Source organism: Globicephala melas, chromosome 14, assembly GCF_963455315.2.
Source record: "Globicephala melas chromosome 14, mGloMel1.2, whole genome shotgun sequence".
NCBI lineage: Eukaryota > Metazoa > Chordata > Mammalia > Artiodactyla > Delphinidae > Globicephala > Globicephala melas.
In genome coordinates this window covers 83,528,734-83,817,091 of record NC_083327.1, presented here as the reverse complement: position 1 = coordinate 83,817,091, position 288,358 = coordinate 83,528,734, and the positions used below count along the sequence as shown (strand labels likewise).

The 288,358-nt window shown below is 40.1% G+C and overlaps 1 protein-coding gene across 7 annotated transcripts; it reads right to left on the bottom strand.

Moving 5' to 3' along the window:
- Window positions 1–130,773: 130,773 nt before the first annotated feature.
- Window positions 130,774–274,035, bottom strand: QKI (QKI, KH domain containing RNA binding). 7 transcript variants are annotated; one of them, XR_004038701.3, is made up of 8 exons: window positions 273,705–274,010; window positions 237,759–237,901; window positions 221,603–221,719; window positions 171,809–171,952; window positions 145,128–145,215; window positions 143,396–143,695; window positions 140,561–142,682; window positions 130,774–136,618 (listed from the first exon to the last, which is right to left on the bottom strand). XR_004038701.3 is itself a non-coding variant. In XM_030852971.3 (8 exons), exons 1-8 carry the CDS (start codon window positions 273,844–273,846, stop codon window positions 136,602–136,604), a joined length of 1,023 nt encoding a protein of 340 aa, XP_030708831.1. In that variant the 5' UTR covers window positions 273,847–274,035; the 3' UTR covers window positions 130,774–136,601. The 7 variants fall into 7 exon arrangements, 6 of the variants coding, with proteins under 6 accessions (XP_030708831.1, XP_030708832.1, XP_030708830.1 ...); XM_030852971.3 differs by having other exon boundaries at window positions 140,561–140,635; window positions 143,396–143,692; window positions 273,705–274,035; XM_030852972.3 differs by having other exon boundaries at window positions 140,561–140,635; window positions 143,396–143,671; window positions 273,705–274,031.
- Between the last annotated feature and the right edge of the window lie 14,323 nt (window positions 274,036–288,358).

Below are 288,358 nucleotides of genomic sequence, written 5' to 3'. Positions count from 1 at the left end.
CTGCTTCCTGCTCAGCCTGATCTCAGCCTCTCTTGTCCTGTGTCACCTCCTCTCCTGGGAGATATGGAGCCCTCAAGGGAAGGTCCCTCCATCGGTGCCCCTCCCCCCTTCCCTGCACCCTCCTCCCACCCTGTGGCCCCCCACCTCCCTGGTCTCTGCAGGGGGTCCTGCCATTGATCCCCACAGTGGACCACGGACTCTGTCCCCCCTTACCTCCCTCCACACTGTTCTCAGCCCCTTGTCATCAGGCTCTCACCTCCTGCCCCCAGAGCTGGTCTCGACGGTCACCGCTGACCTTCTAAGCTCCACATCCAGGGTCTCACGTCAATCCCTGTGTCTCTGCTGCACCTCCAGAGGCGGCTCCTCCTGGAGACCTCAGGAGCCTGGGACCCCGCCCGCCCCCTGCCCCCCTTGCTCTTCTGGCCCCAGGCCCTCCTCTGAAGGATGGTCTCTAGGAACACGGCAGACGGTGGGGCTGAGAGACGCAAGCAGAAGGGAGGGGACGGGGGAGTCAGGTGAGAGTCTCACCAACATGATGAGGGAGGGGAGAAGGGGAAGTGGGTGGAGTCAGGAGGATACGGGGGCGGAGTGGGGAGTGCGGGAGGAGTGCGCGCTGAGGGACTTGGTTGTGGGGGGACTGAAAACAGATGTGTCCACGTCGGAGCCACCAGCAGGGGCCTGAGGATGGAGGAGGGGGTCCTCCCCGCCCCCCGACTCAGCTATAAAACAAGGCGGCAGGAGGGCACCTGGCCCTGAGGGAGTCCAGAAAGCCAGGTGTCTTCTTCTGAGGATCCCTGGGGGACGGGAGTCCAAGGGGCCCAGAGGAGGACAGACGGACTAACCCCGCTGAGGAAGCTTCCATGGGACCCGCGCTCCCCTCAGCCCCTAGCCCCGCGGCTGGGCTCCGGAGTTAGGACTCAGTCCCCGCGGAGGCCTGCGGAGACGCTAACACCCAGGCCTGCAGAGGACAAGCTGGGAAACATGAAAGTCCACTGACCCTTGTCCCATGAGCAGTCTCCGTCCTCAGGGACATCTGATGACGCCAGTCCCTCCTCAAACTCAGAGCGGCCGCATGCGGCCAAGACAGAGCGGCTCGCAGCCAGAGGCTCAGCAAATACTGAATTTTTATCAGTCCAAAAATCGGATTTTTAAGACCAAACAGCTGTATGCCATGAAAGAAAGATCATGGAGGGGGTCAGTGGTAGAAAACTACCCATTCAAGCCTCTGCGTCCGTCCTCCTTTAATAAAGGCCAGAAGGACCTTCTCTCTCCTGCCCCGGCCCCGCCCTGTTTGTGCGAAGGTCTCACAACCGTCCTGAGCCACGGGTGTCTTTGTCTTGGTGGTTTTCCTCCGCCAGCGAGCAAGTTCCCGCAGACAAAGGGTCCGGTTCATTTTTGTTTGCTCCACAATCTTTGAGCACCTGCATACAGTACGTGCTCAGAGAGCTACTGAACTGTACTGAAGCACACCGAACTGAATTAAATGGGGTTCTTGTCCACCCCCCTCTAGCTGGCTGGAAGGCCGAGTTGTTCGGCCCCTATCGGCCTCATTTTCCCTCAAGGAGAGTCTCCCTCCGTCCTTCACCGAAACTCGCCCCCAGGAGCGGCCAGCTGAACTTCCCACAACGCCCGAGGCCTGGACACTGGGCCGGGGGTCTCCCTGTCCAACGAGGCAGGACCGCTCAGAGGTTGGAGCCATCAGGTGTGACAACACGCTCCAAGCAGCTGAAAAGAGCGAAGGAGGCGTGGGCACCGGCCCTCAGCTGCAGGTCCGCGGGGGCGGCCAAGCAAGCACCCAGCAGCTGTGTTGCAGAAGCTTTGCAGCAAAGTGCAGTTTTCCCAGCGGTCCTGCCGCAGAACTCCTTTCATTTACAAACTCGTGATGTACATTAAAGGCTGGCTGATGAGCTCTGAAATCCGTCCCTCATCAATGGGCTCTTACGCCAGTTCTACCAGATATTTTTGTTGTTGTTGCTACTTCCAAGCATCATTTCCCTGCCAGAAAAAAAAAAAAAAAAGGATGTTTGCTTCAAAAAGACGACAAAACTCAGAACTGGCCAGTGTAAATGGCTCTAAATTTAGCAAATACTGTTTACCCAGCCCACGTGCCATACTTCTCCTCCCACCCTTTCCAAGCCTGCCTTGGCCCGGAAGTCAGTTTAGCTGGACCGCGGCCTCCCACGCCTGTCCTGGCCCGGCAGGTGCTGGGCGGTGTGCCCACTGCGCATGCGGCAAAGCTGCCCCTCCGCCCCCCCACCCCCGGGCAGTGAACTGTGTCCCCATCCTGCTCGCTTGCAGTGGGTGGAGAGGCGGAAAACATCTGCTTTCCTCATCTGGCATTCAGATTTCAGCGTTCCCTGAAAGACTCCGGGGAGGAGGACAGAGCGTCCTAACTGGCTGGAAACGCCTGCGCGGGCGGGGGGTGTGGACAGCTGGTTCGTCCGGGCGTGAGGGGTGTGAAGGGCTCCGACAACTGGCCAGCAGGCCCAGACCCTGCTCCTCGCCTCTCCCCTGCAGACTGCTGTGACCACTGATTGCTCTTACCCTCCGTGTGAACACGGTAGCAAACGCTGCCCAGGTGCACGTGTTTTGTGTGCAGCAGGTTGACAGTTTTTTCAGAGAACGCACAAGGGCACTTGAGCGCGGCTCAAGTAACGCCAAGAGAAAAAGAGCCAGGGGGTCTCAGGCTTTATGTGCCTTATGGTCAATGAAGACTTTGAAGCCGGAAGGACTCCTGTCTCCACCACATGCTGCCTCCTTTCAGCTGACAGTTCATCTCATTTTTGTTCATCTGACCATTACTTATTTTGAACGTGTTCCCAGATGCTCCGACTGCAGCCCCCAATATCTTACATCCCAAGGGTGCTGGGGGCTGGTGTCACAGGGGGCTGCGTGCTCAACACAGGCAGAAAGTTCCCCATAAGGTTAGTCAATGTCGGCAAGCAACCGAGAGCTGGGGCGTTGGGGAGGACAAGTGAGCTGCCCCTGACTTGCTACCCAGACTGATTAGATTCACACTCTGGGCTATTTCTCCTTCAAGGATTAAGAAAGAGGAATTGTTTTTCTTGAGCTGATGGAAGTTTTAATTTAAAAAAAAAATTAAAAGTTAGGTTTTTATGGAAGCAGGAAACAGAACAGGAAGTCTGAGAAGTAACCGAAGTAATTAGGGATTGAGAGATGAAGTAAGTAAACACCAGAAGCACCTCGTTGGCTACAGCCAGGACCCAGGACCCTCCCATCCCATCCGTCCCCACCCTGAGCCTGGGCAGCACGCCTGTGACTCACATGAGGTATCTTCAGACACACAGGCTCCGGGTTGAGAGTAGGCTGCGGTGGGTCTGAGCAGGGCCCAGGATTCTGTTTGTCTCTTTCATGTGTGCTTGTTTGTTAATTTCCAGGTGATCTGGTTGCACAGCCAGGTTGAGACTCATCTCGCTGATTTTCTTTCCATATCTATGAAATGCGAATGTTGGGCTTTTGTTTAAAAAAATTAAATTAAAAAAATTTAAAAAAAATAATAAGGATTGAAAAACAATTATAAAATACAAGAAAAAATTTTCTGAGCTATTTAAATACAAGGTTTACTTTGAGTATTACTTTGACATTCGTTTTACGTGCCATACCAGTTTATGAACAGGCTGTAAGGTCTTTATATAAATAAGGCATTTTATATTCATAATCAAATCTTGAAAGGAGAGGGCCCCTGTAGCTAATTTGTCTCAAAATCAGTTTTATTTATTAGTGGAAAATGACGCTTAGGAGCCACTGCTGCTAAATTTCAACGACCTGTTGAAAGCATCAGTCTTTCCCTAACCTCCAATACGTGTTTGTTTGTATGGCGTGTTGAAGAGCTGTAATACATCCGGAGTCTGGGGGGGCATTCTGGGTGATAGACAGCGGGCAGCCCTTTACGCCTATGCTTCGTGCACGATGAAAAGAATTCCCGCTCAGCTCTGTTATTTCAGCGGGACCGGGCACTGGGGACCTGGTGGCCCTGGACTTTGAGTTCTGCCCCCAGCTGCTCAGACCCAGCCAAGGAAGAGCCCACGGCTGGCAGAGGATGAGGAGATTTGGGGGATCTCTTGTCAAGCGGATCACGTATTCCCTCCTGCCCTTCGACCTGCCCGGTCGCTGTCAGAGCCAGACTGGAGTGAATGTCACCGAGAAGAGGAGAAATCGCCTGCTGGAGGCTGCAGCCGATGCCCTGTCCTACAGGAAGGCAGGTGATACACCTTGTCACAAAGGATGTGGACTGAGGTGTGAGGGTGGGGCATGAAGGGGAGTCTGTAACGCTGGGGACAGTAAGTTGGGATGTTACTAACAACCAAAAGTTTCCTTTGAAGGTTCATGTTTAGTTAAAATCTTTGAAGGAGAGGAGAGCTGAACCCCCTGGCTCCCCAGGTGCCCTGAGGGTCTGGGGGGAGGGTGCAGTCAGACTGTCACAGAGTCTCTCCCCCCCATCAGCCACCTCAGCCTCTCTTCTTGCTGTCCCCAACATAGGGTCACCTCTTGGGCAGCTGTAGAGAACATTTTCTCCCAGCGGCCCCCCGTCAACTGACATCCCTAGAGACATCTTGCTGGAGCCGAGAGCAGGGCCCACAGGCTGCTGTGATGGGCAAGCGGTGCTCCCATGACAGGGAGAGGCAGCAGATCCCTGTCCTTTCTTCGTGGCGAGCTCACTGCTGAGCTGAAGGGAATCATGCTTGCACCACTCCGCTGGGGTCTCACTCCCTCTGACTCTGGGGTGTGGAGGTTACCACAGGTGAGACGTCCCGGAGCATTGATGGTACCTCTGCTCACGCCGCTCTCTTGGGAGCTTCTCAGTCAGAGAGCTCAAATGCCTAAACATCATGCAAGTCAAACATGAAGGTTCTACAGTGAGGCTTGAGTATAGTTAGCCACCCATAAATTAAGCTGTTTTGCGACAGATTAGGTATAGAAGCCCTCTCCGTTAAGATTTGATTATAAAGATAAGATGCCACATTAAAATCTTATATGATAGTTGTAAACTGGTAAGGCACAAAAAAATGAATCTCAAAATATTATGTAGTCAACATTGCATTTAAGTAACATAGACTTTTTTTTTGTATTTTATAATCATTTTTCTTTCACTCCTTGTTATACTGAAAGCCCAACATTCCCATTTTATAGATTTGGGGGTGACGGAAATCCAGCATTTGAGTGAATGAGGATGAGAAATCTGGCTTCACACCTTCCAGTCCAATGAACTCTTGGCACAGAAGCAGATCCGACATGCCCAGCAGAGCCACCTGCCTGTCTAAGACTCCGGCACTCGACACCCTCACCTCCCCAGGCCAGTTTAGAGGGAGAAGGCAAGGGATTAAAAAGCCCCGGAGTCTCATTGATTTACACGGTCGTGTTAGCTTCTGCTGCACAGCGAAGTGGATCTGTTACACATATATGTACACTCAATCTTTTTCAGATGTTTTTCCCATATAGGTCCCTACAGAGTACTGAGTAGAGTCCCCTGTGCTATACAGTAGGTCCTTGTTGGTTATCTATTTTATATACAGTAGTGTGTATATGTCATTCCCAAGCTCCCGATTTATGCCTCCTCCCCCTTCCCCCTCCCCTGTAACCCACTCTCCAATAAAAATTTTTTTTAAAAGAGAAAAATAATTTTTTTAAAGAAGTCCTGGAGAATTCTTCCAGTGTTGCAAGTTCCCCAGCCTTCTTCACATGAAGAAAGTTAAGTTCAGCTTTCTGAAGAGCCCTCACACCACTAGACTAAGCCCCCAGATGAAAATAAAACAGACGTCAGCTCCGGGAAACCCAAGCGATTCGTCTCCCTACCTCCCCACCTGACCTCCTCTCCTTGCTTCTCAAATTCTCGGCCTCTGGCCAGTTGCTCTGGGGTAAAGGGAAACCTGCCATGACCAGTTACAGAGCCTGTAGCAGTCGACCACTTCGGCTGAACTTGTCTGTGACACGGGGCACTCCGCTTTTGGGGGAGGGAACGGCCCCTGTCAATTCCTAGATGATGGGTTTTCATTATTTCTGCACCTTATGCCAATCCATGTTCACTCACATATGTTCCTGACCCTGGAACCTCTCCATCCTTTAGGTGACCACCGGCAGTGATGCTGCTGGAAAAAGGAAGTATTTCAGATGACACTTCAGTGCCTTGTGCATATACGAGTCCGGAGTCGCTGTTTCAATTTCTATCTGAGGCCCTCTTGTTTGGAAAAGTGAGACCGTCTTAGAAATGAAAGAGGAAAAGCTAAGGGCAAGCATGGAACCGGGAAAATTCTTACAAATAAAAATAGAGCAGAAGAGTTTTGCTTCATCACTTGTGGACATCACAGCCCGATGGTTCGAAAACTCCCGTGTTTGACAAATAGTGCAGGTCATTTGCCAGATCTAAGCATGCCCAGCTCCACCTAAGCTACGCTTGGTCACGAGCTATGTCCTTGTCTCCCACTGACATTAGGATCTGATTTCTTCCTCCCCTTCTTTGCCTTTGTGTCTGGAAAGACTTGGAGTGAGATCCAGCTCATTGTTCTGCCTTTCCTGTCCTATTTGCAGCTAAATGGTTCTGTAAATCCCTGAGCCTCTGCCATCTGCCTTCTCTCCTTCATGCGATGCTGTCCGTGCCTTACAGCAACAATAGGAGAGCTGCCTTCAACTCAAATACGAAAACCCACTTTGCCTGGAGACCACACTCGTCACAGGTAGGGTCTGCTCTGTGGACATCACCCAGAAATGCCCTCTCTTTCTTCTCTCACTCCTTATTTCCAGCCTTCTGCAGACACCTTCTAAAATTTGCCACGCACATCACAAAAGGCTGCTTTTCCTTCCCTCTCTACTCGCCTGCAGCACGTCTTAAGTGCTCCAGCTTGAATTTATCACACGGTCTCCCTGTGGGCTCGGGATGTATAACTCTCACTCTGTGGCAATGGGGTTTACAGATGCCGTCTAATGTCCCGAATTCTGGAGTTATGGGAGAAAGGAGCACATAAAGTAAAGGATATGACTAAACCAATTTACAGGGAGAGGAGGAAAAATGCAACCCAGGCAGAAGAAAAGCATTCGTTTCCCACTGAATGTCAAGTAAATATGAAACTCCTGCAAGCATTTCAGAACTTATATCCATATCCATGCATTTATATCCAATTGCTCATCACCATGGGAACCAGGGATTTTTGATTGACACGTTTAATGTAATAAAGACACAAAAGAAAGAAAAAATTGCCAAGACACAGATGTCCTCTGGGTGTAGGTAATTTTCTAGGTGGTGATTTAATGAGTTTAAGCTTTCCAGGGATGGTTTATATTCGCTGTCACCTGCCCCAACGCCAGACCTTAGTTTAGTTGTCCTTAAACTAATGGGGCTTCAGAATTACCTGGAGACCTTGAGAACCCAGATATCTGGACTCCCCTGAGAGTTTCCAGTTCAGTGGGTCTGGGGTGGGGCCCAAGAACCTGCATTTCTAACAGGGGCTGCAGATGCAGCTGGCTGGGGACCACACTTTGAGAACGGCTGCTTCTCTCCCAAGGAGAAGGGCACCTGGGAGATGAGATTCCCCGCTTTAACGATCACACTAAACCCATTCTATAGGCTTTACTTGGAAAGTCCTTACTTGGTTTCTTCTTCACGTCCGTGTTCAAAGCTCTAGAGTTTGTTAACAAAATGGCATTTCAGCCAAGGAAAATGTTGTTCTGACAACAGTCTAAATGAGCTCAAGTAGATCTGCCACAAATTTAATTTAGGTTTAACGGGAAAGCTTCACATGTTAATTAAACACCAACTGATTACTAAAGGCATACCCACTGTGGATTACCTATGTCACATACGTGGACTTATGACATAACTGCTAAATCTAGGACTCACTGAGTAATAAAAAGCTGTCTCATTAGAGAGAAATCAAATGGCTATGGAAGAAACCATTTTTATGGGTGAGTATTTTTCACTGTTGGACTTGCTGAGGCATAGCAACAAACAGACTTGATTTGGGATCCATTTTTCAAACTAGTGTCCTATTCCTGCCCCATTTATTAAGTTGTTCACACCACAGCGGGCTGACTCTCTCCCTTCCTTGTACTGACTTGTACACACAGATCCTAATGTGAGGTGCACGCAAACCTAACCTTGATTTCTAGCCTCAGAGCACTAAAGAGTAACACCTACAGCAGCATTCAGTCTATTCTACTGAGTCTCCTGTGCTTCATGTTCTACATGAGACTGGGATTGTAACAGCCTTTTTCCAATGAATAGAATCAGGGCTCGGATGGACGAGGGAATTGATCAAGACCACGCGGGAGACAAAGGTAAAACCCGGTAGCCTGACGCCAAGCCTCTTCTGCTTAGTCACTAAAGCTCTATTGAACACTGAACAATTTAGAGTTTAGAAAATCTTTAACATATTTTGTTAAAGATTTTTATGTGGGGCATAGCAGAACAATTTTATATGGTACATAATAGAATATTGTTAACATTTTGCAAATAAAAGAACCGTGACTCAGTGAGGCTGAGAGATTTGCACAAGTTCACAGACCAAGTTTCCAGAAACCGAGATTCTAACTCTACTACAAAGGCCCCTCTATCCTCTTATTTCTTTTGGGCGATAGATTAATTATGCTCCACTCAGTAAGTTAAGAAGTATTTACTAAATGCCTACTATGTGCTCAATGCTAATAGAACATATCTGTAGATAATTTTTATGATTGGTCAACTTGACTGATAAGCTACTGTGAGAGAGTGAAGATGACCACATATTTTTTTGACACTCCTGCCACTGAGAGATGGGAAATATTTCTCCTCCCATAGGTTCAAGGCTAGTCTCTGACTGCTTTCACTACTAGGGTAGGAAGAAAAGGACACTAGGCCAGTTCTGTGCCTAGGCTTCAGAAGGATTGGCAGTCATCATCTTAGTCTCCTGGAGTCCTGAGCTGCCATGTAAGAAGTCTGACACTCCTGCCTAAGAGGGTTTATGGGGAAGCCCTGAGATACATGGGCCCTCTATCCTTCTATCCCTGCTAGGTTGCCAGAGCCCTGGGAGAAGCTGTCTTGAACCCCCCAGGCCAGCCTAGCTACCAGCCAAATAATAACAGGTAATCCTATTCAATGCAACATGGAACGGAAGATCGATACAGCTGAGCCCTGCTCAAATTCCTCACTGCCCAAATATGAAACGTAATAAAATTATTCATGTTTTAAGTCACTAAGTTTTGGGTTCACTTGTTATGCACCCATAGGCTGTTAGGAAAAAAAAAAACAAAAGAACGTGTTACCTAGAAGCAGTCTGCTGCTGTGACAAAAATTACAACATACAGCACTGGATTTGGGACCTGGTGGTAGAGAAAAGGTCTGAAAGTCTTCAGAGGGTCTGTCAGTGGAAAGGAAGGACAGTGAGGAATTGTTACTGGAGGCTGGAGAGAAGATGATGTATGTTATGTAGGGGCAAATTGTTTAACAAAACCATCCCTTGCAGTAACATGGAAAATGAAAGATATTATCTATAAATTCATGAATTTGACATTGGAGCTTTCCCAGGAGCATACAGAACTCTTCATCTGGCTGCCAACGATGTAATTCAAGAAGACAAAGATGAACCAAAGAGGAAACTGTTCATTTTTTTTTTTTTAGCAGAATGTAGAAGAAATATAAAGGAGCCAGGGCTTGCTAGGCTTGAAAATAAAACTCTTTCTTATCCTTAGCCTCTCCCAGCAAAAGATTCTGAAAGGAAAAAGTGGCTTCAGGGCAAAGATCAAATCCAGGGTGTTAGTGCAGATCCTTTGTTAAGACCTCAGGAGATCTAAGGTGGTGTCTCATAGATGGTTTCAGACAAACATCCTGCTAAGGGTGTCCAAGGCAGGCATCGAAGACCTTCTCTATTAAAAAAGATGGCTTCCAAGAATCTCAAGGGCGTGTTTCCAGAGCTAAAGATAAAGAAGGGACTCCAGGACACCTGTGAATGTTGAGAAGGCCCAGCCTTCCAGCTGACCCTTGCAGGTCTCACGCATGGGAGTTAAGCCACTTCACACCATCCAGACCAGCCCACTTGCCACTTATGACCAGCAAGGGAGTCCAGTCAACCCTGCATGAAGCTGAAAAATTGCTGAGCCAAGGTCTACCCAAATTCCTGATCCACAGGATTGTGAAATATAATAAAATCGTTGATATTTCAAGCCACTAATCTGGGAGGTCACTTGTTATGCATCCAATGATAACAATTACTATGACATGAATTTTCACGGTAAATGAGATAAGCACTCCTAAAATCAAACCCTAATTTTTATCATCACCGTCTATGTGCTCATAACTGTAGCAGGTTCCACCAAGCTATGACCTGCTATTAACCACCTAAGAACCAGATCCAAGAGTTTCTTACACGTTCTGTAGTGATAGAGACCGCTGGCTCATGACTTCATGACTCCTTCATGAAACTCCTCTGTCGACTTCCGCTGCACATGGGATTTACAATTCTCTCAACTCCACTTTTGTAAATAACTATCTTTTGTCCCTTTCTGTTTTTGCTTCTACACCCTAGCTTGAGCCATCCTATCTCTTACCTGGGCTGCTGTAGTTGCTTTCTAACTAGTATCTCTACCTCCAGAATGTTCTAAACCTCATGCCAGATGAATCTCCCCAAAGTGCAGCCCTAATCATATCCAGCCTTACCTTCCACTAAATATAAACTATTCACCCGTCAAAATACACTACTCACCATTCTCCAAACAGATGCTCCCTGGGTCTTTACACACTCCATTCCTTCTTGTAGAAGACATCTTTTTCTCACCCAACACCCATCCCAGCCTTTGAAAGTCAGTGCCAATCTAATCTAATTCCTCAGCTGCCACTGTACTGTTATTTTCCTTTCTGAGGAAGAGAGAGTCAGTCTCTCAAACTTCCACGATGCGTTGCTCACTTCTGCCCAGGAGCCAAGTGACTAATTCATAGATTTGTCCTCTACTAGATTACATGCTTTTCCAGGTTGGGAACTATTCCCACCAATAGGATACACAAACATGGTAGCTGAATACACTGGGGAAAATAAACCTTACACTCAAAAAAAATGTTATATTCAAAAAAAGACAAGACTAGCACAATTAACAATTAGAGAACAAAATAGACAGTATATAAATAAGTGCTTTAGGACTTTGGAGACATGGGGGAGCAATCGTTGAGAGTCGGAATCAAGCGAAACTTGATGGGTGAGGCCAAATGTGCACTTGCAACTTAAGGTTGGGGGAGAGAAGTGGAGAAGAAGGAAGCCACTTTAGACAAGAAATCAACGTGAGTAGAAAGAGAGGTGAGAATAAACAGGAAATACTCACAGAAGAGTGAAGAGCTGGGCTTCAGTTAACTTCCCGGGGAACTCAGTTAATTCTCCACAGCCAAGCTATTCTCCTAAGATAAGAAATTATGATTCTTATCCTAATCGGAGTCTTAGGATGACTTTATCTTTGGCTATAAAACTATAAAGATATTCCCCCAGGCTAAAAACTGGGACATGTAAGCATAAAATATTTGAACCCAGTACTGTTTGAGAAAACCAAGGGAATCTTATTACCCTGCCTGCTGAAGTTTTAGACAAGTATTTCTCCAACGTGTAGGAATGGTGTGATAGGAGACTTGACCACTCCCACAGGTATATCCACTGCAAAGAACATGAGCCAGGGGCCCTCAGCACCCCAACCTCTTGCTAGTTTGAAGAATCAGTGTCATTTGTTCAATGAACAGAAGGGTGCCTGGAAGAAAAGGGTAAGTACTTGAGGTAGAGACCCCCATGCTAGTCCGTCTGCTTTCCCGGGGCACCCTGGAGGATTATGCTCCCAGCCACTCCTGTGCTGAGGCAGGAATTTGGGCCAGCTCTTCAAGCACTGCTCGTGCACATCCCCTGTTATCTCTGCCATGGCGATCACAGATGCCGGTGGAAAGATGGAAGTGCCTCAAGACGGAAGCAGCCTATATCCCTGAGCCCCTATGGGGAAGACAGCTGTCCTGCAGAATCACCTATATCTGCAGCCTGTGAGAGAGAAATCAATGCATATGTTAAGCCACTGAGATTTGGAGGCTGTTGCTGCAGCATAACCTGGCCTATCCTGACTAATTCATAAGTGGTTATGTATGTTTCCTAAACAAAGTGTGTGTTATCCTCATTTTAGAGATGATGGATCTGGGACTCAGAGAGTTTTGAATAAGTTTCCCAAGACACCATTATCTAGTATAGGGAAAATTCAGGATACAAAACTATCTATCTAACTGAATCCCCAGAGGTTTTCACTTATGTTGTCTTTTCTCCCAGGAAAAAAATCAAATCTTCTACAAGTCATGGATATTACCTAGAAAAAGAAGCCACAGCATGGAAATGGATCTCAGAATGCATATTCAATAATAGGATATCTGTAAGTGGAACGATCCCGCTCCCTACCTCCCTGCCAACCCATTAAACAAGAACTTCCGCCAACACATCCACCCTCTCGGAGTGTTGGGGCACAAGTAGCTGCTTTCTGTCCACCACCTGTTGGCTGTCTCCTGAGGGAGGAAAAGAAGATGAACGTAACAAGTGGGATCATGAGAGTCTGACCACCACTGGTCCCCTGACAGTCGAGGCTCAGAGCCGAGGAAAGCTGCTCATGAGGGGCCTTCTGCTCTCCTGGGCTTTCTTCCAGACCTGGTGTCCTGCAGACTATAAGGTCACCATAGCAGGCCCTGTCCACCTGCTGGACCTTTAAACTCAGCCAGTAAGCTCAATTTAGGGAAAAAGGAGTAGGAAGCTCATTTTGACCTCACATATAAGTCCCAGTCTATCCAGTTTTTCCAGTAAAACACAAATTTGACCCCTATCTGAATCCTGTATGTCTTTCTCTATTAGTTCAGAATTCAGAGGGGCTAAGAAAACTGACTGCATCAAAACTCTCCAACACCATCATCCTGAAAGAAAGATCAACAAAAATGTGCTTCATGTGAAACATCAACCCATTTAGCTCTGAGGACAGAACCTATAGGACATGCCATCGGTTACTCACGTGAAATCCCTTAACTACCTGTGAGCAGGTCTCGGAGTGGCGATCCCCACCCCAAAACAAATGGAGCTCTGGGATTGATTTCACTGGGTTTCACTGGGTTCCGGGGCCTCAGATGTGTCCTCCTCCTTCTTTTTCTTCAGTTCTTCTCTGTGTACAGGGGAAGTAGCCTCCCCCAGGGACCCCTGATGGTGCACCTATTGTTGGAGCTGACACCAGCCCCGGACAGGCCTTGACTGCTTAATCAGGGCTTCAGAAACAAGCCACAGAGCTGCAGTGCCTTGGAGGAGGCAGATGGTGGTCATATGTTTTCACGGTTACCCTTAAAAACAAGAGAACAATGAAACAAATCTAGACCCATGGGGAAGGGCAAAGAGCAGCCCCTGAGTGACGCAGACTGTCCAGCGCCATCTGCTTACATCGTCACGGCTGAGCTGGCCTCGGGCTGATGGCTCTACTCAGGGCTGCTGCTCCTGTTTCCTCCAAGTTAGGTCCTCAGCCCTGAGCCGGGGCCCGTCACTCCCTCCCTCCCCCAGGCCTGGGTCCATACAGTGTCCCTCCCCGTTCCTGCCCTGTTAGCTGAGCCCTTTCCGCAGCCCATGAACTTGTCCCCGTTGTTCCCATCGAGGGACAAGGACAAGGACAAGGAAATGTCTCTACCTGCCTCCCCTTCAACATGCCTCTGCTCTGCTCTCCCCAGCCAGCTGCCTCAGAGCACTACCCACACACCCTTGTTCCTGCTTCCTGTCCATGCAATGCAACCCGCAGTCGCCCACATCCCTCGCTGAAATGATTCTCTCTCCAACCGTCTCTGAAGATGACCAGTACTGACTTAAATAGTGTCCGCTGAAAACCCTGGTCCACCTGGAAGCTGTGAATGTGCCAAATTTGTAAACAGGGTCTTTGCAGATGTCATCAGGTTGAGATGAGGTCATTATGGTGGGTCTTAACCCAGGATAATAGCTGTTCCTTATGCAACAGGGATAATGCCATGTGGCGATGGAGACAGAGACTGGAGCGAGGTGTTTGTGTGAGGAGTGACGAGAGGCCCCTCGTGGAGACCCCAGAACTGATGTCGTAATTGGGCATCTGCACTCTGGCTGGAGGAGAGGGGAGAGTCAAGATCCATGGCAGACCCAGAAGCACCCCCGGCAGGAGCGTGGGGGCCTTCACCCTAGCCCTCCACCTTGATGGCCACAGAAACACCTGCGCCTCTTTTTTCTCTTACGACTCACAACCGTTTCCTCGCTTCTAGTTCAAGTTCTTAAGAAAGAAGGCATTTGATCAGAGTGGCCCGTCACTCACACGGTGGCAGATCTGTGGCCAGCCTGTGCGTATGGACTGGGTACCCCAAGTGTTGGGTGTTTGCGCCTTATCCGTCAGATGTGGGTGTAGGTTGTTTGCATGTGTGTCAGGGGCTGGGGTGTGGTTCACTAGGTGGATGGAGCTGTAGGAATGGATCTAGAAAGTATCATGGATTTTGGGGAAATTTTTTTTCCAACTGGAATACACATTTTATAATTTTAGATCAACTTACTAATATGTTTCTTCCCAAATTCAAATTTCCACATATCAGTTTAAATATAGAAGGCATGCCTTGTACTAGAAGCTGGTTTTTACGTATTTGGAAGATCAATCTAGTTCTATAAAGGTAAGGCCATTGCCCTGAGGACCTTTTATTTTTATAATCCTCCATCCTGTGCAGAGCTGGCGGCCACTGGGAGACGATCCACATTGTCTGAGGACTCGGACCCTCCTGGAGGAAGGGGAGAGAATGTCTCTTTGCAATTCTGTGCTTGGTTAAGCTCTGTGACAATCTGAGATGCTCCTAACCAAGTCTCCACTGAAAGCAAATGATACCAAAGAAAGACGGGAAATCCATTAAGGGAAGAAGACCGGCCTGGTACCCTAACTCAAACCAAGAATCTAAGATTTCAGGGTTTGGGGCTAAATCTAGAAGCCCCTTGAGGCCCAGCCACCCTGGGATGGTGGTTTGGGAACAGTGGCTGCAAGTGTGTGTGAACTGAAATGCATGACATCCAGAGGGAGGCGCCCAGGGAGCCCACTGTGGACCAACAGTAGTGGCTTCAGCCACTGCGGGAATGCAGGCACCAAAGCCACAAACGCGGCCAGTTTCCAAACGAAGGGTGACTCCCAGGTTCTTGGGGATTCTCATGGAGGGGAAGGGAAGAAAGGCCTCGAAAGGGAGGTGGTGGAATTCCCTTTTTCTCGACAGCAACTACCCGAAAAGTGAAATAAATATGACCATAGTTTTTACTCCGAGTGGGGAAAGCATGTTATACTGGCTACAATTACATAAATATGTGTCATATTTCTTTTAAAATCAAAATTCAGTACACACTTTTCAGAGATAGGATAAGTAAAGCACAGTACTTTAAAGAATGCTGATTAAAGAATTTTACCTTTTTACCCAGTATTTTGAATGCAGACTTGTGGGGTATTATCCAAAGGCATTTTAATTTTGGTCTTCCATTGCCTTTTTTTTTTTGCGGTACGCGAGCTTCTTACTGTTGTGGCCTCTCCCGTTGCGGAGCACAGGCTCTGGACGCTCAGGCTCAGCGGCCGTGGCTCACAGGCCCAGCCGCTCCGCGGCATGTGGGATCTTCCCAGACCGGGGCACGAACCCGTGTCCCCTGCATCGGCAGGCGGACTCTCAACCACTGCGCCACCAGGGAAGCCCCTTCCATTGCCTTTTTAAAATGTGTTCAGTGGGACCAGCTTTACCTGCTCCTGGATGGAAACCGGCAGCTCACTATTAGGGAATAAACAATCTTATGATCACCAAGTCACAAACACAATTTCATATCAGAAATTTGAATGTCCATCGCCACCTCCTTACTAAAGCTCTCCCTCCCCCGCCCCAACTTCCAAGCCCAATGATTACTTGCTATTTCAGACCTGGGGAACTTAGAAGTGGGGCAGGTAGTTTTTACCAAGACTGGGTGATTTTATGATTTCCTGAGGATCTTACAGAGTTCTTCATTACTGGGGACTGTCTCCCTGCAGTTTCCTGACCAAGGTGGCCAATGGAGATAAAGGACGTGGCTCCCCGGGCACTCCTCCTTGTGAGGGGTCTGGGATTCACAACAAGGAAACGAAGTTTTCCAAACGCATCTCTTCACAGACTTTCACAAATTCTCCCTTGTTCCTCTCTTCAATCTTCTATTTGGTTGAGAAGTTCAAGACTGATGGAATCCACGTGGAAGACTTTCTCCTGTAAATTCTGCACAGAATATCTGTCTCACTTTGGCATCTCGTGGTGCTTCAATCTAAACCTCAATTTTAAAACCCAATCATGCAGATTAACAATTTTTGGCAATATTCGAAGTTATTATTTTAGCAGCATGTATATTTTTATGAGTTAAGCCAAGTTTTCCCCTTTTTCCAGCTTTACTAAGATAAAACTGACAAGTGAAAATGGCATATATTTTAGTCGTACAACATGAAGTCTTGATACACATTGTGAAGTGATTACCAAAATCAAGCTACTCAGCATAGGCATCAACCTCACATAGTTACATGTGTGTGTGGTAAATAGTTAAGATCCACTATCATAGCAAATTTCAAGTATACAATACGATATTATTAACTATAGACACCATGCAGTACATTAGATCTCCAGAGCTTACTCATCCTTTGCAACTACTTTGTACCCTTGGACAATATCTCCCCATTTTCCCCTCCCCCTGGCCCCTGGGAACCGCCATTCTACTATCTGCTTCAACGAGTTTGACGTTTTTAGATTCCACACCTAAGTGATACCATGCAGTAGTTGCCTTTCTGTGTCTGGAGATTTCACTTCACATAATGTCCTTCAGGTTCATCCATGTTGTCACAAGTGGCAGGATTTCCTTTTTTATGACTGAATAATGTTCCCTTGTCTACACACACACACACGCGCACACACACACCACATTTTCTTTTGCCATTCATTCATCACCAGTCACTTAGATTGCTTCCATATCTCAGCTGTGGTGAATAACGTATAACTCTGCAGTGAACACGGGAGTACAGGTATCTCTTCAAGATCCTGATTTCATTTCCCTCCGCTCTACACCCAGAAGTGGGATTGCTGGATCGTGTGGTAGTTCCATTTTTAATGTTTTCAGGAAGCTTTATACTGCTTTCCGTAACGGCCGTACCACTTGACATTCCCACCAACAGTGCACAGGAGCTTCCTTTTCTCCACATCCTCGATAACACTTATTATCTTTTGTCTTTTTGATTATAGCCATCCTAAAAGTGTGAAGTAATATCTCATTGTGGTTTTGAGTTACGTTTCCCTGATGGTTAGTGATGTTGAGCATCTCTTCATACACCTGGCCATTCGTACCTCTTCTTTCGAGAAATGTTTATTTGGGTCTTTGCCCATTTTTTAACTGGGTGGGTTCTTTGCTAATGAGTTGTTTGAGTTCCTTCCATATTCTGGATATTAACCCTTATCAGATGTGTGGTCCTTTCTCTCACCCCGCAGGTTGTCTCTTTACTCTGCTGAATGTTTCCTCTGCTGTGCAGAGCTTTTGAGTTTTACACTATCCCTCTCGTCTGTTTTTACTTTTGGGATCGTCCAGAAATAACTCCACACATTTAGTCAGCTGATCTTTGGCAACAATGCCAAGAACACACAAGAAGAAAAGGATAGGCTCCTCAACAGTGGATTCTTTATCGAATGTTCACAATGGTGAATAGTCGCATGCAGAAGGATGAAACTGGACCTTTATCTCATACCATATACAAAAATCAACTCAACATGGACTAGAGACTTAAATGTAACATCTGAAACTATGAAACTACTAAAAGAAAACATAAGGGAAAGCTTCATGACAACTATGGGCAATAATATTGAGGGGCGTATCTATTTTTAATGTATTTTCTATGTAACTTTTGATATGCATTTGACATAATTAAGCCAAAAAAACAATCCACCTAAGCGGAAATTGGTTGGCCAACATGCACTGAATAATTCCTATGTGCCACTCCTGGCAGTGACCTTACCAATGCCACAAAGGACCCATGATCTAAGAAACAAACTTCATTTAAAGACCAGTGGGGCCCAAGAGTTGACCATAGCTCCATCCCTGAAGTTGCAACATTGTATGATTGTAGCAAATATCATAACCTGTTCAATTTATTAGGGGTCAGCAAATAAAGCAATGCAATAGTGGGGATTTGTAGACCTAGTTTTTTCATTAAGAAATAAGTATCACAGTTCACTGTTAAAAGGATATATTTATTTAGAAGGGACTATTTACACAAATGTTTACAATGGTATGAAATGTTATTTGAGAGCACATGGATATTTTTGAATGTAACACAAATACCAATACTTAAGCTTTTCACTGAAAGTATCAAATTAAAAAAAAAAACTTTCCTAAGTATCAAATCAAACAAGTTAAATTTGTCTCTATTCTGCTTAGAAATATCACCCCTACTCCTGAACTTTGAAGCTGAGTTCACACCAAATGTTGCTTCAAGAGCCTGTGTTAATATTATATGTTTGGTTTTTTAGTAGATTTTATTTTCTAAAGATTTTTCAACAGATAGGAGAAAAAAAAAGAACACATAACCTGTGATTTGAAAACTGAAGTTGGACCATGAAAGGAAAATTAGATACTTGTCTCCCTCTTGGTGGTAAGATACAAAATTGTCTCCCAGTTTTCTGTTTGGCATTAAGTCACTTTGCAAAGCCCCAGAACACAACAGCCTGGTGTGCACTCCACTGCTGCCTACACGTGAGGTGGGATGACTGATTCCAAGCCAGTCTGGAGTCTGGCTGTGGTCACCACAAAATAGAACCTCTACCGGAGAACTGCTGGGAGAGGACCCCATATGGGCTTTTCTCACCAAGACCTGCCTGGGCCTGGTGCCCACCCTCTGTGCTGCTCCAGAGATAAGAGCGCCCTGCACATTCCCTGCAGAGCTACTACCAGCCCATTTGGCGTCTTTGTGAAAGTTAGAAGACATCCCTTCCTCCAGTTGGATGCAGCCTTGGGCCCGGGGAACCTGGCTTGGCCAGCAGAGGGCGGATGTCAGCCCAACCAGCTTACATAACCACTCCCTGCACCCGCCTAGGGGCACCATGATTCCACTGCACACATGGAATTCCACTGACTATGGAAGCCCCTCCCAGCTCCCTCCTCCGCCACCAAATTCTGAGGTCACTTGGTTCAACTAATTATTTTAACATTGTACTTATTTGCTGGTGAGTCTGTTTCTCCCACTAAACTGTGAGCATTTTATGATGCACTCAATAGGTAGAATAAATTACTTGATTGACATTTTATGGAATTGAATATAGCTTTTCATTTTAAAGGACAGATAACACCAGGTTCAACTGTTATTTTACTTCCAGTGAAATCCTTCAAGCTTTCTGAGCAATTTAATGTTTTCTCTGCAGAATCACCTAAATATGAAAACAGCCGCTGTCCAGAACAGAACGCTCACCCCAGTGATCAGGTGTGTGACTCTCATGTGGATGGGCCTCTAGTTCTCATGAGAGACGATGATAATATTTATTAAATGCCTGCTGCGTGTCAGGCTACGAAGGACAGCCAAACACCTGCAAGACACAATGAGGGAGCGAGAGGCTGTGCACGTGTGCCCCCAGCAGCACAGAGCAGGGAGTGGCCCCACCTGAGCTCTTCCACGACTTGCTAAGGAAACACTCTTTTCTCACTGCTCCCTTTAGACGACACCTCAGACATCCTTGAGAAACCGTCTCTGGATGCACTGAAGGTCTTCCTGTTTGAAATTCCATTGTCTGAGGGGACACCCGATTAACCCTCTTTATGAACTTAGAACTATCTCGATTATTTCGGTTTGCTCCGAATTCTGATGCGTTGCACTTCCCGAGGGCCGTTCATCTAGAGTTTCCTCAGTGCTTCATGAGTTGCTGTGAACTTTCTTTCCTAACAACCCTGTCTGGCGGCAGTCGTGTCCTACCCTAGAACAATGGAAGAAAAAAGGTGTGCAATCTGTTTCCTCTTCACAACTGCCGCCAGGAACACATTTCCCAGGTCCTGCACCGCGTTCCCATCCAGAAACCACAACAGACTTTTTTAAGGCTTGGATGTGAGAACTCAAAAAAACAAAACAAACCTGTTACCACAGGAAGAAAACCAGGTCTTTGATTCATTCATCAGGGCTGGTCTGCCTCACCCAGGAGGGGATGGGCACGTGGGATGGGCCTCTTAAGCTCCTGAGGTCTCAGTTTCCCCACCTACAACCTGGGGAATGTTCTACCGCAAAGAGAGAAGCCCACGGGGCTCCTCCAGCTTTCTTCACCCCCCCAACCCTGCACCACCAATTTCAAAAAGGAAAATAAGTAACTTTCTTTCTCAAAGTGCTGCCCTTAAGAACACACGCTTGATCCATCTCTAAAATACTGTCGGCCCTCAAAACAAACGGAAGCATTTTTGTATGGAAGGGTTTGAATAGGGATTTCCCTGGTGGTCCACTGGTTAGTACTCCACTCTTCCACTGTAGGGGGCATAGGTTTGATCCCTGGTCAGGGAATTAAGATCCCACATGCCATGCATTGTGGCCAAAAAAATTAAAATTAAAATTGTTTGAATAGAAAATTTTAAGAGTGAGCCCAGAAGTGTGGAGAGAGCCTATTTATCAGTTCCTTTCTTTGAGGTCTCCTCTGCTTTTAGAACATTATGAGGATGTTATTAAGGAAGATCATTTCTTTCTCCAGTGATTTTTAATAGGCACAGGTTATCCTTAGGAAAGATGGAAATGAATTAGGCCTTAGAAATGACAAGAATTGAACTCAAAAATCCCATCTTTGGCTGTTCAACTTACACACATGCACACACAACCCTACATGAAATACCTATGTGCAGGGTAAACAAAAAAAAGAGAGATGGTATTTGATTTCTTGTACTTTAAGAAAACCACTAAATTCAACCTAAAATCGAATTTCACCAATACCACCTTCTCCATCAAACTCCAACTAGTTTGTTTGGAAGTCCTCCCATGGGAGCACTTCCTGCAAAAACCATGATCTCCGGAAGGACCACACAAGGCATCCCCACGTTGAACGCACATGTTGCAGTAAACATCAGACATTGTGCCATGTCCAGATCTGTCCTCCTCTGCTTCCACGCTGGAGGCTAAACTCACTCACATTCACAGCAAAGACCCCAACAAAGCAGCCATGTGTACAGACTCGGAGACCCAACCTCCTTCCGACACCCTGAGCCCAGCACACAGCGCCAGGCAGCCCTGCCTTGGAACGTGATCAAAGCAGAGCTGCTCTCAACACTCTGCCTCTCCTGCCCACCCAACTGGGCTCCTGTCTTCTGAACACCCTCATGCTGCCCCTGCTACTTCCCAGAACAGAATGACCAAACTTGGCTGCATGTAAACATGCTCTGAATTTGACCCCAGTCATTTCCTGGAGGTCGTTTTTGCCTGTTTGTTTGACAAAAGGGGAAAAGGACAGAACAGAGAGAGGGAGTCAAACATTGCCCTGATGATATTTCAGTTAATTTGAGGCCTGGATGATATGAAGAAATGTTCCTCTGATCCAGTTATTCCTACAAACTCACATTAATCCCTGGTTACTGTGGACATGTACACATGCAAGTGTGAGTTACTAATGAGTGATTGTGCCCAGGTCACACACACACACACACACTCACTCATTCTTTCTGAATTTTGTGGATATGCAGCATATTTTAATTTAGGAGGAAAAGATTTAAGCATTGCATTTAAAGGGGAAATATTTTTTAAGTTAGTCATTAGTATGAGTATCACCAGTTAGTTACTGTAATCCTAATGTTTCTAGCTGTGTTGTCTCCTAGGTTTAAAAGCACTTATCAACACCCCAGTAAGGAAAGCAAATGTCCTGACCACCAAAGCAGGGAGGCAATCCCTTTCAACCTGGCCCAAGAAAATGTTAATCCTTTGTATCCACAAATGGATACGCTTAGGCTAGCATTGTTCTCCACTGATGATGGATGTGACCCTGGCCGCTATCCTCAAACAGCTCCGTGTCCACTGCGGGGAGAGGATGGAATTGCCTAGAACACAAAAAAGAGTGTTCTAAGTGCTGGAAATCGTGGGCTGGAGCCCAGGAGAGGAGGCGCTCATTCTGTCCGGTGTGGCATCGGAGCCAGACCTTGGAGGGAGGGAGGATTTTTCACCAGCAGCCATGGCGAACAGCATCTAAGGGAGCAGAGAGTCCAGGCAGGGGAGCCCAGGACAGTAAACTGGAGCACAAAGTAGGCGTCCTGGTGTGTCTCGGTCAGAGTCCAGCCAGGGGAGCAGAAACAGTACAAGACACATGCATGAAGGGGCTGATGGCAAGGAAGAGAAATCACAGCGGGATGGAGCCCCACGGCACAGGTAGGCGGAATCTCTTCTCTCTCCCGGGAAGCCTCAGCTCTGTTTTTTTTTTTTTGTTTTTTTGTTTTTTTTTTTTTTGCGGTACGCGGGCCTCTCTGCTGTGGCCTCTCCCGTTGCAGAGCACAGGCTCCAGACGCGCAGGCTCAGCGGCCATGGCTCACGGGCCCAGCCGCTCCGCGGCATGCGGGATCTTCCCGGACCCGGGCACGAACCCGTGTCCCCTGCATCGGCAGGCGGACTCCCAACCACTGCGCCACCTGGGAAGCCCAGCCCTGTTTTGAAATTAGCTGATTGAGTCGGGCTCACACAGATTCCCCAAAATCATCTTCCCCACTTAAAGTCAACTGAGCAAGGACTTTAATAACTCCTTCCAAATCCCTTCACAGCCACACCCAGACTAGTGTTTGATTGACTAACTGGGACTACAGCCTCAGCAAGTCAACACAGCACCACGTGGGGTTATTACTGCTCGTGTCATTTTGAGATTGAGGCACAGACCGCCTGGGACTAAACCCTGGATCTGTCTCTTACTGCTAGTGCCGTGTCCTCAAGCAAGCTACTCAGCTGCTCAGTGCCTCAGTTTCCCCACCTATAAAATGATGATGACATGCCTTACAGAGGTATTATAAGGATTAAATTATTTAACACATGTAAAGTGCTTAGAACAATATTGAAATTAATAAGAATTCAGTAAGTGCTATCTATTGTTATGATATTTACTACTATTATTTAAGGCATATCTGTGTGACAGTCCATGTGGCTAAGATGCCAAAAGCTACTTTAGCAAGTTGGCTGCAAGCTGGCTGCAGAGCCAGGATTAGAATTGAAGGTCCAAGGATCCAGTCCTTTGGTGGCTATTTATTTAGCATCTGTCGTGCTTGGCAGTGTGTGGATTTAAAGAAGTGTAAATGAAATTCCATCCTTGTTGAAATTACATTCTAGCTGAAAATCTGAGACAGGCAGACGGTAGCCAACAGTGCATCTGCATGTCAAAAGAAGGGACTAGAAAATGGTACTTGGAAAGTTCAAGTGGAGGGCGATCACTTCCCCTTGGGTCAGTCTGGGGAGATGCCCTGGTAAGGGGTGGAATCTGTTCTTGGGCTTAAAGAATAGGCAGGACTGGAGAGGTGGAGAACAGAACAAAGGGGAGGGGACAGTAGCAGGGGCTGCATGGGCATCTTTGTCTTTGTATAGATACCCCAAGGCACCGTCTCATGAGCTTAATACCACATCCAGAGATTAAAACACCTTTGTTCACGACTTTTTTCTTTCATGGAGTTAGGTTTCTCCTGGTGTTTCTCCAGTGCTAGGCTTTCACTGAAGCAATAAGCAGAAGCTGACACCTTTTATTTAAAAAAAAAAAAAAATAGCCTCACCAGTCTGGCACAGCTGAAGGATTTTATTTTACAGAATCTATAACCAGAAAACATTGGTTTTGCCTTTTGTACTAGAGATGTGATGGAGTTAAAGGATTCAAGTTCACAAAGCCTTCATGAATAATGTAGAATCCTCAATCCCAGCAAATATTCGCTCACTTTCTATGCACCCATATTGGGTACTGACATTTGAAGAAGGTTTAATGGTGCTGAGCGCACCTTAACTCAGGATCATCTTCAACCACACACACGTGCACACGCTCCTCTTAGCTGTTCTGTGTCACTTTAGGCCTAAAATCTCAGAATTCATTCATTTTCAGTATGATGGCGTCTGTCCAATTTATCGTAACAAAAACTTAGTTGACATTTACTTAGCACATCCCAAATAATAACTCATTTTTGTCCTCATAACAAACCTTAGGTAGGAACCATAATGAAGCAATGATGCTCTTTTTGCAAATGAGGTAACAAAAGCACTGGGAGGGTGACTCACTTCTCCAAGCCATGCCCCCAGGAGAGGTGGAATTGGGGTTCAGATGCAGGCTCTCCGGCCCCTGAATCTATGCTATTAACCATTACATCGCCTGTCATATTGGTCATTAGGAGAGTAATAGAGGCATCCAAGGGGTTCTATAGCTTTTCCACTACATGCTCGGGAAGGGTCAAGACATTGGGTGGATCTCTGCCCAATTTGGAAAGTCTGTTCTCTGCTTGAATCCCAGCTAGCAGTTATTCTTCCCATCAACCTGTGAATCAGAGAAGGTGTTCTCCATTACCCCAGCAAGGCAACAAGATACGAAAAACAAGCAGACACTGACTATGTGTTGCATTAGATCTACAGCCCCATGCAGAGTAAAAGACATTCCCAGGGCTAAAAGGAAGTAGCGGGACAATTTACAGCCCATATTTAGAGGAACAACCTTAAGAATGCCACCAAGACATGTTTAATACTCTGAATAAATTTTGAATATTTATCGATGCAGACTCTGATTTTTCCCTAAAAGGTCATGAAGGTCCTTGGACAAAAAAGTGGCCCTCCAAGTGCAGATCTGCATGGAACACAGAGAAAAGGGTCACCTTAATCTGGACCACACAAGGAAAGGAAGAGGAATCCGGACCAGCGGGGCATGTACTGTTGCCCAGCCTGGCTATGGGCTTTCACCAGTTCCTTGGAATAAAGGATTTTGGAGTTTACACCAGACTTGTGCTATGTGTGATTTGTTACCCAGGAGGCCTTGTTATCATTAAGTTGGTACAGGAAGAAAAGCTGGCACAGTTAATTCACATAAAACAGAAACCAGTATTTCATAGTGATAAAAACCAGTAGACTGGGGTTTATCTTAAACTGAAAACCATAAAAACAAATCATTTCAGGTTATTATTAAACAACCAACACATCAAGTATTGATGGGGGGAGATGTCACAACATGACATCCTACATGTTATATTCAACTTCCTTGGTGCAATCAAAAGAGGCTCAATTTTGCAAAAGTCAGAGCCCTTCATCTCTGCTTCTGAGTGTCCCTCACAATCTTTTAAAACAGGTACATAGGGGGCTTCCCTGGTGGCGCAGTGGTTGAGAGTCCACCTGCCAATGCAGGGGACACAGGTTCGTGCCCCGGTCCGGGAAGATCCCACATGCCGCGGAGCGGCTGGGCCCGTGAGCCATGGCCGCTGAGCCTGCGCGTCCGGAGCCTGTGCTCTGCAACAGGAGACGCCACAACAGTGAGAAGCCCACGTACCGCCAAAAAAAAAAAAAAACCAAAACAGGTCCTTGTCAATTATCTACTCTTCACTTGTTAGCTGAAATGGCTCTATCAGATGCTCACTTTTCAAGGGCTATCACAAGATTGGAACAGCTACCCAACATCACTTTCATCAACTTTATATAATCCTTCCTCTATTACAAGACCCCCAGTTTCATTTTGCAAACATTTCATATGCAGAACAAACTCTGATGTAATAAAAACCTTGATAAAATAAGGAAGGTAGTTTCCATGTGGACTGGCCATTCTTCCATTGATTAGCGACTATTTTTATGTTATGTTGACTTTTATTTTCTCTAAGCAGACTTGAAACTGAGGAAACCAAATTAATAAGGACAGAGGATAGAGTCCTCCTGTCAAGATGCTCTCGCACAAGTTTCTTTTTATTTTCGTCATGAGGACCTACAACAGAAAAGCTCTCAGGAATTTACAGTCTAAGTATCTGGATCAGGTAAGCCAGTAACTCTCTAGTACCTTCCATTTTCATTAAGATAAATAATGGCATATAATCAAAAGCATCCAAATACAGAACTATTAAAACTGATATATATATATGTAATATTCATTTTGAAATCTTTTTTACAGCTAGCTTGGTAGGAATTTAAACTAAACTATCACATGTCAAAAGTAATGACAAATCCTAAATAGACATTGGTAAGCAAAGGCTAAGGCTGGAAGATACAGCGCTCTGTTAATCTCTGGGGGCTGTGCAGGGAAAATAAGGGGAAGTCTAGGATCTAGTAAGGCATTAAATCAGAGTGAGGCTACCACATAATGAACACCAGGCCCCTCAGAAAAAAACACCTACAAGGAGACAGTATGAAAAGACTGCTTCAACACTGGTGCTAAATGGAGGAGGGAAAATTCCACCCTGAGGATTCTTTTTTTTTTTTTTTTTTTTGTGGTACGCGGGCCTCTCATTGTTGTGGCCTCTCCCGTTGCGGAGCACAGGCTCTGGATGCGCAGGCTCAGCGGCCATGGCTCACGAGCCTAGCTGCTCCACGGCATGTGGGATCTTCCCAGACCGGGGCATGAACTCGTGTCCCCTGCATCGGCAGGCGGACTCTCAACCACTGCGCCACCAGGGAAGCCCCACCCTGAAGCCCCACCCTGAAGCCCCACCCTGAGGATTCTTAACCACATTCTGGCTCTCACTGCATTTGGATCCAGAATCACACTACCTATGTAGCTCCCATAATCCCAGGTGTTTGTGTCCACAGGAACAGGGCAAGAACCTTAAGCCTAGACCTCAAAGAATTATGTTTAGGAATAAATTTCCAATTAATATATTTCACAATGCAAAATCAGGTAATATGTTCAAGGATACAAGCCACCATGAAAAAGAATTGACAGAAGCAATAGATATCAAAAGCAAACCCACAAAACAGCAAACCCACAAAGAAATAAAATTTAGAATTACCAAATAGAATATATAAAGTACACATGTCTACTATGTTTGAAGAAATTAAAGAAGATATCAAACTCATGATGTAAGACTCTTAAAAAAATTAAAATTTGGAAAAGAACCAAATAAATCTTCTAAAATTGGAAAACCTTAAAAATAAAATAACATAATGAAGTTAGAAATGCAAAGGATAGGTTAAAACAGAAGATTAGACATCTCTGAGGAGAGAATTAGTTAACTGGAATATATATTTGAAGAAATATCACAGAATGAATCACAGAGATATAAAGAGAGAAAAGGAAATGTTAATGAGGAATTGAGAGATATGATCATAGAGTCTACCATACATCTAATTGAAGTTTCTGAAGGAGATAATGCAAGGGTGAAGAAGAAATATTTGAAGAGATAATGGCTGATAATTTTTCCAAATTAATGATAAACATAAAACACAAATTTTGAGTAGGAATATAAATTCTAAAATACTAAGAACAATAGTATATTAATTAGGAGGGGCATAATTAAAACTAAGTCATCCTAAGGTTTTTGTATTCTTTAGAAAGTAAATATATTAATTGACCTTGGATTTTGTTAACTTTATATTTTAACTTTTTAGGGAAACCATTGTAAGATAATACACTACTTCCAGGAAGCTGATGGAAAAATTATAATAAGGAAGAAACAGGAGGAAAATTCCAGTCAATCCAAAAGCAGGCAAGAAAAAAGAAAAGTATAAGAAAAAGTAGAACAAAGAGAAAGCACAAAAATAAGGTATTAGAAATAAATAAAATATATCAATAAGCACAATAAATGGAAGTGGATTAAACTCATCAGTTAAAAGGCACAAATTGTCAGACAGGATCTTTTTTAAAAATTACATATATATATATATATATATACACACTTATATTACACTGGAGACACACTGAGGACATAAAGACTCAGCAGAGCTGAAAATTAGAAGATACACATAAAAAATACTAACCACAAGAGAGTTGACATTAATAATAGGAAAAATAGTAAAGCAATAAACATTCGTAGAGACAAATGGGATCACGAGACCATAATAAAATTATCAATTTTATTATCAATTCCATCAGGAGGATAGAATAATCTTAAACCTATATGCACCTATTAATATAACATATATTTTTAAATGGCAAGACTTCAAAAGAAACTGATATAGAGGAGTATTTTTAACATTCTTTGCTAAATAATTGATAGACCAAGCAATTTTTTTTTAATCAGAAAAGAATATAGAACATTTGAACAACACAATTAACTATCCTGACTTGTTCCCTAAAATTGCAGCATTTGTTTCAAGCACACATGGAACATTTATAAAAACTGACCATATTCTGGGCCATAAACTAAGCTTCAACACATCTCTAAAAACTGTTAATATACAAACCACATTCTTTAGCCCCAGTGCAAATCATTTAGAAATCAATAATAAAAAGATATTTTTTAATCCTCTATACATGTGTAAAGTTAAAAACACCTTTTAAATAGCCTTAATTTAAAGAAGAAACCATAACTGAAAATACAAATACTCTGAACTAAACAATCATAAATATATTACCTATCAAAACTCATGTGTTGGGACTTCCCTGGTGACGCAGTGGTTGAGAGTCCGCCTGCCGATGCAGGGGACACGGGTTCGTGCCCCGGTCTGGGAAGACCCCACATGCTGCGGAGCGGCTGGGCTCGTGAGCCATGGCCGCTGGGCCTGCGCATCTGGAACCTGTGCTCCGCAACGGGAGAGGCCACAACAGTGAGAGGCCCACGTACCAAAAAACAAAAAAACAAAAAACAAAAAAAAAACCTCATGTGTTGCAGCTATATACTACTTAAAGAGAAATTTATAGGCTTAAATGCTTATTTTAGGAGGAAAATCCTTTAAAAGGCTGAAAGTTAATAAACTAAATATACAACTTAAGTAATTATATAAAGAACAACAGAATAAAGCTTTTTAAAATGTAGGTGGGAGGAAACAGTGAAAGTAAGAGTTGAAATTAATGAACAAAATGAAGATACTCAAAACAAAGGGATTTAAAAAAACCAAAGCTGGTCTTTCACAAGAGCTTAAAGCACAGATAATTCTCTTGCAAGATTGTTCAAAAAAAAAATGCATACACTAAAAAATATATTCAGTACTCAGGCAAACCCAGGCATACGCATCAAGGTTCAGTGGAATTCACTCAAGGTGTTTTAACCTGTTAAGGTTTTAGTACATGGAATTAGGGCCTAAATATTGCCAGAGGGTCTGAGAGAGCCTTTCCAGGTTGAACTTGTGAGTATGACTCCAATAACAACTTAGAACTACCCCAAGGGGAGCTACTTCCTCTGAAGCCACCACTGGAGCAGCAAGTTTAAGAACACTCTCCCATAGCTGATGTCACGGCCACAAACACAGTGGCCTCCCGTAGTCCAGGACTTGGGCATGGACGCTGGAGCACTATACACAAAAACACCCAAACACCCAAAAGGGGGCAGGAAAATTGCCTCTGCTTCACTAACGCCTTCCAAATTTCGCACCCGTGCATCTAATTAGTGAAAACTAGTTTGTCTCTCTAAAGGAGTGGGGGAGGGTTGAAAGGGCCAATCGACACACAAGTCCCCCGCCTAACACCTCCGTCACCACTTGTTTCCATCAAGCTGTGATCACTTCTCGCACACAGACCCTGAAAATGCCTAAAATTAGAAATTTACCCAAACTTCACAAGAATCAAGAGGGAACAATTTGTATAAATTCCATTTTGCCGTCAAGTAAAACTAGGTGCCCTTTGGCACAAGAATGATCCTATCATCAGCTGGAATAATACTGAAAATACAGATAACGTGTATGAAGGATTATAAACATTCGATGGGCAGGTGACATTGTTTTAGAAAGGTGATAGAAATTCTGTTAAACTCTTTCAAGTCTGCTGTATGTGCTCATTTACCCACTGAAGTCTGAAGACGTCAATGAAGTTGCCAGGGAGTTTGCATAACGTAAGAAAAGGAAAGCAAATCTCTTCCCAAAGTCTTCATTTGGTCCAAGATCCTACATACAGGATTCTAATTAACATGAAAGGAAATACTGATTGCAGGTAATAATAAACATATCACACCCCAGATATACAGCACCGAAATACAACATAGCACAAAACATATATATGTGCACTCACCCTTTGTATTAGTTTTCTATCGCTGTATTACAGATTACAACAAATTTAGTGGCTTAAGACAACATACGTTAATATCTCACAGCTCCTGTGCAGGAGCCCAGGCACAGCTTAGCTGCATTCTCTGCTCAGGATCTTACAAGGCAGGAATCAAAGTGTTGGCCAGGGCTGGAGACTCATCTGAACCTTGGGTTCTTTGCCAAGTTCACATGGTTGTTGGCAGAATCCATTTCATTGCAGCCACAGAACTCATGGTAGCTTGCTTCTTTGGGGCCAGCAGGAGACATTGTCTCTGACCTCTAGAATTTCTTTTAAAAGGCTCACCTGATGAGGTCAGGCCCACACAGAATAATCTCTCTTCTGATCAATTTAAAGTAGACTGATTAGGGTCCTTAACTACATCTGCAAAATCCCTTCACCTTTGCCAATTTTTTTGGTTAAAAACAAGTTAGGGACTTCCCTCGTGGCGCAATGGTTAAGAATCCGCCTGCCAATGCAGGGGACACGGGTTTGAGCCCTGGTCCAGGAAGATCCCACATGCCACAGAGCAACTAAGCCTGTGCACCACAACTACTGAGCCTGCACTCTAGAGCCTGCAAGCCACAACTACTGAGCCCACATGCTACAACTACTGAAGCCCGTGTGCCTAGAGCCCATGCTCTGCAATAAGAGAAGCCACCGCAATAAGAAGCCCACGCACCGCAATGAAGAGTAGCCCCCGCCCACTGCAACTAGAGAAAGACCATGCACAGCAACGAAGACCCACTGCAGCCATGAGTAAATAAGTATATTTATTTAAAAAAAAAAAACAAGTTAAATTCCATCAAGAGTAGGGAATTATACAAGGGTGTGTGTCATTGCGTTCATCTTCGAATTCTGCCCACCACACCCTTAGTGTGGCAAAATAGCAAAGAAGCCTTTGTACGTTTCCCACACTGGGTCTATGGCTAATGTATTTCAGCGTGGAAATGAGCAGTCAGTCTCTCACAGAATATTACTTATTGTTGTTTCATCTTCTGACCTTTTTAGTGATTCATTCATAAAACATTTTCCTCCTGCCCACAGCATACTACTACCGTGCAGAGTGCTGGTGTGCAAAAATGAATAGTCCTTGTTCACAAGGATACCACAACCATGACCCCCTTTTCCCATCAGCTGCACAAGAGCAGAGTCAAGCCGGTCTTTTGTTCGTCAACTTATTCGTCAACCATTTTGCTACATTACTCGATGGTTTTCTGCTAAAACCTTCCTCTAGTGCAACTGCAGAGGTGGTTATTAAGCCTCATTTTATTATGAGCATGAATGTTGGAGCCTGAGGCCAATGCCCAAACCAGATGTTTCAGGAAACCATTCTGACCTGCTCTGTGTTTAGTGAAAAGAATAATGATCTGTTTCAAACCAACTACCCAAGCAAAGACTCACAGCCTTTCTCTTCTAAAAATCATCAAGGATAAGGGGAAACCTGCTTCAACAGCAAACTGGTCGTGAGCATGTCAGGACAAACCACAAGGTTTCTTCCCAGTGTTCAAGCAAAGCTCCGATGCAAAGCTGCTAAACCCGCACCCTGGAGTAGTCACCCACACCCCGGCATCCACTGAGCACCTGAAGGATTTCTGAAGTTAGCTGTCTGGGATTCAGAAGCTCAGGCAAATGGCCATTTACCCAGTAATCCTCAATCAATTTAACTGAATTTGAATCTTAAGGGGTGGAATCTGTTCTTGGGCTTGAAGAATGGGCAGTTACACATATTATCTTGTGTAGCAGTATGAGTGACCCTTGCCATCAGAACCAGATCAACGGTCCCGGAGCCTGGCTGTCCCGTGAGACAGCAACATGGAGAGGTTATGGCAGGAAGACACCTTCAAGGTATTTTCCAAAAATAACTAATCACTTCGGTGCTGTTCCACTTTACATGCATTATTAGTAAATAAAGTAAATTGCTTGATAACAGTTATTGCTTCAAATGAAAGTGGCATGTTTATATTTTGTCTGAGTGTTCCATTACCCTAGGGAGGCGGCAAGGGGTCAGAGCGGCCAGCTGCCAGGAGGATGAGTGTCTCGAAGCTGCTGTTACATTTTATACCCAGTCTTATGGTCGTAATAGATAATACATAAATAATAGATTATAATATATGTCGTACATAAAGTTATATATAAAAATCATATATAATTATATGTAAATAAATAATATACATAATAAATATATAATTATATGTATTATGTAATATATAATGTATAGTAGTAGAGCCAAAGCTGCTTTAATAACAAATAAGCTGAGAGAAGAAGAAAGCTAGAAGATAACGTTCTCTAGCCTATTTAAGTACCTAAGTGCCCTGGTCTATGGGTCAGAATGTTTCCTTCACTTGCCCAGAGTGACACCTAGTTATGGACTCTGATCTGGTGTCCTCTAAGAATATAATCTGATTGATTACATTAACTAATCCATTGTTAGGGAAAAGAAGGAAAGAAAGAAAGAAAGAGAGGGAGAGGAAGGAAGGAAGGAAGAAAGAAAGAAGGAAAGAAAGAAAGAAAGAAGGAAAGAAAGAAAGAAAGAAAGAGAAAGAAAGAAGGAAAGAAAAGAAAGAAAGCGAGAGAGAAAGAAAGAAAGAAAAAGAAAGAAAGGAAGGAAGAAAGAAAGGGGGGAGGGAGGGAGAGAGGGAGGAGGGAGGGAGGGGAATTACGCTGCCAGGCCACAGTGCTAAACTCATTCAAAGACATCTCCTGTTATTACTTTTCTCATTTCCTGCAGTTGAAGACCACTTCCATTTTAAATGACATTAACATAATGAGCCATTCTCCAAGGAGTACAAAATGTTCTGTTAGTTCAACATCCCATTCCCATCCCATTCAATGATACAATCTACATTTCAATATGTCTCACTGTGGCCTATAAAAATAGGCATACTCTTTTTTAAGGAGGAAATGGAGAACTTGGAGACCAGATTCCTCTGTAGAATCCCAGCTCTCTCTCTCCTCTAACCACTTCCTCTCTACCACAGTCCTTCCTTCTCCCTCCCCTTGTAGCAGTCAATCACACACACACACACACACACACACACACACACACACACGTGCATGCATGCACACAGGCACACACGCACTCCACCACCTTCCCACTTTCCAGTAGAACTTGGTGACTGCTGCCAGGTGCTTGCAGTGTTCACCTGTAAGGCCCAGTAATGGAGGCTTAGCTGGAGATCATGAGTGAATATCACTGCATTCAAGTGACAACATGAGATTTTTGCAAGGCTACAGGCACAATATTAATTATTTACCAAAAAAATGACTTGCACCTGCATTCAAATGTAACTGTATCAAATAAAATGTATAATATGCAGATGATTTTAACTCCTTTATCACATATTTGTTTCTTAAAGCAATTACGTTCAAAGAGGCTCCCTCAGGCAATAAATCCTTACGTTTAACTTAACTCCCATTTTCCATCCTAACCAGGCTCCTCTGTAATAAAACCAAAACTCATCTGACATGTTTGTAGAGCACTTTATCCAAAGAGTCCCAAAGGCTTTACAGATTTCATTCTATCAGAGGGAAGGGAGTAAATTATTCACTTTATAGAGAGCTGTGAATAATGTTTCCTGGCTTCTTCAGTCAACTACCTCTAACAGTGATAAACTAAATCAGGGTCCTCCAGCCATTTACAGGCATACATCCATCTGTAAGCTTGCAGAGACCCAGAGAGGCTAGATCTACTCTCCCACACCATGCCTCGATCCCTCTTTCCTGTCTTTAATCACAAACCACCTTTCCCTCTTCACTCTGATTTTTACTCACCCAGTCAAAATGTGGAAAAAGAAAACGAGAACATTTCAAAAATTTAAGAATCAACGCACTAATGTAACCCCCAGTTACTCTGAAATGTTAATGCCATTTCCAAGAACAAGCCTCCACTCCATCCTAAAGGTCGCCCCTTGCCATGCATCACCAAAATTAGCTTCCGTCTGCTAACCTACAGACTACCATTGGTCACCAATGGAAGCAAAATGGAGGGAAAAAAAGGAATAGTGATTCGTTAAAATAAAATAATATTCAAAGACAGACGATATTTACATATATAAATGGTAGCAGCCATGAGAATATCATCAATAAAACACTAAAGAAGACAAAAAAAAGAATTATAAGAACTCACTTTCAAGGAACGAGTGAGAAGGCCCATAATCACGTCTTACACTACGCCATGCTTTTTCTCAGAGAGCCAACCAGAATCACCCCATCCTTGCTCAAGGAAAATAAACTGGGAGGAAATGCATCATTTGGCTGTGTTCGTTTCTGGAAATTTCAACAATAATTCCCCTTGGAATCACTCAATCAACCAACATTAATCAAGCACTTTTCTAGGCCTGATAAGGGTATAAACACACGCAGTCCCTGCCTAGAAGGTGATCCACTGGGCACAGCGTTATGTTTTCTACCACTGACCTAGATTATCTGGGCAGTATCCTGAAAGAGTCAACCATGGAATTTTTAATTTGTCACTAGGAGTACACACAAACCCAGTATTCTTTTGAATGTTAACATTACTTACACCATCGTAATGAATAGATGCAGAACTGCAAGTAAACAGCTTTATAGATGAAGAATCAATGCACTAAACGTTTCAGCTTCACTCTAGTATCTAATCAAGCCAACAGCAGCTTATTGCTGTGTATAGGCCAAATCGATAAAACATACACCTTAAAAATACCTATAAAATAGAATGCTACAGAACAGATACTAAGGGACCGCAAGAAGCAATTACACTGTACAATTATATAGCATAAAACCAACAGCAAGTAGTTATCTTAACTGCCCATGAAAAATTATGGGATGTTTGAAGCTCACTTGCTTTCCCATTACATCTTTCTCAAACAAAATCCAACATCAGGAGAATATTTATAGTCCTTTATTCACATATTCTGGCACTGTCACCAAAATTGAAATTTTTAGTGCTGAATAAGACTAAGGCAATGATTCAAAAATGGTATTCAAAGCATGAGTTCCTTTTGGTCCCAAAGAGGACACTGCTTAAGGCTGCAGAAAGACCATGTCTTCAATCTCGGTAAGTGGTCTGTGCTCCTAGGCTCACATAGTTGCGGGGACCCTCTTACCCTTCCTTGTCCCTGCTTTAGCACATGTGAGGAAAGCATTGTTTCCCTGCAGATACATCTGCTGGTGACCCTGTGCTTTCTTTGCCTCCAGAATTTCTGCAGCTGGAGATTCCCAATGGAGCCTGATCTCCACCTCTGGCATCTGGTCAGGACATCCCTTCAGCAGCTACAGGGACATACCCCAGACCCCAAAACCAGCTCGTGTGGCCAAAACATGGGAACAGAAGAAGAGGAAGGGAAGAGAAGACATTAAAGGAAGGAAACATGGAGAAAATAAAGATATGAGAAGAAATGAAATGAAAAAAATGAAAGGAAAGGAAAGGAAGTATGACCCAAAAGTTTGAAAATCATTTTAATCTGTATTAGGAGCCCTGAACATCCATTTCAAGGTCACTACTTGACATTAATGAGACTCTAAATGATGTGGGCTCAAGTTCTGAAGGCTATAGCTTTAAAAGGGCCATGGCCAAGTCTAAAAGTGAATGAATTATTTGTAAGGCTAGATGCTCTATTGCATGAAGAATGGATGAAAAGAATGGTTAAGTGTAGCCTGAATAAAATAACTCACAGAGGAAAAAGGTCAGTATCTCGGATACTTAAACAGGTGTCACGTAAAGAGGGATGAGACTCATTCCCCAAGAACTCATAGCCAGAGCAGTGGGAGCTACTGGGAGAAACAGTTTTCAGTGTAAGGAAGGAGTTCCTAAAAATTGGGTCCCCATACAGGAATAGGTTATCTCAGGTCCCAGAAAACTCCTGTCACTGAAGAGAGCCAAGACCAGACATCTACCAAATGGACAGAAGAGAAGCTTTCCCTTCGGAGAAGAGGGGGCTTGATGACTCTTATGGCCCCTCTACACTCCAGCCTCTTGGGAGGGAATGGCATCATGCACCAGGACCACTGCAGGCAATAGAGCATCCGAGAGAGAAAATATCCTGGTTGCCCTAGAACAGAGAACATTCCAGAACTGAACAGCAGCTAACTGCTCTGAAAACCAAAAAAAAAAAATCACACAGGGGAATCTAAGGAATTGTGCCCCGATTAAGCATAATGAGTAGCAAAATGAAGGTCCATCCAGTGGAGTGGCACACAACCCAACTGCTGAAGACAGCTGAGAATATTCTAAGAAGGAAATAGGCAAGCCAGAGTTGCCATAGTAAAGTGGAGAGATTTTTTTGTTTTTTAAGAAATCTTTCACACGCATTCTCCCTCTTTTGTTTGGTTTTTTATGTCTCATTTTTGCTCTATAAACTATTACAATATATTTGAAGCTAAAATAGATGTTTTATGTTTTACCATGATTAAATAACTTTTTCCTGTGAATACAGCCATAGCATCTCACTGGTTTTGTGTGGGCTTTGTTTTCACACCTGCCTAAAGCGTTCACACTGTCCTGCTGCCCAGAAAAGTGACTCCAGTGACTGGGGTGAGGAGAGTCTACAGGTGGAAATGAGAAGTCCCTCCAGGTTCAGGGTCCCAAACTAAACACCTGAGGGGAGCTTTACGGAGGTGGCAGCAGGTGCTCAGACCTCGCCCCAGTGTCTTCATGGTTTAATAATCTGCACTTACCTCTTTCATTTTGCTCCATCCTCAGCCCCGTAGAGCCTCACCGTGAAGTCAGGGTCCCCTTCAGGAGCCCACCCAGCTCTGCTAAGCATTTATTTTGGCAGGACAGGCCCTCGAGGTTATGCTCAGCCCACACAGGTCAGCTGGGGTCCCCGGCCACTCAGGGAACCAGGCTGATGGGGCTGGAGCCTGGCCAGTTGCAGAAGCAAGAGGAAAGAGGACAAGAGAGTCACCGAAGTGACAAACCTCACTTCCCCTTACATGTCATTGGTTGGAGCAAGTCGTGTGGCCATGCCTGATTTCAAAGGGAGCAGAGATCCGATCCTACTGGGGCCCTAAGTTAGAGGAACCAGTGTTTGTGAGAAGCCCTAAGGGTCACCACCATGACGGAGTGATTCTAACCCAACTGGCCTGAAGTCTGTGTGAAGCTAAGTACTCCACACTAAGGGGAGATGCAGGTGTGCAGGAACGACCACCAGGAATGGAGATCCTGATGCTGACCACGCTGCAGATGGGGCTAGATCAGGGCTTTTCAACACAACAACCTGGAGCCCATTAGAGAATATTAATCGCACAGCTCCCAGCAAGGGCGACTGAGCAGAATCTTAGGTTGTGGTTTCTGGGGGAACCACTGAACCCATGGCCTCCTAAGACCCTTTCCCACCCCACTTCCCCCAAGTCACACTTTTAAGATCACCTGTTATCTAGATTTAGAAAGGAGCCTGTGGCCAAAATTTGCTCGTGCCTCTAACCCCCATGGCTGAGTCCACCAGAGCATCGTTACATCACTGCCTCCTGAATATTTATATTCCAGATTTACATGTTATCTGAGCCAATGTTAGCTCTGAGAGGGTAAAGCTGTAAGAGCAAAGCTGGCATATTCCCATGCAGCCTAGGCTTCCCAATGCCTGCAGCTGCTCAGGCGAGGTAGCAGCTCATGTGCAAACATCTTAAAGGTAATCATTCAAATGAGACAGCTTCCTCATTAGGGTCTATCGTTAACTGAGAAAAGAAAGAAGCATGTAAAACATCTCTCTTTTTTTTCTCCTGAATGCGTCTGGAATTTCAATCTTCTCCAAGTAAACGTGGATCCATTAGGTTGTTTTAGAAACGAATGCTTTGTGTTTACAATTCTCGGCTGTGGCAAAGTCTCCTCTTCCTTTCTAACTCTTTTTACCGGAGGACCCCTGGAGAAAGTAGTTTGGGGAGCTCCATCCTTATTAGAGGCAGATCAAGCAGAGCCTGTTCACTGGGTTTCAGCTTTCCTTTCATGGTATCAGGGGCAGGATATTATTTGCAAGCAGCCAAGGTAATTACCATCCAGCAGGGTCCAATTGTTTTCAATTAAATGCTTTACTGCAGTCTTTAGTTTTTAATACCGTTGTGGCCGTCGGCTTTCACTGCAGATCTACAAGCCAAAAGCCCAGGCCACCTCTTAATGCCATTAAGTCCTGAGAACCACTTTCCTCCAAGGTGAAGAAACTCTACAGTCAGGGAATAGATGGCAATAGTCCATATACCATAGCTGGGGAAAGCTATGGTATAGGATTCTGGAAGGATCCTATAGGATCCTATGGTATAGGATCCTATGGTATAGGATTCTGGAAGGTCGCTCTCCGAAAGACGAGCACTTCCTCTTCTTGCCTGAAGTATAAGGTAATTGTCTTAATCCTCCACTTCCTTTCAACGGGGGACGCTCAACTTTAACTGCCCTGCTTCCCAGTTTCCACCCAGCCTCAGTATTCTAAAGCTCTGGCATTCAAAGTCTCTGAACTATAATAGCACCAGATGTATTGTTTTGGTAGAGACATTTTCCATTTTTGATATTCAATATTCACTCTGAGTAGCTCACCATGACCTGACCCAGAATCTAGGTGGGGGTCAGGTGTAAAGAGCCACCCAGGACACCCTATAGAGGCTCACATTGTGACAGAAGGTATTTTAACTGTTTTTATAGTTTAGAATCTGGACTCCATTTCTGAGGTCACAAAGTTATCAGAAATTAACTCGGGCTTTTTGTGGACTTCTCAAAGGTGACAGCCCAAGGGCTAGACTTGGAGTTTCCAGCACAAATTTAGCTCACCCCTGGTGGTTTAAACTGCAGATTGGGCTTCCCTGGTGGCGCAGTGGTTGAGAGTCCGCCTGCCGATGCAGGGAACGCAGATTCGTGCCACGGTCCAGGAGGATCCCACATGCCGCGGAGCGGCTGGGCCCGTGAGCCATGGCCGCTGAGCCTGCGCATCCGGAGCCTGTGCTCCGCAACGGGAGAGGCCACAGCAGTGAGAGGCCCGCGTACCGCAAAAAAAAAACAAAAAAAAAGCCAGTGTGCATTTCGCCAGGTTCTCTTCCTCTAATTGAGGTGATGGCGAAGCACAGGCCAAAAGGAAGCCTCTTGTCAATTGGATCCCCAAAGGTCTACCACAAGCAGTGCCCCCTGCTGACCCACACTGGACATGCAGCCTGAGTGAGGAATAAACCTGTATTGTAGATGTTAGATGTTATTGTTTGTTACAGCAACATAATCTGTCCCGTGGGACTACTACACTATGCTAATAAACAAGCTCTAGATAATGCAGGAATATCAAGTTGGAGAAAAGGATGTATGAAAATACTGAAAATTTGCTAAGGAATTTTTAAGCAGATATGCCGAGGAATGTCATGAAGAGTAAAAAGACAAGAGCAGCGGCTCCCAGACTTTGGTGTCCATCACAGTCCCTTGGGGAGCTTCTAATAATCCTGATTCTCAGGTCAACACCCACACAAATTAAATCAGAATGTCTGGGGGTGGGAGCCAAGCATCAGAATGTTATAAAGATCCCCCAATAATTCCCATGTGCAAGAAAGTTTGGGAACCATTCTATCAAAGCATTTTTATCTTAATTTAAAAAAAAAAAACTTGTTTGATGAGCATAAAAATATTTATTTCAAGGAAGTCAAAGAGCAATGGTGGCCATGCTGGAATAGAAAGGAATCAAGCCAAAGATCTAACTGGGAGGGTAAATCCACATCACTTGGGTAGAAAGGGAAGGAACTCTTCCAGCAAACATTCCTGTAAACGCCTGCTCAGTACATATTTAAGGGACCCACTGTCTGTGGCTTTAGTTACCTGATACCATCTTCAGGAGTCTCATCAGCAAAATATGACAGCATCTTTGGAACTGCTTTTATGGAAGACATGCATACCCCACTGTTCTCCCCAGGCTCTTTGGCTTGGGTTATCACCCGAGAGCTCTGATAGTTTGCCCACAGTTCAGGTCTCAGTCTGGGCTTCAGAAAGGAGAGAAGCAGCCGACCCTCTGCACCCAACAGTCAGTCCTGGATACAAAGTCCTGCCCCAATCTGCCTCCACGCAAGATGACACATTGGAAATCTCATGGTATTGAATTGCTCTCTCTAGAAATGAACAAAGAAAGGAATTAGATATGTATAAGTTCCTCACGCACCATTTGCCGCCCACCCCTAAATACCCCAAACTATTTTTATAAGGCTTATGACAAATCTGAGTACGGTCGGCCCAACCTGGAAAAGTCCCAGGAGCCCTTCGGATGCCTGTCGGTGCTGGGCCTCAATACACACAGATAATCACATGGGTCCTCTGTGCTCACACACCCTTCCCACCCGTATGCCCAGCCGTCTTTCCTGTTGGGCCTTTGGAGTTATTCAAGAAACCGTGCACGTAGCACAGCAATCAGATGCTTTCTCCTCAGATGGCTTGGCTAATGGCCACTTCCTGTGGTTGTCAAATGAAAAGTGAAGAACTAACACATCCCCGGTGACTTACTGTATCACTTCCCGTATCTGACTATCTGGCAGCCGGCATAATGTAACATCACTCGTAAATTAAGAGCCTTTTGCGTGGATGCCGCAGCTTAGCCCTCCACTCCTTTGTGCTGATTATAAGGAAACCTTGCCAGGACTTCCATTATGAATAGTCATTTCCTAAAATGTAGCTCCAGCAGCTCTGACATCTAATCATGTATTAAGTGAATGAATAGAGGCTGTATATGCACCCTGTGTACCCCTGAGCTCATTCTGAAGATTAAAAGGACCTCGTCAGTGTTCTCCCGGCGCACGACGTGCGCTCTCACCATGACCGCACCCCGCCGGACCTCCAGCCCATCCCCCCCACTCTTCCGCATTCCTGGGCTTGCCCGGTTCCTCCCCCCATCATGCCCTGGCCTGTGAGAAGAATCAGGGTGAGCTCCAGCTCCTACACTTTGCCCGGCTCCTCAGATGCCCTGTGGTGCTGTGGCTAGACCGCTGCATTAGGGTCCCCTCTGCCTCCCCTCACAGGTGTACAGGTGGGCGGGCTCCACGGCGCCGATGTTCGCAGAGATTCCCTCTCTAGCCTGGCTGATACTTGAGGGCAAAAGACTCTCCTGATGCCTAAATGGAATTGTGTGTGTGTGTTTGTCTTGTTTTGTTCAGTTATTTTGTTTCTTCGGTGTAGAATTGTGAGCGGCACCAGGTTTGGAGTCAGATGACCCAGTTCTCATGCTGGCTCTGCTTTACCCGCTGTGTGGCCCCCAGCAGCCCTTCCGGGACTTGAGCTGTGTTTGGGCAAATCACAGTCACTCTGATCCACAAGTCCCCCATCTGTAAAATGGGAATAACACCAAAATCTGTACTCTCCGCATTGTTGTGAATATGCAAAAATACTTTACAAAATGAAAATACATTCGCTGTCATTATGGCTCAAAATAATAAGAATGGACTAACCAGCGCTGCTTTCATCATGACCTCACTATTTATGAGCCACACGTCCTTAAACAAGATAGTTAATACTTCGGGGACTTCACACAACTCGTGGCTCGTAAGTTTGTTGTGAAGATTAAGATGAGATGAGATGAAATACACACCACGGTACCTGGCAAAAAGTAAGTGCTCAGTAAATGACACCTGCTTTTATTTTTATTCTTCTTATTGTTTGACTAGGACATGCAGATAAAAGACTTGAACAAGAAAAATAAGTGAGGTGCTATTTTTTATATCTTATGAGTCTCAAAAAGAAAAGATCAGGGAAGCAGGCTTTTCACATTCCCAAAATGACTTTGATTCCAAAATAAAGACTGACACTTGATAGCTCTGGAATATTGTCTAGCAGATTTGGGAACTCTGAAAAAAAAAATGAGAACAGCTGACACACTACAGCTTAAATATAATCAGTCACTGAAATTGCTCTGCAATTTGTTTCAGTGTTTTTCTGTGGATTTCTTTTTTTAACTATACATGTGTCCTAAATATATAATTATATGGCCGAATATAATAGCTCATTTAGAGTTATTGAGGTCTATTATATAGTCCAATAGGATCACGGGGTGGGGTTTGGAGAGGAGTGATGGTTATTAACTTGAATGAGTACCAAACACAAGCCTGGAGAGATGTTAATAGATGGGCTTAGTACCCTTTTTCTTCTTGCCTTTGCCAAAGACAGATCGTTTTCTTGCCCAAAACTAGATTGTTTTAAATTGATGTTATGTATTCCTTCAAAAGATCAAGGAAGCCTCTATGTAAAACTTCTTAAGGGCAGAGTATCAGTGTGGGTCTGTATGAGTTATGTGTCTATGTGTGTGTGTGTGTGTGTGTCCGTCTGGAGTGTGTGTATTCCAAAATGCCAAAACCTGTGTCTTGGGCATAAGACATGCTCAATTTTTCAAGGAATAAATAAGTCATGCAAATTCCCCCCTCCCCAGACACCTTCCTTGTGCACCAGTCTATGAAATGAGTATAACTTTTAGGCCAAACAGGAGGACACACTTTTCCTACCACCCTCACTTGGATTGCAAATAGAATTGGCCAGAGCCATGATCTTCTAGTAGAGTTAATCACTTTGCCAATATATCCCTGTTGATTAACTGACGAATTCAATACAGACCTTTTGTCAATTTCCATTCCTATTGGATAGTTTCTCTCCCTTCAAGATAAATTAGTCCGGGCGTTGGAGACCATATACTCAAAATCCACTATCTCATTTATTTTTAATCCCAAGAAAAACCAAGACTGACGAAAGCTTGGATATGCCTTAAACAACGGACTCCTGAGATTCGGGGACAGAAATGCCTCACGTCATCACTCCACTGTGTGTACAAGGGCTCTCGGGGTTCTGAGCCCTCGAGCAAGGAGTCCAGTCTGCTTGTTTAAGCCAACTCAAACCTGGTTTGAACCGACCTGGTCAACCTTTAACTTCCTGCATTAAAGTTTGTGAAGAACCACGTTTCATCCAGAATACATTCATCTTCCTGAGGGGCACCACGTCAGCAGAAAACTATCACCTACAGAGGCGATCAGAGCGCGTGAATGACTCTCGTGTCTGGACCTAAACGCTGCATGGTCTGCTCCAGAATGTCTGTGTTTGCTGTCACAGGGAGAATTTTCATCAGGCCTGATTCTCACCTTCCAAAGATCCAAATGTCTCCAAGGATGCTCAATAAGGCATCTGTCTTCTCTCTGGAATTCACAGGAACCTTCTGGGGCTCCCAGATATCTGTGACCAACCAAGGGCTCAAGCAACCAACACAGGGTAATTCCATGTTGGATTTGGTACTCTAAGTAATTTCAGCTGAAAATTAGATCCTGGGATCTAATTTTCAAGATCTGTTATTCTCCAGGGTTCAATCCAAGGCCCCAACACTCCTGGCCACGGTCCCCCAGGAAGCCGGGCGAACTCTACACGGACTACGTTCTGGGGGTTCCAGCTTCCTTCTTGTCATTGAAAAGGTCTCCGTCTAGTGGAGGAGCCCAGAAACCATGAGGGCTGTACGTGTTGTGTGGAGGCCATACATATAAGCGGAAACATTCGTCTCTCTGCAGAGGGAAGGCTGCTACAAAGGGAGAAAGAGGAGGCGTCTCAATCCAGTGTGAGGGTCTCAAGATACACTGGGATTGATATGGGGCCCTCTGATGGCTCAGCGAGGGGAGCCAGCTTCAAGGAGGAAGGGGCGACAGAAGGAAACATCTCGGTGAGAAAGACCGTTGAGCCTTCAAGTCTTTCCATGATGCCCTCAGAATATCCCGAAGTTGATTTGAGTCCCGTTGGTACTGAGCTCTCCTTCTATCCCCACAATGGCACTTGGATAATATCCTCCTTCCCTTCCACCAACCATCTGTTGCTTCAGTCTCGCTCTCAAAGTTTCTCACTTCTCTCCAGAATAAACCATGGGCTCCAGCCAGCGCTGGCTGCTTCTCTCTGACAGATGAACCCAGCTCACATTCCCAGGAGTCAGTGGGATTTGATGATAAGCTGCCCCCGGCTTTTGTGACTCATCCTCAGGATCCATCCAGACCAGGTCCTCACCCGAAAAGAACGGACCATCGGAGTGGATCAGCCGGTAGTACCGGGTCCTACCACCCCACCTCCAGACAGGCCTCCTGGCCTTTGTTCTTGCAGTTTTCCCCACCAGGAATACCTTCCCTTGTTTTCCCCACCAAAAGTGTACCATCTCCCTAGGCTCCACTCACACTCCACTTCCTCGTCTGGGAAGGCTTCCCGGTTGAGCCCAACCAGATGGGGCTGCTCGTTCCCATGAATTCCTACAAGCCCTGCTGATGAGGAAAAGGGAACGATCAGCTTGCCCAATGAAGCCAGGGCACCTACTGTGAGCTGGACGCTTCTCCAAGTGCTTTGTACATAGAACTAATTTAACCCTCGTTGTGGATGTTGCTAATCACCTCCATCCACAGTAGAGGAAACTGAGGCACAAAGAGGACAGTTAACCTGCCCAGGTCACCACTAATAAGTGGGATCCAACCCCAGCACCCGGGCCCTGGGGCTTACCTTCTGCACCCCGATCGCCTCCTGGGGCCATGCTCCTGTTTATCTTTTCCGCTGGACACACAGCCTGGCAAAGCCTCGCATCAGCTTTCGGTTTTGTGATTTTATGTGCCATGTCTTCACTCCAACCAGACTGCCAGTTCCAGGGGACCAGGACGCAGACATTGTAGAATGAAGCTGGCAGGCAGCGGGGGTCCCTGCCCTCCACCTTGGAGCATTTGGAGGACCCTGGCTAAGCCGGCTCTCTGTTTTGTTCTAAATCCACAGCATAACCAATGTTTCCCTTTAGGGTCCCTAAAATATGTCACTCCTGAGGCCAGGAGTAAACAGGGAAATGGCGCGAGAATCCGGCTCAGGGTCACGGAATCTGTACGTCTGCCGCGAGCGGCTACTGGCCTTGGATTTCGACCTTTGCACACAAACATGTGCGCCTTCCTGGCAGACAGGCTTTCCACCTGAGCAGAGGAGAGAGCTTCTGGGGTTGGGAGACCTTACTGCTTTGAGAGGAAAGTCGGTCTGCACAAGAATAAAGACTCGGCCACATCCAGTCTAAAGCCCATCGGCCGGGGTTGAAGCCGGAAGTAAGCAAACAAAATCGCTGTGTCCTCACATCTGCAGAGGCTGTGGTCATCCGTGCCGAGACCCGATCCCTGGCAGAACTGAGCTACGGTGGTCCTCAGCGCGACGGCCGGGACTTGTAGGTCATGGGGACGACAGGACACGCACGGGCAAGTCCACAGCCAGGAGACACAGCCCCTTTGTTAGCAGGGGGGTTATGGGAGTTTGTCCTGCCGTTGATTCTGCAGATCCCTGCCGTGCAGCCACCTCCATTCACCACGGTTAATTCGATCCCTTCAGAAAGGTAACAAGAAATACTGATTGCAAATCAAAGATCATCCCCATCCCAGGCCTGCCTTCCACCTTGCCCTCTACTTGACACTTGCTTCATGATTTAATTTACCTTTTGCTATTCACCTTTCTCTCTCTTGTTTACCTGGATCCCAATTGAATTGAGCAGCTGAATTTTCATTACTCAAGTCAGAGGTCTGAGGAAAGTATATGAGTTTGGATTCCTGCCAGCAGGGCCATGTCTGTTCTAGTTCATTCGCCGTAAAATCGTGAATCAGCCGGACCCGTGCTGCCTTGCTGCAGTTACGAGAGACGTTGCAATGGGAGGAGATTCATAGACACGGAAAGAAGCTGATTTTTCTGCTAAGCTTTGCTCACCGTCAAGGACAAAAGCAGATCTGCCCCCAGTCTCTCTTGGCCTGAGCCTGAGAGAAGCAAACTGACGCTGGGCAAAAGTAAGAGGCTTCAGATCCAGCTGCCTGTTTGTGGAGTTTCCTCGTTGGAGCCCAGGGAAGAAGCATCAACGGTACCATCAGGAGAGCTGAAACCCCCCTGAATCTCCAGCAACTCTCCCAAATCCCCTCCAATCAGCACCGCATCTAAATAAAAATACTGTATGTAAATAAAAATACTATATGAGACAGTTTCGAAATAAGCCTCCTGGCTTCTTCCTGCCCCCACCCCCGCAGTAGAACTTCCGGAGCTGCAGCGGGACGACACTTCCCTCCTGGCACCCACTGACCACGTCCCCAGCGCCTCCCTGTCACCGGAGCATGAACCTGGCCTCACTATGCTGAGATCCACCGAGACATGTTGTCGCTCATTGCCACTTTCAGCAAAGCTTTACATGACAGAGAAAAAGAACCAGGGACTGAAGGGCACACAGCCCTCTCTGCAGCCTGCAATCTCAACTTGCTAAGAGTCAGGTCATTGGCAGCTTTGCAGAGTTGAAAATGCCAAATGCTTCTGTGACCCAGATGAAGCAGTGGTAATAGGTAACAGTCTTGTCTTGGTGGGAAAGAAGACTGTGACCCCAATCCTGATTCAGTGACCTTTCCTTAAGGGTTCCCGCGCAGAGCAGGGGAGCCAGCCCAGCAGGCAAAATTGGAACGAGGGTGCTGCCTTCCAACCAAAACCTTTTTTTTTTTCAGATGCTCTCAAGGAAGAAGGAGTGGGGAGGGGATAAACAAAGATCTTGAGCTGAGAACTGTCCACATGTGATCCCTGGCTATTGTCTTACCCATGGAACCAGACAGAGGAAATAGACTGAAGGACCTGTAAGTTTCTGAGTGAATCACATTGCGGAAGACACCCAACTGTGACCATTCAACCAGTTCAAAATCCTTGATTCTTCAAACCTGTGGAAACTGGGCCACAAAGCCATTGGTCCTGTAAAAGGACACACTCTGCAGTGTCCACTTTACACGTGGCCATGGAGGATAACAGGCAAGGCTGAACTGCCCAGAGAGCCCAGTGGACGAGGGAGCTGGTTTCTCCCAGAGAGCAGAACCAGCTGTGGCCAGGGGCTAAACTTAGTCTCCCGCAGGATTTGAGCATCACAATGGATCAGTCATTTTTGTGGGTTTCTTCATTCTTCCTTTGTCCAATGGGAGTCATCTCTAAGGTTATTCTGCTTATATATCCTGGTTATAAAGGCCATTGAGTGGGAGGGCAGTAAGTGGATTGGAGTTGAGGGTTCTCTTTCTTAGGAAGGTGCAAATGTTTTCTGTGTGGAGGCAAAAAGAAAGTATGTGGATATGTGGGTTACCAAAAGTGAGAATCGGGACAGAGACTCTTAATTGCCACTTAACATCCATTCTCCCTTCTTCTGCAGAACTAAAAGCCACGGTTCTTAGGTGGGAGCATGATCCAAGATTAAAAACCACACTTTCCAGCCCCTTATAGTCAACGTTGCTGGGTAACTAAGTTCTGACCAAGAGTATGTAAACAGAAATTATGTACAAAGCATCCTAGTTGTGTCTCCGCCATTCCGCATTTCATCCTCTACAAGGGCTAGAATGTGGACACAGTGCTGGAACATTTTGGATCCTGTGAAAGAGAGCAATGCTTAGAGACAGTAGAGCTATGGGTAGAAGGAACCTGGGTACCTGACACCTCAGGGCATGACAACAGCCATGGACCAGTTATGCTGGGCTGTTATATGGGAGAGAAACAACGTGTGTCTGCTACTGTGTCTTACTTCAGCAGCCAAACTTGTTCTAATAGAGTAAAAAAATTTAGTAAACCTCCCAAAAGGTGGAAAAGGAAGGAAGGAAGGAAGGGAGGAAGGAAGAGGGGAGGGAGGGAGCGAAAAAGGAAATAGAGAGAGAAAAGTAAATTGGAGGACAGGCTACAAGATTCAACATCCAAATAATAAAAGATCCAGAAAGACACACAGAGAAAATGGAGGAGAGGAAATCATCAGCAAGATAATTCAAGAAAATTTTTCTCAAAAAATAGACCTGTGTTTACAAATGGAAAGGACCCAATGAAAGCCCAGCACCATGATGAAGGTACATTCACCCCAAGGCACATCACTGTAAAATGATGTCCCTAGAGCAAAGGAAATTTCCCATAACTTTTCAAGAAGAAAAGAAAAAGCAGGTATCATACAAAGGATCAAAATGTCATCGAACTTCTCACCAACAGTGTTGTACGCTGAAGCAAATCCTTCACAATTTTAACCTACTGATACTTCTAACCTATAATTTGGCAGCCAACTAAAGTAGTAATCAAGTACGAGGGTAGAACAAAGATATTTTCAAATAAGACAGTTCTCTGAAAGTGTACCACCTACTACCTTTTCTCAGGAACAGGAGGATGTTCTCCATAAAGTAAGGATTAGAGTACAAAAGCCAAAGACATAGCTAGGGATCCAAAACAAGGAAGAAGCAGGGTGATCCCCAAATGGTGATGAAGGGCATTTCAAAAACCAGAGCTTTGTGGTTGAACTGAAAGACACCAGTCTGGACTGGGTGGTTTAGAAGTCTCCAGAGATTCACTGAAGATGAAATTAATGAATTGCCTAAAGTGTCTGAGGATAACGAGGGATTTATACAATTAGAGGAGAGTTTGGGCTTAACTGGAAACATGTACGTGAATACTAAGCAAATGTAAAAACAAGAGCTTGAAGGTATCACATGTGTGGTGGGCTCGGCCTGGAGGAGTGTGAAAAAATAAATCAATTCTCATCTTCTAAAGTAGAAAATCAATAAATTATGCCTAAAGCTAAAATAAAAGGAGAAATATGAATATCAGCATTTTTTTGAGAAAGAAAAGTAAATACCAAAAGAATCAGCTGAAAGTGGTTGTTTCTGGGGAAAGGAAAATGGGGAGGAATTTGTGCTATCTGACTCAATGCATATATATGATTCTGATTTTTTTAATGGAAAAGAAAAGATGAAAGAGGGGAAGGAAAGGAAAAAATGAGAAGAACAAGAAGAGGAAAGGAAAGAGAAGAAGAGAGGTGATGTCAGCACCAGGAAGAGAGTGGAGTCTGAGGAGGGTCAGGGTTGAAGGGGGCAGACCAGGAGACCAGCATAAACCCTCCCTCCACTTCCATCCGCAGGTGCAAGGATGCTTCGGAGGTGAGCAAGCGTGAGAAATGAGGGCTGGGGACGGTTGGATGCCATGAAGTGAGAAAGTGGCAACCAGGTAGGTGAGAACAGGGCCAATCTAAGCACCAGCTCAAGTTGTAAACAAGGATGTCATTAAATCAAAACTCGGGGTAGTCAAATATCAAAGAATAACTTCAATGTTTACATCTGGTTCTAAATATACCACCTGCACATGAAGACTTCATTTTCATAGATTGTTGCTCCATCCTCAAAGGTAATCAGTTCACTTTTTAAAAAATGGAATGAACGTGGAAACATTTAAACATATATTAGTGAGAGTTACTGAAATTTCAAATGCAGAGTGAGTGAATTAGGGAGATTCCGTCTTGGCCCCATTTCTATTCATTTCAAAGTTCCTTTGGGGAATAAGAAAGACATTTTTTTTTTCTGAAAAATGAAAGGAAAGTATGTTACTGGTGAAGGTACTATGATTTTAATTAATTACATATTAAATGTTAAAAAATGGAACTGAGGAGGGAATTCCGTATTTATATTAAAAGGTAAATTACCAAAAATTCTATTCTTTAGAGAGGATCTGTTTTGTAACAGTTAATTTTTATTTAATAAACTTCACGTATTTTTTTAAGTGCGGAAGCTAAGATTTTATTATATTCCTCTGCTGTGGAAGAACCACATTCTGACATAAGAAAGTGAGCTTTGAGAAGGTATAAATAAATAAGACAAAGGATTCAACAAGATTTTTTTAAATCATTATGCATTTGTACAGATGACAGCCAATAATTCTGTGTTTCCTTTTTAACACACTCAGCTCTCCAGCACTGGCATGTAATAAAGGGTTGTAACTCACTGTATCTAAAGCAGTAAGTCAGGGTGGGCATATTATATCAGCAGGGGCAGCAGTGAGAGCCACCAGGGACAGGGAAGGATAGCCACTGATTAGATGCCCGGGCTGTCAGTCACCACTGAGGAGAAGCAACAACACTACTCGGAGAAATAAAGAACGCTTTTCTGTACTATCTGTCGTAAGATGAAAGCAGTACGTGTGGGTTCCAACGCAAGTAGACCCAGAGGGCACAAGAGAAATGCACGAAGAGGTCGTCCAAACTCCAATGTCGCCCACCATAGTCACAACAGCACCTGTTCCTCGGTTCATGCCTATGGCTGGAGGGGGTGATTCTATGTGACTGGAAGGGGGAGCTTAGGTTATGGTTGAGTCAGCTGGGTATGTGGGTGCGTGACAATAATCAGGGGTGTCTTTAAAACATATTGTTCAGGGAAAACCCTCCTGATGGTCAGTACTTTGGGCAATGCACCTGATCATTCTTTTTGGGTGGCAAGAAAAGTTCCCTGAGATCAGACAATAAATGAGCTCGTGGGCAGTTGTGAATGGCCTGGCTGGTTGGTCAAGGACCTGAAAGGGAAAAAGATTGGAAGATGGGGGAAACAAGTCTGAGGTAGAGGCGTATCGACATGTGGGAGTGGGCACAGAGCGTAAAGACACATGTATCGGATGTTGACACCCACCAGAAGTTACCCACACTGGAGGGGCAATGAGTAAAGAAGTAGGTGAAATGATTAGGCCTGTTGACGTCAGCCAACCTCCGTCACCATCTGCATCTATGGCACGATGAGCAGTGGGTCAGTAGCAGAGCTGGAGACAACCTACAGAGCACCTGTACTCCCTGGGACTGATCTAGCTACTGTCGGTTGCCTCTGCATTTCCAACCTTTGAGCGGAAGCCCAGTGCTGAGCCTTCAATATGGCCCCATCCTCTGAGGAAACCAACTGTCTACCTGGAGGCAGGTTGACCACATCGAATCCCTTCCACCCCACAAGGGTCAATGGTTAAGTCTCACAGAAATACACATGTATTCACAGTATGGCTTTGCCTGCTTGGAACATCTCAGGCAGAAGCACTGATTAAGAGCTAGCCAAAGTCTTTGCTCTGCTGGCCCAGGACCCGGTACGACTGAACACCAGCCCCACTTTACAACAAAAGCAGCATGGGGAGTGTGTCCTTACCATCAGATCTACGTATAACGTGTACTCCACCAGCCAGAAGTTGCCAACCACGTCGAGCACTGGGACAGTCTGCTGAAGGCACAGGAGAAGGGCCAGCTCTGGAGTAAAACTGCCCAAGGATAAACTTCCGTCCTCCAGCACGTAACACATGCACCGAATCAGAATCTTTCTCTGGCATCGTGTTAGGAATAGGAATACGTGAGTCTAGGAACCAAGGGATAGAAAGAGAAGTAATGCCACCACCACTGAAAGAGTGCCTCACGGGAAATTCTGGGTGGGCAGAGGGACAATCTGGGGACAGACTGAGCAGTCATAACCCCGTATGTGAAAGGAACACTAGTGCCGACACTAGTGAGAACAGGATGAAGAGCAATGATCTGCCTCAGTCACTCCATCCCCTCGACCCTTCAGAGGCCGGTGTACCAGTAACAGGGCACGTATGTCTGACAGAGAGCAGAGCACATCAGGGTTTCACCTCCTAAAACATGTGCAGGGTTCATTTTACCTCTGAAACAGAAATTTCCCTTATTATCTATTGCCTGACAGCTGTTTAGAAAATGAAGATAAGAATAACTTTAAAAGAGCGTTTTTTTCCCATTAGCCAAAATCTAGGACGATGTTTAAAATAAATAAATAAATCCCTTGATTCTAAAGCCAAATGGATAAACATCCCAAAGAAAGCGCTGCTCTTCGGATGCAAGTGGGGAAACGCTGATACCACCTTTCAGCTCAGTATTGTTGGGTTGGAGTGAGGTCGGCTGAGTGTGTGGCGTGTGGGATGGAGAGACACAGGCAGGAGGGAAGGCAGAGGCTGCTCCCAGGACAGCATCCCTTTCGGAGAGATAAGTAACAAGGTGCAGGGGTGGGTGTCCGGTGTATCTGATGCTTTTCAAGAGTCCCAGGATAGCAGAGCCCCTCCTGGGCGAGTGACCCAAAAAGGACCCTCCACAGACATGCCGTCTGCCCCTCCCACGTGAATCCCCGGTGGGGCAGCAGCACGTTTACTCCCATCCATTCCCCCTCCGCCACGGTCAGGGCTTCTGCTGGGCACCGGTGGTTCTCAGGCCTGGCTGCACATTGGGTTCACTTGGGAAGCTTAAATAAATAAAAAGGTAAATAAATTATTAAACAAACCAGTGAAATCAGAGTAACCCAAGGGTGTGCGCTCTTAGGAGAGTTCCCCGTGTGATGCTCACCAACAGCCAGGGTTGGGAGCCCTACGGCGCCCCTCTCACTGCCCCACTGCCCGGGGTTCTGCCCTCAGGAGAAACGAGTGGGGTGGATGGGAGGAAGCCAGCTGCTGACTGGTGAGTTAAGGATGTCCTCATCCCCTCCGCCCTCTCTTCTCCACGCCAGTGAGCACTGGTCCCCTTCACCCAGCGTGCTCACACCTCAGCCTGCGTCAGGATGACCTGGAGAGCTCGTTCCAACACGAGCACTGGGCACCCCCCTCATCGTGTCTGATTCCGGAGACTTGGGGTGAATCTGCATTTCTAAGGCCCCAGGGCGATGTGGACCACATTTTCCTCATGGTTCTTTTTTTTTTCTTTTGCGGTACGCGGGCCTCTCACTGTTGTGGCCCCTCCCGCCGCTGAGCACAGGCTCCGGACGCGCAGGCTCAGCGGCCATGGCTCAAGGGCCCAGCCGCTCCGCGGCATGTGGGATCCTCCCAGACCGGGGCACGAACCCGCGTCCCCTGCATCGGCAGGCGGACTCCCAACCACTGCGCCACCAGGGAAGCCCCCTCATGGTTCTTATTTTCCAAATTTAGACCACCTTTGTGACCTTCTTCTGACCTCTCCCATGGACTCTTCAATGAAAAGCCCTATTTGCAAAGCATGTTTTCCACAGACTGCCCGGCACAGGGCATAAAAGAAGGATTACTTTGCAGTTTTGCTGTGTCAGCCTGCTTTGAATATCCCTCGGTGCCGCGCCCGCTTTGCTTCCACACAATGTCGGTGAGGCATGGGCAGCCCTCGTCCGCCGCGACCCTCGGTCACATAACGTAACATCCTTCTCCATCTCGCACGCGAGAGCCGAGGAGGCCACGCACAGGCAGCTCCTAAATGGTTTTCTGACATGAGAAGAATCTCCTCATATTTTCCTACTAAGGGACTTATTTAACCATGATGAAAAATATGAAACACATACTATTTCCAAACCAGGTAGAATAATAAATGACTACTGATCTCTTGAATTAAATTGAATTGAAATAAATTGCTTGGAATGCATTAGTTGGCTCTCCATACACCAATGTTTTCATCCTATTTTCTGTGCCTTCGTAGGAAGAGTCTTCATTTTCACAAAATCAAGCCTCTAACTATATTCCAAGTGGCAAGTACGATTCTCCCAGCTTCGGTAATGCAGTAGCAGGGCAGTTCCGGCTCTGCTCTGAATGAAGCGTAACTGGTTCTCAGGGAACCATTCCTCAAATTTTGTTCTTCTGCCTCTCAGGCTTTTCACTGCTTTGCAAACTGTTTTCCCCTCTGGGGTGGCGGAAGTCAGGCCTGGATGGTGAGTTCTGTGCTTTGGAAGGCCTGTTAACACTTTCAAGGGGGACCCTTACCCCTAACACACTGAGGCTGGAGGGTGTCGTGCTGTTTGTAGGGCGGCGGTTCTCACGGAGATGACGGACACCTCCTGTGCGCTGACCTCGTTACAAGACCTGAAAACGTAGGTTTTGCATGTCTTCCCCTAAACATAGAGGGCATTTAGAATGTCAGTGATGACTCCATGCTCTTTGGCCTAGCAGAACCTAGAGAAAGCTACGGCCCAGAGGAAATAGATGAGAACAGCACATCTAAGTGGGTTTCTCAGCTTCCCAAGGATTGGGTAAGATGATACTCTTTCCAAGGAGTTTAAGGCTCATAGGATGGGCTTAGGTCAACCAAGTACTCTGAATCCAAGGACCCAGAGCCAGAGAATGCCAAATAATTGGAGGTCTCCCCCTCAGTCTCCCCTGTCAATCAGAATCTTCTGTCATTTTTGGCTATGACTGGGAGATGTCCAACTATCAGTTCATAATGTAGTCTGATTGAGCTCAGTTCACTGAGACAGACGCTACACGTAGTGCTATTTCTTTTTTTTTTAATGTAGGTTTTATTTTATAAATTCTAAGCTACTGCATTAATAATAAAAGCATCCATGTGAGTAACACAAGAGTTGAAAACTCAGATGCTCTAAGGGCCAGCAAGTAACCTAAGTGAAGAGGCCCAACTGTCAGACGGCAGGACTGGTGGGGTCTGCCTAAGGGAAGCTGTGACCCTCAGCCAGTCGTGGCCATGTGGGGATGTAGGCTTGAGAGTCCTCTGACTTTTCAAGAAAAGTGGGAAAATGAAATTGTTATGTGAAATCTCCTGGCTTTTAAGTATTGGCAACTAATCCCAAAATGTTTAAAGCTTTGAGCAGCTGAACAACACAAATCTAACAACGAATCCAGCACCTGAGTCCACGGTCTCTCTTCTTATTTGACCCTTTGAACAGTGTCACCGTTCGGAAAGGCAGAGGGCGCATCCCCCTTTACGGAAGCGTAAACAGAGTTCACAACCGCTCATGACTTGTAAGGGCCTCCCAGCGAACTGGGCAGAGCCGGGACCCAGACTGAGGAGGTTCTGTTTTCGTCAGGACATTCTGCTGGCTGTCCCTGGCTGCTGGCTCGCTGGGGGAAGCCCACAGCAGGTGTTCAGGAAGGCAGGCCTCCCCCCCCCCGCCATCCCATCCTGTGGCTCTGTCATCTTCAACCCACGCCTGCAAAGTCACCTGGTCCGGCCAGCAGAGGAGGGAAGATGAGCCAGCATCACTTGTGGGGACCCTTTATGGGCTGGCCTGGAAGCGGCAAGAGCTTGGTAACATCGCAGCAGAACCCAGTCGCAAGGGAAGCTGGTAACTGTAGTCCAGCCGCATGCTCAGTAGAGAGAGGGGGAGACAGATTCGGTGAACCGCTGCTGCTTCTCCCGCAAACGTACATGAAAATGATTCATGTTCTCCGATGTCGTCCTTTTTGCACTTGAAATCTCCTTTGCATGGAGGCCTCGAATTTTTGAAATATTATTAAGATTAAAACTAGAACATGGACTGACCTGATAAAACACCCAGCTGCTCCCCAGTGTTCATTATTTCTAATACAGTGCTTTGCACATAGAAGGCATGCAGTCATGTTTACTGAGATGGATTGAAGGGGCCCTGGGGTTGACACCGGCCTGAAGGAGCTGGGGCCAGTGGCTCCATCCTCTCTCCAAGCAACTGGCCTCCCAGTCTGCCTGTGCTTCCCACCTGGGGAGACGATGGGTGCAGGGGGAGCAGGGGGTGAGTGTAGACATAACACCCCTCTGTGCTGTGAGCAAGTAACCTTGGGTAAGTAGGTCGCTTCGTCTCTCCAAGCTTCTGTTTCTCATTAGCAGAATGGAGATACTGTCCCCATGACATATTACAGCATTGCTATGGAGTCACATGAAGTCAACTGATCTGTCACAGTGCTTAACATACAGAAGATGTTCAATAAACAGTTGCTAAATCAATGAGCTGCTAGATAAGGCGCTGTGGCTGGAGCACCCTGGCAACATTATTGGGGTAATCCCAAGTGACCCAGCACGTAGGTGAGTGCTAGGTCCTCACAAGCAAAACCCCCACACTCTTCACACAGCGGGGTTTGTCGTAGGAATCCTGGGGCTGACAGCTGCCCCAGGAGAGGGACTTCCTAACCAGTGTGCTGGGTCCAGGGTTTCTCTAGGACATACTGACCAGCCGGCCTCGGGAGTGGCTGGGTGGCCCCCACGTTTGCCTTCCAGCCTCCAAGCAGCTCGGTCAGGGGTCCGAGGCCCCTCCGTTTATCCCCATGTTTTATCAGTAGCTCATTCTCTGTGTGTACCAGGGCGTGAGGAAAGTTGGGGTGCTCTCTCCTTTTTCAGCAGAACAAAGCTTTTGTTTTTCAGAAGCCTAGGTCATACAACAGTTAAAAATGGGGCTTCTCCGGTTGCAAGGAAGAGCAAGAACACTCCCGGCTGCGGCCACCAAGGCCTGCAGGAACCTGCCCAGGACGCTGTGGGCTGTGTGCGGAAAAGTGGTAAAACGGGGGCCCTGAGGGGGGTGGGGGGAAGCTGCGCATCTCAGGTCCAAGGTGGGACCAGGGGGCTTCCCTGGTGGTGCAGTGGTTGAGAGTTCACCTGCCGATGCAGGGGACATGGGTTCGTGCCCCGGTCCGGGCAGATCCCACATGCGGCGGAGCGGCTGGGCCCGTGAGCCATGGCCGCTGAGCCTGCACGTCCGGAGCCTGTGCTCCGCAACGGGAGAGGTCACAACAGTGAGAGGCCCGCGTACCACAAAAAAAAACAACAAAAGAAAACAAGGTGGGACCAGGACCCTGCATTCTGATGGAGCTCCCCAGGAAGTCCTTCACTGACACAGGTGACCTCAGGTATTGGCGCCTTCTAGGGCTAGCCTTTCATGTGATGTGCAGTCATGTGTGCAGGGCTATAAACCGTACTCCACCCACTACGGTGGTTCTCAGACCATAGCTTACATCAGAATCACCTGGAGTGTCTGCTAAAGCACAGATCCCTAGGCCCCAACCGGAGCGTCTGACTCAGTACGTCTGATATGCAGGCCCCCAGATTTGCACGTCCGACAGGATCGCAAGTTCCCAGGTGATGCTGCTGCCGCTGGCCTGGGATCACCCTTAAGAACTGCAGCTCCAGACCAGGCTTCTCGACCTCAACACCACAAAGAGCTGGGGCTGGGTAATTCTTTGTCCCGGGGCCTGTGCCCTGCAGGGTGGTTAGCAATATCCTGGCTTCTACCTACTAGACGCCAGCAGCAGCCCTTGAAACTGTGGGTTAAATCCATTTCACCTGCCTTCACGAATCAAGGTCTTTTGAGACTTGCATGTCCTCCAAGCAGCACTTGGCCTACACAGAAATCTGCCCGCCCCAGTTGTTCTCCAGGAACTTGGAGTCAGCTGTGTCTAGTTCCAGCTGAGCTGGTTGAGACCGGATAGGACCACCGACCCTCCAACTGAGCATGCGCGTGTGTCCGCTCTGTGACCTTTTGAGGTCAGAGGGCAGAAAACTCCACTCTCAGGTCAGGCTTAGCCCCTCCCTTTGGAACATGCAGAGGCCTAGAGCTTCGGTACACCTGCGCAGGATGGATGACCTCACCTTTCTCCAATCACCTTTCCCCACGCTCTCCACGCTCCCCACGCATCAAACAACCTGCTTCTTCATTCTTCATCGCATAAATACCGCGGGCCCCTTGCCTTTGGGGAGGCAGGTCTGAGGCTAGTTCCCCGGCCTCCTCACTCGGCTGCCCTGTGAATGAACCCTCTCTTTGCTGTAAGCCTGGTCTCTCAGCGCTTTGGGCAGCTACGTGTCGGGGCAAGGTGAGCCTAGTTCAGTATCACCCTGACTTGTGACAGCCAAACATGTCTCCAGACATTGCTGAACGTCCCCAACGGGCCGAAAGTTCTCCCCTCCCAACACCTATTTGAGGATAATTGGTCTAGAGGAGGCCAGAGGCCTTCCTAATATTGGCAAGTCGGTTTGAAGGTTATTGGCAGTGAGGTGATATTTTTCCATCATCTTCTACATAAATTCTCCTGGTCTGCTCGCTTTTCACCCCTGCCTGCCCTCTGCCCCCGGGGCTGCTGTCCCGTCCCCACCTCTGTTTACTCCAAGCAAGGACATAGCTCTCTCCCTCATTCCCTTAAGTTGTTCCCCCCCAACTTTCTTTATCACAAGAATCAGCTGATCTTCTTGTTAAAGAAGCTTCTCAGGCCTCCCTCTGGACATTCTGACTCAGGGCTGTGGTGAGGCCCTGGAATCTGTATGTTAAATGTGTCCCAGGTGGTGCTGACATCGTAAAATCTGGGCAGCTCTGCCTTGGCGCTTCTCAGACTTCAAAGTGCAATCACACGACTCGGGTCTGGTTAAATTCCAGATTTTGATTCCGTTGGTCTGGGGTGGAGCCTGGGATTCTGCATTTCTAAGCAGTCCTCAGGGACACCAGCATGCGCTGGGGTCACAGACCACTTCCAACTGAACATCGGACTTCAGACTCCAGTGTTTCTGGGGATTCACTGGCCCTTCCCTATCTCGGGAAATTTCTTATGAGCCTTGTCTATGCTCCGTCTGCCACCATGTTCTAGGCCGAATCCCCATCCTTTCATCCTTTCCCATCATCATGGCCCCAGGTCTGCTCTCTGGCTGCCGCTCAACCACAAACCCCCTACTTTACACACAGCAATTTCCTTTTCCCTTTCCTTCACTCCTCTTTGCTGACTCCTTCTGAATCAGAACCAGCTGGAGAGTGTGCCTTGACCTTGTCACCTGAAAGCTTCCATCAAAGTGTTTTCTTCAGTGAAAGTCCAGCTTTGCTTCCATGAGAAATCCTTCGTTCTTCTACTGCAGGGGTTCTTAAAGTGTGGTCAGCACCGCCAGGGACACTGTGAGAAAGGCAGTGAATCAGAAACTCCGGGGGTGGCCCCCACCTGTGTTTTAACAAGTCCACCAGGTGATTCTCATGCACCTTGAGGTCAAGGGAACCTCAAGTCTGGCTGTTCTAGAGCACAGCCAGCTTTTAAACAGATTCCCTCTCCCGTCTGCTGAGTAAACATCAGGTCTGTGTCACACCAGCCTATGAGGTCACAGCTGCTTGGTTGGTTGCCGGACTCCAACAGCTAGTGAGGTTTAAGCCATTTGAATAATTCTGCAGGTGGCATGCCACCTTACTAGATGCAATATACATTTACAAACACAGGCGATCTGGAAGCATAAGTTGTCCTTTTGATTTATACCTGTAATGACACTCATGCCTAAATTATTTATGTAAGTGATGAGGCTCTATCAGTTGTAGGCGCTCTGAGGTGAGCCTATGCAGATAACTGCTCTCCATCCTGAAAATAAAATATGTCAGAATAGAATAACGCAGTATTTTCTTAAGAGCGAAATGATGATGTGATTTGCAAATGCCATGCTTTCAGGGCAGGAGTAACATTCTCATTATTCATAATCTACCAACAGACCGGGAATCTAGGAGCTGTTATAAAGGCAAACAAGGTGAAAGTCTATCTAAACATGCCAAACACATCGAGTATTTGTTTCTGAATTATTTGGTCTTGATCACCCACACATGCTGATGGTTTCATGTTGGCGTTAATTACCTCATTGAATCACCTCCGTGCACGGAGAACCGGCTGCAGAAACACGGCAGACATTGATTTTTAGTTTGTTGCACTCTAAATGAGCACAGCACACCTAAGAACAAAGAAGAAAGAGTAAAACTGTCATCTGGAGACCTCGAGAGAATCTAACAAGATGCAAACCCACTGCTACTTGGTTTCCCATTGAGCATCAAGCTAGTTTCTCCATGAAGCTGGGCTGGCACGAAAGGTGGGCACGTGTCTGGTGAATATGGTCTCTGTGAAAATGCTCCACGGTGGACCAACTTTCCTGTCACTTAAAATATGGTTTCTGAATATGGGGCACCAGTACATTAGTTTTCCTCGTTCTCCTGATTTACACCGGTTTTTCCTTTCAACTCAATTGAATTAAAAGTAAATGCTGCAAAGCCAAAGAAGAGAGGAAATCTTTCCTGTTGATCATCGTTTCAGTGGGGGAAGGTAAGCGCCAGACCCTCAACCCTGCAGTCAGAGAAGCAGAGGAGTGGGCTTTGCTGCATGTGCAAATCAAAGTGCACGAGGGGAGGGCACCATGCGAGCGGAAGAAAGCTGGAAGACAGGGCACAGCCTGTGCCAGCCCCTTCCAAAGCGGGGAGCAAGTTGCTGAAACACAGATACTGTGGGGGGCAGGACTCTGAGACGGTCCCCGAGATTCCACCCCTGGCGTGCACATCCCTCTGGTGTGGTGGGACCTGTGGATGTCACGAGGTATCACTCCGCGGTGGGGTTTCCAATCCCCTGTCTTTAGTAATCAAAAGATTATCCCGTGTGGGCCTGACTTAATCAGGGGGACCTTGAAAGAAGGTGACATCGTAGGGACTCGCTCCTGCTGGCCTGCAAGAAAGCAAACGTCCATGCTGGGAACGGCCCACGGGGGTCTTGAGGAGCTGAGAGCAGCCGCCAGTGGCAGCCACAGACAATGAATTCTCCGCAGGGCACGTGAGCTTAGCAGAGGATCCTGAGCCTCGGACGAGACCCCAGCCCCAGCCGACACCTTGACTGCAGCCTCTGGAGACCCTGAGCTGAGGATGCAGACAACCACACCGTGGCCGCCTGGGCACAGAAACTATCAGGTAATGATTTGTTTTAGCTGCTCGAGGTGTGGTAATTTGTTATAGAGCAACAGGACACTAATACAGATGCATAAAATTGTTCAGGAGAATGTTAGTAAGCGGTTATTTACTTAATTAAAGCACATTTTTTTTTTACAAAAAGAAAAAGTTAACTTGAAACTACATTGATCAGCTGAGTCAGCCAGAAAAAAACATTGTAAATTCTCTCCCTGGAAATTAACAACCCTAGGAGCCCCCTGCTTCCGTCTGCTCGCCATGCCGTTCATCTGAATCGAGTGACATTCACTGAGCACCTTCTGCATTCCTGGCTGTCCCGCACAGGCGAGCATATGATCCCCCAGTTCTCACTAAAGCAAAGTTTAGAACTGCAGTCACACTAGCAAGGTGACTATTTTTTCTGCCTCTTATCTTTCTTTAAATTGAAGTATAGATGATTTACAATGTTATGTTAGTTTCTGGTGTACAACAGAGTGATTCAGTTATATATCTATTTTTTCAGATTATTTTCCATCATAGGTTATTATAAGGTATTGAATATAGTTCCATGTGCTATACAGTAGGTCCTTGTTGTTTTCCTATTTTATATATAGTAGTGTGTATCTGTTAATCTCCAACTCCTGTTTTATCCCTCCCCCACACCTTTCCCCTTTGGTAACCATAAGTTTGTTTTCTACGTCTGTGAGACTGTTTCTGTTTTGTAAATAAGTTCATTTGTATCATTTTTTTAGATTCCATGTATAAGTGATATCATATGATATTTGTCTTTCTCTGTTCAACTTACTTCACTTAGTATGATAATCTCTAGGTCCATCCATGTTGCTGCAAATGGCATTATTTCATTCTTTTCATGGCTGAGTATACACCACTATGTATATATACCCATCTTTATCCATTCACCTGTCGATGGGCATTTACGTGGCCTCCATGTCTTGGCTATTGTAAATAGTGCTGCTATGAACATAGGGGTTCATGTACCTTTTTAACTTAGAGTTTTCATCTTTTCCAGGTATATGCCAGGAGTGGGATAGCTGGATCATATAGTAGCTCTATTTTTAGTTTTTAAGGAACCTCCATATTGTTTTCCACAGTGGCTGCACCAATTTACATTCAGTGTAGGAGGGTTCCCTTTTCTCCAACAATGTAGGAGCGTTCCCTTTTCTCCACCCCCTCTCCAGCAGTTATTGTTTGCAGACTTTCTGATGATGGCCATCCTGACCGGTGCGAGGTGGTAAACTCATTGTCGTTTTGACTTGTGTTTCTCTAATAATTAGCGATGTTAAGCATCTTTTCATGTGCCTGTTGGCCATCTGGATGTTTTCTTTGAACAAACGTCTGTTTAGGTCTTCTGCCCATTTTTTGATTGGGTTGTCTGTTTTTTTGATAATGAGTTGTATGAGCTATTTGTATATTTTGAAAATTAAGCCCTTGTTCACATCATTTGCAAATATTTTCTACTATTCCATAGGTTGTCTTTTCATTTTGTTTATGGTTTTCTTTGCTGAGCAAAAGCTTATACGTTTGATTAAGTCTGACTTGTTTATTTTTGCTTTTATTTCTATTGGCTTGGGAGACTGACCTAAGAAAATATTGCTACAATTTATGTCAGAGAATGCTTTGCCTATGTTCTTGTCTAGGAGTTTTATGGTGTCATGTCTTATATTTAAGTCTCTAAGGCATTTTGAGCATATTTTTGTGTATGGTGTGAGGGAGTGTTCTAACTTCACTGATTTACATGTAGCTGTCCAACTTTCCCAGCACCACTTGCTAAAGAGACTGTCTTTTCTCCATTGTATATTCTTGCCTCTTTTGTAGAAGGTTAATTTACTGTAGGTGTGTGGGTTTATTTCTGGGCTCTCTATTCTGTTCCATTGATCCATATGTCTGTTTTTGTGCCAATACCATGCTGTTTTGATTACTGTAGCTTTGTAGTATTGTCTGAAATCTGGGAGAGTTATGCCTCCAGCTTTGTTCTTTTTCCTCAGGATTGCTTTGGCAATTCTGGGCCTTTTGTGGTTCCATATAAATTTTATGATTATTCTAATTCTGTGAAAAATGTCATAGGTAGTTTGATAGGGATTGCATTAAATCTGTAGATTGCTTTGGGTAGTATGACCATTTTAACAGTATTAAGTCTTCCAGTCCAAGAGCATGGGATATCTTTCCATTTCTTTGAGTCTTCTTCAATTTTCTCTATCAATGTTTTATAGTTCTCAGCATTTAAGTTCTTCACCTCCTTGGTCAGGTACTCTTATCTTTTCTTGATAGTGGGTCCCAGTCCCCCTGTGTGGTTCCCACCTCGGGTTAGTTCTGGTTCTCTCCAGAGCCATCACACAGGTTTGAACCAAGACTCCCAGGGAAAAGTGCTTGGGGTCCACCATTTTTCTGGCTCTCTGCTCCGGCCTCCACATGCTGCCTCTTAATGAGACCTTTACTACCCACTTAGCCTCCCTTGGGTGCCCAAAGAATCAGCTTCCCCACCATCTACTTCACTGACACCTTACGCCATGTTAGAACCTCTCGGGTCCTCAATGTACTGAAACTATGGATAACCCAGATGTCCCTGGGCATTCAAATAAAAGCTCCCATAAGGCTCTTGTGTGTAAAGGATGGAGGTGTGTACTCAGCAGCAAATCATCTGACACCTCCCCATCAAAGCCCCTCGGACATTTCTACAAATGCCCCCCACCAAAGTGATGCTCAGTTCCAGCCTTCCCCACCTCTCCCCCCGACACCCAGGCCCCTGTTTGTTTCTCATGTAGGGAAGTTTTGTTACTTTGGTGCCTCCATTCTCTCTTTCTGCCCCAAAGCACTCTCAAAGCCTCATCAATCCCCACCATCACCCTACTCCCAAAAAGAATATTCTCTCTTCAAGGGGAATTCCCTTGCCAGCTGCTAGGATAATAAACTCTCTCAGGATGTTGGAAACATGTAATGTTCCCCAAAGAAGTGGAGGTAGACCCCAAAATACCTTATAGCATTTGTGTAAAGCGGCTTGTCTTAGCATCTGCTGCCGAAGAAACGACCCCAGAACTCACGGACTTCAGACAACATGGATTTATTATTTTTCATGTCTCTGTGAAATCTGACAGGGCTGCTTCTCGGTTGCCTTCCCCTGGGCTCACTCACGCAGCTGCATCGAGCTGGACTGTTGGCCTGGAAGAGCCACGATGGCCTCACCGACATGCCCGGTGATCATGCGGCTGTGGCTGGGCACCAAGTTCTCCTCCACATGGCCACCCCCCACCCCATCACATTAGATGGTGTCTTCCCAGAGCCGTTCGGGGCCGTGTTTTAAGAGGGAGCAGATGTCACAAGCCTCTTAAAGCCTAGTCTCAGAAGTCACAAAATGTCATTCCTACTGTGTTCTGTGGGTCAGAGCATGTCATCACAAGGCCAGCCCAGGTTAGGGGAGCACACGGGGGACAATGGGCTTTAAGTCCTGATGGGAAGAAAAACACACTCATATTGCAAAGAGGCAGCTCTACCCGGATGGGAGTAACCATAGACCATATTTTGCAATCCCCTCCTCCAACCCCCCTCCCCCTCTCCCTCACCAGCTGGTTCTTTCTCTCTTGTTCTCTCTCCCTCTCCCCAACTCCCATTACACACAGACACACACACACACTCTTAAAACGCAGATGTGAGACACAGGGTCCTGGACCGGGAGACAGGTCTGAGGAATGAGAGCATGGCTCCTCAAGGCCCTTTGCCCTTGGTCCTCGGCCTGCACTTGTCTTAAACATATTGATTCCAAGGGCTCTCAGCTCCCAGTGTGGCTACACTTGCCTGGTACGTCTAAATCCAAGAAGTAGCCTCTGTTTTGTCCCAAACTTGGGTCACCCTTGCTCTCCCACATGGAGCTGCTCCTCGAGCAGCCCTGAGAAAAGGTCAGTGCAAACGGAGGCTCTGTGACACCCTCCTCTCAGCACCGAAGGCCTGCAGGCACTGGACACACTGGCCTTTTCTTCCTACGCAGGGACATCCTGAACACCAGAGGCCAGCGAGAGTCAGGCTCCGAGGACAGCAGGGGCCGGACATCATGGTCCTGAGACTTGACTGGATGGACAGTGAAGAGAACCAAGCAGAAAACAGGGCCTGGAGCAACAGAGCACAAGTGAGGGCAACGGGCAGGTGGGACGCCAAGGTATGGCTGTGATCAGGAGGTGTCGGGGGAGCGTTGGAGTGGATCCTGGAGCAAACAGTGAGACACTGAGCCTGAGGGCGCCACCGGGCCAGGAACAAATCCAGATGGCGTGGTTCACGGAGAGACGTCTTTCTGTGCACACAGCCCACGGAAGCTGCTGCATCTCACCTGTGTGATGTACAGTCCCGTGAAGAAGTCAAGTATGAAAAACAAATCACAGCCTCCAGGGAAACTCCACAAACTTAACCTTGTCACCTTGAAGGAAATGAGCCCTTAAAAAAGTAGACCGCAGAGCCCGATTCCTCAGTTGAAGTATCCAAGTTAATTAACTTGATAAATTTCAGCTTTTCTCCATGCAGTGTAGACAGAGGCACACTCAGAGAAAATACAAGATTGCTTTTCCCCAAGGAAAAGCCCAGCAATAAAAAGGCTTTAATCTATGTCCTTTCAAAGTCTACAACTTCCCAAAGAGGGGATGTCTTTCCTTGTCCCTCCAGGGGAATATTCTGGGTAGACACATAGATACATCTGGCTGCTCAAAAACATCATGGTCGAGAAAAGAAGCAAACAAAAAGGACTTATTTGCCAATTTAAGAGTGAGGGGAGGCAAAATTCTTAGGGATGAGGAAAGGAAGAAGACAGGCTTTTTCAAACAGGCAATTTAGCAATTATGTTTGGGGGGAATTTTTTTAAAAGCAGTTTGGTACATTTCTATTTTTAAAGTAATGACATATACTTGATCAAAAATTGCTAAAATGCTATTTCCAGCAAATTGCACAGATAATTAAGTCTAATTTCAATGATGTTTGAAATAATAGCAATAAATCTTTATGGGTCCTTGTATTCAATCCATACTAAAAATCCATCTAAATTTTATTTTAATACAAAGTTTTCTCATCTCAGTGACTCTTTATGAGTTTAGTTAGCTAAGGATATGTCCACATAGGCAACATGGAAAGAAGGAAATTATTTGGTGAACTCAAGTGTTTTAAAAATAGATTTATCCTAATTACATGTCGTACCGCTTCAATTCTTCATTATTTTTCCTTCAATGGCTTCAGTATCTGTATTGTCAATTCCCCTCACTCAAGTTTCAGAATGAATGGAGTATAATTTTCTCCCATACTTATAATGCGGGTTGAACGTTATAATAAATACAAAATTTAGCAAACTACTCCCCAAATCTACATGAGGGTACTGGGGGGGAAGGTGGTAACGAGTGGTCAGATTAAAAGGATCCCTAGACACAGTGTTGTTGAAAAATATCATAGTTCAAGGGCTAAGCAGAGCTCTGAAACCATACCTCCCGCAAAGTGACACAGAGAAATTCAGTTCTGTTATTCCTTCTGACGCTCTCAACTGCTCAGGTATTTTGGAGCGGAAAAGCAGCTTCCCAAAGGCACACATCTGGTGAAAAGACTTCTACTGGGACCCACCCTGTTCCCTGAACTCAGGACCCAACATGTATGAAGTGGTTTACAGTAGAAGTATTCACTAAGCCCTACGTGATGCCAGCACCTACAAAAAAATGCACCCCTGTTATCTAGATAGGTCAGCTGAAATTGTCTTCATACATGAACTTCTATACTAGTATATTACTTTCGCATCTTATTTCAGGGGTCGGCAAACTTTTTCTATAAGAGGTCATATGGTAAATATGTGGGGATTGCAGGCTGTCCATAAGGTCTCTGTCACAGCTCATCAAATCTGCCATTTTAACACAAACGCATCCATTGACAATACAGAAACAAATTTGTGTGGCTGTCTTTCAAATAAAATTTTATTTACAAAAAATACGAGGTGGGACAGGTTTGGCTCGTGTGCTGTAGTTGCCAACCCCCGCTCTAGTTGACGCCTAAGGCCACAGAATGTTGACGTTGCCACCGAGGTCAGCCTCGTTACAAAATGGAGTGTATGAGGAGGTCTATGTCCTGAGTGAAATTTTTATGGGCTCACTTTATATTTCAACACGCACACACTTCCAAGGAAAGATTTAGAAAGGCTTAGAGTAAATCCCCATTTGGAAATGCACAAAAGATACTTGAAATGATCTGAGACTACTCAAGGAAAATGGGAAAATACGCAACTAATCTGGTGGTTTTCCCACATGCAGGGGCTGTATGGGAATAAATTTCAAACTCGGGATGAATTAAGCCCTGGGATGGACCCTGAGCCTCCTGGTGGACCAGGCGGAGATGCAAAATTCCTCGCAGCCCCGTATTTCGGAGGGTTACTCAGACACGTCCGGACATAAACGACATGGTTGTATGTGGACAGATCTTTAGCAGAGGGGCATGCCTTTCTATGCAGAATCAAGTTAATGGAGGGCATTGCTTTGTGTTTGTGCCCCCAGAATAGAGCCTGGAGGATGAGCTCATCCCGCAGGCCTGACTTTTTGACCCGAGTTCCCGCATGAAAGAGGCTGAGTGACAGCGACTCTGTGCTCCACAGAATAAACGTGGAACTTCCCTCCGGAGCACCAGATTATGTCCAGATTTTGAAGACAGGCAAATAACACATCTGTACTATTTAAAATGAGTGTGCGAACCTCCTAAAATCGGAATATCTGGGTACAAATTCTGGCTTACTTCTGAGCCTTGAGGAAGTTGTATAACGTCTCTGAGACTTAGCTCACTAATCTGTAAAATGGGCTTATAATAGTACCTCCTGGGGTGGGAATAAGGATTAAATCACCGGCATCCTTGACACAATTGCAGCCCCACACAAATTGCTGCCTCTGTCTCATGTTTCCAGCCTCCGTGAAGTTGGACCCCTGCCTGTCTGCATCTCTTGGTGCTCTCACTGCCCCTGAGACACCAGGGACCCTGTTCCTACTCAGACAAGTGGCTGGTGTTTCCAATATCCAGATATTGAGCACGGTAAACTTCTTGTTCTGCCTCCATTTCATCTCTTAGTTTCTTCCCAGAAACATTCCTGGGTTGGCTTTGAAGGTTCATTGGCCCCTGGACTGATCAGGAAATGATGTCCGGTTCCCACCAGCAGAGACACTAAGAAAACGGTCTAATATCACACCTGACATTTTCAAAAGATGCGATCAGATCTGAATTATTTTCCATGTTGAAGGAGAAACTAAATAATTCATAACACCAAACCACTCTTGTTTGAACAAACATTGCTTATCAGAATTACAGTGCTGTCTATGGTAGGTCATGAATTTGCATTCCTAGCAACAAAGCTATTTATTATTTTTTTACAAATATCAGGTTCTTATAGAACCTGCATTTAAAAAAAAAAAGACTTTCTTCCTTGACATAAAACCACTTGCTTTTAGACTTCATCACTCACATTACTCAATTTCTTTTTATTTAATTTTCAATTCAAAAATTATCTATTGATTGTCTGCTGTGTTCAAGTCCCTCCCTTCAGAAGTTTACATTCTGAAAGGGAATATAGAGTGTGCAACTGGTTGTTATTTAAAGCAGAGGAGGGTTAGCGTGACAAGAGAGGCTGCAGCTCTGGAAGGAAAAAGTCAAGTCTTCAAATCCCGGCTCTCCACCTTCTCTGCAGGGAGAACCCAGGCAGGTCTCTTCCTCTGCCTCGGCTTTAGTTTCCTTGTCTGCACAGTGTTAATCAGAACCTTCCACACGGGGCTGACCGCAGTGCACTGAGACACCACACTCAAGTGCCTGCCTCAGTCAAGTCTACAGGCGAACAAAATAATGACAACAGCCGAAAATCTGCCCAGTTTAAAGCAGGATGGAAAGACCAGGCAGCAAGAGATTTAGAAAAACAGAAATGAATTCGGAAAAGTAAATAGCTTACTTTTCTCCATCACCTGAGTCTGTAATCTAAAATTAAAAACTCCTACAGCCATGCCTTGGTCACTGGCTCTTATGAAAACAGCAAGAGCAGAAGTTAAGGAGGCGACGATGTGGTGAATGTACAAGGCTCTGGAAACAGACAAGGATGTGGGATGCGGGAGAAGTGTGGCCTCACCCAGGCCCTGGGAAAAGCCAGCAGAGGGGAAAGTGATTTGCCATGCGAGACGCCCCGTTATAGAGAACGTATTCAGGGCATCACTCAATCTAACGCTCAAGCCCCGAACCCCAGAATCCCTCGAAGACCCCCCTCCTGCCTTCTTCCTGTTTTCTTAACTATCAAAACCATCCTTTTGCCCCAGACAGGCTTTCGGTCATCCCATGAAATGACATGGGCTCATTTCAAATATCCCTGCTTCAGCAACGTTAATGGGTTGGGATTTGTGGAAGGTTCTTGTGAATAGAAAACAGCAGAAGGTACGGGATGTCACCTCTGAGGTTAGGCTCTGCAGAGACCCTGGCTTCCGTCTTCCAGGCTGTGTCTCGCCCTCTCACACCCACTCTGACAGATGCCGGCTGCCTTGCTGTGGGCTGCCCTAGGGAGAGGCACATGAGGCAAGGAACTGAGGACAGGCTCTGGCCGTCAGCCAGCGAGGAACTGAATCCTCCCGGCACCCATGTCGTGAGCCTGAAAGTGGACCCTGCCCCGAGCTGAGTCTCCAGGTGAGACAGCAGCCCTGTTGACACCTGGGTGACAACCGTGTGGGGACTCGGGGACAAGCAGCCAAGCTGTACCCAATTCCTAACCTACAGAAACTCTGAGATAATAAATGTTCGTTATTTAAATCCATTACGTTTGGGGTAATTTGTTACACAGCGATAGATAACTAAGACATTGCCTATATGCTATTTTCTTTGAAAAGAATTTCAAATTTTCCTTAAGATGAGGAAGAATTACCCTCTCTTTATTCATTCAGTTTTCCTCAGTAAGAAATTTTACGAGCCACTCATAAAAAACAAAGCGAAATTTAGCCTCTACCATTTAAATCACCTCTTTCATTCTCTACCCTGCTTATCACAGGACCTGCAAACATGCTCCTTACATTTTCAGATGTTATATTTTTACTTCTTAAAAATGAGAGAAAAAAAGAAAAGCCAGATATTTTCTCTGCAAACAGTATTTGTGCTCTTTAAACAGAGAACAGATTTCTCCCTCAATCTCAATTTCTAGCCTCCTGCTCTATCAAGTGTTGCAAAATTACATTTTTCCCTACATTACCTGGAAAGATTGTTCCTTTTCATATCTTATGCACTAGCTGCTCTGACAGCGCAATCTCTGTGCAAAATACAAAGAGCCCGTTATCTGGTAAATTAAGGCTTTGTTTACTGTGGGTGTATTATGGGATCATGACATTCCTCTCATCCTGCCCCCTGGGGCGGTGACATTGAGCATCACCAAACATCTCAACTCATTCCAGCCCAGTCAAGACTTTGCTCCAAGCAGCATCCTTAATATTCGCCATCTGTAGTGGGTGCTTCTACCAGCAGAAGATAAGTCGTAAGCAGTGTTCATAAAAGAAGACTTGAATCAGGCTTTGTCTCCATCTACAAAACAACGTGGAAACCGGAAGCAACTATCTGGAGAGTTCAAGCATCTTCTCCATCAAAATCTACTTTTGCTGGAAATAGCTTGATAATTTATATTAATATATGAAGGGGGGGAGTTTTCATTAGTTAAGCATCCTGTGGTCCTGAATCCCCTTGCTGGCCAGTCCAGACCCTCTTCTCTGTGGGAGTGATGGATGGGACCCTACTGGGTGTACTTAGTTGGCATCACCCTCCTCACCTTGTGCTGAGTCCCTGAAGGAGGCCTGCGTGCACCTCTGACCACGATGCTCTCCACCCAGCTCTTCCGCCGGCCTCACGGTCACTTCACCCTGGCGCAGAGAGGCCTCCTGACCCCTTATGTAAATGGCTGCCCTTCCTGCTGCCTAGTTTCTCTATCCTTTGTCCTGATATGTTTTCCCCCTGGGCCCCCATCCCTTCCTGAAATTACATATTTACTGACTCATTTGCACATGATTTCTCCCCCTGGAATGTGGAAACGTCAGGCATAAAGTCATCAAGTCGCAATGATTGAATACATGAATGGGTGAATTTAACCAGGTTGCAGAAGAAAAAAGAAAATAAGATGAACATCTGAAAAAAAAAGGGCACACGTATGATGCTCCAGCAGCCCAAGTAACTGGATTATGAGGATATAAAAGAAGGAAGCTTTCGAAAAAGTGGAAACAGGGAAAGAAAAATATTAGCTCATTCTACAACACAAGGCATGAGAGGAAACGTTCGTGGGTTATTTCAGGAGCAGTGATGGGGGAAAGGGGGGAGCGTCCGTAGCTCAGCCACCTGCAGGACAGCCAGTCACACATCTGTGAAGAATGAAGCCATCAGCTGGGATGACACATCCACCAGCCCGGCTCTGTGTCAACCCCTCCCGGCTCAACACTTAAGGACACGGCCACCAGGAGCCAAGACAAACGCACCCTTCACGGCATTCCTTGTACTGCAAGGTGGTGATAACCCGATAACTGAGGGGTAATGAGATCCGCGGCCGTAATTGAACCTAAATGACAATTGTGGTGAAATGACTGGGAACCGCGCCTCATTACAGGACGGCGCGCGCCGCCCAGGCTCCCACACCGACCCACGGCACGGACCCACTAACGATGATGTCTTTCGCTGCTTCCTGTTCCTGCAGAAGCTGCCGGATCCACATACGTGGAGAGAACAGACGGATGACTTGACCTTGGGCTTGGCCTGGAATTTGGCTGCCGTGGAACAAAGGAAAACGACGTCCTCTTCTCTGTTCAGGACAAAGTCCTCGCCTTCGCCTTCTCGGTGAGAGTGCGCACAGCCCTGCCCCGCTGCCCTCAGCTCCAACAAGCGAGGCTCGAGCTGGGTCCTAGAGAAGGAAGCCAGTGGTTTCCTGTGGTTTCTGCTTTGGGTTCTTAAGCAGGGCTTTGCCCAGACCTTCTGCTTGTCCACTTTCCCTAATGTCAGCATTTCCTGCTTGGCTTCTTGTCGCAATGCCGAGCTGTCCCTTTCTCCTTCTCCACTGATGCTGTGATGACAAAACCAAGTCCAAACAATTTAGAGCAAGGGCACCGATAACCAACAAGGAAGTGCCCTCCATCCCCTGACAGACGACAAGCCCGCGAAGGCCCAGGACACTCCTGCCCTCCCAGATGCCCAGAGACCTGCCTGTCCCGAGACTGGGCCCTCTGGACAGAGGCTTAGTATCCTAAGCCTCTCAACTCACAACTGAGTACATTGGATAAAAGGCAACTAAGTTATTCAAAGGAAAAAATAATTGATTGGAAAGGAGTTAAATTGTGCTATATAATCAAAACAACCAGTTGGGGAAAAAAATTTTAATGTGTAATATAATTTACTAGAGTTAAAGGGAGAGTTAGGTAATTCCAAACAACCACTTCTCACTGAGTTCAGTAGTTTTCTAGCCGCTCCGTCCCCACAGGGGGACAGGTGGTCACAGCACCATGTGGACAGGAACAGGTGAGCAAGAAGACGTGGACCCTAAACAGTAACCACACCGCAGCGCAATTGCCCCGAGAGAGCATGAGTCCGCTGCGGCAGGGCCACATCTCAGGCACCCCTTTATCCTCAGGGCCCAGCACAGGACCTGGACCACGGAAGGTGATGTATTAGTTTCTTATTGCTGCTGTAACAAATCACCACAAACATACTGGCTTTAAAAAGCACAAATTTGTTAAGTTCTGGAGATCAGAAGTCTGACACACATCTCACTGGGCTGAAATCAAGACACTGACAGGGCTGGTTGCTTCTGAAACTCTAGGGGAGAAAGGGTTGCTTTGGTTTTCCCAGCCTCTAGAGGCCACCCACATTCCTGGGCTCACAGCCCCTCTCCCCTGATCTTCAAAGCCAGCAAAGGAGTCTTCCTCACATCTTATCACTCAGACCTTGACTTTTCCACCTCCCTCTTCTACTTTAAAGGGACCTTGTGATTACATTGAGCCCACCACAAAATCTAGGACAATCTCCCTATGTTAAGGTTGGCCGACTACCAACCTTAATTCTACCTGTAATCTTCAATCCCCTCTGTCATGTAGCCTAACATATTTACGGATTCTGTGGATACAGAGGTGGACCACTTTGGGCAGCCCTTGTTTTGCACACCACAGTGCTCAACAGATACGTGTTTAGTGTTGAGTCAATGAATAACACTGGTTATTTAGGACAGTCACATGGCCAATAGATAATATCCCAACCTCAAAGCATTTCATATTTTAAAAGGAAAAAAGCCATCCAAATTATTGTCCATTTCTACATCACTCCCAAAGGTAAATATTGGCAACTTTCAGCCATACTAAGAAAGTGATCGTTGATTAACTGTATCATCAATGACCAAGCGGTCAATGCTTCAGACTAGGGGCATAGCGTTGTCTAGTCCAGAGGAAAGTGGCAGGAAATGTTATTGGTTAGGTTGTCCTTGGATGCCACTTAATGGAAGCCATAAAAGTTGTTTTTAAAATTTTTTTTTGTTTTTTTTTTAAATAAATTTATTTATTTTTGGCTGCGTTGGGTCTTCGTTGCTGCACGTGGGCGTTCTCTAGTTGTGGCGAGCAGGGGCTACTCTTCATTGCCACGTGCGGGCTTCTCATTGCAGTGGCTTCTTTTGTTGCGGAGCACAGGGTCTAGGCGTTCAGGCTTCAGTAGCTGTGGTGCACGGGCTTAGCTGCATGTGGGATCTTCCCGAACCAGGGCTCAAACCCGTGTCCCCCGCATTGGCAGGCAGATTCTTAACCACTGTGCCACCAGGGAAGCCCAGAGTTTTTTTTTTTTAATTCTGATTTTGTTGGGTTTGCTCAGTAAGCTCTGGAAACTCCCTCTAATTGACAAACACCATGTGCTGGGAAGAAGGCTGAGATGGGGCAGCAGACTCATAGCTGCTGGCAGTCCTGGAGAGAAGATTGATATTTTAAAGTTGTTCCTCCAATGGAAAAGGCAGGATCTGATCAGGTACATTACACGCACCCACAGCTTCCTGCCTTTCCCTTGCCAAGTGGCATTTCTCCCCGCCAGGCACTCTGCTCTTGCTCTTGAGAGCCTGACAGGGCTGATGGCAATTCCGCCTCCCCGGAGCCTCGGGATGGGGATGCTCAGAGCAGCGCTGTCCATTTCAGCACCGTGCAGGAGGGTGAGCCTAGTTCTGCCCTCTCCTTGGGGTCTCTGAGGCTACGTTGCCTCTCGGACATCTTTAGGGCAGAAGAAGCACCTCTGAGGAGTGAGGTTAGACACGCAGGGTGAGGCTTTTCCTTTAACCATGCCCTAAGCCAAGGTGAGGCCACGCTCAGGTTAGTCTCCTGTGCTGTGAAGATTTGGTTCTATATCTTCCTAGAGGATCTGAGAGTGGCTGCCCACAGCACATGCGGAGGTCTGTTGGCAGCTGAGAAGGTTGCAACTTCTTTTTCAAGAAAGAGAGGGCTTGCAGCCTCCCTGTGGTTCCAAAGACCCCTACAACCTAATTAGTTTTAACTTTTAGCATCCTGGCAATGTAGACAATCCCACTTATGACCTTTACATTATAACTTAAAATTGCTTTATGAAGAGAAAATATCAACATCAACGTGTTAGAGGTGCACAAAATATTTTTAAGGCAGAAGATTCAGATTCATTATTATTATAATTGACTATGATTTATTGGATATTCCCTATGTGCCAGGAAGTATACCAGATGCTGTAAAAACACATTACCACATCTAATCAGTACCACAACTTAAAAGAAAGATCTCTTGCAAAGGAAAATAGTGAAGTTCAGAAAAGTGATATAGCTTTCCAGGTGGTTGCAATACCTGTTTTCAATATTCAGACATGTAGTGCTATTTCCAATCACCTAAATATCTATGTTCTTGTTGGTCTAATCCATTATTTTTAAAATGTAAAGTGTGAATCATTTATATCTTGAGATTTTCAAAAGACTTATATGTTGCCTTAGAATTTCTAATCAAACCAAGGTGTACTTTCTGAAGTATTATAACCACACCCTCCTTGTTAGATGCTTCCAAGACAGCTTAATGATTTTTAGTTCCAATATCCCAAATGTGGCCAACCCTCTCTTCTCTTGTTTATTATCCATTTACATTTACCCCAGAGCCATCCACTTCTAGAAGTCCTGTTTGTGGTGAGAGGATTGAGGAGAAATGGGAATTTTAAGAAAAACCAGAGGAAGGTGGGGCAACTCTGAGTCCTTCCAATTCCCAACCCTGGAGCCGACCACCCCCATCCCTAAGCTGCTCACCCCTCTTCCCCTCAACCTCCCTTTCCCTCTTTTCTGAGTCAAAATTCCTTCTCTCAGAGCCAGATCCCCCTACCCTAGGCTACATCAATTTTGACAAGACTTTCTGGGTATTGAAAGGCTAAGCCAGAAAGAAGACCACGGTTCTGGACCCTGGCCCTCTCTCAGGTGGAACATAATCAAAGGCTCATGTGATGAGATATTATACAATGCCATGTGAAATAAATACCTAAATATGGGTATTTTCACTTCCTCAGAATTTCAATCACTAAACATTACAAGATAGGTCACCTGTCACTACAGTAACAGGGCCTGAGACTCTGCTCCGGTGCCCACTGAGAAACAGAAAAACAGTCCTGTTGTCCAGGAGCTGGCCTGGCAGGTTTTGGTGTTCTCCTGGTGAACACAGAAAACTTCACAAGATGTCACATCAGACAAGGCTATTTTGTGACCATGATGGACTGAGACAAGAATAAGACCACTAGTAATCATGTCTAAACAGAGACAAACCATGCACACTGTCCAGGCCACAAAATACCTGACAACCCCCCATCCTGGCTGACATGAGTGACTGTGTCTTTACTAGTGATAGCCTAGCCTTGATCTAGTCTTCCCTCCTTTAGATAAGATTTATTACAAAGCCCAGTCATAGAATTACCACCACTTCCTGACAGCATCCAATCCAGAGCAAAGCTTAAATCCTCCCCCAAATCACCCAACTAAAGCCCAGATCCTATACGTCCTCTTTAACACACTCTGACTGCAACCCTCACAGTTCCCAGTGGTGTACGTTACCCCTCAGGACAACAAGTAATCAACCCAACTTGTTCAAACACAGGTGTGTTTTCTTGAGGGTCTTTGGCTGGGCTGGGGGTGGGCATTGACACCATGAACTATTAGTCAGTAGGTCTAAGTGACAGTTGTGGACTCCTAGCTTGGCAGACATTCTTTAAAGAAAAATGGTAACTATGTAAAGGTGATGATTCTGTTTTGAAAGCTATGTTAACCTCTGGATTCCGCCATTTCCTCACATTCAAGATGTAAAAGGGATAAAAGGGAATGGAAACAGTTTTCATCCTTAAAAATAACAGTGTGTCCTGATAGAAAAATAGGCAAGAGATATGAAAATCAGTTCTTTGGAAAGAAACACAAATGACACACTCAGGAAAAGAAGCTCAACCTTGCACATAATAGGAGAATTGCTCATTGAAACTGAGATGCCATTTTTCATCAGATTAGTGAAAATCCAAAAGCTTGACCACACATGGGGAAAGAGGCAGGACTTAATCTGCCTCTTGCTGGACTTACTGGTGGGAATGACGATGATTCAGTCCCTGTAAAGAGAGATTTGGCAGGAGTTGACAAAATTACATATGCATTACCCTTTTGAACCATCAATTCCATATTTAGAAGCCTGTACCAAAGATACACTGGCAAAAACTCAAAATGACATATTCACATGGCTATTTACTTATTACTGTTCATAACAGCAAAGACTGTTAACAACCTAAATGTCCATCAATAGGGAATGGAGCTGATTGAACTTGAGGACAACAGAATACTATGTAGCTGTAAAAGGAGTTAGGAATCTCCCTCTCTGGTTATGAGGTTATCTACAGGATAAATGGTCAAGTGAAAAAGCCAAGCTGCAGAGCAGCATTACTAGTGTGCTACCTTGTATGACTGAAAGGGGAGGGAGGGTCCAAGGTCAGAAACTCGATCTTACTGAACACACCTGACCCAATGGTTTTGGCTTTGAATCTACATAATGTTTTACAAATTTTAAAAGCAAAATTAATTTAAAAAGAAAAAAATCTTTCAGAAAACTGAAAATAAGCCAAAAGAATATCTAGCTTGTATCTTAACCACATGAAAGAATTCTTATAATAACCCTAAAACACAATATTTCGATGGTATGTCTTTAATGGGATATATCCTAAGGTCAGAAGACATCTGAAAGTAATCCTAAATTGCTCTCTCTATCTTTTGTTAGTTATAATATTATTATTATTTTGAAACACACTCACTTACTAGAGATAAGACAAATAATAATTGTTAACAACATTAGGAAAAAGGTTTTCAGTGTAAAGAAAGATATACTTAAATTTAAAGTGTTCTAAATCTTGTGTTCATCCACCACTATTTCCTCAGAATAAGTTCTTAGAAGTAAAATTATATATGCAACATTTAGACTTTTTTTAACATATTGACAAAGCAGCCTGCAGAAAGTTTGCAATAAATTTGAAAAACACTTAATATAGCACGTACACGTGAATAAAACCAGAGGCTCAAACCATGGGGCATGATTACAGAAAGTATTTCCGTTCACTGTAGTAAAAATGGAGAATTACGGAAATTAAGGCTGTAGTTTTCCACTGAACCCAGAATATATAGACCCTTGAAGGCCAGGCTATGGGATTTGGAATCCATTCTGTATCGACAACCAATGAACCTCTGATGGCTTTATTTGGATGGAAAGTGCTACAACCAAAAGTTGAACTGTCAAAGGACTAGTGTAGCAGCCTGTAAAGGTTGAGAGTGGAGCACCTAGACAAGGGACACGTTGGGAAGTTGTTGAAATGGCAAGGTAAGAGGTGGTGAGGACCATAACTGGGGTGCCAGCATGGAAAATGAGGCAACGGAGCAGGCGGGAGCGATGATATCTACAGGACATGGCAAAGGGAAAACTGGTAAAGTGAGTTTGCAGAAGACATGGCCAAAGTTTTGATTCATGGTGAGAGTGGAGGGGGTAGTCTGGTAGAGAAGAAAGGACACATCTTTACTGAGGACAAGGTAAGTTTGCATGAAGATGGAAAGAAAATGGAGAATGCAGAAGTTGGAAAAACTCAAATGGCCTCAAGTTTATGTAAGGTGATTTAGTAATGTAGAAGGTAATACATTCTGTTCCCAAAATGGACACTCAAGGGCTTCCCTGGTGGCGCAGTGGTTGAGAATCTGCCTGCTAATGCAGGGGACACAGGATCGAGCCCTCGTCTGGGAGGATCCCACATGCCGTGGAGCAACTAGGCCCGTGAGCAACAAGTACTGAGCCTGTGCGTCTGGAGCCTGTGCTCCCCAACAAGAGAGGCCGTGATAGTAAGAGACCCGCGCACCACGATGAAGAGTAGCCCCCACTTGCCACAACTAGAGAAGGCCCTCGCACAGAAGCGAAGACCCAACACAGCAAAAATAAATTAATTAATTAATTTTTTAAAAATGGACACTCAAGTGGGAGTTTGAGAAGGATGGTGGTTTTGTAATACATTCTGTGGGACCTATGAGAAGAAGTCATTCAAGATGAGTATAAGTATTTCCCAGCAGCACTGAGAGCTGTCCGAGTTCTACTATGTGAACTTGAATTGATGTCAGTCTTCCTAGATGTACAACTTTCTCTGTAAAATGCAGCAGCAGAGAGAAAATGATGTGAGATTGATTAATGGGTTGATTGAAAGGAAACAATGCATTTATTAGTTCAGTACTTACCAAGCTCTTGGCAAAGGACTCTGGATGGCAACACCATTCTACGAGCTCCATATGCCAGGATGAGGACCCAGTGGCACATCAAACACACATATTTTCTGCACTCAAGGATGTGGTCCAAGAAAGGACAAGGAGGAAGAGGAATCAGAGACATCATGGAGAGCGTATTTGAAAGATTTACCAAGGGGTCCAGTGGTAGACAGGCTAATGATGGCCAACACAACCTGATGGGCTGAGAAAAGGGACGGTGAGATGGCTAGCACTGGGTACCAAGATGACTGTGCCATTTTCGGACTACACAGAAGTTCACCCTAAGGGATGTGTGGGGTATACATCCACGCTGTCATCCTGATGAAGCACTGAGCCTGTGGGTCTGTGACCATGCAGAAGGGAATCATTTTCCAAATTGCCTGTCCAAAAGGGGACACCTTTTTCTAATTAGCACAAAAGCACTCTATAGTTTGAGCTGAAGGTCACAATGAAGATCCAGGTTTACCTGAGAAGGAAAGTAGGGGATTGTGATCAGAGAGAATGTCAGATTTCAAGTTTTGGGGGGTAGAACAAACTCAATGGAATCGGAGGATATTTGAAGAAAGAAGCAGGGAAGAAAATAAAATTAAGAGCAAAGGAATTGGAATAGGAACCAGAGGGCTGATTCATATATTGGGGAAATGGAAGAAAAGCAGAATGGAGGAAGATAGAATGGAGACACAGGCAAGGAAGCTGTATTCTTCCTCACTTGGTGATCAGGGCTGCGTCTTCCGTCTTGTCACACTGTAGAATGCCTCCTGATAAGAAGAGTTTGCTTTTGCTGTGTATTCTCCTTTCTGGAAGACTCAGCTCTGACTACAAAGAGTATCTTATTAAGCATTTGGCTCAGCTCACCCAAAACAGTAAAGCAAATAGCTTTCTTGTGTCGTTTCTTTTTTATTTGTGTGTGTCATTAACATTAAACACATGATGTTGCAACAACAATATAAGTGACGACTTAATGGGCTGAATTTAAATTCAAGTAATATATCCATTCATCTAAAAGCTACCCCTTAAAAGTCTGTAAAATTAATTTATTGAAAAATTTTAGATATAACTCTACCAGAAAATCTCCTCTGAATAATGATGCCATAGATTTTGCAGCTTTTTTTCCCCTTTTGGACCAGCTCTTACCTTCTTCCTACAGATGAGTTGTCAAAGATGTGACCAAAAACCTCAACCCATCAGGTTTTAGAATATGTGTCTCCAAAACCTCAACAATCCACAGGGGTGTTTAGAGAAAGGCAGGGCACCAGAAAGACATGCAATACACAGTATGTTAATTGGAAGAATTGCCAGAAAGAAAAGGCAGGATATGTCCCTCTGTGGGTTGATGCTGGTGTGAGTTTTCCAGGAAGGACCAAAAAACAATCACAGGTCTCAGCTCTGTTCATTTCAATGTTCATTGAAGCTGATCTCCCACCAGGTTGGATTTCTTTCCTGGGGCTTCTGTGACAAATTACCAAACACGGTGGCTTGGAAAACAGAAATTTATCCTGTCATGGTTCTGGAGGCCAGGAATCTGAAATTAAAATGGAAGCAGGGCCACGCTTCCTCCAAAGCCTCTAGGAGAGGATCCTTCTTTGCCTCTTGTAGCTTCTGGTGGCTCTTGGTGTTCCTTAGCTGGTGGCCACGTCACTCTAAACTCTGTCTCCATCATCATTGAATTTAGGGCCCACCTGGATAATCCAGGGTGAGCTCATCTTTTTTTTTCTACAGCTTTTTTGAGATATAATGGACATTTAACATTGCGACATATAACAATGTGTCGATGTATATACTTATATGTTTCAAAATGGCCACGATAGAGTAGCTAATACCTCCATCACATCATGTAATTACTGTTTCCTTTTTTTTTAATTTTTTTAATTGGGGTATAGTTGCTTTACAATGTTGTGTTAGTTTCTTCTGTACGGTGACGTCAATCACCTATATGTATACATATAACCCCTCCCTCTTGGACCTCCCTCCCACCTCTGCCATCCCACCCATCGAGCTCGTCACAGAGCACCGAGCTGAACTTCCTGTGCTTAATAGCAGGTTCCAACTAGCTATCTATTTTACACATATGGTATATATATGTCAATCCTAATCTCCCAGTTCGTCCCACACTCTCCTTCCCACGCTGTGTCCACATGTTCATTCTCTACGTCTACACCTCTATTCCTGCCCTGCAAATACGTTCATCTGTAACATTTTTCTAGATTCCACATATATGTGTTAATATATGATATTAGTTTTTCTCTTTCTGGCTTACTTAACTCTGCATGATAGACTCTAGGTCCACCCACATCTCTACAAATGACCTAATTTTGTTCCTTTTTATAGCTAAGTAATATTCCATCATATATAGCCAGGACATGGAAACAACCTAAATGTCCAACAACAGATGAATGGATAAAGAAGATGTGGAATATATATACAATGGAATATTACTCAGTAATTACTGTTTCTTTTCTGTGGTGAGAACATTTAAGATCTGTTGTCTTAGCAACTTTCAAGTATTTAATACTACTGTATTAAATTATTGTATTGTATTATATTGTATTAAAATATTGTATTGTTAACTGTAACCACCATGCTGTACATTAGATCCCCAGAACTTATTCATCTTTTAACTGGAAGTTTGTACTCTTTGATCAACATCTTCTGTTTTCCCCACCCCCTGGTAACCAACACGGTACTCTCTGTTTCTATGATTTCGGACTTTTTAGATTCCACATATAAGTGATATCATACACTATTTGTCCTCCTCTGTCTGACTTATTTCACTTAGCTAAATGCCCTCAAAGCCCATCCATGTTGTCACAAGTGGTAGGATTTCCTCCTTTCTCATGGCTGAATAACGTTCCATTATTATATGTATATTTCTCACATCTTCTTTGTCTATTCATCTGTTGAGCGACACTTAGGTTATTTCCATATCCTGGCTATTGTGAATAATATTGCAATGAACATGGGAGTACAGATATCTCAAGGAGATCCTGTTTTCATTTCCTTCAGATATATGCCCAGGAGTAGGATTACTAGATTATATGGTAGTTCCATTTTTAATTTTTTGAGGAAACTCCATACTGTTTTTCATAGCAGCTGCACCAATTTACATTCCAATAGTGCAGAAGTGTTCACTTTTCTCCATATCCTATCCAACACTTGTTATCTTGTCTTTTGGATGATAGCCCTTGTAATAAGTTTGAGATGATACCTTATTGTGGTTTTGATTTGCATTTTCCTGATTATTAGTGATGTTGAGCATCTTTTCATGTATCTGTTGGCCATTTGTATGTCTTCTTTGGAAAAATATCTATTCAGTTCCTCTGCCCTTTTTTAATTGGATTTATTATTATTATTATTACTATTGAGTTGTATAGAATAATCTCAAGACCTTTAACTTAATTGCATCTGCAAATACCCTTTTTCCAAATACAATCACGTCCACAGGTTCTGAGGGTTAGAACATAAACATATATTATCGAGGACCACCATTCAACCTCCCACCCAGGTATAACTGAATGGTATTTATCTCAGATAGGATACTTTTGGTTGCAAGGAACAGAAATCACAGCTGAAACTAGCTTAGACAATAAGGAAGTTTATTAGCTCACATAATTGGAGGTACAGAGAACCCAGGTGTGATACAGGCCAGTGGAGAAGGAATCATAGATCCAGATGTTTTTCTTCTCTCCACTCTCCTGTTCTAGTATCAATTTCTTCTCAAGGCTTGTTGTGGGATGGTCACTGTAACCATCAGGGCAACATGTGTTCTCGTTCATGGCCAGCAGAAGAGAGCAAAAGAAAACCTCCCCCTCCAAACCACAGATAAACATCTGATTCAGACAGATTAGATCAGGGCCCCCATGGAACCATAATGGTTCCCAGAAGAATTCCACATCCCATTGGCTAACATAAATTCCTGGATTTGGGGATATGCTAAATGTCTTCTGAACTGTATGGCTATGATAAAGAAGGAGGAAAATCTGAAAAAAGTTATGACACAGCAAGGGGAAAGTAGGCACGGAATAGGAAAGTGATAGCTACACTAGGATGCTTCATAGTAATTATCATTTTAGAAGGATGATGACCTAATTTGAGACCACTGATACCTCAGGGACCAAGTGGATCCTTCCCTTTTCTCTTATTAGGTACTAGCATTTGAATTGGTCCCATGATGAGCTAGAAAATCTAGAACCATTTCTGATAACATTTTGAGTTAATCTTGTCATTGATCTGCCTCCATGAGAAGAGGAATAAGAGAAAAAACACCAGCTGCCCTCTGTTGCTGTCTCATTTCTTCAGTTGTGTAAAACAAACACAAGGCTTTTGCCCTCTGTAACTGACATCCATCACTGATAGCTTCTGGAAACAATATCCTGGTCTCCAACAAGAAGATCACACACCACAGTTAAGGTTTGCTTTGGAGACACTTGAGACTTCTGCAGGACACCAATCTTAACCATTTTGTGAGCATTTTACTAGTTTAAACATTGAGGGTCATGGTATCTTTGAGTCGCAAAGCATCTCTCAAAATCCCACTATGAATCTAGTTTATGGCTTTCATTTCCCATCTGTGAGACTAGGTTCAAACTCACAAGGGGAGGGTAAGTCAAAGAGCAAAGATCACCAAATCAGAAAAAAAAAAAAAGGTTTTTTCCCCGTTCTTTTTAAAGTGAAATTTCATGGAAAATTTAGAAAATACTATTTTTGTAAGAAAGATCTCATCGTTACTCTTCTTTTCAAAATTTCTTTGGATATTTTCCTTGGAATCATTTTACCAAGTTGCCAAAGAATCCGTTGTAATCAAAGTAAAAATTGTACTAAATTTACAAACTAATTTGAGGCAAATCGGCAGTTTTTGCAATTTTCTGTTGCCATGCAGTAAATACACATACATATATACATTTTTTTATTCCAATAATGTTTATGGCCTTCAGTATTTTAGTTGTATTTATATATTGCATATTTATCATTAACTTGTTCTAATTAGTTTTGTAATTGTATTCTGAGTAGCAAAATTATGGAATTTTGAAAATCCCTATTTTTGTGTGGAAACTAAATTTATTTGGAAGTTTTGGGTGAGTACAAATAGATGATACTACTGTGACTTTCTCAGTAACTGCTTACCATGGCTTCCACTAACATCTAACCTAGACCAAGTCTTGTGAAGTAAACGCGCAATCCGCCCACCAGGACCCTGGGCGATGCGTCGAGCCCCAGCCTCACAAAAGAGAGGCTGTAAATCAGCCAAGTCTTACAGATGCAACTCAGGGCACCACCGCTAAGCACTGCTGGTGGCCGTTGCCCTGCTGGCTTCATATTTTCACCCTTCTGGACTTGCAAGACAGCGCTGTAAAGAAGCAGCTCAGTGTAAACAGAGCTAGAAAGCCCGGGGGGTGTGCTGAGCTTCCTAGCAGTGAGCCCAGACGGCTCCCGGGCTACTGTTCATTTCCCACACGGAAGCTGTACTTCCAGAAAAATCAAAGCGATTAGAAACTTAAACACAACAATTTCTTCTTGCAACTCAGCTCTGGTTTCAAGGTAAAGAGGCTGAAGTAGCTCAGATAACAGGTAATAGTTTTGTGGATGTACCTGAGAAGTAACAGGGCTGGAGCCATGCGCGAGAGGCCGTGGGAACTGGATGTTGTGGGCAGCGCTGCTCCGGGCACGCGCGGCGGCCGAGGCGGAGCTGCAGGCGGCGCAGACCTCGATCCCGCCTGCGTTTCTGAATTAGAAACCCTCCTCGCGGCTACAGCCCTGCACCGTGGAGAGGCTCCCCGACGCTCCTGGGAGCCCTACAGCTTGCCTGTCACATACTCTGCCACCCATCATTGTCCCTTGACACGGGGCTGCTGGGTCAGGATCACGATGGAAGCACACACGGAGCTCTCCGAACACGTTGAAACAAGGGATCAAATCTTTTACACGTGTATTTAAAATCCACAGCCACTCTCACACCCCAAACAGAGGGGAGTTGAGGTCAACACACCCCAGCGCCCCTTTGAGGGCACCCGAAACAGCCCCTCCAACCTGTGATGGTGAATTCTGTGTGTCAGCTTGACCAGGCCCCAGGGTGCCCGCGTGTTCTGTCAGATACTGGGCGTCTGTGAGGGGCTTTCTGGCTGAGCGGACTGGGTAAGATGGATCTCCTTCCTCAGTGTGGGCGGGCACCATCCAGTCCCTCAAGGGCCTGAACAGAACAAAAAGGCACAGGAAGAGAGAATTCCCTCTCTCTTTCTCTCTTGCTGCCTGACTTTGAGCTGGGACATGGATTTCTCCTGCCCTTGGACTGGGTCTACACCATCAGCACTCCTGGTTCTGAGTCCTTCTGTACCGTTGGTGCTCCGCTCTCAGGGCTTCAAACATACAACCTGTTCTCCTGGGCCTCCAGCTTCATCATGGGACTCAGCCTCCCTAATCGTGTGATTCAACTTCTTATAATAAATCTATCGGCTCTGATTCTCTGGAGACCCTTGACTAATACAGAACCCGAAAAACACAACACAGCCCGAAAAAGAACCTGAAAGAGGTGCACACAGGAGGGAATCCCATAAAACGTGAGCTCTCAAACAAAAGCTACAAACAGCACAGGGAAATCCAGCTGATGAAGAAACCCAACATGAAACAGATCAAACAAATGAGGGCGTAAACTGGCAGAAGATAACAGAAGAAGAGCTGTGACCTTAGGATGCTATGTCCAGCTAATTTATTATTCAAGGATGAGGGTGAAATTAAGATGTTTTCGGACATATGCAGACAAGAATTACCACTCTTAGAAACCTTTGCTGAAAGAAATACCAAAGGATATACTTCAGGAAGAAGAAAGTGAACCCAAAGAGTGGGTGAAAGAAATCAGTAAAGCATGTTGGCAAATCTAATTAAGTAGGGACTTAAAACTTTTTTAAGATGCATTAAAAAATCTTAGCATCTGCATCAACTTGTATCTAAAATTCCAGAAAAGAAGATGGGATTCAAGGACTGCATTTCAAAGGAATATTAAAGATTAAATGTTAAAAGTTTGGTATGTATGTTTATGTGTATGTTTTCTGGAGGGGAATGCATAGTTTCCATCAGACTCTCAAAGCGAGTCATGACCCCAAAAGAAAGTGAAGAGCCGTTGTCCTGGTGGCCCTCAGAGCAGGCACAACACAGAAGAGGTCCAGACTTCTCAGAGCCGCCCTAGACCCAGAAGATACTCCAGTCCCCCTGCCCCCTTCCTCCCTGTGTCTGCTCGGGGTCATCCAGCTTGGAGGGCTGGAGGATGGGCTGAGCAGTTGGTCCCCTCTGTGGCCTCTACCTAACCGCCTGCAACTGTGACAAGGACAAATCATGGTCTGTATCAGTTCGTGTGACCAAAACCCGAACCCTAAAAGGAGCTAAAAATGAAAAAATTAGTCCAATGCAAATAATTTCATCTAGCTCCTTTGCAACAGGTGGTGAGATTTTTCTCTTTAACTAATATCATAGATGTTTTTGCAGGAAATAATTCACAGCTTTAGTATCCTATAGCCAGAACCCGTGTATCCTAATTACGGTAAAACTAAAATCAACGAAGAGAGGCTGGGACGTGTTGGCAAGATACAAGCAGTCTCCTTCAGCAAATTTGCTAACCACTCACGGTGAACCAGGTGGAAATATATCATATCCACCGACACTCAGCAACCTCATCAACCTAGAGCTAAATTTCTGCAGCAAGAAAACGACTATTAAGAAAGTTAAAACTGTGCGATGACCAATTTGATTTATTTCCCCTTGAATTGATTGATTATTTTAATGGAACTACAAGACACTGTGAGTTTGATGGTGTAGATTGCTGTTCAGCAAACGTCCTGCCCGCTTCCGTGGCAGGAGAGAATTCTGAGTCTTCAGCTGGGCTCGGCCCTGCAACCAGCTTTGCCCCCTGCCTTAGTGGGCGTGATACAACCAGAGGCCATTGGCTTGCTTGTGCTCTGCTGATCTGTCAGGAGAAAGCCGTTCTGCTGCCCAACCCGGCCCAGCCCACCTGCAGACCCACGCATGAAATAAACGTTAGCTGCTGGAAACGGTGGAGTTGAGGGAGTCTTCTCAGACCTCTTTATTATGGCTGCAACTGATGAAGAAATTCCTGTTCATGCCTCTTTTACAGATCAGAAAAGTCACCCCAGCTAAAAGAACACCTTTGCTTGCAAGATGGGCCATATAGGAAAGCTGGGCTCTGACACGTGGGTTATTTTAGGCTTGTATCCCCTCAAAGAAAACAGGAGAGACTGTCATCTGTCAGAAGGCCAGATTCAGAATCATGATAAACAAGAAACCTGTGTAAACGCCCAGTACCGATTTATAATTGATGGGGGTATACTCCTGGGACTCCAACAACTTCTAGAACGTTCAGGTTATAAACAACCCATTCAGTTCACTGGCTTTTAAAGTTTGCATGCCCTTCTAGGTGTTTGATGTTGAGAGCTGATGTTGAGATTAAATCTAACATTCAAGATTTTTTTTAATGCTTAGAAATTTATCATTCAAGATTTTTTTTAATGCTTAGAATGAAAACTATATATATGAAACAGATCAATGTTTAAATTCATTAGCAATGGTCAATTATTGTGCCTTTGAAAATTGCTTTGTGGGAGTTGGGAGGTAAAGATATTTGCTTTTTAGGGAAAAAAACAGAGAGAAAAATCAGGTGCCTTTCTTCTCTCTCAGCAAAGGGTCTCACTATCTCAGGCCCAACGCTAAAAACAACAGCCTTTACCACTGAAACAACTTTTGTCAGAAGGATTCATATTTATTATTGGGTCATGAAGTAGAGCTGCAAGTCTATTATTATTACTCAGTGCCCAGGCAAGCTCCACGTGAAGAAATAAGGGTGATTGCAGGAAACACTAAGACAGTTTTCAAAGGCCAAGGCCATCCGCTAGCTTCCACTGGACTCTTTACGCCCGAGGAGGTTGTGGGGTGTGGACAAAAGTGGTTTGGGTCCAACGCTTCAGAGGCTGACCCGCTCGGACTGGAATGTAGGCAAGTCCTGAAAGCCTCTATACCTGAGCTTTCTGACTGGGCAGTGGAGAGGAGAAGGACGGCTGGCTTGTAGGCTCATTAGGACTAAATGAGTTCACGTGGACCAGCTTTTCTCCAAGTGTTGTCCCTGAGTCAGCAATACCAATGTGACCTGGGGCCTGGGCAAAAACGCACATCCTCAGGCTGCCCCCCAGACCTGCTGCACCCCAAACTTGGGGCTTTAACGGCTCCAGGTGATGCTGATGCAGGTAAACTTGGAGACACGGATCTGGATAAAGCTCTGTGCTTGAGCCATGGGGAGCCCTCCGTTCATCGGAACAGGGGGAAACATTTCATCTGTCTTGAGGGTTTGTTGTACTTGTTATGACTAAATAGTATTACATGTATTTTTATCCTTCTCATGATTGCTCTCACGCAGCAGCAACCTGAGCCTGGGCTGCGTGGAGCACGAACCTGCTCGGGTGCTCACACCGCCCTGTGGATTCGAGAGCTGAGCAGCTTACCAACCGCAGAGACCCTGGCCGGCTTCGCCTCTGGAAAGCGTGACTCGTGTTCATCTGCCAGCGCCAGAATTGGAATTAGTCTCCTTCCAACTCAGACACGTGTTTTCCAAGTGAAGACAAAACGAACGGTTTTCTATTAACTCGTCTGGATACATGTGTGATATTCCTCTTCTCTTGCTCTCCCCGCTCCCCCTCCTTTTAGGCAGAAGGTCTGGGGGAACATAAATTCTATAAAGTCCTCATCCCCAAAGTGAGCACGGCCCTGCCCAAGACATCTTCCCTGCACCCCCAGACGGGCATCAGGATTCACAAGAAGTGGGTCTGCACCCTCCACCCCATGAATCTATAAACTGAAGGAAAACAGCTTTTCTTTTCTGTTTTCTTTTTCAATTTTTTTCACGGAAGTGCCTCTCTCCTCCACCCTTCCATCACCACAGCCCACAGCTTCCGTGGAAAGGCCGCTGGGGCCTGCCTGGGCGCCCCAAGCAGACGAGCCTGCGGCCAGGCGGGCACCTCACAAAGCCCAAGGCCACAGGCTGCCCGGAGCAAGGCCCGCAAATCACCAGTGCTGAGCAGAGCAGACAGCAAGCAGCGGCATTAGGATGGCGAAAACGGGTTCGCAGAGAGGATTGTTTCTGTGTTTTCATTCTTGCGTGACATCCTGATTATTAAATATTTGCAGAGCACAGTGCGTGAAATGCATGGAGATAGGCTGACGTCCTGCTTAGTTGGCTCTCCCCAGGGGAGGACAGAGGTGGGAGCTGCACAGCTCTACCTGAAGCTACCCACACCTGTGGCCCACCACACCTGTGCTACTGGCTCTTTGCAGAATGCTGGGGGGTGCGGATTCCAGAGGTAAGGACTACATGTGCTTCCTAGAAACTGATTCAACCTCAGTACATTTCATCTCTATGAAATATACATGCAAGAGGCAAACTTGAAGTCAGAAGCTATAAGCAAAAGTAGTTTTTTGCTTTTGTTATAAGTAGAAACAACAAGAAACTATTTATAAAAGTGCAAACCAGCTACATTCCCTCCTTGTGACTATTTAAAGTGCAGATCGGTCCCAAGAAGGCTGGGTTCCAGGCAGGGTCCCAGACTCATCCTTCCTAGTCATTGGCCCAGAAATTCAGCGCCAGGCTGGCTGCTCCTGCTAAGAGGTCACCGTCCCTCAGGGGCCAGGGAACATTCCACGACACAGTCCTCAGAAGACTCCCCAGGATGAACAGCCCAAGCAGGGCTGGCGCAGGAGCTTCCAGCAGCCCTCGGCACACTGCCCTCAACCTCCAGCTGTGCCCTGCAAATGAGTCCTCTGTGACAGGCCTTAGAATGAGGAGAGAGAGGGAGGCAGGGAGAGAAGGAGGGAGATGGGGGGAGTGAGGAAGGAGGAACCGTCCCCCTCCCTCTGTCTGCATCTGGGAGGCATGCGGTGACGGGCCACCTTGGGGACCAGGCTCTTGTTCTCCCACCTGTAACTCCCATCAGTGTTAGCAGTGGCCCCACCCAGAGCGACGACAGACTACACCCCCAGGAAGAGGAGCAGAGGCCGTCACAAGAATTACGGATCAAACAGAGGTTATAAGAATTAGACCAGCGTGCTGGTGTGAAAACAGGCCTGTGGGAAATCCACAACATTTCACAGCGCTGAACACAAGCCCAGAGGCCCCGGACATCAGCTCTGTAGGACCACAGTGCAGGGAGGATCTGGCCTCAGAAGCTTGCTGACCAGCCCATGCCAGCAGCCTCCCTTGGCCTTTATCAAAGGACCAAAGCGGGGCTTCCCTGGTGGTGCAGTGGTTAAGAATCCGCCTGCCAATGCAGGGGACACAGGTTCGATCCCTGGTCCGGGAAGATCCCACAAGCCGCAGAGCAACCGAGCTCGTGTGCCACAACTACTGAAGCCCATGCACCTAGAGCCCAAATTCTGCAACAAGAGAAGCCACCGCAATGAGAAGCCCGCGCACTGCAACAAAGAGTAGCTGCAACTAGAGAAAGCCCATGTGCGGCAACAGAGACCCAACACAGCTGGAAAAAAAAAAAAACCAAAGGGATGGGAGGAAATGAATGCTTAGCTAGGAACAAACGAAGCACAGCTCCTTAGACTGAGTCTGGAAATTAAGACCATGGAATTTACCCTGTTTTTCTTTAATCAAATGTGCCTTTAAAAATATAAGTATAGGGCTTCCCTGGTGGCGCAGTGGTTGAGAGTCCGCCTGCCGATGCAGGGGACACGGGTTCGTGCCCCGGTCCGGGAAGATCCCACATGCCGCGCGGCTGGGCCCGTGAGCCATGGCCGCTGAGCCTGTGCGTCCGGAGCCTGTGCTCCCCAATGGGAGAGGCCACAAGAGTGAGAGGCCCGCGTACCGCAAAAAAAAAAAATAAGTATAGGGCTTCCCCGGTGGCACAGTGGTTGAGAGTCCACCTGCCGATGCAGGGGACACGGGTTCGTGCCCCGGTCCAGGAAGATCCCACATGCCGCGGAGCGGCTACGCCCGTGAGCCATGGCCACTGAGCCTGCAGTCCGGAGCTTGTGCTCCGCAACAGGAGAGGCCACAACAGTGAGAGGCCCGCGTACCGCAACAACAACAACAACAACAACAACAAAAAAATATATATATATATATATAAAAGTATAGTGCACACATTATATGGATGATGAAAAGGTCTCCAAAGGGACTTACCTAATGTTAATATCGAGTGGGAAATATACATCTCTCCCTCCTGCCTCCTATTAACTAAATAACAGAAGCATTTATATGAGCCAAGCAATAAAAGAGGGAAAGGAGATGAAATCAGAGAGAAACCTATAAAGATGATGAAGCTTGTTAAAATAAGAGCCATTAATGGAATCCATGGCGCTAGCGCTAAGTGCAAATTCACAGCGTCTCTTTCCGATTCTGATATTTGCTAGAATGATAATTCCACTACTGATTGTATTTAATTATTAAAATCTTTTCCCCAAATGAAATGCAAACTAGTTTTCTGGATGACAGACTGTTATTAACTTAGGCAGCTAAATAATCTTAGCGACTATCATGCATGAAAATGGAAAAATTATTCGGCTTTTATATGAAAACAACACAAATGAGACAAAAATGACAAAAAGGTGATTCAAATCAACACGTTAAAATAGAAGATGCAGCTTCAGAGTGACGTTATCCTATGATTGAAGCTTCAAAGTGGAAAGTTCAAAATCTGGACATGGAGAGGCAGCCAGATGGGCGTGGCTTTAGGCAGCTTTGCAGCCAGACAGTGGAGCCGAGCTGGACCCCACTCGCCTCTGTGCAGCAGTTCCCTGTCTCAGCCTCCTCCCCCCTCCTCTTCTAAATCCTGCTCATAGGACCCAAGGATATAACGGCGGTGATTAAGGCTCAAAAATTTGTCCTCTCCTGGGGGAATCTGATTTTTTTTTTTTTTTTTGCTGTACGCGGGCCTCTCACTGCTGTGGCCTCTCCCGTGGCGGAGCACAGGCTCCGGACGCGCAGGCTCAGCGGCCATGGCTCACGGGCCCAGCCGCGCGGCATGTGGGATCTTCCCGGACCGGGGCACGAACCCGTGTCCCCTGCATCGGCAGGCGGACTCTCAACCACTGCGCCACCATGGAAGCCCAGCATCTGCATTTTAATGAAAGACTAAACTTTACTCCACGGCAATGGATCCTACAACAAGAGAATTTTAGGAGCCAGAAAACTAAGACGTTAGTGGAGTGGATATAGAGGTTGAGAGGAGGGGACCAGGCAGAGCCTTGGACCCCAGGAGCCATCCGAACTTCTGCTTCCCTGAAGGCCGCCCCATCATTCTCTGCCTTCCCTGGACTGGGGAAGGGAAAAAAGAAGGGGACAGGCAGATTAATTTTTATTTCAACCACATTTTCATCTGCAGATTCAACTCACACACACAAAATTGTGCCCGCACTGATGTTAATAAATGTAAATTAATAGTAAACTGATTATGACATAAACAGGAGGGCCGAGACCTGGATTTTTTTGAAAAAAAGAACTAGTTGAGATTTTATTATTCTGTGATATACCAAAGAAAATGCCTTTTAAAGCATATCCGGATATATTTTGGTCTGGAACAGTCCCAGAATGACCGGACAGGCCACCTAGAACTTTCATTTATGTTTCTCAACATTCAAGGACATCCTTATAAATCACTTTCATCAAAACAATGTGTTAGTGATTCCTGCAGGACCCACTAGTCGCTGCAACCTTAAGATAAGATGCCTGTTTCTGAGTGTTTTACTCAATTAACTTCATAAGCTTTCATCTGGCTTCACAGCAGCAGCAATAATGAAATGAGAGCTTGTGCCCAGATATCAATTGGCTGCTTCCTGCACAGACCTTGTGGTTTTGCATCAGCCCCTTCTGGAGGCTATCACTCTTCAAACGCTAGCACAAAATCCCCATTAACATGATTGCTTTACACAACGCCGCAGGGAGTCTGGGGCCCCGGTCGCCCTCCCAGCTCACCAAGTCCCTGCAGGGGTAAGTGGACCGCCAGCCAGTATACAGTGAAAATAGTGCCAGACAGTTTTCCTGCTGGAACAGGGAACAAAGCTATCCGTGTGGTTAGCGCTGGACTCACCATCCACAAAGTATGTCCAAGCTCATCTGCCTCTGGAGGTAAGTCGATTTTCGGTAGGTCACACCTGTCTGCCCACCTCCCCAGCTCTCACCTCCCAATCTATAAGTAAAGAGTGTAACCCCCTCTGTACAAGGGAACTCCGCTGACACATGGCTCTCACGTAGGGTGGAGACAGCCAGTGGCTGTGGTCTTTTTAACAGCAGTGTTAATAAGATGCCCACTGAGAAGAGCAAATACACTTCGGGGTAATTCAGGAGGTATCTAAAGATGAGCTGCCTCTCTCACCTGTACGTGTGTTCTAACACCTGCCGTAAGAAGTAGGGATCTTCTATAAGTGAGATGGCTGAGGTCCACAGCAGTGAAGCGGCCCATTGGCCACTGCAGCCGCGTACGGAGGACACATTGAGCCCAGGCTGCTCACCTGCAGCTCCCAGATGCCAGGGCACTGGGAGGCGGCCAAGCAAGGTCCCTGCTCTCATGGTGCTGATGTTCGAGTGGGAAGCAGGGGTGAACTAGCAAGTCAGTAATGAGATCGTTTCAACTAGAGGTAAGTGCCCTGACAGATAAGCTGGGTGGTGAGGGGGGGCTCACTTCAAAGGCTACTTAGGACACCAGGACAGAGGAGGCAGTAGGTCTGAGCCTAATTGACAAGGAGGGAGCCACATGAGCACTGGGACCAAGGCCCTTGGTTGCAGAAGTCCCCAGGTGGGAGTGAGTGTGGCGTGGCGGAGTCACAGTGGGAGCCAAGTGCTGTAGAGCCTGGTGAGCAAGAGGGAGAGTGGGCCCAGGTGGGCTTCCAGGTAGGGTCCCAGGTGGAGTCTCAGGTGGGGTCCCAGGTCGAGTCCCAGGTAGGATTCCAGGTGGGGTCCAGATGGGGTCTCATGTGCATTCCACATGGCATCTCAAGTGAAGTCCCTGGTAGGGTTCCAGGTGGGTTCCATGTGGGGTCCCAGGTGGAGTCCTGGGGGGGTCCTAGGTGGGGTCCAGGTAGAGTCTCAGGTGGGGTCTCAGGGTTTCAGGTGGGGTCCCAGGTAGGATTCCACGTGGGGTCCAGGTGGGGTCCAGATGGAGTCCCATGTGCATTCCAGATGGCATCTCAAGTGAAGTCCCTGGTAGGGTTCCAGGTGGGACTGCAGCCAAGGCCTGCCCTTGCCCTTGTCCTTGTTATTCCAAGTGTTACAGGAAGCCAGTAGAGATTCACCTGGTCCCGTTTGTTTTTAGAAAGATGCTTCTAGCTGCGGTTTGAGGCTGGACGGTGTCAAGTAAGAGTACAGGGAGGGAGCTCGGTTAGAGGTGAGGAAAACGGAGACTAGAATCCAGGCTGGACCCAGCGCCCACATCCCAGCTGCCCTCTGTACCTTCCACGCCACCCTGCCTCCAGGTACAGACAGGAGAACGGCTGTTCACACCCAATTCCAACCAACACGCATGAGACCTAGTTGTTTCACAGACAATTTAATCTGATGCCCACAGGCCCCGCATCAGACAGCAGGTGGAAGGCAGGCAGCAGAGCTGGAGGGAAGGAGTGGCCCTAAGTTCCTAAGAAACCTCTCCCACCGAGACTCAGAGCCTCATCACTCGCAGGTCAAACCCCGAATTGGAAAACGTAGATAAAGAAGACGAGAACTCAGGGGCTTCCTGCTCTCTGCGTGACTAACAAAAAAAGAAATAGGAAAAAATTCAGCATACGAGCAAACAAATGGTTCTTCTCAGAAGTCCGAAAGGGTTTCCCATCAGATCCCTAGGGGCTGCTCGCACCCCAGCATTTCTACTCAATGCTGCTGTCTCAAGAGCCCCCAACTAGGGCGACCTTTCCGGGGAAAGGACACGGAGGGCCTGAGAGATGACAGCCAAGGGGAGGAAGAGGGGGGCTGGGCAGGCCCCTGCTCTTGCACTTTGCATTTCCGGCAAGGGACCATTAAGGAGGGGCGTGCCCGGTGCCCTGGTGGGGACGCAGACTTTCTCCTGTCGCCGTTCTGTCCTGGGATGACGCACTCGGGGCTGCTGTTCAGGGCTGACCGGCCAGCCTTCACGAGAACTCGGGGCAGAGCCACTGACACCAAGGCAATGTGCAGCCACGTGCGTGGGGTCCAAGGTGTCCCAGCGCCTTCAGACGGAACCCCTGGCGGCACCAGTGGATTGGACAATGAACTGACATTTTCTAAACAGCCCTTGCTCCACCCTTGATTAGAAACTATCTTTAATTGAAACACCAGGAGCCTGAGCCAGTTTCATCCTGGCTCTCCTAAGCGCTTTGCACAAAACATTAACTCTGGAATCTTATTACACATTTGCAACTCCTCTGACAAACATAAACGATAATTTAGCTCCAATGTCTTCTTGCGCAAGCCATGTTTTTAAAGGCGCATGGATAATAGTAACTTACTGAGGGGGCTGTGTAAGTGTTGGATTTATCTGTCTCTTTACTTTTTACAGTTACAGCTGAAACAGCAATGGACTAAACAGATCGTCAAAGGGAACACATCTGCCAGCTCCAGCCTGTGTTCACCTGGAAACCTGCATTGTCTTTAAGGGCTGACAGCAGGTGGGTGGCCAAGAGCAGCTCTGGTAGAGAAGGAAAGGCAGGTTCTGAGTTGTGTTGTTCATTTGCTCTCAGAGGACAGCCTCGGAGGATCTGCCTTTCAGGGTTAGGGAAGAGCCTCGTGGAGAGGGGATCTAGATTGCTTGGGCATCGCAGACTTGAAGAGCTGTAATCGAGGTTTAGATCTTGTGCGCTGCTTCTGACTGGTTACACTTCCCTAGCTGTACCCATGTGGCCCTGCCTGTACCCGTGGCCCCCCAAGCTGTCCTGTGATACCCACGAACGAGAATTTGTTCATTGGTAGCCTCCATGAGACTGCATTCAGTCTCAAGGGTGAGAGAAAGACAAGGAAGAAAAGGAAATGGTTATTCTTAAAACTCTTTAGGAATTAAAGGAGAAAACACCGTAACCTTACTCTTGGTTCCAGAAAATTTGAATTTCAAGAGGATAAAAATAGGTATTATGCCTAATTTCATCTCATTTCTCGCCAAGGGATTCTCTCTCTAAGAATTTTATTTTAGGTGTTACTTTTTTCTCAATACCATCTTTAAAAGTTATCTGGCCTTCTTAAGGGTCTTGCCAGCACCTATCAATGGGCAGGCATTGTATGAAGTTCAGCTTGGCTTTCAGGTGGATAGACTGTTCAATGAATGCCAGTTCAGAAAAAAAAAGAAAAAAGATTTTGATTCTATAATGAAGAGAGAGTAGCAGCTTTCTGTTCTAGAAAGGCAGCACCTTGGGAGCGTTTTAAAAATGAAAATCCCTATCCGTGCCCTCACTTGCTTTTCTGTTCCAGACAAGGGAACTGAAACTCAGACTGCGAGAAATAAAATCAAATTTTGAAATGGTTTCTTATGAGATACTTTTGCCTGCCCAGTGGCATGAATGGATACACTAGCTGAAATTGTTCCTCGAAAATTGCTGTTTCAGCTTCTTCTGTCTCTTCCCCGTTCTTTGCCTCCCCTTCCTTTACTTCCTCCTTTATGATTTTATTTCAAATATTGTTTTCTCTTGAAAAGTTGCCTGTTAAATCAACTATACTCCAATAAAAATTATTTTTAAAAATTTAAAAACTAAATAAAAGTTGCTCGTTTACACAAAGAAACATAATTTTGCATAATATACCAATGACGTTGGTCTTTTTTTTTGCTTTTCCTTTGCTTTCTCTCTTTTCCCTCCTTGGTAGACAGAATAATGTTTCCCCCCAAAGATGTCCACATCTTAAGCCCCGAAACTCACGAGTATGTTACCTTACATGATAAAAGGGACTTCGTGAATGTGATTAATTAACGACCTTGAGATGAATGGGGAGACACTCTTGGATTATCTAAGTGGGGCTAATGTAATCAGCAGCGATTTCTTTTGTAAGAAAGAGGCAAGAGGGTCAGAGTCAGAGAGGAAACGGGACTGTGAAAGGAGAAGTCAGAGAGGACAGTAGTTGCTGTACTGCTGCCTTTGAGGACGAGGCCATGAGCCAAGACACGAGGCCACCTGCACGCGCTGGAAGAATCAAGGACACGAGTTCTTTTCCTGGAGCCGCAGGTGAGACAGGCACGTGCTCTGCCTTCCAAGGTCCTGCAGGGGTAGTTTTACCAAATGTTATGCCGTAGCATAACAAGCCACCAGGCTTCAGTGATCTGTTTTCCCAGACTGCTACTTGAGGGAGAGCAATTAGTCAACCTTGAACACTTACCTCGGACGCTTATCTGAACAGCAAGCAAACTTTTACCTAATTTGAGCCATTAAATTCCTTGGTTTCTTTTTTATAGCAGCTTGTGCTATCCCAACTAACAGAAATTGTGACCTTGAGGTGGTAATGGTCAGGTCACGGATGGCAAGGATATCGATGTAGCAAGCTGGGTTCTGGCGACCAGGAAGAGGTCTCTGCCACGTGACGTTAACATTATAGATTATTAAATATTTTTCTCAATGTTCAGATAATTATACTCACACATATTTATGACATGCACATACATGCATATACTTAGATAATGAAGGGATCAGTTAGTTTTTTTATGAAAGGGAGATCGTATTATAGTTTCTCTTTTCACATGCAACAATATGCTGTAAAATCCCTGCAATTCTGTATAATTCTAATTCCTTATTTTTGTGACAGCTGCATAATATCCCCAGTGATTGTTCTGTAACTTACTTAATCATTTCCCTGACTCTGCATCTTCATTTGGTTTTGCCACTGTGAACAATGCTGTGATAAATATCTTTTACAAATATTTTACAGATTGATGCTTTGTTTCCATGGGATAACTTCTCAGGAGTGAGACGGCTGGGTTAGAGGGTTAGTATATTTTTGTTCCAACAAATATTCCCAATTTGTTTTCCAAAACAATTGTGAAGTTTTACATTCCCTACCATGCTTGATGGTGCCCTTAACTTCACATGCTCACTAGAAAGTCTTTTTGTTGTTTTTGCCCAACTGTTTGGTAGCTCAGAAATATCACGAGACTGGGCTGCCATCTTACACTGACAATTTTGCATTTGATCATCTTTCAATACTACTGTCATTTTGGATTTGCTTTTTTGTGAATTACTTCTCCAAATCTCTCACCCATTTTTTTTTTTACTGGGTTATTTACACCCATCTTGGCAATTAGTAAAAATTCTCTGTATATTATACAGATTAAACCCTTTCCTCAACAATGCCTATATTTTTGTTCATTTTTAGGCATGCTTATTTTTTCTTTTCCCATACAAAACTTTCTGACTTCTATATAGTCACATAATTCTACTATTTTATTGTTTCAAGGTTGCCAGATAAGAATCTCTCTCACCCCTAGACTGTAAATATAATTGTTTATTTTGCTCGAAGTGTTTTTTTCTTTTTAATTTTTTAATTGAATGCTTAATTCATGCAGAATTTATTTTTATATAATGTAAGATAAGAATTGTATATTTTATTTATTTTTATTTTCTTAGAAATAGATGGCTGGCTGTGCCAGAACAATGTGTATTAAAAAAATCCATCTTTGCCCACTGAATTGAAATACCACTTTGTCACATATTAAATTCTCATATATTTGAGATCTATTTCTGGATTTCCTATCCCTTCCACTGATACGCATGTCTGTTCTAAGAAGCTCCCAAGCTGACCCGAGTACACTGACTTGCCAGCTGGTGGTTCACGTCCTTCCTCACTATTCTCCTTTTTCTTGATTATTTTCAGGTATAGATCTCTCCCATATAAACATTAGGGTCACTTTACACCATTAAAAAAAATTAGAGAAGTTTTCTTGAATGATAGTTTAAAAATAGCTTTCCTATTTTATTTTTTTATATCTTTGTGCATATCAGTTATACAAACGTTGGGTCTCCTCGAACTGAGGGTAAATCATCAGATCCATTACATCTGTAACCTGCCTCATGATCAAGCTGGCTTTGATTGTTGATACAAAAATCTTGCATGTCCTTCAGGCCTCAAGTAGCCTAAATAGTAAGATATTCGGCAGGGCTGTTTTTCAGGAACTCGGAGTCAGCTGTGTCCAGTTCCGAGCTGGAGCCTGTTAAGAAGGATTGGGACCACCGACCCTGTAACTGGACATGCGTGAGTGTCCTCTCAGTGACCTCTTGACGTCAGAGGGCCGAAACTCCACGCTCAGAAAATACTGACACCTGAGGCTGGTGAGGAAACGTGTAGCTTAGCTGCGCCTGCGCAGAACAGTTATCTCGCCTTTCTCGTGTTCCCAGCCGCCTCTCCCCACGCTCCGCCGCCTCGGCTTTATCTGATAAGTAGCTCCAGCCCCAGCCCCTGCCTTTGGGGAGGCAGCTTTGAGATTTGTGCTCCCAGCTCCTCGCGGGGCTGCCTCGTGGGTAAACACCGTCTCCGCTTCAAACCTTGGCGGCTCGGCGTTTGACTTGAGCGTCCGGCAAAGGAACCTGGTTCGGTAACATCTTTTGCTTATATTTAGTTTATCATTTTTTTTCTAGTTCCTTTCATCAGTTTTCTTTTTCTTTGCTCATTTCTGTGAACTCTGTCCCTTATTCTTTTTTTTTTTTTCTTGCGGTACGCGGGCCTCTCACTGTCGTGGCCTCTCCCGTTGCGGAGCACAGGCTCCGGACGCCCAGGCTCAGCGGCCATGGCTCACGGGCCCAGCCGCTCCGCGGCATGTGGGATCTTCCCGGACCGGGGCACGAGCCCGCGTCCCCTGCGTCGGCAGGCGGACTCTCAACCACTGCACCACCAGGGAAGCCCTGTCCCTTATTCTTATTTCCATGATATTCATTCTCCCTTGTGTACGCTGCAATATGAAACGATTTTGCATGTTTTTCCAAAATTTTCTGACTTCCATTCATCTCTGAATTTAAAAAAAATTTAGTTTGTGACGTTCTTTCAGAGTTGCAATTGCTTTATAGGGATGTTTTTCTCTTAAAATTCATTTTCAAAGATTGTATGCCAATTATCCTCTGCTTTGTGGATTCTTTCTTTTGCTGTTAATTTTGTCCTGCTGAGAAGCTTTCATTTTCTTTTTTTCTTACAGTATCTTTCTATGAATGTAGAAGTTTTACCTTTATAATTCATTTTCATGTGAGTTGAATTTTATTGAACAAGCTCTTAACAGAAGAAGTCAAATCAGCTAAAGGACTACTTCTCTTGGTTGCTCAGTTAAAGGGCTATTTTGTCTGTTGCTAGAATGACAGGCAGTTTCTTTAAGCCAGAGACCTCTGTTCTCCATGGATTTTTCCAGAACTTTTCCATTTTTCTCCCCTGGTACTCAGTCCTGCCCTGTTCATTCTTGTGTTTCCACTAACCCTCTGGGAACACCCACTTCTTTCTTGGCACCCATAGTGGCTATTGATTATACTGTATTGATTATATTGATTATACTGATTTCTGTGGGGGTTTTTTTCCCCAAAAAACTTACTGATGTTTTGGAGTTTACAGGTTTCCTCCGTCTTACAGTTTTACTGAAAGGTGTATATTATTAGTGTTTTCACACATTTTCCTTGTTGCTCTGTGTGGTTTTAGGAGGAGGAATATGAAGATATGGTTGCCTCCATACTCCTACTAGAACCCACTGAGTCATTTGGCCTTTCTTACTGATACTTTGTAGTATAAACTTCCAGGGTTATACTTGTCACTCCATTACTGCTTTAGCTATATCATACATATTTTGATATATGGTACTTATGCTATCATTCACTTCAGAATATGTTCTAACTTTCATTATGATACCTTATTTGACCCATGCTGTTGGTCATGTATTTCTGAGTTTTCAAGCATATGAGGAATTTCTGGTTATATTTTTGATCTTGATTTCTAGGTTAATTGTACTGTAGACAGAGAGCAGAGTCTAGTTAATCTTTTGAAGACTTGCTTTGGTACAATATACAGTTAGTGATGTGTATTTAGGAGTTATTGGATACAATGTTCTAAGTAAAAACAATAGGTCAATATTTTTAGTCATAATTATTTAAATAGTCCACCTTCTTTCTATATTCCTACTTTTGGGTACCTGCTTTACTGATTAATGAGACTACACTAAAATCCAGTCTGAATGTGGCTTGGCTTAATTCTCTTTATAGTTCTGATCATTTTTAAATTTATCTGCTTCAAATTATTTAATTATGAAATATTGACAAATATCTTTTTTTTGTTTGTTGTTTTTTTGTTCTCTGACCCTGGGCTTTGGTTTTCTGGCTGCACATTTGGAATATTCTCGGTACTTGCTGATTTCAGACTCCCATTGCTGACACTACTTTGGTTTTGGTTTTTTTTTAACATCTTTATTGGGGTATAATTGCTTTACAATGGTGTGTTAGTTTCTGCTTTATAACAAAGTGAATCAGTTATACATATACATATGTCCCCATATCTCTTCCCTCTTGCGGCTCCCTCCCTCCCCACCCCATCCCACCCCTCCAGGCGGTCACAAAGCACCGAGCTGATCTCCCTGTGCTATGCGGCTGCTTCCCACTAGCTATCTACCTTACGTTTGGTAGTGTATATATGTCCATGCCTCTCTCTTGCTTTGTCGCAGCTCACCCTTCCCCCTCCCCATATCCTCAAGTCCATTCTCTAGTAGGTCTGTGTCTTTATTCCTGTCTTACCCCTAGGTTCTTCATGACTTTTTTTTCTTAAATTCCATATATATGTGTTAGCATACGGTATTTGTCTTTCTCTTTCTGACTTACTTCACTCTGTATGACAGACTCTAGGTCTATCCACCTCATTACAAATAGCTCAATTTCGTTTCTTTTTATGGCTGAGTAATATTCCATTGTATATATGTGCCACATCTTCTTTATCCATTCATCAGATGATGGGCACTTAGGTTGTTTCCATCTCCGGGCTATTATAAATAGAGCTGCAATGAACATTTTGGTACATGACTCTTTTTGAATTATGGTTTTCTCAGGGTATATGCCCAGTAGTGGGATTGTTGGGTCATATGGTAGTTCTATTTGTAGTTTTTTAAGGAACCTCCATACTGTTCTCCATAGTGGCTGTACCAATTCACATTCCCACCAGCAGTGCAAGAGTGTTCCCTTTTCTCCACATCCTCTCCAGCATTTATTGTTTCTAGATTTTTTGATGATGGCCATTCTGACTGGTGTGAGCTGATATCTCATTGTAGTTTTGATTTGCATTTCTCTAATGATTAATGATGTTGAGCTTTCTTTCATGTGTTTGTTGGCAGTCTGTATATCTTCTTTGGAGAAATGTCTATTTAGGGCTTCTGCCCATTTTTGGATTGGGTTGTTTGTTTTTTTGTTATTGAGCTGCATGAGCTGCTTGTAAATTTTGAAGATTAATCCTTTGTCAGTTGCTTCATTTGCAAATATTTTCTCCCATTCTGAGGGTTGTCTTTTGGTCTTGCTTATGGTTTCCTTTGCTGTGCAAAAGCTTTGAAGTTTCATTAGGTCCCATTTGTTTATTTTTGTTTTTATTTCCATTTCTCTAGGAGGTGGGTCAAAAAGGATCTTGCTGTGATTTATGTCATAGAGTGTTCTGCCTATGTTTTCCTCTAAGAGTTTGATAGTTTCTGGCCTTACATTTAGGTCTTTAATCCATTTTGAGCTTATTTTTGTGTATGGTGTTAGGGAGTGATCTAATCTCATACTTTTACATGTACCTGTCCAGCTTTCCCAGCACCACTTATTGAAGAGGCTGTCCTTTCTCCACTGTACATTCCTGCCTCCTTTATCAAAGATAAGGTGACCATATGTGTGTGGGTTTATCTCTGGACTTTCTATCCTGTTCCATTGATCTATCTTTCTGTTTTTGGGCCCGTACCATACTGTCTTGATTATTGTAGCTTTGTAGTGTAGTCTGAAGTCAGGGAACCTAATTCCTCCAGCTCCGTTTTTCGTTCTCAAGATTGCTTTGGCTATTCGGGGTCTTTTGTGTTTCCACAAATTGTGAAATTTTTTGTTCTAGTCCTGTGAAAAATGCCAGTGGTAGTTTGATAGGAATTGCATTGAATCTGTAGGTTGCTTTGGGTAGTATAGTCATTTTCACAATGTTGATTCTTCCAATTCAAGAACATGGTATATCTCTCCATCTATTTGTATCATCTTTAATTTCTTTCATCAGTGTCTTATAATTTTCTGCATAGGTCTTTTGTCTCCTTAGGTAGGTTTATTCCTAGATATTTTATTCTTTTTGTTGCAATGGTAAATGGGAGTGTTTTCTTGATTTCACTTTCAGATTTTTCATCATTAGTGTATAAGAATGCCAGAGATTTCTGTGAATTAATTTTGTATCCTGCAACTTTACCAAATTCATTGATCAGCTCTAGTAGTTTTCTGGTAGCATCTTTAGTATTCTCTATGTATAGTATCATGTCATCTGTAAACAGTGACAGCTTTACTTCTTCTTTTCCGATTTGGATTCCTTTTATTTCCTTTTCTTCTCTGATTGCTGTGGCTAAAACTTCCAAAACTATGTTGAATAAGAGCAGTGAGAATGGGCAACCTTGTCTTGTTCCTGATCTCAGTGGAAATGCTTTCAGTTTTTCACCATTGAGGATGATGTTGCCTGTGGGTTTGTCATATATGGCCTTTATTATGTTGAGGAAAGTTCCCTCTATGCCTACTTTCTGCAGGGTTTTTACCATAAATGGGTGTTGAATTTTGTCAAAAGCTTTCTCTGCATCTATTGAGATGATCATATGGTTTTTCTCCTTCAGTTTGTTAATATGGTGTATCACATTGATTGATTTGCGTATATTGAAGAATCCTCGCATTCCTGGAATAAACCCCACTTGATCATGGTGTATGATCCTTTTAATGTGCTGTAGGATTCTGTTTGCTAGTATTTTGTTGAGGATTTTTGCATCTATGTTCATCAGGGATATTGGCCTGTAGTTTTCTTTCTTTGTGACATCCTTGTCTGGTTTTGGTATCAAGGTGATGGTGGCCTCGTAGAATGTATTTGCTAGTGTTCCTTCCTCTGCTATATTTTGGAAGAGTTTGAGAAGAATAGGTGTTAGCTCTTCTCTAAATGTTTGAAAGAATTCACCTGTGAAGCCATCTGGTCCTGGGCTTTTGTTTGTTGGGAGACTTTTAATCACAGTTTCAATTTCAGTGCTTGTGATTGGTCTGTTGATATTTTCTATTTCTTCCTGATTCAGTCTTGGAAGGTTGTGCATGTCTTAGAATTTGTCCATTTCTTCCAGGTTGTCCATTTTATTGGCATAGAGTTGCTTGTAGTAATATCTCATGATCTTTGTATTTCTACAGTGTCAGTTGTTACTTCTCCTTTTTCATTTCTAATTCTATTGATTTGAGTATTCTCCCTGTTTTTCTTGATGAGTCTGGCTAATGGTTTATCTATTTTGTTTATCTTCTTAAAGAACCAGCTTTTAGTTTTATTGATCTTTGCTATCATTTCCTTCATTTCTTTTTCATTTATTTCTGATCTGATTTTTATGATTTCTTTCCTTTTGCTAACTTTGGGGCTTTTTTGTTCTTCTTTCTCTAATTGCTTTAGGTGCAAGGTTAGGTTGTTTATTCGAGTTTTTTCCTGTTTCTTAAGGTGGGCTTGTATTGCTATAAACTTCCCTCTTAGGACTGCTTTTGCTGCATCTCATAGGTTTTGGGTCGTCGTGTCTCCATTGTCATTTGTTTCTAGGTATTTTTTGATTTCCTCTTTGATTTCTTCAGTGATCACTTCATTATTAAGTAGTGTTTTGTTTAGCTTCCATTTGTTTGTATTTTTTACAGATTTTTTCCTGTAATTGATATCTAGTCTCATAGTGTTGTGGTCGGAAAAGATACTTGATACAATTTCAATTTTCTTAAATTTACCAAGGCTTGATTTGTGACCCAAGATATACTCTATCCTGGAGAATGTTCCATGAGCACTTGAGAAAAATGTGTATTCTGTTGTTTTTGGATGGAATGTCCTATAAATATCAATTAAGTCCATCTTGTTTAATGTATCATTTAAAGCTTGTGCTTCCTTATTTATTTTCGTTTTGGATGATCTGTCCATTGGTGAGAGTGGGCTGTTAAAGTCCCCTACTATGAATGTGTTACTGTCGATTTCCCCTTTTATGGCTGTTAGTATTTGCCTTATGTATTGAGGTGCTCCTATGTTGGGTACAATTGTTATATCTTCTTCTTGGATCGATCCCTTGATCATTATGTAGTATCCTTCTTTGTCTCTTCTAATAGTCTTTATTTTAAAGTCTATTTTGTCTGATATGAGAATTGCTACTCCAGCTTTCTTTTGGTTTCCATTTGCATGGAATATCTTTTTCCATCCCCTTACTTTCAGTCTGTATGTGTCTCTAGGTCTGAAGTGGGTCTCTTGCAGACAGCATATATATGAGTCTTGTTTTTGTATCCATTCAGCCAATCTGTGTCTTTTGGTGGGAGCATTTAGTCTGTTTACATTTAAGGTAATTATCGATATGTATATTCCTATTCCCATTTTCTTAATTGTTTTGGGTTCGTTACTGTAGGTCGTTTCCTTCTTTTGTGTTTCTTGCCTAGAGAAGTTCCTTTAGCATTTGTTGTAAAGCTGGTTTGGTGGTGCTGAACTCTCTCAGCTTTTGCTTGTCTGTAAAGGTTTTAATTTCTCCATCAAATCTGAATGAGATTCTTGCTGGGTAGAGTAATCTTGGTTGCAGGTTTTTTTCCTTCATCACTTTAAATATGTCCTGCCACTCCCTTCTGGCTTGCAGAGTTTCTGCTGAAAGATCAGCTGTTAACCTTATGGGGATTCCCTTGTGTGTTATGTGTTGTTTTTCCCTTGCTGCTTTTAATATGTTTTCTTTGTATTTAATTCTTGATAGTTTGATTAATATGTGTCTTGGCGTATTTCTCCTTGGATTTATCCTGTATGGGACTCTCTGTGCTTCCTGGACTTGACTAACTGTTTCCTTTACCATATTAGGGAAGTTTTCAACTGTAATCTCTTCAAATATTTTCTCAGTCCCTTTCTTTTTCTCTTCTTCTTCTGGAACCCCTATAATTTGAATGTTGGTGTGTTTAATGTTGTCCCAGAGGTCTCTGAGACTGTCCTCAGTTCTTTTCATTCTTTTTTCTTTATTCTGCTCTGCAGTAGTTATTTCCACTAGTTTATCTTCCAGGTCACTTATCCGTTCTTTTGCCTCAGTTATTCTGCTATTGATCCCATCTAGAGTATTTTTCATTTCATTTATTGTGTTGTTCATCATTGTTTGTTTCATTTTTAGTTCTTCTAGGTCCTTGGTAAATGTTTCTTGCATTTTCTCTATTCTATTTCCAAGATTTTGGATCATCTTTACTATCAATTATTCTGAATTCTTTTCAGGTAGACTGCCTATTTCTTCTTCATTTGTTAGGTCTGGTGGGTTTTTATCTTGCTCCTTCGTCTGCTGTGTGGTTTTCTGTCTTCTCATTTTGCTTATCTTACTGTGTTTGGGGTCTCCTTTTTGCAGGCTGCAGGTTCGTAGTTCACGTTGTTTTTGGTGTCTGTCCCCAGTGGCTAAGGTTGGTTCAGTGGGTTTTGTAGGCTTTCTGGTGGAGGGGCCTAGTGCCTGTGTTCTGGTGTATGAGGCTGGATCTTGTCTTTCTGGTGGGCAGGTCCACGTCTGGTGGTGTGTTTTGGGGTGTCTTTGGCCTTATTATGATTTTAGGCAGCCTCTCTGCTAATGCGTGGGGTTGTGTTCCTGTTTTGCTACTTGTTTGGCATAGGGTGTCCAGCACTGTAGCTTGCTGGTCGTTGAGTGAAGCTGGGTGCTGGTGCTGAGATGGAGATCTCTGGGAGATTTTTGCCGTTTGATATTATGTGGAGCTGGGAGGTCTCTTGTTGACCAGTGTCCTGAACTTGGCTCTCCCACCTCAGAGGCACAGCACTGACTCCTGGCTGCAGCACCAAGAGCCTTTCGTCCACCCAGCTCAGAATAAAAGGGAGGAAACAGTAGAGAGAAAGAATTAGTAGAAGTAGGAAGAAAGAAAGAAAGGAAGGAAGGAAGGAAGCAAGAAAGAAAGAAGGAAAGAAAGAAAGAAAGGAGGGAGGGAGGGATGATGGGAGGAAGGAAGGAAGGAAGGAGGGAAGGAAGGAAAAAGGAAAGAAAGAAAGAAGATAAAGTAAAATATAATAAAGTTATTAAATTAAAAATATTATTAAGAAAAAAATTAAAAAACAACGGACAGATAGAACCTTAGGACAAATGGTGGAAGCAAAGCTATACAGACAAAATCTCACATAGAAGCATACACATACACACAAAAAGAGGAAAAGGGGAAAAAATCATAAATCTTGCTCTCAAAGTCCACCTCCTCAATTTGGGATGATTCGTTGTCTATTCATGTATTCCACAGATGCAGGTACATCACGTTGTTTGTGGAGCTTTAATCCGCTGCTCCTGAGGCTGCTGGGAGAGATCTCCCTTTCTCTTCTTTGTTCTCACAGCTCCCGGGGTTCAGCTTTGGATTTGGCCCCGCCTCTGCATGTAGGTCGCCTGAGGGCCTCTGTTCCTCGCTCAGACAGGACGGGGTTAAAGGAGCCGCTGATTCGGGGGCTCTGGCTCACTGAGGCCGGGGGGAGGGAGGGGTGCGGATGCGGGGCGAGCCTGCGGCGGCAGAGGCCAGCGTGACGTTGCACCAGCCCAGCCTGAGGCTCGCCGTGCGTTCTCCCTGGGAAGTTGTCCCTGGATCCCAGGACCCTGGCAGTGGTGGCCTGCACAGGCTCCCCGGAAGGGGGTTGTGGATAGTGACCTGTGCTCGCACAGGCTTCTTGGTGGTGGCGGCAGCAGCCTTAGCGTCTTCTGCCCGTCTCTGGGGTCCACGCTTTTAGCCGCGGCTTGCACCCATCTCTGGAGCTCCTTTAAGCAGCACTCTTAATCCCCTCTCCTCGCGCACCAGGAAAAAAAGAGGGAAGACAAAGTCTCTTGCCTCTTCGGCAGCTCCAGACCTTTTCCCGGACTCCCTCCCAGCCAGCCGTGGTGCACTAACTCCCTGCAGACTGTGTTCATGCCGCCAACCCCAGTCCTCTCCCTGCGCTCCGACCAAATCCCGAGCCTCAGCTCGCAGCCCCGCCCACCCCGGCGGGTGAGTAGACGAGCCTCTCGGGCTGGTGAGTGCTGGTCGGCACCAATCCTCTGTGCGGGAATCTCTCCGCTTTGTCCTCCGCACCCCTGTGGCTGCGGTCTCTCCGCGGCTCCGAAGCTTCCCCCTCCGCCACCTGCAGTCTCTGCCCACGAAGGGGCTTCCTAGTGTGTGGAAACCTTTCCTCCTTCACAGCTCCCTCCCACTGGTGCGGGTCCCGTCCCTATCCTTTTGTCTCTGTTTTTTCTTTTTTTCTTTTGCCCTACCCAGGTACGTGGGGAGTTTCTTGCCTTTTGGGAGGTCTGAGGTCTTCTGCCAGCTTTCAGTAGGTGTTCTGTAGGAGTTGTTCCACGTGTAGATGTATTTCTGGTGTGTCTGTGGGGAGGAAGGTGATCTCCACATCTTATTCTTCCGCCATCTTCCCCTCAACCCCCCGACAAATGTCTTATAATTATCTCTAATGTATCTTTTTTCTTAGGTTGATTTTGTCTTATATAGAAACGCCTGCTTTCTTTTGCCTGGAATTTTGCTCGTATATATTTTTTTCCATCCTCTAACTTTCAGTCTCTTTGTCTCCTATACTTTGGATATGTCTGTTGTAAACAACATGTAGCTAGATTTTTTTAAAAATCCAGTATAATAATCTTCTGTGTTTCCACTGGAGCTTTTAGTTCATTTATAATTTGTTACAACTGTTAAGTTTACATTTATATCTTCTTTCTTATTTTGTAGCTTTTACTTTTCCTGACTTTTTATTTTCCTCTTTTTTTTTTTTTTTTGGTCTTATTTGTATGGATTATTTTTCTGCCCATGTTTTTCCTCCACAGAATGGAAGTTAAATACTTTGTAACTCTTCTTAGTGGTTGCCCCATCATGTGCTGTAATGTCTGCAGAAACAAACACCAATCTTTTCTGAAGAAACCCTGTTCTCCTGCTCTAACAGAGACAGGACTGTGCCCAGCACTCTTCCTTTTAATCTCATGCTAGGATTGCCCTCCCACACCCCATGCCTTGAATGTATATGTGGCCACGTGACTTGCTTTGGCTAAGAAGAGGTAAAGGAGGTCATATGTGGTTAAGAAGCAATGAGTGATTCTCTTTATTCTTTTCCACCTGCTGTTATGAATATGGAAAGATGTGTCAACATGGAAACTCATTTCCCCTGGGTCCTTGAGGGCTTGTGATTGAGCACGTACTGACCTGCATGTGGCTAAGTGGTGTAAGGGAAAATAAAGCTTTATTGTATTCTGTCACTGACATTTGAGGACTGCTTGTTACTGTAGGAAAACCCAGCCTAACCTGAATGATTCAATATTTTTTGAACATTTTTACTGAAGTCCAGTTGATGTATAATATTGCATAAGTTACAGGTGTATAACATAGTGATTCACAATTTTTAAAGGTTATATTCCATTTATAGTTATTATAAAATATTTGCTATATTCCCTGTGTTGTACTATATATCCTTGTTGCTTATCTATTTTAAACATGGTAGTCTGTACCTATTAATCCCCTATCTCTATCTTGCCCCTCCTCCTTCCCTTTTCTTGTTATATTCACTAGTCTTATTTTTTTAGATTCCACATATAAGGGATATCATACAGTATTTGTCTTTTTTTATCTGACTTAATTTACTTAGCATAATACCCTCCAAGTCCATCTATGTTGTTACAAATGGCAAAAATTAATTCTTTTTTATGGCTGAATAGTATTCCTCTGTGTGTGTGTGTGTGTGTGTGTGTGTGTGTGTGTGTGTATACATACACATACCATATCTTCTCTATGTATTCATCTGCTGATGAACACTTAGGCTGCTTCCATATCTCAGCCATTGTAAATAATGCTGCGATGTTAGGGTGCATGTATCTTTTTGAATTAGTGTTTTTGTTTTTTTCGTATACATACACAGGAGTGGAGTTGCTGGGTCATATGGTAGAAGTTTTTGAGAAACCTCCGTACTGTTTTCCATAGTGGCTGTACCAATTTACATTCCTACCAACAGTGTATGAGGGTTTCCTTTTCTCCACACCCTTGCCAACATTCATTTTTTGTGGTCTTTTTGATGATAGCCATTCCAACAGGTGTGAGGTGACGTCTTATTGTGGTTTTAATTTGTATTTCTCTAATTAACAATGATGAGCATCTTTTCATATTCCTGTTGGCCACCTGTATGTCTGCTTTGGAAAAATGTCTACTCAGGTCTTCTATCCATTTTGTAATTGGGTTGTTTGCTTTTTTACTGTTGAGTTTAATGAGCTGTATATATATTTTGGATATTAACCCCTTATCAATCATATGATTTGCAAGTATTTCCTCCCATTCAGTAGGTTGTCTTTTTGTTTTGTCAGTGGTTTCCCTTGCTGGGCAAAAGCTTTTAAGTTTAAATAGGTCCCATTTGTTTACTTTTGCTTTTATTTCCTTTGCTTTAGGAGAAAGAAAAATTGCTATGATTTATGTCAAAAAGTGTTCTGCCTGTTTTCTTCTAGTTTTATGGTGTCCAGCCTTACATTTAGGTCTTTAATCCATTTTTGAGTTTACTTTTGTATATGGTATTAGAGAATGTTCTAATTTCATTCTGTTGCATGTAGCTGTCCAGTTTTCCTAGCACCGCTTATTGAAGAGACTGTAATTTCTCCATTGTATATTCTTGCCTCCTTTGTCATAGATTAATTGACCGTAAGTGCATGAGTTTATTTCTGGGCTCTCATTCTGTTCCATTGATCTATGTATCTGGTTTTGTGCCAATACCATGCTGTTTTAATTATTATAGCTTTGTAGTATAGTCTGAAGTCTGGGAGGGTTATACCTCCAGATTTGTTCTTTTTTCTCAGGATTGTTTTGGCAATCCAGGATCTTTTGTGGTTCCATATAAGTTTTAGTATTATCTGTTCTAGTTCTATGAAAAACACCTTTGGTATTTTGATAGGGACTGCTTTGAATCTGTAGATTGCCTTGGATAGTATGGTCATTTAAACAAGATTAATTCTTCCAATCCGTGAACACAATATATATTTCCATCTCTCTGTGTCATCTTTAATTTCTTTCATCAGTGTCTTATAATTTTCCAAGTATAGGTATTTTACCTCCTGAGGAAGGTTTATTCCTAGGTATTTTAATCTTTCTGATGCAGTTGTAAATGGGATTGCTTCCTTAATTTATCTTTCTGATAGCTTGTTAGTGTAGAGAAATGCAACAGATTTCTGTATATTAATTTTGTATACCGCAACTTTACCAAATTCATTGAGTTCTTGTAATTTTTTGGTGACATCTTCAGAATTTTCTATGAATAGTATCATGTAATCTGCATAACAGTTTTACCTCTTCCTTACCAATTTGGATTCTTTTTCTTTTCCTTGTCTGATTGCTGTGGCTGGACCTCAATACCACATTGAATAAAAGTGGTGAGAGTGGACATCCTTTTCTTGTTTCTGATCTTAGTGGAAAAGCTTTCAGCTTTTCACCATTGAGTATGATGATAGCTGTGGGCTTGTCATGTATGACCTTTATTATGTTGATGTATGTTCCCTCTATGTCCACATTCTGGAAAGATTTGATCTTAAATAGATGTTGAATTTTGTGAAAAAATTTTTTCTGCATCTATTGAGATGATCATATGGTTTTTATTCTTCAGTTTGTGAGTGTGGTGTATCACATTGATTTTTGCAGATATTGAAAAATCCTTGCATCCCTAGGACAAACCCACTTGATCATGGTGTATGATCCTTTTGATGTATTGTTGGATTCAGTTTGCATATTTTATTGAGGATTTTTGCATCTATGTTCATCAGTGATATTGGCCTGTAGTTTTCTTTTCTGTGACTTCTTTGTCTAGTTTTAATATCAGGGTGGTGCTGGTGTTATAGAATGAGTTTGGAAGTGTTCCTTCCCCTGAAATTTTTTTTATGAAATTGCTTGAGAAAGACAGGTGTAATGTCTTCTCTAAATGTTTGGTAGAATTCAGTGTGAAGCCATCTCTTCCTGGACTTTTGTTTTGAGTTTATTACTGATTCAATTTCATTACTGGTAATTGGTCTGTTCATATTTTCTATTTATTCCTTGTTCAGAATTGGGAGAGCATACATTTCTAGGAATTTGTCCCTTCTTCTAGGTCGTCTATTTTATTGGCTCGCATATAGGTGTTCATAGTAGTCTCTTATGATTCTTTGCATTCTGTGGTGTCAGCTGTAACTTCCCTTTTTTCATTTCTGATTTTATTGATTTGGGCCCTCTCTTTTTTCCTGATGAGTCTGGCTAAATGTTTATCAATTTTGTTGATCTCTTCAAAGAGCCAGCTCTTAGTTTCATTGATCTTTTCTATTATTTTAATCATTTATTTCTGCTCTGATCTTTGATATCTGTTCTAAGTTTGGGTTTTGTTTATTCTTTTTCTAACTCCTGTTAGGTATAAGGTTAGGTTGTTTATTTGAGATTTTTCTTGTTTCCTATGGTAAGCTTGTATCACTATATACTGCCCTCTTAGAACTGCTTTTGCTGTTTCCACGGTAGATTTTGGATCATTGTGTTTCTGTTTTCGTTTGTGTCCAGGTATTATTTGATATCCTCTTTGAGTTCTTCAGTGATCTATTGATTGTTTAGTAGCACATTGTTTAGCCTCCACATGTTTGTGTTTTTTGCAGGTTTTTTTGGTAGTTGATACCTAGTCTTGTAGTGTTGTGATCAGGAAAGATGTTTGATATGATTTCAGTTTTCCTAAATTTACTGAGGCTTGTTTTGTGGCCTAGCATGTGATCCTGGAGAATGTTCTATGTGAACTTGAATGTGTATTCTGCTGCTCTTGGGTGGAGTGTTTTATATATGTATTTATATTATATATATTTATATATTATATTTATATAAATATAACAAAAAATGATAAATATAATAAATATAAACATAATATAAATATATATTTATATTATATAATATTATTATTGCTCCTCCCCTTCTTGGGATCAGATAGCAGCTGCCCAGACCTGCTGGGCCAGGGACTGACACAGGCTCCACCTTCTCATTCAGGCTGCATGTGGAGAGGATTAGGTCACTGCTGAACCATGGTACCTCCTGCCTCAAACCCCAGCAAACCGGGGGAGGCTGACCCCAGACTCACGCAGTGCCTCCAGCAGCCGTGCAGACACAGCATCCTTGGCCACCTCATGCCCATCCTGCCCATTGGAGGCCAGCACACCCAGATGAGGCCACTGAAGGGCACCAGGTGCTCAGGAATCGCCACCTGGTACCAGAATATATTATATATATATAATATATATATTTATATATATATGTGTGTATATATGTTATACCTACATGTAATATATTTATGTATTACATATAACATGTGTATGTAATATATTTATATTATATATCTATATATTATATCTACTGAGTCCATCTGATCTGTCATTTAAGGCCAGTGTTTCCTTATTGATTTTTTCTTTTTTTTCTGTCTGGATGATCTGTCCATTGATGTAAGTAGGACATTAAAATCCCCTACTGTTATTGTGTTACTGTTAATTTTTTCCCTTTATGTCTGTTAATATTTGCTTTATGTATTTAGGTACTCCTATGTTGGGTGCATATATATTTACAATTGTTATATCTTCTTGGATTGATCCCTTTTTCACTATGTAATGCCATTTTTTGTCTCTTGTTACAGTCTTTATTTTAGTCTGTTTTGTCTGATATAAGTATTTTTGCCCTGGCTTTCTTTTGATTTCCATTTGCATGGCATACCTTTTTCCATGCTCTCACTTTCATTCTGTGTGTGTCTTAAATGAGTCTCTTGTAGTCAGCATATATATAGGTCTTGTTTTTGTATCCATTCAGCTACTCTGTCTTTTAGGTGGAGCATTTAGTCCATTTGCTTTAAAGTAATTATTGATATGTATGTTCTTATTGCCATTTTGTGAATTGTTTGGGGGTTATTTTGTAGGTCTTTTTATTCCCTTCTGTTGTTCTCTTCTTTTGGGATTTCATGACTATCTTTAGTGTTGTTTGTATTCCTTTTTATTTTGTGTATGTGTATCTTCTATAGATTTTTGGTTTGTCATTACTATGAGGTTTATATACAACAAACTATATATATGCTTGATAGCTTTAAGTTGTTGATTTCTTAATTTCAAATGCATTTTAACAACCAGCATTGGTACTCTTCTCCCCTCACAGTTACTGTTTTTGATATCATGTATCCTTAACTGCTTATTTTGGATACAGATTATTTTACTACTTTTGTCTTAACCTTCCTATTAGCTTTGTTTGTGGATCATTTCCTATCCTTACTTGAATGTCTGTTTCTTTTTCGAGATTAGGGAAGTTTTCAGCCGTTATGTCTTTAATTATGTTCTCAGCGCATTTCTCTCTCTTCTCTTTCTGGGATCCCTATACTGTGAATATTAGTGCTCTTGATTTTGTCCCAGGGGGTCTCTTAAACTTTCCTGATTTCTTTTTCTTTCTGTTCAGCATCAGTGGTTTCTTCTACTCTGTCTTCCAGCTTGCTGATCCATTCCTCTGTATCATTTAGTCTACTGTTGATCCCTTCTAGTGTATTTTTCATTTCAGTTATTGTATTCTTCATCTCTGTTTGGTTGTCCTTTATATTTTTTAACTCTTTATTTAGAAAATTCTAACTTCTCACTCTGTGCATCCATTCTTTTCCTGAGTTCTTTGATCATCTTTATGGGCACTACCCTGGACTTTTTCTTGGGTAGATTGCCTCTCTCCACTTCACTTAGTTCTTCTTCTGGGGTTTTATCTTGTTCCTTTATTTAGAATATGTTCCACTGTCATCTCATTTTGCCTAACTTGCTGTTTTATGTATCTGGTAGGTTGGTTATGTTTCCCAAACTTGAAGAAGTGGCCTTTCATAGGAGACATCCTATGTATACCAGCAGTGTGCTCCCCTCTCATCACCAGAGCTATTATGCTCTAGGGGTTCCCCCATGACGGCTGTGTGAGTCTTTCTGTTGCTGCAGACTGCCTACGTGGGCAGTCTTGTTGGCTTGATTGGCCTCTGGTCCGTTTGGTTGCCAAGTCCTGCCTAGTGTGGAGGCTGTTGGCTGCTGGTTGGGGGACTAGATCATGAGGCAGCTGACTGCAGAACCCTGGGGGGCCCTGGAGCTAGTGCTGGGTTACTGGTGGGTAGAGTCAGGGTCCAAGAGACCCCTGAGCTGTTTCCTGCCCACTGGTGGGTAAAGAGAGGTCCTTAGATCTGGGTTTAGGACCCAGGGATCCAGAGCACCCAGGGATTCTGAGCCTGGTACCTGCCCACTGGTGGGTGAAACTGGGTCCTGGGTTCTCTGGCTGGAGGGCCATGGGTATCTTGGGTCTAGTGCCTGCATGGTGTGTGTGGCGAAGTCCTGGGTCCTCTGGCGGGTAGGGCTATGCCCAGAGGTAGCTGTGGGCTCAGGGGGTCTTAAGGCAACCTGTCCGCTGGTGGGTGGGGCTGTGTCCATGCCCAGTTAGTTGCTTGGCATGAGGAGTCCCAGCACTGGTGCCTGCAGGCTTTTGGGCAAGGGTAGCCTTGGGTCCTGGGACTAATAAGCTAGAGGGAAGATTCCAAAATGGCACTTGCCACCACCACTGTCCACGTGGTGGAAGGAGCTCCAAGAAATGGTTGCTTCCACTGTCTAAGTCCCCAGGGTGAGCTGAAGTTGCCTCCTGCCTCTCCAAGAAACTCTTCAGGATCAGCAGGTATGTCTAACCCAAGCTCCTATCAGATTACTGCATCTGCCCTGGGTTTCAGAGCATGTGAGATTTTGTGTGAGCCCTTTAATTGAGGAGTCTCTTATTTCCACTAGCCCTCTGAGACTCCCAAAAGTAAGCCCCACTGGCCTGGGGGATATGGGATTTGACTGTATTGTGACCCCACCCCTCCTACTCATCTCACCATGGTTCCCTCTTTATATCTTTAGTTGTAGAAGAGTTTTTTCTGGTAGGTTCCAGTCTTTTTCATCAATGGTGATTCTGCAGACATTTGTGATTTTGGTGCGCGAGTGAGAGGAGGTGAGCTCAGGGGCTTTCTACCTTAGCATCTTGCACCTGCCCTGAATTATCCAATATTTTAACTCCATTTACCCCTTTCTAATGTATATACTATTGATAGACATTTAATTTTATATTGTTTTTGATAAACCTCAAAATATTATTTTATACAAAGTTTAGACTTATGCACATATTTATGACTTGTGATCTTTACTTCTATTTGCATGTCAGATATTTCATCAAGGATCACTTTTCTTCTGCCTAAAATACATCTTTTAGAATTCCCTTTAGCATAGGTCTGCTGGCAAACTCTTACTTTCGGTTAATCTGAAAATATATTTTGCACTTATTCTTGAAATATTTTCACTAAGTATGAAATTTAGAAAGTCTAGATATGGATTTCTTTTTATTCATTAATCTTATTGAATTTATGATTTGGTGTTTTTCATTAGATCTGGAAACTTCTCATAGTTTCTTCACTTATTGGCCTTGCCTAGTGATCTCCCTTTCCTTCTAGAACCCTGAGTACATGTATATTGGAAATCACTCTGTCTTTCATATTTTTCAGTATCTCATTCACATTGTCTGTGCTACATCTGGTTATTTTCTTAATTTTCTTTTCAAATGTATCTAATCTCCTTTCAAACCTAAGCATTAGGATTTCACTTTCAATTATTATATTTTTCACTTATAGGCATTCTATTTGTCTCTTATATGTCCTTGGTTGTTCTAATAAGTTTCTTATTTTTCACACATATTTCCAACTTTGTCTTTTATTTTCTTCAATGTATTAGACATAGAAATTTTGTAGTCTGTTCCTGGTACCTCTCATACCTTTAAGTCTTTGTGACTCTATTTCTGCTGCATCTGTATCTGTATTTATATCCTTACACACATATATGAGTTTTCACTGCTGGTGCCTTATTTCCTTGTTTGCTTATTCATTCATTTTTCTTGGAATTGTATTTGTTGGAAAAGTCTGAGGCCTGCGGTGAAGGAATATTTTTCCAGAGAAGATTTATGCTTTGTTTCTGGAATGTTTAAACCAGATCTTTGGCTTGAGATGGTTTTTAGTCCATCAAGGAGGCTTGAATTCAGGCTGCAAGTTGGTGTGAAGACACCTTGTGGTTAAACTTCTCAGGGACAGCCTGCTTTTCTCTTCCTCCACCAGGCAGACTCAGAGCTGTAAGTGGGCACTTCTCCGTATGGTCCTTTGTATGTCTGTGTGGGCAAGTCCTTTCTAATATACCCTTGTACTAAGGAGTCCCAGCTGTTTGGGGTGCGGGCTCCTACTGGACTCCCCACCTTGGGCTGGCACCAAGTCTTGCATACTGTACTGCATACCTCACAAAATAATGAAATTGAGACACAGGTTTCCTGGCCTAGCAAATATACCCTTAGCAAGAGCCAGTCTCCATGCTCCAGTTACTTCTCTAGGTTCATGCCATCATCTAAACTTTGACTAGAGGATTCCTGACTTTCTTGCTACTTTGTTGGCTTAAAAGGTTTTGATAATATATTTTATACAATGTTTTGCTGTTTTCAGTGGGAGCACATATTTGAATACTCAGTCTGATGTATTACCAGACACAGAAATCTATCATTCAGTTTAGAACAGTCATTCACTGGTTATCCTTCAAGTGTTAGAACCGATTCTAGGTGCTAGATGCGTAACACAAGGTTCCCATCTCAAGGTTATCATGAGCTGGTGATAGACACAGAGGAGTGTGAGAAGGTACTACAGACATTTCCAGAGTGCTTTACGGGAGTTCTCAGATACTTGGAAGGGTTGACTAACCATTTGGCAGTTCAGCAGAGACTTTCTGACTTCAGTGTTGAAAAACAAGGATCAGTTAGCCAGCAAAATTAGGAAGCAAATAATGGTGTTCAGAGGAAATAGCAAGTGGCATGGTTAAAGCTTGGAGAGGTGAAAGAGCACATCTGTTGGAATAACAATCATTCAAATAGGACTGGCATTCAGAGCGCGAGGGGCAGAGAGGGCGGGGAGAGATGCTGCTGGGGAGCTGAGCATGAAGGGTGTGCAAGTATTGCCAGGATTCTTGAGTAAGATCATCAGCTGTGTGTTTGGTTGACTTGAAGCCCCCCAAGAGCGTGTTTCGGGAACAGGTTGACTTGAGCCCCCCAAGAGCATGTTTAAAGAACAGGTTGACTTGAAGCCCCCCCAAGAGCATGTTTTGGGAACAGGTTGACTTGAAGCCTCCCAAGAGCGTGTTTCAGAAACACGTTGACTTGAAGCCCCCCAAGAGCGTGTTTCGGGAACACGTTGACTTGAAGCCCCCCAAGAGCGTGTTTCAGGAACAGGTTGACTTGAGCCCCCAAAGAGCGTGTTTCAGAAACACGTTGACTTGAAGCCCCCCAGGAGCGTGTTTTGGAAACACGTTGACTTGAAGCCCCCCAAGAGCGTGTTTCAGGAACAGGTTGACTTGAGCCCCCAAAGAGCGTGTTTAAAGAACAGGTTGACTTGAAGCCCCCCAAGAGTGTGGTTCGGGAACAGGTTGACTTGAAGCCCCTCAAGAACGTGTTTCGGGAACAACAATAGGCATGGTTCGTCCCACTAGCGGGCTTTTGCTTTGCAGAGGAAGGCAGGCGTGTGAGGTGGTTTGGAGGCGACTGTTTTACAAAGGTGGGTTTTTGGGGAAGGGGTGCTAGATTCTGGTGACTGGAGAGGCTGGAATAGACAGAGGCATAGAGTGGGGGTGAAGGGGACTAAAGCAGATGCTAAAGGGATATGAATGTTGTGTGAAAGTGACAAATATCTCAAAGGAGATGTCTGCAGGAATCACTGCTTTGAGCATAACACAACCTCAGTAACAATAGCTTGTCCACAAGGTTAAATTGTAATTGGCATGTCAGGGGCTTGCAGAAAGGAGGATAATACAAAACACAGAATCTGTCTGGGCTCTAGACACCGAAAAAAATGAGGGATGGGAGTGGGAAAGCCCAGGCATGTTCTCTAGTTTGGAAGGGCGTCTGAGCCGGGTGGAGGATTAGCTAGAGACAGTAAGTCAGAAGCAGAGGTGCTGTCCAAGGGTGATGGGGTGACTGCAGTGGTCCAGCATCAACATGGCGGCCGCGCCTGGACAGGAAGATGATGGAGAATGAAACTAACAGGGTGGTCACCAGAAGCGGGAGGTCCTGAGAGAAAGGAGTCAAGGCTGACTTCCAGGTTCATGGGCAACAAGTGGATGGTGAGATAGAAATCTCTGAAAGGGAAGATGGTGGGTTCCATGTTGGATTTGTTGGGTCTCAAGCATCCTTTTCCATAGCTTTGCAGGTACCTCCGCCACAAGGGGGGAGAATATATTGAATTTGATTCTAAATAGTGGGGAAGAACTTAAAATGGAAATAGCCTTTGGTAAAATGCCGTATGACTGTAAACAGTGTCCACAATTTAAGTTCATGCCCACTAAGTTCAGTTCATTCCCATCCCAGAGGTTTCTTACGTGACCAGATGGAGGAAGCTGTCATGTAACATGCAGTGCTTTTAAATCTACATGGCATGTAGATGAAACTTCCTTAAGATTCTGAGTGAAAAATGAGGTTCCCAGCATGATTACATTGCTGACCGTCTATATTTTTCCCAGCTTTATTACCAACTCAATTTCATTATTCTAGTCAGTTGACCAATGGCATCATTCTCATACCTGTGTTATTTTAAAAACGGGGCTTCCAACCTCAAAAATCCATTTACTTGAACAACTGCTACTGTGGTTCCATGTTTGTACAAAGCTTTCTCCTCTACTCCACAACTCAGCTCCCATCCTGACTTTCTTTTGCAGTCTGGAGCTTGGAAAGCTGCTCTAATGCCAATTACAAGGCTCTTGCTTTCTGACAAGCATTCTGATCTGCTCCAAGAAAACAAAATTTCTAGCATGTGCTTTACTGTGGAAGTGTGGTAGATAAAACCCAAGAATGTAAGAGTTTACAAGTTTAGAAAACAACAGCAACACTGACACTGGTGATCTCGCCACCTCCTTTCCCCGCCATTTTTCGCCAGCTGCCCGATTAGGAGAGTGCTTTGACCATTCTCATCATCAGTTCTCATGGGATTCTCCTCTGACCACCTGAGGGGCCCAGTCCCAGTTCTAGTCTCACCTCCCCCTCACTCTGGCTTTTTCTCTCTGAGTTCTTTAAGAGCAGATCTATGTCACATTCCACTGAGTGATTTTGTTATTACTGCATTTTCTATCATGCCTTTCAGAGGGGCTAGGTTTCTGGCAAAGCAAAGCTGTCCTCACACAGGCAGCGTAAGAGCCTAAGATATTCAAGAGTGTAATCGTGCTCGGTGTCTGATCACCCCTCGGAACCAAGTCGATGGCTCTTTCAAAGGCTGCAGCCGGCTTCTACTGTCTGCATGCTGGCCTGGTCCCCGTGGAAATAGTGAAGCAAAATCTGTACTACAGGAAGCATGTCAGGAAACAGCAGGCACGTAGGTAGTGCACAGATGGGGTTGCTTATTCTACACCTTCCCTTGACAACAAAGGGCAGTGGGCCTGGCAGACCTCGCTCCAGTCACCCACGTTGTTCGCAGGAGAGGGTTCTCTCTGCACTGCTCACTCGTCTGACAATGACAGCAAAGCCAATCACTTCCTGGGAAAGTCACAGATGTGTCTTGGAGGAACTGGTAAAGTGACAGTGGGGCTTCCTTTGCAGGAACACGGACAAAATGATGACCAGCAGAGCCTCCTTCGTCTTCATTTGCTTGTTAGTTCTTTGGTTGTATTTCTTCAACATTAGGGTTTAAAAGAATAACGTTTCTGCAAGTTCTGTGGTCCATGAAAAAGGGCATTAGGGTGTCTGGTCACCGTAGGCCATGCCCCTGGTGCCTTGACATCAGTGAGCAGAGGACAGGGGTTTCTGGGCAGGTTTCTCAGCGAAGGGTTGGAGGCTGTTGGCACTAGGCTGGCATCTGTGTGCCTCCTCTTGGTCACCAACCGAATCGTTTACACGCATGTGTCTCATCTGAATGTTCATACGATAGAAAAACAGCGGGGAATATACGTCCTAATCTAATTGTTGGGGGTATGTGCAGGTATTGTTGATCTTTGAAATTTTCAAGTCACATAAACTGAAGTTTAATGTACAAAGTAGAATTTATTCTAAGGATATATAGGGTTTAAGTAGCATTGCTTAAGAGAGACACATCCAGCAATCACAATCGTATGTGCCTGTTATAGTTGGGGGAGGAGTCTAGCTTGATTTTATTTGAAAACTTTGGTTTGTTATAAAATGCGTCAATTATTTTAATCATGTAGAAAATGTGCAAAAGATGTTGCTTAACACTTCCAAGAGCGCCTGGGTGCCCGACTTTAAGTGCATGCATTTCTTAGGAAGGCGTGTTATGTCCTTTCAGGACTTTAATAAGGTAGGAAATGCCCCCTGACCATTGACTCCAAATAGTTTAAAGGTATGTTTATTTATATTTAAATAAATGCAGCACCAGGAAAAACACAAGACAATAATGGCAAACACTCGCTGAAAATATACCAGTCCCAGTCTAATGTGCTAAGAAGCTTACATTCATTATTAGCTCATTTAATCCTCTGAAGGGCCCTAGGAGGTGGGCACTGTCTGCCCATTTTGTAGATGAGAAATCTGAGATTTGAGGTTTAAATAACCTGTTCAGAATCACCAGATGTAAAAAGTCGCCATAAACCCAGATAACCTATGTTACGCTGACAAATGGAGATACTGTGTTGTGGGAAAGATATTAATATAAAACCTTAGAGATGAAGGATTCTAACTGGAAATTCTGAGTGATGGACAAGTACTTTTAACTCTTTAAAAAAAAACAGATGTGATTTTTTTGGGGAGAGTAAGAGCTCAACCCTGTTCTGCTGGATGGCAGAAGGGGCTGCTACTGGGCCACAGAAGAAAACCCTGCTTCATATCTCTACCTGGCTGTGGTTCGTATCACTATCTGGCGTTACTGTGTCTATGTACAAAACTGGGGAGAACACTGGGGTGATACCTCAGGTCTGCAAGGCAGTGGTTTCCAAGGTCTGTTCCCAGATGCTCTTGGGGCAGGTCTGTGACACACACAGGATATTGGTGCCGTCATCATAGATGGCAAACTATTACTCAACCTAAAATCTGTTTATGGCAATAATGACAAGGGCAACAAATGCCTCATTCCTTGAAATGGGGGGGGGGGGCGGAAAGTCACGTTACTGCTAATATTTGGGAAAATACAAATTGCTAAAAAGCACACCACCATATAGGACAGAATCCCAGGCGAAGAAACCTGTGAATCGAGAACTCGAAGAGACTCGGGCACTTTTCGCTCTCCTCGGTCCAAAGGAGAAATCAAACGTCATGTGGAGAAATAGGTTTGCAAATTGTTACACACCTCCCAAAAGGAAGCATGAGAATGAGCTCTTCTCCAAAATCCTAGTTGCTCTTGCCCAGGGTTTGCTGAGTGCCCGATGGTGCGGCCACGCGGGCCGGACAGCAGAGCCGCCCTGAGCATCCTCCCTGCTGCTTCTCATTGGACGCCCCGTGCTGGCCGGTGCATTTCAAGCTAGGCTGTGTGCTCCTTGATTACTGAAAAGTGGTTAAAATTCGGTAATTTCCATTCCCTGAGTCCTAATCTAAGTCTGTACTTTCCAAGGATTTATTAATGAAAGTAAGTCAAGACCAATTGATTTCTGTTGTGAACACGTTGCGGAACTCCCTTTAGAAGCCCAAACACTCACACTTTAAGGCAACAGTTGTCAGACACGTGTTTGGCGAGTGCTTTTTAGTCTTCTGTGTATCATTTCAAATATTAGCAGTAGGTGATTTTTTTAAGCTTTTGTTATAGAGAATGAGGCCTTTGTACTCACTGGTAATTATTGGTAAAAATGACTTTTAGGTTAAATAAACAAGAGTTTATAGACTAGGGCTCAATTTAGATGAGGTATACTATTTTAATAGTAGATATTTCAGTTCTGCTTAAATGGCCAACTGTACAGTTTGGAAAAACCCACATCAGATGTAAGAGCTTTATAAGTGCACAGGCCCTACCAGCAGACAGCTTTCTGATGAAAACATTAGTGTGAATATCTCCTTAAGAAATAAACTGCTACAGCCTACTGAACATTAGAAGTAAGAGACCAATCATTTATGAATAGAACTTACGTACTGGATCCCAGGAGGACCAAAAGTCATGTCTTGTAGATAATACCTTATGTTTTGGTAGGAAGAGTAAACAGATTATAACAATTTTTGGTAATAGAAAGTCAAGATAAATTTCAAATTGTGAAACGTGACACCTGCCATGTTCTAAATAGGAGATAATAGGTAAGTGAACAACCCTAGTTTTCTGTTTGTTGTATTTAACTCTGAACTTGTTTCACCTTGGAGCTATCACATTTAATATCACGTTGTGACTTTCCCCAGAGTGACAGGTTCTGCTTTACCCCACCCCTGGTATAAAGGGAATGGATTTTAAGTCCATCCAAAATATTATCCGCTCAGCTAGTAACTCCTGAACCGGGGTCTCTGGTTCATGCTATTAGTAGCTTCATCCGTTGCTCCCCGTCACCTATTCCATTATTTTCTAAATGTACCACAACTGGAAAAACTTTGGGAAGCCCTGTTCTGGGGAGCCAACCTGACCCCCAGGGTTCTGGGGCAAAAGCCAGGCCTCCTGACATACCACTTTCTCCTTCTCCCTCACCTTTGTGGAGAGAGGTGGGTATGGTATCTAGGTTGGGCCATAAAGTGACGGAAAAGTTTGGAATAGTTTGGTAGAAAGCATAAAGTTGGGTGCACTCTGGGATAAGCGAGAGGTAGGGATGGGGGGGAAGACGCTAGTTCAGGATTCCAAAGCCGAGGGGATGGGGGTTCTGAGGCACGGGACCACTCATTCAGATGCCACTAGCAAAGGTCCTCGCATGCCAAGCACGCTGGGGAAACGGGAGAGAGCGAGTGGCTGGAATTGCCCAGATACGTGACTCCTTCCCCCTTCACGCCTCAGCACTGAGACACACGCTGTAGGTCGCCTGTCACAATGCAATTCCATCAGACACACATCTAGAAAACGTGACTCTCTTGGTTCTCAGTTTTGTTTTTAGCAAATGCCACCTGAAGCGGTAAATAGGCTGCAGAGTGGGGTTCACTTACAGTATAGATCTTTGTGTCAGTGAAGCCCCGTGAGAAAATTGTGCCTTATAAATTTGAGTTGCTCTGCTCTGAAAGTGCCACTTCTCAGCGTATTGCAGAGGTTTGAACCAACCACTCCCAGGTCTGTCGCCCATGTGTATGAATTTAGGAATACCGTTTCCGGGTCTCTCTCTGGGCATCTGCTTCCTCTTCTGTAAGCAGTAGGGTGTGAGTCTGCACGATCACAAAGTTACTGTTACTTCTAAGGGGTTCGACGATTTTTTTGTTCTCTAATTCTTATTTCTGATGCTTATAAAAAGAGGCTAGGCCACCTCTGAGATATGGACGCTTGGATAAACTGCTTTCTGGATGCTGCCCATCCCTCAGTGACTTAAGTGTGTGCTTAAAGTGATGATCAAAGATAGTCCTGAACATTGGAATATGCATGAGTGGCACAGTCTGCTTTGTAGATGGAAGAGACAGGGCAGGACGGTCCCGGCACTGGCACCATCAAACGCACACACAGGCTCAGGTTGTTCTAGAACCCAGTGATCGCCCACCTCCTTCTTCCTGCTTCAAGGCCTTCGCTGTGGGTCCAGCCAGCTGGTCCACTGGTTTCCACACCAATTTCAAGGCCTAAGCCTACCCCTTGCATTTACAGTTCTCTGGGCACAGCTTTGGAAAGGTGGGGGGGCATATGGTGGCATTTATTCACTCAGCAGATATTTATTAGCACTTAGGTTCCAATCACAGTTAAATGCAAAGAGAGATGAAACTGAAGGTACACCCTACTTGGGGCCCCATCCCTAAGGCCACACTAGATGTATTTTCACTCAGATCTGAGGCTGCTTTCACAGAACAGAGCTAGCAAAAGGACTCCCAATCTTAAAAAGGAAGAATCTTATTCTAGTAGTATATAGACTACTAAGATTAAATGCCATGCTGCCATTAGATAAAATTGCTCTTCTCAGACAAGGACCATAGTAAAAGGATTCAGGGAGACCTATTTAATTTTGATGCTATTATTAATGTATCCCACAGGAGTAAGAAAGATTTCTGAGCTCAGTAACACGGCTAGTAGGAAGAGGGCCATAAGCCTTCCTACCCTGGGGCGGGGGCGGGGGGGGGCTACATCACACTAGGGCTTGGCTTTGAATGCAAAGGAGACCCCTAGTTCCCTAGGACATGGAGAGTTAGGAGCTGAGCTGCCGGGGGCCTGGGCCTGAGAAACGCCTTTCCCAACAGGGAACCAGAGAAGGAGGAGGACAAACGGGTTATTTCCCTGAAGACTGAACGGCCAAACCAAAGTCTTTATACAGGTATTTTTATACAGGTATTTTTGTTGAATAATAATTCAACAAGATGGGCTTTTAGGAAATGGGGTTACTTCAGATATGACTACATCAAGAAGCAAGACTTTCTCTTAAAATCTAACCATCTTTACCATAAACATATGCTTTGCTTCCCTCTTCACAAGAGAATCTTAAATTTACTAGATGTTCTGCAAAGAATCGGGGCTTAGAATGCCGTAGTTCTGTAGACTGGATAATTAACATACTATTTTTATATTATGTGAATTTGTCTTCCCCAGCCCTAGGCTGTGAGCTGTTTTAAAGCAAGAGCTGTTTTTTCACTCTTGTCTCACAGAGGACAGGAAGAGTATTCAGCACAATTTTCTCAGCACACAAATGTTTTCTTGTGTGCATAAAATGGCTTAGTAATTTTGGGAGTTTTTCTTTCACTTATATTTATAATTTTAATAAATCTGCATGAATTCCAAATTGGATTTGTCTATTGAAACAATGTAACTTGACCAGTTCAGTCTTGAAATTCATATATATACATATATATGTGTGTGTGTGTGTGTATATATATATATAAATATATATATATATATTTACCTTCTTAATCATCATCCTCCTGTTAAATTCTGAATGCAAAATGATACAGCTACTTTGGAAGACAGTTTGGCAATTTATTACAAAGCTAAACATACTCTTACCGTATGACCCAGTAATTATGCTGTTTGGTATTTACCCAACGGAATTGAAAAATATGTCCACACAGAACCCTGCACACACATGTTGATAGCAGTTTTATTCATAATTGCCAAAACATGGAAGCAACCGAGATGTCCGTCAGTAACTTAATGAATAAACTGTGGTCCATTCAGACAATGGAATGTTATTCAGCGCTGAAAAGAAATGAGCTATCAAGTCATGAAAAGACCTGGAAGAACTAAATGCACGTCACTGAGTGAAGGAAGCCAGTCTGAAAAGGCTACGCACTGTATGATTCCAACTATATGGATAAGGGAAAACTATAGAGACAGTAAAACATCAGGGGTTGCCAGGGGTTGGGGGAGGGGTGAATAGATGGAGCACAGAAGACTTTTAAGGCAGTGAAACTACTCTGCGCGATACCTTAATGATTTATACATGCCCTGAAACATTTGTCCAAACAAGAGTAAACTGTAGTGTAAGCCGTGGACTTTGGGTGATTAAGATGTGTCGTCGTAGGTTCACCGGTTGTAACGAATGCTTCCTGTGGTGCAAGATGTTGGTAGTGGGGTAGGCTGTGCACGTGAGGGGCAGGGGGGATTTGGGAAACCTCTGAACCGTCTGCACAATTTTGCTGTGAAGCTAAAGCCTGCTCTAAAAAACAAAACCTTTGCCAGAATCACCGGGGCATTAAATTAACAAAATAAAATACGTCTATTTGTGACATTTTCTGTGATGGAAGAAACCATGAAAAAATAACTATGATCAAGCAGCCTCAATAAAGATAGTTAATTATCTCTGTAAACACACATATTCCAAATTAACTTGGCGTATTATAATGTACATGTAGAATTGAAATCTTTATTTGGATAATGGACATGCAGTTTTTATATTCCTTTTGACAAAGCACACAAACTCCTGAGGAGCCGGTTACACGTTTCTAATTGGCTTTGCAGTACACCAGGTTTTTAGATATTTGGATGCTTTCGGCAAAATAAGTCCACAGTGCAACTGTGGAAAGCAAGCTTATATAGCTCTGAGAAACAAAAAGTAAATGCACAATATACACATTATACATTTGTCTCTTTTTAAAAAATATTTATTTTCTTATTAGTCATCCATTTTATACACATCAGTGTATACTCTATGGTTTTTAATTTGTGGCTTCATAAATATTTTAAAAATTTCTTAGAGCTGCTTTGTTTGAAGAGTGTAACTTAAGGGTGGTAGAAAAAATCGATAACTTTTGTTTCAAAAAGAGGCTGAAAATTACTTGTGCAATAAATGATGTCTTCTATTGAAACTTCCTATTTTTGTTGTCTACGCAGACCACATATTCGAGGCCTCTGAGTAACAAGAATACCAATAGCAAAATCTCCCATACTGGTCACCAAGGAGCATTTTTGAAAGGACATGGATCCCGAAGTGGGTGAGTTCCTCTTGGTTTGACTTTCAACCATTAGTCTGTCTTATTACATGGCTTTACCATATTTGGGCAACATAAGTTGGATACACAGCCATTTGGTTTTAATGCATTTCGATATACAGAGAAATGGTTATTTTTATTCATTGTATGTTACTGAGTTTATTGAATCATGTACTGATGGTTGCCTCTGATTTAACACCATGCGTCCAATCCAGTTAAGGGCTCAAAAGTTGACTGTGGTGCTCATAATTCATCAATGAGTAACACCAAGTACAAGACAGACATGACTGATTCCTGATGGGATACTTCCTAGTGTCTTTTATCTGATAGTTACTTTTTAAAGCCATCGGTAGACGATTTGGTACTGCAACAACCCCTTTCTAACACGTAGCCCGACAGCTTACCCCACCCCGCTATTTCTGTATTTTAATTTCATTACAGCAATTCTACAAAGAGATCCTACTCTTAAGAAATGTTCATAGGGAGGGTAGGTGGTAATTCAGATGGAAAAGGAGAGGCAGAAGAGCCTATTGTGCATCAAAACGTGAGGCGTTCCCCACCACCTGCTGAAGACTGTCTGCCAGGTGGCTCATTTTGACACTACTACCAAATTCTCAGCTAGGAACCTGCTAGGATATAGATCTCACAGTGTGCGTTGTTCTCATCATCACCTTTGGGTCTAGTAGGATCACATATGAAAAAATACTTAAGAAATGGGAGTTGGTGTGGTAACCAACTCCATTTTTCAAGTTTGTATTATTTAGTTAAGTTTACATTTTTCTGTCCTATTTTTCCTTTCCATTAGCTCTGTCCAATGGGGTCTTGAAGAAAGTAGTACTTCTCTTTGAATTTAGAGGATACAGTGGTAAGGAAAGAATGAACTTCCCAATATTGCCCTTAATAATACTCTTTCTGGCCACAACTCGTTGCACATTTACTCACATGTGGAGTTCCGTACATAAAAATATTACATGTGTATTTCAATAATTAAAACAAGTTATACCTCCTGGCTATGACTTCTCATTAGTTTTAGTTCAGATACAATCTATACTTTGATTCAATAACTTTTTTTTGCTATAAATTCTCTAGGATGGAGTTTAAGGCTGGAGGTGGAGAATCTTTAGTAGAGGATAACAAGCAATTTAGAAAAATTTGGGGGCTTCCCTGGTGGCACAGTGGTTAAGAATCCACCTGCCAATGCAGGGGACACGGGTTCAAGCCCTGGTCTGGGAAGATCCCACATGCCGCGGAGCAACTGAGCCCGTGAGCCACAACTACTGAGCCTGCGCTCTAGAGTCCACGAGCCACAACTACTGAAGCCCATGCGCTCTAGAGCCCGTGCTCCGCAACAAGAGAAGCCACCGCAATGAGAAGCCTGCGCACCGCAACGAAGAGTAGCCCCTGCTGGCCGCAACTAGAGAAAGCCGGCGCGCAGCAACAAAGACCCAACACAGCCAAAAATAAATTAATTAAACTTATAAAAAAAAGAAAAGTTTGGGTTAACACCTCTTTGAAGGAGTCAAGGTATTGACAAGGCTTTCTTGGTATTTATTAGTACAGGTAATTGACCGAGTTCACATCTGTGATGTCTTCCTTGAAGAGCACAAAATCTCTTTGTCAAATAGACTCATGTAGAATTCAGTGAAAATGCAATGCCCTTTGGAAGACATGGAAGTAAAACTTATATGGCATTTTTTTCTTTTGTGTCCCGCCACGCCAGGTTGCTTTTATTATAAGCTCCGAGAACAATGAGAGAGACTTAATTCATTTTAAAACCAACACGGATACTTAGTGATGACAGACTGACTGCTCTCAGATGTGATATCAAACTTTCCCAGTTTTCTTAATTTTTTCCTTTGACTTCAAAACCGATTTTCCTGCTAATAGCCCCACAGACTGATGCTTGAATAATAGTTTAAGGTGGGGCATTTGTACGTTTGATTTGTTGATCTAGTTTTCTTCCCTGGCATACCAGTTTAGATCTTAGCTTCTCAGATTCTTAGCTTTGGTGTTTTCATATGCTCCATCCACTAACTTTAAGTTTTCCATTTTCCCACCATCTAGAAATCTAGAATAAGTTTAACCTCTGAACAATTTTTCAGTGCTCTTTTACCTCAGTGAGAAAACAATGGGCAAAAGCATCATTAACATAAATAATTAAAATGTGTTCAAGATGGCTTCTCACCTGCACTATTAGTCTATTCTAATTTTATAGGCCAAATCACTTAAAACACTGTGACAAGGGGTTTTAAAATTCAGGTTTCAAGCTTAGGCAAGGTACCTTATTCATTCTTGACCTTGATAAAGTTTGAAGTTAAATGAGTGCTTATGGAATTTTTAGTATCAACTCAAATAGTTCCATAAGAAAATACTTGTGGATTAATTCGCAAATGTTTTCCTAATATTTTACTTTTAACCACTTCCCCCTAGTTTTTCTTAGTATTCGGTTAAGTAACCAGTGCATACATTAAGAAAGCAGGACCACAGGAGTTAAATTTTCATCCTAATTTTGAGATGCGCTCTCAAACTGGAACTGCTGTACAGCACATAAAAATAAGCACTCCCTCTGTACTTCACAAAATAGTACTTAACTGGAGAATCTAATTTTAATGTACATTTTCTGGAAAAACATGATCCCCAACTTACTATCACTAATATATATATATTTTTAGATGTGGGATATTTTTTAAATGTTCAATTAGCTTAACTGCTTTCTAACAAGACCACAAAGAGCTCCTACAAAGAAGGAGCAGATAATTATAAAAAAATGACATTTGGAAGGAAACCCAAATGTCATCCAATCCTTCCATACAACAGAAATTCCTCCCTAAATATTAAGAAATGTATGAATTATCAGACTAATTTTTATATAGAAATGATACTCATCTGATTTTTCAGAAGGAGAAACATTAAAACCTGTTTTACATTATACCCTTTGAGAAGCTAGTTTGGTGTCTGAAGAGTCAAAATCACCATTCTGAATCTGAAGAGGCAAGCACAGATGTCTACAGGAACCAGGGAGGGGACGAAAAAACGAAACCAAGTTAGAAGAATGGAAATCAACAATCCAGGTGTGATACTGGGGCAGTAAGGAGTAGTGGGGCAGTGTGTAACTGGGAGCTCTTGGTTTAAAAGGGATAGTGGAATTCATCGGTTTCAGCTGACGGCTACCTCAGGCACATGCAGGCTGCAGTTTTCTAGATAACTTGCTCTTTGAAGAAGTGTAGACTTTATGAATAGATTTTAAAAAGTCTACTGAGACTTTAAATGCTGGCAGGTAATTAAAGCAACAGCAATACTGTAGAGGCCAAACCAAACGCCGTCTGTGGGCAGCTAGCTTGTACCCATGCTCTGGACCCAGCTTCTGTCGGCTTTTAGAAGCATGTGGGGAGAATACTGCTAAGGAAAACAAAGGTTCTAGTGCATGATCAGAAAGGAGGAAAAGAAACCTGGAGAATGGATTTATGACTAAGTAAGGACTGGGGAATTTCAGGTGCAAAGGAGCCCTAAAACTTAGATGTCAAGATAAAATCTTTGAGAAAAGGTTTCAAACCACTGGTATTTTTACCAATTCTTCTTTGTTCAAAAAATTGATGACACTACTCCTTTTCACATAGCCTACTGGATCAAAATTTGGTCAGCACTCCTTTCTTTTTTCTTACATCTAAAAACTACATGAGAATTGTACCTGAAGTTTCCTAATTAGAAACAAGTATTTGGGATGCACATCCAACTGAGAAACATTGTAGTGAGTCTGTTTACTGATTTCCTTTTCTAATCACTGGAAATCAGGGAAAATGTTATGATCAGCTTGTAGTGAAGTGAATTAGAGCTCCAGGATGTCACATTCTTCTGCTTTCTTTTAAACAGTGTTAAAAGCACCAATAGAAACTGAAAGTGAAATGTACATTCTTTATTCTGATGTTTATAAGTGTGGTGTGTGTGGGGTTTTTTTTGGGGGGGGGTAGGCATAAGCAGCATTTTCAGCTGCAGCTGGCTTGAGAGGATGAAGCACATGCACTTTTTCCAGTTGGTTTATTGCACGTCATGTACAGTCTTAACGTGGTTCTCCATTCACATAGGATTTGGGAAGACCTATTTCAACTTTTCTATGTACAATTTCCACAAATAAAATTCTAAGTGTTTTATACACACCACTACAATATAAACCACAAAAGATATATTTGGTAATCAAAATTTCTCGATAATAGCATTTTTAAAAAAGGTATAAATTTTTTACCATGGGAGCTGTGCTTTTCCCCACAATGTGGTGTCTTTTGCCACGAAGGGACAGCAAAACTGTAAGCAATGAGAAATCCACGTTGTGTTGCTATCTGCTGCACCTACCAACTACTTCTCCTGAGAATTAATTCTTCCTCCTCCTCTCCCACCCCCTGCAATTAGAGCAGCAGAAACACAGAAAGGAGAGTACTACGCTTAGGTGAACCAGTTTGATTCAGCATTGAGTACCAGGTAGGCATATAATTTTGTTACATCTCTTCATAGCAAAGGCAGTTCAACTTAGATAATGTTATGTTAAAAAAAACCACAGATAAAATTACATGTGTGTACCAAATGAATATTTCTAAAAGTAAAATTGTCTATAATATGAATTATTTTTCCATTTTAAATAAAGGTATTAAGAAACTTGTGACAATGTTTAACAATTACCTTATGTACTTAGAAAGTTTGAGTCCAAAAAGTTTTCTGGGTGATTTCTGCTATTAAATAATGGATTGTAATTTAGCAATACATTTCTTTCTACTAAAAATGACTTGCTGGAAATGCTACAATTGCTAATTGTTATCAAGGAATGACAGACATCTTATTCCAAACACACAAACAAACCCCTCCCCCTCCCCCCAAACTGGAGAAGCCTTAGACTGCCATTTATAAAAGTGTTAGACTTAGCTGGTAAAAAAAAAAAAGATTGATTTGGTAATGAGCAATTTAAACCTGTTGTCCGCTTTTGGTGTACTAGAAAATTTAGATCCTTCATATTTATCCAGTATTTTAGAAACTTAACCACCTCCTATCTTGTGTAAACATATGCACATCTTGGCTTTATGGACAGGGTGCTTCAACTGCCCTTTTAGGTGGACTCTGCCCTACAGAGTAGGTGTATGTGAATATCGACTTTCATACTACATTTTTCCTGACATTTTGCCTAAGAAAAAAATGCTTGACTACTAAGTACATTAATTTCACCAACTTCTCGACTGAAAGCTTAACTTTCAATTGCTTCGTCAAGTACTAGTAGCATAAAACAATAAACTGCCTCTGGCATTTTATCATTCTAACAACTCGGTGATTCCATTTTTTATACTATTACAGCCTGTATAAAAGTGGGTTTTGTAATGTTATTTCTGTCTTTTAAAAATGGACTTTTACAACATAAAAGGTGGCAATGTGACATAATTATACATAAAAGTAGTACTCTTAACTGAAAATGAGATGAGACTGCATTCACAGGCTTCAGAAAATGTGGAATAAACTGTATAGAAATTCTTCTTCAATTTCAGTGACATGGTGCCATGATGACTTGCATATTAGCAGCTTGAATGACATCTTCAGATTTTTACAGAATATATATTAGCTGTATGGCAATGTGAACTTTTACAGAGTAGCATAGTAAAGCTCTACCTAATAATAATGCATCCCCCCCCCCCACTGGAGAAACAATATATTTGTTTGATCCAAAGAACCATCTCAACTATGATTAAATCAGATGCTGTCGCTATTCTATGTATTTCATGTATGTATATATACTATGGTAGTACTTTGATTGGTTAATAGCATATTGGTGTTATGTCTTCTGTAACATGTGACTCATTTTAGCCCCAAATTTTAGAACTTTAAAATAAATAAAATGTAATTTACAAAAATAAGCATTATTTACAAATGCAAAAATTCATCCTGAGAAATTTTATTATCCAGGAGAACTATTTCACAGAACAGGAAATACCAATATCTGTGAAATAAAAATGCACCTCAAGAGTTACACTAAAGAATTGATAAGTAGAGGTCAATTTACCTAGGTTGCAGCCAAGGAAAGCATGAAGATATTTAATAGATCTTCTTAAATTGACCTGCATGCAAAATCATGATATATATAACTTTTCAAATGCTATTTCTTCTCCCTTAAACTTCTTATATTAATGTATTCTGACTGTATTTTTAACAGGGTGAGACATAAAGCTGAGTGACGCTGAGTGACGCTGTTTGACCTCCTGCTGAGGGTTCCACGAGGAGAGGCGGGTTTGTGGTTGTTGTGAACGGCTTACTCTGGACTGTCCTGAGACACAGAGCCACTCTACCTTTGGCTTTACCTGTGTTTAGCCCCTCTAACAGGAGCAGCTGGCTAAAACAGTTCAAAACGTCTTTATAAAGGAAAAATGTCCAATTAAAACACAAATCTGAATAAAGGTAAGACATCAGATTCCTTGCTTTATGTGACCATAAAATTATCTACTTATAGAAATTTCAAAAAATGGTTCAACAAAGAATCAAACTGGTTTCTTGGGTATATCATTATGACGAATCTCTTTACTCTTTATGCTGTGAGCAGACAGTGATTATTTTGGAGAAGGAAAAATAAGAAATTGTGGAATTAGTAATGCAGAGGTTGAAAGGCAAGTGGCAAGACTAGAAGAACGCCTCAAACCAACACTACTTTGTTCCCATCTCTATTGGCACCTACCTACCCCCCCACCCCGAAGTAAAAGCCCAGAATAACCAAAGCCATTTTAACAGTAGTGTGCGGAATTGTCAGCTGACAAACAACATAAAAACAAGTCACGTTATGACTATGTTATCTGTGGTCACGTTCTTCAGGGTTAGTCCAGGAATTCAAGACTTTACATTCCTTTGTCTTTATTTGTTTATTTTAATTAAACACGTAAAGGTTAATAAACAGACATAGTCCAGAGTTAGTAGGTTGGTATTATAACATTTATTAAAATAATGCTATGGGTTAATAGAAACAGCAAAGAACCAAAGAATTAAAATGCAAGCTATGTAAAATCCCAACTAAAACCCGAAAGTGTCTAATGTATTCATTCATTAGCTAACTAAAAGCCCAAGAAAGACAAGACACCCAATATAATAAAGTACTGCAAAACAATTGGCAATTTTCAGTTATCAAAATTGTGGATTTTGCATTTTTGTATCCTTTTCTCAATCAAGAAAAAAATTCTTTTTGAATGTTATATAACATACATATAAAACAAGATAGAAAAATACATTATAAACTTGTAACAATGGCTGTAAATACATTATCTTACATGTTTCTCATAGGCAATAGGTTGGTTATGATACATAGATAGCATGAAACTACTGAGATAATAAAGAATAGACAAAAATACATGTCAGCTGTACGGTAACATACAAGCGACACTCCCATCTACCCGCACTAAAAAATTACATAATACTGTCAGAAAAAAAAAGTCTTAAAAACTACATATTTTAATAAGAAATAAATTCAATAAAGAATGATAATACTGAGAACCAAGGCATTCAGAGATTTCAAAAGTCATGCTTTTTTTCAGTTGATCCAAAATTTTGTCAACTAAGTTTTCAAACGTTTGTTCAGAGCCAACATTACTCATAAATGTCACACGTTTATTTCAAACATTTACTTTCTTCCCCATAAAAGACCTTTGATAAACATCTAAAATGTCCAGGTATAACATAGTTGAGATGAAACTAGATCAAATACTGGTATCATTTTTAAACTATCACCTCAAGTGTTTGAGTGTCGCAAATTTATTCAACCAACCAAACAAAATAAAAATCAAAATGGCACAGCATATATTGTAAATAAATCAAAACAACTGTATGTGTAACAGAAAGACAAAGCAGTGGCATGTTAAACTAAAGCTAGCTGAATACAGAACAATGAATGTCTATTGCATAGTAAATAAACTGAAAACGGTTTCCAAGTGAGACAAGATGATGGAGGAGGTCACCACAAAGGTGCTTACTGAGCTTACTGCTGACCTTTGACTGTGAAGCTGTGAAGGTGTGTAAGAGGGAAGGAGCTGACGAGCTGGGGAGCCACCGCCACCTGATATCTGCCACGTCTGGTACTGAGCAGTTAATGATTACTTAAGAGTTTAGATGTCGGCTTTGTGCACAAATCGCTTCAACTACAAAACTGAACTTCGTAAGAAACTGGAAGTTTAAACTCACATGTAGTTGAGTATTATATGCACAATGATGCTAGTTTTTCACATTCTTTTAAAGTTAAAAAGGGGGCGTTGTTGGCTTAGGTTACTAAAACCAGCAGAGATGGACTACCCAGTGATCTGCTTTGGTAGAAACAAGTCCGATTAAATTTGGTTCATTTAAAAACCTTGTTTTCCAGAGTGAAAAGCAGAAAGATTCGTTTTTGTGAAAAAGGTTGCTAATATAATATATTGCCTCCAATTAATAATACAAAATCCAATACCCCTCCCCCCCAACAAAATAGAGCTCTAATTTTGTCTGTAAAGTGCTGTTCAGATCACACATAATTTTTATTTCAGAATCCTTTGGACTAACATTAAATATCGCAATAACCAAAAGCACACAATTATGATTTTAAAAGAATGCTTTAAACCTTACTTGCTAGGCATCAGAAAAGTTATCAAATTTTTTCACAGTATCAGATTTGGCAAATTTATATCAAGGTAACGTGGCAAAAATCATATAATTCAAACCATCAACTCATTTGTCTCCCCTCACATCTTCTTTCACATACTGGGCGACTGAGTAACATGCATTAACTTGTATTCTGAGGGAGGAGCTGATCTTACAGGACAGTTGACTAAATGACCATGAAGGAAAATAAGGCACTTTCTTTTCTTTAGACTTATTCCAATACTTAAAAAATAAAAAAAAGACAAAAAGGCTCTTTTGGTCTTTTGTTTCTTGACAACCACCAGAAAAAATCATTTCATGAAATAAAGGGTTTCTTTGTTCTTTTTTTTTTTATAACACTTGAAAGTATAAAATGCTACATTTCCAAAAATATATATTTTTTTCTGCACCAGCACCCTTGTATAGTAAAAGTATCTACTTTTTGTTCATTTGTTTCAATGCACTACACTTTATCTACAATTTCATTACATGTATACAGCAAATAGGCAAGCATGGCTTTTACATCCTTAATGATTTTTTTCTATACAGGGAGGTTTAAAAAAAATATTTGAACAGTTTGCCCAGTAATGTGACACATAATGCATGTACCTTGTTCTTGTGTATTTTTTAAAGGAGGTGTAAAATAAAGGTTCAGTCATTTTAACTCAGATATTTATCTTTTTAAAAATAGTGTTGCAGTTTTGTTCTTTGCATTACTTTTCAAAATTCCTTAAGTTTTTCTCTCATGGCACACTTCTAATACTTCAAATTTTGGCAGGCAATATAAAAAAGGCTGCAACTTCTGCCCTTTGAGGGCACTGTAGCGACTAAAGAGCATATCAAATTTTGAATACTTTTTGAAATCACTTCACCAATGACATCCCTGACCAAAGGTTCATGCATGATGCATCATCACACAGTACATTCAGAGAGCTTTGACTCGCTATGAGAAGAAAAGATTCCTAGAAGTCTCTCACAGTAACTGCCTCTGTCACTGAGTAGTTAAGGGCCATCTGTCTCCCCTTCTGAAGTGAGGCCTTCTTACCGTTCGCTTAGGGTGGGACATTAAAAGATGATCAGTGCTGTGGGATGAATTGGGCCTTATTGCTTTACTACTATTCAGTGCAGGTTCTAGAACCACTTTCACCCAAACAGAAAAAAGAAAAAAAAAAAAAAACCGAAAAAGAACAAAAGCTGAGTTGGAGGACAATTTCTTTGTCTTTTGTTTGGTTAGATGGTAAGACGAACGGACAAGTGCCTCAGCTCGCTGCACTGACGACAGGCAAGCAAAGGCGATTACCAGTTAACTGATCAGCAGGCAGGCATGGTCAGGTCATCATTGGGTGAAGAGTTCAGAGGTCAGAAGGTCATAGGTTAGTTGCCGGTGGCGGCTGGGTGGTTAGAAACAAAAAACAAAAAACAAAAAAAAAAAAAGAAAAGAAAAGATAGAGAAGAGATTAGTTTCAGCTAGTGACGGCTTAATGACAACATGAAAAACTAATCACAACTAATAAAAAAAAGCATGTTTAATTCTGACAAACTGATTGACACCATCTACAGAATACAATAAAAATCATGACAATTTCATATCATGATTTGAACAAATGAAGGAGAGCCCACTCCCACAAAAAAACAAAATAAAAAAAAACCAAAAACTGTTAACAGGAAAAAATAGAAATAAAATACAACTAACAACTAATAGTTAGTAGCAGTCAATGAAGAAAACTGGAAAACAACAACAATGAATAGGTTTGGTATACAGAATTCTGAAACAGTCAGTGCAGTTATCAGTATCTGACTGCTATTAAGCATTAGTATTCTCTCAGATGCAAGCATTAAAGCAACTATTAATGATGGATGTGATTATTAATAACTGATGATCAACAGAAATGAATCTAAAGAAATTTAAATTTTTATGAATAATTTGGTTCAACATAAACTCTGGGCCAAACAAGGTTTCTTTTGTTCAATAAATGTTTATTGCTTTTTCAATTATTCTATTTACAAACAACATGGAATTTCTTGGCCTCATGACACAATGCAATACTAAACTGTAGTCTAGCAGTGTACGAAACATGGGAACCAGAAAAAGGCCAGGCCTTCTGCACTAGCCAACACTTTCCAGTTGAAAATACTATTTTACACATATAGAACACTTATAAAATGCACTTGCATGTAAACACTGTAAAATCCTGCCATTTAAAATTCTATACTCAAAAAGCTCTAAGTACATCAAAAAATAGAAGAAATTTCTAATTGATACCAATAAGGCATTTTAAAACTACAAACAGCTTTCTTTATTCAATTTCAAAGCTAATACTCTGCAAATAACAATAAAATCTGACATTTCATATACATTCCTGCTTTATATTTTATATTTTAAAAGAAGCCACCTGTAAATACTATTTTCTTTTGCAAAGTAACAAACAGAACAAAAAAAATTAAAAAAATTACAGTAAAACATAAAGTAGTTCTCAAGTGGAAAAGTTATCATTCCCAATGTCCTTGAGTTGCTCCTTCCTTAATCAACCTCTGTCACATTCTGCTTCACCAAACTTGGTCCACTTAACAGTAGTATGATTTTTAAGACTCATTCAATAGCTTAATTATTTCTACTATATTCTGAGGTTTGAGAGAATTTTCTGTACTGTTGCCACTGTGACTAAGGCAGAGGAGATGTAAATGAAAAGATATTCAGTGCAAAGGCAGATTCTGTGCCACTTCATAAATCAAAACCCAGTAGGTGTAATTTCACAGAGTGTAAATGATCTATATAATGGACTGGTTTACCTTCATATAACAAAAATGCTTTCTATAGTCTATCATTTAGGATACCTTATAAATACTACAAAAATACTGTATCTTCAGTGTGACCAAATCTTCCCTGAATTTCTTAAAAATAAGTGGAATTTTATTTAAAAACTGCTATTCCAAAATCAAAGAAGAAAATAAATATTTAACATGATGTAGTCATACCACTTCATAGGTACTCCAGAAATATAGAATCTTAAAGCATTTTTGAAATCACTTAAAATTTTGATTAAAATTGTATTAAGTTTCTTATAACAAATTATATAAACGATGGTTTTTGTAAAATTATTTAGAAAAATTCTGATTATGTTTTTTTGCGTGTGGAATACATAAACAAACTACCATTTACATATATACCAGTAAACCTAGACTATATCCTCTGCCAAGTCCTGGCCTCCTACAGTACACACAGGTGTATCAACCGTGCAAAAGCACTTATGGTTCATCACAACTACAAAGTCAGTTGGTCTTTTATAGGCTTCAAATTCAGTTTTCAAATTATGTGTAGAGGTGGGTTTACTTTTAGTAAAGAACTAGGTATTTCTCAACCATGTAGTACTCTAAATGCTCATATAGAATTACATGGTTATATGTCTAAGGGCTGAGTTTCCTTGCATTAAATGAATACTTACACTAATCTTCCCTTCAAAAGATTAAAAAATAATAAAAAAAAACCCTCAAAAATAGAGAAAACAGTAGTATCATAAAATAATTTAAGTTAAGGATTTCAGACCTCTCCCTTAGACCCAGTGAGTGCATACAGTGATAGTAACAGCAGTATATGAGTATTTGTTATTTAAAAAAAAAAAAAAAAAGGTAGCATTTCGGTTTGCTGACATTGCATTTTTAATAAAAACAGTGACAGGACTAATCCAAACACATATAACTACAAAAGAGCCTCACATGGAATGTGCTGTCATTTCCAAATACAGTAAAATCTTCCTAATATTTTCAACTATCTCAAGGCACTGGAGTATTAAGTAGACCAGTAATTATTGTGTTAAAACAAAATTATGAGAAATCTCCTAAAAGGGGCATGTAGGGAAAGGTTAACAGAAGAAAAACTACTTTTAAATACTCTTTAGAACTGTTTTAGACATGAACAATGTGGGGGGAAAAAAGCTCTGATTATTCAAGGAATTATTTGGTTTCCTTAAATGGCAAGTTACTTAAAAAAAACATTTTTTAAAAAATTTCCTCCTTCACTAGGAGACTTTTTCTGATACACAAAGGGTGGTTTACTTGTGCATGACACACTGACACTTAACATTATCTTCATAAATAATCATTGAGCTTGGGGGTCTATTTATTGAATAATCTCTACAAGTAATATATGTATTAGTTAAAAGTCTTCAAGCTAATTATGTATGATGCTATCATCAGTGTCTCTGGGAAGATTTTATTCTCATGTGGACAACACCTGTATCCAATATTTATCATCAGTATTCAAGATAACCATGTAGAACAGGTAGGTCTTTCTTAAGTTCATAGAAAATGTAGGATTGGGGTATAAATACATCACCTTCCACCACTAATATTAGAGACTCTGATCAAATTAATTAGTAGGTAATAGATGTGCCATAATAGAAGCTTGTGAAAAATCCTTTTTTATCTTGCTTTGGATTCCTACCTTGTAATGACAAACTTAGAAAACAATGTCAATAAACCGAAACCGTCACTCCTCAATAAACATAAATAATTTTATAAAAGGGTCCAAGGGCATATATAGGACACAAATTACAAATGTTGAAAAGGAGAAAAATGAAGACTTATTTCCCAGTCACAGGTTAGTCAAAAAGGATTTTCAAACAGCTGGATTCATGTCACCACAGAGCTTCAAGAGATAGTTTACGTTCAGATAATATATTTTAGCAGCAAATAACAAAAATCAAAGGATCCATTTTGGTAAGAGAATGTAAGAATAAAAGGGAACTGATTTTCTGATTTATAAAAAAAATCCAACTTCATCAAAGTTATCTTCACAGTCCTTTGTTGATTTCAGCTAAGTACTTGACATGTATACCCTTGTGTATACAGTGGTTCAAGTATCTTATTAAAAAGGAAAATGGAAACTAAATCTTCAGTTTTCTCCAAAAGGACACAGGAGGCATATATTCCTTTACTTCTCTCGTTAAAGCACCATCCGCTTAGTTCATTTTGCAAAACCAACCCAAAATTTCAGAACAATTAAAAGGTAAATTTTAGCAAAAATTATTCCTGAAAAATAACTAAGGCAACATGAAAATTTAATAGCTCCCCAAAGGGATTAATTTACGTTTTAGTAGAAATAAATCATTGTACATACTAATATAGAATTTAATAAGTTAAAATATGAAGGGAGGAAAAAAAACACCCCAAAAAACCCAACCCTTAAACCTGTCAATTATTACAAATTAATTTAGAAAAAGAAAAGAAACGATGTGCAGGCAAGCAGTGATATCTCTTCCATCAGGTGTGGTGTAACAAATCTTATGGACACCCAACGCATTTCTCATAAACAAGAACTGCAGAACTAAACTAACCTCGGTCTGCGGTCACAATCCTTTGGTAAGGATGGACACGCATATCGTGCCTTCGAACTTTAGTAGCCACCGCACCTAGTTAAATTGCAATTACCAAGACAAAGTTAGAGAACATTCACAAGGGAAAAGATAACAAACATTAACAGCAGGTTTATCAAAATGGATTTCAAATGTTTGTTTACTACAAAAGTTTTCTTTTAGGAAACATGTTAAGGCACAGTAGTCTTAAAATTAACCATAATATGTTGTGTATATATGCATCTATTAATATTGCATTCATTTCAATAATCTTGGCCTTAACCTATTTTATCCATTCATTTACAATCCCAAGTTACAGATTTCATGAACTCTATTAGATCCAAACATAGTTAAGCTTTACTAGTCACATATTCACTGAAGTGCCTTTCTTGCAGCAGGACTACTTAAATAATGCCATGTTTAATACTGACAATTATTTGCTAACCTTAAGACCACTTCCAGAGTCTATCACTTAAGAAGGTTTAAAAGCAATTCTTAAAGCCTACAGATTGTGGTTCTAAACTTTGAGTCAATAAGTATGAACTGCAATGAATTAGGTGATTAGTAAAGCAAACAGTATAGTACACTTAGCAGTCAGTATACTACTATACACTCCTTTATAAATTACCGTTACTTTGTAAGATTACAGCCTAAACCAATTAATAACATACTTTTCCTTTCTATCAGTGTGCAAAAGTGCAAGTCAGTCACTGACTGCTAGGCTAAGCGTCCCTCCCACCCCCTGGAGGCTGCTGAGACTAAGCATTTGTTAAATTCAGATCTGATGAGGGTTCAGTTAAGACCGTTCTTGAATTCTTAGCCTTTCGTTGGGAAAGCCATACCTAAAGATAAAAGGAAGGGAATTAAAAATTAGTCATCAATGAAGATCTGATGCTAATACCAATCTCCTCACTACCACCAACACACATGTCTGCATCCGTTTTGAAGGGCACTGCTCATTTTAAAATAATATGATGAGACTTGATATATAGCATGCATGTTATCTGTGTGCAAATTTATTATAACACAGCAATTTGAAATATTTTCTCAGTTCTCCAAGTGGTCAATATCATGTTTTACTGCTTAGGTGGCAAAGCGAGAAATAAAATTGATAATGGAATCTTGTCATTTAGTACTCATTATTATTCATCTTATGAATGTCAATAGGTATCTGTATATTTTGCTTTCAATTTTGTCAGTCTAATAATTAAGTATTATAAATAAAAATTTTCCAACACAACAAAAGCACATTGCTTTAAAATGAGAAATTTTACTGCAGTGCCTCTTGCTGTTTCTAAGCAGTAAACTGGTCCATCACCCCTTTTTTCATTTTAGAAAAACTAATCTTATGTAAGTATAATTCCACGAGGCAAAATCAGCGAGATCTTGCATTCAGAGTGCTGGAACAGCAGCTGGTGGCTAAGAGTGCCAGCCCTGCAGGAAGCAACAGTCAAACTCCTCGAACAGACGCTGTGCGTGCAGCAGAGAGGAGCTCTGGGGGAAAGGAGCAGGCATGGGGCCACAGGACAGAGCGTTAACAGAAAGGAAAACGTAAAGGGGTTATAGGTTACATGTTATTTTAAAAATGCTTTGAGAAATATGCAACAGAAACAGGCCTCTCATAAACAGTTCTATTGTATAATTCTGACCTATAATACTTTTTACAATGATTTAGAGATAAACAGAAAACATGTACAATAAAATGTATCTGCTCATGAAACAAAAGGCACCTGAGTGCATGCACACACACAGATAACATACAGAGCATCGTGGCTTTTTTTAATTGAACAATGAATTTTCAAGTTTAAATCTTAGTGTCCGGGTTCATTAAAGACTTTCATATTTTTAGAAATCAATATTAATGCTGGGAAAAAAAGAACTTAAAAGATCAAAGTCCTAAAAGTCAACAACATGCATGCAGCACCAAGGTCATATACAATTCAAGAAAAAAGAATTCAAATTCTGTCTGGTAAAACAAAGGGGCAGCCCGGAAACAGTTTGTTCCACATTGACTGGTCGTGTTAGAACAGCTGCTGTACTCTAGTCCTTCATCCAGCAAGTCAATGGGCTGAAATATCAGGCATGACTGGCATTTCAATCCACTCTATAAAAAAAAGGCATCAGTAATGTCTTTTTCAAGCACACCACTTTTTGTTCATGTAAAACCGAGCATTTATAGCATGATCTTAATTTTCGTCTCAAATGTGATTCTAATTCAGTGACTTGGTATTTACTTCATTCCATACTGTACTACTGAAATTAAGAGTGTCTCTTATGTTTAATATTAACTAGGACTTCAAAAGAGAAAAGCTGAAGAAAACTGAAGAATGCAACTATTGGTCCCTTTCATATTTTAAGTGATCACAAATATTAGAAAACACACATCAGTTTTAAAAATATCTCAAAAAACTTTCACATAGAAGTTTAAAATTTAGCTGACAAATAAATCTCCGACACAAAAGGAATCTAAAAACTGGGTGGTGGAGCTGATGAAGAGGATAGGCCAATAGGTGGGATCTAAAACTCAGAATTGACCGCAATGATGTCAAAAATGTGAAAAGTATTTTCTGTTTAAAATGTTCATCTCAAATTTACCCAACCAAAGTGAATTTCAGTCACCAAAGTGAATCTGAATAAATTTAAGGTACAATTATTTACAGGAGGAAACCCTTATAAGAGGCTGAAATAGAACAAAATTTAGTTTTCAGTCTTTCTAATGTAAACTTGTCTCTCTAAAATGGATATATCATTTCAAAGTCTGGGGCAGCAGAAGTTATGAAGAAAAATGTCATTAACCATACAGGGAGAACAACTTACCTAATACACCGCTAGGTTCAATAGGGTACTCAAGGATCGATGTAGCTGGCGCCAACGTGTAGGGGTATTCATAGGGCGTATAGATTAAACCAGCTTCGGGCCCTGGAGGGACTATCGCAGCAGCTGGGTGAGGAGTTCCGTTTGGCATGACAGCGGTCTGTATCTGTCTGATCAAAGGCATTATGGTAGGGCCAGCTGGCGTAGGGGTGCGCAGGGCAGCTGGCGGGAGAACGGGCGCAGGCCCCGTGATAACCCTTGGAGCGGCCTGGGCTGTGGCTGCAAGAGAAAAGGCAAGGGCTGCTACAGTGAAAGCGAAGAGATTGAGAAGGAGGCACAGGGACAGCCAAAGGCGAGACGTGGGAAACGAGAGGGCAGGGAAGGGAAGGAGAGAGCAGAGAAGAAGAAAAATAAAAGGAAATCGTTAGTACATGCGCTGGTCACACAGAAATGCCAAAGCACACCAACCAAATGCAAAACAGCTTCCCCTTCCCCAACGTGATTGAGAATAAATGTGCAAACATTAAAAAGCCACTGGGGAAAAAAAGAATGAGACCATTAAAACAGGTTATATTTACTTCATATATCGGATATATCTATGTTTTTAAGATTTCATGAGACTAATGGTGCATGCAGAAGCACAAAAAAACACTTGCATTAAAAGATGTTAAAAAATACTTGGTAATTGGAGTCCACAGAAATACAGTTTTGGTATATTTCTAAAGAGTAGCTTCAGTTACAAATGAAGGAAAGCATAATTTTCATTGTATTAACTTAGTCAAATAACCAACAGTTATTAATTTCCTGCATCTGTAGGAATTAACTTCTTTATAGAAAAAACAATACAAAAAAATGTTACATTCCTAAACACATGACTATTAATGATATACTCCGTTTCATGAGTAAATTAAAGCCAACCATTTGTAAAAGTAACCACTCTAAACACACTAGGGTGCCTATATTTGGGAAAGTTGGCTATGTCTTTAAAATTCTATTTCTTTAAAAAAAAATTAGTAATTTAAATGACATCATGTTCATATGAATGATGTGTAAAACTCAGATTGTCTCAAAATATAAATTTCACATTATTTCATTTTTAAATATAAAAAAGCAATCCTCTTACAGTTTATGAAAGCATGCACAATACATATAAAGGGGAAAATAGGATTAAAAAATAGTATCATCTACTGCTCTCTGTGAACTCACACATAAAATCAACAGAGAAAAAAATACTGGAGGAAAAATGTGCAAGCAAGGGGAAAGAATAGAAATCAACAGAAGAATCACTGCATTCAGATATATTCCAAATTAGCTTTTATTTTTTTTTAAATTTTGTCCTTTGCATAAATGTAACAACACTGCATCCAGATATATTCCAAATTAGCTTTTATTTTTTTAAAAATTTCGTCCTTTGCATAAATGTAACAAACTAGAAGTCTTAAATCTGTAAGTTAACAGAAAATTTCCCGAAACTCTTGAATTTAGAAGTTGAAATTTCATCAAAAGAATAAAAGTTTGTAAACTCAAAACTTAGGCATGCTGGCATAAAATAAAAATCAAGAGAGTGCCCTCAATTCTTGAAAGCAGTAAAAATGGGACAGTTAGTCCCATATCAAGTGACAGTTATTTCAACTCTTCACTTTAACTGTTCACGTATTGTGCTGCCAAAAGGGGAGAGGTCTGGGGACAAAACAGCTGAAACAGCTGTAGCTCTGAGCCTCAGTCTCATTCTTACGTGATTTAATGTTGGCATCTCTGTAGGTGCCATTGAGAATCGCAAGCTCCATCAGCTGCATCTTCTTCAGGCTGTCTTCTCCCTCCGCCTATACATGGAAAATACAAGAGCACTAAGCACTTGAAATGGTCCATACACATCACAGCCATATCTATGCACAAACCTTAAAATAGGTATCATGTGACTATAGCCATCTGTTTCAATCAGGGAAGAAAGATCAGGGAACCAAAAGGTGCTACATGCTGAAGCCCATTCTCAGTAATGGGATGTTGATACACAGGATACTCTCAACTGCTACCAGCTACATTCCTAAGGTAAGCTACACTGATTTATTAATGTTCTTCTAAAAAGCTTTACTTTTAAATGGAATCAATGGAAATATTAGGTAAATTAAATACAGTATAGTCTCTACAGTACCTATCACTCTGTTGAAGAGTCTAAAACTCAAATGTATTCATTAAAAGACAAAAAACAAACTGGGATTTTAAACATGTAAGATTTGACTGTGGTATGCAGGTAAGGAAATTTGTTTAATTCTCCCAAAAAGGAAAATTTAATAAAATCATAATCATAAGAATTTCTAAAATTTGTGTATATATTCTCGTTTCTTATGCCAACATCCCGCTCTCCCCTCAATTAGCAAATGCTATCAATTCTAAAGCAAATCCATCTTTAGGGGCATCTGATACACTGTCCAAGCCAAGAAAAACTTAGTAGTGAAATGGGGCACTATTAGTAATTATGCAACAGGCAAAACCCAGGGATGCCTCTGATCATCAAAATGGCCATTTCATTTACCTTGGATTTGCCCCACACCCTCTCCATTTACTGTTGTCACCCTTGCTCTTGTCATTATTGGTATATTACCAAAACTACTACAATAATGTGTTAATAGTATCTGTTCTCCAATCAATCTATGCACAATGGCCAGATTAACTGCCCAAAACAAAACTTTCATCTTAATGTTTCTTAACATTCTCATGTCTTAAAACCCTTCATGGTCTCTTGCCATCTAAAAAAATAATAATACATTTAAATTACCTATGGCCTGGCCCCAAACTATCTTCTCAAGTTAAATCAATCTATGTTCTTTACACATATCTTATATTATAAATCAAGCCAAATCACTCCGTTATTCATCTCTGTGCATATTCCTATTTCCTCCATCTTGAATGCTTCTCTGCACTCCATTCTACCCTTCATCCTTCTTTCCAAATCCTACTTCATCCCTGCAGACTTCAACCTAAGTGCTACCTTCTCAAAGGGCTATCCCTAGATCGTATTTTTCTGCCCTGAATTAGTTTGTTGTATATCACAACTACCAAGCAAAGAACAAGCTCCTAGAGAACAGAGCCTATTTCCTATTTATCACTGCCTATCTTCCCACTCATCCCATCTCCCCAAGTCATTTGCTAGGATTTAGTTTTTAAATGACTGGTATGAGAAATCTTAACTGTATTTACAAATCTCAAATGTCTAAATCCTGCAGGATAAACTTCAGGAACAGAAAGATGAGGTTCATCCCTGAAGACGGTGGCAGAAATGGAACTATGTGCTGTTCACATATTTTATGCATTATCTAAGCCTCGGGACTTAATATTTCAAAGGAAAGTAACCCAATAATACATTTTTCTGATATAACATTGGTCCTTCTTGATTCAAGAAAGGAGCAGGTGACAAACTTCTCAGTCCTTTCCTATTACACAAAACTCTATCCCTGGCACTGTAACAGCACATGGGGCACTACAGTTTGTAACAAAGAGAACTGCGAAGTGGACTTCTAACAAACTACAAAGAATTTTTTTTAAGGTAAGTGAAAACATCATGAAGACTGATGTGCCACTGTCGGCATGTTCCACTGCCGACTTTTCGGTAACCTACTCTGCAGTAGCAGAAAATGGAGAAGATACTCGCACTCTGTGGAATTGCTATTCCTTGATCCCTATGAACATGTACAGATGAATGAAAAAAAAGAAGTAATATTATTTATTTGAAAGACACATTACTTGCTAATGATAAAAATAAGTAAGCAATGTCACTGGAAGAGAAGAATTAGAAATCTATTATGGGGCTTCCCTGGTGGTGCAGTGGTTAAGAATCCGCCTGCCAATGCAGGGGACACGGGTTCGAGCCCTGGTCCGGGAAGATCCCACATGCTGCAGAACAACTAAGCCCGTGAGCCACAACTACTGAGCCTGCATGCTGCAACTACTGAAGCCCATGTGCCTAGAGCCCGTGCTCTGCAACAAGAGAAGCCACCGCAATGAGAAGCCCGCGCACCTCAACGAAGAGTAGCCCCCGCTCGCTGCAACTAGAGAAAGCCTGTGTGCAGCAACAAAGACCCAATGCAGCCAAAAATAAATAAAATAAATTTATAAAAAGAAATCTATTAGGATAAAACTGCATAAACTTGTCCACTGAAAACTAGTGATACTAAAAATTAAAATTTGCCACATCGTTTCAAACCCAAATCTATGTGTAACAGAATACCAAAGTAAGTATATAAACTATACTCTATATAAACAGAAAGAAAAGCAACAGGTATACCTTCAGTCACCTTCCACAAGAAAGTGGTACACATTTGAAAACGTCAGAAAAGTAAGAAGAAATAAAGATGAAAGAAGAAGTGAGGTGACACAATGCCTCATACACAGTGCTGTACAAAGAAGAGGAGCTAGAACACGTTTTCACTGAACAGCTTCTTTCGGATAACAAAATAACCACACTCATTAGCTGGTGATGCAGTAAAACTTGGGAGGAAGGCAAAGAAGATGATGGAAGAAATACATGTGTGCATGTGCAGGGCCTGTGCATACATGTGTGTGCCTTTTGCAGGGTACAGGAAATGAAAAACTGATCTAGTGACATCAACAGAGGAGGATAAAAACCAGAGCAGCACAGCTTTCACTAGGTGGTGTCAGTGAAGTGTGTCATAATGACACAGTTGCTGGAGGCCACCAAGACTTACAAGTTACGAATTACAGTATGTACACTGAATTATATCACATTATGGCAGGCTATACTAGTATCTCCTAGCAGAACACAGAATTTAGTCGGCAAAGCTGGAATTTGAACCTGGTGGTCTCACTCCAGAACAAGCTTCTCTCTTCCATCCTCACCACTCCTACCCACTCTGCACTCACAGGGCATGACGTTATGTGTCTCAAGAGACAACTATGGACATTTGGGTGGCTCTAGTTTTGGGATATTGTGAATAATGCTGCTATGAAAATTCTCCTACAAGGCTTTTTTTGTGAACATAAGTTTTTATTTTTCTTGGATAATTACCTAGCGGTGGAACTGCTGGGTCATGAGGTAAATGTATTTTGCATGGAAAACATTACGTGAAGATTATCAAAACACTGTAACACATTTATCTTTGAAATATAAGTTTAAAAATATAACAAACATTGATAACTTCTCTACAGGTCCACTGCCCTGCATCTAAAACCTGTGACATCAGAAGTGTTTTGAGAACTTTTCAGATTTGTAGAAAAATAATATACCAATGATTACATAACATTCCCAATGGGTCTGGTGGAATACTTCAGTAATCCAAACTATAACAAACATAAAAATACTTAAACTAAGTGGGATTAAAAAGACTATAAACACACTTTTCTGGACTTTTTGGGGTTTGCAATTATGGATGACAAATTATGGATCTGTATAAATATATATAATTTATGCATGTATTACTTAATATACAGCTATGTTATCAGCTATATTTAACAGCTATGTTAAAAGTGATAGAAATAGATCATGGTTAATATTGGATCAGAGTAACATGGTTTTAATGTTTTAAAGTAGAACAATTTATATACTGTTCTACTACCTTATTAGAATTAGATATTAGATCTTCATCATTTAAGCATTTATACTGCATAACAGATCTATGGCATTGGTACTTTATTATCTCGGAGGCTCAAAAAGATTAGGTAGCTCACCCAAGGTTATACAAGGTCACAATGCAAAACCAGCTTTCAAACCAGAGTACCTGATCCAAAGTCCTCATTACCTTCTCCAATGTCATGCACGGTGACTTAAAGTGGAAGCACTTTTTGAATTCATCAAAGAATTCACGTAAGAAATGAAGAAAATTACGTTTATTTGGTATTTTAAAATCTATAAAGTACACATTAAAAAAAACCCCACTACAACAGTGTAATTAAGTACAACGGAGCTAAAACAAATGTTTATTTCCAAATAATTAAAATGTCAACTAACACAATAATCTGAACCACTGCCTGTAATAAAAGCCCAAACTTTCCAGCTTAGCATTCAAGGTGCTGAACAACTCCTATGCAGCCCTATTTGCAAATGTTTTGCACTAGTCAAAATCATCTGTCCACTGTCCCCTAGAATATATACTTTGTGCTTTTCTGCCTCTAAGTTAGACAAGATCTTTTCTAGCAGCATGCTGCGTATGCCTCTTTTGAGAGCCCAGAGATAGATCACTGGCCTCTCCAGAGTAGCCTTTGCTAATCATTCCCACAGATAATGATATCACTTTCCTAAATTTATGCTACTCCTTTTGGGGAAATCAATCATATAGAGCCATGTGTTATCTCTTCTTTTCTATTTTTTCATGTTGTTTTTAGGAAATTTCTTACGTGACCTGTAGGCATGAATCAACTAATAACCAATACACCAGTCTTCTTTTTGCCTCCAATACCTTGCAAACATGAACTTACTCAATACATTTAAAAAAAATGGATTCTTACTTTTCTATAAATTTGAAGTAATGAGTAGAAAAGGTTTTCCAACATTAAAGTACATGACTTAATTCACTTGGAGAACAGGGCTGAGCAAACAGTAAAGAGAAAACAAAGAGTGACCACAGTTTATAAACAGTTTTAATACCAATCATCGCCTGCATCTGCCCTGTCAACTAAAGAAAACTCTGACAAAGAACTTAAGGACTTACACTTAAATACAGGGTTTTATACAGGACAGTGACATAACAGCATGTCTTTAAAGGCTTATTCTGGTATTTTGTGAATGGACTGTTGGGGGCTCAAGTATGATTAAAGAGACCCAGTCACAAGCTTTAATCCAGTCCAGGTGACAGAAGAAGAACTGGACTGGGGTGGAAGTAACACAGACAGAAAAAGTAAGTTAACTTGACAGGACCTGATGACTGACTAGATATAGGGGGCGAGGAAAAAGGAGACATTAAAGAATGATGAGATTTTTGGATCAAGCAATAAAGGAGATAGTGACTCCATTTAATGAGAAGACAAAGGCTGAGTGAACTTCCAAAAGTTCTGGTTGAAAATATTATGCTTGAAATGCTTATTTTAAACACCCCAGTGGAGATGTCAGGGAGACAGCTGAATAAGAATCTGAGGTCTACTTTTCAACTTAGCCTATAAAAAGCGAGTAGAAAAATTATCTCCCACACCATTTTCAGAACATTTTTCTCCAAGATGATACAGCAATTATTAAATTTCAAGCTGACCTGCTATATATGCTTTCAAATGCTGGGTCTAGAACTCTATATAGTTCTATATCTTCTAGGCCAGCTGGTTTGTTAGGCTCTATCCAAGTGAGGGGCATTAAAGTGAGAATGAAGAGCTGGCTGAGGGGAGAAGGAACGCCGCTCCCTCCGGCACCAGCTGTTCTCAGCTCTGCACCTACCTTGCCAGGGGCAGCTGTTTGCAGGCCCCACACTCCTCTCCCGGTGCTTCTAGAACCAGCTTCGCCGAGCATCCCCAGCCCTCAGCCACAACCAGTGTAGCCACTCTTCTGAGCTACTGAGATTCTATCACCAGCCAAGTGGCACCACTTTGTCAGAGGTTCTCCCTCTGCACAGAACTTTCTCAAAATGTCTTAAGATCTAATAACAGTACCATTTTCTCTCTTATCTCCCAGCCCTGGTATAATAGCTGCTTCCCGGAGTTTCTAAATCTGAATTACACTCTTATCTCCTTTCTCCGTTTTTAGTTCTCAACACCCACTTAACCAATAACTTTATTAATTCTCTGTTGAAATACCTAGTGTGGTTTCTGTTTTCCTGATAAAGAATTGGCTCCCCAGCACTGCTTCATCAGAATCTGAATTTCCCCGCCTGGCATTTATGGCCACATCAGCTTCCTCTCCTTTTATATCACCAACTTCATTCTGTGTCAAAAATCTAAGTACACTCTATGATGATCTGTTATTTCTTTAGATTATTTAAAGGTTCCTTGATTCATGTTCCTTCCTTTTCCCAGTCTTCACTGTTCAGTTAACAGAGGCTAATGAGCACCTACTATGATGCAGATACTCTGCTAATGAGTCCAACACACCAAAAAAATGATATTCACAGATCGAAGTACATTAGAGAAATTCCCAGAATCATTACAGAAATTCAATATCGAAAAGATGTATTGGAACTGCTATACTTAGGTGGAGAGGCAAAGTCAAATTAACGTCATTACTTCATCTGGGCAATCGAGCCTGCTCATCTTTTACAAAGCAAGCCCGTAGTTCAAATAGTATGCAAAAAAGGCCGTTTCACTGAAAAATCCGTGGGTCAAAATGTTAGAGACACAGTAAAGGGGAAAGAAATCTTGTCATGTATTTTTCTATTTCCCATTAATTACACTATGCAATATACTCCGATTTAATCACAATACCTGGTTCAGCAGCAACAACTTAACACAGATAAAGCAAGGTAACGCAGAGAAAAAGCATGAGGCATTTTATTTAATCAGAAAAGCTTAAAACACTCAAACACACACACTCACTGACAAACACATATACAAAGCTCCATACACTACATAAACTACATTTTATAAAACTAACAAACACTTTTACCTTAGGGTAATACATTCTGTCTTTTTTTGACAAGCTATAAACAGATTCATCTCAAAGCAGTGATGATCTCGGAAAAGAAAAGCCACGTCTACTAGAAAGCATTTATTCCTTTCTATGTGAAATATAGTATGATACAATTTGAAATATTTTCTATAGTAAGCTTAATAGAAATGACAAACTTTTGAAAGATTTCTATGATCCACAACTCAGGCTACATACTAGTATTAGTAATAAATAAATAAAGATAGTAGATATAAATAATGATAGCAGATATAAAAATAAACATAAATAATGATAGAGCCACATCATTATTTTATAGGAAAAAACAAAAGACCTCTAAAGTTGACTGTATTGTAGGTGGACTTTATCAAACTGTATGGCTGGGGCAATAGAAGAAAGGATAACTACAAATTGTGAGCTTAAGAGAGCCTTATCCTATAGCAGAAGATGAAGAGTGAGAACCTGAAGACAGGGTCTAAAAATCTATTTGCTGTGAGAGGTATACAAGAGGAGTAGGCAAAAATATACTATGACAGAAGCTGACACAGGGTGTAGTGGAAGACCAGATGAAAAAGTATGGGGAAAGAATCACAAATCACTTTAAGGATCTGATGATAACCACGGACTGTCTAGAATACATACAACGGTATACAGACAAAATGTGATGCACAATTGTAGGGGGTTAACCATGAGAACTAAACTCACCTATGAGTATCTGTGTTAGAACTACTAATTCACCCCAAATGGTCTTGAAAGACTTCCAGTATAATGTCAATCTTCTACAGGGACTCTTTAAAGTAACCCATTTTTCACTAGGAGATATTCATTATATTTCTGAGCCATCAAGCACAGTCTAATGACCTCAAAGGAGAGCAGAGGCAGAAAGCTACTTGGTCCTTAGAGCAATCTGAAGTCACCGCTGCCAGTTTTCCTTATATTCAAACTATTTTTGGATATAATCATTATGGTGACACACCTGAGGCCTTTAATTTTGGTCGACTCCCACCTTAACTTTTTTTCTTTGTTGCTTCATAAGCTATCTAAAGGTATACCTTCATTATAAATAGTTGACTAAAACTTTGAACTAAATTAAGGCCAAGGGAAAACAAAGCAGGGAAGGCAGAAAGGTTGGTAATTTCTTCAAATGCCAGCTGGCAGCATCTGACCTCTCTGACGCACAGGAGCAGCAAAGGCAGTGAAGGCAGATCAGACTGTCTTTTGCACTATAATTTTTGTTGCAGATTGTCGAGACATTTATCAGTTTTCCTTGGTCGGAAAAAAATAATTAAGCTAATTAAGTATTTCATTTTTTAAAAGACTTTTTTCCCCCTGGGATTTGAGTAACAGTTTCTATTTTATCTGTTTATAAAGAATTTAACCTTCCTTTATCTCATTTAATCCTCTTGATAACTCTGTAAGGTATATAACACAAGTATTATCTCTTCCACTGGCTGCACTTTAGGGTAAAATTAAACAACAGATAGGAATTCAGCTGCCATGTGAAAAAAGCACTTGAATACTTCTTATGCTCAGCCATCCCGTGAGAGTGAGAAAGCCATGTTCGCTTTAGTCACACTTGAAGAACCAAATAACAATAAATAGAATTTGGAATGTAAACAACACATTCCTTTAGGGATGAAAAATATTTTACCTCTGAAGTAAATTGCAAATACTCTCCTATTTCTTAAGTGGGAAGCTATCTACATAGCAATCTAAAAACCTCATTTTAAAGCAGGCATAAAATAAATCAGGGAAAGTTAAGTACAGCAGTTGACTGAACTTGCCTTAGAAAACTTTTCTTCTATAGCAAGACCAATTGTGAGTGGAACAGCTGTTGTGCTAGAGTACACCATACCTTAGAGGAAAGCAATCTAGGAAGTTCCTCTACTTAAGAGATTTGAACCTTATTAACTTTTACAGTAAACCAATAAAACCACTCTCCTTAAGCAAGCTGATTATGCATGGTCATTTTGGGTTTGGGCTCTTCCTGTATTCTTTGTGGCTGCTATGTTTACCCTGTATTTTGAGGCGTTTTATGAACAGTAAAAATCACACCATATCCAATAATGAACCCATAAACGTTTAGTAACATAAAATTATCAATAGAAACAAAACTGAAAAGTGGTGAAAAAAATATAAATGCCAGAAAGCATTGTAAAAAACCCAAGAGTTCTTTCTTCAAAGAGCAGATGGAACTTACTGTAAGTCATAGATGACAGTTGTGTGCTGCGACCTCAAGTCTTGGCTGAATGTTTAAATGTACATAGTGTCAACAGATGTGCTGGGAATGGAACAGGTATGTTCAGGCTGCCAAGGAATTCCCTGTAACACCTGATGAGTTCATCAAGGAAGGGAGGCACTGACTTCCCTGTCGGTTCAGTGGTTAAGACTCTGTGCTTCCAATGCAGGGGGCATGGGTTCCATCCCTGGTCAGGGAACTAAGATCCTATATGTGGCACGGTGTAGCCAAAAAAAAAAAAGAGAAAAGAAAAGAAAAGAGGAAAAAAAAACACACAAAAAAACAGGGAAGGGAGGCACCTGCCTCAATAGATTTCTTTCCAAACACACTAAACTGATCTATTTTGTAAAAGGTACCAATGATATACCACCAAGGAGGGAGAAAACAGTACCATCTTAAGCTACCAAGGACAGAATCATTAGTCTAAACTGTTTAGTAGGATATACCCAGGAACTGAAAGCAGAAAACACTGAAGTCACTGGGACTTACAAACAAATTGACTTAGGTATTGTCTTTTCAAATCTAGGTGCTTCTATGTTGCTTTAAAATTGTATTTTAAAATTACCCATAATCTACCGCTCTAGGAAAACAGCATTTTTATTCCCACATGTCTTATTATGAATGGAATTTTTCCTTTAATATTTGTTATTCAATTTTATATCTTACTATTTTTATGAAATATTCTACCAACATTTTTTGTATTATAGTCCTTGAAATTCTAAAACATTATATTCATTATATAAATGTTTACTGAAACACTATCTCTTGGACAGGTTTTATTAACTAACGAATAGTTTGCCCTCTTGGAAACTGGTGGTGGGCGCGGGGGCAGGGGGACTGGGGAAAGGAACTGGAAGCAGAATTAAGCAGTGAGAACTGACTGACAATAAGGACCTTCCAGAAACACACTGCAACGGTGCTGAATGAAGTTTGGGCTGGTGATGAACAGGGAGGGAAGGCTTTGGGGTATCGTTACATAATAATATAACAATTTGAGACCTAAATGATGAGTGAGAGTTAGAGGGGAGAAAGAATGAAGTTGGTTCTGAAAAAAAGAACATGTTCAAAAATTTAGAATCAAGAGTATGAAATAAATAGTAAAGCTAGTAAGGTAATAAGTCATGCTCAAGCAACTGGACGTACTTCTTGGGAGTAATTAGAAGTCATCCAAGTGTTTTAACCTAAGGAGAATCATGATTAGATTTCTATTTTAGAAGCATCACCCTAGCTTCAATAAGGAGAATATTTGGAAAAATACAGCAAGATCATCAAGATTAAGAGGCAATTATAGGTTCCTAATCCAGGCAACACATAACGCTATCTGAACTGAGGTAATTCCAGCGGGGATGGAGAGACAAGAACAGAAGTGAGAGATGGTGAGAGGGTAAAACCAACTGTATGTGTGGTCAGGTGGTGTTTAACGGTTCCCTAGAGCTCAACATTAACCTTCTGTTTTATAAAGAATTCTGTTATAATAAAATAGATAACTAATAAGAACCTGCTGTATATAAAAAAATAAAATTCAAAAAGAAAAAAAGAAAACTGTTATAAATTGCTCTCCTGATGGGGGACTACTTCTTTTGAATAAATACCATGAAGATGAATTGCATTTATTTAATCCCCTCTTCATTCCAGAAGATGCACACAACGTTAAACTATGTCCTAAAAAGGCTTTTCTAATGTACATGGTTACACAAAGGTATGGGTATTCATTTTATGGAACCTTCAATAACCTGGTTTTATTTTTTAGAGTATCTAAACAAAACAACTGCTAACCAAATGGGAATAATGCCACTGAGTTCCTTGAACAATTCCTTCAAATTGGGCTTTTTCTCAGGCATTAGAGAGCTGTGATTTCCCCACTTTTTTTCCCATGAAAACTGACCATCTGCTAAGATTGTTACAAAAATATTGCAGTTCACTAAAAAGGTTATGTATAAGGTAAACTTGATGATCACTTTTTCTGTGCCTGGCAGCATTCACCTGACAAGCTAGCCCAGTAACAACAAAGAAAGACGAGGGAGTACGAATATTGCTTGTTTTGATTGCTTTTGTGTGTGTATATGTGTGTGTGTGTGCGCGCATGTGCATGTAAAATATATATGTATGTATCACATGTATGTACAATATATAGTTCTTAAAAGTTACTTGTACTTTAAGTTTTCTTTCTTTTAGTATGGAAAATACCAGACATATATAAAATTAGTATACTCTTAAATATGTTAGATTCCATTAGCAGATTTTATATTTCAAATACTTCTAATTTACAAAAATCAGTACCTAAAATTGGGTTCATGTGAAAGATGTATGCTTTATAAAGAATTTGCTGTAATGCATTTCTTTAATTTAGGAATACCCACAAAGGACTGAGTGGTTCAAATACACTTTAATTGGCTTGTAACTATAGTCATGATCAAATCTAAGAATCACTGCTTTACTTGGTTTTTAAACTACAGAAGTATTTCTTCTCCTCAACAAGCTCTAGTGCTTCAGTTTTGTATGATTATTTTGAGGGATGGCACAATTCTTACCACTGGTATTAATATACAGACAGAAAATGGTATTTTTTCTAACATGAGTTTTCATGATAAGAAATGAAAATAGAAAGCAATGAATTAGAGAATAACATACATACAGACAAAGCCGCTATTGGTAAAAATTTGATCGACGTTCCATAGGCAAAAGGAACTTTATGTTGGGATGCTCGATGCTTTAAATATTTGGTATAAATACTTAAGGAATAATTTGCTAATTGTAAAAAGGCAATGGCTCTGGTTCCAGAGTTAGAAGTAAATCAACTCTGGATCTGTCCTGTTATAATTTGGGTCTACAGTACCAGATTTATAGCTTTTTCAAAAATCTTTTGATTACTGAAATTCTCACAGGAAAAAATAACTTTGTTATTGCAAGTTTGAAATTCTCCTAATTTCCCATGAAAAACCTTTTATAAATCAAAGGTTTTTTTTATAACCAAAGTTTTGATTGTTTATTATTTGGAGCACACCTCTTCATTTGTTGCAGAACAGACTAGACTGCATACCTTAATTTCAAAAAACAACTATATTATTAGGTTCCTAGTATCTATAATACTAATAAACATTTGTTCAATGAACATAAGCAGATGCTTAACACACCTGTCAAAACAGTAATGTGTTAGAGATTAAAGAAGAATAGAACTTTTTCTTTAAGAGGTTATGAATAACAAAGCGAAACACTACTACTATTGCATATTAATATGTACTTGTTTAAAAAACCTGACAAGTACTGTGTAGTGTTTTCAGGGAAAAAGTTTCCTATTTGCTGGTCTTTCACTGGAAGTTTTAAATCGTGGAGTATTTAAGAGAAAACTTTCTTGTGGTTTTTTCCTGAGCCTTTTCCCATCGTAGTTTCTACTATGAAACCTACTATCCACTTCCTCCACTTCCAATCCAGAGATCACTATAATACACCAAATAAACAAAGAATGTTCTGGGACCTTTAAGTTATTTAATATAGGGGGGACTATAAGTGGGTAAAGGAGAAACAACATAAAACAAAGTTAGGTACACACCAGCTGGAGATGAGCTATGAATGCCATGCTAAACAGTTTTCATTTTTACCATGCAGTGACAGAAAGCCACTGCAAACGTGTAACAGGGAGTGTGACGGTGCTTCTATATATTAAAAAGAGAGCTCTGTGGAATCTAAAAAACAAAACAAATGAACAAACATAACAAAACAGAAAGAGAGTTACAGATACTGAGAACAAACAGGCGATGCAGTGGCAGAAAGAAATAGGTGAGGGCGATTAAGAGGTACAAACTTTGAGCTGCAAAATAAATGAGTCCCAGGTATGAAATGTACAGTATGGGGAATACAGTCAATAGCTATGTAATGTCTTTGTGTGGTGACAGATGGTAACTAGACTTATTGTGGTGAACATTTCGAAATGTATAGAAATATCAAATCATTATGTTGTGTAACAGGAACTAATATAAGATGGTAGGTCACTTATACTTCAAAAAACAAACTCATAAAAAAAAAAAAACTCATGGAAAAAGAGATCAGAGGCGGGGTGTAGGGGAAGGGGGAACTGGATGAAGGCAGTCAAAAGGTACAAACCTCCTGCTATAAGATAAATAAGTACTAGGGATGAAATGTACAACATGAAAAATATAAATACTGCTGTATGTTATATATGAAAATTGTTAAAAGAGAAAATCCTAAGAGTTCTTCATCACAAGGAAATATATTTTCCTGTTTATTTAATTCTGTATCCGTATGAGACAATGGGTGTTCACTAAACTTATTGTGATAATCATTTCATGATGTAAGTCAAATCATTATGTGTACACCTTACAGTGCTGTATGTCAATTATATCTCAACAAAACTGAAAGAAGAAGAAAAGGACAGGAAAAAAGAGAGTGAGCTCTAGCTGCAACTAGGAGGGAGTACCAGTGGATCTAGCCCAATAGTGAAAACAGAAAAGGTTAAGAGTCACGTGCTATTAAGAGGCAGAAGCCGAACTTGATGAGGAAGTATGTGGAAAGGAGTGGGGGACTGGGGGAAAGCAGAGGTGGAATGAAGGACATATGACTTCCAGGCAACTAATGTCATCCACACAGAGAACACAATGTAGCAATCACTGTATGAGGAAGACAGGGAAGGATGTGATTTTACTTTTGGAAATGTTATGTTTGAGATGCCTATATGTCATCCATGGGGAGGTGCTGAAAAGACTGGTGATCTGGAGTTCAAGATTAAAAGCATAATAAAAAATGATCACTATGGCAGTGGTCCTTGGAGGTATGGTTACTGATGAGACTGCCCAAGAAAAACAAATTAGAGAGATCACTCTGGGAAGTATCCACCTTTACTGAGAGCATGACATTTCTGAAGAACAAGTATCAAGTGATCAAATAAGTAATAGGGAAACTCATTAGTTTTGTCCTATTCTCATTTATATTACTAAATCTAAATCTTTCTGTGTATTGAAGTCTTGGTTTCTAGCCTGGTAAACAGCAGTTTCTCAGTAGAAGTTTGTGAACTGAACTGCTTCTGACAGTCACTAAGTGCGTCTTTTAATTTCTACACGTACGTTATAATTCCACAGGTGCTACACTCAGTAATCAAGGTATTTTATTTAAACAGAGCATATTGCCACCATTCACAGAATTCATAAAATAATACCACAAAGTAAGCGAATTCATGAATCTGATAACTTGCTCGGAGATATTATATTCTACAAAGAAGTTTAGCAAAAATACTGATGCCATGACAGTTTAATGGCATAACTTTAAAAACAAATCAATTTATATTTAATTTATACATTAAAGATTATTTTTTCTCCACAAAGGCATTAAAGGTTAAGAGAATAAAAAACAAAAGACATCTACTTACATAATCCTGCAATATAGGCTTCAGAGTAATTCCCATAAAGGAGAAGTCTTATTATTAATAAGTATCACTTTTGAAATTAAATGTTCAAAATTCAGCTATCAAAAATACAGAAGAAAATTCAAGCCATGAGATGAGCTACCAAATAAGTTTACCTGAGACAGTCTTAATACTAAAATGCTCATCTGAATCATTAATATACTACTAAAATCTCATAGTGGTAGTTAATCTGAATTCTACTTATAAATGTAACACTAAAACATTTGAAATGTCAAGAAAAATTGAGTATAAGGGTCAAAAAATAAGAGCAAGTTAAATAAAATATGGGGCATTTGGTTTTCTTAACTTTTTTTGTCAATTCAATTTCAAAGTACATTAATACAAAGTGAATGGATTACAAATGTTTCACCTATATAGAAGGAACATGATGCTACTTACCAACCATCAGAAGGGCATGCAAACAAATTAAAGGGGTGCATGAAAATAATTGAACTGAAGAAGACACACTGAGCAATCACCCACCTATTTTTTTCTATTAAACAACTTGAATTCTTTAATAAAAATATTTATATTTTAAATTAATTTTAGAGATTTGTGTAGAATACCATACACTTAATAGGGAAATAGAGAAAAAACTAAACTGCATTATCCCAGCCAGTGAGCAGCATATTTAATCATGGAATAGAAACATTAATATTTAAGAACAAACAGGTACAAGCAAGAATAAAATGTTATATAACAAATTCAACATGCAAATTCTGAGGGATGCATGGAATACAAGATTAAAATGGAAGAACTTCCTATATAAACTGCAAAAATATTTCTTCAGGAATAAACATACGTTGCCCTATTATTCTAAGCCCAGATCCCCTGTTTTATGTTTGCAACACCTCACATTCCGAGTTGTAAGCCATCTACACTGCCGACCCCCACAAAATACTGTATTTAGAAAAGCTACCCCTCAATGAATCCTTATACGAACAAAAAGGAAGATGTTTCTCAAAGCCTTTATTTATGAGAACTTGTAGATAAGACATATTTTATTATTATCACCAAGAAACTTCATTAAACTGAAGCCTCAAGTTTGGGGAAAAGCCTCTCTGATCGTTTTAAAAAGCCTGACCCACCTCCAGACAACATTATGGCTGAACGGTAGTAAAGAGAGCTCATAGAGCTGCTCAGTGATTCACAAAATTTTGGTTTGATAGTGAGTGAAGTCTTAAAATCTACACTTTGTCACACTTTCTTAATTTAACCTGTCTGTATGGATTGCTGTCTATCCAAAGATACAGCGCTTTTAGTTATTTGTGAAAATTCTAGTTGGAACAATGTTCCTGTGACTGGCCTAATGCAGAATAAATGACACAGCTACAATTCTGGTGAGGTATACAAAGAAACTGATGTAAAATTGAATTAAATTGTCCCACTCTGGAAGAAAAAATTAATCAGCACATTTCAATTTCTGCAAATACTTTTCTTTCTCATCATGTTTATCAAGCAGTATACACCCACTCCCATCAGAGTACCTTACACTTAAGCATGTAACATGCTAACGCCATTTTGATTCCAGGAGTTCTGGACTTCTATGATGGTCTTTGTATTCTAAATTTAAATGTGATTTTTACAAAGTCTTCCCTGTCACTGGGTCTAGTTTTATTGATTTATTAAGGTTCAACAATAATCTTAGAAATACAGAATTTGAATCAGACTACTACTTTGATAATTATACCTTAAGTAGTAATACATAAAAATTTATTTATTGTACTTTAAAAATATTTATTTTATACTTTCTCATCGGAATTGAACAATCATTCCGCATTCCTGCATCTCCTTGTGAAACATTTTTGAAAAATTCATCTACATTTACAGGCTACTAAGGTTAGCAACAACCAATTTTTCACTTTCCTTACAAAACTTTAATCTAGTGACTTGAAAATGTTAACAGACTTCCCCCCAAAGAACTTATTCATTACGTGAGAATATTTTACAGTCTCAAAAATTTTAATACCTAAATTTCACTAAGTTTTTTCTGGAGGGTGGATATAAACCGCCAATGCAAGAACTATTATTATTACTGATAACTTGAGGAAGCATAAGTGATGTTCATCACCGGAGGCATTTACAGCAGCATTTTCTCACTAAAAAGTCATTCCACTAAAAACCCAGTTCTTCTGAGAGACAGGGAACGCCGAAGCTCTCTCTGCCAAGTATTTACATGCAACCTGAATAATCCAGTTTACGAGTATAAGTACCTTACTTGTTTTCCAAAAAGCTTTAAATGTTCACCTCTGTGAGACAAATGTGACAAGTGTAAGATATATATTATGTGCACTAAGCAAAATTAATCTTAAGTTAATGTTTATTAAAACAAAACAATCACTTTAATAGCATTATTTGAAGATACACTTAATTTAGGAAGGCAAATTTATGTCTAGAGTTGTCACTTTTTTTCCTCCAGAGATCTGGAAGAATATGTCTTTTCTTAAATGTGCTTACTGTACTATATTTAGTGAAAAGACAAGCCATAGTAATCGGATCATCTGCGTGGAAGCATGGATCAGCTTATTCACATGAAGAATGTAAGAAGCTATCAGCCTTCTATACAGTCCTGCCTGTATGAGAGGAAGCAAGGACTGGCTGCTTTCAAACCTGTAATTTATGAGTTTATTCAAACCCGCCAAATTGCTTTACGTAAACGCCTCTCACATTTAAAAATTCCCATGGCAACTCATTTAGTTTGGCAGACAGGAAGACCCAAATTCAATCCTTTTATCCTGCAGCTAAACCATTACAATGGTAATTCTGCTCTGACACTCTGAAGAGACTGCTAATTACTGTACTCTGGGTCCCTAGACAGTTCTCCCATCCAGATTAAAATAGTTGTGCAAGGCAGAAAATGGTAGCAACACCCTCTTTACATAAGAGAGATGCTCTCTCACATTACAGCTCTATCAAGGGGCAAGTGCATTACAGCTAGATGTCTTTTAATGTATCTTTTAATACCTTACCTTCTTTCCCAATAACATGAAAAGGAGGGAAATCATACCACAGATTTCAATTACTGATCCCTTGGTCAAGAACTAAATGCAGGGCCATCAGTTCATTAACAATCCAGTTTAATACTTGAACTCCAAGATGAGACTACACTATCTCCAGAGTCATTACCTCTCTTCCTATCTTACTCTTTAATTCTTTTCATTTATTTTCTGGTGATAATTAATACACAGTTACCTATGAGTCAAACGGTGATAGTACTAGAAGAAACAAATCTCTGGGAAACATGAAAAGCAAACTTAATAAAAAATTATTTTGTGAAGGACCCTTCACTTTTCACTACTCTCCCAAATAATGATGACATTGACACCTATAGTTTTTTTTAAGAAGTGAATTTAAGTTACTTTTTTTTAATAATCTTTTTCAAATTTCATAATATTCTTGAAATAACTGGCAACTTTAAAAATCCTCAGCTGGAAATTCCTCAGAATCTACTAGATCAATTACTTAGGTTAATATTACTGAGCTCTATGTTTATAAATGCTTTCATAAAGAGATCAGCTATATACTCAAAACCAACTCACGTTCAACTCCTCAAATACCTATTAAACAAACTTAAAGAGGCAAAAAAAAAAAAAAAAAAGACACGCTTATTCCCCCCATAAAGTAAGAAAGTGAAACAAACACTTTATGAATTGTCTGGGACTAGTGGCATCTTGTGTACCAAAGCTGGTCTTAAATTATCAGACAGTGTAAACTTCAACTGCCTGAAATCACTTAATTTCTCTAATACAGGCTATGGTGACTCATTTCGTCTTTTCAGTTTAGTATTCCATCTCCCCAACAGAAATCTTTTACCCCCATTCTTATTGAAAGAAAGGAAAAATTATAGTGAGAAAGAAGACATTTGAGCAGGTATCCCTCACTTCTACTTTCCCAGTCTTTATATCAGTAATATTCCCCAACTTCCACTGTTCTAGTGTTTTGTTTTGTTTTTGCGGTATGCGGGCCTCTCACTGCTGTGGCCTCTGCCGCTGCGCAGCACAGGCTCCGGACCCGCAGGCTCAGCGGCCATGGCTCACGGGCGCAGCCACTCCGCAGCACGTGGGATCTTCCCCGACCGGGGCACGAACCCGTGGTCCCCTGCATCGGCAGGCGGACTCTTAACCACTGAGCCACCAGGGAAGCCCCTGTTCTAGTGTTTTTTATGTCCCTTCAGAGAAGATTAGAAAAGATCATAGGATATGCATCTATATGTCTTAGTTAATGATGAAACAGTATTCTTTTCCAACGAAACAGAATGAGAATTAATTGAAAGAGGGATGGCACCTGATACCGGAGACGGTAGATGTACTCCCACAGTGAGTGAGTGAGGGGGGGGTGGGGGGACGGAGATACTTGTATACACGTTATTTTTTTAAGTAACATTAAGTGGTTTACAATTTTCTTATTTATTATGCCGCTGTAAGCAAAAAGGTATATTGGTGAGATCATGGACTAGCAATTAGGGCGCCTTTTGCAGTTAGGGACAGAATCACTTTCTTTTGGCATGGTGCCTCCTGTGACCAGGAATGAGCTTGTAACTGGCATGGCCAATGATGTAGCTAAGGTAATCAATCCATACAACATAAAGAAAAAGAGAAGAAATGAGGGAACATGTGTCTTGCACTTTCACATAACTAAAATAATAATTTTTACCTTTACAAAGTCCTTCTAAGGCAAGTAAGCAACAATAACCCAATTTTACATATAAGGAAATAAAAGTTCTAAGTTTAAGTGACAGTCCCTGACCATGCATGATTTGTGCAATCCTACTGCATTTGTTACCACTCTAATGACTTGAAATGCACAACTCTCCACCTCTAAAATGCATATACACTAATCCCCTCTGTCTCTAGGAACTTTGTACCTTGAAGTTCCAGCTCAAGTCTCACCCACCTATGTGAAATCTTCTCCCCTAAATACCCCAGTCCACTGTGACATCTTCCTGTAAACCTCTATAACATCTTCTTGAACACTGATTGCCACCTATATACTGCTTGTTACTATCGCTCTAGAAAATGTGCTGCATTAAATAATTGGCATTTGGGGGGGAGGGGGAGACAAAGACTTCAAAATTAAAACAAGGGGAAAGTTGCCATTACATAAAATGAAGAGTGAAATCTTTTAATGATGCCAAACTGTTCATATAGGTTATGTAAGCTATACATACATACATGTACACATGTGCACACATCAAATTAGTCTGCCATTTCAGTGCCTTCAAGGAGAACACGCTAGTATGCATAAATATGATTACAACGAATGAATGGAGATCTTTACACATCTCTTTCAGTAATTAACAAAAATAGGGGGAAAATGGATAAGGACAGAAGAACTGAACATTTTCAACCACCTTCATCTAAATGACATTTATAAAACACATATCCAACTACTGTAGAATACATGTGCTTTTAAGTGTAAAAGGGATATTCACCAAAACAGACAATGTGATGCAATATAAAAAGTCCTAATTAGATGCAAAGAGAGTGAAATCTTATAGAAAACATTTTCTGAGAAGAACAGAATTAAGTTAGAAATCAGTCACAATAAGATAAATTTAAAAGTCCCAAATATTTGGAAACATCTGGAAATAACCCATAGGTCAAAGAAGAAATCATGAAAAAAATTAGAAAATACTGTGAAGTGAATAGTAATAAAAATACAGCATAATATTATATTTGAGATGCAGGTAAAGCATTATTCAGAGAGAAAATTTTTAGTATAAACAAAAGGTCTTAAGTCACTAATCTTCCACCTTTAAGAAGCTGCGAAAATAAGGTTAAACCCTAAAGAAAGAATATATAAAAGCAGAAATCAATGAAACAGAAAAGGAATAAATAGAGAAAAATCAACAAAACCAAAAACTGGTATGTAGCAGTAAAAGAAGATTAAAATTAATAAAGCTCTAGAGCTGGACTGATCAAAAAAAAAAAGGAAGTCACAAATTACTAACATAATGAATGAAAGCAAGGACACTACTACAGATCCTACATACCTTAAAAAGATAAAAAGGGAATATTATGATCAACTTCATGATAAAAAGTTTAACTTAGATGACAAAGACAAATTCCTTGAAAAATACAAAAAAAAGAAAAAAATTTAAGTTCTATATTTATGAATGAAATGGGATTTGTAATTAAAAGCCTTCCCACAAAACCACAAGACAAAGGCAAGCCACAGATTAGAATATCTGTCCAATAATGGATGTATTCCCAATATATATAAAGAACTATTTTAATAGTAAAAAAAAAAAAAGACAATAAAGAATGATAGAAAGATTTAAAGATACTTCATCAAAGAAGATATATGATTTCTCAAGCAGCACATGAAAAGATGCTCGACATCACTTGTATTCAGAGAAATAAAAATTAAAACTTCAACAGGTGAAAGGATAAACAAACTGTGGCTTATGTATTCAAATGGAATACTAATTATCAATAAAAAGGAACAACTCACTGACACATATAACAGCATGGAGGAACCTCAAAAAAGCCACGCCACATGAAAGACAGGCACAAAAAATGAAATCTAGAAAAGGCAAACTCATCTAAAATAGGTAAATTCATAAAACCAGAGAGTAGAATGGTGGTTGTCAGGTGCTGGGGGAAGGGAGGGGCGGTAGGGGAAATGGGGTGATGTCCATAAAAAGGTACAAACTCTCAGTTATGAGATGAGTAAGTTCTGGGGGTCAAAGGTACAGCGTGGTGGTTACAGTTAATAACACTGTACACTTGAAATTTACTAAGAGAATAGATCATACAAATAAAAAAACTAACTATGTGGGATGATGAATGTGTTTAACTTGATTGTGATAATCATTTCACAATGTATAGATGTACATCAAATCATCACATTGTACACCTTAAAAAAAAAGCACTTGTACATCCTAAATATAAACAATTTTTATTTGTCAATCTTATACCAATAAGGCTGGGGGGAAAAAACAAAGTTTTTAGATCATAATAGAAAAAAAGGCAAAACTAACCCCAGTTGTTGCCTGGGGGCGTGGGGGGGGTAGTTAATTGATAGCAAAGGGGTAAGAGAAAACTTTTTGGCATGATGGAAATCTTGACTGTGGAAGTGGCTGTTAGTGTATACAGTTGTCAAGGGCCAAACTGTACATTTCAAATGAATGAGTTTTTATTTTATGTGTAAAAAAAAAGGAAAAAATTCCTCAAGAAGCACCTCTTCTTCCTTCTTGTCTTCAAATGACTATTCTTCAGCATTAAAAAGACAGCTTCTATGTATTTAAATCATGAGTTTCCAGATTATTTCTCAAACAGGTATCTCTATAACGCTAGATGTGAATACACTCTCAGAACAAAAATTCTGATGGTCAATTAAATTTGGAAATGGTTTCTACCAGAGGTTCACAATACTTACTAGCATATTAAAGGCTTCCTTTACCCCAAATACCTATGAAAAGTATCTCATGAAATACAGTTAGGGAAATGTCATTGCCTAAATATTAAAGATCTTGCCGTAAATAATTTTCTGTATCCCTAGTGTTCTAAAATACAGCCAACCTGGAATAAGTATTTGTTAATCTGAACAGAACACTAGAATAGCTACACTTGGATAGCCAACAGGCATCTCAAATTTACTAGGTCCAAAACTGAGTTCCAAGTAATCTCTTCAAAATCTGTTCCTAACATATCCTTCATCGAGGTAACAGCAATTATATCCTTCCAGTTGTTCAGGCTAAAAATCTTGGTGTCATCCTTGATGCCTTGCTTTCTAACATCCCACAGACAATCCATTAGCAAAACCTGCCAGTTTCACTGTAAAAATATGCTCACAACCAGACCATGACTCACCGCTATGGCTACACTGGCCCAACCCATCATCACCTCTCGTCTGAATTAATGCAATGGTCCAGGAATTGGCAAACTTCTTCTGTAATAAGCCAGACAGTAAATGGCTTTTCTGGGCATATGGTCTCTGTGGCAGTTACTCAACTCACCACTGGAGCGCAGAAGCAGCCACAGACAACACGTAAATGAATAAGCATAAGCATGGCTGTGTTTCAATAAAACTTGTCAGACAATGCAATTTGAATTTCATATAATTTTCACATTTCATGATATATTCTTCTTCTCCAAATATTATTCTTCTGATTTTTTTCCTCAGCCATTAAAATATGTAAAAACCATTCTTAGCTCATGGGCTATTCAAACACAGGTGGGAGGCTGGATTTGGCCCATGGGCCATAATTTGCAGACTCCTACAAGAGCTTCCTTTCTTTCACCTTGTGTTCTTTATTCTGTTTTAAACAGAGCAGGCCAGCAATCCTTATAGAATATTAATCAGATTATGTCATTCATTCCCCTCTCCTTAAGCACTCCAATGGTTTCACCCATTCTAGACTAAAAGCTGAAGTCCTTAAAATGGTTAACAAGGGCCTGCACAATAACTAATCAATTGTCCTAATATGTACATGAGAATATTAAGACCAAATTAATTAAAAGCAGATTTAGATACTCTGTTACAAAAGGCAAAAGAAATGGGAATTTATAGCATATTACAGTATCAGTACAGCAAGAATAAAGGAAACAAAAACATCTGATGACAGAATTGGCAAATGAGTAAATTAATTTAATATACAAGCTCTCTGTACGGATCAAATCTATGTTAAAGTGATTTGAATATACAAAGATAAGAAGTCATAATTTCCCAAAATTCTGTATATTTGTAAGCACATTAGGTAAATGCTAAGCAAAGACTGTAAGAAGTTCAGCCAAGAAATTTAACAGCCCAGTTTATTTTGAAAGGCTCACAGGAAAAGTGTGAGAATTATGATGTGAATAAGAACAAGCATTAAAATGTCATCTGAAGGAAGTTTTCTAATTATAATAAACCAGTTCAACACACATGTCTAAAAGCCTAAGGTTTAGATATATAAAATTAGTAATTAAATAATCTACTAAAAATACCATTTGTCTAATTATGAAGTAATTTATCATAGGGTTATATAAAATTAGTAACTGCATCATAGAAGTTTAATTAAAGAAACAAAAATTTATAGGAAAGCATATAGCAGCACATTGCAATTCGGCCTAATAACAAACAAAAATGATCAACATATCCTGTCTTAAATATTTAGCTAAAATTAGGAAATAGTCGATATTGTAAAACTCCATAAATATCATAAAAGCTAGTTTTTCCACCCAATTAACTTTTAGAACAAAGCAGTTACATAAAACCAGAAATCACAAATGCAGAATCACAAATCCCTAATAATTCCAAGTAACACTAATTTCCTTATGGGGTTCACTTAAAATGAGAAGGCTATTACCGTATCAAATCTTGACATGATTGTTTCTTCCTATATAACCTTTGCTTAATGTTCTACCTATATACTCAGTAAAATTCTACCAGTTTGAGGATTTCCCCATAATCTTTTTAGGAGGAATAATGTTTTTTCACTCATTTCCTTATACTGCATCCTAGTACTTCAAAAGTCTTTCTCCCATTTATAAGCTAACTTGGAGAGAACCAATACTTACAAAACATGTGAAATTTTACTTTATACTTATATGAAGCCATCAAAAGTCCTAAAATTAATTATTTCATAAACATTTTCCTTCTCTGACTTTAAAATTTTTACAACTACCCATACTTTGTTTACAATTAAGAGCCATTTCTTCAATATACAATAAGGAATTTCAGAGCAGATAACTCACTTGTTACCCCACTTCCAGAGGAGTGAAATGGCAAGTCACTGATAATCTTTATATGATTTATTTAAAGAAAAAAAAAATCACTCGTACTAACTTATGAGAGAATGAACTGAATGGGTTAAGACTAAAAGTGAAAAGACAGGTTATTTTAACTGGGTTGGCAAGAATATATGTCTTCAAGAAATACTTTTGGAGATAGACTTATCAATACCTCAGCAGTTGGTCTCTGCCAAGGATGACCTAAGTCCCCAAAGATGAGCAAAATCAGGGCACTGCTCAATAGTCCTTTTCTATCAGTGAGTATGATTTGATTTTCACAAAATGTTTCACTGTACTTATGAGAGTACATTGAAGATCTCAAGAATGTAAGGAGGTATGGTTCAGATTTATGGAAATGAGATTAAACAACTGATTAACTGTACCTACAATGAAAAGGATATTTTTAGTAGATACTTGATGGTAACAGATTTAGACTTGCCAGACTAGTTATACTATATGTAACTAAAGAAATGACTCTTCTCTAGTTATGCATGGTTTATTCTGTGATTTAAGAAACAAAAGAGATTAAAATAAACGGATTACTGAAATCAAAGAAACATCTGAAATAAAAATGGTATTATCCAGGGTAAACAAGTTCATTAGGTAAAATATTATGACTCTACAAATGAATGAAGTGTGATCATCTCAAAATCCCTATTACTTTTGCAGTGAAATTAGAAAATGCTAAGGTTTCTCTGAGTTCTTGTGCTTGCTGGAAAAATGGGGGGAAAAGAACTTACTTTGTAAGGTTGTTTTGAAACCCTAATTTGAATTTTAAAAGTTTGAACTCTAAACATTAAGTTATGTGTGGTGTTACATAAACTGATGGAGACACATTCAAATCATCAAAATTATTAGAAAAATTAGAATTATGTCACAAGGAGCACAGCTACAACCTTAACCGAGATTTATTAGCCTTATCTCCAGATGTAAAATACAAAATGGAATATTTATTACATTTAATTATAAAATTTTAAATCAAGCACAAAGTCTACCAACTCTCCCCTCCACACCCCCAGGTCCCTTAAGCCAGGATTAGATCTTTTGCTATATAACATTAAACATAATAGGCACAAAAACATTAAACTACACACGACTCTCTTTCTACCTCTTTCCAGAAAAGAATTTATTCTACATGGATAGGTAAGAAACATTTATACTGAAATAATACAAAGGTAATCCCATACTTCAGCTATAAATTCATTCTGTAAATGATATGTAAACTGAATCAATATTCCCCACAGAAACAATATGAAACCAGGGATTGTGTACCTGTTCAAAATGTGATCATGAAGATTTAGAATTTTTGTTACAAAAAGCTAATGTAAAAACTCATCTAATATAAATATTTTTAAGAACCATGAGAATTATTATATTCACATTTTTGTGATTAAAGATTAAAAAATTTAGTAACACCCAGGGTTTGAGACTGTGTTGAGAAACAGGTATTTTCAGATAACACTGGCAGGACTACAAATTGGTACAAATTTTCTGGAAGGCAACTTAGAAACTTTAATATGAGTAAAGTACTAAAATTTAAAATGCACTTTATATGGAGTGGAGGATAAGATCACTGAAGATGAAGCAATAAAAGAACTGAGAGGCCAAGAGTACTGAAAGGATCATTTACATAAATAATGAAATCTTAGGGGAAAAAATTTCAACTCCTTTTTCTGTCGTCCCATTCTTTCTTGAACTTGAGCTAATCAGGCTTTTAAATCCACCATCCAAAAATCTGTTTGGCAAGGTCACCAATGACTACTACTTGCTAAATCCAATGGTTAACTCCCCATTCTTATCTTAATTGAACAATCTTCAGCAACAAACTTCTCTTGGCTTCCAGGACTCCACACTCCTGGTTTTTCTCCAGCCTCAGTGACTCCTCTCCTTGGGGTCTTTGCTTATGTCACCCTCCAAAATTCCTTTTGGTGTCTTATCTACAATCCCTAAGTATGAACTTCAATAGTTTTTATTATCTTAGAAATATTAAGTGAGTTAAAAGTGTGAAAAGTGCTCAGAATGGTGCTTGGTACATGAGTAAAAGTTAGCTCTTATTTTTCTAAAAGAAAATCTTACCATATTATGGGAAAATTTCACTATGAAACATTAGCCTTTATGTGGTAAACAATGATATATGCCAGGAGAGTACGTGGAACCCACAGACAACTCAAATAATGTGCTCCCACTAACACAGCTCACCCAACATAAGTATTAATTTGTACAGACTTCTGTACACCCATTACTTGCTTGCAATGAGAAACTGATCCAAAAAAAGAGAGAAAGCTTTCATCACCCTACTTACTGATGACGCACCTACATTCCTACCCTATAATAGAGTGATGCAAAGGTAATAATACTTTTGAAAAAACAGGCCACTAATTGAGTTTGCTCCCCTCACAAGATTCCCTTCACAAAAAATAAACAGGGAACAGATTTTCCCATTTAAGGACTGGAGCAATGTCTGTTTGTCTATTATTCTATAGTAAATGATTTGGAAATTATTACTTACTGCAGGTACCAGTAATTTCTTCACCTCCTCAACGGCTCTCTTCAGTTTGATCTCTGCTCTGTTTTGAGCATCTTCCACAGTGATCAGTACATGTAAATCTTCATTGAGATGCTCCCAATTAGGCTTGCCTCGATTTTGCTCCTCCTAAAAAATTTACAAAGCATACTATTACAAATTTTTCTTTTCAAAGAGAGAGCACATCTTTCATGATAATAACCTGTTGCAATTATTAAGCTATGCTCGCATTGTTTTGCTATGACATTATAAACCTTTTAAATTCTTCTCTTGGCAAAAAGCCTGAGTGTGAGACTACTGGGTATTGATAGCTAATTCAACAAATATTTGTTGAGCACCTACTATGTACCAAAAGCATGGAGCCAGATACTAAGAGTATAAGAGTGAACAAGGCAATCACAACCCCTGCAGTGCTCTTATGTACCAAGAAACTTATGTATAGTGTCATCCTCAGGTTATCATGAAAAGCGTGTTATCATTCCTATATTTTACTTATGAGTAAATACAAGGTCATCGAGGCTAATTTAAGCAAGTCACCTGTCAAGGTCAACTGACGAACACCTTGCCAATTCAGGAACTGAACCAATATTTTCATTCTAAAATTCACCAATTTTTCCATATCGTTACAACTACTTTTAATAACACTGGCTGAACTCAAGATTAGGAAAAGTATTTTGCCAACAGACACTACTGTATAAGACAGATGCCATTTGTTTTAAGCATTTCAAGTAGTAATCATAGAACCATTTCATTGTAAAAATAATCACAACAAGGAATAAATGCGAGAATAGTCTTAACTGTATTTCTAACAGACCTTACTTTGAAAACAGTGAACTGTACAGTTACTCTTTAACCATACCATCTTAAATACTAGTTTTAGTAGAGAACATCTACGTTTCATTTCCTTGGTATCTTCAACTGACTTAGTGAGCCCCAGGCTGAAAACACTGCCAAGGGAGGTTTAGAAGTAGAGTTGGCCATACTTCCCTTTCACCTAAGATATAATAACTTCAGAACCATTTCTTGCTTTAAGCTTTAGAGATAATATACAAATATATTTATAAATATTTCACAAATATGAATTCTTTAAAAATTAAAAACAATATAAATTTATAAATAAATATAAGAATAGTATAAATAAATGCATATGGTTCAGTGCCAGGTACCATACATAAACAATACCTGTTGTTGAACTTTCATCTTTAAAGATTACTATTTACTGAACGGTGAGATTCCAATCAAAGAAAATAAAACTGGTATAAAAAAACAGCTTTCTACTACAACTCATATATTTGCAGATGCCATACTAGGAAAAAATCTATGGAACTCAGCCAATAGGGATAGAAATAAGTTCTTAAAGTATACGCTTCTGCCTCTATTTTCTGTTAATATCATTAGTATGAAAATGCACCCAAATGTTGTGAGGGGAAACGAGAAACAAAACAAAGCACACCAACCTATGGTAGGCCATCTATGTGTTCCCAAGGAGTAAACTCAGAGATACCACAGTATGCTCACAGGGGTACCACGGGGGTACTTGAAATTTCAAGGGAAACAGCAATAGTTGATGTCTGTCAGATACCATGCAAACTTCTAGCTCAAAATACTGGACTTTATCAATATTAGATCACGCTATATTCCTTGTGATGATGTCTTATCTTTGTGATGCTAGGTTTTCAGTGGTTGCTGTAATAAAAAGCCAAGTCCATGCAAAACTCAATGTGGAACAGGAAAACAGGGTGGTAGTGTCCAATCTGATTCCCAGGTTTGAGAATGTTAACAGTGCCCAAGGGAAAACAAATCCCATTAATAAATAATGTGGCTATTTATAAATAAAATAAATTTTTTCAGTTTAAGTTGTTTTGATAAACTAAGTTGTTTGGAAGTAACTATTTAATAATAATAAGAAAAACTACGAAGTATTTCTTTTCACCTAGGGGACACCATAAAAAACTGACAGACCTGAGGAGTCAATGAGTCAAGAAACTGGGAACGTCAGTCAGGGTTATCTGTGTGCCAAATATAAAATGTGTAGATGTACCTCTACTGTGGCTATAAAAACCAATTTTAAAATCCAGAGTTTAATTTTTATGTTGAAAACTGTTGACGATATTTTCTCACTAAAATTTGTATTTTATCAATTTTTTATAGATAAATTTTATAAAGTTCCTTGTGTGTGTGCGCGTGTGTGTATGTTTGTATTTTAATGAACCTATAAGTGTCTCTACATCTGTACAAGTAAGGGACGTCTGCTTCAGGCCAAGATAAAGTAACACGAACAAGACTCTCTTGCCTGAAACAATAAAAAAAAATAAACCAGGCAAAACAAAAGAAACATCAGTCCTCAAGTCTCTGGACCTCAGGCAATAGGACAGTGAGGCTGAGAGATGGGAAATCAATGAAGTAAGACCCATTACTGTCCCAGCTCCCTGGCCTGGGAATCTCTAGGCTGCAGCCATGGGAACAGTGCCAGGCTGCCTCTCTGAGTTGAGACGACTAAGCTTAGCGTCTTGGGAGACCAAAGCAGCTAGAGCTCACCAAAAAGAATACTGGAAAGAGCTGCACAGAAAGAGAACTCTGGAGATCTGCACAAAGTTGACTCAAGTATTCAACTGAACACTGATCAGCGCCTATGTGGGAAGAAATACCAGAGGCCAGAGAAACAACTAGCCAAAGGATTCAAGGTAAAAGTGCCAGGTTCTCACACAGATCCAGACGGGAAAGACTTCATGATATACAGACACTGGGTAAAGTGCACAGAGGTCTTGCCTCAGTAGTGGAAAATAATTAGTCAGTAGTCCGAACACTGTTCCAAATACTGCCTAAATAAATCTTAAAAGCAAGATCTAAAAGGATCAAACTGTTTCCAATTTAACTGTGTCCCAGAACAAAGTCCAAGAATAACTACAGGAATATGTCCCCCCAACAAGGTAAAATTCACACTATCTGGCATCTAATCAGAAATTAACAGGCAGGGACTTCCCTGGCGGTCCAGTGGTTAAGACTTTGCCTTCCAATGCCCAGGGTGCAGGTTCAATCCCTGGTTGGGTAGCTAAGATCCCACATGCCTAGGGGCCAAAATACCAAAACATAAAACAGAAGCAATATTGTATCAAATTCAATAAGACTTTAAAAATGGTCCTCATCAAAAAAAAAAAAAAAACTTAAAAAAAAATTAACAGGCAAAGGAGGAGAGAAATGAAACACATATAAGAAAAATCAATCAATCGAAATCAACCTAAAACTGACACAGATGTTATAATTAGTAGACAAAGACACTAAAAAGCATGTGTTTGTGGTATTATTAATGCATACAGATACTAATACAAGGACAACTGAGGAACATTTATAATCCAAAATATTTTAGAAAGGCCTAAGAATGAAAATTAAAATCTTAAGTGACTTGCCACAGAAATTTTTATACATGGGGAAGACAAAAGTCAGAGGATTTAAAAAGGAACGGATATTATTTGCATGACAGGAACAAAGAATAAAGCTGCAGTATAATTTGAATTGTGCTTTATCGGAGGAATAAATTTTTGAGTTGTACAACACCTTAGTAAATGATACTCTTAATAAATTCATCAACTTAGGTGCCTGTTAAAAATACAAAAATAGAAGAAAATTATACCTACCCTAATGTTTGCTTCAAAACAAACAGTTTTGCTTATGGTTTCGAAAACACTTATAGACAAAAAAGGTGAAACTAATGTAGTATCTAATAGTATCTAGTATCTAGTATCACTAATATCTAATGTAGTATCTAGTATAGATACTACTAATGTAGTATCTAGTATAACTAATAATGTATCTAATGTAATTTTCACTCCTTCCTAAAATTCTTCTAAAACACTGTACAGTTTAAAATGCACAAAATCATAAGGAAGAAGAAAATGGGAAAGGAAACAATTTGGAAACTAGAAAGCAGATGGCTAAGTAGTCAGGGACTTAGCTAACCCAGGCAAGAAGAAACCAACTTATACTTAGAGCCTCCATAAAGGCTTAGGAAATTGGCAGCAGTAAAAGTCGGGGGGTGAGGGTGGGGCTAAGACTGGAAAACAGAAGGAACAGCTGAATCTCCGCATCCCCTATCCTTAAACTAAAGCTGGCTATCTAGCACTCTCTAATTTCTAGCAAAAGGCTAGAAATGTATTCCTAAAGAGTTCCACTTTCTAGAACTGGGTTTTGATGGGCAGCTGACAGGATCATTTACACAGTGAAGGCTGAGGTATCCAGTCTTTTCTCCCACTCCACACCCAGAATGAGGACAGCCAGCCCACACACTGGGGGCAAGAAACTGGAAGACCTTTCTCTGGAAAGTCTGGCCAACCCAACAACAGGAAACCACCTGAAGAAAACAATCACTGGGCAGTGAGAAGAAAAACTCAAAAAGACTCAGAGAGTTAAGAGAAGATACTGCATCCCTGAAACAAGTAAAAAATGCTATGAAAAGAATTCAAAACATAAAAAGGAACTCTTGAAACTTAAATATGATAGTAAAAATAAAAAACGTTGATAGAGGGGTTTGAAGATAAAAACTGAATTCTCCCTCCACGTAGCAGCAAAGACAGAGATGGAAAACAGGGAGAAAGAGTATAAAAATTGAAGAACTAGTCCAAGAGGTCCAAAAACTGAATTACTGATGTCTCACCAAGAAAAAGGAAGCAGATAGGAGAAAAATCATCAACGTATCACATACTTTTAAAACAAAACTGAATGATAAGAGCTTCCAAATGGAAAGGGCCCCATGAGTTCTCACACAATGAAAGAGTGAGATGAAAACTAAAAGTTAACTAGTAGCAAGGTAAGCACAAAATGCAGCAATAGAGAATAAATACCTAAAGAATCTCTTCAAGAGTAAGAAGTGACTGTGGGTGGTGCTGGCTGTTAGCAGAGGATGCTTTCTACATCAGGCTCTACAGAATTACATATTTTTAATCTATGAGCATATTAAACTTCATTTTAAAAAAGGTTTTAAGATCATTCCACTCAGAAGCCACTTTTATACAACTGTGGACCATTCTAACTCAGGAAGAGTTAATGCCTTTAACAGTGAGTTTGAGCCTAGTAATTATTCACTACAAACATAAGTTCTCCCTGTATTTTCTTTCTGTTTCTTAAACAGATAATAAAGGCAACCTGGAATTGGCAAACACTACAGAAATCAATAAAACATACCCATAAAGGTTCTCTTTCAGCTATAAACAAACAAGAGATAGAGTAAGATTATAGGGTGTCTACTTCTATATCCCAGAATACCTGCAGTAAGAATCTACTCCCCAAATTTCTCACTTTAATAAATAATTTGGGACAAAGAAAAGGATGAAATGAAGCAGAGAGGACTGACGGCAAAATGGAGATACACCAAATATGGTCTATCTCCTAGAAACTGTGGTTGAGGCATTAATTTATTTTTACTGTCATATTTCAAATAGTATTTCAGGAATAAACAGCTGAGAAACTGATGTGGAAAAAACAGCTCATTACAAATTATTTTAATTTCTGTTTTACAGTCACCAAAAGCATTTTATATAATGTGCCACCAAATCTTCAGCAATAAATAATAATACGGGTTTTTTTGTATCCACTTATTCGCAAATTTACATTTCCAGCACAGTCCTTATTTCTAGACCTCCAAATTCAACTGCCAACTTGACATGTGTGTGTCACTGTCTCCAAAGCACTCTCAACTCACCATGTTCAGCTCATTACTTCCCTTCTGCAAACTAGTCCCCAATTATGTCTCAGCTATTATTGACCCTGAATGAGTTTTCTGAGTCAGTGTGAAGTTTTAATACTTGAGGACAAAGACCAATTGGTTTTGAAGAAAGTCTGAAATACAGTTATCAGCTTTCTTTTGCCTTGACAGAGAGGCTGCTGTACATTCACCCATTCATTTCAATCCATACTAACTTCAGGTGCCATTTCTCGCTTACATTCACTCCACGCTGTCAATAAATCGGCCTATTCACAAACATGGATCCTGATACCCACAACTTCATGCAATTTATCACTTACGTCCAGAATGCTTTCTTTAATATTTACTTTTATTTATCCTTTGCTCTAAGTGTGTCATACTATAACTGATAGCTATCTGTGCATTGTCTTTAGCTATCAGATTTACTGAATTGAACGACTGTGCTTTTATTATTGGGGAGCATCACTGAAATCAAACACCAAACTGTTTCCCCACAGTGCTCTCCTGTATTCATTATTACTGTGTCTGCCTATATAAGCCTCCAGTCTCCCTTGATCATTTATCCTTGTTTCTGGGCCTGCTTCTTTTTGACCTCCTATTTAAGTTGCCAGTTACATTTGAAAATCCTTACCCCTTATCTTTTATTCTTGTTCTCTTACTTCTCTTCTAGTCAACTCACTCAGACTCTCTAGCATAATGCTCATGAGCGCTGATTTTCATATCCCACGAGACAGTGCTGTTCCTTTATTCTATCAGCTCAATATTACCTTGTTTCAATATATCAGAAGAACGGAGTAAATAAGGGTCAGTCTTTTTAAAACTGCAAGACTAAAGTTGTATCTTAATATAACAAATGATATAATATAGCAAAATGATAGCAAAGACAAGTTATTCATAAATAATTCCTGTGTTTAAAAAAAGTTCAAAGCTCAAAACTGATGACCTTGGTGTTTTTTTTATTTAAGGGAGTCTGAAATGACAAGACAGCATTCAAGGAAATGGAATGTATCTTTATTTATATAATAAGTTAAAGTTTAGTAGCATATAAAACAGCTCTATAATACCATTCATAACTGATTATGAAACAGATAGACACATTTACCAATAATACTTTATTATGGTCTATATTCTTGGCAAATGTACTATAGAGAAATAAATGTCAAGTAGCTCTTAGTCTCTCACGTGATGATAAAGAAATTCAGAAATGAAAATGATGCTGATACTACCCAAGCTTTCATTAAACACTTACTGTTTGTCGAGTACCACACTAAGCAATATAAACACATCACCTCACTCAGTCATCCTAACAGCCATAAGACTGAGGTCCTATAATTCTCACTAACATGTTAATGAGGAGGTTAAGGCCCATAAGGTTTGCCTAAGTCATACAGACAGGAAGTGTTCTATCAGGGAGAACATTAGAGCCTGCAACTCTCAACAACCAATTCCTAAAACATGACATCACCTACATGAGAGCCCTAAAATTAAGTAAATTGCCTTAAAATAGCATAATAAATTAGTGAAAGGGCCAGAAACAGAACACTGAAGTCTTGACTCTCTAGAAGTTTTTCTACTTCACCATTTTACCTTTAAACATTTTTTTATGTGGAATTTTAAGCACATCTTGTTCTCATAGAATTTTAGAGCTGGTAGGGAATTTGGATGCAGATAAAGAAACAGATTAATTATCTGGTAAATTTATTTAGTGGTTTTTTCCCCCTAATTCCACGTCATGTTCTCTTTCTCTGTCAATGAATTCCTGATAAAGTCACATGAAGAACAGTATCAACAACTGGCAGAGAAGTACCTGGTAAAACAGATTTCTCACACCTACAAATACACTTTTTACCCTAAATGAGAGAAATGCCTATCAAATGTCAATGACACAAAAATGATAAACCTGTGGCCACTTAATACACAATTCCTCCACTCACTAAAATTTTCAATAGGGGAAAACGAAAATCTTGTCTTAATACACAATACATACATCCATTTCAGGGGACTTCGCTGGTGGCACAGTGGTTAAGAATCAGCCTGCCAGTGCAGGGGACACAGGTTCGAGCCTTGGTCTGGGAAGATCCCACATGTCGCGGAGCAACTAAGCTCGTGCACCACAACTACTGAAGCCCACGTGCCTAGAGCCCGTGCTCTGCAATGAGAAGCCACCGCAATGAGAAGCCCGTGCACAGCAACGAAGAGTAGCCCCTGCTCGCCGCAACTAGAGAAAGCCCGCGTGCAGCAACGAAAACCCAATGCAGCCAAAAAAATAATAATAATAAACCTTAAAAAAAAAACATCCATTTCATTTGCTGTACACAGCGATATACAAATATTAAGTAAAAAAAATTCTCAAAATTTGAGAAACTACCTTTGTTTTTGATTAAAACCAAAACAACAACAAAAACCTCGAGTCACTGACCTCTGAAATTTAAAATTATGCTCTCATTACAATATCTGTTTGAACAACAAAGTAATTATAACATGAAGCATCAGAGCACACTGATTGCCCCAACCCCTGCTGACAGACTCTTTTAATTATACATTTGTAGTCAGGCAAATGAGCACAAGACTTCTTCCCCTACTGTGCTCTTAATGTGAAAGTTCATAATCCAAAACCACCTAGAAAGGAATTCTAAAGTGTTATATATTTAAGCAAATCAAGGTTCCAATAACACACTTATGAATATATACATCTTAAGCCAAGTGATAAAGCCTAACATATAACTATCCCCAGTTGTACATACAATCTTAAATTAGTTTAAGAAACGTACATTGAGGAACATTTCTTAAAAGAGATTATACATAATTAAATTGCTCACTGACTCTAGTTATAAAGTTGACTTCAGAAAAAATTTCAACTTGAACTTGAGTCCGTCAACCATCATGTTTTCAGAGCAAGTTATTTTCTAATAATATATAAAAATTAGAACACTTTTACATTCAGTTTGTGGAAATCATCATCTAGGAATGTCTTTATAGGCAGCAAGCATTCAACAAATGCTTATTAGCACAATGAAATATTTGCTAAATTCAAAGAACTTTTAAAGTTTTATGTCAAACATTTTCCAAGTTAATAACAAAAGGACTATTCTCAATATTCTTCCTTCATAAGAAACACCTAACTCCTACAAATATTGAAAAACTGTCACGTTAAGTCCTCATTCCAATTTTCATATATTAATTCCACTAATTTAATTGTAATTACTGTATTTTGAAACTCAACTTATGTATCACAAGTTATGGCCAAACTATGGCCAAATAATATTGGTCTGTCCCAATCATGACCAAAATTAGTAAACTTTCACTAGAGCAGAGCCACTTACAGTACCCATGACCATTTGGGAAGCTAAATATGATCTTCATAATGCCATAGTTAAGGCTGAAAAGACTGAACTAAATATATGCAAACAGTTTCCCATAAAAGGACAAAAATGATCAAGTGATTTCTAATTGCATTTCCCAGCAAGTTCAAATACTAATGGCTGCCTAATGCTTAAAAAGAAAAAGAGTGAACACTCTGTGACATAAATCACAGCAAGATCCTTTCTGACCCACCTCCTAGAGAAATGGAAATAAAAACAAAAATAAACAAATGGGACCTAATGAAACTTCAAAGCTTTTGCACAGCAAAGGAAACCATAAACAAGACCAAAAGACAACCCTCAGAATGGGAGAAAATATTTGCAAATGAAGCAACTGACAAAGGATTAATCTCCAAAATTTACAAGCAGCTCATGCAGCTCAATAACAAAAAAACAAACAACCCAATCCAAAAATGGGCAGAAGACCTGAATAGACATTTCTCCAAAGAAGATATACAGACTGCCAACAAACACATGAAAGAAAGCTCAACATCATTAATCATTAGAGAAATGCAAATCAAAACTACAATGAGATATCATCTCACACCAGTCAGAATGGCCATCATCAAAAAATCTAGAAACAGTAAATGCTGGAGAGGGTGTGGAGAAAAGGGAACACTCTTGCACTGCTGGTGGGAATGTGAATTGGTTCAGCCACTATGGAGAACAGTATGGAGGTTCCTTAAAAAACTACAAATAGAACTACCATATGACCCAGCAATCCCACTACTGGGCATATACCCTGAGAAAACCAAAATTCAAAAAGAGTCATGTACCAAAATGTTCACTGCAGCTCTATTTACAATAGCCCAGAGATGGAAACAACCTAAGTGCCCATCATCGGATGAATGGATAAAGAAGATGTGGCACATATATACAATGGAATATTATTCAGCCATAAAAAGATATGAAATTGAGCTATTTGTAATGAGGTGGATAGACCTAGAGTCTGTCATACAGAGTGAAGTCAGTCAGAAAGAGAAAGACAAATACCGTATGCTAACACATATATATGGAATTTAAGAAAAAAAATGTCATGAAGAACCTAGGGGTAAGACAGGAATAAAGACACAGACCTACTGGAGAACGGACTTGAGGATATGGGGAGGGGGAAGGGTGAGCTGTGACAGGGCGAGAGAGAGTCATGGACATATATACACTAACAAACGTAAGGTAGATAGCTAGTGGGAAGCAGCCGCATGGCACAGGGATATCGGCTCGGTGCTTTGTGACCACCTGGAGGGGTGGGATAGGGAGGGTGGGAGGGAGGGAGATGCAAGAGGGAAGAGATATGGGAACATATGTATATGTACAACTGATTCACTTTGTTATGAAGCAGAAACTAAAACACCACTGTAAAGCAATTATACCCCAATAAAGATGTTAAAAAAAAAAAAAAGAAAAAGAGCGAGAGTAAGAAGAACTGGCATGAAATCCTCTGGCAACTCTGGGCTGCGTTTCTGTCGCTAACAATCACTCATATAAAAGCAGTTACTGTCCATGGAAGCATGAAATGCTTCCACATATAGCATTAATAGAATCATTTCACTATTCATATGTGAAACCTTGTACTGGATCTTATTCATTCCCCCATCTAGCAGACATAAAAATTATTAAAGGCATAGAAAAACAACCATTTGTTTTAAAATGTGATGTTTTAAAGTATTAAATTGAAACATTTACTTGTTGACAGCACACTTAGGAAAGAAGATTAAAAATAAAAAGGACTACCATTTCTACTTGTGCCCGTTTTCTTTCCCAAGTCATCAAAAATCCAATTTCAGAAATCACCTCAATGAAAATTTCTCCAGGTTCTCTCAGACAGGATGTTTCCTAGATTCCCATTCTATCATTTCTTCTTTTGACTTAAGTCTTATGTACATTACTATCTAAAAAGCTCCAAGAAGTCTGGAATCACTCACCTCCCCTCTCTTTGCACTGACTACAATAAGTTCCCCATAACTATTCAATATTTACTAGATAGAGTACAGCATGAGATACAAAAATGAAGCCACAGCTAATATTATTATTAACAAAAAAGAACATATATAGGGCTTTGTACTCAGCATTTTATATCCATAAAGTTAATCCTTTTTAAACCTTAGAGGTAGATATTATTATAATACCTATTTCTCATTCAAAAATGACAAACTAATGGGCAGAAACCTGACTTACTCAATGTCACTCAGCTATACTGACTTCAGATTATACACTTCTGCCTTAAAGACTTTACAACTAACAGTATGTTAAGAAGACAAGAAAGGTTAAATATTTAAAAAACAAAAAACCCAAAAAGATTACAATTATTTCACTCAAAACCGTAACAAGAAACAAGATGAACATTTTGACAAATCTACCTACAGGGTAACTTGCTGCCTCGAGCAAAAATCATCACCAGGTCTAGGCATGGTAACTTTAAGGAGACAGTAAGTGAATGGCAGTGCGTAGTTCACTGTCACAAACTTTCTCCTGAGGGAATTTATTCAGAAAGTAAAATCTATAGATATCCAAAACAAAACAATTATTTGTTTTAGAATACCTTTTTTTAAAAATCTATTTTCTTATCTATTTATTTTTGGCTGTGTTGGGTCTTCGTTGCTGCACACGGGCTTTCTCTAGTTGCGGCAAGTGGGGGCTGCTCTTGGTTCCAATGCGCAGGCTTCTCATTACGGTGGCTTCTCTTGTTGCAAAGCACAGGCTCTAGGTGCACGGGCTTCAGTAGTTGTGGCTCGCGGGCTCTAGAGCGCAGGCTCAGTAGTTGTGGCTCGCGGGATCTAGAGCGCAGCCTCAGTAGCTGTGGCGCACAGGCTTAGTTGCTCCGCGGCATGTGGGATCTTCCTGGACCAGGGCTCAAACCTGTGTCCCTTGCATTGGCAGGCGGATTCTTAACAACTGCGCCACCCGGGAAGCCCTAGAATACCATTTTTAAATATGATTTTTAACATCCATTTGATGATAGTCTAAGGAATTTATGATATGACACTTACTAGCCACTTACTAGCTGTTTAATCTCAGGCAAAGTATCTGAACCTTGGTCTCCTCATCTGTAAAACAGAAGTTCTAAAAGTGTTATGTTTGTATAGCACACAGAAGAGTAGCTACCATCTCATAATTGATGTCAGCATGGTTTGAACAGGCTTCTATTTAAAATCAAAGAGTAATAGAAGATTACAGGAAATGACATAAGTAGGAATATGGGAAAAGGAAGACTGAACAATAGCAAATAAAATAACATGACTAGAAGTTGTAATTTAGAAAAAAATTGGAAAAGTACTTTGGGGATAAAGAGTACTAGCTTAAGAAATCTATTTTTTAAATTAACTTAGTCAATAAAAATATATTAAACATATTAAAACAAAATTATTTCAAAATATAATTTTTAGGATACAGAAGCTTAATAAAGATCCACCTGTAATCTCTGAGGTTTCAGACTGAAGAACTCAGCTGATCAAAGCACTGGACTGCCTTCTATATAGGGTTTGGAATTGAAACAACATGTAAAGAAGGATGACCACAGCTTCCCAGAAGGAGGAATAAGCCATGATTATTCCACGAGCTCTACAGAAAACAGACTAAGGGTAGTAAAAAGAATTTATAAAAATTTAATGAAATTGAAAAGTTCAAATACTTCTTCCATAATATTTTCCCAAGTCACCCCCTCTATGAGAATTCATCTCTCCCCCACTTTGCTTCCTTCCATAGAATTTTATGGCTTTATAATATACTTAATACTATAATATAGTCTTCTGCATCCGATATAGAATAATAAGCCTCAAGACAGCAAGACAGTTCTTTTTCTTTTCTGAATTACTCACAATGCATTTAAAAGTGCCTAAGTAAGAGTTTGGTACCTAACCAGTAGCTTAATATTCTTCTGTTCTTCCACCCTACACAGATCCGGACTTGCACTTCTTTTATGATATTTTTATCAGTTTCTTTCAAATATTTATCTGTGTATTTGCCTTATTTTATATGTATATATTCTATAAACTAAATGCTGTGTCATATACAAACATACTATTAGTTTCTCAACATATATGCATGCTACCATAATAAACACAGTACAAAGTCATTTAAAATGCATTATTAAATTCATAGTAGGCTTTTTATTTTTAATAAAGTTATTTGTTTTTGGCTGTGTTGGGTCTCCATCGCTGTGCGCAGGCTTTCTCTAGTTGCAGCGAGTGGGGGCTACTCTTCGTTGCAGTGTGCGTGCTTCTCACTGCAGTGGCTTCTCCTGTTGCAGAGCACAGGCTCCAGTATTTGTGACACTCGAGCTCAGTAGTTGTGGCTCATGGGCTTAGTTGCTCCGGTGGGATCTTCCCAGACCAGCGCTCGAACCCATGCCCCCTGCACTGGCAGGCGGATTCTTAACCACTGCGCTAGCAGGGAAGTCCCCACAGTAGGCTTTTTTAACATCATTATGCATTTTCTTTACTCAACACATGGTAAACTACTGTCCTTATATGTTAGAAACCATTTCCCTAACTTATCTGGCAAAATGTTTTGTATATAGTAAGCACCACAGAAATATCTGGAATTAAATATTCCCTACCCCCCAAAAGTGAACAAGGTACATAATATAGTGAGGAAAGAACACAAACTTGAATGCCAGCCTTATTTCAGTACCATATTTCAGTTATCTCAGTAATAACCTTGACTAACTCATTCATATATTGATTTTTTCAATAAATATTTATCAACTTTTTCTACTATACAGAAGATACTTTCCTAGTGAACAAGGTTTATGACAGGTAACGGACAAACATGAAAGCTCTTGAAGAGCTTAGAGACTAGGAAGGAAGACAAACATAAAATAAGTAATAACAGAGTAACTACTTACACTTGAGATGAGTGACAGACATCAAAGTTCACTGTGCTATAAAACAGCATACTAAGCCTGACTGATGATATCTCATGAAATTCTATTTCCTCATTTGTAAAGCTTACAGGGTTGCAAGGATTAAATGAATGAAAGGGTGTTTAAGACAGTGACTATCTCACAGTACCTAATACTTCTGCTGTGTAAGCTGTGTAACTCCTACTACCCCTACTCCTTTCCTAAGTCTTCTTAAAAGATGGCTTTCCAGCTAACAGGGATTTCCCTTAAATCCACTGCGGGACTTCCTTCCTGATATTATGTTAACATAAATAACCATCAGGAAAGTCACAGTTCCTCAAATACAGAGCCTCAAAATTAAAGCCACAGTAAAAAACAGAAAAAATTGTAATAATAAGATAAAATAAATTAGGAATTAATCAACAATTCCTCTAGATTAAAAAATACAGGTACCCACCCCCAAATACCTGGAATGTCATAATTCTTTTCTTGGTAGTGACCATCAACCTTGAGAAGTTTTAGAATTAAGATTAGAATGATAAAAGTAAATAAAACCCATGGTTAACAGTCTTTGTGTGTTTATCTAAAATATCTGTAACATTTAAAATTATCTGGCATATTTAAGTATCTTAAGTTTATCCTATTTCAACTAAAATAGATGTAGATGGGAACCCACCACACACCCCAGAAATTATAGGAGGGATGTGTCGGAAACATCCACATTTTAAAAAGCTCTACAAAGAGTTCTAATACACCGCCAGATAGTAGTAGGTATAATTACTGTGAATAGCATACCTCTACACTTCTTGGATAGCAATTTGGATGATACAATGTCTGACGGTGAGCAAAAATTCAATTCTGAATTATCCAAATGGTTAATGTATTATGAGCAAAGTTCTTTCTTCTCCTAATATTCCGAAGTGTTAATACATATTTCACATATCCATACTTCTCAGTGGATAAAAAGCAAAGATAACTTTACTTAACTGGAAGAACTAGGTGAATCCAGGGTTTCATGTTTTTCCTATATCATACTGCCTATCATCCAAAACCTATAAAAATCCAAGACTTTTCTTCTTTTATTAAAATTTGGCTACCAAGATATAAGAAATGATATCTTTCTTATAACCCTTCAGTATAATTCTATTAGCAAGACATAAGCATAAAAGTCATATGGTTAATTAATGCAGAACAGTATGTTATGTAATGCAATTTTCCTTTTAAAGATACCAAATACTTTCACTTCCTGTGGGTACTTCTGAAATATAACCAATCCAGAGTAAGACTCTGACATGTCAAAGATGTTAATAAATTGAAAACATCAAGATTACTCTTCAATGATGTTGTTAGCATGACTTGAATGGGTTTCAACAGAGTCTGAATACAAGCAAGTATGAACACAACTAAGAGTACCATTTCAAACACTTGCATCTAATAGCTGGTAGTCAAGCTAAAAGAGGGTAGCTTTTAGAATTGTCTCTTACCTTTTTTCCCCACTCTACAGGGATTTTAATAGGCAAAAATAACTAAATGAATGCTTTCCTTCATGAATTACAGTTATGCATCCAACATTTATAATTTCCCTAAACCCTGTTTTTAAAAAAAATCCTAAACTTTTGCCAACTAAAACCTGGCCTGTTACACTTAAGACTTTTTATTGTTACAAACTGTCACTTTTTATATATTTTATACATTATCCAATGTTATAACAGTTAATGCTCAAGTTAAAGGTTAACGATTTTATTGCTATTTTTACAATTTGAGCTAATTACCTGAAAATTCAACTATATCAGCCAAGAAAGGAATAATCTCTCAGCAGAATAAAAAATAAAACTTCAGATGTTTCATTTTCTTATTAGAAATCATTTCAAGCATGCTCAAGTTTCAGAGATATGGAACTAAAGTGAAATTCTTAAATTCCTCTCCTTGTTATCAACTGACATCCATGTAAGTGTATAATCAGAAACTATTTGCTTCAAAGTCTTAATAACAGCTTAAAAATGCTCCAGTGGAATAAAAGCAAAAATAAACAAATGGGACCTAACCAAACCTATAAGCTTTTGCTCCGCAAAGGAAACCATAAACAAAATGAAAAGATAACCTACGGAATGGGAGAAAATATTTGCAAATGATGCAACCAACAAGAGCTTAATTTCCAAAATATACAGACAGCTCATATAGCTCAAAATAAAAAAAACCGAACAACCCAATCAAAAGATGGGCAGAAGATCAAAATAGACATTTCTCCAAAAAAGACATCCAGATGGCCGACAGGCACATGAAAAGATGCTCAACATTACTAATTATTAGAGAAACGCAAATCAAAAACCACAAGGAGGTATCACCTCACACCGGTCAGAATGGCCATTATCAAAAAGAATACGTATAATAAATACTAGAGAGGGTGTGGAGAAAAGGGAACCCTCCTATACTGCTAGTGGGAATGTAAATTGGAGCAGCCACTATGGATGACAGTATGGAGGTTCCTTAAAAACTAAAAATAGAGTTACTATCAATATTTATCAAGCAATCCCACTCCTGGGCATATATCTGGAAAAGATGAAAACTCTAATTTGAAAAGATACATGCACCCCAATGTTCACAGAAGCACTATTTACAATACCCAAGACGTGGAAGCAACCTAAGTGTCCATCGACAGATGAATGGATAAAGATGATGTGGGACACACACACACAATGGAATATTACTCAGCCATAAAAAAGAATGATATATTGCCATTTGAAGCAACATGGATGGACGTAGAGATTATCATACTAAATGAAGTAAGTCGGAGAAAGATAAATATAGTATGATATCACTTGTGAAATCTAAAAAAAGATACAAACGAACTTACTTACAAAACAGAAACAGACTCACAGACATAGAAAACAAACTTATGGTTACCAAAGGGGAAAGGGGTGGGGGAGGGACAAACAGATACACGTTACTGTATATAAAATAAACAACAAGGACTGACTGTATAGCACAGAGAACTATATTCAATATCTTGTAATAACCTATAATGGAAAAGAATGTGAAAAAGAATAATTATAACTGAGCACTTTGCTGTACACCTGAAACTAACACAACATTGTAAATCAACTATACTTCAATTAAAAAGAATATATATGTGTGTGTGTGTGTGTGTGTTTCATCAGTGACCAAGCAAATATTTTTCAGTGACCAAGGAAGAATACATTACTTGTCCACTAGTGATTAAAGACAGTAAGATGTGCTTGCACAGGACACCCAAGTCCACTCTCTTTCAGAATATCCTTGGCTCCAGTTCCTCTTAATTAAGGAACAGATGTAACAAATGTTATTCACCATCTAAGTGAAATATGAATGCAGTGGAAAACACTTGCTCAGGTCTAAGACAAACTTTGTAACAACCATATGAATCACTGTAAAGCTTATGAATTAAGCTTACCATTAACAATTACTATGGTTAAGTTTGAGAACAAAGTTCAACTTAAATAATGCTAATAGTAATCATTACAACCAGAGAAAACATGTTTTTGAAAATGACCACAGAAGTAAGTAAAAGACCCAAAACTGAACACAAATCTGACTCTTTCTCTCATGTCCCCTCTCCACTGTGCCATACTGGAAGCATCATCACTGAACCCATTCTCTTCTTAGGTCCACATGAAATGTGACATTATCTCCAAGGCCCCCTTTTTGTCAAGCTGTCTCAAGAACTCTTTCATCTGAACTTCTCTAGCAGTCCTCTAGCTGTCCTAGTCATCTGATTCTTATTACTGACACATTTTGATAAGGCAACTCCATATCTCTATGTATCTCATCTTTTTATTTCTACTATGGGTGAGGATTCTACTTAGGATTAGGATTCCTGCCTGACACGTCTTAAGAATATTCTTCACATTCAAATGTTTAGTTACTGAAATAAAAATTAATCTGGTGGGAAATGGGACAGAAAATATGAAGTTCAGTAAACGCCAACTCTATATAACAATGCTAGTTCAGCTAAGTTTATCTACAGAGCAGAACACGTACCAATAGATCTTCACACTGAACAGACAATCCGATGACTACTTTCATGCTACTCTAAAAATAAATACTAAATACTAAATAAATAAATAAATTTACACAGCCATTAAAAATGCAAGCCTCTGTAAACACCTATTGTATTTTGGAGAGCTGGAAATGGCTGAATTGTTGTGGCCTCCCCAGGCTTACCTCGTTGGGTCTTCTTGCCAAAGTACAAAATTAACATTCTATGAAGACAAAATGATTTACAAATCGATTTAACTCGATTTTCCTTGAAAAACAGAGTGTTTTTTTCCTAATTGTTCCATGTTACAAGAACAACTGATTTTATTTTCAGCAGATAACAGAAACTACTACACAACAAATGGAACCCTAACCTTCAAAGTCTGAGTCTGCAGCTCATAAATTGCAAACAATTTATCTACATGTACAAATTTAACCTTAATGTTAACAGTTAACAACCTAAATTTATATCCCTTGCTCATATGCTTTAATGCCAACAACAATAACAAAGGCCTTCCTCCCAATAAAGTATAAAATACTCTCTTCCTTAACATATTCAAGTAGTTTGAAACCATTTTGAAAAATACACCCAGGAAACCCCAAGACTTCGTAAGTCTGTAGCTCCCCTCAGTTATGCCCACTACTGGACTAAAACTAAAAAACTACGACCAATGGAAAATTATTTCTATGTAAAACATTATTTTCCAACCATGCTTCTCTGAGCCCCTTCTAATTAAAAGCTATACTTGTCCATCCTGCCTATAAAAGGACAGGCACTGTATCTTGTGTACCTTCGGCACTTAGCATACAGCCTACCACAAACACACACACAAAATTATTAAGTCTGTTAAATAAAGGAATCAAGAAATGAATTAATTAATTTTCAGTTGATGTGACCTGTTTTCCTGGAAATGGGATTTTCCTAGTCAGCTTCTATAGTTCTATTTCGATTTAAGGTAAGAATCAGACATCTTTCTAGATTACTTGAATTCTAATAAACTGAAATCTTGCTTAGATAAAAACCTTCTGAATTACCACTTTCCTTCACATTAAATATTAAAAGGAGCCTGTACATTGAACATATAAAATCAATGCCAGGGAGGAAAAAAGTTAGCAGGGGCCAGTAAACCCATCTATTAAGTATAACCTAAATACAGGCCAAAAGTGGACCAGGTGACTCCTGATTGATAGTAGCTACCTAGAAATAGCTGTGTATCTTCTACATATCTTCTAATAACATCTAAATTTATATCCCTTGCTCATTTATGAAACTAATCTTTAATATCAATAACTAAATAAAGAAAGCTACTATTTAAGAATAGTTAAGTTATCTGGATGTGTCAACTACAGTTGCCAGAATTCCATTCTAGTGTGTTTCCAGTTAGGGTGAGCAATAAAGTGTATTCCTTCCCAAGAGCATGGAGGACAAAAGTGAGGCAATGGCCATTTTGTAGAATATATACACCTCCTCTCAGCTATTCAACCAAGCATTAATCTGCGCTGCTGTGAAAGAATTTTGTACATGTAATTTAAGTCACTAGCCAGTTGACTTTATTCAAAAGGGAGATTATCCTGGGTGGGCCTACGTTTTTCAGTTGGAAACGTTTTGGGATTAGGCCTTTTCTAAGCTCAAGCTACTCCAAACACCAAATGGGTCTACAATTGTTCTCCCTTCCCCATGGATCGTCCTTCCTGATTGCCTGCTCTGGACCCTCGACTAGGAACCAACACAGGTGTATATGCCAACTCCTCATAATAAGTGTGTGTGTGTGTGTGTGTGAGAGTGTGTGTGTGTGTGTGTGTGTGTGTGTGTCCTGCTGCTTCTCTGGTTAACCCCTAACTTATACTCTTATCATTAAAGTTTCACCTTCATAAAAATTATACAATAAAATTTAAAGTACCCCATTAAGCGACCAAGGCCATAATTATGGCATGAATGGAAAGAGGCTAACCATTTGTCAACATGTGTTTCACAGCAGTCAAAATATGTTTAAGAAGTATTTTTAAGCTGAAAAAATTGAAGTCTATTCTAGAATCTGGACCAAACCTGAAACCTAGCAGGACCCTGAGGGGTCCCTCCTGGGCACAAAAGCCTTTCCATGTCCCCTGTTTCTTGCCTGTAGGAAACAGGCTTCAATCAGCCTCCTTGACTTTCCAAGCGTTCCAAATGGCAGGTTCAAACAATTACTCAGGGAGCAGAGGTGATGCAGAGACAAGGCAGGAGCAGTCAAGGAACAACAGTGCAGCCTTGGGGCAGCATCCTGATTCCTCCTTAAGGAGTATACATAACAATATCTTTGAGGTCCTCTTCAGGAACTAAGGCCCCCATCCAGGTGGGGGATGCCAACTCCAGGCTGAGCAGAAGACTGCTGGAGCCCCACCCTGTTACCTCACCACCAACCAACCAGAAGAAAGTCACACAACCCCAAAATTTGCCTATAAAACTTCTCCCCCAAAACCATCAGGGAGTTCGGGGTTTTTGAGCATGACCCACCCATTCTCCTTGCTTGGCCCTGCAATAAACCTTTCTCTGCTCCAAACTCTGACGTCTCAGTTTATCTGGCCTCCGTGTGCAACAGCCACACGAACTTGTGTTTGGTAACCCACACTGCTAAGAAAAAAAGAATTATTTTTGGTGTGAAAAAGTAATTTCTTTACTAAACATGTTGGATTAATCTTTACTCAATAAACATGATAGAGAGGAGTTAAGACAGGGAAAATGAAAAGACTTCTTGAAGTAAGTTATCAAGGCATTAAAGGCATATTGAAAAGGCCACAACCTCCTCCCCCTTTTAACTAAATATAACAATTTAAGATGAATTTTTAGAAATTCTCCACTTTACCCAAAAAAGACCTTCAAGCAACAGAAAGAGTAGACTGTATGTGTATATGCATACATATTTTTAACTTTCTACAAAGAGCCTGTACTCAAGACATTAATAACCCACAGAGAGATACTAATCTCATTTTTACCTTAACATCCCTGAATATGCTGAATTTAGTTTGCTGGTATTTAATCATGAGAAGATAGTCTTTGAAAATAATTTCCTACATAAATGCACAGATTATGTTGCAATGAGGTAACAGATTTGAGAGAGATTAAAAAGAAAAGTGACAAGCTTTGGTCACTTATTAACCATCAATTGCTAGACTAATTTTATATCTTAAATAGAAACAGTAGCTAATTACCTATCCGCCCCCACCCACAAAAACATGTCAAGTATTCAATAAAGTATCTCTTAATAGTTTAATAAATGAGACATAAACTCTCTCGCAATTCCATCTCACATATGGAATAACATGTTATCATATCACCATGTGATATGGTTCCCTTTCCGAATTGTTCAATGCATAAAGAACACATCAATATATACTTCTAACACTAAACAGAAAAGTACCTAGAATAAAAATTTTAAACTCTGCCCTTTTCTTAAACATCACAATTTCAAGACTGAGTATATGTCAAATCAAGTGTATTTGATCCTTTTCATTACCATGTAATATTCTATTACATGAAGAGACTGGTATTTCCATCTCCCCATTAACGGCCATTTATGCTGTTTCCAATTTTTTATTATTATAAAAAATGCTGCAGTAAACACCCTCATATCCACCTTCCAGAATACATGTGCAGGATTTTCTTAAGGAACTGATAAATAGTGGAATTTCCACAGACAAGGTCTTAAAAATAAACACCTACTATTAACAGACACTGCCAAATTGCTATCCAAGGTGGCAGTATCAATATACACTCCCCACACTCCCTCACTGCATGGGAGTTTATGTTTCTCCACATTCCAGACCCAGGTAGTACTTTTATTTTTGACAACCCAGTGGGTATCAAATGGTATATCACTCTCGTTAAAATGTGCATTCCTCTGAGTATTAATAAAGTAAAACATATTTCCATGTGTTCATTGTTTATTCTAGTTTCCTGTTCTTTGTGTTGTCCTTTCACATACTGTACCCAGTTTTCTACTGGATTTGTGGTCTTATTTTTGTTTTTGAATGAATTCTTCATATACTCTGAATATAAATACTTTTGTAGCTGTCCTTTAATGGTTCCTTATGTCTTTTGCATAACAAGGTTTTTTTTTTTTTGCCAATGTAGTCATATCTATCCATCTTCCTTTATGAGTTTTCTTCTCAGTAACCCTTCCGTACTTTGAAGTCACAAATACATTCTCCTACAGTTTCATGCAAGAGTTAACCATTTTGCTCTTAAACTTTGTGTTTAATTCATCTGGAACTTCTTTTTGCCTATGCAAAACCAACTCTCCTAACATCATTTGTTGAATAACCACGTCTCCACTTCTCAATTGCCATTCCTCTGCATCTACTCCTCCTTTCCACAATATACACATTATATATTACACTAAAATAGTTTTTATTCTAATTCCACTGGCCTACCCACTGTCCCTCAGTAATATACACAATTAATAAAATGGTGAGAATGAAACGTACTCAACGCACTCCTCCATTTCGTTTTACTTTTAGAATTATCCCAATTACCAACAGTCAGTTTGACTGTATCTTCAGAACTTTGAAACCACTCAATTCAGTCCCACACACATACAAAATGTTACAATATTTTCTAATAAGCAAAAAGAATTTATTAGATTTTACTATTAAAATTGATTCAGAAACATCTATAAAATATAGAATTCCAGTTAATGAGTTTTCAAATTTATAACTCTGAAGTTGTTCACTGGATTTTCCATGATTTAAAAAATATCTCCAATATTTCCAATTTGACCCTCACTTCCATTATTAATATTTATTTACAGCAAGTCACCCATAGTAAGAAATTTCTTTTAAAAATATTTTAACATCTTTGAAACCTGTAGTGTCTTACTAATACCGGAAGCAGTAGGACACATCTGTCCCTGCCTGATCACTCGTGGGAGAGGCAGTTTCCCACAAGCCTGGAGCATCCCTGTATGTTCTAACAGGGTTTGCAAGCTTAACTATCTCCTCAAACTGAGCAGTTTCTGTAGTCACATAGATAACTAAGCAAGACAAGGAGACCCCATCTTGAGAATACTGGCATAGGAGACTATGGTCTGCTGCTTGTTCACAAGTGCTGGGACTTTGGCCTTGGTTCCTCTTCAGCAATGCAGCACACTAAGTGTACAGATGTCAGGCTGGGAACTGAGGCTCAGGGAATCAGTGCAGATAAGCCGATAGCCTGTTACTGCTTTTGCTGTGAGTAATAAAGTCTGGTCTCTGATTCAGGAGTCTTGTTCTTCTGCCAGAATCCTCAAAAACATGGCAGCAAGTTAACTTATTAGCTTACAAGTAGGATAAAAACCTCAGACCCCTTACTTCTCTTGACAAGAACGTGTATTAAAACTTGCAATAGTATGGGAAAAACTATAAGAAAGAATAATGAAGCACTCCTTTAAAAAGGCTGCATCATCAACATTCCTGGACTAGCCTGCTATACAGTATGACTGAGTAAAAAGGTGAAATAGAACTCTCTGAGATGGTCTTAGAAAAGTATTAAATAATTTCACTTATACTTTCCTTTTAAGATATACCAACGAATATAATTAAAAAGACAGGACTAAGTAAGTCTATACAAAACAACTTCTACATGAACAACAAGCTTTCTTTCAGGTTATTTGGTTGCCTTTTTACCCTTGCTGGTACAGAAAATAACAGTGCTACAGTTAATGACATCAAATGTAGTTCTGCTTTTTTTTTTCTTAATCAGTTTTATACAAGTTTATCTACTTCATGAATTTTTTTAAATTTTTTAATTTTATTTATTTTTCATACAGCAGGCTCTTATTAGTTTTTATGGTTGAGTAATACTCCATTGTATACATGTGCCACATCTTCTTTATCCATTCATCTGTTGATAGACATCAACATGGTTGCTACCATGTTCTGGCTATTGTAAATAGTGCTGCAGTGAACATTGTGGTATATGACTCTTTGAATTATGGTTTTCTCAGGGCATATGCCCAGTAGTGGGATTGCTGGGTCATACGGTAGTTCTGTTTTTGGTTTTTCAGGAACCTCCATACTGTTCTCCGTAGAGCTGTATCAATTTACATTCCCACCAACAGTGCAAGAGGGTTCCCTTTTCTCCACACGCTCTCCAACATTTACTGTTTGTAGATTTTTTCATGATGGCTATTCTGACCAGTGTGAGGTGATAACCTCATTGTAGTTTGGATTTGCATTTCTCTAATGATTAGTGATGTTGAGCATCCTTTCATGTGTTTGTTGGCAATCTGTGTATCTTCTTTGGAGAAACGTCTATTTAGGTCTTCTGCCCGTTTCTGGATTGGGTTGTTTGGGTTTTTTTGATATTGAACTGCATGAACTAACTGTTTGTATATTTTGGAGATTAATTCTTTGTCAGTTGCTGTGTTTGCAAATATTTTCTCCCATTCTGAGGGTTGTCTCTTCGTCTTATTTATGGTTTCCTTTGCTGTGCAAAAGCTTTTAAGTTTCATTGGGTCCCACTTGTTTATTTTTTATTTTATTTCCATTTCTCTAGGAGGTGGGTCAAAAAGGATCTTGCTGTGATTTAAGTCATAGAGTGTTCTGCCTATGTTTTCCACTAAGAGTTTTATGGTGGCTGGCCTCACTAGCTCTCTAATCCATTTTGAGTTTATTTTTGTGTATGGTGTTAGGGAGTGTTCTAGTTTCATTCTTTTAAATGTAGCTGTCCAGTTTTCCCAGCAGCAGACTGTCTTTTTTCCATTGTATATCCTTCACTCCTTTGTCATAGATTAGTTGACCATAGGTGTGTGGATTTATCTCTGGGCTTTCTATCTTGTTCCATTGATCTGTGTTTCTGTTTTTGTGCCAGTACCATGTTGTCTCGATTATACTGTAGCTTTGTAGTACAGTCTGAAGTCAGGGAGTCTGATTCCTCCAGCTCAGTTTGTTCCCCTCAAGACTGCTTTGGCTATTCGGGATCTTTTGTGTCTCCATACAAATTTTTTTAAGAATTTTTATTCTAGTTCTATAAAAAATGCCCCTGGTAATTTGATAGGGATTGCACTGAATCTGTACACTGCATTGGGTAGTACAGTCATTTTCACAATATTGATTCTTCCAATCCAAGAACATGGTATATCTCTCCATCTGTTTGTGTCATCTTTGATTTCTTTCATCAGCGGCTTATAGTTTTCTGAGTACAAGTCTTTTACCTCCTTAGGTAGGTTTATTCCTAGGTATTTTATTCTTTTTGTTGCAAGTGAATGGGATTTTTTTCCTTAATTTCTCTTTCTGATCTTTCGTTGTTAGTGTATAGGAATACAAGAGATTTCTGTGCATTAATTTTGTATCCTGCAACTTTACCCAAATCGTTGATGAGCTCTAGTAGTTTTCTGGTGGCATCTTTAGGATTCTCTATGTATAGTATCATGTCATGGGCAAACAGTGACAGTTTTCCTTTTTCCAATTTGTATTCCTTTTATTTCTTTTTCTTCTGATTGCCGTGGCTAGGACTTCCAAAACTATGTCAAATAACGGTGGCAAGAGTGGACATCCTTGTCTTGTTCCTGACCTTAGCGGAAATGCCTTCAGTTTTTCAACACGGAGAATAATGTTTGCTGTGGGTTTGTCATATATGGCCTTTGTTATGTTGAGGCAGGCTGCCTCTATGCCAACTTTCTGGAGAGTTTTTATCATAAATCGGTGTTGAATTTTGTTGAAAGCTTTTTCTGCATCTATTGAGATGATCATATGGCTTTTATTCTTCACTTTGTTAATGTGCTGTATCACACTGATATGCGTATACTTAAGAATCCTTGCATCCCTGGGATAAATCCCACTCGATCATGGTGTATCATCCTTTTAATGTGTTGCTGGATTCTGTTTGCTAATATTCTGTTGAGGATTTCTGCATCTATATTCATCAGTGACATTGGGTCTGTAGTTTTCATTTTTTGTAGTATATCTGTCTGGTTTTGGTACCAGGGTGATGGTGGCCTCATACAATGAGTTTGGGAGTGTTCCTTCCTCTGCAATTTTTTGGAACAGAGTTTGAGAAGGATTGGTGTTGGCTCTTCTCTAAATGTTTCATAGTATTCACCTGTGAAGCCATCTGGTCCTGGACTTTTGTTGGAAGATTTATAATCACAGTTTCAATTTCATTACTTGTGATTGGTCTGTTCATATTTTCTATTTTTCCTGGTTCAGTCTTGGAAGGTTATACCATTCTAAGATTATACCATTCTAAGAATCTGTCCATTGCTTCCAGGTTGTCCATTTTATGGGCATAGAGTTGCTTGTAGTAGTCTCTTAGGATGCTTTGTATTTCTACAGTGTCCATTGTAACTTCTCCTGTTTCATTTCTAATTTTATTGATTTGAGTCCTCTCCCTCTTTTTCTTGATGAGTCTGGCTAATGGTTTATCAATTTTGTTTATTTTTTCAGAGAACCAGCTTTTAGTTTTATTGATCTTTGCTATTGTTTTCTTTGTTTCTATTTCATTTATTTCTACTCTGACCTTTATGATTTCTTTCCTTCTGCTAACTTTGGGTTTTGTTTGTTCTTCTTTCTCTAGTGCCTTTAGGTGTAAGTTAGATTGTTTACTTGAGATTTTTCTTGTTTCTTGAGGTAGGTTTGTATAGCTATAAACTTCCCTCTTAGAACTGCTTTTGCTGCATCCCATAGGCTTTGGATTGTCGTGTTTTCATTGTCATTTGTCTCTAGGTATTTTTTGATTTCCTGTTTGATTTCTTCAGTGATCTCTTGGTTATTTAGTAACGTGTTGTTTAGCCTCCATGTGTTTGTGTTTTTTACGTTTTTTTCCCTGTAATTGATTTCTAATCTCATAGCGTTGTGGTCAGAAAAGATGCTTGATATGACTTCAATTTTCTTAAATTTACTGAGGCTTGATTTGTGACCCAAGATGTGATCTATCCTGGAGAATGTTTCATGCGCACTTGAGAAGAAAGTGTAATCTGCTGTTTTCGGATGGAATGTCCTACAAATATCAATTAAATCTATCTGGTCTACTGTGTCATTTAAAGCTTGTGTTTCCTTATTAATTTTCTGTTTGGATGATCTGTCCATTGCTGTAAGTAAGGTGTTAAACTCCCCCACTATTACTGTGTTACTGTCCATTTCTTCTCTTAGAGCTATTAGCAGTTGCCTTATGTATTGAAGTGCTTCTATGTTGGGTGCATATATAATTGTTATGTCTTCTTCTTGGATTGATCCCTTGATCATTATGTAGTATCCTTCCTTGTCTCTTGTAACATTCTTTATTTAAAGTCTATTTTATCTGATATAAGTACTGCTACTCCAGCTTTCTTTTGATTTCCATTTGCATGGAATATCTTTTTCCATCCCCTCACTTTCAGTCTGTATGTGTTCCTAGGTCTGAAATGGGTCTCTTACAGACAGCATATATATGGGTCTTGCTTTTGTATCCATTCAGTGAGCCTGTGTCTTTTGGTTGGAGCATTTAATCCATTCACATTTAAGGTAATTATCAATATGTATGTTTCTATGACCATTTTCTTAATTGTTATGGGGTTTTTTTTGGTAGGTCCTTTTCTTCTCTTGTGTTTCCCACTTAGAGAAGTTCCTTTAGCATTTGCTGTAGAGCTGGGTTGGTGGTGCTGAATTCTCTTAGCTTTTGCTTGTCTGTAAAGCTTTTGATTTCTTCATCAAATCTAAATGAGATCCTTGCCAGGTAGAATAATCTTGGTTGTAGATTCTTCCCTTTCATTGCTTTAAATATATCATGCCACTCCCTTCTGGCTTATAGAGTTTCTGCTGAGAAATCAGCTGTGAAACTTATGGGAGTTCCCTTGTATGTTATTTGTCATTTTTCCCTCATTCCTTTCAATAATTTTTCTTTGTCTTTAATTTTTGTCATTTTGATTGGTATGTGTCCCAGCATGTTTCTCCTTCGGTTTCTCCTGCCTGCGACTCTCTGCGCTTCCTGGACTTGGGTGTCTATTTCCTTTCCCATGTTAGGGAAGTTTCGACTCTAATCTCTTCAAATATTTTCTTGGGTCCTTTCTCTCTCTTTTCCTTCTGGGAGCCCTGTAATGCTAAAGTTGTTGCATTTAATGTTGTCCCAGAGGTCTCTTAGTCTGTCTTCATTTCTTTTCATTCTTCTTTCTTTATTCTGTTCCCCAGCAGTGAATTCCACCATTCTTCCAGGTCACTTATCCGTTCTTCTGACTCAGTTATTCTGCTATTGATTCCTTCTACATATTTTTCATTTCAGTTACTGTATTGTTCATCTCTGTTTCTTTGTTCTTTAATTCATCTAGGTGTTTGTTCTTTAGTTCTTCTAGGTCTTTGTTAAACATTTCTTGCATCTTCTCGATCTTTGCCTCCATTCCTTTTCCGAGGTCCTAGATCATCTTCAGTATCATTATTCTGAGTTCTTTTTCTGGAAGGTTGCCTACTTCCACTTCATTTAGTTGTTTTTCTGGGGTTTTATCTTGTTCCTTCATCTGGTACATAGTCCTCTGACTTTTCTTTTTGTCTATCTTTCTGTGAATGTGGTTTTCCTTCCACATGATACAAGACTGTAGTTTTTCTTGCTTCTGCTGTCTGCCCTCTGGTGGATGAGGCTATCTAAGAGGCTTGTGCAAGCTTCCTGATGGGAGGGACTGGAGGTGGGCAGAGCTGGGTGTTTCCCTGGTGGGCAGAGCTCAGTAAAACTTTAATCCTCTTGTCTGCTGATGGGTGGGGCTGTGTTCCCTCCCTGTTGGTTGTTTGGCCTGAGAAGACCCAACACTGAAGCCTACCTGGGCTCTTTGGTGGGGCTAATGGTGGACTCTGGGAGGGCTCACACCAAGGAGTACCTCCCAGAACTTCTGCTGCCAGTGTCCCTGTCCCCACAGTGAGCCACAGCCACCCCCTGCCTCTGCAGGAAACCCTCCAACACTAGCAGGTAGGTCTGCTTCAGTCTCCTATGGGGTCACTGCTCCTTCCCCTGGGTTCCGATGCGCGCGCTACTTTGTGTGTGCCCTCCAAGAGTGGAGTCTCCGTTTCCCCCAAGTCCTGTCGAAGTCTTGCAATCAAATCCCACTAGCCTTCAAAGTCTGATTCTCTAGGAATTCCTCCTCCCATTGCCAGACCCCCAGGTTGGGAAGCCTGACGGGCTCAGAACCTTCACTCTAGTGGGTGGACTTCTGTGGTGTAAGTGTTCTCCAGTTTGTGAGTCACCCACCCAGCAGTTACGGGATTTGATTTTTACTGTGATTGCACCCCTCCTACCATCTCATTGTGGCTTCTCCTTTGTCTCTGGATGTGCCAGTGAGTTTTCTGGTGAGTTCCAGTGTCTTCCTGTCAATGATCATTCAGCAGTTAGTTGTGATTTGGTGCTCTCGCAAGAGGGAGTGAGCACACGTCCTTCTACTCCGCCATCTTGAGCCAATCTCCCATGAATTTTCAAAGAAACGTCTTTTATTTTAATCATCAAAGTAATATTCAGTACATTTTCTATTTATTAAATTTTGCTTTGACCCACTTCACTGTTACTTCTAGATCCTTAAGTCTAAATGTACCTCATATCTACGGCCAACCCTTAGTTTTAATTTCTGGCTGATTCCCAGGGCTCAATTCCACTGTGATTAAAGAACATACTGTGAATAACTTCAGACTTCCAAACTTTGCTGAGGCTTTCTTTATTGGCCCAACACACAGTTATTCGGCAAAATGTTCCACATGCACTTTAAAGGAATGAATTATGGCACTGTTGGGGGCAATGTTCTTTTTTTGTTAATTAGGTCAAGTCTGCTAGCTGTGTTGTTCAGATCCTCTATATTCTTAATTGAGTTTCCTTATTCTATCAGTTATTTAGAGTTATGCTAAAATTATGATTGTGGGTTTGTGTTTTTCTTTCAGTTCTGGTCATTTTTACTTTATATATTTTCAAGCTATGCTACTTGGTATATGCAAATTTAAGATCACGATCTCTTCTTGTTAGACTCACCTTTCATATAACTTAAAATTTTCTATATAAGCAATCAGAAAGTAATGGACACAGAGTTTCACATCTCTCTTCCCAGTCTGTATGCCTTTTAATTTCTTTTTCTTGTCTTACTGCACTTGCTAAGACCATCCTTCTTTACAACCTGGAATAGAAGTAATGAGAGCAAACATCTTTGCCTTGTCTATGATCTTAGGAGAAATGCATTAAGTCTTCATGTTGAGTATGATGTTGCTATAAGTATTTTCACATTTGGTCTTTATCAAATTGAGGAAGTTCCCTTCTATTTTTAGTTTGCTATGTGGTTTTATCATGAAAGTGTATTGACTTTTGTTCAATATTTTTAATGCATCTCTTGAAATAATCATATAGCTTTTTACTATATTTACTGATACGATGAATTACACTGATCAATTCACAGATGTTATTCACAGATGTTAAACTAATCTTGCATTGCCAAGATATACCCCATATATCACTGAATTCAACATGCTAAAATTTTATTTAGAATTTCTGCGTCTATGAGGAATATTGATCTTTATTTTCTTTTTGTGGTGGTATCATAGTACGCTAGTAATTACCAATTTATGGTAAAGTTAAAATGAAGTATTCCCTTCTCATATCTTTTATGAAAAGACTTCATATAGGATTAATACTATTTCTTTCTTAAAGTTTGATAAAATTCATTTGTGTGAGTACCTAGGCTTTACATTTTCTTTGTGGGGAAATTTTAAATTATAAATTCAGCCTCTTTAATCAGTATAGGGCTATCCAAATTTCTGTCACTTCTTGGTAATAATTTGTGTTTTTCAAAGACTTTTTGTTTAAGTTGTCAAATTTATTGGCTGAAAGTTGCTCATAATATTCCCTTAAAAGTTTCCTAATATTTGTAGGATCTCTAGTGATATCCCCTGTTTTATTACAGACACTGGTAGTTAGTGTCTTCTCTTTTGTTCTGGATCAGTCTAGCTATAGTTCTATTTTATCAATCTTCATTTTATTTTTAAAAAACACATGTTTTAGTTTGTTTTTCTCTATTGCCAATTTTCTATTTCAGTAATTTATCTTCTTACTTTTATTGTCTTCTTTTACCTACCTTGGGTTTAGTTTGCTGTATTTTTTAAATTTTAATGAGGTAGAAAATGAGATAACTGAAGTTTTTAAAATACAAACTTTTATAGATATAAATTCCCTGTAAACACTGCTTTAGTTTTATATCACAAATTTTATGTTGTATTTTCATTATCATTTAGTTAAAAATTTTTTCTAGTTTCTCTTGTGACATCTCTTGACCAATGGAATATAAAGACATGCTTTCAATATCCAAATATTTGGGATTTAATTCCATTTTGGTCAGAGCTCATCCCCTATATAATTTCAATCTTTTCCACCTTATGGCTTACCATATGTTTTATGCTGGTGAATGCACATGTGCACTTGAAAAAAAAATGTGAATTCTTCAGTTGTCACGGGTAGTGTTTTATAAACACCAATGAGGCCAAGGTGGCTGATAATTCAGAACTGCAAACTTTCTTAGGTGCCAAGTCTGGTCCCAGTTCAGATCTTTAGCTGAGATCCTTTAAGTCTGTTTTGCACATGTGTGTTTCAGGGGTCAGCTAGAATTTGGGATTCCTTCTCACAGAAGAGTGAACCACATATAATGTAGAACACTCAACTGGCTGAGAGTACTTCGATACAGTGTTATGATAATTGAGAAAGGCATATGTAAGCGTGTGTTCCACTATACTAGCATTCATTGGCTGAGAGTACATGACAGCAGGCAGAGCACAGAAAAACATAAACTGGAAGTTTACTGTAATATATTTATAAATAATTTTTTAAAAGAAAAATATTTCAGAGACAAACAACATTAAAAGAAATGACACTGAGTAGAGCAGCATCAAACAGCATACACAGGATGTACACAGGCTTGCACATCCTTTACATGCATTACCTGTAATCTCCCTACAGCGGTCCTTAGTAGTTATTAATTATCCAAATTACACTGATCAAAGAGTTCCTAACTCAAGAGTTCCTAACTCAAGTTAGGAACGTGAATTGATACCAAACTAACAGGTAATTTACTGATCTGATGATAAGGAAACTAAAAAAAAAACAAAGTTTTAAACTTGTGTTAGATTTAGAAGTTCAAACAAGTTAAAATATACAGAGAGCTTTAACTGATAATCAGTGGCTACTAAACTTCCAAATTAAGAATATTAAGAACATCTCTCTTAATTTAATAATCCATTTATGAGGCAGCAAGAAATCATAAAATAAGATGTTAAAGTCTATAAAAGGATATACGGTACATCTTGGAGTAAATAGTTTTTTATTCTATTTATTTTCCATTTACCAAACACAAAGCTGCCAACAAGCAGCTAGAAAAAGTCAAATTAATTTTCTTTACCTCGTGTCTTCCCAACAGATAACCGAGGGCATTATAGCTGCTTTAATACACATTTTAATTGGGTGCTGTCACTGGTAGGAAGAAAAGTGTGGAACCAGTGCTTTCCATATCAAACAAAGCAAGTAATTAACAGCCATTCTGGCACAATCCCTTATCACCAAAATACACAAAGGATGCTAAGTTCTCTCAAAGTCAATGCTCTGTTACCAAAAAGCAGAGCTGGTGTTTCGGGGTCATATTCGCTTTTTTATTACACAAGCATACATTTACTGCTCAGTGAGGCACCTATAATTAAACACAAGAAGCCTATAATGCTAATATTCAGGCTAGCCTGCATGTTAGGGGTTCCCCCCCACTCCCCATACAGATGATTGCCTTTCATTTTAGAGTTTCAAGTAGCTACAGTTCACTTGGTTTTGATTACATAGCAATTAGATATGCAAATACATAAGATCCAGGAAAATACTTTTTCAAACATCAGATTGTGAGCAATCAGGCCTATTCTCTTCCCTTGTATATACAAGCAGCTCATTAACAACTATTGTCTAAAAAACATCTCTGCCTCAAATGCCTTGGGGTTTGTTTTTTTTTTTAATGTTAAAATCATTCAAAACATATCCTTGGAATAAATCTCTCTCGGCAACGTAATTCGTGTGTATATATGCCAGAGCTGGGTGGGAAAGCACGGTAAGTGACCAAAGGAAAGAACATACCCTAATTCACATTGTCTGTTTACAGTTACTTCAAGACTTGTCAAGAAAAATTTTCGAATATACAATTTAAAACTTTCTGTTAAATGACACCTATTATTCCTAAATATTCCAACCACTTGATTGAGAAACTATTTTCATCTTACTTAGTAGGTTTACATTATAAGCTATACAGAAGTGTTAGTATGGAGAAGAATCATGTATATTGGGGAGAGGGGAAACATTTACACCTCAAGAAGATCAGAAATTGTTACCTATGTCTCGGTGTGACTTGAAAAAGTAAAATGGCCACTGATGTTCTTGCAAAATATACTCACATATTCTCTCTACCCAGGCAATTAATTTTACTTACAGGTTTTAAACTACTATTTTGCTTCTTAACCTTAAGTCCTATTTAACTAACATAAAGTGCTTGTTGGCTGTCTTTCTCTTTTTTTCTCTATTTTGTAATTTAAGTCATGTGTCAGTTGTTTATATTTAAGTAAATTTTTTAAGTGTTTCTTCTGCATTTTCTATTTGATGCTCCTGTACTTCGGAAATTTCAAGAAACTGGCTGACTAAAATTCTGTGGTAAGAACAAAATAATTTTTTTTTTTTTTTTTTTTTTTGCGGTATGCGGGCCTCTCAGTGCTGTGGCCTCTCCCGTTGCGGAGCACAGGCTCCGGACGCGCAGGCTCAGCAGCCACGGCTTACGGGCCCAGCCGCTCCGCGGCATGTGGGATCTACCCAGACCGGGGCACGAACCAGCGTCCCCTGCATCGGCAGGCGGACTCTCAACTACTGCGCCACCAGGGAAGCCCAGAACAACATAATTTTTTAATGGGCATTAATTATGTCCACACTTCACTGAGGAAATCAGAAATATAACTGCAGTAGCCCACCTTCGAGTCCCTTGCTTCAACTCTTATCACATCCCTTTACAACCCACTCTCTAACGGCTTCAGGTCATGCCAGTCTGCTTAAAACCCTCCATTGCCTTCCAGCTGCTCTTGCAATAAAATCCAGACTCCTTCCCCTGCCTGCATGGAAGGATATCTCCCACTCTTTTCCACCATGCTGATCTTGCTATTCCTCAGACTATCTAACGTCGTTCCTCTCTGAGTGCTTTACACTTCCTCTCATTTTACCCTCTTGTCACACGATAGATGTCACCTCTGCCCACAGCCCTGACTTGGACGCCCAAGTTAGAAGCATTCCACACTGATCATACTTATTACACCATTTGATGCTATTCTCCTCATGGCAGTTATCATCATCTCATACTGTAGTGTTCATTTACTTACTTGTTTATTTTCTGTCTTCCTCTCTAGTTGTGCTCCACGGGAACAACCTCCCAGTTTTGTGTGTGGCCCAGAGTAGGGAATCAAAAAATACTTATTAAATTATGTTATAAATTTTGAAAGGTAGGAGAAATAATATTCTAGACAGAAAAAAACATGTGAATAAATGTTATGTAGGGGCAATTAGGAATGGTCTGGTTGTTCAGAAGGTTAAGGGATGGAACTGAAAACATAGAAGAGACTGGAAAATAACATTGTGTGAAGGAGTTAATGGACTTGGTTGTATTACACTGCCATTTAAGGTTAAATTAAATGTACACTGTTGGTGATGGTAATGAAACAAGACCATATGTTTGAGCTTGGTGATGCCACTACCACTGCTTCTCAGACTTTTCATCAAGCCTGGCACTTATGTCACAATGGGTCCTGGTCTTCCTTGAGAGCTTGAATTGTTTTTCATATAATCACTCCATCAAAGGAGAATTGCTCAAAAATGGTCACTGACAGTATTCATATCTTTACTGCCAATAAAACTCACTTTCTATGTCCAGATTAGGTTTTACTTATTATTGGCCTATTCATATACTGCAAATTGGTCCAAAATAAATCATGTATCTAGGTACCATGGGAAAAAGTTAAGAGCTTGGTCACTAGCGCATTTCTAGATTATTTTTAATTCTTCCTATAATGAGTTTAAAGAGTTTTTCAGAAAGGGGAAAAGCACTGAAATCAGTGACTCCTGAGTGAATGAGTATGACTAAATACATGCTGTATCAATGGCAATGGAAGGAAAGACCTAAAAAAACAAAATGAGCACCCTTAGAATCTGGTTTATGTTCCAAGAGATAAATGTACAAAACCTGCCAAACATTCACAATCATCTCTTAAGTACTTTTAATAATGGAAATTTATTTCCCCCAAAAATCAATGACAGGAAAAAACAAAAAAAGAAGTATTCCAAATTAAAAGGGGAAAAGAGGGAAGGGAAGTGTTGGACAGAAACAAAGAAGACCGAGAGCACTAAAGTGGTAAATGTCAAAAATTGGCAAATGAGGTGAAAGGCACATGGGGTGTAGGGAGGGTTCTTTATATTCTTTTTGCAGTTCTTCTGTAAATTTAGTTACTGCAAAATACAAAGCTAGAAACAGGAATAATTTGTTCCTAACTGCTTATTTCTCCGCATTTTCTATATAAGTTTGCTCTGCCTAAGGCAGCATTACCCGACAGAACTCTGAGTAACAATAACAGTGGCTTGCATCCGCTGTCCAAAAGGGGGGCCACTTGTCACAGGCCCTCCTGAGCACTTCAATGTGACTGCGTGACTAAGCAGCTCAACTGCTCTCTTGTTCAGTTTTCATTTCAATCTCCGTATACAGCCAATGGCTACCCTACTGGACAGAGCACAGGTCTAGGCATTTCACTTGAAAAGAAATGTACAGACTAAGGCTAGTTTAGTGAGAAATGATGATATACTTTTGGTTATACCTTAAAGCAAGTTCTAATTAAACAAGCCTGGGGCAAGCGAGGGAGATTAGGGATGGCAAGCATCCTAAACTCAATCACAGAAACTCCCGTAAGGTATCCTCTACCTGGTGGTGACGGAGGACGTGAAAGATCATCTTGGGGTATTTCCATGCACCTCAACCTTGACTACAACAAAACACTCCACTGTGAAAAAAGCCTCTATCAGAGAGATCTGATCAGGATAACATTTATTTCCTGCCAAATGATTTCTGCCCTCATGCCAAACATATAAAATGTTTTTGTTTTTTTTTAATTTAGAACTCTTCTACCAGTTAGTTCTACACATGTATAATGTTCTAAACAAAAATTCATGTACTGTTTTCCATGGTGACTTCATTATTTTCTTGTGATAATTATAACTTGCTATAAAAACTACATTTTTAAAAACCTTAAGTCCTAAACCATCACATTTGTGATGTGAGATGCTTCTGAACAACTACGATTACCTCCTGAGGTTTTTAAGATATACGAAAAATCTGAACAAATGCTTAAGACAGCCTCGACACAAAAATCTTATGCTCTCTTATATCAACAAGCAAAAAGAAAAGTGCCCTGTACACAATGGGAATTCTAAAAGTTAATAGGTAAAATTATTTTTTTGTATAAATTATCTACACAGCTTAAATAATCAAATAAAAAAGTTTATAGTAACTAAAGGTAAATCAGGAATGGAAACAGGACATTTAACTGCTTGGCAATGGGTGAGAAGAACTTTATCTTATTTCGTGACAAAGAGTACTACAACCTTGCATATACCTAGACGGAAAGACACACATATATATAAACATACTAACAAGATATCAGTAACAACAAAAAAATTGACTTTAGTAGATATTATGCATATTACCTGAGGGGAAAAAGAACAGTTAAGAGATGACTGCAGAGGTCTAGGCAAAAAATAATGAGAGCACAGATTTAGACAATGGTGGTGGGGAGGCCCTGTGGGAACTCAGAAGATACTGAGCTGCACAATTGTGCAAATCTGTTAAATGATTGACTGAGGGTAGAAAGGACTCAAGGATATCTCCCAAGTGGTTTTGTTTTGTTTCTTTTAACCACAGCTGCTGGTAAGAGTAAACTAATAAAGAACAAGAATCAAATCCTATAAACAAGCAAGGGATCAAGTACCAGAGGACAGAATGATCCTCTGATGTACACATCTTCCACAATTTATTTTCTCCAAATAAACATAAATCACTTCTCACTCTAAGGGCAGCACTTTGAAACAGACATATTAAAAGCAACATTTTAATTTTCTATCAAAATTTTCATAAGGCCACAGTATCATTCCATAACAACAAATCTCAGACAGCCAGCATACAAGGAGATTTAAGAACAGTGCTAATGCTTTGTGGAAGAAAGCTGAACAAACACCAAAACAATGCCCCAAAACTAAGGGGGACTATGTAATTTGTCATCCAAATCAGGATAATTTGAAAGTGAAAGGATATACTAATAATTATGCCTAGACAGTAAGTACAGCTGAAACTGTACTGGGCAAACCAAACCTTAGTGTCGCCCTTCCAAAGAGCTATACTGAGAAGAAAAACTTCAAAATATGAAGGTAATTATGGTTTAGAAACACTGTACCTTTTCTTAGCAAAACAAACATTATTTACTCTTACTTTTCCTAGATCATTTGGTAACAAATATAGCACACCTGGACAAATCAGAACTAATTGCCTAGGCAAATTCTTACCTATACAATCGGAGCAAATTCTTCCAAAAACTAAACCACTGGACAAAAAAATTCCTCAGTAAGTTAAAAAGAATATTTGCTACTCAATTAAGAACTTCAAAAATTCTAATTTTACGTTTTTCACATATTGAAAAAAAACAGACAACTGTCAAAAGCGATTAAAATGTAAGTCATTAAAATTATTTTAAAAGCAAAATAACTGAAAATGTGGAATTTGCAATCTTACCCTGCAGAATGAAATAATTTATAAAAGAATGTAAGATTTAACTGAATAAATAAAACCATAATGATAACAGAAAATAGCAAATATCTATACAAACTACTGAGGAATGTAAACGCCTCTGATACTAAAGAAGAATCCAAAAAACCATAAAATATAGTTTGACTGTTCAGGTCATAATTTCTTTATGTAAAATAATTATAAGCAAAATTAAAAGGCAGACCATTCCTTCCTTCAACACATATTTTCTTGGTACCAACTACGTGGCAGACACTTACAGCTCTACCACTGAGGACAGGGCAGTGAACAAACTGAGGACAGGGCAGTGAACAAAACAGACAGCTCTCTGCTCTCATCACCAAACACACACACCCTTAATGGGGGAAGATAAATAATAATAAACAGGTAAAGCATGTCCGGAGTGATAATGGATACAAGGAGCAAAAGGGTAAGAGAGCAGTGTGGCAAGGCATCAGGGTTTGCTGTTTGGGGGCAGAGTGACTACCGAAGGTTTCTCTGAAAATGTGAAATTGAACAGAAATCTGAAAAGTGGAGACTGAGTTACAAAAAGATACCAGGGGAAGAGGATTCCAGGTGAGGGACCAGCAAGACCAAAGCCCTACAAGGAGAGCATCAGTACGCTGAAGGAATGGAAAGGTGGGACCTCAGTCACAGAGGTGGCAAAAAGAAGCCTGTAAGGCAGCTAGACACAAGACCAAGCAGGGCCTTGTTAGCCACAGTAAAGAGCTGACTCTTACTGAACACATAAACATATATTGCAGGATTATTCTTTAAAAATCGCTCTGGTTGCCAGAGGGAGCCAGAGAGGAAGAGTGGAGATAAGGAGATCAAAAGACTATTGAGGAAAATCACAATGTAATAATGAAACTCTTGCACTCAGCCTGGGTTCAAATCCTGAGTAAGCAACTCACTATGGAGGTGAAGAGAACGTCCTCTATGTCTCCACTTCCTCGCCGATAAAATTAGAAAAACAACAGTAGCTACCTCATAGGGCTGTTTGGGAATTAATGAGTGAATTCCCGAGGAGCGATGAAAGAGCAGACCTAAGTCACCATAGGTGCTCAGCGTGCTGCACCCTCACCACCACCAACAACTCAGCACTGCTGTCACCAGCCACCCCGGCCCATTCAACCCAGTCCAAATGGTAAGTAGGCAGTCGGGAATTCAGTGGAGAGTTTAGCCTAACTCCACACGGGGAGTAGTGGGGAAGAGTATGGGGGGGGGGCAAAATTTTGTTGGCAACAGGATATTTACAAAGTTGCAAAGTATTCCCCTTAGATTAGTTATTAATTTAAATGGGGGAAAAGTATCTCTACAATGAAAAAATATGATTGATGCCATTTTAACCAAAGGATGAAACTTAATATCATCAATATGGGGCAAACTAATATTATGTGCTGAGGACACAACATTTAAAAAAACAAACAAAAAACCCCCCAACGAACAAAACAAAAAATCCTTGCCAAAAATGCAAGAACGAAAACAAGTTACTAGTCAGAAATTAATCTTATTAGTTACAAAGGTGAAATGATACAGAACTTCCTTCACATCAGAATATGAAAAATAATAGTATTTTCTATGTGAAGTGATTAGTAATCTATATTTAGAATACTTTATAGGTATCTGAATTCAGCAAAAGCTTAAGTTGAAAACTTATTAAGACCTTTTAAGGTCTTAATTAATCAACTGGCCAAGTTGTTAGGAGCAGTCCTAACCTGCTATAATTTCTATTTGCTCTTTTCTAAGTAACATATAATTTACAAAATGAAGAATCACAGTTTTGACTTTTTTGGACCCAAAGACTGTGATATCATCCCGGTCCTATGACAATTCCTGATTTAAAAAAATAACTATACATGTCTTTAAAAGTCAAAGAGTTAACAATTATACATGATTTAAAATAAAAGAATAGCATGTTTTAAAATTCAAAGAGCAACAATATAATTTCTTTAAATTGTTATCTTTCATAACTGAAGGAGAAAAATAAAAGTAGTAGGATAGAATAGGATGGCTCACTAGGCTTATGAAACTGTCTAATAATTTGTCACTAATATAACGGAAAAAAAATTTCCATCGAAGTTCTTGTTAAAGGATTTTGAAAAAGAAAATCAACTGATGCAGCATAATGATAAACACATAAGCAACATTCCGCTACTAATCCTGTCCACAGAGAACTGAACCTTCTGAAAGAAAATCTGTTATATATACAACACATTATAAGGTGCTCAAAGATTCCTTAACTAAACTGACTGCTATCCAATCAAGACTGAATTTTAAAAGGCTCATTAACAGCATCTAGTGATAAAATGGACTCTCCCTTTTCACTGAAACTCATGTCTCATTTCATTAGACGTGGACAATTAACTCATCTTGGTATTATTAGATCTACGGCAGAGTAATTAGCTTAAGTTTCACAGGTTACTCAAAGAGCTACTTTAGTAATGAAAACAGGTTATTCTCATTGGATCCATCTTTTTATCCCTTGCAGTGTCTTACAAATTAAAAAAAAACTATACTTTAAATAAATAGTAGCAGAATTTTTATTTCAAATCTCCCCAGTCTTTCTTAGTACTTAATACAGGCAAAGCAATGACTCTTTTCTATAAAAATGTACTGAAATACTATCCAATCTGAATTAAACATTTAATTTGTATTGCACTGCTTTATATTCTTCCATCTTAAAACAAAGCTAAGTCACTTGACTCCAAAATGAACGTGTAACCAGAAACAGAACTAAAAAATTGAATATTTTGAAAACACTCAAGAGGAAAAATGAGGGTATGAGAAGAAAGAAGAAAAGTGGGGAGGAGAGGACACCACAGGGCTAGTTTCCAGTCCTGAAAAAACCAGCGGATCATACAGCAAGCTGGTGTTTCAGCCAGAGCTGCTGCCAAAGGTAGCCTGCCAGTACAGAAATCAAGCGTTTAGGAACTTTTACAGCATTCTGACTGGAGAGTTTTGTCTGTTGATACAAAAAGTTTTAAATAGGATTAAAATTACCTTTTAAAAATTCTGTTTCTCTAATAATTTCATTATATTTTACAAAAGAATTGGTCTACGACGAATTAGAATTTTGTTGTAATGTTCTTTTGTGGCAGATAATTTGAAAAGTAGATTTAAAACTCTTCCAGAAAGGCAGGCCTTCCTTTCTCTTTAAAAAGAAACCAATCGATCACTTTTTTTTTTTTTTTTTTTGCGCTACGCAGGCCCCTCACCGCTGCGGCCCCTCCCGTCGCGGAGCACAGGCTCCGGGCGCAGGCTCAGCGGCCATGGCTCACGGGCCCAGCCGCTCCGCAGCATGCGGATCCTCCCGGACCGGGGCACGAACCCGTGTCCCCCGCATCGGCAGGCGGACTCCCAACCACTGCGCCACCAGGGAAGCCCCAATCGATCACTTTTGAGGCTGAATTCAATGCTATGTCCCATGACATTAAAAAAAAAGAAAAAGAGAGAAAGAAAGAAAAAAAGCAGAGGAGGACTTAAGTTACTAGGGAATTAGTTTATAGCTAGAGAACGACACCTCTGAGACACAGGACCGTCATTAAGTATGTCAAAGGCCCTAAGGTTAAGAGATTATTTTGTTTTAAATTCAAAGTAGAATTAGGATCAGAGGATCTAAGTTCCAAAGACAGATTTTCTGAACATAGGGAAGAACTTTCTAAGTAAAGTGTTCTAAGACTTGGTTATTTGTTTGTGGCCTTTGGTCTCTTCTCCCTTCCATCCATCCCTTCGACTGCCATATCATATAACTCCTTACTTTAAAAACATAAGTGCCAATGCACTGCTTTTAGAATAAAAAGTTTAAAATCATATTCAAGGTCCTATTATCCTCAGATCCCAACCTTGTCTCCAATACCACTTCTCCCACTATACCTTATAACTTCCACTGCAATATGTCAAGCATTAGCGTAAGGACACATACTGGTTGATCCTACCTCTGATTTCTAGAATACCATTCCACTCATTTGCCCTGTAAGTTCCTACTCCAGTCCCATCTTCTCTAGCTTTCCCTGAAACCCTCAACCTGTAAAAGAACTCATCACTTCCTTGGCGTCCCACAGCACAATGTATAACACCTGTTGTGGTTATCTACCACACTGTGCATTAGCCCACTGTCAAATTTATCAGTATCTTGGGGGTAAAAGACACTTGAGGACAAAAATTCATAGGCATTCAAAAAATACTTGCTGCCTAAAAAGGTATTAAATTAACTATGACAGGAGGTGGTGAAAACAGAGTAACAACCATGTGCAGTACAGAAACTAAAATATGATAGCATTAGATATAACAAGTGTTAGACTTCATGGCTTTAATAAGGTTCCTTCCAAACCAGATTATACCTTACTATAATTTTCATAATCACTCTTCTAAAGCAACTGACCTGTTTTTATAGCTAAATACTACTATTCAAATCAGATACATGGAATTTTCTAAGCATGTAATTTATAAAATTAACATTTTTTTTTTTTTTTTTTGGTGGTACGCGGGCCTCTCACTGTTGTGGCCTCTCCTGCTGCGGAGCACAGGCTCCGGACGTGCAGGCTCAGCGGCCATGGCTCACGGGCCTAGCCGCTCCGTGGCACATGGGATCCTCCCGGACCAGGGCACGAACCCGTGTCCCCTGCATCGGCAGGTGGACTCTCAACCACTGCGCCAGGGAAGCCCTAAAATTAACATTTTTAAGAGAGAATGCATAAAAATTCCTACTCTATGATGCAATGAGTCAAAGGTACCAATGGCATGGGTCAGGGTGGGGGATATTAAGCCAGGGATATAAAGTACAGAGAAAAAACCCATTCCTCACAGGGTACAGCCTTTCTCAACTGATTTCACAGGGAATCAAGTATTTAATGCCTGGCCCAAGGCATAAATTACATATAATTAACCTCTCCTATCTATAGTGGTGCTTGTTATGAACCACTCTCAGTGAAACTGAAGAACTTCTAAGATGAGGAGCACTAGCTGAGAAGGGCTGTGTGAACTAATAGAAAATTACAGCACTTTTCCTCTTGAAAACATTTAAAACAGTAATTAGTTTCTTGGGCCCAACCAGAAGTTTATTACAATATAATGGACCTTAAGACCAGTTATGGTAATACCATTTCAACTATGTCTAACCATTATTCATAAATGGGTTCAATGACAAAATAAGAAATATATTTCAAACAATTGTCTAACTGGGAAATCAGAGATGGCTGCATTGCTCATAACAGCAAGGACCTTTTAAAGACACAGAGAAATATATACTTATGGAACAGCTCCTTTAACAGCGCCTTACATGAAAGTTTAACTCTGTTGGTGAATCTGTTGGGAAACTGGTTCTCACATACATTGCTGAAGTAATGCAAAACAATAATCCCTAAAGAGAAGAATTTAGCACTAGCTAGCAAAACTATATATTGTGATACCACTTCTGGAATTCTATTCCAAAGATAAACTAGCAAGTACACGTAAAGATGTATATAAAAGCTATTCAATACAGCACTCTTCCTATGTGTTACAGCAAAAGCCTAGAAGCAATCTAAATGTCCATTAATAGGGGAATGCTGGAATAATTTACGGTACACAGACACAATGGAATATGATGAAGTTATTAAAAGGAATGAAGACTGTCTCTATGTACTGCCAGTAAGTGACTTAATGATACACTATTAAGTAAAAAACAAACAAACAAAAAAAACAAGGCAAGGCATAGAAAAGTGTAGAGTATACAATTATCTATGAAGGGAGTGAGAAATTACACACACACACACACACACACACACGCTCATGTAACTCTTCATGTAAAACAAAGAAATGGAAGGATAAGCCAAATACCAAAATAAAAAATTTACCCAAACTGCAAGATGGGGGATAGATAAAAGAGACAGGGATAAAAGCAGGACTTCTCTGAAAATTTCCTACTTTGTAGATTTGATTTTGGAACCATGTAAATATTTTACAAGTAACAGAAAAATAAGAAATTCGTAAAACTAGAAAACCAAGTGTAACAAATGACCTTAACTGTTTATCCGTATGATGGCATAACTGATATATACTGAAAAACTATTGAGTGTTTTAAAAGTAACTTCTCTCTCTAGTGAAACATACCCTAAAAACAGTAAGAACTGGTGAAAAATTTTCACTGACTATACTGTTGGTAGTAGTGTTTGTATTGTTATTCTGAGACTGTTTTGTATATTTTAGAATAAAGAAAATCAATCATTTTGTGTCATTAGGAACCGGCATTTTCAGTGGGAAACAAAATATAGATACAAGATCAATTAAATAAAACACTGTAGTTTTCATTTTAAATGAGAATGAACTTTGTAAAGATACTTATATTCCTGAGTGTGTGTGTGTGTGTGTGTGTACCTATGTATCTCCTAGCTCTGTCCTGAAAAGGTCTACAAATAATGAGTGACACTAGAGCCCATAATGCAGTTTCCAAATACTATTTTTCACTAATAGTAATCAGGGTTCCTTAAAGAAGTGGCTGATCTCAAGTCTGGGGAGGAAATCTTACAATGAGCATGGACTATTATATACACCAGAAAACAAAGTTACTAGCCCCAAACTACTAGGATTGTGTTAAAGGGACTTGGAAGTGAATTTGAAAAGGCCCCCCACTGGTCAAACCACGTGATCATCAGTTAAAAACACTTAAGTGCCATGAACTGAAATGCATTAAAACTGTTTAAATGCATTCATAATGATACTCAAATTAAAACAAAAAAACTCACTCTTCACCTCTGGAGGATTGCTAGGAAACAACTCACTATTTTAAACCTAGTAAGTGAAGAACTGAGCATTTATCCCGCCTCTCCTATAAAAAGTAAACCTAGCTAATAACAGCAAAGAAACAGGATAATAACTATTTTGGAGTTCCTACTGAAATAAAGGGCCTAAAAAACAATCAACAGTTAACTGCTGAAATCAGGAGGAAACTAGATTTTAGGTACCACAACCACAACACTGCTTGTGAAAGTTTCTTTCAAAAGGAAGAAAGGAAATGAGGAAGGGAGGGCAGGAGATCTAAATCTGATTAAACCTTTCTCACCACCAATTTACCAAAAATACAGGGGACAGAGATAAGTGTTAAACACCACCATGAAAGTGCAATCAGCACAAGCCACAGGAAATCTTCGGTACAAATAACTCAGTCCTTTTACAAATAAGTTACAAGGAGAAATGGGGGCGAGGGTGAGAATGGCTTAAGAGATCTATCAATCTCTTAAGCAAGGTATTGATATACGGCCCTCACTTGGATACCATGAAAATGTTTTTTCAAAGCACATTTATGAGACAAGAAGGGAACTGTGAACAATGACAAGATACATAGCGACACAAAGAAATTGTTTTGGTGATTTAAAAAAAACATAAACATGATAGCATTAAAGAGTCCTTCTATTTTAGAAACACCTAATAAAATGTTTACAGCTGAAATTATGTCTGGAATTTGCTCCCCAAATCATCTGGTAGGCGGAGGGGGAGGAAGGGTAAGGGGGAATGTGGGCACACATGGAAGGAGATGGACAATGCTGACACTGGGTGATGAATAAACGTTGTTCAAAATGTGCCACGATGAAAGGTGGTTTTTCTGGTTGTGTTTTTTTTTCTTTTTTTAAATAAACTATACCCACGCTCGAGGTTGTGAGAAAGCCTAGTACTCAACAAGATCAATAAAGCAGGCTGTTTGGACCATGTTTGTACGTGATGTTATATCACTGGCTATCACAGCCACTTTAGTATGTCAAACAAAAAACTGTATTAATCTGATTATTTTCCAAGTGTTGAGAGAGCAACAACATCTTTCATAAAAATAAAAGTCTAAGCTGCCCCCACATATCAAGCAAATTTATTTTTGCTTGATAATTTATTTATTTTACTATCAATTTTTACTATTTTACTATCAATATCGCCTTGAAACATCTTTTAAGTGTGCTTTCTTATCAGCCAGCACAAAGTCTTAGACATTATAAAGCTCAGTTACTTGCCAATTAAACTGACATAGGACAGGGTACAAGGTTGCAGGAGAAAATGCCAATTATAAAGCATCATGAATAGTAAAAGATTCACTTTCTATAACACATGTAAAAGTGTACATAACTGCAGAGAGAACAATCTACAAGAAAACATACCAAAATTGTCAATAAGTCTCTAGAGTGATAGAATCAGGTACCTATACTTTTTCCCAGACCATATACACTTTTAAACTTTTCTAAAAATATCACATATTAACTAGTTAAAATATATATGCACCATAAGAAATTAATAGGACTATAAGAGACATTTAAGAAAAATTTATAACGTGTATGAAAAGTGACATGTAAAAACAGTTATGAAATTCTACCTATGTTTGTAATTACACAATATGCCTCTCTAATAACATTTCATAGATCATGGTCCATACAACACTGCAGTTCCTCAAGAAGTTACAGGGATAGCTCTTGGAAAGGAGAGACTGTGGTCAAATATATTTGGGAAACAAAGTTAAAAACTGAATTAAAACTTTATTACAGATTGATCTAATTTTAAATTCAAAGCCCATGTTCTGAAGAGAATGAATTGCAGAGCTGAATTTCAATGTCCAGCAAGATATATGTTTATACTGAGTGTAGTTACTACTTAGAAATGAGGGACTGGGTAAGTTATTTGACCTCTTTAAGCCTCCATTCCTGTTAGAAGAGTGAAAACTATCTTTTGAGATTGTTGAATGGTCTGAATAAGACACTGCACAGATCATGAAAGTGGTTAATACCATCTGGCCACTGCTATTTGCAGCCCTAGAAGGTCATCTGATTCCCTGAGTGTACATCCCTTCATTTCAAGTAAAGAGCTCTAACTAGAATTGCTGAGTCTTACTGGAAATTTCCAGAAGACACAACATTTGACTAACCCTGCTTTGATCAACTGTAGACATTTCACCGGTCAACATTTCTGGGTGGGAGTGGGGAGCAGAAATACAAGCATGGCTCCTTAGTCTCCTACGAAGTCTGAGTGCAGTTCTTGCTCTTAGGCTCCATGAGTTTACCCAGTACCATTCCCCTGGGGTATTTTTATACAATGACAATACTGTTGTGCCCTTCAATAATGCTGAAGTAATACCAATCTAAGAGAATGAAAATTAAAGTGGCACATTCATTCCCTTACTTAAAACCAACAGCTTAGAATGATACGGCACTGCCTATCTTCCCAAAAGAATTAAAAGCACATAGGATTTATAATTATCTCTATTTATAAAATCTTTTATGGGGCGGAAATAGGGGAGCATCTATGCCTTTCATTTATTACCTAAACATTCACTCCTTTCCCAGATAATTTTTTCCACCTCCTGCTCTGTGCCAGGTACTGATCAAACACAAGGGAAGTACTCCATAAAACAGACATGGTATGCCCTCACTGGGTTTATCAGACTAGCATGAAGGATACAAATCAGCAAACAGTATTCCGTCATAATACCTTGGACAGTCAGTAAATTAAGGTTTATTTTCTAGCTTTTACATAAACTGACAACTCTGCAGAAAAGTTTAAAGTTTTCCTTTAAACACATGAAATATACCTCAATCGGCCTTATTACTATATTTCTTTTTGCCTCCATCTATTTGTCATGTTCTTTCTAAAAATAACAGCCAAAAAAATAAAAAATAAAAAAATACATAAAAATAACAGCCAAGCAATGAACGATAGTACCTTCCATTTTGATCTAACTTTTACTAGCACTTTTAAGAACTCAACGGGCAGAGTTACTACAGCATAAACCAAAATGAGTTGGTTGACAATTATGGGCAGATTTAAATTAAGATTACAGAAAACACTCTTGGCATTATATATCTACATATAAATTCTTCACCATAATATCAAACATATGACAGCCATTCAAATTAACTTGATATCCCCTAAGTATGTTCATCTGTAGCACTTTAATAAAACTAAAAATATAATCTGCAGTCAAAATTTTGTTGGTGTCTTAATTTATTACTGTTTTCATGCATTAATCTGTAAACATTTTTTATTTCATTAGACAACAGTACATATTAAAACAAAAATAAAATGTGCGAACTGCTTCTATTTGTGCTTAAGAACAAAGTGGACAAGACAGAATATGGACACACCAACCACCAGAGAAACAAAACGGAAAAGCCATCAGAATATGGGATATTCAAAGGTCACAAAGCAACAACAAAAGTACTGTCATTTCCAAAGCGTAAAATACTGTAGTATTCCCCCATGATACAATATGAGTTTAAACATAAAATGTACTAATAATGTTAATATAAAATTTATTAAGAACAATCATTAACATTAATTGATTGATTACTATGTGTCAAAACACTATTCTAAGTGCTTTACAACTGATTTAATCCTCACAACCATCATAAGAGAGAAGTGACATCACTACTCCCTCACTACATTATATGGCACAAAGAGATGGAGTAATTTGCTAAAATCACAAAGCTGCTAAGTGATAGAACCAAGATTCAAACAAAAGCAAGATGATTATAGAGCATACTCTCTTAACCACTCTAATCTTCTGTCAAAAATGATAGCAGAAAAATGTTCTTCAGGCTACAAAGTTCAACTTGACTGAAAACAGAACTCACCATGTCTCAATACAGTTCCAAGCTCTAATCCTCAGTGCCTGTGAGTGTGTGAGTGGAGTAAGTGGAGAGCCATTACTACAGAACTAAGAGAGGCTGAGGAGAGGGCAAAACACGTTTTGTTAACTGACCGATATTAATAACTTGTTTAACTGATGGATACACTAATCTTTTGGTGAAGATTTATTTGTCCTTCAGTTGTTGAGAGTTCATCTCATTGTCCCTAGGCTATTAAATTAGCATTACTTAATGCAACGCAACCATAAGTGCAAACAGGGGAACCAAAACTGCATGGTGATATGAGATTGCCACTCAGCTGATTCACAATATGCTTAAATTTTTTTAATATTCTAATTAAAAAAAGTTGTTTTAAATACAACAGCTAAATATGCTTAGGGAGAACTCACATGCTTGCCTCAAAGTATCTTTATACTCAGCTGACAAGAACAGCTTATAATAAGATCTAAAGATAATCAATATCATTGACGGCCTCTCCCTCCAACTTAACTACTAAGTCATTATTTGTCTGTAAGGAGAGAAAATGATTGAGATCCAGTCAGCTTATGGGAGAGCTTAAATGAAATGAAGTGAGAAGCTCAAAAAGATGCATATCAGAATGAAGTCAGAATACCTTATCGGTCTGGTGGTCATTCCGTAAGCTCCACAAAGTGATTCAATGCACACGCTCTAACATAACAATAACATAACGTAACATAACAGGTCTATCATTTGATATCCCTTTCAAGGCAATGTATTTAAAAAAAACAAACAAACAACAAACCCTTCCTAACAATAAATCTAATCTTTGGCAATCAAAATCTAGGTTATTTTTTAAAATCAGTCAAACATTTTTCACACAGGCAGAAATTTCAAAAGTATTCTGCCTCTTACTGGATAAAAGGAAACAAGGCAAAAAAACCTTCCTAAAAACAATGTTTAAAGTAGGTAGTTAGGTGTTTATTATACTAGAAAAACAAGAGTGGCAAAAGAAAAAAGCAGAAAGCAGGAACAATACACTTTAAAGTAAAATGTCTAGAAAACTTAAAATCAACATAAAATGTTGGTAAAAACCAAAATGACTCTCATATGGCTAGTTATAAGCCTTTTTTTCCTATGTTTACTAACTCTCCTGATGAGATGACATACATCCAAAGTTATTCGTTTGGTCCTCATTTAAATCTCATCAAAAGAAACATTTTAGATTTTTCAAAGTTTTAGTTACATCTTTTATATATACAACATTATAGTCTGACTAACTGCCAAACTGGCGTTTCTCAAGTGTAAAAACCAAAGGTAATATCATAGACTGATATTAGCTGGCTAAATGAAAAATGATAATCAAAAAGGGAAAATCATGACAACACCTTTAAAAAGTTCAAAAGTTTCAGACATCAAATAATGTATAGTGTTTTAGGGTCTAGATATTTTGTTACTAAAATTCGAAAGAATAAGTAAATTATTCACATAAAGACCTGCCCCATTTTCAAGGACTTACCTTCTTTTTATCCCTCATTGAGCCTTTGCCTCGGACCATTATCTTACATCCTGTTTCTGCTTCAAGCTGTTTAGCAGTAAGTCCTCTAGGTCCAAGGATTCTCCCAACGAAATTAAACTGGGGGAAAAAAAAATCACCATACATTATTCACTTAAAGTTATTTTAAAGTATAAATTTACTTCCTTCAGTTAGATTTTTAAAAAATATTAAGTTGAAATAAAATCTTATGAATTTCTTGACAAGTCTGGGGGTGAAATTACAGCAGCTCATGTTTAGCTTGAAATTTTCGTATGTATTAATACAAATTATGGATTAGGAACAACAGTATCTAACTAAAACAGGTACTATACTCAATTGCCCATCAACATGTAATCTAAACCAGAGTATATTAAAGAGTTAGACAAAATCTTAGGTGCCACCCAAGAATGCAATTCCCTTCTACAAAATCCTTTATGACAGGGTTCAGGGAACTGTTCATTATGTTAAATAGTGGTGGCCTTTTCTACAGAAATCCTTGGGGGAGAACTCCTGTCTTATTTATCTAAGTTATACTTTCTCCAAAGCAACTGTTCAGAGAGAATTGTATTCTGCGGTTGGCTGCCAGAACACTGATGGCCAAATTTGGATTCCACCCTATACTAAATATTTAAGTCATGAGAGTCTACATTTTTCACCACACTCCTTGCACAATTTTATCTCTGCATCCTTATTTACATTTTTCACCACACTCCTTGCACAATTTTATCTCTGCATCCTTATTTTCCTTTCTATTTTCCATTTCTACCTTTAGCTTATATTACTACTTTGACAAAGAACCTTAACTCTTATCACGAATAGGACAGTGACAAAAATAATTATATAAATAAGTAATTATCATCCCTCCACAGAAATGTCAAGTATTCATTCACAGAAGTTAATTTTTTTAAAAAGTCCAATGGGAAGAACAGATTGACTCTGAATATTGAAAAGTAAATTTTCCTCATTCACATGTCATCTGCATAAAAGACACAAAAAAAATGAACGTTCCACAAAGACTGATGGGTGGTTTACTATCAGTTCCACAAAGACTGATGGGTGGTTTCTATTAACTTATTCAATCAATTAAGTTACTGATTCTTATGCTTCCTATTTTTTTCTTGCATTTTAATCCTACTGTTAATGTATCGTTAGTAACACTAATATGCCAGAATTTACTGCTGTCAAGGCTTAAGCAGCCAGGGAAGTTCTTCAATCTTCTGTACTCCAATGGCTTCTTACTTTGCCTTAGCTGCTCACCAGCACCGCCACATCTTACAAAAGTGATTCCCAAATGAAAGACGGGTAGTACACATATAAGGATGGAAGAAAGCCCTCTTCCCTCCGGGGATTACGATATAAGTTTTTCCATCCCAAGCTGAGGAGAGGGAATGAAGTTTTATAGAATCTGTGACTACATATAAAGGTGGGGTTGGCAAGTTGCCGAAAAGTAGGAAGAGTCTGCTCTAAATGAACAGAGAGCCAGGCCTGTTGATAGATTTTCTGTGATATGTGTGTTTTTTCCCTTTCTCAGACCCTCGTTTTAATATATTTTTACTCTGTACTGCGTGAAGTTGGTCAATTCTAGATGTACTTGGATTTAAAGGCAACCTCTTAAAAATTTTCATGGAATTTTCTGTTAAGTACTAAGAGTAATTCAGACCAGCTGAGCAATTCCAGTAAAATAGGACACAGAAGGAAAAAACATCTGCTTGAATGCATGAGAGATCCAGCAAGACTGTGAAGAATTGCTAATTCAGGATCGTAGGGAGGACACAGAATCAAGAGGATGTTAGCCTGGCTTTGGGGAACTCCTTGTCCTCTAGGTATGTTTGCTGAATCCGGAGAGGACAGCTGAGAGCCTGAACTTCAAGGGACGTGGTCTGGAGTGTGTAACTACCAATGTGAGCGCCTCCCCGTCCCCGGTCTTTGCTTTGGGGAGGGATCTGATGGGTGTGCATTCTGGGGGTAAAAGTGAACCCTAATTTCCCAGGCCCTTACAGACTCTGCATATGAACATCAAAACTGTCTCAACCTCAATAAGCAAAATTGTACCGAGGTGATCTTGGGTTGCCAGTTAACAGTAGGTACCTGTCAGAAGCTGACATATATTCTCTCTGGAGGAAGACAACATAATCTTAGGCCTTATATTATTTTTGTAAGCTATTCAGTAAATACATTATCTGGCACACACTAGAAAACAACCAAATACACAAGAACGTAAAATGACATTAACAAAAATCTGAAGAAACGACAAAAGAAACAAATCCACCAGGCCTCTAGATATTAGAATTAATCGACCCAGACTTTATAAGCATTATGCTTATTATGTGTAATTTTGTTTAGTTTGAGTATTTTTCAGTAGAATAGGAAACAACCTTTCATTTTCAGATTCAACTTAATGAAACATGTATTCAAGGCTTCCTATGTGGCAAAGAGTGAAATAGATGCTAGGAATTTTTTTTAAAGAGGAGGAAGGGGAGGAGAGGAAGAGGAGAAATTCTCCTTGCTCTCAAGAAACCTGTGAAAATGCCTTTACTCTATTTCTACCTTGACTGCTTCTTAAAATAAGTAGTCTTTGCCAGCTCTTCCTCAATAATAGTTGTGCTCTATACAGATCTTTTTCCAAAGTAACTCATATAGTTGATATACATTATATATCTCAAACATGGCAAAGAATGTCTGGAAAAATGCATTACGAATGGAGGTACTTTAGCACTTCAAATAACTAATATGTAATTGTTTTATATTTGTGTCCTCTGTCAAAGTGGTCAGCCTCCACTTCATGCCATACAAACACCTAGAAGACCCTCTGTGGGGCTTCCCTGGTGGCACAGTGGTTAAGAATCCACCTGCCAATTCAGGCGACATGGCTTCGAGCCCTGGTCCGGGAAGATCCCACATGCCGTGGAACAACTAAGCCCACGTGACACAACTACTGAGCCTGTGCTCTAGAGCCCACGAGCCACAACTACTGAGCCCATGTGCCACAACTACTGAAGCCCGCACGCCTAGAGCCCAGGCTCCGTAATAAGAGAAGCCACCGCAATGAGAAGCCCATGCACCATAACGAAGAGTAGGCCCTGCTCACCACAACTAGAGAAATCCTGTGCACAGCAACGAAGACCCAATACAGCCAAAAATAAAAATAAATAAATTTATTTTAAAAAAAGAAAAAAAAAGAAGACCCTCTTTGGCACATTCTATTATTTTCACGTATTAAATCTCTTTTGCTGAAACCACAGCATTAAGATTACATAGAAAAAGACTTCTACCATAGCTAAGTAATCCTCCCAATTATTATTTACTAAATAAAAAGTGTTTTAAAGCCAGTCAAAACCAACATATTAAATCTGTAACAAAATTTTCCTAACCTTATAAATTAACCAATCTCTACTGCACCACAACCAGCAAAAAACAGCTCAAATGTGTTAAAGTGCATACCACTGGGGTTCTAATACAACTGAAACCATCAAGGTCATCCTTCTCAAAGTGGTAAGTAGAGAATGAAAAAAAATTAATCATAGCAGCTGCTTTGTCTACTGCAATCAATTTCCAAGTTAATATCATTTGCCTTGCATTAAACTTCATTCTGTGTTGATTTATCATGCTAGTTTTGCAGCTTCATTCAATTAAACCAATGTCACAACACATTCAAAGAAAATCATTTCAAACAGCCTAAGCTAACTACAACTTTAAAGGCTGAAAGAAGAAAAAAGAGACATTCATTAACTCTACTGTTTAAGTACAGACCTTCTCTGTGGCTTACCAATTATATCTCTGCCAGTGCCATGTTAATTTCTAAAGAAGAGGTTAACAACAGTCATGTCTAATGCTATTTGTTGCTGCTGACTTAATTTTAAATAGACATGACAGAGTTCTCCCAATGACAAAATATAAAGTATTATAGCAAATCTTTCCATTAACCTTTTTAAAAATGTACAATTAAAGATAAAACCTTCTGTGGCACACTATCAAAAGAGAGAATAAAAAATGGATTTCTAAAAGCATTTCAGTGAAACACTTCTAAGAAGTGTTAAACAGTAATTTCTGCTTAAAATTTTGGAAAAACAATTTTAAAAAGAAGATGTATTTCTTTGGATTGCTTTTCATACAATAAATTGATAATCTGTTTTTAAGTATTTTGTCTAGTATCTGTAAGGTGATTTTAGTTATATATCTTACAAACCTTACATCAGATCACATAAGCAAGTTAGTAGGTATCAAACACACACACACACACAAATGTATATGTATTGATAAAGTCTTCTGCTTAGCAGATGACCAAAAATGGACCACCTCAAGTGGTAGTCAACACTAGTAAGCCATCTTATACAAATGTGTAAGATGAGACTAGAGTCGTGACTACTTAGCAATACAACTGTTTTTAATTAAAAGTACCAGAATATTTTGTTTGACTTGATTTACTGTTTTATTAACTCGACTTATAACAGCAAAGGAGAAACTGTTAACAATGCAGATTAAATTTAGAAGTTTGCTGCATCTAAAGTCACTCATTGTGAATAGCACAATGTTCTTCCAATATCTGAAACCATTATCCAATTCAGCAAATAAACTGCTCTTGTCATTTATGAACAAAGTTTCAGCATATGTGTTCATGATTTTCACTTTCAGCTACTCATTAATGTAAATGAAAATACCAACCAATATTCACGTCAGAACTATATTCATTCATCAACTGAAATCAGTTTGGTCATGGATACAAGAGTTCGGGGCAGGGGGGAAGAATATCAAGGAAAGTCTTCTGTTTAAAAAAACAAACAAACAATGAATGGATCTAAATGCCTCGTACTTTTTGGGGAGACAGATGTCTTATCCCTTCTCTATGTTCATAGTAATTCTAGATGAGCAGCCAAATATGTCTTCTTAAGCTATATAATAATTACTATAGGAACCATTTTGCAAAACCTTTCATATATTAGGCCTTTCTACACATCTTCTGTTAGTGGCACAGGGCTATGTTAAGAAGAAGCATTTACACCAACAGATGTAAAAGTGAAAACCGGTAACCAATAATAACCAAAATATGAAATCTATAGCATATAAATTTGGATATCCTAATTATGTCAAATCTTTATCCCTTGAGTATAGATATAATTGGGAAAGAGGCTGAAACCATACAAACAAACTCAGGTGAATAAGATGATGATTGTCGTTGTGGAAGCTAAACAACAAGTACTTAGAAAAACAAAAAATTATTTAACCAATTAAAATAAAAATATAAAGGCAATGAAAGCCAACAAGGGTTTTACGACACAAATAGATGACAATATTTTTCACGGTGTAAGGTCAAAATTCGTACAACAAAGGCCCTTTAAGAGATCCCTAACTACTTTTTGAACCTTTATTTTTGCTATTATCCTCTGTTCAGACACATGTTGTTCTCTAAAACAGCAGGTACGTTCAATTTTTGTTCCCTGTTAACACCTTTCTTCCTCCTTCCTTCCCACCAAACATGTCAAATCCTCATCACATAGTATTGAGCTCAAGTGTTCCTTCTGTGATTTCCTTATGTGTTCTTTGACTCCCAGAGACAGATGTTTTCTCCTCCTAAGTGAGGATCTCAGAACACTGTGTACCCACCTCTTACAGCCCTTCTGTCACACAGTATGCAACGATCTGCATGTCTTTCGCAGGGCATTCCTTGAAGTCAGAAACCAGCAATGGGGTGGGCGTGTGTGTGTGTGTGTGTGTGTGTGTTTGTGTGTTTTAATCCACAGTGCCTCACACAAGTGTGTATGTGTTAATCCACAGTGCGTGTGTGTGTTTTAATCCACAGTGCCTCACACAATATACAGCACTCAGAAGAAACTAGTATTTGTTCAGATTGTTGGATAATACAATTTAAAAGGGTTCACAGAAATCACACAGTGATTTTTCACTCTCAGTAAAATCACTAAATAAGTTATAGGCAGCACAGGAACTCTTACACATTTCAGAAACTTTTTAAATGGTAAGCCTGACTGATCTAAGGATAAATTCCAAATGACAGAGTCAATGATGTCACAGAAACAAAACAACTATTATTTCCACTTTCCATTTCAATACGGAAGTATCATGAGTGCTAGGATTATGTCACTCAACATTTCTTAGGTGTTGAGTACGCTGAAATATGTTCTACTATGAGTGGTCCAGTAAAAGCCAACTTCGATGCTTGGCACTTTACATGCAATAAGTCACTTAATCCTCACAACAACACCAGAAGACAGTTACCACTATCACCTACATTTAATACATGAGAGGTTACAAAAGTAGTCCAAATCCTAGAACACCTAGGTTGACTACAGAGCTTGGACACAGTAGGGCATAATGCCTTCTCTTCTAAAGACCTTAAACATATACACCCTGATCATACCAGATACTCATGTTTAGTTTTCTCATTCTTGTTAATCATTCAAAAAAATGTTTAGTACAAAGTTTATAAAAACCCTCTTCAGATTCAAATTTACTTTCAGAATGAGTTCCACCTACATCACAAAGCATATAATTACCATACTACTTTTACATAACCAGGCCTCGCCTTTTCAATATTGTCATCTGTCTTTTACTGATTAGGATCACTGCTTTAATAATCAACATACATATCCTTTTTACCTTAATCAAACCTTTTACATGAATGAAAGCCCTTATGTGATTATTAGTTCATCCACATAATTCAACTACAAATACGTATAACTTCAAAAAAGAGACAGCGAGAGAGAAGAGTATGATTATTTGAGTCAAGACTGAGCTTACAAGTGTTACCTCATACCCTGAAGATGAGTCTAGGAGATCAAATACTTAGTAATTCTGACCACAGATTATGAATACAGTCTAAGGATCTTTGAAATTGTTTTCTCAAGTTTTGCTGCATAAATAGCAGCCTCCTTAAAGAACTACAAATAGAACTACCATATGACCCAGCAATCCCACTACTGGGCATATACCCTGAGAAAACCAAAATTCAAAAAGAGTCATGTACCAAAATGTTCATTGCAGCTCTATTTACAATAGCCCAGAGATGGAAACAACCTAAGTGCCCATCATCGGATGAATGGATAAAGAAGATGTGGCACATATATACAATGGAATATTACTCAGCCATAAAAAGAAACGAAATTGAGCTATTTGTAATGAGGTGGATAGACCTAGAGTCTGTCATACAGAGTGAAGTCAGTCAGAAAGAGAAAGACAAATACCGTATGCTAACACATATATATGGAATTTAAGAAAAAAAATGTCATGAAGAACCTAGGGGTAAGACAGGAATAAAGACACAGACCTACTGGAGAACGGACTTGAGGATATGGGGAGGGGGAAGGGTGAGCTGTGACAGGGCGAGAGAGAGTCATGGACATATATACACTAACAAACGTAAGGTAGATAGCTAGTGGGAAGCAGCCGCATGGCACAGGGATATCGGCTCGGTGCTTTGTGACCGCCTGGAGGGGTGGGATAGGGAGGGTGGGAGGGAGGGAGACGCAAGAGGGAAGAGATATGGGAACATATGTATATGCATAACTGATTCACTTTGTTATAAAGCAGAAACTAACACACCATTGTAAAGCAATTATACCCCAATAAAGATGTTAAAAAAAAAATAGCAGCCTCATACACTGTTCCAAAAGAACTAATTTAGCTCTTAAAGAGACCTGCTCTTTTTTGGCACAGATTTTAGTTCCATTTGACTTACTGGTAACTTCTTTTATATTACCCTGCTTCAATGTTTCTAAATTGTTAAGCACAACTCAGTTTACAGTGACTTTTAATTATTATATTCTATTAATATAGTACTTTTATCATCTCTTACTCTTGGTTCCTCTACAATATTATCCTCCACATGTAAAAGACTAAGAAATCTTAAGATTTTCATTGTTTAATCTGTCCCCTTGTGTTCATTTCAACTGCCACTGCCTTCGTTCAGGCTCTTGCTACTGAAATGATACCAAAATTTTACTGGTTTATACTCAGATCTCCTCTTTGGCCTTGTGTTTCTAATTACTTCTCAAATTTTGTTTTTCTTTTTTTTTAGTCTGTCCTTAAAACTGCAAATTTATACTGCTTTTATACAATCTTACAAATAAAAAGGCAAGAAAGTAATCAATCATTGTTCTATAACCCCAAACAATACAACATAGACACATTTTTTAAACTCAATCAATTCCTTACCAAGCAATAAAGAAAAAATTGTCATACCAATATGAAACACGGAGATGGCCAAGTTCATGCTAGGTAGGCTACTTACTGATACTTTTTTTTTTTTTTTTTTGCGGTACACGGGCCTCTCACTGTTGCGGCCTCTCCCGTTGTGGAGCACAGGCTCCGGACGTGCTAGCTCAGCGGCCATGGCTCACGGGCCCAGCCGCTCCACAGCATGTGGGTTCTTCCCGGACCAGGGCACGAACCCGTGTCCCCTGCATCGGCAGGCGGACTCTCAACCACTGCGCCACCAGGGAAGCCCCTGATACTATTTTTGAACTTAGGAAAAGCAGTGTTCTAGTGAAGTCAAAAATTAGATTTCAGGAAGTCCCTAATTTATTATGAACTATTTTGTTCTAAAGGGCTGGGTTTATTAAGACATATAATATGCTTTCCCAATGAAATAGTTAAATTTAGTTCCAAGGCTAGTCATTGAAAAGTTCTATTTCAATGTCCATGGGGTAAAGTTAAGGCAGGTTCTATCAAAAACTACAGTAGTTTTCTGCTCATATGATGAGTTCATTTACTCACAAAATAAATTTAGGTCACCTATGATAAGCAGGCACAAAAACGGGTGGCCAAGCTCAAGTGGTATAACCTTGGACTACTCCACACTCCATTTTCATTTGCCAGCTTTGGAGGGGAGAGGGTTAGGGTTAGGAAGATTCTGTTACTGACTGCTTCACTCACTTCCAGGAGACACTGCTTTCCCAAAATGGGCCAAGAGCAGATCAGCACCTTGAGCTTTCCTTTAATATCTAACAGAAACACCCAATAGCCCTGAGAGGCAGGTTTCTCGCCAATCTTTGTATTTTATTCCTTTGATTATTTCAGTGAGAATCTTAGAGATATGGAGGTGGATGCCTGTAATTAGGTTTCCATCTAATTCCGTAAGTCCTTTGTAACAATAATTTTAACAGAGCAGATCCTAACAAACTCTTTTTGGATAAGATAAATCACAGACAAAACTTTCTATCTCAGCTGAGCCTGGAAAACATTTGCTTACAAGCAATAATTCTTCCCTAAAAACAAACTCCATCTTTTAACTTGTTCTTCTAGACACTAGTCCTTTTTAATATCAAAATATATTACTTACAAAAGAAAGCATTCACATTTTAAGACTCTGAGAAGGCTTATTTTAAAAACCATTAAATTTTGAAAAAACCTGAACTAAACAAAATTCGTTTTCAGACTGTCTTGAAATCCTTTTTGGAATAATTTCTATTAACATCCTAAGAAATTTAGTATATCTCAGACCACAAAGAGCCTATTAAATATTTGGTACACAGTAGGCCCTCAATATATCCTTGCAGAATGAAATAAAAATGAAACTTCAAAACCAAATGTCATGAAATTGACCTTCACTAAATTGATCTGTTTAAAGTTACAAGTCAACAATAACAGTTTCTCTACCTAAAACTTAGAAACTTAGACATGCTCTATATTATCAAATTGTACTGCTAAGTTAAAAACTCCAATAGGTTAATATGTAATCCGAAACATTTCACAACTCCATTCAATAAAAATATGTATCTAACCTTCTTCAAATCAACAGTCTATCTTAAGAGTTTCCTGTATAAATTACCAAAGAAGAGAGATGTGCAGATGTTTTAAAATATTTTCACTTATAATTAAGATCATATCCTGCCAAAAATCAAGGCTTAACCTTGGTATTGAGAAGAGAGACTTAGTAGATCATTAAATTCTGACTTACCGTCCATTTGTTTCTCAGAAGATCAAAGACGAAAGTAGTTTATATCCAGTCTTTCAACACAATAAGAAAGCCACAAGAGTCAAAGGAACAAAGGCTTAAGTAAAGATAACCAACTGCATTGACCCCTTTTCTCTTTTCATAACTCCTCCAAAACAAATGCCCGCTCAATAGGCAATCTGCAGACGACAATCTTGAGAAAGTGAAACTTACGAATAACTCCATACTAACTCTGAAGCTATGACTAGCCAAATTTTATCTGCAAGCCCAAGAGAAATAAATTGAAAGGTGACTTAAAACTCATGCTCCACCACTGACATAGACTATTATCATGAGCTAGTGTGTACTGTGAAAACCATTATAAATCTACGTTATTATTTATAGTTGCTGTGTTGAAATCCTACAAGCTGGAAAAAATATTTGAAAGGGCATTTACCCATCGTACAACCCTTTGACAATATGTGTCACCACGAATAGCCTAGACCCAAGACAAACCTTTTAACGCTATAATCATTCAAAATTAAAACCCATTTTAAAAACATCAGAAAATCAAAGTTATCTTCATATAACATTTCTGGGTAAAGTCTCACTACAATTTAGTCCTAACATATCTCAAGTTAACAGCTTCGCAATCTAATCTGTTCATGTATATACAGGCTAACTAATATCCCTAACAGCTAGACCCTGCCAATACTTGAAACTTATTCTACCACTCTGGCAGATCCTATAAAACAATTTCTCAGAACCCAAAAACAATAACTAGGCAAATTTAATGACAGAATTATTATTGACTCATTAAAATATAACATATTTTACTTATATCAATCAGAGTTAACTCCATTCATATACTGTTTATAAGATCTTCATGGATTCAAACAAGTCCTTAATAACTGGCCAAATCAACACTTCGATGGCCTATGCATTAACTTTAGTCTTCATCCATGTCGGTCATTTTATGAATGTATGATAAACTTAAATAGTGTTATATGATAATGCAATAGCTTTTCTCTTTCATATAACACTGTGGGCTCCTTCAAGGATAGGAATTTTTTCCTTAGTCATGATCATAAGAACCGTACTGAGTGCTCTATCCAGATACCATATATTTGTTATCTTCATTCCTCTAAATAATTCTATGACGTAGACCTTATGATATTATAGGCAAGGAAACAGATTCTAAAGTTTACATGTGCTCAAAGCCAATGTGATAGTCTCAATTATTTTTTGCTAATATTTATTCTAGTCCCCTTCTCATGTGGACGGAGTGACTTGATAATGCAGTTTATCAACCTCAGCACTACTGACATTTGGAGCAGGATAATTCCTGGTTGCCGGGGCTGTCCTATGCATTGTAGGATGTTTAGAAGCAGCCCTGGCATCTACCCACTAGAGGCCACTAGTACTCCCGCCAAGTTTTGACAACCAAAAATAGCTCTAGAAATTGCCAAATGCCCCAGATGGGCAAAATCATCCAGTTGACAACCACTGAGCTAATGGAATGTTAGCTGATGGAAGAAGGGTAGAGGTCTTACACGTGTTTAAGCAATTTGGCTTGGCTTGGCTCTGACACTCCAGTGACCTGCCATGAAAAGAGCTTGCTCCAAGTAGCTGCTGCCCCTTTGGGCTGAGCCCAGCAGGAACATAAAGGTAATCTAAACCCACCCAGAGCCGGCCTAGACCAACCTCAGCTAAGCCCAATCAGCAGAACTGCAGCCAACATACAGTGTAGACTAAATAAAGAGCACAGAAATCAATGCTTGTTATTTTATGCCACTGAGTTTTAGGATAGCTTACATGGAGCACTGCTGTGGCGACTGTTGACAAATACAGCCAGGAAGGCACTAAGCCAGGATTCAAAACCTAGGCCTGAATGGCTCAAAAACCCACTATTACCTCAACTATGTCAAAGAGTTTTCTCTACTAAATTAATATCCCCACCTCCAGGACGTGCTTAGTACACAGTACAGATGCAATAAAAGTCTGGTTTATTAATAAGTATAAATATTAATAAATGTGTAATATTTTTAATACATCTTCAACAAGCTACTCATATTACCTTCTCATTCCCATACCATTAAGCCACTGATTCAAAAACATTGCGAAGGACACTATACGGCACTATCTAATTTCTCAAACACGTGATCTAAGACTTTCTTTTCTTATCAGTCCCAGAGCTATACACAGCCAACTCCAAAACAATATCTCCAAATTAACACTTACTTTTATAAATAAGTTGCTACGTGCAAACTCAAAAGGCAACATATTTTTTTTAAATTTCAGCAATATTTGAAAGAGTGAGGCTTTCATACAGATACACACAACAAATATTTATTATACATCTACTGTTTACTAGACGTTATCCTAGGCAGTGAGAATACAAAAAAGGGAAGAATCCCCACCGTCATGGAGCTTACATTCTGGTAATACTTACACAGCATAATGGCGTTTTCCAAGTGCTTTACATGTATTAACTCACTTATAACCCCTCATAAGCCTGTGAGAGACTATCTCCATTACAGAGATGAGGAAACTAAGGATCAGACTTGCCCAAAGTCACAATACAAGCAGCAGAGCCAGCCAGGAGTCTGAGTCCCTACTTTTGCCCACTGTGCTACACTGCCCCTTTGAAGCTTTAATAAAGCATTTTTGAGTCAAATAGGATGAATTCACTCACAAAATCGAGCCTACATACAAAAGGGGGAGGTGAGAGAGAAGCATGCGTAATGATCTCTAAGACATACTGAGAAAAACGGGAGTAATAAAAATGCATATTTGTTTCATCGTGGCCAATATCTAATTCATAATTCTGAAATAAAATCTTTTCCATACTGCCAAAATCAGACACACAACACACGCCCTTGTTTTATTTTGTTTAACATTATTTAATTTTTTTTTTAAAGATGAGATACAGTTCCTAGTACAGACTACAAAACAGTTACTATTCATTTGGTATGTATCGATAACCTCAAAGAAAAACTATATGCGGATCCCAATTTTGCCAAATTCTTTTAACAGAAATTTAAAATCAAGGTATTAAAAAAATGATCTGGAGGACCAAAATGGCTTTATACCTGTTTCTCTCCTATGAATAACTAAATTTCTCATTTAAAAAGCTTTGATAAAATAGACACTTTTGGGTGCCAAGAATCATCCACAACTCATATACCCACCTGCCTATCTGACATGCCCACATCTGGATGTCTGACTTCAAGCTCAACACCTCTAAATCAGAACCTAAGCCCCACCCCCAAACCTGCTCTTCCCTCAGTCTTTCATAGCTCAAGAACTGGTGATTCTGTTACTCCAATCAATCGAAACCTCTGAGCTATTCCTAATTTTCCCTCACACCCCATTATCCAAACTACCAGCAAATTCTGTTGGCTCCAAGTCATCAATTATGAAGGATCCAAGCATTTCTAAGTCCGCTTATTCAAGTTTCTCCTCTGCCCCCTAGCTGGTCTCCCTGCTGTCACCATCACCCACAGCCTTTCTCCACACAGAAGCCAGAATGAATCTATTAAAACCCAACTGAGCCCACAGCACTCCCTGGTTTTCCATTTCACTCAACAATATCAGAAATCCCTACCGGGACCCACAGCCCCTTGAGGATAGGGCCCCTCTGCTAACTTTCTAACCTCGCATCTTACTACACTTCCCAAGCATGCTCATGCCTCAGAATCACTGCACTGCTGACCACTCTGCCTGGAATGTTCTTCCTCCCCATCACTCCATTCATGTCTCTGCATTCCCTTCATCTTATAAGAGATTCCTTGACTATAAACACATAGCTACTGTTTATCTGCTTACTCCACCTTTTTTCCCACAGCACTGACTGATCCTAAAGAAAATATTCATTTGTTTATTGTCTGTCTCTGCTATTGCAATGCCTGCTCCATAAGAGCAGAGACATTCAGTTCACCACCCCCACCTGCCTTCTGAAACAATGCCTGGTAAAAGGACCCTACGTGATTACCTGTTAGCCCAGCTTATGATGACAACGTAAACAAACGACAGCAGTGCTTCTCAAACTTTAGCATGCATCAATATCATCTACAGGGCTTGGAAGGCAGACTGCTGGGCTTTAGCCCCAGAGCTGCTGACTCATCTAGTCTGAGGTGGGGCTTGAACATTTTACAAGTTCCTAGGAGGTGTGGATACTATAGTCCTGGGACCACACTTTGACAACCACTGAAGTAGACACTGTTTCGCTCCAACACACGTGTCAACAACTGTAGTTGACCATGACAGTGAATCTCAACTGGTGGAAAAAGGACAGGAATAGAGTAAAAAGGTGCCTCCCCCTGGACCCACAATATAAAAGACATCTCTTCTGACTTAGAGGATTATACAGAACATGTGTCTTTTAAGTAATGCAATATAAACATCATTCCCTGAATAGCATTTTTTTTTAAAGAATGGGGACCAGGCAGATTAAGGTTATATTCTCTAACACAGTCTCATGCTCTTACCTATTCTATGTTAATGGCTTGTGCTGAATCCTTATCCTTTAGAGTTCAAACAAGCAGATGAGAAGGCTGGTATCTTTTAGGAGATGTGAAACACCAAAAAGTAGTAGACTCCAATTGGGACAGCTGCCCAAATCACAATTTACCACACCAAGGAATCATCCAATACCCAGAATAGGTCCAGGGTGGTCACGTCTAGGTTATGTCAGTTAACCCCAGGCCTCACTCGTGGCACACTGGTCCAAAATACATTCTCTCTCCTAAGAATCTGAAGTTTGAAGATAAAATCTGAGAGGCACTGATGCCAAATTATGTTAAGAGCAAGGCTCTCAACAGGGAAGGTCTAAACTCCCACTGCTGAGACTCTCAGAACTGCCCTGGTTCCTGTCTTATATGAAGCTTTGCTCTCCAGCTATTCCTTTAACACTCTGTACCACACCCAATTATCTTCCAACAAACTCTTTCTCTGCCTATGTTATCCAGAACTATTTACATATTTGCAATCAAAAATACTTACTAATAAAAAGAGTAAATGTATTAGCTTGTAAGAAAACTATATTAGAAACGCATCTTGTGAAATAGCAACACTTTTTCCCCATTAACTCCCATCTTTTTCCCCATTTACTTCCCATCTCCAAACTATAATACTATCCATACAATCAATGCAACTTAGAGTACACATCACATTTTTGACCTTACAATACCAACCCCTTCTTGTATTTCCTTTCAGAAAAGTCCTCTGAAACACAGCAAAAAGCCATCAATTTGCCTTTATACATTCAGTAGGTACTGGATACCTATTATGTGCCAATATTATGTGCACTGGGAATATAGCAGTAAATAACAAAAACAGGGTCTTGTTTTAAGTACCTTATATTGTGCTGTGGAGAGATAAGAAAATAAAAAAGAAAAATACCAAATAATAAGTGCTGTTGCAGAGAAATAAAGAGACTTAAGTGAAATAATGAGTAACCAGATTGCTTTTAGGTAAAATGGTCAGGAGTCCTCTCTGAAGTGACACTTAAGCTAAAAACTTAATGACAAGAAGAAGCCAGCCAGTTAAGATCAATGCACAGCAAACATAAAGGTACCTGGGCTGGGAACAGACTTAACTTATTCTTAACAGCCAATTTAACTGCAGTATGTAGAGGAAGAGGGAAAATCATTTAAGATGAGGTCAGAAATAAAAAAGACCATATCACGTAGGGCTTTGTAACAAAAGGCAAAGAGTTGGAGCCTTTTATAAATTAATTGTATAGTATAAGGAGGCTATCTGCAACAAGATACGCGGAGAATAGCTGAACAAGGAACTAAGATGAAAAAAATATTATAAATAGTGGTTATGATAAAAATTTTAGCACTGCAAGGAACCTTAGCTGTCATAAAGTCTAGCCTCTCATTTTACTGAAAGGATGACACAGCTTCGCTGAGGTCAGATCAAAGACAAGCACAAAGTTGTACCTGATGCTCTCTGACATTCAGGCCAAAGCTCTTTCCATAATTCCTGCCTCAATTTGAAATCTAGAACCAAGTCTTTACTTGGTTCTAGACTTCCAAAGTGACACAGCAGCATTCAAATAAAAACATATTTTAAAAAAAAAATTTTTATTAAATTATCCACACCAAGTATTCATGCCTCTAGTCCCTCACATGAAATTTTTTTTAAAAGCAGCTGACAATGCTTAAGTATTTACCATCAGATATATCTCTTCCCAAAGTATGTGAAGCAGGAAAAAAACATTGAATATAAACAAAATATACTTACATCTGGGTATTCTTTTACAGGCACATAAAGTTTCTCTTGTAACTGAACAATAGGTCCCACAGCATCAGGCAATTCTGCACTCCTTTTCTCTGTACTGCCATTTAATGTGTCATTGTACATGTCTTTCCGTACTCTGCTAATTTCTGTTAAAAGTAAAAATTTTAAATGTGTTAGACAAAAAAATATTCTTACTAGCCCAGGAAAAAAAAAAAAATAAGAGGGTAGGGGAGGATTTCATTGATAAAGTGTTAAAACTCAAAGAAGAGCTGTTGACCTAGTCTGTCATTCTCTGGATTAAGTTTACATTTAACAGAACTATAGTCTTAATTAATTTCTACCAGAAATCAAATTTATACCAAATAATATATTTTATTAAAAATAACTTCATTGGAAGCACCGAGTCTTAACCACTAGACCGCCAGGGAAGTCCCCAAAATAACTTCAGAGCCCAAGCTTTTATTCACTGTGTTACAGACCAGTTATTTTACCTAATTTCTCCATACCTAAAAAAACCCAGTCATTCCAAATGATAGCTTCAGCCAAATAACTATCCTAAGAATGCCTATAAGACAAAACTAATACCAAGGCTTCCTTTATACTTCAGAACTAACCTATCTGAATGAGATTTAAACCAGACCACTTCCTTAGATATTTTAGGTATCTTTGGAATATCCAAACAGAGATGTCCAAGAGATACACAAAATTTAAGTTCAGCAGAAGTCTGAGTCTGATACCCAAATGTATAGGTTAAAGCTATAGGAATAGAAGAGATGTCTTAAAGGGGGTATACGGAGAAGGAAGAACTGAATGACCCTATAGGAAAAGCACCATTTAAGGGATGAGGAAAAGAAGATTCAAAATAAGAAGAAATGGAGGTAGACAGGAGAACCAGGGAAGAGAAGCATCAAAGAAGCTAAAAACGACAGATTCAAGGACAGGGTGATCAACAGTGTCAAATACCACAAAAGTACCGTAAGGTAAAGAGCAAAAGAGGGTACCTAGGATGTGACCACTAAGCCATTGGTGATCCAGAAGTTTTGAGGAAAAGATGGTATGGAGATCAAACTATGAGTTAATGAAAGCAGAGATACCTAAAGTCAATGACCTTTTAAAACAATTTTGACAGTTCCCAGGTATGAATATCACTTCTAAAAAAAAAAATTATGAGAAATCTATCTTAATTGATCAAGTCCTATACAAAGATATCAATTAATTCTTCAAGAGTTCTTTATTAAGCTTCCACGATGTGCTAGAGGATAGGCCCTTGCCCAAAGGAATACACTGTCTAATAAGGGTTGTCATTATTAATTTAGCTGAATGTATCTGTAACCGTCTCTCCATGTTATGGATTACGTCCTCCTTGGGGAAAAAGCTTGTGTCCATTAGTATTTAAAAACAAAATTCCAGGTTTCCCTGGTGGCGTAGTGGCTAAGAATCCGCCTGCCAATGCAGGGGACACGGATTTGATCCCTGGTCCAGGAAGATCCCACATGCCGTGGAGCAACTAAGCCCATGTGCCACAACTACTGAGCCTGCGCTCTAGAGTCCACAAGCCACAAGTACTGAGCCCGCGTGCCACAACTACTGAAGCCCGTACGCCTAGAGCCCGTGCTCTGCAACAAGAGAAGCCACTGCAACAAGAAGTCTGTGAACCACAACGAAGAGTAGTCCCCGCTGGCCGCAACTACAGAAAAGCCTGCATGCAGCAACGAAGACCCAATGCAGCCCAAAAATGAATTAATTAATTTTTAAAATAAACAAATAATAAAATTCCAAAAGATTTAATTATAAATAAAATTCAGGTAAGATGACTAGGTTAAAGAATATATAAATATACAAAAACCAGTAATTTCATATGGAAGAAAAGATACATTTACCACTTAAGTTGTATATGTATGCCTTCCAAACACAGAATTTCAATTTATCGCTGTTAAGGAACTATCAAATTTCACACTTTAATTTTCTTAACTAGTTATCTAAATCACTTTCAGTTAAATAAAATCCACTGCAGTAAAAAGGCATGATCAAAGGTGTTCTCACCCAGTTATAAAGACTGTCAATGAAAATACTGCACTACATTTTCTGCTTCAGTGATGGCAATCTCATGTTATAACGAATCTTATCTCCTAACTAACAATTTGCTTGTCAAAGTTTACCAAATGTTTATCTCTGTATAGCAAGTGAACTTTTTTAAAAAAATCGAAAGAAGGTACCTTGTATTTAACTACATTATAAGGACAAGAGTTGATTCTTTAAGTTCTTTTTTATACTTCTACTCTCATAATAAAATCTTCCTCAAAGATGTCCAGTATCAAATTAGTGTTTATCTTAAATTAGCATATGACAGCAATTCTCAAATCAAATTTCCAATGACCTACAATTTAAATATAAATGATTGTTTACATAATTAAGTAATTACAGCAAGTAGTTAACCAGAGGGCATTAGAAAAATTTAATCTAATTAAAATTGCACATATATCCTTTAGTCAAGGTCTCTATGTAAAGGCACTTTCAACATTAGTTTATTACATTAAAATTTCCTCCTCAAAAACTGCCCAATTCTTATTATGAAGTTAATAACACTCATATAAAAACCTGACAATAGCATAAAAGAAAACCACAGATAAAATTTGCTTGTAGATAGAGATGCAAATATCCTAAGTGAACAAGCTCCACCATCAGCACATTAAAAGAATAATGCACCAAGACAAAGTGGAATTTACAGCATGAATGCAAGAATAATTCAATATTTTAAAAAAATCTTTAAACATAGTAATACAGTAGGTTGAAGAGGAAAAAATGATTTTCAGGTAAACAAAGTTATCAAACTTAGAAAAACCAAGAAAATCCATTATAAATAAGAAAATTCAGGTAAGATGACTAGATTTAAAAATAATATACAGGGCTTCCCTGGTGGCGCAGTGGTTGGGAGTCCGCCTGCCGATGCAGGGGACATGGGTTCGTGTCCCAGTCCAGGAGGATCCCACATGCCGTGGAGCGACTGGGCCCGTGAGCCATGGCCGCTGAGCCTGCGCGTCCGGAGCCTGTGCTGCGCAGCGGGAGAGGCCACAACAGTGAGAGGCCCGTGTACCGCAAAAAAATAATAATAATAATAATATACAAAACCCAACAACTTCATATAACCAATTAGATGATATAATGGAAGAAAAGATACATTTACCACTTAAGTGGTATTTCTCTAAACATTTTTGTGATTACTTAGTAGCTTAGAGTTCCATGAAATTCTGTTACCTGCTGTATCCCCAGCTCTTACAATAGTGCCGGGAATACAGTGGGTCCTCAACTAATACTCAGTAAATTGGACAGATGGATGGGTGAATGAAGAGAGGAATGAGCTTAGCTACTCTAAGGCAGAAGAACAGTAAGAGGTATGGATTAGAGATGTGAAAGCAGGCATCATCAACTCTGCCACAGATAGGGTATTAAAGTCAAGAGGACAGGAACTCTGACCTGTTTTCTAATGACAGGAGTATGTGAAGTAAAATTACAATGTAATTATATATTCCACTTAAAATTTAAAAATCCTTCTACCGTGTTTCTTTCAGTCTCTAAGATATCACTCAATTTAATAACAGAAAACAAATTACATACAAGACAGTACTGATGGGAATGAAAAGGTGACTAAGACAGTTTGAGTTCTCAAGGAATTTACAATTTTCACTGTAAACTCTAACCAGCTGAGTACTACCTTTATCAACAGCATCTTTCTAGCCAACAAATCGTTAGCACTTCCTGGCACGTTACTTACGACACTAAAGTCAGGACAAGTTCTGATTACAGTTCTAACAGTAACTGTGTGATTTCAGACAAGTCTCCTATTTACCCGCCCTGTGCCTGAACCTCGTATGATTGAAGGTTGCTTACTGAATGACTTCACTGAATCCACTGGTTTCCAACCTTAGGAGGCAAAGACTCATTTATTGTTTTCCCCATAACTCCAATGTTTTTTGAAAGTTTTGTCTCCAAAGCTTTTTATTCTTTAAGGCCTGGCAATCAGAGCCTTTGTTAACGTTATCCTAGCCAAAATATTACAGAAACCTGTCACAGGCATGGGCACGCGCAATGCTCTCAATTCCTTCATGAGTGGGGGCTCACAGGTGTGTGTTTATGAAACATAGGAGCGCTTCAAAACTAGTATGTTTTACATATTCTTTTGTTGCATCAAACATTACATGATAATGCTCTAATGTCCCCATCTCCACACTACCTTCATCAAACTACAGCAGTGGTTCAGAGAACTACAAGTTCAGAACCATTTGCTTAATCACATAGTGACAAATTCCTATTACAATAACCCCAAAATATCCTCAATATCAACACAATTTGTTTTAGACATCTCTGAACTGTTCTCAAACGTTACAAATTTTACTGAATTTTACCTTCCCTGAAATTTCTCCCACTCACCCCCTCTCAACACTGCAAAGCTCATCAAAGAGGTTAAATGCCTCCTTCATGTGACAGTCCTACAAATACTTGAAAAGTTCTGTAATCTAAGTGTCCTCTTCTCTAAACTATATGACATAGTTTTATACCCTCCCACTCACTTAGACATAATCCATTTGTCTATGTCTCTCTTAAAATGGAAAACCCTGTAGCACACACATCCTTCCCTGACCACCTATGAGTATGCAGACTGAGGCTGCCTACCTCCGGTCCCAAACACTCCACTTCCACTGCACGTTTAAGAATATCCCCTTACTTCTCTGATGAGCACAGTGCACTGCTGACATGGTAGAGGTAGTAGGCCAACCTTCCACCATTCCATACTTCCAGTGGAAAATTAAAATTCTTTTCATGGTTGTTTTCTACTAGACTAATACCTTCAGACTGATGTGAATCTATCAGTTGACATTCTTTAGGGATGACTATTCTGTGAGTCAAGGATCCAACTAACTGCAATTTCATAGCACACACGTTTCTCTAACCTGGATAATAAAATTCAAGCATACCGTATCAACTATTTGATGACATCTCAAGCTACACTAGAACTGGAACCTTCCTCTGGATCCACCAGAGTTAAACAGGAAATAATCACTTCTGGAATCTACAAGTTGTGCCATCAAGTTGAGAATGTAAGCTTTTCAGCTTCTGAGAGTATTAACCTTTCCAGCATTCAGGCTCCTCTCATTTTCCACGTTTTCTTGAATTGATATTCAGTGATCACATTTTTTTCAAATTTCAATACCCTGAAAACCATTTTTGTCTAGGTCTGAAAATTTGCTTTGGTTATGCTACTTTGTCTCCTCACACTTCTCTGCTTTAATTATCTTGATTTTTTTCCTTTTCCAAACTAAAGCTCAATTATCAGTCAGTAAATTCTGCTCCTAAGAGGGAAAACAATCATTGCACAGTTCTGTTTTATGAAACCTATTAATATTACATCAACAGCCTTAAGTCTTTTCCCTTAATTCACCTAACTATGGATGTAACTAGAAGTTTGTTTTAAATTCATTCTTATGTTTCATAAGCTTTAACTCACTTTGGTTTTTAGCTTTTTCATTACCACCACTTTTACTATATCTGAACTATATTGTATGTGCATCCCATCCTCTGCCACCTTAAAATTTTGCACATTCGTTTAAAATCTGAACTATTAGATTAACTAATAGACCAACCACTCTGTGGAAGAGTACAATGTCAGAATTAGGACAACATGAGGAAATACTGGAGAACAGAAAAATACAGGCTGAGAAATCTAACTTACAAAATTAAGTAGTCATTTCAGAAGATAGATAAATGCCTGTGTATAAATTTAATGCTGCAAAGTTGGAAGGCTAGATAAAGAATAAAATATAGCCCTATTTTACTTTCTGGTTTAGAATTTTTCAACAAATTAAAACCAAGAAAATAAAAATTAGGAAATAAAATATAAAAAATATTTACCAGCTCAGTAGTAAACAAAAAAAACCTAATGATACACAAGTAATATTAAAAAAAATGCATGAAAGAATTATTTTCAGAATTTGTAACAATGCAAATTAAAAGATGGCTTTTCAAAACACTGAAGAAAATTTCATGCAAACCACACCTTACACTCAGTGTTGTGGTAGCTAATTCCAACTGCTCAACCAGCTATGCGGATATAATAGACATATACATTTTATTTGGGCATCTATCTGGCTTTTCTTCGAGCCTTACATTTAAATTCATCAAAAAAATTACCTTATCATTGTAATACAGCTGGAGCTAAAATACAGGAAGAAGTGAAAAGGTTACAGTGTCATTTGACCATAAATGCCTCGTTTTTTTAATTTAACATTTTCCATTAATTTGTTCAGTAAAGAGCCAACTCTTTATAAATATGTACATATGCTTTGATGTACACAGTATACATTTTATAAACAAAGTTAAAATGACAGCTTTCATCATTCTAAATGAATTTCAATGGGATCTATTATTTCCTCACTATCTGCAGGCCATCTCTTACTGAACGCTAACCTGGTATACTAACACAAAAAGCAAAGTAAGATTTTAGTTGTTTTAGGTCTTAATTAACAAATCACCAGTCTCTATTTACATGAAGTTCATTACATCTTATAGCAATACCATTAAGTCTACTTATAACCAAAGGACAACTGCTACTATACAAAGAGGTGGCTGTTATGTGCCCTTATGTACTTAGGGGCAACAAAGATCTCTTCTGAAAAAAGAACCTCTAACTCAGGGTTTACTAAATACAGGGAAAGTTTTAAAGATATTTTGAGCTGAGCAAAACCCACAGAATAATATAACTTCATTGTGCTCATTTTTAAAAGCCACATCCACAAGGTACAGAAAACAATGAATTAAAAAGCATGTTACTAGAGAATATGCACTATTTAATGGAATATATTTTGCTTACTTGACCAAAGAAATCTGATTTAATTTTGAGGCAACTACACTGAAACTCGCAAGAAAAAAAAAAAAAAAAATCAAGCTACTGCCAATTCTCTACACGGGATCTTTTTTTTTTTTTCCAGTTAAACTGCGTTTTGTATTTTAGAACTATAAGCACAAAAAGAAAAACTACAAAATTAAATTCAACAGCCCTCCTTTAAACTGCCAAAATTAACATTTTTTCAAAGTTGTTGGTAAATTTCACATAAAAAATATGATATAGTCCATCCTAGTTCCAAGACTGTTCTCAGCAGCAGTTTTGTAACATGAAAGGTATTTAATAGTAGCTGCACTTCCCTGGAAAGGCTCTTTCAAAGGTTACAGAAAAGAATGTCTATTATGTGATCTAACTTATACTATGTGAATTTTTAGATAGACACAGAGAAGTCAAAAAAAAAGGATGTAACAACTATTAAGAGTAATCATCTCTGGGAGATGGATTTACAAGGACAGTTTAGCTTTCACATTACGAAATAAATTTTTTTTTTTACAATAATAACACTTAGAAAATTAATTAAGTTATCCTCATTAGGATGGTAGAAAGAATTCTAAGTCAAAATGCAGAATATAATATTGGATTCCCCATATAAAACTATAATGAAGGCTAAATCACTCACTCTCAGGTCTAAAAACAAACTACAAAGACCTATCTAATTATTTTTTTTAAATGAGGACCCCCACCATGCTAAAAATACTGTATATGAATTTTCATGTGATCCTCACAGAATGTGAGGTAGTATATAATACCCATTTTACAAAAAGAAGGAAGGCAGGAAGGAAGGAAATGTTCAGAGAGTAAAGAATTTGTCCAAGGTCATAGCTAGTGCAACCAGCTTTCATTTAGGGTTTCATAAAGGAATTCTGGAATAAGAAGTCCTTGAAACTCACTTTAAGAGATGGTAATAGAGATGGAAAATAAGACAGTGGAACAATATGACCCAGCAACCCCACTACTGGGCATATACCCAAAGAAAACCATAATTCAAAAAGACACATGCACCCCAATGTTCACCGCAGCACTATTTACAATAGCCAGGACATGGAAGCAACCTAAATGTCCATCAACAGAGGAATGGATAAAGAAGATGTGGTACATATATACAATGGAATATTACTCAACCATAGAGAGGAACGAAACTGGGTCATTTGTAGATATGTGGATGGACCTAGAGAGTGTCATACAGAGTGAAGAGTCAGAAAGAGAAAAACAAGTATCGTATGTTAACACATACACGTGGAATCTAGAAAAATGGTATAGATGATCTCATTTGCAAAGCAGAAACAGAGACACAGAGGCAGAGAACAAATGTACGGATACCAACAGGGGGTGGGGGGGATTGGGGATTAGGATTGACACATATACACTATTGATACTATGTATAAAATAGATAACTAATGAGAACATGCTGTATAGCACAGAGAACTCTACTTAACACACTGTGGTGACCTAAATGGGAAGGAAATCAAAAGAAGAGGGGATATATGTATATATGTAACTAATTCATTTTGCTGTACAGCAGAAACTAACACAACATTGTAAAGCAACTATACTCCAATAAAAATTAAATTTAAAAAAAAGTGGAACAATCCAACTTTTGGTTTATTGCTAGCCATGCTGTAACAAGTACAGTCCAGTACTGTTACTAGTGACTACCAAAAAAGTCTTTGCAGCCCTCCTCTTTCACTCCATGCTAACAGAAAGCAGTTTGGGGGAAGAAATCTAGGCCTTGGTTCCTAAAGATGGCAAAATAGGCTATTAGAAAAAACAGAACAGAGTGGAGGAAAGCATTTTTTTTAGGTGAATAAAAATTAATTATTTAATTGAAATAGGCATCCTTTCTCATTTAAATTGGATTTTGTTTGGAGGTTACTTTTAAACCTGGTTAGCTTTACATATTATGTATCAAGTATTATTTAATAAAATGTTGCCTTCTGGTCATTTAATTTTTTAGAATACTCAGGGGAAACCAGTCCTTATCTCTATATAATACCTGCTGTATTAAAATTTAAATCTGAAGGTTAAGAAATCTGGTTAAGACATATCTGTCAATGTATATCTGAAGAATATGTAACGGTAAAACGGTAGATATCACCAGAATCCAGCTAAAAAGTAACACTTGAGAATCTAGCAACTTTTACTAACGACTCTTTTCCCAACCCTTTTAATATCTCTGGAAGAATAAAAATGGCTAACCAGGTTATAGGAGTGGAAGAGATTTTTCACCATATAGGCTCCTAACAGGCCTTTGAATTTTTAATCATCTCAATGTATTAACTTTTCAAAAATACATTTTTAAGAAGCTTTTACTTACAATACGATGACAGTAATGGATTATAATCCATGAGACTATAATGATATAATTGAATAAATACATATGAGAGAAAAGACAGACTTTCCTTGTAGAATTCCAATAAATAAATATAGAAGGAAAAATGGATAAATAAAATCATCATTAGAAAACCACCAGAGTAATAATTACTGCAAGCTAAGAACCATTCGAAAGTATGAAGAGAAACAGAATATCTGTACAGTTTCAGAGTATCTTCCCATAAGATATTTATTAATTACAAAGGAAAAAAATACTGTACAGTAGAAAAGCTGGCAGATACCACCTTAACCACGTGATAGTTAATATCAAGAATAATAAGACATGTACTCTGGTATGATGCACTGAGAAGGGTCCAACAGCACTTCTGTGGTTTTCTTGCCAAAACGCCTAACCTCAATCTAATACTGAGAAAACATCAGACAAACCCAAACTGAAGAATGTTCTACACTATGCAACAACTACCAGTTATCTTCAAAAGTGTCAAGAAAAGTATGATGAACGAATGCGACACTGCCACAGACTGGAGGAAACTAAAGAGACATCACCACTAAACGCAATGTGGGATTTTGGATTGGATCCTGAACCAGGAAAACTATGTTTGTAGAAACACTAGTGAAATCTGAATAAATATAGGCAAGTGAGTAAATAATACTGAATCAATGTTAATTTCCTAATCAGATGAGTTGTTAACATTAACCTCGGCACTACTTTTTCAATTTCTCTATAAGTCTAAATTCATTTAAAAAAACAAAAACCAGAAGTGTTTGCTTTAGCCTTCAGAGTTACTTATTCTAATGGAGTAGGGGGATAGTTGTGGGAGAGAATGAAAGCCATGCAAATGTCTTACTTTTCTAGTGTTTAAAAAAAATAAAAAGAAAATGCCTGCTTAGCAATTAAACTGAGGATGTCAAAATCATTCAAAATAATCTTTAATTTAAAATAATAAAAAAATTTTCAACAATCTCTTTAATTTTCTTTAACAGGTACTGCTTAAAAAACACATGCACTTTTATATCTTCCTTAAGAACAAGGAAAAACACTACAATCCATAAACAATGACCTTTCTGTGTAGAAAGGGAATCTTTCTAAGAACTACATGCAGTAGGGAAAAAAGCACCAGCCTTGAGTTTATACAACCTGGATTTTACTTGATTCTCTACAAGATTTAGCTGTGCGGCTCTGAACTTAACCCTATGGGTCTGTTTCCTCCTCTGTGAAATGAGGTTAGACCAGATCACATGCATAGTTTCTTGCAGCTCTAAAATTTTATCAATTAGGAGTGCACCCTCCTGTTGCTTCAGAGAATCCCAGTCTGTGCCCACTCTGTTTCAATACCCCACAAAAAAAGGGCTAATATAAACTCAATGACCAAATGATAAGCACAGACCGCCCTACTCTTGTCAGAATTACACATTCCAAAATGTCTTAAACTGCTGGGCACCAGGACTCAGTTTAAATGACACTCTTGTAAAGCACCAAATCCTTGTGTGACCAGGCTCTACACAGTTGTATTTGGGGAGGTGAGAAGGGGTCTGTCCCTATGTATTTTATCCTCTTCAAACTTCAAATCCCCGGGGGGTTTAAAAGGAACTTGGTAAACCAAAGTGAAAAGGAAACAGAACACCCCCAAATTCTGAAGGAATTATGTCTGTGTAAGGGGGAGAGGTGAATTGCTTTTCCTAGGTAACAATTAATTTCTTTGATTTTTAATTATCCTTTTTAATTGTATTCCAAACTCCATCTAAGCTCAATGTAGGAAAAGCCTAAAATCTGTAATCATGCAGCATGTTCATCTGCACATTACCTTAATTCCACGAACTAAAGCAAATGAACGTCAAATGACATTCACAGGTGTTACAGCAGCCCATATACAAGAGAAATCTTTCACACTATGAAAAAGTTAAGGAGAGTTTTTTAAGGCATAATAAAAAAAAATCTACTACACACACGTTCAAAAAGGTCCTTTTATAGCAAGTATCAAAACTGAAATTAGGAAAGAATAAAACTTCCATCTCTGTAACAAGAACAGCATATACAGTACCCTCAGATGTCAACATAATGGGTATTGAAAACATTATTTTAATATGGTAAACAATACGATTCTCTTTAATTAAACCAAAGCCGTTTTACTTTACAAAGAACTGGATTCAGAAAATCTAATGTTACATATGCTACTGGCAGAACTACACGTACTATATTTTTACTGACTCAATTCTATTATCACTTAATATTCTTGGAAAGCATTTTTAATGTGAGCTTTTAAAATGCAGAATACAGCAGTCTTTTTGAGGTCATAAAACTTTAACTCATTGTAATGGAAACTAAAGCGCTATCATAAAAATTTTACCAATACCATCCAACAAGAACCCTGGTTAAGGACATTCCAGATGAACCCTCTCCTTGAACTCCAAACACCTGTATCCAACTGCCTTTTAAACATGTAACACTGACACATTCAAAATCACTCCTTAACTGCCCCCACCCCAAACTTTTTCCTCCTGATCTCACAAAATGGCAAGTCCTGGGAATGAAACAGAGTTGACTGATGGTGGGGAGGGTACCACACAATCAGTGAGGAGGAGAAGTATCTCTTAAACTCAGATTAGACGAACGAGGTCAAACTTCTTTCCAAGGTATGAGTCTCCCTTCAAAGTCCGCCTTGGAGGACAGCACTTCATTATTACAGTCTGCTTAGATGGATTTCCTTACAGATAAGTACTACTCTCATCGCCACTTTATAGTTAGAAGACTGGAATTTGGGGATTAAGTACTTTCACCAAAGATCACATAACTTGAAAGTGAAAAAGTCAGAATCCCAATCTAGGTCTGACTCCATACTTTATTGTTCCGACTCCCAAAATTAAATTTGGTTGCTACGAGAACAAGTGGTCCTGATGATGGGAAAAGCAGTGATGGCAGACAGTTAAGAGTCAGACAGAAAAGGAAATAAAGATGGGGAAGAGGGTAAAAATCGGAGATATGGATAAAGAAAAAAGGAGGGAAACGTAGAGGGAAACATATTATTGTATATATAATATATATACAATAATAATGAAGGAAAGAAAGAATGGTACAACCCAAATTAAAAGTAGAATGAAAGTCAAAGAAGAGATTCTCATTTAAGCTCTGCCAGGGACTAGCTGCATATCCTTCAACAAATCGTTTAAGGTGTATGACAGGGGTCCCCAACCCCCGGTGCCAATCCGCAGCCTGTTAGGAACCGAGCTGCACAGCAGGAGGTGAGCGGCAGGCAAGGAATCGAGCGAAGCTTCATCTGTCACTCCCCGTCGCTCCCCATCACTCACATTACCACCTGAACCACTGCCCCATCCGTGGAAAAACTGTCTTCCATGAAACCGGTCCCTGGTGCCAAAAAAGGTTGGGGACTGCCGGTCTATGACTACTCTCATTTACAAGCACATCTAAGATAACTCAAGACCTAATAAGCTTCTGAGTTATACAGAAAAAATTACTTCACTTAACAAATATCTGTAGTGTCTGGCACATAACAGATGCTCAAAAAGCTCTTATTATTGACTGAAAACAACCCATCTTTCTACAGTATCAGGCACTGTGCTAGGGACACACTGGTAAGCTACATGGTTCTTGCCATCATAATTCTTCTAGCAGTAAGAAGTGGTTTCTATGTAAATAGATCAGAGTGCTAGAAGTGATTGACAGATGAGACTGAGCGTCCTGGGATATAAATACCTGGGCCTGAACACTAAACAAAGCAATTTTATTTTTTGCAGTACGCGAGCCTCTCACTGTTGTGGCCTCTCCCGTTGCGGAGCACAGGCTCCGGACGCGCAGGCTCAGCGGCCATGGCTCACGGGCCCAGCCGCGCGGCATGTGGGATCTTCCCGGACAGGGGCACGAACCCGTGTCCCCTGCATCGGCAGGCGGACTCTTAACCACTGCGCCACCAGGGAAGCCCTAGACAAAGCAATTTTTAAAGAGTAAGCCAGAGCTCTATGGTTTCATTTGGTTCTATAGTGGGAAAAGACCAAGCTAGGGAAAAATTGGATTCTAGATACATAAACCCTCACTTTAATTATGATGAAGAAAAGGAGAATAAAAATGGAAAAACATAGACATATATTTATCACTCTTATGATACATAATTATGTTGATAGATCCGATACATGGGGAAAAAAAGCTTAAAATATATTCTTCTGTCCCACTCAAGGATTTTTTTTCCAGACCTTAGTTTTCTGACTTCTAATCCTGTCTATTTTTAGTAATGTCTATGATTATCCAGGCAAGTGGTTCTGTTTTTCTTGCTCAAGGTATTTCTTCATTTACTCAAAAACTTCTCAAATATTTTAGAGCAGCCATGCTAAGGTTTGAAGACATTCAGGTTACCATTCAAACTGGGTATTTGTTCCTTGAAAACGGTTATGTATTTTTCCCAGTGGAAAGTTCGTAACAAACAGAATTTCTAAGAACAAAGTTCTGTCTTCACCAAAGCCTGCCTTGATAAAGACAAGTAGAAAATTACTGATTTAAACACCAAAATCTAAAAAACAACCTTATTTCAAACAACACTGTACTAACCTTATCACACTGAAAAATGAGTGAAATCCAGTCATTAGAGGCCCTCCCTAATAGTAGTTTGAAACCAAACCCCTAGGAAGACTAAGTATAGCAAGATCTGCCAGCTTTAGTCAGATAATTTCATAGGCAAGAAAAGGATAAGATGTACATTAGAACCCCTCAGTATACTTTTTTTAAAGCAGCTAAGTGGAAAAGGCCATAAAAGTGTTCAACGCCAGGCCAATTCATAGGTGGCTGGGGGCATTAGCAGGAACCTTCAGAAAGACATCAGAGTATCAAGACTTAAGAAAAAGTGAACCCACTTTCAGAAGGTCAATATTAAATGGAACAAGTTTTGAATTAAACTTAATATACTTCCTACATTCTGAACATGCTGTGCTATCTTTTCTCTTATGAAAAGAATGACCCTTCCAAGTCAAGCAAGCTATTTACACAGTCAACACACCACCACCTTCCTTAGAGTGGTGGTTACAGTAGCTAATTTAATGTACTGTGCATATAACGGAAGACAACTTTAAAGAAAAACTTTACCTCTCCAGGTCTTTGTCCAGAACTAACATAAACTATCAGTTCTCAAGTTAGGTACAATTTTACTTTTTAAGAAATTTACAGGTGACTGAAAAACTGTAAATAATAATCTGTGATAAAGAATAAACTGTTGAAAGTGCAGTCTTTGGAAAAAAACCCATTATAGTGTCTCAGTCAGCCTCCATTTCTTCATCTATAAAATGGAGTTATTTCCAGCTCACGGGATTGATAGAAAGATTAAACAAGATAATGGAGAGAGCGAGTGTGCGCCTGATACATTAGTTATGTCCATATCATCATCACTAACGATGACTGTGATGTAAAATTATATACTCTGTAAAATTATGTATACTGACAGGTGGGTCTGAAAGATATTTGCTGATCGGATGAATATCTCTTACATAAAATCTATAATCAGTCTTTTTGCAGAATCTATAGACATAAAAGATACTCAGAAAAGGCACCTACCAAATACTGTTTGCAATTGACTCCTTACAAATTCACTATAAATGACAAAAGGAGGCAGAAAGTAATAAAGATACAGCTTAATTTTTCCAACTCATTTTTACTAAGCTCTTCCTCAAATATTCAAACATATAATCCAGAAAACCTTACAAACTACTCAAATAGAAACCCCTCAGTACACTCAGCTTATTAAAAATGACTCTTAAATACTTGGAGCAAATGTTCTCTGGCACCTTTCCCACAACACCTTCTTTAAAGTGTTTGCTCCAGGATCTGACCTGTTTTGGTTTAACCACTTTTCAGGAGTTTTAAGATTATTTTAACCTCAAATGAGTCATTTGGGGGAAGGAAAGTTGAGAAGACATTCTGGCTTGTAATATACCTTTACGTAACTACAACTTAATACCTTAAAATAGTTATCTAAACAAAAACAAACAAAACAAAAGGATCACATCTTACACTGTCACCTTGAAACTGCAATATTACTGTGAACACTCCCCTTACTTCACTCCACTGACAATCCTGTAATTTTGAGCTAATTCAGTGATGTGACTTTTCAAACACGTAATTCTAAAACCCTTTCAGAACTCAGAATCTTAGGTGCATCAGGTGTTTCGGACTCCGACATAAACAATCTTGAACTAAATCGTGGCCACCTTTATCACAATAATAAATTTGGATGTGAATGGAAGCATATCACTAAAACAAACAAAAAAAACCTTTTTAAAAAGTAAACCACCACCAATATCTATGGAAACTGAATTCAGTATCAGCCTATAAACAACTAATTATACTCAGCCTACTAAAGAAAAGCAGTACAGTTTTAATGAAGTACTATATGTATACAGATGTGTACACATATATACACATGCATGCAAACACATACACGCACAATACTTACATATCATTAAAGTTATATATAAGTTATATACATTGTATGTGTGCATATACAAATACTAAGCATATCATATAAAATATATTAAATATTGTTGAAATCTATTAACATACATATTATGTATGTATACAATTTATATAGATTCCATATGCCTTATTCTAACTTCATCTTGTATGTTAAGTGCGTGAAATTTTAGTTTTTTCTGAAACTGAAAATAAAGCTTTCAACGTACTAATTTACTGGACCAGGAGCCTCAGTTAAAATGATTATACTTCACTTCCCTCACAAAGGTCGAGCATAAAGAATATTATCTTTAGGGTCTATCTCTGAATTCTAAACTTGCCACAGCTTACTTAAGCCAAATAAACCAAATGACCAAGCACGTATCACTGACAAAAGAATAAAGAAGTTGATTTACTTTAAACTCTGCAAATTTCAGAGATGGCTAAACGTTCTAATTTATCTCCAACATTACATAGAAGCTTACTTCTCATATGGATGTTATTACAATCTGGCACTTAAAAGTAATTTAAATGAAACCACTTTCAATGGCAAAGATACAATTGCTGGTACTTGTTTTAATAAGAAAAACTAATACTCCTATTTCTTAATTTCTTACCTTCACTCTCACGTGCACAACCTCAATAAACTGTTTCCTAAAAACAGAGAATTAATTTGTAAGCCTTTTTTCTTCCTTCTATTCTTGCTTTCTCAACCATCAAATTTAAATTCCCATATTTTAAAACTAAACACTTCTATAATCCTATACTTAAAGAGAACACACACTTGTCACAGCTCTACTCTAAAAATGTACCATACTGCCCAGAAAATAAAATCTATCAGATCAGGGTTGTATATCCAAACAAAATCTGATAACCTCCTAGAAGAAATCCTTATTTCCCTTTGGAACCCAGCAGTTTCAGTAAGTATACTAAGAAATATTTTTATCTCCTTCATTGGTCTTTTTACATTCTAAACATTTACCATCCTCCGAAAGGCCTCACTTTCCAATAGTCACAAATAATTCTCTAAACTTGGACACCTATCTGTTAACAAATACGTATATCATGGGGGGAAAGTACACCTCAAAATACATGCAGCAATATAACCAAGATTCAGGGTTAAACACCCTAAATGCCGCATGTTGGATCAAGGGTTAAGTTATTCATAAACAACAACAAGCATTAGTTACTTAGAGTAAAAAGTGACAAAGTCCAGATTTCCCATAATAGAAATTCTACTATTCTGTTTAAATTTTATAATATAAACTGTTTAAATATAAAACAGCAAAAACTGATAGTTTATATGACAGATATCCTATCAATTCAATGTTGCTTATAAACCCAGATTATTCTGCATCCTTTAAGATTGTAGTCCATCATATAAGTGGCAGAAACATGAATTACATAGCAGATGAACGTTAAGTGTGGTAAATGGATTTCAATTCATTAGGCATACCAATGTGCTGAAATACAAAAAGGCAGCAGTATTTTAGAATTTTAATAAAATACAAAAATGTATGTGTTAAAGGCTTTATGTACAAAGCAGAAGCAATTTTAAACCAACTATCTCTAACTCTTAAATAGAACACTCAGGTGTTATTCATCTGAACTAAACAGACCAAGCAAAATATCCTGTGATCCCCAAGTTCTCCTCAATGTCGAAATGGGTGGGTAAATTTAAAGCTTGTTCTCTCAAGAGTTGCTTTACTGGCAATTTTCTCCCAGTATCAAGGTCTGCAATTTCCATTTGGCTGCCAGTTTGCGATTAAATTCATCACCTTTATTATAAAAATGTGCTTTACTCCATGGCCTGCTGAACAAGAACTATAAGGAAAACATTTTTCACTGCTAACAGCAAAATCATTCTAAGGCAACCACCACATCCACTCAGATATTAGCTTCCTCAACCTGATGCAGTAGCCTATCACTCACAGGAAAAACCTGTAACAATTGTGTAACCCACAGAAATGAAATTAGATTCTATAGAAATGCCATGCTTTAAGTTTTTTTAGGATAAAATGCAACCAATTTCCTAATTTTCACATTCAGTGTTACTGCAAGCAAATCAGTTAACCACAAAAGTCAATATACAGAATATTTCCAAATTCCAATACAGAGACATAATGTTTCAGTGTTGGATAATTAAGTATCCACCTTTGTCCTATCATTCAAAAGTTCACAGTTTGTACTGTACCTTAACTTTTACTATCTGGGCAAACAGCCAATGGTCAAAGATAATTTTAAAAGATATATGTGTTTATATAACACTTCTATCTAACTTTACTGTCTTAGTAAGTCACAATATAAACTTCAAAGGAAAAAAAGTCAGAAAAGAAATAAAAATATTTCCCAAATAATGGCATTAAAGCTAGTCACCATGTCGTATTTAGGACAATACTACTCACTTGTGAGATTTAGATTTTTTTAAAGATTATCTATAAAGTTAACATTTACTTTTACAAACTTGGTCTGTAGACCAAAAATTCAGATATCTCTTATTTTCAAGTAAACTTCACTGTATTCATTTTAGAATTTACAGGGGAAAAAAGAGAACTTAAATTTCACATTAAGATGAATTATCAGATCATACAATGTGAACCTGGAATAAATTTTCATTTTCCTGCTAGCAAATGATGTGATCCCTTCCCATCTTAACCTGTGCATGCCTCTGTCACAGCAATATAAGCACCGTACTGCGTTTTTTATTTCATTTCTATCCACTCCATTGTATGTCTCCTTAAAAACTGGACTATGCCTTATTCATCTTTGTAACTCCATCACCCAGCAAAGTGCTGGATTTTTTTTTTTAATTTTATTGAAAACTAAATTATAGCAGGAGTCAACATCAGTTTTCCTAAAACCACACAGGTCACAATCCATTCAATCTATAGTATTAGTCACAACCAGTATTTTTTAAATGGAATAGAACAGAAAAATACTATATTACATCAGAGGTAATACAAATTATTATTTCATGAAACTTTCATTTCAGCTGTTATATAAGTATATATGTATGTGTACATAACAAAGTATTTCTCTTTTTAGGTAGCATTTAAAAATCTAAGATATATACCTTTCTGGTTCATGTTTATACCATTTTTCTCATTCACTTTTATACTGTCAGCATATATGGGTTGGCCAAAAAGTTCAAACTTTTTGGCCATTTGGCCAACCCAATAAATATTTGTTATTCAATAAATAATGTTAACAATCAAGGAGATTCTTGACTTACAAAATGAAAGACTTCCACTTCTCACATCCCTTACCACATGTAAAATAAACAAAATTGACCCTTGAACAAAGAGGTAGATAATCCAGGTATAACTTATGTCGACCCTCCGCATCCACAGTTCCTCTGCAACCATGGATCCAGCCAAACATGGACCTTGTAGTCCATGTTTTATTACTGTTGAAAAATGTCCACGTATGGGACTTCCCTGGTGGCACAGTGGTTAAGAATCCGCCTGCCAATGCAGGGGACACAGGTTCAAGCACTGGGTCTGGGAAGATCCCACATGCCGCAGGAACAACTAAGCCCATGCACCACCAACTACTGAGCCTGAACTCTAAAGCCCGCGAGCCACAACTACTGAAGAAGCCCTCGTGCCTAGAGCCCATGCCCCGCAACAAGACAAGAAGCCACCACAATGAGAATCCCGCGCACCGAAACCAAGAGCAGCCCCCGCTCGCTGCAACTAGAGAAAGCCCGCGCGCAGCAACGAAGACCCAACGCAGCCAAAAAATAAATTTATTTTTACATTTTTTTTTTTTGCGGTACGTGGGCCTCTCACTGTTGTGGCCTCTCCCGTTGCGGATCCGGACGCGCAGGCCCAGCGGCCATGGCTCACGGGCCCAGCCGCTCCACGGCATGTGGGATCTTCCCGGACCGGGGCCGGGGCACGAACCTACGTCCCCTGCATCGGCAGGCGGACTCTCAACCACTGCGCCACCAGGGAAGCCCTAAATTTATTTTTAAAAAAAAAAGAAAAGAAAAATGTCCACGTATAAGTGGACCCCTGGAATTCAAACCCGTGTTGTTCAAGGGTCAATTGTACATTTTCCTATAACCTAAAAACAAACCTAGGATTTTTCTAACTCAGATCTTACTCTCACCTTCCCTCATTACCGTCCTTCTCTAACTGATCCATTTATCCATCCCTCTACTCTCTTCCCCTTTTCATATTTTCTTTTATTCAAGACTTAAAAAAGAACATAGTGTTTTTTAAAGACACCTCTCCTAAATTAATCATCCTTCAAATTTTAGATCAGTCTACTCTATCTGGCCTATGAAACTAAAACCTGTACAAAACATAAACATGTCTAAATATTAGTCTAGCAACAACAGAGAATCTGAACTGAGTATTCAAAAGATACCAAGTGGCTTTCTCACTTTCCCTTATCTTCATCTTGGACTTTTATCACATTGTTCTAGGACACATGACCTAGATATATAAGGAAAGGCTGGTGGGGGGGAGGAGGAGAGGAATAGTTTACTCTAACAAGTGACTTTAAAATATTTGTATAGAACATGGGCAGTCAAAGTTCTTATCCAAATACACACTAAGTTGTTCCTAGACCTAGATTCAGCCTGCAGGAAAATGCTAATGGAGACTACCAAGAACCTAGGAGAACCTTCTCTGTCTTTGACCTGAAACATCAGTTTAATGACAATATCACTGTGTGAATTAAATGCTTAATTTTATTCTTATTTAGAGGAAAAGTTAAAATACCCTAGGTAGATATTTCAAGCAATGAAATAAAATTTAAAATAATTAAGACCACTCATATCAGAAGGTAGTCACACTATGCAAATTATCAGTCATGACATAATTCTCCAAAGAGGGGATCAGGCCCAAAGGTACCCTCTGGCCAATAATATAACTTACAGATATACTTCTGTCACAAGAGCCAAATGAGCTACCATTTCTGAAAGCAGCAGTTTCTAATCTGTAAAACTTCATGAAAATGAAACTTCATGTAAATGAACTTCATTTACATACTATTCAATTAAAGGATGGAACTGTGATCTCTAAGATCCATTCCAGCTTTAAAATCTGAATTACAGAGTTTTTCTTTGAACAAGGACAAAATTTTTAATAAAAATCCTTTGGGCCTTCCAGGTGAAATGCTACTCTACCATCCAACCCTTGTACTCCCCCCCTTTTGAAAGGCTGCTGCAAATTATAAACGTCATCAAAATTTCATTTTATGATTAAGACTGCATAACTGCTGTAACAACAAAGAGAGCTAACATCTTATGTGCATAGATTAAAACAGAAGTTCACAGAAAACACTCAACTGGTTAGTGATTTACAGACCTCACAAAACTACATCACTGCATCTCAATGTTTATTAAACACTCTAACAAAGACAAATATTTTTCTTTTCAAAATTTAACAATTCCTCTTCGCCTTACAATTCATCAGTTCCCAAATTTAAAAATTTTACACTTAAACCAGGCATATATTAGAACATCAACATATTTCTATGTGCTTATCTATTTCAAAGCATGTTTCACTCTAACGTTTAAATTGTGAAGATTCTGTTTTTACTTAGAGAATTATACTTTTTAAAATAGCACATCTACATTTTTATTTAAATAACATACACTAATTGAAATAAAGTTCACTATTGAAACCCTTTGCGTCAATTGCTTAAATATAAAGCCAGAAAGGACACTTTTCTTGCTTCCTTCAAGATGGAATTTGAAATAGTCCCAAACTAAAAGAAATTTAACTATCTTTTCAAAGGGTACTTTGAACTGACTTGAACCAGCATTCTCATTCAAAATTAAGATTCCCAATTATTATTTAAACCTTCCTCTCTCTAGATCCACAGGTCTTTATAATCATCTCTCTAATATGTCCCATAATATATCCTCACACCACTAGTTCCAAGAAGGAAAGAAAAAAAGGAATTCCTTTACCAAGCAATTTCAGAAAATTCTTGACTGCAGGTCCTGGATATTTAACGTATCAACACAAAAGAATACGCAGCACTTCTTTGACTACAGAACGCTTCTGTTCTCAGACCACTTCAAGAAGCCAGTATCACATGGAATGAGTTTCAAAAACACTTCCCTAAAGCCTCCCTCAAACCACAGTTAAATTAGCAGATCTTCAATCTCTCCCCTCCAACCTAAGAGCACAGTCTTTCAAGCCATTAGAGCAAAAGCAAATGGAGAGGATGATGAAAGGCAAGCATAAGACAAAGACCCAGACCACACATACAGACCAAGATATGCCAGCAACTCACCTTTAGTACACAGCTTAGACTCACCATTCCAGAAATCACACTCACTAATCCAGATGTACCTCTTCCCCCATGCACCTAAACCCAACACAATCACCAACAGACAATACAGAAAAAAAATAAAACAAAAGGCATCGTAATAAAGGGCTAAGTAAATCCAAATGTACGAGTAAAACAGAACAGAAAGCCAGCCAAAGTAGGTATGTGTAGATTAGAAGAAGTACTGAAGTGGCAAAATACTGGGGGGGGGGGGGGGGGGTAAATAAGTCACGAAAATCTGAAAATCTGTAGCAAGCATAGCAATCCATCACATTAATATACACTAAACATAAATATGGAGGCAGATAAATGAAAAAATCAACTAAGAGAAAGATATAAAAGGAAAAACCTTAAATGGGTCTCCCATTATCAAAAGGACAGAATCTAAAATCCAGGCATTTAAGCTTTTCTACAGTAGAGAATTACTTTCTTTCTCCTACAAAATGTTCTCACATTCAAGGATAGCGTTCCCTTTGTCTACAGCACTACTCCCTTACCTTTTCACCACTTCAATCTTATCTTTCAAGAGCCAGGTGAAGTTTTTTACCTCTTTTCCTGCAACATTCCATAATCTCCCTACCCTAAAGTGACCTCTTTAGCAAGTCTTTAGTCCCCTCTAGTTTATATTACTTTTATTTCATGCTATCTACCCTACTCAGACAACTTGAAGGTATGGAATGAATCTGAAGCCCTGTTGTATTCCTCCTAACATCCCACACATAGTATGCATTCAAATATTTGCAAATAGAATAAAAAATTTCAAATAAATATGTTGTCATTAAAAGCTAATATGTGAAATATGCAACTCTGATATTACTCAAAAATTGCATGTCACATAAGAGCAATCACTTTACTGGAATGCAGCATCAAATGCTGATTTCCAATTACCACATTACAGAAATAGGTATTCACAGGGCCCAGTTACAACACTCAGTAACTTAAGGCTTTTTAAACAGTAAGTAATAAACTTCTGAAACCACTGATATTATCACCACACAACTTCCTGAAAGCAAAATGATATGTCCAATAGAGAAGAGTTAATAAATTTAACAGACCTCTATAAGACGGACTATGTTACCATAAAAATTATATTGTTAAAGGATATAAAATGGCAGGGGAAAATGCTCATGATGTAATTTATTTTTAAAAAAACACACTGAGTGATACTACTAAAATAGGATCCCAATGTTGTCATATCCATAAATGGGGGGGGGGAATAAAAGAATGGAAGGAAATTCACCAAAAATGTTAAGAGTCACTATCACTGATTTATGGGTGATTTTCATTTTTTCATTGATACATTTTAGGTTTTTTTCCATGAGATGAAGATTATTTGTTATGATAAGAATACATGTGTCTAATTCCTTATAACAATACATTTTTAATGATTACTAGGAGGAAGATATTTAAGATTCTCATAAACTCTCAAATGACTATAAGAAACTGTCTGAAAAATGTATGCACAAAATCTTCCCCTGAAAAATAAAAATTCACATTAAGATTCAAAGACAGTATGCTATGATAACTCTCTGCCCTCACACCACCACGTTTCCCAGGATTCAGAGACCACAAACCACCCTGTTGTGAAAGGTAAATTTAGAATGTTTGCATCTTCAGGGAATCCCCGGCCGCCCAGTGGTTAGGACCAGGCGCTTTCACTGCCGGGTTCGATCCCTGGTCAGGGAACTAAGATCCTGCAAGCCATGTAGCGTGGCCAAAAAAAAAAAAAGTCTGCATCTTCAATTCTCTACATTTCAAGAATAACAAAATGGAGAGAAAGAACAGTCTGGGGAAAATGCAAGTTATTAACAGTTCTACAAAGGTACCACAGTAGATCTCTTCTTCCCTGGTCCTCTACATATAAACAAAGATAATTATCTATTCTTCTCTCATGTCTGACTTCAACTTCAAGTGATGGAAGGAAAAATGGTATTTTACGATTGACTTGGCAATTTAAAAATACCTCAGTATAGCAACTAGAAAAATATAATTTAAATGCATTAATTATTAATGAAACACATACTTCCACAAATCAGAAAGTTCATAAGAAGGAACTTGAATAAGCAATATTTATTTAACAATTGCAAGGCATTTTTAAAGCAAAATTATATAATATTTACCTAACCAAAAAAAAAAAAAAAAAAAACCTGACAAGGAATGCTATAAACTATAATAAACTGAGATAAGATTACCTTTTTACTGCTGATAATTTTTTATTACTATAGTAAAACTATAATCTCCAAAAGAACTTTATCATGCAATGGTAAACTATGGCACACTTTTTTTTTCTTACTTAGATTAATAAACAGGAATCAATTACCTGGTTAAAGATTTTAGAATTGCAAAGATAGTATACAAACAGAATACCTTTAAACAGACTTAGTCCCCTTCCAAAACAAACAAAAACTCTTCAAACAACGAAGCTGTAAAGGTAAAAACTGTATTTCAGAAAATTGCTGTAATCAATCCAATGTCCTACACCAGTCATATTTTATATATTTTCTATAGCTAACACACGGTCTCTTAAAAAGACAAATTCTTTAAAGAAATACCACAACTGATTTACATACCACCCCAAATATTAAAGTCAATAACCAATATTTGTTACATTCCTCAGCAACTCTTCTCTTACAATTTAAAGGAGAAAAATTTCCTATTCTGGCAAGAGGGTTATTTCTCAACACATTTTAGTCACTAAACACTGTCTTTTGTGTACTAGTATCTCCATCTGCTGGAACATAACTTCCTTACTACCAAAAGTTCTTAAGGACAAAAACTTTACAGTAGAGATTTTGCAACTACTTAGAAATAGAATTTTAATACTTAAGTTCTACCTAGGGGTTTTCTCTAACTCACAGGAACTTTAAAGCCTAAAGAGCTATCCTTATTCTTTTACTGATATTATTCAGAAGAATTTACTAAATTAAAACACTTTGCCTGCTATGTTCTCTTCTCTTCCTGCCCTTCAGGCTTAAGATACAAATCACTAGCCTGAACAGCACAACCTTCTCCTTTTAAGTTAACTATCTCTCTGGATCTTACCTCCATAAATATACATACTCACTAACCCCTGATTATAAAATATATTCTCCTCTAATTTCTGCTAGACATGGGGTAAAAGCTAATAGAAACAGTCAGTATAACAACAAAAGAACTTAGCTAATAAATGACATCATCAAAAGGTCAAAAACAAGATTTGGTAGGAAAAAGAAAAACCCTATAGATAGAATAAAGCCAAAGAAAGAAGGAAGAAAATCACAATCAGAAGAACAAGAGGTTACTGGTTCTACCTATCATCTGTAACGTGTCTAAAATGTATAAAAAACATTTAAACATGTTCAGTAGTTTTACTATTATTAGTAATATTATTTTGAAAGTATGTTCTCTACATTGTAGGATAAAGTAAATAAGTAATTCTGTCATTGTCAGAAACCATGGTATTTTGGTGTTGGCAGAAAAAGAAAGATATCATTATAAAAGTAAATATAATGTTAAAATAGAATTGAAAATACAAACATGAATTCATTAATTTAAAAACGATACTGTCTAGCTCAGAAAATGGCCAATGGCCTGGAAGTAACCTCACCCTGACAGCAATCAACATGTTTAATGCCTAAATTCACATCTCTAATACCATTTCCATTAAAAAGGACCTTGGAGAAAGGGTTAATTCTAGCTGTGGGGCAGGTGAGCTTGGGGCATCAAACTGTCCCAAAAAGCAAGGAAGATTTCAAAAGACACAAGAGCCAGTTAGATTATCACAGGCCAAAATTGTGAAAACCTGAATATCAAAAAGAATATTAATTGCAGTGAGTCTATGAAGATCCATGAGCCCATAATGATTATCATGAAACACAGAAAAAATTCATTAGTCACCATTTGAGCCAGCTAGGAAACCAACACTTTACTTTGACAACCAACCAATAATTAATAAGAATAATCACCGATCTGACTTTTCCATTAGGAACTTATTTTATAATAGTCGTATTCCCTGCTGATGAAAGAAAGCTTTACCTTTTAAAGAACACCTAACTTTACAGTGGAAGGATCAGTCTATCTCCACTCTAACCCAGATTATCAATTTTAGGTTCACTAACAGTAGAACCAGAACTGTGCCCCCAGAGCAATGCAACATTAAATACACAGTATCCCCTATGACATTATACTGGAACCTGTCCAATTCTTTAGATCTAACTGCCAAAGTAATAGATACAGATGACATAAAGGAACAAGCCCAGTGACAAGAAAGTTACATTAATGTCATAAAAAAAAAAAGGGATGGTTCTAGATTTAAAAGACTTCAAGTCCTAACAACCAGATTCAATGAATGGTCCTGAGTCAGATTCTGATTTGCACAAGCCAGTTCGGTCACAAAGAATATCTGGGGGACAACTACAGAGATCTGAATGTGGACTGGTTATTATATTAGTTGTAGGATTAATCCATTTTGTTCAGTGTGAAGTCACTATGTAGAATACTGCTAGTTTTTAAAGAGATACCTAGGGCCTTATGGGTAAAGAAAAAATAATTTGTATGCATGTTTATTTTTAGATAAACACCATTTTTTTTTTAAACTCTAGAGTTTAAATCTAAAATGCAGAAAGATCAAAATATATTTTTGTTAAATATTTCGAGAAAATATAACAATTTCTTAAAATTCCCTAAACTCTTAACTCTCCACATTATATCCAAATTCTACTTCCTTAAATCCATATATTCTATACACCCTTCTTAGTTTACCCCCAAAGATTTCATTATGGCAACCTGATATAACCCAAGCCATCGATGGTTCCTTACCAAACAAGCTGAACTATTCACCTGGCATTCAAGGTCCATCACAATATAGCCCTGAATTAGTCTTCTGGCTCTGCTCTTCTAATTCTCACTAGTTCTCTATATGCATTTGCCATTCCAAGTAACTTCATCTAAACACACTTTGTGAAAGTCTTTCAATCTCCCATCACTACTGTTCTGACACCACTGCACTTTTCTCTTCTGCTGGAACATCCTTCACCCCCTCATTCACCTCATTAAATACCGATTAATAATACCATTCACCTATGAATACCAACCCAGGTTCCACTTCTCAAAACAACCTTACTAGACACTTCAGCTCAAAGTGACTTCTTCTGAACTTTCAGAATGTTACTAGTGAATGATTCTCCTGCACACAAAAATTAGGTGATGCACATGTGGATAAATTACCTTTCTCCGTTTTTCTCTTCTTCTCTCATACTCTACAAACTGCTTTGCTTATCTGCTTGTCCATCCTATCAAAAACAACCTTAAAATGTTGACAGAAGTTAGATGATGCAGCCTTAGAGTCTACGAAGCTCTTTTGCATATAATATTCTCCAGCCTCTGAGTATTTTGATTTAAAGTTTGGCAGGGCAGTTGATAACTCAATTTACAGATGAAGAAGCTGAGGTTCAGAAAGTTTACCTATATGTCCAAGACCACTAATCAGTTAACTGCAAGTCATGATTAAATCCCATGCCTATTTGTCAATGAACTGTTACTACTTTGCAACACAGTCTCATTAGCATATGGACAGAAAGTGGAATTAATTTTCATCTTTATGCTGGCTCACTTGTGTACACATGCACACACACAGAGTCAACACTTGAATACGTCATAACAATGGAAGCATCACTGCAACAGTGGTGACAGCAGCAACACTAATAAAGAATTAGGGGCAGTTAATTTCAGAGTAATTTATATTTGGCCTTGGTTTGAAATTTTTTATTTCTTCTAATCAATTCTATCAGAATGATACAATTACTGTAACCCAGCAAACAAGTTAACTGTGGTTTATACTTAATTCTTTTGCACATACTTGAAAGAAACAGTGGATGCTCCAGATGTGGGCATCGGGAATGGGATGTAGGAGCTACCCAGTGCAGCACTATTTCCATTCAATTCATCATCATCCACCTCTTGGCTGGCTTTATTTAGTTGCCTACCTATGCTTTTAACCACCCTATGCTAATCTAAAACTGATACAAGTGTATACATTCCTGACTCCAATCACCTAGCAATATTAAACCTCTAAATAAAACCTTCCAGTCAGAAATGATTTTTCCTCTTGAGTAGTTATTAAAAATAGTAATAAAAAGAACACCAACAATACTAAATATTCACTAGATTTATTTGTACCATGTTATTTAAAGAGCTAAAGCTCTATCTTTTGGTTACTAAGAAGTTTAAGTGAATGAGTTGAAAGTCTCTTAAAACGCCTTTACTTTCTTATTTTTAGCCCTTTAACTATCATAAAGATTTACCAGTAAAAAATGTGTGTGTATATATATATTTATATTAGCTCCAAAAATTTGACCAGCATTTTGTTCAACTCCAACATATCACAGAATTAGCAAAACCCCCATTTGCTTTTTTTCCCCCTTCATGTTCACAACCTGAGGCAACAGCAGCAGTTTTCTAGTACTTGGCTGCGTTTTTCTTCTCTAGTACCGCTCAGGGAGTGGCACATTTACCAAACAGATCACCTTGCTTTGTGATCTGGACAAGTCACAACCTCTCCATACCTCGGTCTCTGCACCTATAAAATGAAGACCTCATCCCCCAAACTCTCAGGTCCCTGGGTAGCTCTGAAAGTCCATGAACTTCTGGTATTACTTTAATATGCCTTATACTCAACTGCATCTAAGAAGAAATGTTTTGTATTTCTTCTAGTTCTTTTCACATACACACCTCTTCAAACACTCTCTGTAAAAGAATTTTGAGACCCTGTAAAATAGGATGACACTGAAGTAACGAAAACAAGGTTCCAAATAAAATCTGCCTAAAAGTTTGCTTTTTACCAGTGCTTTCCTTTCTCTTTAATGTAATAAATATATGTATGTTATACATTTTTAATTTCTCCTATATATTTTAAACTATTAAATGAGCTTAAAAGCCACGGGTTCCTCCAATAATCTGCAACTGACCAGGTGATCATGCCCAATCTTTACAACTCATCCTTCACAAAAGCCAAAAGCCAGGGTTTTATTTAAGACCCACTCCATTTTCCACCGTTGATATATAATCATTTCAATCCTGAGGCCAGGCAGATGTTACTTTGAAAACCTTCCTTGCTCTGAACTTCACCATCCCTAGCACCCAACCCCCAAGGATTTCAAGGCCAGCTCACATTCACTGCATGGCTCCCTTTATACACATGCATGCTTGCACACATGTGATCACACACACTCTTTCCTTATTACCATGGCCATACAGCATAGGACCACTTCATGGGTTTAATGGCATTTTGATGTTTTTCTGAGACTTCAACACCCTTGAAAAGCATCCAAATTGACAAATTCTGTTTTACAGGTAATGTGATAGAAATGTTACAGTAAACTGATTCACCAGTCTCAATATTTAGTTTAATAAAATATGTAGGTTAGAATCAATACATAAAGCAACATTATGAACATAAACACAATTTTGTTTATTTTATTAGACTTGATAGGATTGCTGGGTTTTCAAACTAAGAGTTTCTGCTTTAGAAAACTGAGGAAATGTTGAATACATTAAATACAGTCACTGCCTCGTTAATTACAAGAATTCTGGATAAATCACTTAACTTCGACAAGCTATATATTTGTTAAAAACTCTTGACAGATTTATTTTAAAACACTGTTAAGGCTGTTAAGGCTAAAACAAAAAAGTAAACTTTTAAGAGCGTTAAATTTCAGTTAACTGGAAATGTCAATTTCTCAGTCTTCTAAGTAACGGCACAGTTTCAAATTAGCTTTAAGAAACACCTGTGTTTAAAAATTGCTATTTGTGTTAAATTACTGTAACAGCCACCTATGTTTATACTCAGCTTTCCTCTAAATGAAAACAATTCAAACAGTCCTTATTTATCCTGAGCACATCAAAGCAGCACTTAAGGGACAAGGAATCTTTCATATTTATTGTGCTTTTTGCAGAGTACAAGAACTACGTATCCATTGAATGTTGACTTTTATAGGTAATTGACTAGGGGAAGGTTCACCTATATAATTCCATAAATGCCAAAACTTTCAAGAGCTGAGACGAGCACTGATATACTTATGGACTGATATACTTTGTATAAGGACTGGCTAGAAACTACTGCGTAAGTAAAGCAATTTTATCTTTCTAATTCTCAGTCATATCGATGGTAGTCAAGTAAAATTAAGATTAGGCTCCTTGAGGGCAAGTACTGCAAAAAATATTGTAAGATTTCTAAAAAATACCACCTTTAAGAAAAAAATACACGTACCTTTTTTCTAATTGCCAAAAGTATCTGCTTAATCCCACGTTTTAGAGAAATTAGAAATGAGAAAAGGATTTAAAGTGTGAACCTATTTATTAATTCAACAAACATCTGAGATCATACATGTGCCAGGCTATAAGGTGGCCACCTTCAATGAACTAATTCTAACAGGGAAGACAGACACAAAAAGAGATAATAATATTACAATGTTAAGTATGATGGTAACTACATAAAGAGTAGTACCTAACACAGGCCGGGGCTATATTTATAGTCAAATTTCGTAACACAACCACACTAACAAAACAAACTGTACTCACTATGAAAAGTTTAATGCTATTTTTGCTTTCTGTTAAATGAAAATAAAGCTGTAAAAATCTTACTTGGACATCAAACAATCTAGCTATTTTGAGTCCTAAAACTGAAATGCTAATTCAAATAAAAGGGATATAAGCATTTCCTAAAAGTTCTCATTAAGAAAAAAAATACATTATTGCACTTAAAATTCACACTGAACTGTCTTAATGTCAAAAAAGGAGGGGCTGGAGAAAATGACTAAGTCCTGTCAATCATGTAAATAAAAAATTGGTACCTAATTCTAATTATGACTTCTTGGCATGGGCCCATGCACTATCCCCTTCCCTTGACCCTAAAATAGATCCTTGCATATCTTCACAACAGCTGACATATAAGTAACAGAAAATCGCTCAGTAGGCTCCTTAATCAAAAAATAAATCCTAACAATGGCATAGCACTTCCAACATCTCCAACTGAATAAAGCAAGTCTTACTTATAACTGCACCACTATAAATCAAACAGTGTATTAACAGCACTGAATTCTCAAGTAAATTTAAACGTAGTTCCAGTCAGATTATAAAAAGCTGCCCTTATAATCACACTGGTGTAATTCTCTTAATACCAAAAGAGTCAAAAAACAAATTAAAAACCTTACACTGGCCTCAAAAAACGAGCATCTGAATCATGCTCAGGAAAGGCAAGGAGGGATCCACTTCATGTCTTTTGTTGCAGGAATCTATTTCTCTTAAGAAGTAAACCAAAAGCCATTTGTTCTTATGGAAAACTGATGCACTTCAATCAGCTTCAGGACTGTGACTACTAGGGGGATAATCACAGAAATAAGATACGTACAAAGCACTGAAAAGGCAAAATTAACTTGTTTTCACTTGATTTTCTCAAAGCCATTTAAGAAAAGGTGCTCATACCAAGCACAGTAGCAAATGTGATTAGCAGAGACCTATTTCCATTAAATCAATTACGTTATATCCTTGGTAGTACAGATTTACTACAAAGCATGTAAACTAGATAAAGTTAAGAAAGAGAAGTCACCTACATCATAGTATGTACATGCGTTTTGAATACACAGCCGGCCCACAGGAGTAGAGTTTCGAAAATTCAGAATAAATGTTGAATAAATGACCCGTGATACAAATTCTCATTTCCATTATTACCTTACTATAGCTGCTGACACCTCCTGGGTGAGGAGCAAAAAGGAAAATGTAAAGAACTGATTACAAATACTGGCTTCCTTCTTATCACTAATAAGTCAAAGCACTGTGTGTACAAAAACACAACCTTTTGCTCCTAAACAACAGATTAATTACTTCAACTTAAATAAAATCTGTTTGTCACAGATATTGGTTACTGTCAACAAGGCTTCTTCGGGGGGGGGGGACCCAAAACTATAGTAAACTTATACAGCAAAATTCCTCTCAATACCAAGAAATAACCATATAATTTTTAGACTGATCAACATTTCTAAAGAAAAAAAAGAAAAGAAAGAAAATTGAAGTGCAAGAAAACTGAGAATGATACATTCAATAAGGAATGCATAACAAATGGAAATTAACATGGAAAAATGTTCACTAGTAAAGCAAATTTTAATTTAAAATACTTTTTGCCCTCATTTTCAAGGGAGAGGGAACAGGGAGAGAAAATAAATTGAGGTCAAAAAGAAAACTTACATCCTCCCTCACTCCAAAAAAGACCATGAAAAAGTGAATTTTTCAAATCAGTAATGCAGACTCTAATCTAACACGTTTGCTCACTTTTTCTGAGCCACACACTGATTTTTCAGTTATTCACAATAAAAAGATTTAGGCTAGCCTTCCTCATAAACCACACTATATATTCGTTAATTTTCGTATCTAAGACTGAAAAATCAGAATCTAATTTTAATATCCCTAGATCTCCATTTCCCCCTATTTGGGATTTTTAAGTCAAACTGATTTTATTTTTACTTTTACACCATCTCAATTCTAAACTGCAATACTTTATTTAAACAATTTGCATTCAAATACTGTTCCTGTGTTCCTGCTTAAGTTTCATTTTCACGACAAAGAAAGGTTTCCAAAAAAAAAAAACCCTAGTAATAGCTATTCTTTCCCATGGATGGATGGTCCCAGGGTTCAGTGGAAAACTCCTCTTTAAAGGCAGAGCAGTTTAACACTTTTAAACCTTGGTTTTATCTGTAATCGTCTCTATTGTCAACGAAGGATTAAGTATCGGAATTATAAACTGAATTTATATCATTCATATGACTGGCCCAACCTAGAATGCATTCACAACCTAAAAAATCAACCAGGTTGACGCTACTTGGGAGAAAAGCTGACAACCCCTCCCCCACCCCACAAAAAAACAGAAAACAAAGAAAGATTGTTCACAGTCCATAGTTAAAATATAGGCTAAAGGTTAACTTGGCATAAAATTAAAATGTTCAGTCTAAAGCATTCAAGTTTTAATCAACCAAAAAAATCCAGAGCACAGAAATCCCAAATGGGTAACCAGCCAAATAAAAACTCTCAAACTGACAAGGAAATTTTTCAAAAGCTTACTTTTGAAAAATATTTCAAAATTGCTACTCATTCAAAACTTCTAATTATCAGAAGACGCATCTACTGTATCCAAGTACAGTATCTTAACTCGATTAAACTAATCACTAAAGTAAAATTTACAGTTTTAACTAAATTTAAAAACAATTTTTCAGCCAATCATATGGACAAAGGAAATTAGAATTCCTAACCACAAACAGAAGTCATGATTAATTTATTTGGGACAATGACAGGCCACAAAGAGGTAAAGCACAACTTGCCAAATTTCAGAATTAAGTCACCCAGCATGGATAAAACGTGATGCACTTCAGAAACCAATATTCTTCTTAAGTCAAAATACGTTTATAATAAGGCTAACAATTACAGGAAGCAGCTTATTCCACACTAAGGAATAACCCCTTTTCCTGTGTGTTTGTACTGGTCTGATAAAAAACAATCAAACTTCCTAGTCATTATGCTGCCCCTTTTTAAACATCCTAGCTATTATACAGAAGCAATCTTTACGCTGGGGAGTTGAAAAGGCTAAAACTCAAGACAGAACTGAGACAAGAGATGGAGTAAACCATAATGAAAGGGAAAAAATAGATGTTATTTAGAATATATCATCCTCAACCAGTGGTCTCCAACATTTAAAACTCAAATGGTTACTATTTCCAGGCGAAGAGAAACGAACAAACCTTTGTTAGAAATAATGACATAACTGGAATTCTAAATTCAGAAGATTAAAAATTACCAAATCAAAGGTTAGAAACTTTTTAACAGAACCAACTCCAAATTATCATTGAGAGATTTCAGACCAACATAAAAGTACAAATGAGAACCCTTTCAGAACTAATCAGAGAAACTCAAATTATTTACTTCAAATAGTGCAAATGAGAAAATATTTCCAAACTTTTTAATAATCTCCTACGCTGTTTGAATTCAACATTTTAATTCAAAGAATGCAATTTAACTTTAACCCTAATATTGTCAAAACCTGTTTTCATTTTAATGGTTATAAAGGATTCCTTCTGTACAACTGTGCTTAAAGAAAAAACAAAAATTTTTGCTAATACTACCAAAACTTTAACTGCACCAAAATATGCCAAGAAGAAAATATAGCGTATTACTTCTGCAATGTAATAAAATTGTTCCAATAATTTGAAAGGAAGTGTTTTCAAAGTTTTCAAATACGTATATGGACACAAAACGACAAATGACCTATGATTTAAGTTTCAACTAAATTTAATATAGGTCAGGTAATTGAGTATGTTACATATTTTGCTCCAAACATTTCTCATGTTTAAAAAAAATAACTGGCGCCCCTTAGCGCCGACATTTGGAAATACTCAATTTAAGAGTTCCAGCAATTTTTTTTTTTTTTTTTGACATTCCAGAAAGTTTTCTGCCTCCACAATCTTTCAAATGCCAACACAAATAGGAAAAGCAGAACCCCTTAAAGGGACAGCTCAGATTTTCTCCGGAACAATTTCGTGTTAGCAGATTTGCTGTTTCAACTACGGAAAAAGTCCATTTCAATATGGGCTACTGCTGTATGTTCTAACATATGTAGGCAAAAAAACAAGTACGCAGTAATAGCTAACAGTTTTGTACTTTTAAAGTTGTTTCTATGACTTTCTTGACAACAAAAGCTTCTGGGATTCTTCTTGAACCACCTTTTAACACGGAGACATTTCCGGTCTTTTGTTCTTTCCTGACATTCCAACTCTAACCTGCAGATTCCTTTCCCCCAGCTCTATTGTAAAAACTCTCTCAAAATTCTTACGAAAAAATCTAAAATCCCCTGCTCATCGCTATAAAGGACAGTTTTCCGTTTTCTTTAAGCAGTCCTCCGGTGATGCTTCTAAGCAGAAGAAACTCCTCGCTACTTGATTTTCAAAATAAACATTTTTGTTGGTCATGTTTTTTCCTAGGCGTCCCCAGAAATGCACAGCCACCAGACGCGAATCGTCCCGGTCACTGCTTAAGACCTTGTTAAAGTAATCCCAGAGTTGGCCAAAATTAATCTTCTCGTCATTCTTCGCTCGCCACAGCTCTCCGCCAACAAAGCTTTGCTGCGAATTTCTACTCGTTTTTATCTTGGCCCTTTCAAACGTCTTGGCTTCCCGTCCTAGCAGCCGAGGCGGCGGCGCCCTCGGGAGAAGGCTCTCCGCCGAAGTTCTTTCGGACGCGGGATTACGTTTACATGTGTCCTCGCGGTATTTCGCGTTCACACCCCCACCCCCAAAAGTGAAGTTCAACTCCCGAACACTTCTCGCTTCCCCAAACAAAAGGATAAAAAGTGCTTTCCGCTGTCATTTTGTCCTCGCCTTCGGCTGCATCAGCAGTACTTTCGGTATGCTCTGAAATTCCTTTAAATTAACCAGCCCCACACTACTCCCCTCGAGTACTCCAAGCTACACAAACTTCAAAAAAACCCACAAGCCACACTGGACTTCCCACTCCGGGAGCCGCCGGCGACCTCTGGGAGGGCCCCCTCAGGGAGCGACCCCGAGGCCGGTGTCCTTCAGGCGCCCCCGGGGCGCGGGGCGGGCGAGGCCGGGCTGCTCCCCGGGAGGCCCGCGCAGCTCGGGGCCGTCGCGGTGCTAGAGGCCGGGCCGGGAGCCGGGGGCCCTGCAGCCTCCCCCAGCGCACCCGCTTGGGCGCCGGCAGTGAGGGGTCCCGGAGCCGGGGCCCCGCGTCCGGCGGGGCGTCCCGCCGGCGGGGCCCGCCCGCCGCACCCCGCGAGCCCAGCTCGGCGCCGCCTCCTCGCGCCCCGCCCGGGCCTCGCCGTCCCCAGGCGCACGGTCCCCACCGGCCACCTTCCCGCCCTCCCCATACTCCGGCGGGCGTCGGGTCCCGGGAAGAGGGGCCGCCGCCCCGGCGCGGGCCGCGAGGGGCCGGCGAGGCGACTCACCTTCGTCCAGCAGCCGCTCGAGGTGGTTGAAGATCCCGCAGAAGTTGGGCAGGCTGCTCATGAGCTTCTTGTCGTTCATCAGCTGCATCAGGTAATCTGGGGTGGGCTTCGGCTTCTCCTTCGTTTCCATTTCCCCGACCATATTCCAGGCTCCTCAGCTCACTCCGCCCGCCGCCGCCGCCGCCGCCGGAGAGGAGGGAGGGGCGGGGAGCCCCGGCAGCCGGCCGCTCCGGACTCGGCGTCCCGCTCCGCTCCGCTCCCGCGCCGGGCGCCGGGGCGGCCGGACCGCGCGCTCACCGCGCTCTCCCCGCCCCCGCAGGCACTTTCCGCCCGCGGCCCGACGCGCTCCCGACCCGCCGCCGCTCCTCGGCCGCCGGCTCGGCGCGTCGCTCACGAGGCCGGCGGGCGGGAGGCGGGTCTCCGCGGGCCGAGTGCGGGCGCGGGCCGCTCGGCGCCGGACGAAGAGGAGCCGGGCCGCCGCCTCTCGCTCGGCTGGTCGCGCCCGTTCAGCCGCCGCCTCTGCCGCGGGCTCGGGGTCTCTCTGGGCTGGTCTCCGCCGCGGCCGCCTCTGCCGCTGCCGCCGCGCTCTGACTCCGCTCCTCCTCTTCCTCCTCCTCCTCGCCGCCTCCTCCTCCTCCTCACTCACTTGGCGGCGGAGTTCGCCTCAGTTCAGGCGGCGCTGCCAACGGCGGCGGCGGCGGCGGCGGCGCGGGGGGAGGGGCGGCGACGCGGGGAGGGCCGGGGGCGGGGGGCGGGCGGCAGGCGGGGCCAAGCAGGGCGGCCGTTAGCTGGGCCCGGCCGGCGCGCTCCTCCCCCTCCCGCCGCCGCCGCCGCCGCCCCCCGCAGACCCCCGGCCCAGGCGCCGCCGCCGTCGCCGCCGCGCCGTCTCCCTCCGGCGGGGTGGGCGGCCTGAAGGGTCGGCGGCGCACGGCGTGACGGAGGCGGCGCACGAGGAGCCCGGCCTGGGCGCCGGGCCGGGGTCGCCGCCCCGGGCGAGCGAGAGCGGAGGGAGGGGCCGGTGCTGGGCCGAAAGACGAGGGAGGGGGCTGGGTGGCTGTGCTTTCCACTGGGGCGGGGGCGCGGGGGGCGCCGCCTCTCGCTCCCCGCCGCCGGGCCGGCTCATGTGGCGGGCGCGGTCTGGCTGTAGTGTTACGGGAGAGGGATTCCCAGCGGGACGAGCTACTGCGCGCCAGGGCTGCGCTCGCCGCCGCACAGCCCTATCCTCACCCCCGTTACTATAGTTCTTTAAAAGCCTCTCCACCACCCTCCCCGCCGCCCCCACCCAAACAAATTTTTTTATCGTCCTGTTGCTTCACGGGGGACTTTCGGGCTGGGCGTCACGTGGCCCGACACGTAGCCGTAAGGCCTGAGAGCGCGTGCGTGCGTGGGGGCCGGAGGCCACGCCCCTTCCGAGGGTCGCTCCGCCCCCGCCGGGGCCCCGGGAGCAGAGAGGGAGGTGCGGGGCCTGCGCGCGCCTGCGTGGGGCGGGGCCGGGGAGGGGGCGCGGCCCCGGGCGGGGGACGGGGAGGGGCGTTCCGAGCGCAGGGGTCCTGGTGCGGGGACCCCCGCGCGAGGTGGCCGGGCCATCGAACCCCGGGGGGCGGGAAGTAGCGGGGTCTTGGCTCTCGGCCCTGCGCTGTAACGTGTCTGCGGCCCTGGGTCCTCCTGCGCAGGACGTGTTCACGATGGGCTCCGACTGCCGCTGTGTCGTTGGTGGGCCCGCACGACGACCCCCGCTGTCCCAGCGGTCTCCTGCTTCGAGAGCCACGCGGCGGGAAGGAACCGGAGGAGCAGCGGGTTCGCGTGGGCGCCCCTTGCCGCCCCGACTGCGTGGCTGTGGCGGTGGCCGTGCGTCGTGGGTCCGGGCTGGGGGGCGCGCTCCGGGCCCGGGTCCGCTCTGTTGCGGCATCCAGCTCTTCCAGGCTGCGGTGAGGAGTGATCACCGGCGGTACCAAGTCGGGAGCGGAACGTGCACGCTGTTTGTGATGTAGCGCTTCGTGACGGCATCAGTATCCAGTAACAAAATGAAGCCGCGATGAAGAGACGAAACACCGAGCATGCACCTAGTTGGAAAAGCGAAAGTCAACACTCATATTTGCAAACTTGCAGAAGTAATCATACGTTGGGCACGAGGTTTTTCATGCAATACAATCGATTTCAAACATTTAGGTTTGCTTGGGGAAATTTTCTGAACTACAACAATGCAGTTGCAGTTCAGAAAATTTGGGTTATGTAATGTCAACCACCAAGTCTGTATCTGTATTTTATTGCAAGCCCTTTATGACATGTTCAATTAATGTAGACAAAATTATTTAACATCAAACTGACCCTTGTAAGCGTGACACGTGGCTGAAATATCTATTTCATGTCTATAATCATGTCAACTGTGTTTTAACTTAAGTGAGAACTTAGTGGGTTTTTTGCGGGGGGCGGAAATTTTGCTTCAAACAAATTCTGAAGAACACTTCTAAGTTTGAGTTGTATTGAAACTACGAAATGAATTTCAAACAAAAACTCTGGCAAGTAACTACTGGCCTGTCCGTTTAAAAAGCAGAAAGTGAGTTTGCTTTTAAAATTAAGCTGCTTTGATAGAGGAAATGGAATTGCTTTGTTAGACAAAGTTAAAAACATTTAACTCAAATATTTTAAGTTCACCAAAATCCATCACTGTTAGCAGAGGTATAGAGTATTCACCTAATTATCTGTTAAAGGGTGAATTTTGTAAATGCAGGGAATAGTAATTTGACCAAAAAGCTGTTGTCATTTCGAAAACTAGTGTAAGGTATGCTACCTCCCTACCTGGCTAAATGATAGGTAGTTGTAAAGGGGTTTGGTACTAAGTGATTCTTTTGACTCTAGTTTAAAATATTCAGTTTCCCTTCTTAATCTGTTCACTTGTTTATTAAGCTCCTAAGCCCTGTGCTAAGTGCTTTACATGTATATCTCATTTAATTGTTAGTTCAACCTTGTGGCTTTAACCTTATGCTTTTATTCCCATTTTACATAAGGGGAAACCCAAGGAGAAGGAGGTTAAGTAACTTGCCCAAGACTGTAGCTCATGAGGCCTGGATCTGGGATTCAAATCCACTTATATTTTATTCTAAAATCCATGTTCTGTGCCCCTTTACTAACCGTATCCTGTAAGGTTGGAACTTATGATGATGTTCCACCATTTTTGACCCATAGAAACTGCAGTTTCATATGGCTCACCGGTTCTTAAAATCTAGGTGAACCAAGTAAAAGATAAAGAACAGTGATAGACAGTATTCATTTCCCATGTATTAAATCACTTACAGTTATAGCATTTGATGATAGCTACTATCTTTTGCCTTTTCAAATATACATAGATAACTTCTCTGCTCACAGTTCTTCAGTGGTTTACCCCTACAGAGGCCTGTGGTCCCAGGTGCTCTGGCCCGTGCTGCCTGGATGACCTTAGCCTGGGCTCTTCCCACCCTGCCCCCCCCCCGTCCCGCCCCCTTCCCTTCCCTTAGACAGGCCAAGCAGGCCTTCTATTCCAGGACTTTGCCTTGGTGATGCCTCTCCTTGCTGAGTTTTTCCCACACATCTGCAAGCCCCCTCCCACTCTTTCTCAGGTCTTAATCAGAGAAGGCTTCCCTAACCACCCTCTGTATAAAATAGCATATGCATGTATGTAGAAACACACACCTTCCATATTCTATCTGCTTACCCACCCCCCCTTTTAATTTTTTTTCATAGCTTGTATTTCCACCTGACATGTTCTACCTATGGGTAAATTTGTCTGTCCCCTCCCCCTACACTGTAAGCTCCATGAGAGGAAATACTTTAATTTGTTCTATCTAGAATTACCAACACCTAGAAGAGTGCGTGGTACGTATAGGCACGTTAAAAAAATGTTCCAAAAAAAGTATTAAGTACTTGAACTGTGCAAAACCCTTACCTACATTATTTCTTCTAATCTGTACAGCAAACATTTGAGGTGGGCATGAATAGCCAGATTTCAGAAGAGAGATGGCTGATGCTTGAGAATAGTAAGTAGCTGGTCCTATACAGGGCAGAACTGGATCCGCACAGGGCGAGGCTTCTCACCTGTCTGCAGGTATCCACAATATCTCTCCCTTTTCTCTCTCAAACTCCTACCTTGGTCATTTTAGGCATATATCACACCATTAATTACCCAACAAATGACAAGTGCAGTGAGGAACACAGAAATTCTTGGGATACATCACTTGCCTTCCAGGAGCTTAAAAACCTAAAAATTAATGTGGAAAGACTTTACATTATTACAAAAAAGTCATTTTTATGATATTCATAAGTTACAATGTATTCATAAGTTACATAGTGACTTACAATATATGTATGGGTTAGCTCCCATTTGAAGATCCTTAGAACTTTTTTCACTGTGAGAAATTGTCATCTAATATATTACACTAAAAATGGTTCCACGTCGAATATCAGTAATTAACCACGAGTGGAAATACACTTTCTGTTCTCTTAAATTTGATTGGCTTCATTTGTTTATTGCCATTCTTGACATTTAAAAATAGAAAATTATAGTATTCCAAACATGTTTTCCTTCAGCACCATGGAGTTCTTACGGGAACTAAAATATTTCTTGGACTTAAGCATCAGTCTTTGATGGCTTTTTGTCCCAAATGTTCTTTTTAAAAGTCTTAATCCTTAGATTTTCCTGAAAGGGAATGGGCCTTTCCCGTTATCCTTGTGAAGTAAATGTTTGTTTATTGTCTGAAAAGATTTCTTGAGTACCCTTTTGAATTGGTGAGATGGCTTATCAGGTACTGTTTAAAAGGTTGAAAATGACACATTTTAAGTGTGACTATTTTAATCAACAAATACTTGAGTCCCTGTTATATCTAAATACCTGTCATTAACCCTAACGCACATACAGACTAAGCTGGGAGTTAATATCACATACATATGAAAAGTTAACTAATAAAAGTAGATGCTTAAGACAAAAGACCTTAAGAATGGAAATGAGCACTAGCTTCCAGGCCTGGAAAGCAAAGCAAGACCGCACGGAGAGCTGGGTCGGCTCTCCTGCTTGAGGAAGAGCAACAGAGCTGAGGGAGGACACCAAGGAAAGCTTGGAAAGTGGGAAAGTATAGGCTTTAGGGTAGGAGTTTCCATAAAGAGTAGGAGGTGCCAGATTGTGGTTGGCCTTGAATGTCAAGCTAACGTGTTCATAGAGAAGAGCCTTGGGAATTGTTTTTAATACAAAGAAATGCATCAATAAAATAGTACCATGGATTCCCCTCCGTGAGGCTATATCTATGTCTCTTAGTGTAAATACAGCATTTGTAAAATGAAAGGCACTGCTCGCATCTAATGGTAACTGTGCTGCCTTTTTAAACCACTAACATGATGGTTGCAGATGTAATACTAACATTGAGTTTAAACCACTGCTTGGGGTGAAATGTTAACCGAGGGTGTCAGGTTTCTACTCATTTGACCCTAAATGAACCTTTAGAGGCAAAAACATTCTCAGCCAGGATGCAGGCCCCTGTGCCATGTAATCCAATCTTCATTCCTTATTTAAACAGAAACTTTAACTTAAAAAAATTGTCTGTTAATTATAGGAATATGAGACAAGTAAATATGCATTTTGTTTTGATCACCTTGCAGACATTCATGGTTTTAGGATTGCAAAACAGTTTCCATAGTGTTTCCCTGGATTGGGTTCATTTGTTGTTTGTTTGTTTTCCTTTAGGATCTGGTTCCTTCAGGATGAGTCTGTGATTAGATTTTTTTGACATATTAAACAGATACTGTTTGATTCATAATCTATGCGTTATTTTTAAATAACTAATGTGAGTAAACAATTTATGAGCAAGAGAAGTGCCTACCCATGTCCCAGCCATTTAGTCAAATGCCATTATCCTTTATTGAAATTCAACTGATAGCCTAAATGTTCTGTTTTTCCAGCATTTTCTCTCTATTCACGCTTTCTAAACCAAGTTCCCAGTGGGACCAGGGGGACAGAGGACTGACACTTACCGAGCCCCTAGGAACTGTCAAGCACTTCAGTTACTATCTCACTGAGTACACTGCAGCTCTGAGTTCATTTTTATTCCCGTTTCACAGCGAAGAACCGAAGGCTCAGAGAGTTAACAGAATGACATGACTCATCACACAGCTAGTAAATGCTGGGGACAACGTTCAGACCAGTCCTTCCAAGTCCTGGGTGACTTACGGAGCCCTGCTGGCCCCTCTGTAAGTTAAATTTGGGTGCTCTGAGATCTGTGTCCTTTCATGGCTAAAATACTGTCATCTGTAAGTCTGTCTTTTTCTAACCAGTGATGTTGTTGAATCTTTTCAAACATTAAGCTCTCATATCTAATTGAAACACTGCTGGTGTCATGTAGAGAAAAGAATGCTGTGCTGGGTATAGAAAAGCTTTATTAGTTGTAGCCTAAGGAGCTGTGTGACACTGAGTAAGGAGCTCAGTCTCTGAGATTTGAACCGAGTGATCTTGGAAGTCTTTAGAAGTTCTAAAATTCCATGACTCTGAATAAAATGTTTTCATCCACATCTGCAAATACTTTGTTGGAATTTAATTTCTGTGCTTAGGATAACCCTGTGTACAGATGGGTGGTCATGCAATGGCAATAAGAAATGTATTCTAAAATCGTAGGTGTCCAATTTTGCACTCCTTATTAAAATAAAAAAAATTGTATATGAATTTTTGTTTCCCGTAGACAATATAATACATTTGACTGAAAATCTTATTTTCATAATTTCTAAAGTGTTAAAACCAAATCTTGTCCCTTTTTTAAAACATATTACAATTTAATAAAAGTGGAGCACTAAAAAATTGCATCTAGAGTTCCCAGTGGAAAAACTTATACTAGGAGAACATAAAAATTCCTGGAGGGTAGAATCCAGGCCTGTTGTTCTTTCTGCTCTTTAAATGCTTTACAAGTGATCTACTTTCAATAATTACTTGTTTGAATGAATGAAAGAAAAAAGAAACACAGACATATTTGGGTTCTAGACATGGCAGGCAGCTGTGTAAGCGCCTCACAGCCTGAAATACTAACCTGAGTAAATAGTAGCATCTGAAAATCCTTGCCCTCAGTGACCAGGAAAACAGGAGTGGAGGGAGGGGCCTCAGTGTCTGTCCCTGTGTGAAGAGCTTTTGCAGTGTGACGCAGTGGTTCCTGGAGTGTGAGATAGGTCTTACTCTGCAGGAAACATACTATTTGGGGCAATGGGTCCAGAGCGTCCGTAGTCCCCTGCATCTATAACAGGTCAGAAAATGAGTACCTCTTAATTTACTATTGAAGGGGCTTGTATAGCAATGATATTTGATCAGAATCACTTTAACTTTATTATTTATTTAGACATAAGAGTAAAAGCAATTATTAGTAAAAAAAATTTTCTAAGTACACTAAAAAAGAAGCAATTTATTCACAGCACTGATACTCAACACCCCTTAGGGCATAGTTACCGCTGTTAGCTCTTAGCCACACCTCCCAGCCCTTTCTCCAGAGCCCCCAAGAATCCCCTGACCCAGCAACCAAAGGCATGGCACCTGGCATCCTGTTCCCACCCGGCCAGCACGCTCTCGGGTCATTTGTGCATCTGCCATACCAGTTGTTAACATTTTCAATATTACCTCTATTTGTGTCAGCTTAGTTATGTATTAGGAGGTTGGTTATTTCATATTTTAAACTTGAGTTTACTAGTTTTTACTAACTGCAGCTAAAGTGGATAATTTTTTGTCTAAAGTATGTATAAGTTCTTTGAGCACATATCCAAATTTAGAAGGAAGCTTTATGAAAATCATGTTTACCAGATTACAATGAAATACTAAAGTCTTCAGTTTTACTTTCTATTTTCCACCAAATAATGTTTTAATAAACAGGTTGTTGCCAGAACTGAAAAATAATTAATCATCCTCTCTATGGTAAACTCTTTATATTTCACATCGAAGAAGTACCCCTGCTCAGCTTTCTCCCCAGTCCTATATAGCCATTCACGTTCCCTGGCTGAACTGTCCAGGTCATACTGATGATGCCAGCATTTACTATTTCCTAAATACTCTGTCCAAGCCCATCTGTAAAAATGTGTTACAGTTACCTTTTATAGATCTTCAAGGGCCACCAACTTGATTAACTAGCATTAATTACACTGACATTTTCTCCATATCCGTTGGCAGTAAGCATCATTTTTAGGTGGAAGTAAAATGTAGCATAGTGAAATGAGTAACACTTTTTGTTCAGTGGTTCTAAAACGGGTGCCCTGTATTTATAGTGTGAGCCTGGAATTAAGCAGTAGTGGGAAGTTGCATGCTGGCACTGTGGCAGACAGTGGGATGGGGCTTTTCTCCTGCTAGTGTCATCTCTCTGTCCAGGTAAAGCTATTAAAAGAGAAGAAAGAATATAAGGAGGGAATCAAGAACACTAAACTGTTAAATTGTGAAATGAGGAAAGAGAAGAAAGACTTGGGCTCACGGAGTTCAGAGGTGGTCTTGTAAGCCGTCCCATCAGCTGACATGCCAGCAATAATCCACCTCCCCCTCCAGTACCAGCTTCCTCTCCAGCGGCCTGGCTGCTGGTGGGCAGAAGCAACAGGCCCTTCTCTGCTCCAGGTTCCTTTACCTCTAGGGACTAATAGCCAGACCTGACTTTCTCCTCTCCCTCAGGTTTCAGCATTTCAGCTGGTCCGGTGCCTGATTTCATGAAGGCACACTTTCACTTAATCAACCAGTCTAGAGCACAGAGCGGATACCAAGTGGGATGGGAGGGGCTGGCCATGTCGCTGTCAGGGATGCTAGCGCTGAGCCTAGTGGGGGAAGGAGGCCTTTCATCTCTAGGCTCAGACAACGGGGGTCTGAGAAGTATTTCCCTCTGCACAGTGAAGATATGAAATCATAATACCTTGCCCAGCTACGTTACGACCTGCCAAGCCATAGGAATGCTTTTCTCACGGGTGACATAGATGAATTATCTTTAAACCCCAAGCAATGAAACAAGCCCTAAAATATTCACCCTGAAGAGTTTGCTGGTCCTTAGAGGAGGCAGCTGAGCACAAGAGTCTAGACCTGGCAGTTACCAGAAACTACTTCAACTACCTCTGACTCTCTCTTCTCCGCTATAAAATGGGACAATGCAACCTAAGGATGTGGTCACGATTATGTGACTGAATGAATATGAAGTGCCTAGCAAAATCCCTGGAGCACAGTAAGCTGTCAGTAAACAGTATCATTTTAAAAACTGAAAAGAGTAAGGCCTGGATATAGCTCTCATTTCAATGCACGTGTGTCTTGGAATGTGTGTAAATATCTCTCTTTACGTTGAAATTGTATCCACAATGCTCAAAAGTAGTTAGTCATCAGTTTCCTGCCACTTCCTATTGCACAAAACCATTTCCTGTTCCCAGGACTGCTGACACTAGGAAGTAAAAGGACAAATAACTTGATGAAAAGGAGCCTTGATCCCAGGCTGGCTGGGGTGTCAGCTGCAACGGCTGATCCAAAGCTGGCGCGGGGCCTCCATGCTCTCCAAGACCCAGTTTTCAGCGGCCGGACGGTAGAAACAGCTCTGTAGTAGTGGGGCAAATGTGGAAAAGGAGAGGCGGCCTCCCTCCCATCCCTGTCTCATAAACACCTGAGCTAGCAGTTAGTGGAGGGAGCTGGGAAGATCCTGCCTTCTGGAGGGGCCAGGCCTGGGGCAGACAGGCACCGCCTTCCCAGACCTGCAGGAGCTCCCACGATTCCCTGCGTCGTTCTCACACTGACAGTTAAGGGCCGACCCAGGGTTTAAAACGTGAGGTCTGGGCAGCTGTTGGGCTGCGGTATGCCAGGTAAGGGGCTTTCTCCAGCCCCCAGCATGGGAGGCTCAACCAGCAGGCACAGCTGAGTGAAGGGACAGGGGCGTCTGCCCCACCTGCCTGCTCAGCAAAACCATGCTTGGTTTTTTTTGCCAGTTTATTAATTTTTTAAAAAATTTTTGAATTTTATTTTATTTATTTTTTTATACAGCAGTTCTTATTAGTCATCAGTTTTATACACATCAGTGTACACATGTCAATACCAATTGCCCAATTCAGCACACCACCATCCCCACCCCACCGCGGCTTTCCCCCCTTGGTGTCCATATGTTGGTTCTCTACATCTGTGTCTCAACTTCTGCCCTGCAAACCGGTTCATCTGTACCATTTTTCTAGGTTCCACATACATGCGTTAATATACAGTATTTGTTTTTCTCTTTCTGACTTACTTCACTCTGTATGACAGTCTCTAGATCCATCTCAACAAATGACTCAATTTCGTTCTTTTCTATGGCTGAGTAATAGTCCATTGTATATATGTACCACAACTTCTTTATCCATTCGTCTGTCGACAGGCATTTAGGTTGCTTCCATGACCTGGCTATTGTAAATAGTGCTGCAATGAACATTGGGGTGCATATGTCTTTTTGAATTATGGTTTTATCTGGGTATATACCCAGTAGTGGGATTGCTGGATCATATGGTAATTCTATTTTTAGTTTTTTAAGGAACCTCCATACTGTTCTCCATAGTGGCTGTAATCAGTTTACATTCCCACCAACAGTGCCAGAGGGTTCCCTATTCTCCACACCCTCTCCAGCATTTGTTGTTTGTAGATTTTATGGTGATGCCCATGCTAACTGGTGTGAGGTGATACCTCACTGTAGTTTTGATTTGCATTTCTCTAATAATTAGTGATGTTGAGCAGCTTTCCATGTGCCTCTTGGCCATCTGTATGTCTTCTTGGGAGAAATGTCTATTTAGGTCTTCTGCCCATTTTTGGATTGGGTTGTTTGTTTCTTTAATACTGAGCTACATGAACTGTTTATATATTTTGGAGATTAACCCTTTGTCCGTTGATTCGTTTGCAACTATTTTCTCCCATTCTGAGGGTTGTCTTTTCATCTTGTTTATGGTTTCCTTTGCTGTGCAAAAGCTTTTAAGTTTCGTTAGGTCCCAGTTGTTCATTTTTGTTTTTATTTCCATTACTCTAGGAGGTGGGTCAAAAAAGATCTTGCTGTGATTTATGTCAAAGAGTGTTCTTCCTATGTTTTCCTCTAAGAGTTTTATAGTGTCCAGTCTTATATTTAGGTCTCTAATCCATTTTGAGTTTATTTTTGTATATGGTGTTAGGGAGTGTTCTAATTTCATTCTTTTACCTGTAGCTGTCCAGTTTTCCCAGCACCACTTATTGAAGAGACTGTCTTTTCTCCATTGTATATCCTTGACTCCTTTGTCATAGATTAGTTGACCATAGGTGTGTAGGTTTATCTCTGGGCTTTCTATCTTGTTCCATTGATCTATGTTTCTGTTTTTGTGCCAGTACCATATTTTCTCGATTATACTGTGGCTTTGTAGTATAGTCTGAAGTCAGGGAGTCTGATTCCTCCAGCTCCATTTTTTTCCCTCAAGATTGCTTTGGCTATTCGGGGTCTTTTGTGTCTCCATACAAATTTTAAGATTTTTTGTTCTGGTTCCGTAAAAATAGCCGTTGGTAATTTGATAGAGATTGCATTGAATCTGTACATTGCTTTGGGTAGTATAGTCATTTTCACAGTATTGATTCTTCCAATCCAAGAACATGGTATATCTCTCCATCTGTTGGTATCATCTTTAATTTCTTCCATCAGTGTCTTATAGTTTTCTGCATACAAGTCTTTTGTCTCCCTAGGTAGGTTTATTTCTAGGTATTTTATTCTTTTTGTTGCAGTGGTAAATGGGAGTGTTTCCTTAATTTCTCTTTCAGATTTTCCATCATTAGTGTATAGGAATGCTAGAGATTTCTGTGCATTAATTTTGTATCCTGCAACTTTACCAAATTCATTGATTAGCTCTAGTAGTTTTCTGGTGGCATTTTTAGGATTCTCTATGTATAGTATCATGTCATCTGCAAACAGTGACAGTTTTACTTCTTCTTTTCCAATTTGTATTCCTTTTATTTCTTTTTCTTCTCTGATTGCTGTGGCTAGGACTTCCAAAACTATGTTGAATAATAGTGGTGAGAGTGGACATCCTTGTCTTGTTCCTGATCTTAGAGGAAATGCTTTCAGTTTTTCACCATTGAGAATGATGTTTGCTGTGGGTTTGTCGTATATGGCCTTTATTATGTTAAGGTAGGTTCCCTCTATGCCCACTTTCTGGAGAGTTTTTATCATAAACCAGTGTTGAATTTTGTCAAAATCTTTCTCTGCATCTATTGAGATGATCATATGGTTTTTATTCTTCAATTTCTTAATATGGTGTATCACATTGATTGATTTGCGTATATTGAAGAATCTTTGCATCCCTGGGATAAATCCCACTTGATCATGGTGTATGATCCTTTTCATGTGTTGTTGGATTCTGTTTGCTAGTATTTTGTTGAGGATTTTTGCATCTATATTCATCAGTGATATTGGTATGTAATTTTCTTTTTTTGTAGTATCTTTGTCTGGTTTGGTATCAGGGTGACGGTGGCCTCATAGAATGAGTTTGAGAGTGTTCCTTCTTCTGCCATTTTTTGGAAGAGTTTGAGAAAGATGGGTGTTAGCTCTTCTCTAAATGTTTGATAGAATTCACCTGTGAAGCCATCTGGTCCTGGACTTTTGTTTGTTGGAATATTTTTGTTTGTTTGTTTGTTTTGTTTTGTTTTTTGCAGCATGCGGGCCTCTCACTGCTGTGGCCTCTCCCGTTGCGGAGCACAGGCTCCGTACGCACAGTCCCAGCGGCCATGGCTCACGGGCCCAGCCACTCCGCAGCATGTGGGATCCTCCCGGACCGGGGCACGAACCCATGTCCCCTGCATCGGCAGGTGGACTCTCAACCACTGTGCCACCCGGGAAGCCCCTGTTGGAATATTTTTAATCACAGTTTCAATTTCATTACTTGTGATTGGTCTGTTCATATTTTCTATTTCTTCCTGGTTCCTTCTTGGAAGGTTATACCTTTCTAAGAATTTGTCCATTTCTTCCAGGTTGTCCATTTTATTGGCATAGAGTTGCTTGTAGTAGAGTCTTATGATGCTTTGTATTTCTGTGGTGTCTGTTGTAACTTCTCCTTTTTCATTTCTAATTTTATTGATTTGAGTCCTCTCCCTCTTTTTCTTGATGAGTCTGGCTAAAGCTTTATCAATTTTGTTTATCTTCTCAAAGAACCAGCTTTTAGTTTTATTGATCTTTGCTATTGTTTTCTTTGTTTCTATTTCATTTATTTCTGCTCTGATCTTTATGATTTCTTTCCGTCTGCTTACATTGAGTTTTGTTTGTTCTTCTTTCTCTGGTTCCTTTAGGTGTAAGGTTAGATTGTTTATTTGAGATTTTTCTTGTTTCTTGAGGTAGGTTTGTATAGCTATAAACTTCCCTCTTAGAACTGCTTTTGCTGCATCCCATAGGTTTCGGATCGTCATGTTTTCATTGTCATTTGTCTCTAGGTATTTTTTGATTTCCTCTTTGATTTCTTCCGTGATCTCTTGGTTATTTAGTAATGTATTGTTTAGCCTCCATGTGTTTGTGTTTTTTACGTTTTTTTCCCTGTAATTGATTTCTAATCTCATAGCGTTGTGGTCAGAAAAGATGCTTGATATGATTTCAGTTTTCTTAAATTTACTGAGGCTTGATTTGTGACCCAAGATGTGATCTATCATGGAGAATGTTCCATGTGCCCTTGAGAAGAAAGTGTAATCTGCTGTTTTTGGATAGAATGTGTTATAAATATCAATTAAATCTATCTGGTCTGTTGTGTCATTTAAAGCTTCTGTTTATTTATTTTCATTTTGGATGATCTGTCCATTAGTGTAAGTGAGGTGTTAAAGTCCCCCACTATTATTGTGTTACTGTCGATTTCCTCTTTTAGAGCTGTTAGCAGTTGCCTTATGTATTGAGGTGCTCCTATGTTGGGTGCATATATATTTATAATTGTTATATCTTCTTCTAAAACCATGCTTTCTTATGTCCCAGCAGACATTGGTAAGAAAAGCAATGAACATCCCCCCACCTTTTTTTTTTTTTTTTTTTTAAAGTCAGATACCATGGGAAAAAATAGCTCATGTTTTGAGGAACTTAAAATCACCAAGTGGGGTGGGAGGAGTCCAGTGTTCAGATACTCACAAGTGGCTCCTGCAAGTCAGTTTATTAGGTCACATATGAAGCAACTAGAAGACAGTGACAGCTCTGGGTTCCCAGGGCCTTCCCTGAGGTGAACTTGATCTCTCCAAGGGAACCCCCAGAAGCCTCAGCTTCAGCAAGCCTAGATCTCTGAGACCACTGCCCTGGGATCTGTCACCACCACCCAGCCCCAGGCTGTGTGTATAGCCTCCAGAAAATTTACCAATGGAGCCAACACTTTCTCTTAGAGGTTTTCAAGGTAGCCAAATGATTTTCAGTACCTCATTTCAGAGTGAAGGCCAGGACACACAATTAAATCAAGGCAGCTGAAAGGAAAAAAGAATCTTTCAAATAAACAGTTTTATGAGTCTAGCTTCACAGTGAATCACATACCCGTTGTAATACTAATGTTGAACACAATTTACATTTGCATCATATGTTTTCTTGTTACCAAGAGGGCCAGAGTTATCAATAGATTCCTAGGGGGTGTGATTCAACCTGAACTATAACTGGATCCCTGACGTTATAAGGGCTTGATAAGAATTTTCCTCTGGATATCTATTTTTACAAAACTGGCTT

What these genes read in the sequence shown, in the direction of transcription:
- QKI (XM_030852970.3), bottom strand. Translation starts at nt 273,846, where the DNA reads ATGGTCGGGGAAATGGAAACGAAGGAGAAGCCGAAGCCCACCCCAGAT. An exon ending in AGAAATTACTGGTACCTGCA is followed by an intron (nt 145,216 to 171,808) that starts GTAAGTAATAAT and finishes TTCCATGTATAG; the next exon opens with GCGGAGGGAGAAGACAGCCT. An exon ending in AGATGCCAACATTAAATCAC is followed by an intron (nt 143,696 to 145,127) that starts GTAAGAATGAGA and finishes CTTTCACTGTAG; the next exon opens with CAGCCCTTGCCTTTTCTCTT.